Source organism: Chlamydotis macqueenii, chromosome Z (assembly GCF_036417535.1).
Source record: "Chlamydotis macqueenii isolate bChlMac1 chromosome Z, bChlMac1.mat, whole genome shotgun sequence".
NCBI lineage: Eukaryota > Metazoa > Chordata > Aves > Otidiformes > Otididae > Chlamydotis > Chlamydotis macqueenii.
Window position 1 is genome coordinate 41,893,209 of NC_141593.1, and position 288,358 is coordinate 42,181,566.

General features: G+C 40.7%; 1 protein-coding gene across 3 annotated transcripts; it reads left to right on the forward strand.

The window, feature by feature from the left end:
* Positions 1-15,856: 15,856 nt before the first annotated feature.
* On the forward strand, positions 15,857-226,584 carry NTRK2 (neurotrophic receptor tyrosine kinase 2). 3 transcript variants are annotated; one of them, XM_086769955.1, is made up of 18 exons: positions 15,857-16,528; positions 33,959-34,033; positions 34,335-34,406; positions 42,362-42,430; positions 46,141-46,295; positions 59,456-59,592; positions 62,726-62,858; positions 64,337-64,636; positions 69,398-69,430; positions 74,136-74,236; positions 75,444-75,543; positions 100,242-100,313; positions 137,165-137,353; positions 171,838-171,968; positions 178,147-178,319; positions 181,865-182,099; positions 220,145-220,303; positions 221,170-226,584. In XM_086769955.1, exons 1-18 carry the CDS (start codon positions 16,320-16,322, stop codon positions 221,353-221,355), a joined length of 2,529 nt encoding a protein of 842 aa, XP_086626081.1. In that variant the 5' UTR covers positions 15,857-16,319; the 3' UTR covers positions 221,356-226,584. The 3 variants fall into 3 exon arrangements, with proteins under 3 accessions (XP_086626081.1, XP_086626082.1, XP_086626083.1); XM_086769956.1 differs by lacking the exon at positions 100,242-100,313 and having other exon boundaries at positions 15,858-16,528; XM_086769957.1 differs by lacking the exons at positions 137,165-137,353; positions 171,838-171,968; positions 178,147-178,319; ... (1 more) ...; positions 220,145-220,303; positions 221,170-226,584 and adding exons at positions 110,218-110,286; positions 111,177-114,373 and having other exon boundaries at positions 15,869-16,528.
* The last annotated feature ends 61,774 nt before the right edge of the window (positions 226,585-288,358 follow it).

Sequence of the window (288,358 nt, forward strand, 5' to 3'; positions counted from 1 at the left end):
AGTCAAGGCGGCTTGTCACAGACATCAGCCCTACCAGGAAGCCTTGGTCTAAAATAAGAAGTGACAGAGATCAGGGAATGATCAACCAATAGGAGTGCAGACAGCTGCAAAAGTAACTGTGTTTAATCAGTGAATACTTAGCTGAGAAGAGAGTATTATTCACCCATTTGCTGTCACCATTAAACAAAAAGTCTAGAAACACAGAATAAAGGAATCAATAGGAATATGTCAGCTCTGCTCAGCCACATCCTGGGAAATGAATGAATGAACATATAATGTAACAGAAGAGTGGTGACATGAGAAGAGTGAGAGTATGTTAGGGGACATATAGAAAGTCTTCTTATTTCTGGTGAGAGATCTGGCAGCTACTACCTCTTAGCATAATCTGGTGCAATCTGAATCACTTTACACCTTGCCATCAGGTACCCACTAATCTCTGTGCTTCTGATCCTGGAAGACTGAATAATTGGGGGGTTTTTTGTTTGTGTTTACATGACGCCAGGAATCCCAATAGCATTCTTGCACTTTCCCTTAATGATGAGAGCTTGTATCTGTGCCAAGCAATTTGTCATATCATTTGTAGGAGTGGATGCTGCCCAGAATGTGCTACGCTAATGCCTCATCTCAAGAATACCAGTAGCATAGTGACTTCCTTTTAATTAATTATGATATCATCTTTGTGTAGGAGGCCAGCTCACAGGCTGTGAGCCGAATCTCTGGGTTTCTGATCCAGGAAAGAGAATCACACCATGCACAAGCAAGCAATATTTTATATAGTTATAAAAATTTCCATGAGTTTGCTCTCTCAAGATAGAAACCTGATCAGCATTTACAGGAACTTTTCTTTCTTACTGTTACAAGGTCTGGTTGGCACATGATAATAGGAATGCTGTGCACACAAACCATGGGAATGTGTCAGTAGAAAACCCATTCTGCTGAATGAGATTTAAATTGCCCCAAATTATTTCCAAGTATTAAAGGTGAACAGGGTATATGGACAGAGAAAAATTTCAGAAAGTGTTTAGAGTTGGTGCTTATTTCTCATAGTTTAGGTGTATCCTATAAGAAAGATCTAAAAAAAATCAGAAATAGTGCCATTGAAATTTGCAGGACAATCTCACTGGCATCACGCCGGTCCTATGTGACTGAAGTTCAATTCTGATGCCACAAAAGTTGGTGATAATTTTCTCATTGGTCTCAAAGCAGTCAGAATTTCCTTGATAAAGTGTAATTAGGGATGTAGATTACAGAATCATAGAATCGTTAGGGTTAGAAGGCACCTTTAAAGGCCATCCAGTCCAATCCCCCTGCAAGAAGCAGGGACATCTTCAACCAGATCAGGTTGCTCAGAGCCTCATCCAACAGGGGGGAAGAGGGAATGGGGGTTGCGGTCAGTTCATCACACGTTGATATAGTGCCCGAACTGGTGCCAGAATGGAATGGATGCCAGAAAAGAATGCCCCCTCCCATGGGCAACCCCCACTTATATACTGAGCATGATGTTTATGGTATGGAATACTCTCTTTGGCCAGTTTGGATCAATTATTCTGCCTGTCTTTTGCCCAGCTTCCTGCATCTGCACATTAATGAGACTTTAACGAGACTTGGAAAGCCAGACAGTGTCCTTGGTCTCATTAACAACAACTTGTATCATCAGAGTGTTTTTATCAACATTCTTCACACATGAAATCCAAAACACACCGGCTACTGAGAAGAAAATTAACTCCATCCCTGCTGAAACCAGGACAGTCTGCTCCATGATCTTGCTAGACACAGAGGTGAGATTAACCAGTCTGTAGTTCCCTGGGTCTTCCTTTTTAAAAATAAGGGTTATGTTTCCCATTTTTCAGTCAATGGGAATCTGACAGGACTGCCATGACTTCTCAAATATGATGAATTAGTGGCTTGGCAACTTCATCTGCCATCTGTGGCTTCACATGCTGCAAACCACACCTCTTTAGTCTGCTGGGAGGAGCTGTAGGAATGTTTTTCTTTGGAGACAGAGGCTTCATTCATGGGCCAAAATGATGTTTTTAGAAAATACTTCTATTTTCAAAGAGGAGTAGAAATTAAACACCAAACAACCAAATGAATAAAACAACCAACAAACCAGCTAATGCGTCTGAGTACAGTGATCCATCTGGTTCTGGGTTTGTTACCTGGCTCAGAACTCAGCTATATTTTCTTAGGAATTTACTCAGCATTGTATGTGAGTGCCTTGATGACCACTCTGAATTTGGGAACTGGGAACTCTGGGCCTCTGGGTTCAGCTAGGGAATACTTACTATCTTGGCAACTCTTTCTGACAGGAGCTATCCCATGGGCCCCACTGTTTTTGCTCTGGTCACCCACCATTCAGCACTGCGACTAAAGGTTACAAAGGTGAACACTCAGGAGTGCCTGCAACTCAGTGCCTTAAGTAATTGCCTTTCATTACAGGGGATAATCCTGACAGTATTTCTTAGGCCTCACAGAAAATATAATTAAATGACTAACACCTTTGCCTATTGTTTGCAATATCTATGTCTCGCTATGATCCCAGAATTCGTCTCTGGTAGGAGGTAACACATACACAGGGTCTTTCAGGTGATGAAATGAATGATTTACAAAGTCTAGGATTACTCCAAGGCATATATTTTTTATTCACACTCATCCTTGCCTAGAGGTCTTCAAATGGCATATAGCCAACCTCTTCTTTCAGTAATCCAGCAACAATACTTGTTCCTATTTTCAGATACAACTTTTCTTCAGAAATTGCCTCAATTTTGAGACAGCAGTAAAAACTCTTCTGTCAACATCGCTTGCCTTCATACAGAATTTCCCTCAAATTACAGTGCATCTTGTTTTGCCTGCATGCTAAGAAAAATATTTTGAAGATTGTGTATTGGTAGTTTCTGATGACAACTGCTGTAAAAACGTAATTAAGACAAGTAAGATATCATTCCTGTAGTTTGCTATGACATTTATAATATAGCGTAGTTTAGAAAATATACTGTGGAATATTGTCTGCTATTCTATTTCAGCAAAGTAAGATATTTGTACTAAACAAATGTTGGCAAGTGGAAATCTTTGCCTTGAGATGAGCTAGATGAGCACCTCTGTTTCCCCAGTTACATCTTACTGCCTCTGCCTGTTTTTAGAGGAGTTATCATGACACAAAAGTAGGGTAATTCGTTGTTGAGTCAGGCCTTTTGTCTTACTGTATCTTTGGTGATGAGCACAGTTTTTAGTGCCATTATTGCCAGACAAAGAGATACTGACAGAGACAAAGAGATGACTTGGCAGGCTCAGCACAGCCTGACTTACTCTGGTGCCCCAGGCCTCTATTAAGAACACTCCAGTGTTACTCCTGTGTTTAGAGCTGGCATACAACTCTTATTTATTTTGTTTTCCTTTAAGCAGGGGTCAAAACGCTGCTGTATTTCCTTGTTATTTTGCATTTCTCAATGTTGTCACCCTCCACAGTCAAAAAGCACGCAAAACCTCAAAGGAATCCAGCTCCTTGGAATGAGCTTGAGTTTAAAGGTCAAATGGTCAATTACATGCCTGCAACAACCCATTGGGCAATTTTCCAGTTAGGTACATTTACTTTCACAGTGTCTGAAATCCAGCAGGGCCAATGTACATCACATAAGCAAAAAGCAAAGGGATGCTCCGGGAGATAAGAATTTGTCTTCTATAAGGGGAAGATACCCAAGAAACGGCACAGGAAAAGGAGTGGACTTTACTGATATATTAATTGCTTCACTTTTTACCTTACTGCTCCAGCAAGACAGTAATTTTTTTTTAATACAGGAAAAATTCTGAAAAATTCCTATTTAGTAAAATGGCAAACAACTCTGAAGCTAACTGTGTATTTCATGTAAACATGGAAATGACTTGAAAAAGACGTGTTAGGTTACAGGTTCGGAGATTTGAACATTGGATATTATGATTTTGGGTGTCAGTAGGGTAGAAGATTGGAATACCAGCATGCCAGTGAAAGTCTACTCCTTACAATAGAGTTCCTAGTGCTTTATTTATTGCGATTTTAGATGTGCCAAGTATTGGTGCTTCCAGCAATTTTCTCTTGGGAGACTGTTCTGTGGCCTAATAATTATCACTCTGAGGCAAACAGTCTCTTGCTTCTTCCCTGCCCTTGCCAACTGAATGCTGTCTAGTAATGCACTTGAGCCAGCTTTGTGTTCCTGTGTTCAGGTCTCTTTGTAGGTCCCCAAAGATGCTCTTGATTTTGTGAAGTCCCCTTGTGTTTAAGCTCATGTAGGAGGCATTTCCAGTATTTTTTCTTCTTTCCTCAGAATATGCTCTACATTTTCCAAGTCCTCTTGAGTGGCAATTGAACAGCCTGCTCAGTTTAACTGAGTCACCAGCATGGATAATGCTCAGGATGTGCAGCCAATTGTATTAATACACACAGTGATTCCACAAAACCATCATATCTTAGGAAGTGGAAGAAATCCCATCCATTTTAATAAGGGACAGCCTGCTTTTTACACTTTTGTACAAGTTTTTAATCAAGACATTGGTCTTCATATGCCTCTGTGAATTCTCAGGAGTAATCCCAGATATTCAAGAACAGGAACTTAATTCAGAAGCAAGAACAGTCAAAACACATTTTCATGGATGTTGCTTTGCTTACAGGAGTGTGAGATTTCTGTTTTGTCAGCTTTAAAGTGTTTGCATTCTTGTGCTTATGGTCTTCATTTCTAGGTTGGCAGAAATAACACACAGTGTAAGTGAGTTGATCTCAGATTTTACAAAATATTAGCTGGACCAGTGCCTTCTGGGATAGTGCTGCCACACTAATTCTCTTAATGTCATAAATATGTTACATAGGCTTCTTAGACTATAAAGGTTTATATGCTTGGGAAGAATAATCTAATGAGTATACCTTAATGTAAACAAATATGCTTTACATATTTATTATAACAATAAACTACTAATAATTAAATCACAAAATAATTTTATTATACCTTCACTTATATATAATCTGTGCTACCTCTGTTTACATTACTTCTTCTGTATCTTACCTTGAAAATTAAATACAAATTCTAGAAATTCAGGTACAATTGAGGAAGTAAGGCAAACAACTTCTTTTAACATGAGTTCAAAAAAAGTATAGCAAACATCAGGCTGTTCTACAAGATTTTAAACCCTTATTCGATTTGTATACCATCTTAATCACACTATAGGCTTTGTCTATCATCTTACTGATCATACTCTTAGAATTTCCTTTCTTGCTTTTCAGAATGGTGACACTTTTTTCCACATGTGGCTAAGTCTGTGTTGGCCTGCTAAGTCAACTGAGCTCCTGAAGCAATATCTAAAGATCAGAGTTTTAACAATAATGACCTGAAAGGATTTTTTGGCATTGAACTACACCAAATGTGTTGTGTGATCTCAGACCCAGATTTTCATTAGGTCTCTCACCAAGTAGAAAGTTACACTGAAGCTGCAGTGAACTTTCACATGCCCAGATTTATCAAACCACAGTAATTACCACCCGTGTACTTCAGTTCTTTGACCCGCATTCTGTGGTCAATTAATAAATTGACAATCTGTTAGGCTGTTTCATACTGGGATTGAGTAAGGATGACAAGGAGAGGGCCCTACATCAGTGATTTCCTTTCAAAGTACACTTAAATACCATCAAATCCACAATCAATGGCAACACACACACATGTTTAACAAAGCTTTTAACCTTTTAACCATCAGGCCATCTGCCTTTCAAGAAATATTGCTCTTGGTTCAAACAGCAAACCAAGGGATTGTATACATCCTACAGGCTCTTATGACTGAAATCTGTAGGTGCGTGAAGCCCTGGGAATCTCTTCAACTACTCCATCCTCCCTCAGGTAAAAAACCAAAAAAATAACATAGGGACTACTATGCAAGAGCCATCCCATGGAACAAATCCAGTCAAGACACAACCTGATAAATAGTGACAGGAAGGGAGAGTAAACTGAGTCTCAGTGACTCCTCCTGAGCCTCCCCAATAGAGCTAATGTGGGCATATAAGCAACACGAAGTAGGACGTGAGATCCTTTTCCTTAAAGAAGGGATGGAAAAAAGCCCACTGCTCTTTTTGAACATAAGCACCCTGGCTTCCAAGCCTAGTCACATGAGCAGCAGTGGCAAAGCCAGAGACACTTGTCCCAGGCTTGGTGAAAACCCTGCAGCTGCAGCAGGATCTAGACTCATCTAGCAGGAGGGTATATAATATCTTCAGCCATTGATCAGAAGAGGGTGAAGGATTTGAGCAGCTGGGATTCAGCAGGAAAAATCCAATCAGCTACTCCAAAACCATAACAGGCCCTGCAGGCAGATACCAAAGGCAAAAACTAGTCTGAATTCAAGGAGCGGGGGGGTCTATGTCTTGGGAAACAGATGCTTACTGTTGTTGTTGAGCAGCTACACAGTTGGCAAAGTAGTTCCACTACATATAGATGTGCTGAAGAAACAAGCATCTGCTTGGATCAAGATGAAAACTAAGGTCTACTGGCTATTAGTCAATGAAATTAACCTTGTAGATACACAGGCTGTATTGGAATATGATACACTTGAAATTCTGGGAGATTTTTCTTACTGTTTTCCTGTAGAATGCTCTTCCAAGCCTTCTATACTTCATTGACAGAAATAAAAGATGGCCAAGGCTTGTAATCAGGAAATATCTTTTTGCAGGACAGTATGATCAAAGACTCAAGCTGGTTTTGTCTGCAGTGCTTGTAATGTCAAAACATTGATAGGAACATCAGCAGATTTCCCCAATGGATCATTCAAAGGCAGAGATCCCTCCAGGATCAGTATCTACTTAAATATATGTACCTGGGATAAAAACATCCACATTTAGATAGTCACCTTGTAGGCAGTAGAGAAACAGGCACTTTCAGGACATGATCCCTCTGACCTATTCAGACACGAATGTAGGATGAGATACGTCAGACACTGTCCATTTCTCCCTACTAAATATAAAAGGAACATAGAGTGATGCTGCAAATGTCTACATGTAATCAGATGAAGCCTGCCACTTAAGTCTGCCTCTATTGCTAAAGAAAATATATCTCCTTCAGAAGGTGATCATTCTTCAGGAGAGGTCTTCAAAACCAGATTAAAATGGACACAGTTAAGAAAGGCTGTGTTTGCTTGACAGCAATAGGTTTAAAACCTCTGGCTTTCTTTCAGCTTCTTTTCTTGGTGCAGGACCAAATTTCTAACAAATTTAGAGAATTCTTGCTGCAGAAGCAAGGCAAAGAAGAATATCCAGTGGTACTTGTGAGGAATAAGTTAAACCTGTGTAATGCAGACTTCATCTCTTGGGTGTGGGCAAGCAATACATCCACAGCAGGTGTTCCCCTTTCCCTGTCACAGGATGAGTTTGTCTCCTATTATTTCATCTGCTTGTTTCTTCAGGTAGGATAGACTGAAATCCCTGAAAGAGCTGGAGAGAGAAAAGATCTGGTAAACACCTGAGAGATGCTGATGATGGGGCAGTGGTGTTGGCAATTACTCCATCCATATATTCATATTTACCTAAAATTTTTAGGAGAAGGCCTATGATGTGAATGAGGTGTGGCACCTGACAGTAGAAGCCCAGGGAGAAAGAGAAGGCATTAAGCAGTACTTCTGACAGGAGCAGATCCCAAAGAGCATTGTCTATGTAAATGACAAATAAAAGCATCAGCCTCTGAAGAGAGAAGGTGCTCTTCAGGTAGGATGAGTAATGAAACTGCAGATGATGGAGGAAAACCAAATTTAAATGCTTCATACTGGCACCCTCAATAGAAGGTCCTGAATTTCCTCTGCAACTTGCCACCAGTAAAAAGGTTACTAAAATCTGCAGACTCCATTTGGAATGAGTGAAACATCCTAAGAGGCAGGGATCCAGCCAAAGAGCTGGAGCAGCTGAGTCACTAAGTGGAAAGCAGTGTTTGGAATAGCAATTGGGGCTGGCTCGTGGCAGGCTCTCAGAAATCTGCTGAGTTAAATCGGCTAGTGGGCAGAGAAAGACCAAGGCATCACTCTTGGCTTATGCAGAATTATAGTCTAACCTGAAGACCAGTGAACTCGGGGAGACATTGATGATGGACAGATGGACATTCGGCTCATGCCCTTAAAAAAAAAGGAATGCAGTTAACTGGAATGAAGATTTTGATTTTAGGTTTTGAAAGTGTTAGCATAAACTATGGCAAAAGAAAGCAAACCTGAATCTCCAATTTGCGTTGGCAGAGGTGATTAAGGAGGAACCACCCATTTCCTTCCCTCTCTCCTTTGCTCTGTAATTCTTGGACAAAATGTTCAAGTGAAAAATATATTTAGTGAAAGTTCAGGCGTCAACATGAGAACATAATCAAGTATTTTGGGCATGAATAGAGTACATTAACAAGAATTTTCATACATCTAAAAAAGATAATCCCTGCAAAAACAGCAAGCAAATTGCACTGAAAGTGGGTACAAACCTTGGCTGCATTATCAGTTCAGGCTAACAGATGGAACACAAGGCCAAGGCAAAAAGGAACAATTCAAATAGCATTTAAGTGCTGAGGACTAAGCTGTGCAGGACAGATAAGCTTCAGTTAAAGCAATAGGAATCTTTCACTGACTTCAGCCTCAGGATCTAAGCTGTAACGTGAATTCACCTTAAATTAAAGCAAATACTGTGAACAGTCAACAGACATTGCTTCCTGCGTTGAATTGTATGTAATGTGATGTGCTTCCCCCAGCTGCTTGGGGGAGGCAGCTGGACAGTGCCTTAGCTAGAGATTTGGAGAAGGTACCAAAAATACCAAGATTAGTTCATGCTAAGACTTTCAAACCCCAAATGTTCTTGGATTGTGAACTTTCATGATATTCTCTGTGAACAGAAGGGTAACTATCAGCTCTTTCTTTGACCAGGGGTTGCCAAGCCACCAGGCAACGCTGAACTTCAGAAAACTGACACCAAATGGTACCTCTCTCTTAGCTGGACATGACAGTGTGAAGAACCAATGTAATCTGAATCTTGTGAGAAGGACTGAGAACTAATGATGATGCCTCCTGCTCTATGTGGTTGCTCTGGGAAACCAAGTGGAAGTACCATAGAAACCTGCAGAACATTATGTAAGAGAATCTCTCATGCCCTGTGACCAAAACTGGGTGGTGTTGGGAGGAAAAGGCTCTGGAGGAGATGGTGAAAAGATCACAGCATCTTGGTAGTCAGCAAAGGCTGTGGGAGCCACAGAAAATAATCAGCAAGGAAGTGGTTTTATGCATTGCTGAGGGAGAGAGAGAGAAAAAGCAGGGTGGAAAATGTTTAATCATAGCTTACACTTTAGGTGAAATCCTGAAATTAAACTTAACTTGAACAGGAAAACCTTCAGATGATAGCAGACTGCCTCAGCAGCAAACTTGTCAATATGTTTCCTCAAGTCAGGCCAAAAGATGGTGAGGAATTTTGTCAGCATCAAGAGATGATTTCATGAATAGGGGACAGGACAGACATTTTCTGAGAGTGGAGTACTTTACTGCTCTTTAAAGAAGTTAGCAGGTTTTTTATAACAAGAGAATTTGTCTTCCTCTTGCTTAGTCTTAAAAATAGTTAATATCATGTAATGTCTTTATTGTATAGAAGCTGTCGAAGCACCTTTAGAACATCAGTAGACACAGGCAGACAAAAAGGAAAGAGAAACTACTAACAAGTACTACATTTAGATAGCATCATGTCTAGTACCAATATTTTTAACTTAACAAAAGAAAAGAAATGAAGAATGCTCCTATATACATGTTTTTCAGATAGAAGGAGATTAGATTTACCAAGCCATCCACAGTATAATTCACAGTATATTATCCATAAGATAAGTGGAAGAACTGCCTCCACTTACAGAGTACTGGCCACGAGTACTAAACCAATCTGTGGGAAATGATTGATTTCTGACACTCTAGGTCTCTACTAGTTTGACTGCTTATCTCTGCTCATGGCTGTTACCTATGCCATTGTAAGAAGAGGCATGCTCAGATACCATCAGTAGTTTTGGAACAGAATTACTGTGTCCTGCCTGTGCCATCAACAATAAGCACAACTGAACAAGCAATATTTTCCCTTGGAGAAATGGGCCACATCATGAGATTCGACCTCAGTTTGAATGAGCTTGTCAGCATGGCCATGACAAGTGACAAGTGTATCTGCATCATAAACTAAATGATTTCTATCTTGAGCAATAAACTACAGAGCTTGCTTTCTCCAGGTCAGTGTATTGCATATGACCTAGAAGGGCAAGGAGTCAAAAATCATGTTTGTCTCTCACTTGAAATGATCCTAACCCCATAATCACATGCGATGCACATTTGTGGTTTGTAGACCACGCGAATGGGGAACAATAGATGATGAGAGCAGCAGTAACTCAGTAACTTCTGATGTCAACTGAAGCTGGCTTGCAGTGCTCCAATAGCCAAGTTTTCAGATGATTTTGGATCCTTTTAATTAGTGTACTGGAGAGTTGGGTTTGGGTAGTCTTTTATGTTTCCTCCTTTTTCACCGATCACTGTAAAGGAGAATTCAGAATATCATCATCTCATCATAGCTGAAAATTCCTTACTGTTTGGACTGCTTTTAAACTGGGAGAAAACTGTCAACTGGCTCTCAGATTTTTATTACATGTGCATTTTCCACCTGTTGAACCCTTGTAATCAGAAAGACGAGCATGTCTTCCACCACAAAATATATGTGTGCAAGCAGGCATACAGACAGGCAGCTGGATTATCTGAGGGAGAAACAACAACTGTGAACTGAGCAAGTTCATGCATTTGATACAAACCTAACTTGAACAAATACCATTTGACAAAGCCAGCAAAATAGAACATTAAGGCTGATCAGCTGCTTCGGGATTCCTATTGCCAATGTCTTACTGGTAAATGTACCATTTACTTTCACTGTCAGAAGGTGTCCAGAAGTGGTAAACGGTATATTTGCAGAATCAACAAGCTGTCCTTCTTGGCTGGCTGCAGAGAGACTGAGAAAAGCGGTGGATAAAATAGACTGAAGTAGGGGTAGGAGCTCACAATGACCCAGAGAGAGGAGGCAATCAAGCATGGGTTGGAGGAAGTAATCCTTTTCAAGTCTTTGTCCTAGTTTTACCACCTTCAGGATGATGTTTGTTCTCATAGCATTACCAGCTCCTGTCAGCCAGAAATAGAGTGCTGCCCTGGACTCAAGTAGAAAAAGGGAGATCCACACTCTTTACAATCACTACTTTTATTGCTCCCTCAAAAAATACTTTTTTTTTTTTTTTTAAAAACGAGGAGAGCCCTTCCCTCCATCCTATGATGTGATTGTTTATTGATGAAAAGAAATTAGTGGTGCTCTCGTAGCAAACCAACATGACCAAGGGCTGCCAGAAACTCTGTGATTAATATCTCCAGCCATCAATCAGGCAACAAGCTATGGGCCAAGAGGCTGGGGTAAGTGACTTGCTGCCATGAGGTCATGGGAGGCCACAGCTTTGAGACTCAGTGGGGATATGAAAAGTGACAGTCTGTGGTGCCAGCAGTGCCTCTAGAAGAGTGATTGCACTTGTGAGGAGGTCCCAGGTAGACATCTCAGGCAATATCGAATAGGACCCGACCATTGGACCCTCAGGTCCTCATTGTTTATTGAGAAACATGCTAGTTACAGTGAACTTTTCCTTCCTCTTCCTTCTTTCCTCCTTCCCCAAACCAAAGGGGTGTGCTAATTTTCTTGAGCACAAGGTGGCAGGATCCAGCTTCCCTTTAAAGCCACTAAGTGCTGAAGAGTGCTTGAAACAGGCAAGGTAAAAACGCTTCCACTACTCAGGGGCGCAAAATCAGCTACCACCAAGTAGCAGATAAATTCGCAAATAGGTGTCACACTGGAAATAACAAAAGCCAGGCTAGGACACTCAGAGAGTGTCTTGGAGGAAATTTAGAAAAGGGCTGTGTGGAAGCCAATTTTTGTCATCAAGGGAAAAGTTGTGGGAGCTCAGGGAAGAGAGGAAAGTACACATCAGAACAGCTGTTAGCCCAGCAGATGTTGGAGATTTGAGTCCATAGGCTTGCTCCGGGTCACAGTGCAGACGTATCTCTCTGATGACGGTTCTAGCTTGAAGGCAAGAAAATCTTCATGCAAAAAGCTTCACAGAAATTAGGATATTTCTCTGGAAAACAAAAGGTTTCTGATAAAACCAGGAGTTCCTGTGAGCTGTCCAAGCTCTCCCATTTGTAACAGATAAAAATCCCCAAACTGGAAGCAAAATGTAAGCAGTTTATTTCTATGCAGCTTTGGTGTTGGTGTGTGGTCTTTCTGTATGCACTCCTTTGGACACGACAGGGTACCCTAGTATACAGAAAAATCATGTGGCCCGTACCTTTTCTCAGATTCTGTGGTACAATTTCTTATTCCCCCACGTAAATAACAGTACTCTTACAGGGATTCTTTGAGTTTTCAGCTCCTTCTTCTTTTCCAGAAACCCATGTTCGCACATTTTCATATATTTACTATAATTTCTGTCCTGTGATACGAAGACACTTTATGTACTGTGTATGAGTTAGAATTGCAGAATGATCAAAATTAACTTCAGAACAGTAATTTCAAGAAAACACTGAAGTATTTCAGCGTCTTCAGATTTTGATTCTAATATATTCACATGAATGTGCTCTCACAACTTTATGTCAGTAAAAAAAAATGGGGAAAGAAATCTGTATTGCAAGGGAACAGAATCTCTGGAAGGTCATTAATTTGTTTTCACCAGCCTAAGGCAACTCTGACTCTTCTTCACCTTCTCTGAAGGGGTGCTCACCTCACCTGCTCCAAGAAGGCTCTGTTGCTCAAGATGCCAGTGTTCTCCAAGATGATCTATGTGTCGTGCTTAACTGTCCTTTCCATACAAAAGTTTTCATAAAGTTGAACATGAATCTCCCTTGCTGTTAATAAAGTGCATTACTTCTTGTCCTATCCCATAGACAAGGAAAAAATTTATTACCCGTCCCTTTGCACACTTTTTTACATGTTTCACGGGTGTTACTTCTCTTCCCCTCAGTCTTTCATGCACTCAAGAAAGACAGTTCTTTCAATCTTGACTGAGAGTTCCTATTTTCTAGCCCTCTGATCACACTCTATAGCTTTGTTGTCTTTTCAAGTCTTTGTTCTAGTTTCACCACCTTCAGGATGATGATTGCTCTCATGGCATTGCCAGAAAGGTACTTGTCTCTGGTGGTTTAGGTGTTGCTGTTTCCCTCAGCGTGCCAGCAATCGTATTTCCTGATCGAGCTTGCATTTTGGCAACTTCTGTGGCCCTAGCATACTTCACTTTCACCTTGTAACCCTCCCACACCCCCCCCCCCAATCTATTTTAAGAAAGTACTAATTTTAGGGGAGAAATACATTTTTAACAGAATTTGGTATTTTACCAGCATGTTTTCACTCCTGGTCATTTTTGGCATTGTCATGCAGAAATTAATGTGGTTAAGTCCCAACCCTTCTAAGAAATGATTACCGTACAACTCAGCAACACTCTTGTGAGAAATATCTTTGAGTTGTAGAAAATACAAACTGCTGTTTACTGCAACAGGTGGTGATACCCCTTTCCAGTGTGTGCTCTGGTGTTATTTAACACTTACCTGCAGCCTCACGAGTTCAAGGTCGTACCCACAGAACTTTACTCTTCCAACACTATCAAATTGTCATTAGCCAGTTTGATCCAACCGCATGGTTTGATCTGAAACTTCTTCAGCAACTTCTCAGGTTCCCAGAATTACGGAAAATTGAGACACAGTAGGTCTGTGAAGTAATAAAGTTCAGTATGTGCTCATACATAATGAGGCGAATGTGAGCTTGTTGTCATAAAATCACTAGGAGAATTGTGATGGGTATTTATTGCCTTAAAGACGTGCTGTCTTTCTGTTCATCCAGGAGAGAGAGGTGGAATTAAGCATATTTTCCAAAGTTTTTAGCAGACTTGGCTGGAGAACAGTAACGCAGATTTTGCAGCAACTTCCAGGGTTTTGAAATTTTACTTCTGTCCTTCGTTAGAGACCTTTCTGAATGTTTTTTGAAAATGGAATCATATTACAGTTTATGCTATTAGGTTTTCTGTCTCTCTTCTTCTCTTAAACACTTTCTTTCAAATCCTTTAAAAATTCCAAACTATTTTGCTTCTAGAAAATTGTTCCACGAATTTTCATCTTGCTTGCCATCCTTCTATAAACATTTCTGTTTAGAGCAGTATTTTATTTTAAAGCTATTAGTGCCCTTTCCCCCCCCCCCCAATTTTGTATTACTCATAGACAAAATGCCTTGTACTTGAATAACATTTTTTATGGTGCTTCCCTGTTTTTATGCTCCATCACGTGGCTTTGTTATTCCTTGGGACTCTCTTGATCTTCCCTGTGTTTTATTTAGAAACGGCAAAGTGCTGAACTTGGCAAGGAGGAGATATATTCTGAGTAGAAGCAGCGTATCTATATAACAATTTTCCTTAAATTTCAAATAAATTTGGTTTAAATGTGATAGGATGATTGACAATATTTCCAAGTACGTCTCTTAATCTAGCCTTCACTCGTTGCCTTATAGGGGGGTTATAAATCAGTGTTTCAGCTGGGTATGGCTATGACTTTCTTAGCAAGATGTTCTTTGAAAGCAAAACCAACCCTGTTTGTGACTACGTCAGGCCTATGGATGCCCCTACTAAGAAGTGGATTTTTCTGCAGCCTGATCAAATGCAAACAGAATGGAGAGTGCTTTCAATTAATAAGCGCCGTGTCAAATCGATTCCTGTGCACTTTCTAGCAGTGTATTGACTACTTAGTCGGTACCTTTGTAACAAAAATTCGGTAACCTTTCTTTCTTTAGTTTGCCCAGATTTACTCATTTCAAAACGCTCAGGTAAGTGGGTGAGAAAGCACCGGCGCTGTCTTTGCATGCAATGGCACAGGGGAGAGTAAACAGCTTGTCAGCACGAAGCCAGGGCTGCCTGTCACTGACTAGGACAGGTGGAACACCGTCTCGGAAAAGGCGGGGGAAGAAGAACATCACTATGAGGCCCCATCTCCTGCACCGGCCGCTCTTCGCACCTGCCAATGTGTGACACACGCAGACAGAGTGAGTCAGACCTGCCCCAGCCTGCGACCACGGAAATGGTGACGCCTTGCCCTCCGTCCACCCCCAAATAAAGCGGGCACTCTACCGGTCCGTAGGGCGGCCGGAGGTTAATTAACCGCCCTCGCTAATGGCAGCCGCCTCCAACTCCTGCACCCCGGCGCAGGGGTCCCTCCGTGGGCGGGGTGCGGTGCATGGCGGCGGCGGGACGCGCGGTGGCGCCGGCGGCGCGCCCAGCGCCGGGCACTGCGGCGGACTCCGCGCTCCGGCACCGCCGCGGGAAACCCGCGCCCGAGCGTGGCGGGGGGCGAGAAGAACCGCCGCTCGCGGTGCTTTTGCAGGAAGGACGAGGGAGTTTAGGGTGGCTCATCCATCACCTCCCTGGGCTCCCGTAGCATCCGCGTTTGTCACCCGATGGGGAGATCCCGCCCTGGGGGGAAGTGGGGGGCTGCCCGGTGCCCGCGGCTGCACCCAGTGGGGCACACAAGTCCCGTCGCGTGTATGTGTGCGTGCCTGTGTGTGCATGTGTGCGTGTGCCTGTATGTGTGTGCGTGCGTTTGAAGGCTCAGGCGCAGGCTGCGTATTGGTATCTCCTGTTTGACACCCTCCCTTCTCTCCCCCTCCCCCCCCCTCCCTTGTTGCTTTTGTCTTTTTTTTTTTTTTGATTTCAGGCTCATTTTGTGGAGTTTCTGCCCCTCTCTGCGTCAGCCCCACGTCACTTCGCCGGCAGCTCCCTGGCTTGGGAGCGGGAGCCGGGGCTGCTTTATTATCAGCTGGAGGGAGGAGGAGACGGGTCCGTGGAGCGGCAAGCGCGGCGCCCTGAGCCCTGCCGCCGCCGCGGGCTGCGCCTCCCGCTCTCCCCTCCCTCCCTCCGGCGGGCAGTGGCCGCCCTAGCCCCCGCAGGTGGGAGCGCAGCCTCCGCCACCTGCCCCGCTGCCCCGTGCGTTTTGCAGCATCATCGGGAGCCGCCGCGGGGGCAGGCGGCGCCGCTGTCCGCTCGCCCCGCGGGGCTCCGGGGCAGGTGCCGCGCCGCTCCGCGCCGACCCCGCTCGCCCTTCTCGGCCCCGCTTCCCGCCGTCCCATCCGAGCCCCCCGGGGCGGGCAGTGCCGCGGGGCGGGCTGCGGTTGAGGCTGCGGCGCGCCCATGTGAGCCGGCGGCCGCGGAAGGCTGCGCAGCCTGCGCCCCTGCGGAGGAGGCCGTCGGGGGGTCAGCGCTGGAGTGAGCGGGGGCGGCATGGTGACCTGGCGGCGGAGGCCGGGGCCCGGCCTGGCGGGGCTGTGGGGCTTGTGCTGCCTGGTGCTGGGCTGCTGGCGGGGCGCGCTGGGCTGCCCCGCGTCCTGCCGCTGCAGCTCCTGGCGCATCTGGTGCGCGGAGCCGGCGCCGGGCATCGCCTCCTTCCCCGTGCCGCAGCGGAGCGCCGAGGGCGACAATGTCACTGAGATGTGAGTAGCGCCCGGGCGCGGGGCAGGGCGGGCGGCGGTGCGGGGCAGCCGTGGCGGGGAGGCGCGGCGGGGAACGTCTCCCCGCGCCGAAAGGCGCTGGCTCGGCGGGACGATGCGGTGGCTGGAAGCCCCGGAGTCCGCTGGGGTTTAAGGTGGACGCGGCTGCTCAGAGCCCGTCCGGGTGGTGAATTCAGGTCGCCCCGCGATGCGGGGTTCCCGGGCAGCGGGGGAGGCGGGCGCTCTGGGCTGCAGCCTCCGGCCCCGGCCGCTGCCGGGGGCCCGCACCGCCGGGAGCTCACGGCTGCGGATCTGGGGCCGGGGGGGATTTATTCTGTTTATTTGTTTTACTTTCGCTCCCTCCGTTTTTTCCTGCCAACCTAGAGTTTTGGTAAGTGGCTTCCCGTCTCGCCCCAAATCGCTTCTGTTCTCTTTTTCTAATGAAAAAAAAACCCAAAACAACCAAAAAGGGAAGAAAAAACCCCAAAACGACAGGAGGGGATGCAGCAGATTCTGGTGGAAGGGACAGCAAACTTATGTTCCCTGCCCAGGCCATAGGCATGCGAGCCTGCTTTGCCCTTCTCAGTAAGGTGGCTGCAAGGAGAAAACACCCAGCCTGCAAAGGAATATGAGTGTTGCTGTGTCTCTAAGCAAGGGCTGGAAGATTAGGAAATCGTCATTAATAGTGAGGAGGGTGCAGAAAGTTTTTGTTTGTTTTTTTTTCTTTTTTTTTCTCTTACCCATGCGTTGCTTCCACCCTTCCATCCTGCAGACGATATTCCGTGAGGGAGTTCTGTAGCTTTTAGTGTTCAATCCAGCGTCGTTTCACAGCCCTGTACTCTGTGATGTCCATATATGTTGCCTGAGAAAAGCTGCAAAGGCTCTTGCTGAGCAAAAAATTTTGGATACTGGTCTTGCAGATGATAGATCTGGGGAAAAAAAAACCTTCTAGCGCTGTTTTGTCCATTTCCGTATTTCCCAGTCCCGTTGCTTCTGCATTGTTTCCCATGGCATTTTCAATGTAAAAGATACCAGAGTATTTTCCCCAAAATCTATACAGATTTCTCACCGTTTGAGTTCACTGTCCTTCTTCTCTTTCTCAATTTCCTTTAGAAACAGTATAAAAATACTCTGAAATACTGTGTGGTTTTAGATTAAATTCTAGCCTTTGGGCTACCTCTCTGCAGTTTGCTGAAGTCAATTTGCTTCATTTCCCCGTGTGTCTTTGAGGAAAAAGCTGGAGACATTAATTTCTGCTACTCATATACGGCCTACCTTTGGTAGGTTTTTAAAATCTAAGGTAAAGAAACAGTCTTCCTGAGTTGTTATAGCAGTTACTGTTTCAGATGTTTGTTTAATATTCTGTGGGTTGCTTCATTAAAAAAAAAAAAATGCTTCAAGCTATGCATCTCCGCTCATTTTCCTAGAGTTTGCTAGCCTTATTATCTGGTAGTTTCAATTTGGAGGTAACAGAGCAATTTTTCCCTAGAATTTAAACTCTGTTTAAAAGGCCAGAGGAGAAAACACGTCTGTAAATATGAATTCCGGCTGTGATCAACTTAAAATATGTCTAGTTGTTCTGCACTGATGCTTTTGGTTTTCATTTTCCTGCGTTTTGTGAGCATCGCTGTCTTTCCAGTTCTCTTCAGTTTTTACTGTATCATTCTGTGACATTGCACGTTGTTGTGTTTGGAGATCTAAAATAATTTTGAGTCATGGATTTCTCGGGAGATGCTGTTGCACGTATTTCAGATCGTCTTTTCATGTGTACTTTTAATATAAAATGCAGAGGCCCTTTAATTAGTTTATAGGCATAAATTAAAAATTGGACTGCAGTAGCTGTCACGTTGTTTCATTGTGGGAGCTCAGAAAACAGTAGACATGTAGGGAAGCAGTTCTAATGCGGTAGCTACAGATTGTGGAAACATTTTTTAACACCGCTCATGTTGCTGTATTCTAGCTAAGAAACAGGTTTAAGAGGCTGGGGCATTTCGTTTTACCGGGCAAGCTTCAGGCCTGCATTTTCTTCTATGTGCTCTATAGATACAGGAGCACAATTGCAGTGGTCTGTGGTCACTCTTGATATAAGTGAGAAGAGCATAGGACAATGAATTTCTAGTAATTTACTCCCATATATTTCCCGAGTGCTTGTGGCTTTACGGGAGCTGGTCCCGCAGTCCTAGGCCAAACATCCACAGATGCCTGGAGGCACATGGGTCGAGCCAAGGTCTTCAGCGGGGCCATGTGCGTTGGAATTTCGGGATGACTGGCTAGTTAGGGCAGGCGTGTGAAGCCCACGGTGGTGCAGAGGGCTGGCTGCGGGCCAGGCGGACGGCACCCAGCAGGCAGGGTGTGAGTGGGCAGCGAGGGTTTCCCCTCCGCTCTGAGAGGTGGGAGAGAAAGCCAGGGTGGTGCTCGTGGGAGTCACAGAGCTGTGATCCCACGCACTGGGCAGACTCCACCACTTCACACCAGGTGCTTCAGCTCTGTTTTGGCCCGTAGGTCAATGCCGGTTTAGAGCTTAAGAAGCACTCTCCTCCCAACCCAGCTATTTCTTGATTCCTGAGTGGGTCCCCTATCCAAATCTACCAAGACAGCAGCAGGACACCCAGAGCACTTCTGCATCAGCCCTGCGAGGGCCAGCTGCTGAAGCTCGGTGTGGGAGGGCATGAGAACATTTGTGCCTGGTGCTTTTCTTAGTCATCTTCCTCACTCTTTCCCTTTCTGGTTGTTTTTGCATAGTTTTCCATGAAGGTGAATAAAAATCTTTGAAAATTCTCTGTCTCTGACAAGATTTTGGATTTGTCCAGTTGGCTAGGGTGCTGATGTGGGCTGGTCTTTTATCTGGAAAGTGTGTGCCAGTGCTAAAATTGCTTATCATAACAAAGCTTAATCACAGTAATTGGTAATTTTGATATTATTAGAGATAAATTGAACTCCAGAGTAAGGTCCTGCATTAAAATCATGGTATCGGTCATTGAAGCTCACATTAAGAGCCAAGGATAAAGAGTGGTGAGAGCAAAATGAGTATATAAGTATTGTTAAATCCCTGCACTGTAGGCACAGTAGCAAATAAGTAGTCCTCAGTGAGATCACTCAAGCAAAAATATTAGCAGAACAGTAAATTAGTCATTTTTAAAGTGTTCAGGACTTCCTGTAAAAGAACTGGTCTGATATTTTCTCATTAAGTAAAATGTATTGTCAGTGTATCTTAGCGTATAAGACTCTTCAAAGACTTTGATTTCGAAGTGTCTTCTTGCAGTGCAAGTATATTCCTGGCCTAGTTTCGCAGTTCTGGTAATCAAGTCATTAATATGTTGACTGATGATTATTCAGGTGAATGGGGTTCGAAATTAATTGGTGTATTTCAGGAAGAACTGCTTGTGAGCAAAATAGTAGGTGACTTCTAAGATCTTGCCTGTTAGAATAGAGGTGATTGTGTATTGCGTACATTTCAAAACCACAAAATAAATTTCTAATGCAGTTATATAAAGCACTCTAGAATTGTTAATAAATAAGACAGGATAAGTAATTTATAGAGTAAATTATTTAACAAGTCGTGAGCTTGTGCCAAAAAAAAAAGGCGTGTTTAAATTCATATGAAGCTCAGAGCTGTTGGTATTTTGAGTCTCTCTTCATTTTAGATTTCTAGGCTGTTGTAGATTTAATATAACATAAAACTCTCCAGAAGGCTTCTCAAGCCCCAGCCCCTGCCTCCTCAAAACAACTTTTGGCTGCGCAGCATTGCATGGCTTGGCTGAATTGAAAAGTTATTTCTGGTGACTTGGAATTGTACAATAAACCACGAGGCACCAGGCTACAAATTATTAAAGGGATTTTGGGCAGTGATGATATGATAGCTGCTTTTAGGAATTTGTCTTTTGTTTCTTTTTAAATCTTTCTTTAAGGATCTGGGTAGTTGGTTAAGGTGAGTTGAAAGTAAGCGTTATGGAAAGCGGCTTTGTAATTTTGAGGCTCTAAAAATACTCTAAGTATTATAAAGCACTGGGTTTTATATATATACTGGGGTTCTTTTTTTGCTGCCAGGAAACCTTTTGTATGGCTTGTTTTAGTCCTCGTCCTTCCAGCTGGTGAGGACTGACGGGGCTCCTCGGGGTGTCGCTGGGGCTGTCTCGGGGGGCTCATGCTCAAGGAGGGCAGCAGCCCTCAGGATATGCTCAGCCCTGGGCAGGGCTGGTGTGGCAGGGCACTGCCTTTCCCTCTACGCCTTTTGTCACCCACTCAAGGGTTCTAAGAGACATTTGGGATTTATGTGCTGAAATTAAAGCCATTTGTATGAATTCAAGGATTTGGTATTGAATATGTTGTTTTCAAGAAACTTCGACTTCTTCCCATACGGATGAGAAAACAGAGGGCCCAGCAGTCCAGCCTGTGATATCTTTAGGATGGCATTTTCCAGATTTTTCAGGTTCTATTTTTTCTTTATTATTTTTATGCTGACAGTGTAAGGGAGAAAGTAGCTTATCAAGATTCTAGATACCAAATCATTGCAAAGCAAAAACTTTTACATAACTAAACAAGGGTCTTATTTCTCCATTTTGGATTTTGCTTTAAAGTAAGACGAGGCACCTCCCCCTTGATTCTTTTTGGATTGCAGTTCTTTCTCTCCCCTGTTTGTCATCTGTCACTGCAAGACTACTAACAATATATCAGTGAGGATGGCCATCCAAACATCCAAAGCTGAGTGAGTGTTGAGAGTAATGAAGAGTAATAAAAGATGAAGAACGGAGCAGAGAACTCTAAAACCGTTACAATGCTTTACTGATGTTAAATGTATATTTAGCTGGTTACATTTGAAAAACCTCTCTTTGAAAACTGTCCTTTAAGAAGCGAAGCACTGCTTTTATAGATTCATTAATTTACCTGCATTTCAAATGGAGAAATAAATTCACAGAGGTTTGAAAGCCACATAGCTGTGCTGACTGGGTTGTGAATACGCTCTGTTACTGGATGCCGTTTGTGTTTGCTAGCATTTCTTCATCTAAATGTATGTAGGCAGGTAGCTGCTATTAAAAGCAAATACAGCTGGGGTGCCCCTTAATTCCTGTTTGATTGTGAGCCTATACTTTCAGAAACTGCATAAAGCAAACCAAACTAATCCCCCGTCTGAAATAGGCATATGGAGAATCTGTTTCTTACATAGCTGTTAACTGTAACATTGCACAGTCATAATGGACTTATGGGAAGAGAGCCATGCCATGGAAATTCTGTGGTGAATATACTTTTTTTTTTTTTATTTTCTTGGAGGAAAATTACCTGCATTGAGTGGTGATCATTGACAGAATTTATAGCTGAATTTAATACCAATTCAGCTATTCTCATTTCTGGCTTGTGTTGTCATTGCTAGGATGCATTATCGGAGATCAGATTTCAGGTCAATATTCTTTGGTTCCTAGACTAGATCTGAAGAAATGAGGGTATTTTTTTCAGAACTAAGAGAAAGTGGAACAAGGCAGGCCGGAGGCCTTTTAAGAGATCGTAATCTCCGAATGGTGTGAGGTGAACCAGCCTTTTGCTAAGCCTGCTGCTCCTGATCCAGCAAGGTACTGCGGGGCCTTTTTTTTCAGGGGGGAGCTGAGGGTGAGATTTCGGCCTTGTTAAAGTCCGTGGCAAAACTGGGCAGAGTCAGCGTTTCATCAGGGCAGAGTAGTTTAGAGGACATGTGTGAAGGATGAAAGGAACTTTGATTCAAGCATTTTCCTGCCTGTTCTAAGTTTGGAAGAGAAGAGGTCTGTTGCTCCATTATTTGATGTGTTTTTGACTGGCGGCTTTTCTTGGATCTCAAGTGTTTTCCTACTGTGCAAAAACTAAATATGTTGAGGAAAGAGGAGGTTGAGTGTTTTAGAGAAGTCTTTTTTACAGAGTTTTAGGCAATTCTGTATTGAAATGAATCTGCACCTGCATGCGCAAAACAGTAGCAGCCACAGTCACTACAGGAGACTGTAGAGGGGTATGGAGTTTGCCCTGTACGGTTGTCTGATGTATAAATAAAATAAGGGCAATACGTTAATCGAAGTTAGTCCATTGCTGAAGCAGAAAAGCAGTGAAACAGCAACACTTCTGAGCTCTGAATGGAAAAGCCTGTTGATGGAGCTCTAGCTGGGGCTGGGCAAGTTACCCATTTGCCCTCTTGCTTTGGCAGTTAAGCCAAAATAATCTTCCAGTTTTAGATTTAAATGAAATTATTTTTACCTTTTCTATTTCCTAACCATACATGTAAAAATAATTAAGGCTGTACTCAGCAGATATCCTGTGAAGCGCAAATGTCCCGGATTGCACAATCAGATGCTGTATTCCATATGAAGAGTGTATAAGACGTGACTTTTTCCATTCTTTTGCAACAGCTGTCTGATTTTCTGAATGCCAGACAGCGCAGTGAGCGTACGCGGATAAATCATGTGCACATACTGGGCATGTCAGGCTTACTGGGCATGGACCGGGAGACTTTTTGCAGCATATGCTGTGGGTGTCATGCGCCGGACTTGCTGGGGATCATCCCAGGCCTCAACTTTTAAAATCTGGCAGCTCCCTACGAGCTGTGTAGCGAAGGCACTTAATTCAGCTGGCTGCTCTTCTGCCAACAATGGAGAGCCCGCTTCTTTCAGGAAGTGATTCGGGTGGCTAAGTGGGCTTCCTGCTGTGTATTGCCCAAGGGAGGCGTCCCCTCCTCTCTCCACTGAGTATAAGAAAACCTTGGGGACTTTGTTCACCGGGGAGAGTGGAAAAAGCAAGGCCTTCCTTTTAACGAGCAGAGTCGGGCTGTGGAGTAAGATGTTATGCGTGGCCCCAGACGAACCCCTTCTGCGGCCTGTGTGGGGAGCTGCTCTGCTTGAGGCAGAGCATGGGTCTGGGCTGACCGCGGCCTCGCATGTCAGCATCTTAACTACTGTCCTGTATGGCATACAGATGTGGGCTTGCCTCGCTTCTTCCTGTCTGAGTCGCCGTACTTGGCCTGGAGTCCCTAAATGTGCTTTTGGGTCAGAGAGCGGGACAGTCTGCGTAGCTAAGTGGCTGTGACACTTATTTGTGTGTGAGACAGCTGGGTCCGGGTCCTGCTCCTGCTCCACTGAGTGCTCGGTTATGATAAAAATTAGAACAGCACAAACAGGTAAAGTTGAGACTGCCCTCTCTCAGGCTGCTTTATAGTATGGTGTCTTCTGAGAGACTGGGATCACATTCCCTTAGGGAGAGGGAGGGATTTAACTTGGTACTCCTGGATGCTACTAGAGCATTATTTCCAGTATTTCTTCCAAATCTGTGGTCTTCTACCTGAAACAGGCATGTCTTTTTTTTTATTATTATTTATTTTTTTTTTAAACAGGTGAATCTATTTGGTGAATAAGGGTCTAGTTCAGGAAGGTGAAATTCCTCCCCTCCACCCCCCCCACCCCTAAGTGGGTGAATAGCCTAGTGCATATTCATCTCCTACTCCCCTCTCCAGTATTGCCTCTTCCTAGTTTTTAGAAACAGGTTTTCGAACACATTGTGCATACTGTGATCCTTACCTGGTAAACACGTACGCTGTACTCTCCTGCTGGGAGCAGTTCTGTTGACTTCATGGGACTAACTATGTATGTACTTAAGCATATGCTGAAGTATTTTACAGTTTAGAGTGGTAGGAATGTAAGTATCTTTTGAAGACTGTGTATTGCACACACATTTATACATGTACACAAATTTTTAAACTTTTTGGGTTAGGTTCAAATAGATTTACAAACATTTTGAATTGACACAAATCCATATGTGACATCAAGGCACCTGAAGAGAAAAATATTAATGCTGGATACTACTTCTGCGCTAGACATTACTGCAGATCCCCGACTGTGTTTGTGTGCAGCGACTCTCTTGTTGCCTGGAGCCTGTGCCATCTGGGGGATGTGGATCTAGGTGGCACAGCTGCAGAAATAGATACCACTTGTCCTGGAGGTGGGTGTGGGTGGAAGAACAACTCCGTGGTTCTTCCCTGCCCTGAACATTTCTCCCACCCCTCCATGGCACTCCTGTCTGCGTGGAGACAGAGTGGTTAGTTGTTTTTCTGTTTGCATGGTCTGGTTGTATGCATAGTTTTCACCTGCTGTAGAGCAGTTCTGCATATGTGATTACTTCTGCACTGTGATGAGCGGCATTCCTCAGGGGTTGGTATTGGGATCAGCCCTGTTTAACATCTTTGAGGGCAACATGGGATGGAGTGCACCCTTAGCAAGTTCCCTGATGACACCAAGCTGTTCGGTGCAGCTGACACGCTGGAGGGAAGGGATGCCATCCAGAGAGATTGTGACAGGCTGGAGAGGTGTGCCTGTGCAAACCTCACGAAGTTCAACAAGGCCAAGTGCAAGGTCCTGCACGTGAGTTGGGGCAACCCCCAGTATCAATACAGGCTGAGGGATGAAGGGATTGAGAGCAGCCCTGCTGAGAAGGGCTTGGGGGTACTGGTGGATGAAAAGCTGTACGTGAGACAGTAATGTGTGCTCGCAGCCCAGAAAGCAAACTGCATCCTGAGCTGCATCAAAAGGAGTGTGGCCAGCAGGTTGAGGGATGTGATTCTCCCCCTCTACTCCACTCTTGTGAGACCCCACCTGGAGCACTGCACCCAGCTATGGAGCCCCCAACATAAGAAGGACATGGACCTGTTGGAGCAAGTCCAGAGGAGGACTGTAAAGATGATCAGAGGGTTGGAGCAGCTCTCCTATGAAGAAAAGCTGAGAGAGTTGGGGCTGTTCAGCCTGGAGAAGAGAAGACTCCGGGGAGACCTTATAGCAGCCTTTCAGTACCTAAAGGGGGCCTACAGGAAAGACTGGGATAAACTCTTCAGCAGGGCCTGTTGTGACAGTACTAGGGGTAATGGTTTTAAAATAGAGGGAGGTAGATTTAGGCTAGATATAAGGAAGATTTTTTTTCCAAGGAGGGTGATGGAACACTGGAACAGGTTGCCCAGAGAGGTGGTAGGTGCCCCATTCCTGGAGGTTTTCAAGGCCAGGGTGGACAGGGCTGACTAGATGACCTTTAAAGATGCCTTCCAAACTTGACTATTCTGTTCTACTCATAAGCAGTGTCAGGGACAAGAGCTGTAACGGTGAATGAAGAATGCTGTGAAAGTAGTGGTGAGTAAGGAGAAGGCCACCTTGCAGAAATAGTGAAGAAGTTTGAAGACTACTGTAGCGAAAGATGTCATGTTGTGAAAAAGGTACATGCAGGCTGAGAGTTTAGTTTGAAGGGAAAATGATAGAGAAGATGATCTAAGACTTGAAATGATGTTAAAATGGAAAATTAATGTGTACAAAAGAATATATTTTCCTAAAGTATAACAACAAAGACAGCCATGAGTGGGTTTTTAAGTAAAGTTGATCTCCCTCTAGCAGAGGCAGTACATATCTGTCAGGCAACAGAACAAACAAATACAAAGAGAAACCTGAAAGGCAGGCACAGGACACTTGTCTGCATGTACCATTGCAAGAATTTCCCAAAAATCAAACTAGTCCAGTACAGGAGTATGGAAAATTATGGAAACAGTGGCAGCAATGTGGCAGTCAGCACATGTATTAGAAATACTCTGGATACTGCCAAATGTGCAGAAAGTGTAATAAACACATCATTATGTTAATATATGCAGTGCAAGTAAGAAAGTACTTCTATTAAGTGAAGAATAGGATTCCTCAAGTGAAGATAAAGTGCCTTTTTTTTTTTTTTTGCTAATGGAAGAAACTATACATTCAAAAGATTGGCCAATTAAAATGAGGAGAAATGGACTGTACAGGACATAGAACAGAATGAAAATAAATGTGATAAAAGTGAAATATGGAACTGGGAAGAGCACATAAATGTAGAAGAGTGAAGAGTGCATCTGAAAAGCTTTAGTGAAGAAGCAATTTTTAATGCTGTTTAAATGTTCTCTGAAAAATGCATTGGTTAAATATAACTACTAAGTTGGTGTTGACATACAGAAGGTGGCAAGCTGTTCTGGGCCTAGAAGAGTGAGATAAACATCAAGACAGTCAGTATAACAGAAAGTCAAGAAGACAACTCATAACCCTTCTGGAATGCTTCGGTAACATAATGTGAAGATGTATTCATATATGTTTTCCATTAAAAGACAAGATACGGTTTGGAGAAGACACAGATCTGTGGTCAGGGCTACACAGGTCTTGGGAAGAGTCTGGGAAATCAATTGTGAACAATGGCGGCAGATGGTATCATTTCAGGAATGGAAAAACATCTACCAATTGGGTTCTGTATGTAATAACTGCAGAGAAAAAGGGTAGAGATTATGACCATATGTAGACTCTCAAGACTTAAAAACAGAAGAAGAAATTTTTTTGCTGGCTTATGGAAAGGAGAATGTTATTTCAGATGTCAGGAGTCAAATTATTCAGCAAATTTGATGCATTAACAGGATATAGATGGATTTTCCTGGATAAATGGCTTCAAGTTTTGGAGTTTCACTCTGTCATTTGGAAGTACTATTGGCATGAGGTGTATTGTGTGCAGTGAGTGAGACAACACACAGTGTGGCAGATACAGATGTATGTCTCAACGATCCAGTGGATATGAGAGCAGATTGAACCGAGTCTTTAACATTCTAAAAGCCAGTAATTTTAAACTGAATGAAGCCAAGTGTTAATGTCAAACAGGGGCAATAGTATATGTGGGGGGAAGACTGACCTCAGAGGGAATTTCAGAGGGAATTTCTTCAAAGAGTCAGGGAATATTGAACATGTCAAAACCTGGAGGTAGGAAAAAGACTTAGAATGTTGTGAAGCATAGTGATATATGTCAACAAGTGATTATCTAAATCTGAAGGACGTGCAACTTGCTTAAGACATCCCTTCTACAAAGTCACTGCCTGAGCATGGGCGCCGGGAAAGAAGAAACTTCAAAGCTTTTGACAATCAACCGAGATGCTTTAATGTTCTGATTCACTGGGGGATCTAAAAAGATGCATATAAAGTATCGTTAGGAGCGATCTTATTGTGCTGTTAGAATTGATGTTTTGCCATTCTTGTTTGCATCAAGGCCAGTGACAGCAACAGAGGTGGTGTATGCAAGTGCTGAAAAAGAGAGTAATTTTGCTACTAGACTTTGAAGAGTTGCTGCACTAGGTGGTTCTGCAGGAGAAAGAAACGTCACATATGTTTGTATTTATTCATTCCTTTGAGATGCCCTTTCTTCCTTGGCAGCCTAATAATAATAATAGTAATAATAATATCAGTTTTATGTCTGCTTTCTGTCAAGAGCTAATGAAAAGCCACATTCACTACTCTCCTTTTGTATGTTGTTTAATGTATGATTTTTAGTTTATATATTGTAAAAGGACTGTACAGGAGTTGAAACCTCTTCCTAACTATCTGCGGAGATGATTTCTTACACAGTGGATGAAACGTGCTTTGTAGATACGTATAAGGTCAGTGATTAAGGTATATCTTTTTGAATAAATAGGTTACTGTCTGGCCAGCTGATACTTTTTTTCTGACTATATCAGGAATATCAACATTTCTAAAACATCTTTGCTAAGGAAAAGATAGACTGTATCTGTCAGTTGTCCTGTGGAGAAATGTCAAAAATTGATGTCTTGGTGAAATACCAAATGTACAAACTTCATGGAGCCCAAGGGGGAAGACAGGTCTCTGAATGGAGAAAATAGCTAAATAAGCTTTGCATCTGTATTGAGGAAAGTAGTTCTGAAGGTGGAGCTCGTCAAGGGCATGAATCTTAAATCTGCAAAGCTGCATGAAATGTCTTGAAAGTTTGCTGGTTTGGTAGTCTGCTATTTGAGGAAAACAGAACAAACACCTTGAAGCCAAACCAGAAACATAAGTGAGCCCAAGGGTGCATTATGTTTCGTTTTCCCTGCCTCTAAATATAGTAGCTGTTTCCTTAAACTCTGCATTGCAGACATATTCATTTATTTTAACTTGTGCCTTCATGTTTGCATAGTGTAAAGAGGAAACTAGGGTTGGCTGGCAAACTGTGGGCTTTCCATTTTCCAGGGAGCTTTAGTCACAACCAAGAGTATGGATCTGTTCCTGCAGTGCCAAAACGAGATCGGGATCTCCACTGAATTCCCGCTCTCTCTGGCTTGAAGCTGGTGAATTGGCACTAATTGTTCAGGATGACGGCTTTGGAGAAGCAGTTCCCAATGGCAACTGTGTACTACTAATTGGATACCACTAGTTGGATAATCATAGTGTATTGGCATGGGGCAGAACGTCTGAGCCCCACCATCTCCTGGCAGTTGACTCAGCCACACATCAAGAACAGGGAATGCTTGAGGGTAACTGTGGTCTGTGAGCTTGGCCATAAGATACTGAGTTCCAGATCACCCTGAACAGTGCTTTACCTGAATGCAGGATATATGTTGTGAAGGATTTGCTCAAAAAATGGGTGTGCCTGTGTCTGTACAGAAAGATCCCAGAGTTAATGATGTCAGCTCTGGAGCTGCTGCACTGGCACGTGGGGAGCTACCTCCTGTCATCTTCTGTGACTCACAGTTAAATAGTCTAAATGGGAGGAAAAAAAAACCGAAAGGATGACTTAAGGAGCCTGTGATAGTGGCAATCAGTTTTGTGAAATGCAGAATGATTCAGAGTTTAAAAAAAAAACAAACCAAAAATCACCACAGGACTCGCTCAGAATTTGTCAGGAGACATCAGAGAGCCAAGGAGTCGAGCACCTGTTTGTAAACTTGCAGAATGCTGGGTAAGCCCACAGAGGACTAACTGAACGCACTGCCTCTTCCCTGAGTTACCACATGCTCTTCGTGGATTCGGCCTCACGAAAGCTGGCACTGATGGTACCAGATGGAGACAGCAAAACAGTATAAAGTAATTGGAATAAGACTGTGTATCTGTAGAGAACTTTTCACTTGTAGGTGTCTATATCATGCTTGTTGCTCTCTCTTAAGAGTTTCCTTCCTAGGAGGAGCTTGGTCCTACCTAGAAAGATTTCTTGGTTAAGAGCAGATTATGTTGTTGGTCCCTACATCTATGTGAAGCCTGGCATTCCTGATACACAACACTGTGTAGCTCTGTGCTTCGTTTTCAAACTATGTGAGTTCACACCCCTTAAGCCTTATTTTAAGTTTGGTTTCAGAGGGGTTGCAAATGAAACCCATTTGCATCTGCCAAGTTTCGTCAAGTATTGTGTCAAGCTTACAAATTTTGCATAATTTTGATGCATAACTGTAAATCAGCCCAGGTGTGCTGAAAATATCCCTAAGTTTTAGCATATCTTTTGATGAGCTTGGTCTAATATCTGAGTTTGTAAGAAAATACAGCACTAGGGAACTTTGCAGTCTTTAGTTGTCTGCGTTACCATACAGCTCTCACAGTAGTGTAGATGAGGGACATACGTGACCTGTCATTAAATGGTAATTCATCTACTGACAGTTCAATGTCTGGAGTGTGCTGCTGTTTTCCCTAAAGATTTTGTGAAAAAATAACTTAGAGTATAAAGTTTCCCTGAAGTTCAGCAACATTTCACTAGGGAATGTTTATTAATTTTAAAAACTTTTTTTTTCCCGGCTGTATGAAGCAGAGCTAAACATATAATTGATTTATTTTTTGGAGTGTTAAGAAAATATGTTTCCCATAAAGGCAGTTTTCTGGCAACAGGAATACTTCTGGAGCTGAATTACAGTGTTATTTGCTTGCATCTATGCTGTTAAGGCTAGCGTGTGCTAGTTTTCCAGCATGTCCTTGTAACTCCAACTGGAGTAGTTTACTTTAACAGACAGTAATGCAGAGGAAATAGAGTAAATCAGGTAAGTTAGGAAGGCATACTTTTGGTGACCAGTTTTTTTCAGGTTAAGGAAGAGATTTGAAAATTAGAGTGAAATCCTTTTTTGAGCTACTGGGGCACAAAATAATCTAGACCGCTTTAAAGAGCAGAACCTGCTTTCTTTTCATGCCCTTGCTGTTTAGAGGTTGCTTCGCTGATGTTGTACAGACTGTATCCGTAGTCTTTCACGCTTGTAGTGAGCGGAAGTGAAGACCACTCTCTTAAAGGAGATCTTATTTGGAGAGTTAGCTCTTTTTTATGATAGGATTTTGAAAAATCCTTTCCAGAACGTTGCCGAAATTGTGAAGTATGAGTGTGTGACATTATTCAATAGCTGCCCAAGTGTGCCGAGACGAACGTGTTGTTGTAGGTTGCGATGTGCAGTCCAGTAGGTGTGTGATTCTGAGTGCCTTTGTTGGAATTAATGAGTGGTTTACAAAGGGGAGATGAAATTAAAGGTCTGAAAACAAATCTTGTTTACTAATGACTCTCCGAAGGAGACGCAGAATGCTGTAGTATAATCAAGTGAATAGTACTGCAGGCAGCGGAGGGCTTGGTTTAGAGACAGCTATGGGTATTTGTGAGCCGATACGTGTGGTATGACCAGGTACTATCCAGCCAGGTTTTGGCGGTGCTAGGCTTTGCGGTGGTGTGCTTCCAAGCTCTGCATGTGACTTCAACCGGCCGTGAGTCAGGGTGTTTTTCTTCTGTGCTATGATAAAAAAGGTTCAGTTAAAGAACAGGGTGGATATTCTTCAGGGCAGGCAGGCAAATTACATTTCTCCGCGTCGCCCACTGCAAGTCAGAGCTTTTAGAGTATTAATGTTTGATGATATGTAACATCAAGGTAGAGTAGTTGTGAGGAAGGTAAAAATAGACTTCAGTTAGGGAGAGGTTTTATTTCAAACCTGCCCCTAAATTAAGCAGAACAGCTTCCCCTTACAGTGTGCAGCTACAGTCATCGTACTGCTTGCTTTCTCACTGCTATGAAATAGCTGCAAAGGCTTAACTTAAAACAGACTTGTTAAGTGAGTAAGGAAGCGTAAGAGGATGTGACCTGCTTATGGTAGATTACATCTGTCCACTCTTTCTTCAAGGATTTCCAACTGCGTGAAATTTGCTTTACTGTTGTGTTCTGTACTGAGGGTGTTTGTACAAATGCATTGCAGAGCAGTTATTGTTTTGAGTTAGTCGCACTTAGCCAGAATTTCTTCTGGGTCCCTACTCAAGGTATCATTACAGAAAATCAGTGGTTTCTTTAGGTTCTTTCAGTTAGGAACTGGAATCATAAATCATTCACCACAGAGACTAGTACCAGTTCAGAGTAAAGTATGCCCCCCTTCGCTTTTCTTTCAAGCGGTATAGTAAGAGAAGGAAAGAAAAGATAATAAATTCATGCTGCTGCTTCTTCCCAAATAGAATCAGTTTGGTTTGTTGCCTAATGGCCCAGCGCTGATCTTTTTGTATAGATTGTGTGTGCATGCTCGGGTCTTCATTGTGTAAATTGTGGTGGCTTCATTGACTCCAGCAGAGAGGAGCAGTTTTACATTGGCTGAGGCTTACCACATATTTCTGCCCGCCACTGTAAGTTATGTCAAGTTCTGGAGCTTCTTATTGTGGGAGGTTCTGGTTAAATGTTTTTATTATTAAAATTGCAATGTTAGATTTGGATGGGTGTTAAGTGTGTTTAAGTGATGGATCTGTGTTTTGGCAGTGTTTGTCAGGGTTTTTTTTCATGGCTTAATCACCTAGTACAACCGGTTGCTCGGTTTCTTTTCTTTTACTCTTCTGAGTCTCTTCTCCCTCCGTGTTTCTCTGTCCATTTTCCTTGGTTTCTGCTCTTCTGTGTTTTCCCTTTCTCTGTCTAATCTTGACAGGATTCTCATTGGTTGAACACCAAGGGCAGGATGAGGAAGGCATCTTCAATACCTCTTGCATAACTTTATTTTAGCATGATGAGGTCCAAGTGACGCAGAAGATGATAATTAAATCATGAGTTCTTCTTCAGGGCAGGTTCAGAGGAAATGGGATCATTCACTCGCAGGGCTCTCAGGTGGAAGGACAGATAGTCTTTTCTAAACTACTTCATTGCTTTTATGCAGCAAAATATGTAAATTTATCAACCAAGAAGCTAAAAAAAAAGATTAAGAAACCCCAAGAGAGTAAATCAGATTGCTTAAAAGGTACCAAGGAAGGAAACACAAAATATGAAGGACTCTATTGTCTTGTAATGGGTACGCTGTGTTAATCTTGTCCTAAGAAGTCCTGCAGAGCAGTCAGTGTCATATGATGCTGTAGTAATGCGCTTTGTATAGTGTCATGCCTTGTCTTTTTATTGCTCTTCTTTTTCCCAAGGGACAATGAATCCCATTAGGGGGAAATTTTTTGCTTTTCTTGGTACTTGGCAATAGCATAACCCAAGCCAGCTTTGCAGTTTTGGAGGAGAGCCCAACTCAAGCTTCTCTTGGGATGTAGGCACACCGTGAATGTCTCTAACTCAGCAGTTAAGGTAGATGGGTTGTCTTTGGGAAACCTTCTTTCAAATTCACCGGAGTTGCTTTTAAATAGTAATAAAAAATACTTAAAATGAAGAAAAGTTTTATTCTAGAAAAGAAAGACTCCTTCTGAGGAAAACCTGCAGCTTTGGTTAGTTCTGGATGCTCGTGAAAAGACAGCATCTCCATTTAAGTTTTTCTGGGACTGGGGTTATCTTTTGAAATGCATGGGCTCTTTAGCAAGGTGTCTCTTACATCAGGCTGACTTTTCTTCCCAAATTGTCAGCTGAAATAGAGTTTCCACTGATTTCTTCTTCCTAGACTGCGTGACTCTCACTGTGAAACTTTGTTTCTTGCTGCAGAAGAGGTAACGGATTACATATCATCCCATGCATTATCTGTAAAACATTTTAATTTCCAGTCTGTGGGATGTCACTAGTTATTCATAGATCTCACATGATGATAATACAAAGGACCGACTTGCATGCCTGCATCCTTTTGGGGTTCAGGCAGATATTCATGGTATGTGAGTGGACTCAGTCCTTTGGTCTACTGTGATGCTTTATCTTCTCTTAATTTCTGCTTATGTATGTAACATCTTGAAGTATAGCCTTCCTTTCCTCAGTTTTCTTATTGCCACAACTTGTAAATAGAACTGAAATTACTTTGCATCAGGGAGAAAATCAGTTGAACAAGTGATGAAGGTAGCAACATGAGAGAAGAGGCTAGGGCAGTCTGATCCCCCCCAGTCTAAGTTGGGGTAGCTCCACTGCCACCACTGAAATTGGCTCTTTGCTGTTGTGAAATCCATAAGGTAGGGAAGGGTGTCCTGGAAAATGGTGACACTGTAATGTAGCTTTATTTACTTCAGGGTAACTTGCTTCCTTGATGTACAAGTCTTCATTTCCCCTGTGTAAAACTCAACTGTTTCTCCTCCAGCCGTGTCCCAGAAAGTGCCATTTAAATGACAGGGAAGATTTTAAGGGCCGCTTTCACTCTGCAGATGCTCTAACTACATCTTAGTGTTAACTGCAGTAGGTCAGCAATCACTTCTGACTTTCAGGCATTGGTGCCTGATCTCTGAACAGTCAAAGCCATGGAAGGATCCACTTTCATACTTTTTTCTGTCTTGCTTTTTCAACAGTTACATTGCAAACCAGCGAAAATTGGAAAGTATCAATGACAATGAAGTTGGATTTTATGTTGGACTTAAAAATCTGTGAGTATGTGGGACGTATATTTTGTAAAGCTGTATTTTCTCTATTTCTTTTATAGGAAGATATTCCTTTTCTATTTCTTTCTTTGTTTCTATTTCCTATATAGATTTCTCTATCTACATAGAAGTATATAGATACCTCATCAGAGTGTAGGCCTAACTTTGTGTATTATAGAGGACTGTAGATCTTGCAGTTCAGCCTTGTTGAGATTTCAGCCACACTCTTTATTTTAACCATTATTATCATTATGCTTTTCATAATATTTTAAATGAAATATTCTAACAGTGTTATGTATTTTCACAGGACCGTGGTGGATTCAGGCTTAAAATTTGTGTCTCGTCGGGCATTTGTGAAAAACGTGAACCTACAATACATGTGAGTAACGATAGCATCTGCCTTCTAAGTCAAAACTGCCCAACTCATGTTAATTTATTTAATTGTCAATCTATTTCTCTCTTTTACCATTTCCTTCATATAAAATGTTTTAACAAGACAGACTTACACTGGTCTTCTGTCATTAATTGAGCCTACCTGGCAGAGCATAAGACATGTGTGTTAAGGAACGGGCAGATCATAACAATACAATGTAGGATGGTAAAAAGACTGTCCAGTTAATTATCCTTTCTCTATCAATGGCTTCTGGCTGTGTCTTTTGTGGTAATTAGTGCAGCATAAAGAGTGTCTCTCTTGGCTGAGTGAGTTGGTGCTGAGGGTGTGATGTCCACACTTTGCATCACAATTAGTGACATGTATGAAGCACATCTAATGTAATGTGACGAGTGTGCCTGCCCAGAGACTGTGGCACGGCTGTGAACGTAAGTCCTGTAAGTGGGAATGATCAGAAGATTCACTTTGGAAGCTCACTCAAGGTCTGAACTAATGCACCCAAAGCAGAGCATAAGAATGAGGTTACTTTCACACCCAAATGCAATTTGTGGTTCATGAACTTCAGGAAGCAGAGTTGGTGCCTATGCAGCTTTTTGACTCTGTTTTCTAGTTTACTTATACTTTGGATGTAGCAGAGGCTGAACTAATCAAAATTCTTTGTAGAAGTACAGAGAAAAATAATCAGCTAAAGCAAAGACTTTGTCTCTTTTTAGTATAACCACATGTCCCTGAAGGACTGTAATGCCTTTTGGTGGGACAGAGATGGAGTAGCTTGCTTTGGTACTTACATGCAAAACTGTGGACCTAGTCCTACAAAACACTGAGATCATGTGAGAGGCTCTGTTCCTCACAGATGCCGTGTTTTAGCCCACTGTTAAAGTGTGTTTCAGTCCATCCATCTTCACTAGATATGCCTAGCACCTAACCCCTTGCTTTTGGTAAAGGCCTAGTGAGATCGGGAAGACATAAGATCAAGCTTTGGCCTTGTAAGTTGCTTCTGTGTATTAGGGAAGAATTGTTGAATGGAGCACAGGGCTGGCTGCTTTCCTAAAGAATTGGAATAACTTTCTGCACCTATGTTTTCCAAAGAATGGCAATTAATTAATGTAAGGAGGTGGATGTGAATGTCCTTATCTGCCTAAAGAGTAACTGCTGACCTTGATGTGGAACAGTCATTGGAGGAGTGTGAACCAGGTCTTCTCAGCTTACATATTACTTTATATAGTCATTAACATTACTGAGGCTTACATATTACTTCATATAGTCATTAACAAAGTAAATAGCTTTTACTATAATCAGTTGTAGATATAAGGGAAATACCTTTTAGAGTGAATTTGTGTGTTTTCCTATGTAACAATTGCTCAGTGAGTTGTGGTTGTAAAAGATGAAATTCCATAAAGCCAAGTGCACATGCACTGGCTGTGGAAATGTGCAATAAGGGCTTACTGTCTGAGACGCACATTTGCAGAGAAAGATTTAGTGGCTGTGGTGGGACAGAATCTCAGCATAATGCAGCAGAACAAAGCAGATTCAGTCTGGGATCAAAAGGAATTTTGTGTTAGATTTTTACATCCTTTCCTCATTACCTGAGCTGCTGGGAAGGCATCTATCGGAATACGGTATGTAGATTAGGACACTGAATCTACCCATCTTGAAAGATGTTACAGAAAAGAGCGACACAGCTATACAGAGCTTGTAAAGCAAATAATTTAAGGAGACTCAGAGGCTGAGTATATTCAGTCCAATAAAGAAAAGACTGAAGAGGAACATGTATCTTCTTATCTTTAAAAGAAGGGCTATTATGATGAGGAAAGCAATCAGTTCTCTGCATGACCATGAGGAAAGTGAGAAATAATGACTTAATTTGGAGCAAGGTAAATAGATGTTTGGAAGACCTTCCCAGCTGTACGGGCAAGTAGGCATTGCGAAAGGTAACTGAGACAATTGGTGGGATCCTCTTGATAGGCTTTTTTTGCCTGTTTCCATAGGAAAATGGGGTTCATGCAGTCATAAAGTGTCACTGTCCCCAGTGGTTGCTTATGACCAAAACTTACACAGATACACAGATTTTCTGAAAACTGACCACTGGACAGAACAAGGAGATGCTATTAGAGTTCCCACTTAAGGGAAAACAAGTATTGTGCGTGTATTACCTGCTAGAGACTACAGAATCTGTGTGGACAAGATGTCTTTAAAACATTACAGCCACAGGAAGAGCTTCAGCTGGAGCACGCAGTCTACTGTGGAATACGTATCTGTTGGAACGCAGGTTTTACTAGATCTGTGGTTCATGAAGCTGCTTGTTAGAAGCAAATTAAACTGACTGACATCTGTTTGGTTGATGTACATGGAATCCTGATCCAGAATACTTAGGTTATCAACCAAGAGCTTATCCAGTCTCATATTGTGTTTTCTTTTGGTGGGGAATTAGTCAGGTTAGCAGACACAGGATAAACCCAGATAAGATGGAAAATATTAAGTGGCACCACCTGCTCTATGTGCACATGACAAAGCAGTAAGTATGTAGACATTTTTTTTGCCGAGGCTGATCCCTGCAGAAAATGCATTTGTTTGCTTTCTTTGGGAAGACTTGATGTACACTAAAATGTTTCTGACAGCCCCAGTGAATCGCTGCTTGTTGTCATCAGCAATAAAACTCCTGTTGACTACACTCGGATCAAGTGCAATGCCAGTTGTGGTTGGGACAGTGAAAGCTATTAAGAGCTGAAATAATTTCATGTTGCAAGACTAACCTCCGAGTACAGGTCTTTGAGAAGTCTTGCATTTTATTTTGAAGCAATGGTTTCAAAATAAAGAACAGATTGGTACTAGCCCATAAAGAAAACAAAAACTCCAGATACTTTTCTGACTACTGATGTAACTGTATAAGCTTTAATTTTGTTAGTGACACTATTATAGTTTTTTTTTTTCTTCATGAGAAATCTTCTGATGTAGTTAAGGAGCTTTATTATGTGAATGTAGTATTAATTTTATGAATCATGTAAGAGTATCAGATTATAAGGAACTTATTAACACACATTTCCTTAAGCCCTTTTTTGTCATAGCTGTATTTTCCTGGCCAAACTTCTATAGCCCAGATATCTTTCTAGAGTTATGTATGATGAGAAGATTTGAGTAATAACATAAACAACAGGAAAATAAATGCTCTAATAGGTATTACTTAGATGTTATTAATAGTCTTGCTCAACTAATTCTGGTATTCTCATTGACCTTAGACACAAATTAGTCAATAGTCACGTTTAACATATTAAACAGTCCTAGTTTAGTAGTGCTTTAATTTGTAAGCTTATCTGCTGCTAGCAGTAATTTTAATGGACCTGTGTAATACACGTGGATGTTGTACTGTTGATACTTTTAACATAAAATACAATTCACAGCAAGTGCATATTTCTAGAAATGTTAAAAAATAGCTATTGTTGTGCGCCAAGCTGTGTATAATTGCATTGCTGAATCATAGATTGGTGAGTGCAGTATATATACAGCTCTTGGTATTAAGATATGTTTGTTTCTCTACACTGTTTGGGTTCAGATAAGGCAGCCAAATGAAACCCTTTGAGACCTTGCTGCAGATTTTCCCTTGGTTGCACACAGGGCTGGCTCCAGCCATAGGCAGAGCAGGCAGTTGCCTGTGGAGGGAGACTGAGCGTAGCAAAATGCCCATTTCTTCACCTCTTCTCCCCGCAGATCTCCTTAGGTCTGTTCCCTCCACTTCCTGCTTGCCTGCCCTTGCCAGGAGTGCTACAGGCAGTAGAGCTGTACCTGTTTTGCTGGCTGTGTGAGTATTTATGCAGCTTCCCAGGCTGCTTTTGCACTCCTCACATTGCCACAGGTTTGCTTTTAGCTGAATTAGGGCTAGCAAGTTTAAAGTGAGCTTGATGTTTGCATGTAAAATTCGTACATGCCTTTGACTGAATTTGGATCCTCTCATTAGGTGTTGCTTTGGAGTCAGACTCTGCACTCTAGAATCTTTTTTTTTTTTTTTTAAGAAAAAAGGGTTTAGAACCCCAGATGGATCTTCTTGGGGCTGCTCACCATGATCTTTTTGGGTGTAGTTGAATTGGGGAACTAATTTATATTCTCTTTCCATGGAAGTGGAATTGTGGTCCTTGACTACTCTATAATAAGCCTGATAGTGGTTTTATTTACTTAACAGGAATTAAAGAGACCGCAGCAGGCATCCCTATAATCAATATAAAGTGCTCAGTTTATGTAAATATATATATAACATTAAATTTACTGTCAAAGTATCATTTAAGGTGATAAATCTCTACCAGTGGTCTGAAAAATTTCTGTTGAATTACTTGTCAACTTGAAAAACCTTGAAGCACTAAACTATGTGGGAGAACAGACTACCATCTTGGAAGCACAAAACATTTCAACCTGTGATCAAGAATATAGGCACAGGAATTTTTTATTACTTTTCTTACTGTTCTTACTTCCTTTTCCTGGTGCACATCAAGTACAACTGGTAAAAATCTGAAAAGACTATCAAGGTGCTTTTGGTTTTTCAAAACTAGAGTTGTTAAAAACAAAATAATGACTCTTTATTCTTTTGATAGTTTTACTTAAGTTATTGGTCCCATTTTTTTACTGGTTTACATAGAATCATAGAATCATAGAATGGTTAGGGTTGGAAGGGACTTTCAAAGGTCATCTAGTCCAACCCCCCTGCAAGGAGCAGGGACATCCCTGACTAGATCAGGTTGCTCAGAGCCTCATCCAACCTGGCCTTGAACGTTTCCAGGGATGGGGCCTCCACCACCTTTCTGGGCAACCTGTTCCAGTGTTCTATAACTCGCATTGTAAAAAATTTTTTCCTAATTTCTAATCTAAATCTACCTCCCTCTATTTTAAAACCATTACCTCTCGTCCTATCGCAACAGGCCCTACTAAACAGCCTTTCCCCATCTTTCTTGTAGGCCCCCTTGAGGTACTGGAAGACCGCTATCAGGTCTCCCCGGAGCCTCCTCTTCTCCAGGCTGAACAGCCCCAACTCTCTCAGCCTGTCCTCATAAGAGAGGTGCTCCAGCCCTTTTATCATCTTCGTGGCCCTCCTCTGGACCTTCTCCAACTGGTCCATGTCCTTCTTGTGCTGGGGGCTCCAGAACTGGACACAGTACTCCAGGTGGGGTCTCACCAGGGCAGAGTAGAGGGGGAGAATCACCTCCCTCGACCTGCTGGCCACGCTTCTCTTGATGCAGCCCAGGATGCGGTTGGCCTTCTGGGCCGCAAGGGCACATTGCCTGCTCATGTTAAGCTTCTCATCCACCAGCACTCCCAAGTCCTTCTCCTCGGGGCTGCTCTCAATCCATTCCCCGCCCAGCCTGTATTTGTCATTGTGCAGGAGTCATTGACACCTGCACAAAGTGTTCAGAAAGTAAGATACCTGGTGACATTTGGGCACTAAGTCTGGCTCATGAATCTAAGCAAGTAAGAGCAATTGTTCTGCCTAAAGGTTTGCAATAATCCTCCAAAAGCAATGACTGGCTAAATGTCAAGAACATATAGCTATGGCAGCATGTAATTCTTGCAGTCTGCTCTCTGACAGTGTTCATAGCTCTGAAGCAGGCAGCTCAGCCCCTCATGAAGAGGTGGGATGAATTAGATGACCGTGAGTAAGTTGAGCGAGAAAGCATGTAAGCAGCCAGGAGGAAATCTTTCTGAAACATGGGACTTCAGTCCTGCCTGTGAAATCAGTGGGCTGTTATGTCCATGCTGGGTTAGTAATAGTAAACTCTCTCCCAGAGTCAGTCTTCATGTTTTTAAGATACTCTTGAAAATTCTATTTTTAAGATGTTATTTTATTAAAAGAAAAAAGAGATAAGTACTATCTCAGAGGATGGTTAGGGCTCTTTCCTAAGATGTTTGTGGCCTATTTTCAAATTTGTATTGTGATCCTTCAGTATTTAGAAGGTGTTGGTGGTAGAGGGTTTAAAATCCCCTTTGATTTCCTTGGTCTGGAATCAGAGCTTGAACTTGGCTCTCCTATTAGGGAGCCAGGGAAGATCACACAAATGAAAGGGCTTCAGCTGGACAGAGATTTCCCTGAGGAGCCCATCATCTGATGGTAAGGAAGTTCTCCTGATATGGAAGAGCAGGGTCCTCTGCTGTATAGAAGCCAGTAGTCAAAGCTGGTTATCACACACCTGGAGCTGTAACACTGCTGTTGCCTCCCACTAGAGTCATGAGTGGTATGGGCACCTGTCTATAGGTAAAACCCACTATATGTCTGGTTTTCTTTTCGGAAAGGTAGGACTTAGTTGCTGCACAGGTAAGAGAAGCAGGTGCATGCCTTGTTTGGTAATACCACAGGGGCATCCGCATGTGCTGTTTGACAGGGTCAGAACTGGAGAGGTTCTCCTGCATGGTGACTGAAGAGTTGCCTATGGAGGGATGAGGTTTTATGTGCTTCATGCTGTCTCAAGTGGTGGAGACGGAAGCTGAAGTCCAAATAAGGATTCAGCTTCTTTCTTTCAACTTTGTAGCATATGGGTTATACATACAAGGCATGGTTGATGCCCTATCCCTGGAAACATTCAAGGCCAGGTTGGACAGGGCTCTAAGCAACCTGATCTGGTTGGAGATGTCCCTGCTCCTTGCAGGGGGGTTGGATTACATGACCTTTAAAGGTCCCTTCCAACCCAAACTATTCTATTATGTTAGGGAAAAAAATCATAGTAACAATTTTTACGTAAACATGACTTCTGTCCTATGTGCAAATTGTACTTCAATTTTGTTCTGTCTAATCAGGGTCCATGAGACATTTCCACCAGCATAGGTGCCATAGGCCAGTCCAGTTCTCCTGACTAATGAGACAGTGGCTCATCTGTTTTTAGTCTCATTAGGACTAGTCAATTTGTAAACTTCAGGCTGTTGTTTGTCAAAAAGAATCAACGAGGAAATAAAGTAAATAAAATGTCTTAAGGATTCTGTTCTAAATGTTTATAGAAGACCCATCTTGTAATTCCTCTGAAAGTTATCTTGTACTCAGAGATCAAGGACTGAAAGTTTGGGAAGTAAACACTGTGTTCCTTAGGGGAAAAAAAAAAAAAAAAGAGGTTTAATCTCTGGTTTTAAATGCAGTGCAACTTTAACTGTGGAGCCCCTATGGCGCCTTTATAATACCACGTAAAACTCGTGGTATTTTGGCTGATTTGCACTGTACTGCTGGCAGTTACACCATTTACTGCCCTCGCTATCTTTAATTGGTGGACTGATAAGACTGTAGAAAAACAACATTATTTTACTTTGGGGTGGAGAAAGCAATTTTGTAAGCCTGGGAGGGGAGGAGTATTTCTGATTCAGATGAACATTTCTTTGCTCTGCATAATGGGAGAGGACCTTTCACTTAATTACCACTGGAAACCATAAATGCTTAATTGACATAAAAAAGCCCGATACAGGCATTTTACAGTTTTCCTTTTGATCCTCCATGTGGGTACATATTGTACATGCAATTTGAAAAGAATAACTAAAAGGCTTTGATGTGGATGTGTGCTAGCATGTGAGGAGGGCTTATGTGAGTACAGAGTTTGGTGCAGCATCAAAGAGAGGAATACACCCATTTCACTTATAAATAAATTGAGCATGTAATTAACACCTGGACTTTACAAAATACTTTTGAAACACAATTAAATCTGCTGCTTTTCTGCAATGAACAGAAATGCTAAAAGTGAAAATATTGACCCTTGCTGAGTTTGGTTTTGAATGTATTTGACTTTAGATGCAGATGGAGTTCAAACCCTTAAAACCCATCAAACCATAGAACGAGACTGAGCACCATTTCTTTACAACTGAAGTCAAAGAAATAAGGGATTTTTAGAGCTAGTTTGGGTTCTTAATTTTTTTTAAGAGGCACAAACTGTACTCTCAGTGTAAGAAGAAGCAATTCTAATTAATGCAGTCTTTCTCTTTTCCCGTAGCAATTTATCCAGAAACAAGCTCTCAAGTTTGTCCAAGAAGCCTTTTCGCCATCTGGGTTTGTCTGATCTGTAAGTTGTCATTTCTTAAAATAAAGTTTATTTTTGAATGGAATGGAAGAACAAGGCTTCAAAGTTTGTTCTGTTGAAGGTAGAGGTCCATCAATAATCAGGAAGGAAATTCTAATCCAAAGAAAGCAGCAATGCTGGACACTTGTATGTGGACAGATTTTCATTTCAGGGCTTCAGGAAGGTCGAGTGTATGTTTTAAAACAATGTAGATGTCAAAATATCATCTTCCTTTCAGCTTCAAAGTATTTTATTGTGAGATTACAAAACTACTGGTGTTTCTATTAAATATTTGACCTAGTGAAAATACAGCCTTCTACAGATCTTTGAGTGAAGCCTCTTTCATATTCTTACATCGGCCCCACAGCTGCTATGCTGCTATGTTGGCTGTTGAAGAATATTTTTATTTTCACAAATTCTCTGAATTGCATTGCACTTTATATAATAATTTGCTAGTAAACAGGTATTTGTTGTTTGTTTCAATATTACATTTTTATCCTCTGTTCCATTAAGCAAAATTTCTGTATTGGTATACATTCAAAAATTTTGGTCATCTGCATTCTTTGCTAATATGTGGGACTGCAGAGAGCCCACAGGAGCTTCGGGAGGGCTGGGGCTGCAGAGGAGAGGGAGACTGCTCTCACAGAGCTCAGAGCAGAGCCAGAAGTTGTCCAAAATGCCAGTCCAAGAGTTGCAACACCAGTCTTGCAGTCCTTGACCTCTTCTGGTGAACTTTGGATGTCAGAAATTAAATTAGCAAATCCCAGTGGCACAAAAAAAAGGTTATGGCCCTTAGGTATGTTTTGTTGATAACTAAGTTGGTATAATCACTTTCTTTACAGCCCAGAGAACATTGCTCACTGGAATTTTCTTTCATAACTTGGCGGTCACGGAGTGCTCTGATGGAGAGACTAGCTATTTGCAGAGCACTCCCATTGCTCTATCCCCTGCATATGTCTGTTGGCTATGAAGTCCCTGTTTCTTCATATGTTGTATCTAATCCCTGACAAAAAGCCATTGTTAGCGTGTACTTGTCTTTAGGTTCTACATTTTGTGGTTGTCGCAACCTCAAAACAATAGTTACAGGACTCAGACCAATGCACAGTGTGAAGCTTGGGCTTCTCCTAACTTTTCGAAGCAGTTAATGAAAAAATGGAGTCATCTCTGCCCCTCTCGTTAGGTTGCAGGAATGTAAGAGAGGGTATGCTCTAGCTGAGGAAGCATGCAAAAAAGGAAAAGACTGCCATTTTGAAGGCATGCTCTACTTCCAGTTTCTTAGAGTTTGTCTGCTGCCAGTAACAGGTTTATTCCAAAGCACAAATCAAGCCACTCTTGAATCTCTCCATCTCAGGTCAACAGCTTTTAGGCTGTGGGTGGAGTGGCTGCCTACAAAGACTCTGAAGGACAACAACATAATGTTGCTGATCTTTCTACAAAGTTGGTTTGCTCCTGGGAAGAAAGAAGTAAAAAAAAGGGTTTGGGACAGAGAGTGAGGGAATAAAATGTTACAAACGTGATGGGAAATATGGAAATGAAATTTAATGAGGCAGGGAAATAGCATTTAGAGGCCAAACAACTGGCTGATGTGAATTAGGAGTGAATATATTTGTGTTGTTGATACCAGAGTTTGACAATGGCCATTCAGTGTCATGGTAGTGGAACCAAGGGAGTGGTACTAAGAGTGAGCCAGACATGGGGAAAATGGGTGGTGTAAAGGTTAAACTGAGTAATATATGAGGTATGGAGGTGATGTGTGATGAGGGACAAGCTGAGAGAGAGAGAGAGGATACAAAACTAAGGTAGAGTGTTGTGGGCTTGGGAAACAGTGTGGGAATAGAAGAACTGAAGTTATGCAAACAGAGATTGCAGTGAAGTGAGATAAGCGGATCTGGGGAAGGGAGGGAAAGAAAGTGAGGGGGCAAAAACAGAGCCGGAAGGGAAGAAAAACAGTGATAAAATTACTGTCAGTTGAACAATTCTGTTGATAGGTGGAAAATCAGAAAGAGGAGAGAAAGAAGAAGGAGAATCCAAGATGAGAATGATGGCATAAATAGCTTCTGAGGAACTTCCCCTAAATCTGACAAACAGGTATCCTGTTGGTAGCACTCTTGTAAATCAAAACATAAAGAAATGAAAAGTTCAGGATGGGGTGAAGTGGGAGATACTCACCAGGAATTGTAGAGAAGGAGAAGCTGCTTCGAAAGATGATTTTTTTTTTAGAACAAACTGTAGCTACAGCTCTAAAATTACAGCAGACAAAATAAAAACATGTAATGTGCTTTTACTAGGTCACATTCTTTCTTTCACACAAGTATATGTGGAGGGCTGTCATTCCTCTGTTCAGCATCCTGCCTATGATATACCTGACTCTCTTGGTGGGTTTAACACAAAATAAAACAGTGGAAGAAAATAACTGCTTAGCCATTGGTCAAGGGAAAGTTCTCTTTTGCAGAAAAATTATATGATGGAACAGATGGGAAGTAAATCTTGCTGTTTTGAAAATGCATGCTATAAGTTTTGACACAAAGAATCCTAATGTTCATACTCTGTCTTGCACAAGCAATTCTTGTCCATACTGTGGTGATGTTAAAGTCCAGCAGATGACTTCTATGAATACAGATTGCTCCTTCAGAGACTTGTGAAAATGATCCCTGTAGCTATTAATCCTTAAAGAACTGCAGATGGCTTTTGGGGGAACAGGTTACAGCTCTGATAAGCTGAGTTTTTCATGAATTGTGCATTTTATGTCCTCAGGAGACATCTGTGAGCAACTTGAATTTGGTTTCTGTACATCAAAAATACCTGTGAAATTTTGTTAAGAGCAATTGTTCTCCTTGTAATGAGATATCTTAAACAGTCACTTGCACATGCTTTATTGGATCTCATCTATGCTTGTAGGAGAAAAGATAACACTAGGTCACTTCTTACGTAGATACTGTAATGTTTCTTATTTTACTTGGGCATTATTGCATTATATTGTTGTGTAGTTTTATTAAATTTTAAAACTAGAATTTAGTAAGTTTGTTAAGCTGTCATTTCAATTCCATGCAACATACTGTATAGCTAGATGAAAAATTTCAATTTCAGGTCCATTTTTTCACTTAGTGTTTCTTCATGACATTACCTAGGTTTTTACTGAGAGATTTTCTAGAGTGTTGTAGTGGATAAATTTTGAAAGTTAGGTAAAATCCTTTTTTATAGTTAGAGTTTGTTAGAGCTTGCCTATAATCCATGACTGTTTCCCTCTGTAAAGAATTTACCACCTCACAGCAGTAAGCCATTTCTGGCATGATCTTTCTGAGGTAGCTAAGCAGAGAGTATAGTATAGAAGAGAGGAATTCTGATCTCTGCTTGACTTTTATGAAAAAAAAAAAAAAAAAGGAGTTTGATGAAAAGCCCAGTTCTCCATGTGCTCCTGATTTACACCAGTGAATTGCAGATAGTAGCTGAACCCTCTGTGTGATCTCTCTGATCTATGACAATCTGGATGCTTGGTGCAGAGAGCTTCATTCTCTACGTGGAAACCATTATTCACCTGCAGCTTGTATTACACTGAGGTTACATCAGGCTGCATTCCTCATCCTTCTTAACTGAAGGGTTCAACTTCTACTTTCAGCAAGCTGAGTGCTTGGAGTCCCCCTGCTCTTCATTTTATTCTATATGCATGACACGTTCTGCATTCTAAATAGATTGGGGTTTTTTTTTTGCTATAGGATATTGGTGGACAATCCATTCAAGTGTTCGTGTGAAATTATGTGGATCAAGAAATTTCAAGAAACCAAGTTTTACACAGAAACTCAGGATTTATATTGCATAGACGACAACAACAAGAGGACAGCGTTGCTGGATATGAAGGTCCCGAACTGTGGTAATACTCTTTTAACATAAAATTACTGCTGAATTATTATGAGATGGGAAAAACAAACGTGCTTTTCTACAAGATATCTATCAGGATGACAACAGTGCTGCTAAAAGAAAGAGTTTCAGTAGAGATATTATCCACTCAGTGGTCTTTCACTCCACATGGAATAATTCCGGGAGCTTCACGTAAAGGTTTTTTTTAACTTGATCCTCTAAGAATGTACCGTTATTCAAGTGTGGTAAAACAGAACACCAATTATAGATAACACACAAGAATTGTGTAAAATGCATAAGCCTTTGTTAAACTAAATAATAGTGCTTCCAAGCACAACAGACACAGAATTTTACCTCCTTGAATTTTTTTTTCAGGTATTTATGGTTAATGAGGTCTTTATTTTCCTTCAAAAATTCAAACTCTAGTGCTAGGACCATAGGAAGAAAATTCAGAAGAACTGCCTGCCAGTAGAGACAGATTAGCAATACCTCTGTTCTTTACACAGATAAAACTCTATGAGTTCACTTGTAAAGCCTATACAAAAGAGTCGTAACAAGCTTAAGCCTGTATTATTTTACAGCATATTGTTTGCAGATAGCTTATATACATGTGGAGATAGTGGAAAAATGATGCAGCAGTATGGCCTTTTTTGGTATACAGCTTTGCTGCCTGTGTATGGTCCTGGGACAGCTGGTGAAAGGTTTCACCTGCTAGCTGAATAGATTTCTCCTCTGTGTAGGAGAGGCAGAGGCCAAGTGTTTCTGATATGATGTGGGACCTGCTGGAGTCTGGAGTTTCCTTTGCAGATTGGGAAGCCAGGGTGCCCAGCAGCATGCGGGCAAGAAGGAAAGGGAGCACAGGCATCCTCATGGAGGACTGATTTGGACTGGGGAAGCTGTAAGTGAAGGTAAATAGCAGAGGAACAGAAAAATGATACCTTTTCCCCTTCTGTCTTTACCCATTGAGTGTCCTTTTCTCCACTGGAGGATGTGACATCCTATGATAGCAGCTGCCCGCGAGGAACAGCCATAGAGGGGAGCTGCTGCAGACCCAATACATGCGGCATTTAATGGCAGTAATGCATTTTATGGCCATGTATCATACTGTTGGTTTTGTGTCCAGCTTCCTGCTGAGACCAGGCATGGTGGTGCATTCATGACAAAAAGGATGCTGGTGTCTGGTGTGATCAAAAAAACTCCAGCCTGTTCAGGGGGTCTTGAGTGCTTGCAGAACTGGACTTACATGAAGTGGGAGATGATACCAAGCTGAACTAAACGGACCCAACCATCTGCTCTAGCTGGATGGACTAGAAGGTAGATTAATCTGCTGGGTGTAGAAGGGTCTCCTAGTGGGATGAAAAAAAGTTCCTAGCAAAAGCTAGGAACTCCAGCATAGTCTTTTGTAATATTCTTGGCTGACGCATCTAGATGCTACCAGGTAGCTAGGATTTTCCTTCAAAAACTTTTCTTGTTAAATACCTAGAATTAAACCTATGAGACATTACTTCTTTCCTCTGAGCTCTTTACCATCTATAATCACAACAGACTTGTCTCTGACCTCTTGATGCTGTGTAGGTGCATGTGTGTGTACGCATGCATGCATCCTGTGGGCATATCTTTACTAAAATGCTTGCCATGAGAAGGGAAGGTGGTTCTTCCAACTAGAGGAGGAAGAGGAGGAGGAAAGGTGAGTATATACGACATTCAGATTGGAATTTGCAGTATGTGGAATTTGCATATGGAAAACATGCATTCTGCTGAAGATCTGTGTGGATGTCAGCACATCCCTGCAAATTATTTATGCTAGTTTACAGGGACTAAATATTACTGAACTTTACCTATTTGGGTTTTTGCCTTTTTTTCCTTTTATTTTCATGAGTCTTCCCCCTTAATTTACCTTTTTCAAAAAGAACAAATGCAGAACATAGGTTTTTAATAAAGATGACAACACAGCCTTTTCTTAAGCACAGCATAGAGAATCCCAGGTGGAGAGGAATGACCGCCTTGGCAAGCATGGGCTGTGTTCTGGAAGACTCCTGAAAGATCCAATGTGTGGCTCTTGCTTTCAGTATCTCTGCAGATATTTTTCTGTGTTTAAAAGGACAAGACAATTTAAAAAACCCCACTGATGAAGCAGGTTTATTTCATTTCTAGAACCTTCTGAGAGGCTAATAAGTAGAACTAAAATAGAAGAAGAATTCAGCTTTAGACATATGTGAACTTTTTTTTTTCCTGTGAACAATGTGACCTTTTTAGCTCCTGTTGATGTCAAGAGAAATTTTTGCGCATGCAGGAGTCTGAATTTTGTTAATAAAATGTATTCTAATTTTCTCCGCTAATGAAGTGTTTTCATCCCGTGTCTCTGGTTTGTTTGTTTGTTTAGTTTTTTTTTTTATTTAGAAACTAAGCAAACATGCTATCTTCTGTATGTGCAGATGTTATTAATTACTTCATAGTATTATAGTAAGTGGCCTGTACAGTATGTGGTAAATGTCTTGGTAATAGGATGTCTTGCTACTGTGTGCTGTTAATAAATCTCTTGCTGGGAAGTTGGAACAGGCCACTGTGGTTTCTTGATCATAAGACTTTGGTTTGTAGGTAATTGATGTGAAAATTAGCAAAGTTCTGTGGTACTTTAATTATTGTTTATGTAGTGGAAATGTTTGTTAATATGCTGATTAAAGGCTGGCTGCAATAGGTGCCGTCAGCTTTGTGATTTCTTTTCTTGAGATTTAAAGTCAGGTCTACTTATTGTCTAGAAGATCCTTTTCAGCTGCAATATTAAAAGTGTCAGTCAGTTGTTATGATGTTTGCAGAATTATTTTTCAACTGCATTTGAAGTGTATTTATGTATGATGAAAATTGTCAGATTCTTTTAAGTTTTAAATTCACACTTAATGACGATGTCAAAGGTTTTGAAGTTGCATCTGCCACAGTAATATTAGTAGAGCCTTCTGTGTAGAGGAATGGTGGTGTTAGTTTTGCCATTTTCACAGCATTTGCTGGTTGTCTGTACAAGATGGACAGCATCACCACATAAGCCATCCTCTTTTTTGTTGTTGTTGTTGTTGTTGTTTCGACCTGATAAGTAGCATTAGAAAATGAAGAAAGAGAACTAAGTAAGTAAACACTTTGTTCTTAATACTAGTTCTGTAAGATCTGTCAGCAATTGCTGTTGGTGTATTATGTCCTTGGCAGGCATGTCCTATGCCTGGGGTAAGGTCATTCAGAAATCCATCAGTCTGCATATCAGCTGGAACTCAGTGTGTGCCAAGGAGGCAAGACCATGTCTTTGGGACTGATTATTAAGGTGCTGGTTGCTCCTTCTGGTAGACATTCAGTTACTTGGCTGCTGTCATTGAACTCACTGATGCCAAAAGAAGTATTTTTTTCCTGTGGTATTTTTGGGAGAGTCCTGTCTTGTACAGCTGTCTTTGCAGTCCTGTGTGGACTTTTTGTTGCTCTGGACCTCAGTCTGGTAATGGCATTGTGCCTTAGCTGGCCAGTTTAGTTAATCAAATTGTTTTGTATATGCTGGTGTGGTGCTTGATCTGGCTTTCGGTTTTGCTTACTGTCCCAGCTTTGTATGCTTATTTATCATATATTATTTCTGCAGATGTTTTCTTTCTTGTCACTGGTTATGCATGTTAGCTAAAGTCTGCTGAACAAAGCAGCAAATTAGTCTCATGTCCTAATTTGTTGTACATATAACAAACGTATGTTCAAACTGGCTGTTTGTTTACATATGCAGTGAGCCAGCGGAAATGTCTAATCTGAGAACTATGGGATTTTATGAATGCTAAAATTTTTTGGCTGTCTCTTCTCTTGTGCGTGAAATACTGTGGTGTTGCTCTTAGTCCTGCTTCTTGTGTATGACGGACAAAAATTTAGAAGTCTCTGTAATGTGGAATGACAGTCTAAAGAGATGAGTTGCTCATTTCTTGCTCGATTGAGAAAGCGATGAATTTTTACAGGCAGTTGTTCAGATCACTACAAATGGACTGGATCTCTCTTAATTTCAGTTTCTTTCAGGTGATAGATTTTTGTCCTAGAGGTAAATAAGTAAGTGGTAATTTCAGATTGGAGGCAGGTGGTTGTACAGTCTAGGGTGGGGAAAATGGCAAACTGAAGGATTGATGCGTTTATTTCTTTGAATTTACAGAAAAGATTTGTCGTATTAGTGAGTCAATAAAATAAGCATTAGATCTCTGGCAATCACAGTACAATGCAGTCTAAAACCACAAGCGAAGGCATTATCCAGTGGGTGTTGACATTTTTTTCCATTATCAGCCAGACTTCACAGATAAGATTGTCAGAGGGAGAACATTACAGGCAGAATGAAGTGAGTTTAAAAAAAGCCTTAAATGTTCTCCATGTTTACCTTTCAGAATATTCATGGGTGCTCTAGCCTGTGTTGTTTATTTTGGCTCAAGAACTAGATGTTATGCATGATGTATGGTGGCAAACTGTTCTTATTTTCTCTGTAAGAGTTTTAATTCTTATCGGTGATCATAGGCTGCATGAAAAATGTTTTTTTTTATGAGAGTTTTGACAGTAATGGGGTTTCACTGTTGCTCCAAAGTTGAGTTAGAATTTTCTGAACTTAATTAAAACAATTTTAATTACTCCAGCTTTTAAGTGAAAATAAACAATAATTTATGGATGTTTGAAAAGGCAACAGGAATCTCATTTTCAAATACATGTACATAACTTCCTTGTAAGCATGCAGACTTTTATCTGTTCGTGAAGCAACCTGTAACTGTCATGCAGATGTCTAGACATATGTAAATCAGAGCTTGTGAATTATGATAGTTGAGTGTATGTGGTGTATGTGAATGTCTCATATTTTTTTTAAAAAAAGCAGATTTTTGGTTTACAATTCTGATTCAATTTCTGCTTTAACTTGAATGAAGCAGGTTTATAATACAAAGCAGGTTAGAAATAGAAAGAAGTAAGGCACTATCTAAGGAAAGAAACGTGTCTTGATCCTTTAAGTATTGTTTCTGAACTAAGTGCATTGTGCAAGTTTGCAGAGGTATTCTCTGGACGCATCTCGTGAGTGTGGAGTACCGGTCTAGTGAGGGAAAACGGCTGTTGGACTCTTGGCTGGCAGTATTCTTACTTTGCTCTTACAATGTAATCAGGTGACGACTAGATAACTGTATTCTGAAGTCTAAAGAAAGTACTTTTTTCACTTTAAAAGTGGAGACATTTCATGAAGGCATTCCTTCAGCCATATACTTGGTATATGGTATACTTAGTATGAAGAGTGAAACCCATCATTTTACTCGTTACAAAAATGTTCCTGCTTCAGGATCACATTTATCACACTGCAATATTTGACAGGTTGGCATTATTTTCAGTTATTTCCTGGACACACATGAAATTCCCCAAATAAAGACCTAGGAATTACAACTGCATGACATGCACTTAGTGAGTAAGAAGCCATTTTTTAGAGGTTTGCATAAGGTAGTTCGGGCCTCATTAACTTGCATTACAAAGGCTATTTAGCTCTCGGTTTGTCTGTTAAGCTTGTTCCTGCTTTATTCATCCAACTGCACTGAGTGTATTCAGTTTTCTTTTGAAAGTTGTTGTGGATAAAATGAAGTTTAAATACCAGTTAAGAACAATTTTGCCAGATGTAATTTAATTTCCTTAAGCATTCAGGGAATTTGAGAGAAACATGACTGGGTACCTTCAAGAGACTGCTAGCAAGGAAAGTGTTGATAAGGTTGATAGCCTGTATGGAAACATACAATCTGAAAATTCTTGCAGAAAAACTGTTGATATTAATACTGGTGATGAAGTCAATCAAATGATTCAGGTGCTGCAAGATCCTTTCCTATTCAGCAGCTTCCTATTAGAACCCAGGTCAGGCCTAGGGACCTTAGAAGAAAGGTCCTGGGCAGAAGGTAAGGAGCTGCTGTAAACCTTGGAAACAGAAGCCCTTCATCTGGTTTGAAATGTCAGCAGCAACCTTCAAAGCTTCTCTACAAGTTGACTGCAGAAGACAGCTTGCTGTCTAAGTGAGTTTGTTTTGGTGCACGGCTGTTGGTGGTTTTTGCCTTCATGGCATTCGTGATGGCATTTGAAGCCGTGGATGGGATGACAGTTCTGCGGAGGTTGCGTTTGTTGCTGTAATCATGAAGATGAGTTAGCAAGTTTTGTAGTCTTTGCTGCAGCACACACTGGCTCTACTTACAGAAGTTTGCTTCTAGTGATAATTTCAGTTAAGCAGGGGGTGATGAGGTGTTTAAAGGCAAAGTAAGAGTGTATTGGCTCTGGAAAAGCATATTTTAAAGACTCATCGTCTTCCGGTAGGGGCTCTACTTATTTGATTATTTTCAGTAAAGGTTCCCAGCTGAATGTGTCATGATGGGAGGCAAATTTCTTTTAGTATTTTAAATATTTGGGTGGTTCAGTGAGCTGCCACATCATGCATTCTGCTTCCCAACAGAAAGCTGTTCCTCCATAGACTTAATGTGGTGGGTGTTGTGAGTGTCAGGTCTGGTGTGGTAAGAAAACAAGAGTGGACTTCTAAGAAGGTATGCTGAAGCAGCAAGCACATCTAGCAAGAAGAGGTCCAAAATGAGCTTGTTCAGTGTGCATATGCCTTCCAGCTGCTCATAAGGAAATGCTGAAGGCATGGGAAAGTCCTAAACTCTGTTCTGAATGACTCTTCTCAGGGCTTTGGCAAGAAGCCTCTATGGTTGGAGACCATCTCTCCCAACAGTAGGAATTTGTACTTTTCCTTTCAGGAGGGTATCATAAGAACTACTTCTTTTTTTTTTTTTTTTTTTCCCCCTGTTTTTTTTTTTTAGATGAAAAAAACCAATAGTGACTATGTGAGGAGATTTTGTCATCCTTCTCTGGATTCAGGTTCAGTTCAGGAATCCAACCTACAACTTTAGGTTGGACAACTTTTAATGTCCTCACTACCAAACTGTAGAGTGTTTGAGACTATTCTAACTTAATCCTGTCAGACCTGTGCAAAATACCATGGTCATTGTGGAAAACGCCCATTAAGATTTGCTGTGCCACATAGTGAGCATGTCTCTATTCAGTGGTTATTCAGTGCTCTATTCAGTGGCTATATATTCTCCTAAAGAGTTGAAGAGGTTTTGATCTGGGACAGTTTCTTTAATTTACATTAACACTCAGTAGGCAGAGTATGGAAATATGCTGGGGAAAAGGATCATAATCCAGAATTCCTTTTCCTCTTTCCGCTTTACACCTTTCAGATTAGTGCCTTTACTTTTCATTTGAATCCAAGGGAAATTTTGAAGTTTTTTGTGCATGATGGCGAAGTTGCCATAGAGAAATGGAGAGTAGTGCCTGGTGGTTCGAGAAGTGAAATGACAGGTTGCGGGCTCCTCTTCCCTGTAGCAGGAGAGGAATGTGACCTTTGGGATCCAGGAAAAAAAAAAGATATATGAGAGATGATAATTTTTAAAAATGTTTCTCCTTTCTGCTAATTCTGTGTTTTATTTGCCTAACATATTTTATTTTCATTGTATTAGGTTGTGGTTGTCATCTTGGAATAAGTTCTATGAGATTTCTGCAATTATCTCTATGTATTGAGCATTTTGATTTTGTGGTTGTGATAGAACAGGAAATTCATGTTTTGCTTGTAGACTTTTGGGATATCCTGTTTGTAGTTCTCTAAAGCTGAAACCAGGCTGATTTTTAGACCTGTCATTCTGCAGACTTCAGTGGAAACACGCCCACTTAGCCCATGGATGAAATTTGGCTCAGAGCTTGTTGGTTGCACACAGTGGCTAAGTGAAACGCAGGAGGTGTGTCACATATCCAACAGCTCCTAGCTTTATAACTAGAATTACTAGAAAGTTTTTTGCTTTGTTTTTTAAACCCATAAAAGCCCATAGGAAAAGACTGTTGGAATTTGTAAGCATTACTGTATTTTCTAATAAGGTGGAATTTTAATAGACTGGTATAAGAAAACTCAATTTTTCTTACATATTACATTGATACGACCTGTTTGGAGCCAGTAAGACCTCTGAAATTTGCAGATCTATGTGCACAGTTCTTAACAAATTGCATTGTCAACCATCCCATTTCCAGGCTCCACACAGTACAGGTAGTGGGTGTTACCAAGCTGTACTGCAGTGCTGTAATTAGTTGTATGTTTTCTCCCTAGAAAGAAAAGGGAAAACCAGGGAAGCCAAGAACCTTGGACTGTATTGAAACCTTATGTGAGGCAAGCAGACTGGATTTGGGCCACTGTGTCCTACAAATTACTGGGGATATTTTATTCATCACTGGTTCTGGTAGTCTGCCTTTACATGGTTCAGTTTGATAGATGGTTGCTGGCTCAGTAGTAATTTAATCATTTTGGGACCGATATATTTATTAAAAAGCTGATTAAGGATTCCAGGTAAGGATTAAAATGTCCTTATTAAAATTCAGATGCAGCTGACTAGTTTTGAGAAAAAAAATTGCCAAATTTTTCTTGGTAACTGCTTGTTCTTATCACGGAACAGTTTGACCTGCAAAAAGGTGCCAAGCAAAAAAGAGATGTCACGGGCCATGCTGAAAACCATTTAGTGATACTGCATCATGGCTAGACTCCTGGGAGTTTGTCGATAGGCTGATGAAAATCAGGGGCTTAGCGTGCAAAGGGTGGCATAAATGAATGCAATATTAGATTTATGGTATTCTCTCAGGTGCTCATTTCTTCATCATATCATTTCTTAGGCATTAGTGAGGCTAGTTGGCCATATTGACAGCATTTTTTGGTGAAGGTTTTTGAGCAGCTGAACAAATCCCAGAACTGAACAGTTGAAAGTTGAAGCTGAAAGAGTAAATAATAATAATTTTATAAAAATTTTTGTAACTGCGAAGATAGTTAATTAGTGAAACAACATCTTGGATGTAATGGTCGATTATTTTATCCTTGCTTAAGACCTTCTTCTAAAAGTTGCTGTAGTGTACTAGGCTGTAGTGGCTTGGTGCTGAGAGTCGAGTTACAGACTACAGTTTGTTTTAGCACATCGTTATTTCTTACTTAGGTCATCTCCTTCCTTTGACATATAGTGACACTCTGGCTCTACCAAGGCCCATGTAAGTTTTCTGGAGAAAGTAGTAAGTAGTAGCCTGAAGACTTTGAAAGCCCTCTAGAATTTAGGCACATTCTTTTTATTAATTTCCATTGCATAGCCAAATGCTGTAGTAACCTTTGAAAATTTCATCCAAAGCATTTGGTTTTGTGATTGCTGAAGTCTCAGCTGTGCACCGGGAAGATATGAGTCATTCCCTAGTGATGCTTGACAGTTCCACTGTCTGATGCCCTCGGGCCATCAGTTTGCACTAATGATAGTCTGTGAAGGTAAATAGCAGCCCCCCCCCCCCCTCCTCCCCCTTACTTAAAGGAGGGGTTGCTCCTTCTAAAGCATGAGATGATACTCTCTGTTGTGTGCACTTGTGCTGGGGTGAGGGAAGTGACTGCTTACTCTAATCCAGAGCTGCTTATTCCAGGGAATAAAGTGTTATCGATTTGAATATGAGAAGCGATATTCTGCATGTGGTGAAACAACATAGCTTTTATACACCCATACGTAATGAATCATATGGATTTTAGTGTACGCTTTCATTTATTGAACTGCATGACTCTCTCTACATTACAGTTTAAAACTCTCAGTAGCAGGTCCCGTCCTCCGTTTTTGTAGAGATTGAAAAGCTTTGGACAGATTATTGAGAAGGAAGGGGATTTGAGAAAACAAAATAAAACAGGGTGGTCTTAAGGTAATTCAGAAACTCTCTTTTCTCTGTCCTGTCAGAACAGGAGAGCACTCAATGAATTTGAGTGTCACAGACAAATTTCAAAACTGGTAAAAGGGGATGGCACTAGGATATGGCCGGGACAGTATGCCTGTGAAAGTCATTGCTGCAGAATATAAGGCCAAGAATATAACTAATTTAAAAAATAAGTCAGATACTAGCAGGGTTTTTGGTGATATCCAGAATTATAATAATTAATGCAATCAAAGTTTGAAAGAGGTATTGTGTTTCAGTCTTTGGGGCACAGGGTAATCTCTGTCTGACAGAGATCAAGATGAAACTTGTAGAAAGATGATGTCATGTCTACCTTACGTGGGCTCTTATGCTACAGTCTAAATTTACTATGCTGGCAGTATACAAAAGTTTTTGAACCTGTTGTCAGATTGCTTGTATCAATTACTATATACAAAGTCCTTTGAAGTGTACATCCATACCAACAGAAGTGATAGTAATCTAAAACACTGTATTTAACCAAATTAAGTCAGGAGTAAATACAGTGTGGATGGATATCTTTGTAATTGTGTAGGTGTCAAAATGCTACTGACTCGTATAAATGGTCTCACGCTGCACTGAGAATGCACACTGAGCATATGCATCTGTTAGGGTGCATTGTGGTTTTTAAAATACATTTATTTTTCAGTTTTTTATATTTCAGAAAAATACAGTTATTTTTCAGTACAGATTTTACTTCTTAGTTTTATGGCCTTATTTGTAAGTCCAATGTATCACGTTTTCTAGATGCACTATTTTTACGCTACTGTCTGCTTTTTCCAAACAGAGCCACTTCTCATCTAGTGTGTTCTGCTGTGGAGAGGTCTGGGTGCTGCTGGAAATAAAAGCCAAAATCACCTTGCAGTTAAAGTTCACTGACTAAAGATATTGAATCAGAAAAAATTAATCTCAAGGCAATTCTTCTATGTGTTTCCCACCCTCTCTTGTAACTGGGAAGTGGAGTAAAAAAACTACACACAATAATGTGATTATTCTATTCTGTTCTGTTTATACCTTTTTTTTTGCTGTAATGTTTTCTGCCGAGTCTTGCAACTAGTTTTTAGTGTAACTTTAGGACTCTACAGAATAATAAGCACTATTATTTTATAACCTTCTGACAGGATACAATAATGATGTAGCTGTTTCCCTCAGAGACACAACACCAGTGTGACATGTGCAGACTTTTGAAAATTAAACAGCACTAGATCTGAGTGGGAACCAGAACCGGTACCAGAGGAATTAAACTTTGATTGCCTATCCTGTAACTAAACACACTGGAAGAAGCTGTCTCAGAACTTAACAGCTACTAAAGAAGGGCTCTAAGAGACCAGAGTTGTTTTTATTTTTGCTTGCATGAGAGGTTTCATGTGAAATAATGTATTAGTAGGAGCTGTGCAGGCTTGCACCGTGAAACACTAATCTGTCACGTAGACCTTGTCCCAAGTGCTAGGGCCAGGAAGAAGTGGGGAGCTTTAATCTTTTCATGTGTTCAGGTCTGGCAAGAATAGTTGGAACAATTTTCAGAGGTGGTGTGGAAGTGTAACTTTATAAAGCAAATGATCTCATTACTTTTCTCCTTGTTCCCTAACCAGCATAATTAATATCTAAATGTTCCCTAAGATTAGTTTTATTTCCTGCCCAGCTAGTTGACAGACACTGCTGAGATTTGAATTCACAGCAGGCAAGAGCAGATGGCTACCTTTGCTAACAGATTACTGCATCAAAGCATACAAACTGTCCAGCTCTGTCTCAATAAACTTCAACGTATGATTTATAAAGTGAACATAATAGAAGAAATCCATGATGCCTCTAACGGGAATCATATTACAGCACTACTTAAAGCACTGGGAGAATTGCCTAAGCAGTTATTGTATACTTCTGCTGATCTCCAGATCTTATTAGGCAGGAAAGCATTGCTTGGAAAATTATTTCTCTTCTCTTTGGTGTTACTTCCTCTCATGTAATTTTAATTGAACTAATTAAACTTAAATGGAGATTTCCAATACCTATAGCTTCTGTTGAAGTTCTAGCAAACATATTAATGTGTTCACACTGATTTGATGGTTAATTGTTTGTGTAGGACTTTTTACATAAGCAAAAAGTCTCTGCTAACCTTCCATACCTGCAAGTCCATGATGAAGCTACTGTACTCTTAACTAAAAAAAAACCAAAACAAAAAGAACTGATATTTCAGAAAAAGTAATTGCAAGGTCATGCATACATATCCACCATAGCAGACAAGCTTGATTATTTGAGAAGAGAAATTGCAAGTAAAACTTGCCTGGAACAGTTGATGAGAAAAGCCTCATAAAGGAGGCCAAGGCTTTTTACAGAGTGTAGCAGCTCCAAATGATGGCACAGTATCTTTTAAGAAAGAGACGATATTTTTAGCATGTAGTATAATTATTTGCTGTGTAAATACATATGAAATGTGAGGTCCTCTTTGCCTGAGGTCTATTGACATTGCTGCCATTATTTTTGAAGAGACTCAGTCTATAATTCTTTGTATTTTTGTAGGCATTCAGCGTACATTTACTCTTCAGGAAGCTCCCATTGCTTTGGGTGCTAAAGAATGAGATACAAAGTGTTTTATAGCACTGAGAAATGGAAGGGGAGTCTTATTCTTGCAAAATCTGGGGTTGTTTCCTAGTGAGTGGTACCATCTCACTGCTTTTCTGCTTTTCTGCTTTCCTGAAGGCAATAGTGAAGTCTGCTGAGGTGCCTTGGATAGCAGCTCCATGCAACTGCTAATCCTCTCTCCTATCCGTTCTCTCTTTTGGTTTGATCTGTTCAGTGCTCTACTTCCCTCACGTTGTGCTTGAGATTTGGGTTTTGCCTTGCTCTCTGTGAGCTGTGTCTCTGTATGAGAGGGCTGCAATCTCTTGTGTGATACTGAGAGGTAACAGGATTTTCCTGTTAGTGTTGTGGAGAACAATGGGAATATTACAATATCAGTTCATGGGAAATAGAGCTGTCTTTGGAGCTCCTACAAAGAGACAGATTAAACTTCCTATTTTAAAAATAAGGGAAGGGATTTTTTTTCATTTTGAAGTTAAAAACTGATGTTAGGATAACTTCTGTTTGTGCACCTGAAACATTTCTCTGTGTAATTAGCTTAATGTATTTCCTCATGCAATTATTTTTTCTTAGGTTGTGAAGTGGAGGAGGCGCAGAAAAATGTTACATAGCAGCTTAAAGATTGTAGTTTTATATCTCCAAAGATGCTGTTTGTACTCCCTGACCGAATAGTAACTGACCACAGTGAATACCTGATTTAGCGGTGTTTTTGCTTCTGTTTATACAGCATGCTTAGAATTGAGCAGAATTGTTTCTGTCAAATACAAATGCATGTGGGGTTTTTTTTTTTTGTTGTTTCTATCATAGACTTGCCCTCAGCAAACTTAAGCAATTACAACATCACCGTGGTGGAAGGGAAGAGCATCACATTGTACTGTGATACTACTGGCGGGCCACCCCCTAATGTCTCCTGGGTGCTCACTAATCTTGTTTCAAACCATGAGGTAAGTTTCGTATTTAAATATATGACAATTCAGAGACAGGAGATACCTGCTGAAGTATGTAATGGAAGTTCATGTCCATCTTTAGTTAACGTTTTATTAAAAAGAGGAAATAGGAAATTAATTTTGGGATTACACTTGCTTTCCAGTTACTTTCAGTCCAGGGTGACTGCCTCAGTGCTTTTGAAGAATGGCAGACGTTCTCTTCTTGAGACCTTGAATTGCACTCTGGTTTTTGGATATTCACTTGTAAATGACAGTACTGTAATTTTTTTGGAAGTGATGTGGTGAATTGGGATACTGAAACACAACGGCTTTCTTATTATCACTGATAACTGTGTACAGAAAATAAGTCTGATTTACCTTAATAATGAAAAAAGCTTTGTGTCTCTAATTTTACTATATTTTCCTGCCAAAAGTTTGATGTGTTAGAATTTGGATGCAAATATTATTTTGTGGCATGTTTAATTTTCCTTCAACAAAAAAAGCAACAACTGGAAGCCCTGGAAATTCAATGGAAGGTTTTACTAAAAAGAATGGCAGGGGTTTTTTAATGAAGTATGAAGATGTTTCATCAATAAAATCATCTAGGCAGGGGGAATTTTGTTTTCTGAGATACTTGTATTCTTTGTCCCTACCTTAGGCTGTTTGCATGTTGGAGATAGAATGACTAAATTCTTTCTGATTGAAGTGTTGATAAGGAGAAGCATACAAGCAGATCTTCAACATGCAGCTACTGACCTCTTTAATTGCTGTTATTTACAGCAAGACTCTCTGTTATTTACAATCTTATAGCATTCTCTTCCCTATATTCATGACGGTGCAGACTGTCTAAAGCTTCCTGATCTGTACAAAGTGAGGGATGTGTACTTCCAAAACTGTTCCTGCAGTGCATAAGAAACAGGACCTCTGGGGTCTTGTAACCTTTGTACTTTCTTCCTTGAGGCCATTATATCAGGCCTGTAAAGAATTTGACTAGCCTGTCTTTTAGCTCTCGTAAGTAGGAGCTCTGCAGAACTCTAATTTTATTTTTAAAATTTTCTCTAATCTGTAAAAGTAGCTAAAGGCATCAGCCATCATCAAGAACAAGAAATTAAAACAGTTTGGGGAACCTTGCCAAGTTGTGCTCTTTCTTTTTCTTTTTCTTTTTCTTTTTCTTTTTCTTTTTCTTTTTCTTTTTCTTTTTCTTTTTCTTTTTCTTTTTCTTTTTCTTTTTCTTTTTCTTTTTCTTTTTCTTTTTCTTTTTCTTTTCTTTTTCTTTTTCTTTTTTTTTTTTTTGAGTTATGAGCCAAAACAAATGTAGGATGCTGTTCAAAAAGTGAGATCACCTCATTTTCTTAACCCTCCTATCTTTGAAATGCCATGGTGAGTTTGCTTCAAGCTTTCCAGAAATATTCTGTCCTGGCATAACTTCATCTTGAGATTTCAGAGGGGCTCGTAATATAGGCTCGCTACAACTTTAGCCATGGAGCACAGTAGTCTTTTCAGTAGCAGAAGAATGAGTGCCTTTTAAACCTCATTTGCTATTCACAACTATTCTTCCCTTTTCTGTGAGTGTTTTTTTTTTTTTTGTTTCCTTTCTCTAGCTTACTTATCTCAGTTTCTGCTTCCCTTTTCTTCACCTCCTGTGCTGCTTTTTACCTGTTTTCTCTCTCTTTCTTGTTTTACAGAGAGAGAGACATTAACAAAAGTTAACTAAACTCTAGTCCTGCAATGCTAACTGTATGCTCTCAGTTTCTATGCTTATATACAATCTGATCAATGTTGGTTAGATTTTTCTTGCTGTAGATTTCAGCCCGGAGCCTGTGATTGAGCCCCTCTGCTTTCAGTTCAGCTTTGAGCACTGCTCACCTTTGAGAGTTGTACATAGATAAATGTGTAATGGAGTGTTTGCTTTTCCACTCACCTCCCCTAGTGTCACACTGAAATCAAAGGGATATTTAACTTAAGAGGAGTTACGGTATCATTTCAAGGTTCAAGATTCTGGCCCTGCAGGACTGTATGCAGGAATGTTGCCGCATGCCTCTATTGACTGCTATGGAAGATCACTGTGGTTTTACAGATGCAGTTCGTTATTTCTTTGTATTCTGTGCAGCACTGAAGTGTATGTATACACTAAGAAAAGCATTGCAACAATCATTTTTAAAAATGATAATAATTGTTGTTTATTTTCTGAATGTGGTTTGGTTCCTCTTCCTTTTTAAGAAAATAGTCTTGCATTGTATGAAAAATTCAGGTATGGAAATAGTAAGTATTTGGAGATGATACGAAGGGCCTGATTTAAGAAAAACAGTCTCTAACAACTAGCTTTGCTAGTTTGTTTTTTTTTTTGTAATTCAGCCCTATGTACTTTATTCAGTGTTATATATATTCATTCATTCAGTATGACATTTAAGACTGTAAGTGGGCACTGAGCTTTCTAAGAATTGTAAGAATCTAAACTTCTAAGAATCATAATTCTTACCTTAATTAGCCTGTGCGTAAACACTGTGAAACTGTACTTGAGCAGTAGCTGAGGTAGTAGAAGGTGTGTAATTTCTCATAGAAGGTTTAGTGAGAAGAAGCAGCTTTCAAGAGAAATTTGGCTAAGGAGGAGGGAGAAGACACAGTGTTGTCAAGGTACGGTAGAGCTCAGAAGGCAGCAGTGGAAGAGATGTCAAGCCTAAGTGTAAAGGTAAGAGACAAAAGGAAGAGTAAAGTGAGGACTGAACAGAATATAGGAGGGAAGAAAATGTTCAAGAGGAGCAGAGGTAGACCGTAGAAATCAGTCATGAAGTGGAAGAGAGGGATGAGCGAGGGTATGGGTAGAGAAAAAAACATTTGTGTAGAGGGAAGGAAGTGTTTATAAAAAAGGCAGAAACTTAAAGTGACAGGACAGAAAAATGGTTGAGTGCAGTGTTTGTAGCAGGAGTTTTGGAGCTTTGAATCCACTGCCAGTCACAGTTACAATTGGTTCTCTACGTGTTTTGTGTCTGTGGATAAGACACTAAAGTAAGGCTTTGATTAATTGTGGACTGATACAGCTAAAAGGAACAGAAAATGAAAAATACCATTCAGCTGTGGCCAATTATTCCCTCCCTCCCCCTTGTTCTTTATACTGCAGTTGACACATACATGTTTTTCTGATCACTTGTAGAGTGACACAAGTAAGAACCCTGCCTCACTAACCATAAAGAACGTTTCATCCATGGACAGCGGACTGTGGATTTCCTGCGTAGCAGAGAACATTGTGGGAGAGGACCAAGCCTCTGCTGAGCTCACGGTATTCTGTACGTACACAGGCCTTCCTACAGCTCCTGAGGCTAAACTGCATTGGCAGCAACTGGTTTGGGTATAAATATTTTTGGGACACCCAGGTTGTTGAAGCAAAAACCATTAAGGCATGTGAACTGTCTAATGTATTTCTAAATGCTTTATCTTCCAGTTAGAATGATCTGTAAGTAAAGGACTGAAACCCAAAATTCTCAGTGGCACTGTCAGTATGGGAAGGTTTGTAATGGTGTGCGTGTACATACACACTATCTTAGGAATTAAGAAGTGTAAATGCATCAAAAGGCTTGTAGAATTAATTAGTGAAAGACTACACATGTTTAAGTTCTTATTATCTAAATTGACAACTGCTTTATTGAAAAAATAACACACTTGCAATATTTGTACTGCCAGATGTAAATTTATTTGTCATGACTTTGAATAACTTATCTGTCAGGGCCAAGGAAGGGGCAGGGACATGTAATGTAGAGGTACTGGCTTCTTAGATCTAAGCTCCAGCCTGAATTCATTTTATGTGAACTAGACAGCATGTTTTCGCAGGTTGCAACCCTCTGTTTAATTGAAGATGAGAATGGAACGCTTTGTAGATGGCAAACTTTGTTCAGCATGTGCTCATGACAGAGGAAACTAGAAAAATCACTGTAGATGTAGGTTTGTAGGTTGAAATTGGATATGTAATAGCTATGGGAAGGGACATAAACTAGAAATGTTTGAACAGTGTAAATGAGATTCTGAGCTTGGCACTGTTATGAGTGATAAAAGGGAGTACAACTAGATTAAATTGGATGCAGTTAAGAATAAATATCAAGGAAAATTTCCCAATGGTGAAATAATGGGCAAAGTGTTGGAATAATCTCCTGAGGGAAATAGAACAAGTCTGTAAACTTGAGACATTTAGCAGGTTTTGAACAAAGAATGAGAAAATGTATAGTAGAAAATTGTCTCTCCCTGACACAAGAATCCAGGGAATTAAGTCACCTGTTCTGGCTTTGATTCTGTGAAGAAAATAATCTGAAAGTTTGGATTCCTAGTTGAGTATATTGCCAGTACAACTTACTTTTGGCCACCTTTTAAATATTTTCAATAACTGTTGTGTTCATTCAGCACTCCTCTGCCCCACTTTTTCAGCAGAGTAAAGCTGAAATGTCTCTCTCCTCCTTTTCAGCGATCCAGTAACTGAACTTAGCACACCTTACAGAGTTTAAGTGTTTTAACAGGTGTTCAGTCTTTGCCTGAAACTAGTTTGTTTTGTTTCTTTCTAAAGAATTGCTTTGTTTCAGTTGTGAGCGTAGTACCCTAGGCAGAGGAGGTGGGTTCCTGTGTGAGTATCCTCCAAATAGGTGTTGTTCCTACTAATAACATACTTTTGTACTGTTGAATGAAAACTACTTGTCTGAAAACTTTAGGGGGAGGGAGGGAAGGGAGGAAAGATATGTTCAGAATATTCTGATGTTCTTCATTCTTTTTTCCAATGTAGTTGCACCAAATATCACATTTATTGAATCTCCAACCCCGGACCACCACTGGTGTATTCCATTCACTGTGAAAGGGAACCCTAAGCCCACATTGCAGTGGTTCTATGAAGGGGCTATACTGAACGAGTCTGAGTACATCTGTACTAAAATACATGTTATCAATCAAAGTGAATACCATGGCTGCCTTCAGCTGGACAATCCTACCCACCTGAATAATGGTGCTTATACCTTACTGGCAAAGAATGAGTATGGAGAGGATGAAAAACGAGTTGATGCTCATTTCATGTCAGTACCTGGAGATGGTGAGTATATTTTTTCTTTTATGTTAGCAGTTGCAAATTGATGAGGCTACGGAGACAGTGCTCCTGGTCAATTTAACTCTTTTCGAGGAAACTTTTTATATGCTTTTTTTTTGTGTCTGAATTAATGTCTTCAAGATTAATTATAAAATAATGTTTTTCTTGAGCATTTTCTTTTTGTTTATTGCTTGTCAAAAGAGGCCATGCTAGTGCTCTGTAAATCTTCCCTTTGAGTAACCATCCTCAGTGCCAGCTAAAGCTAGTAAAAGGTTGCTCTTTCTGAAATGTTTTCTCTAGCCTCAGTTGTGATCCTGGGAAGCACTGAGTGCCAGTTCAGCCACTCTGTAAGTTTTCTGCACTGCATATGAATACAACTAGGCAGTGTAGCCTAGTGTACCTCCAGTGTAGGAGATGCCTGTCTACCATCTCATACCTTGTTGCAAAATCGATAAGTGCAGTCTGGTGAGTTGATGATACCATGTTGTTTAGAACACCAGAGGGAGCTGGAGAGAAGACAAGTAACCCAGAGGCAGGATGGGGGAAGTCTCAGATCCTCCTTGGCATTTAGATGTCCAATTTCCATTCGTTTTGGTGGAGATTGGACACCTACATGCCTAGAAACATCCATACTCAAAATGTGTGCTGTTAAATATATGCATCTTCAGTTGCTCTAAAGGCTCTGCCTCAGCCCTCCTAGATGCTATGTAAGCAAGTTCAAGGTGGAGTAACTCATTGGACTGCGGGAACTCCTGTAAGTGATTGATGTTCACCATGGTTTGATCTTTTCCTACCTCTTCAAAACTATATGTGAAGTGGCTGTAAGAGTAAGGAGGCATACATGTAAGCATATTGCTGTATGTGAAAAAAACTCTTGAGTGAACCTTGCACAGCTGGACTGGAAATAAAGGCATGTTTTGGCACAAATAATTGCACAGTCATATCTGAAAATATGAGCATGTGTGTACCTTTGGCTTTTTAGCCATGGGATATAAATAGCCACATTCTTTTTTGAAAACAGCAATGTGCAGTGCTAATGTTATCTGGCATTAAGAAAAAAAAAAGTGGATATTTAAATTCCCTCTCCTACATTGCAGGCTACAGACAGGAAAAATATAGTCTGCATTTAACGTTTTTCCCTATCAGCTCAGTCTGCTGTTGGTAGAGACGTGACAGCTCTTTTACTTTCCCACCCTTAGAAGAAGAAGGTGAAGAGCTGATACAACCAGGCTTTGTTTACTCCTGCTGTCCTTAGTGCTCTTCTCTTTTTTTTTCTCTGAAGTTCTGCCTTAAATAGACTCATTGGAGGAACATGCCATGGTTTCAGCTACTGGCATCCTCTAATACTGCATTATAACGGTTCAGTAAAACAGTTCACCTCATAGATATTCTATGTACAATGGAAGTTCTCTTACACCCTGATTATTTAATACAAACCTGACTTTATTTCCTTTATAGAATAACAGTTCCTCTGATACATTTAGGTGAATTTGTATTTTTTTTGTCTTTGATCCAAATCCCTTTTGCTATTCTGTTTTTCCTTTATGCTTCTCCTCTGTATACTGAAAATTTCCCAATTGTGACATTTTAAATCAGTAAATAGAGCTGTAGGTATCCTCCAAATTAGAAAGCTAGCATTATTTATTTGGTCCATGCTCTTTATACTCACAAGGAATGTAAATGTCACAAGATAATCTGTGCTGTGTTCTTTAAGCATTTCCCAAATTCTGTGGTGGATTAAGCTTCACAAAAAGAGTGTAGAGGAAAATGGACTATGTATAGACAGGATGTAACTGCATTAGAAATCAATTCATGCATAGTGGATGGCACCAAACTGGTCTTCAAAATTAACAACAGGGGAAATTGCTGATCTACTTATCCTCCTCAATATTGTTTTTATGTTTTTCCTGTAAGAATAATGGCACTGAGCTTTTGAAAGTGTCACAACATTGTTGTCTCCTCCACTGAAGCTGGCATAAAAACAAATGTTAAAAAAATAGAATCCTCTGTGCATTGTATTACAATTTTCGTTTTAAACTATTACTATTTAAAGCACTGTCAGGCTTTCTCAAACCCTTAAAAGGCTTCTTCAGTGCTGTCGTTACTGTGTAGTTTCTTCTTTTGGCCCAGATATTGTACAATGAAGCATAAAGATTAAGGCCCACGCCCTGGTATTATCTTCATTTCCATGCTTTCATGACTGAATTAAATACCAGCCCTGATGTTTCATGGGGTGGGGTATACTCACTGAGCTTTAAACTGATTCTCTGGTTATTGCATCACTTACGGGCAAATGCTCTGAAGGTAAAAACAAAAGAAAATTAAAAAAAATCCTTCACCTATAATCCATATGTCTATCTAAATTAAATACAACAAAGTCTGAAGCATATTCTGTCATCAGCAGTGTAATACTGCACTTTCAAAGTTGCATCAAACATGATGAAGATATGATTTTTGCTAAGATACAATCAAACAACTTGCAGAGCATTTTTGATGGGTTGAGGATGCAGGTGTAAAGGAGTAAAAAGCATGTACCACAGTGGGATTCGGATTTAGTTAATGTTAACACAGTTGATGTTGTAAATTAAGACTTTGTTTTAAATACGAAGGCCTGGAAGACTAAATTTCATATTCTGTTAGCTAAATTTTTAACTAGCTTTGATGTACAAATGTTCTTGGATTCCTGTGAAGCTGTTCTTAGAGAGGGTGACTTGATTATTTGAAACTACACTGCAGCAAATAGTAAGCAAGAAATGTTCATGTTTTACTCTGGAGGCTATTCTCATAGTTGATCTAAACCAGCTAATGAATGTGGGAGAGATTTTTACCAATAGTAAGTATTTTTAATTAAGCTTGTTCATCTAGCAGCTCTCTACTCTAACATTCAGCTGAAGGAATCCAAGTCATGTAGTATCTTGTTAAAGTAAAAGAATACGTTAAATACGCCTTAGAAGTAGCATCTTGCTTGTGTGGCATAACAGCATGTGGCTGTTTTGCAGAAGTATGTTTTTGGATCGAGTCTTTCGCTGCTGCTTTATTTTGAAAATGTCAACTTTATAAAGAACGAAGCAAGCAAACCATATGTAGTTGATGTAGTTTATAAAGATGAGTGAGTAGGATAAGTCTCTTAATAGTTTATTTACACAACAACCTGCTTTAAAGAGACCAAAACAACAATGCAGTTGTTGCCTTGAAAATAATTGTGTGTAAATGTGCAAAATTGCTGTGGTGAAGTTTAATGTTAAAGCTTCAGCGGATATTTTGGTGATTGAGTTGATAGGTTTTTATGTAGGGAATACTAAATAGAAATATGTGTTTCATCCAGCATCTTGGTTTTTGCAACTTTATTTGAAATGTTTAGTTATATAAAAGGTATTTGAATGGAGTTGATGACCTCCTAGTTTATATCCCTGGCAGGACTAAGGGGGTTAAACGAATCTGATTACTTTATCCCAGTTCCAGTAAACAGTATCAAAAATGTTGCCATGTAAATCAGAATGAAAAGTCTGGGAATTTTTTTTTTTTTCCCTTCAGATTACAGAAGGTAAATTAGAAATACTGTTTTTCAGCAGATGGATGCTTTATACTTGAAAAACTGAATCCATGAACTTTTATGGATAGAAAACTCTGGTCAGAAGTTGCTTGAGGACAGATAGTACATCCTTTCTTCACTGGTTACTTATTTCTGCACATTGACATGATGGTTCTTATGGGATCTATTATCCTATATCTCTGGATACCAGAATATCTTCAAATGCATTTTAAAATAAATCTCATTATCTGCTGCCATTTTGCAAATAGGTTGCAACTCTGTTTAGTATTTTCATCTCATGCTGTTGACATAAGCAGAAGCAATGGTGTTCTGGTCATACTTCACAGTGGCTTTATGCTGGTGTAATGCCACTGCTATGGATTTACTGTATAGTACTAGAAACAGAATTATGCTTTTTGAAGTTTGATTCATCTTTAGAAATTTTAACTATTTGTTAATTTTATTTCCAAACCAACAGAAGTGTAAAAATATGGAGGAGATGATTAGGAGCCTACTACCTAAGCTATGCTATAAATACATGATAGACCAGAATGAACAAGTATGTTGAAATATGACACAAGTAACTTTCAAAGCGTGAATAGTCTAATAGTACGCTAATTTCAGTGGGTTTTCTGTGCAATGTACTCACATATGTGCTCAGCCTTACATATGTAGCGTAATTAGAAAAAGCTGCAAACTGGAACTAGTAAAATTTAGAAAAGTGTAGTCTAGACGGGTATCCATTTGCTTGTGTAAAGGCTGGCTTCCAAGACATCTGACTCTTTTCGTAAGAGTTCTGTCTGTGTATCAGCTGCGCAGCTGGCTTCTCGGAAGCATCCTTTTACAGAGCAAATGTAGTGGTGCTGCTTAGGTCATTGCTACCTCTTGCCCTTAACTTCCTAGCTCACAGCTAAACCAGTTTGCCCTCACAGTGATTTGATAGCAAAAAATTTTGACCAGGTAAAACTCAGTGATTGTTAATGCTCACTGGAGTCTGCTTCCAGTGAAGGTTAATATTAACCTTTGGGATATCTCTGAAATGGTTGTAAATGTGATCTGATAAACAGGTACTGCAATGTATTGATGTTGCTCTGCATTTGTGTAGGTACTGATCATTGCTATCGCAAATAACATATCAACTCTTAAAAAAATTTCTAAAGAAACTCTTATTCTTCTAGCATTTGCAATCTATTTACAAAGGCTTTTTCTTTTTTTTTTCTCTTCTCCATGTACAGGTAGTGGCCCAATTGTGGATCCAGACGTTTATGGTATATATTTGATTTCCTTTTTCTTTTCTTTTAATGATAAAAATGAAGGAACTGAAACCATTAAAAGATTGAATGTCAGGCTCTGTTAAATTGAAATGGTACATACTATAACACAGTTCTAAAAGGTACTTTGTATTTTTGGTTCTTCTTTTGCCTTACATTATTTAAGATACATGAGGGCAATATGACGTTTTACTTCCTCTGCTGCTTTTAAATCATATTAGGAGAAGCATAAATACACTGCTATGAATGGTTGCAGTTGATCCTGCAGGATGACAGCTGTCTGAAGTAGCTCACAGGCATGAGATTTTGTGAACCTTTTGGAGACATTTCTTGGAGGGAATAGAGTTTGTGATTTCTCCTTATATAACTTAATTTATTTTTTCAAGGATGATTCTACACTTATGTTGCTTCCAAAAATGTACCCCTAAATCCCACTTAAAAATGAGGTTGGCATAAGTAAGTTTTCCTGTAGGCAATTTATTTTGCTCTGTCCGCTCATTTGTACCTTCCCTTAATCTCTCTTGCATAAGCAGACCATCAACTCAGTGATATCTGAGTGCGTGCCAGAAGATTTGATGACAGTGTTCACATTAGTTTTTCAGTTAGGCGAAATGTTTTGGTCTGTACCTAGTGAAAGCCAGTGTGCACTAGAATCAAAGCTGCAGAATGAAAAGCCACTGGCTAGTTTTACATAATACTTCTGGTGAGTAGGAAAGTCCATCCAAACTAACATACCCAAACACTCTTTAGCTTCCAGCAGAAACTGGATCCTGCTTGAAGTACTTTTTATTTGGATGGAATGGCCTGTGACTCAATTTTCCTTAAGCTGATTTAAATGTTATTGCTTTGATTTCATTCCACATTCCATGTCATTAAACTTTAGCAAATGTGCAATTGAAGCATCAATTTGGCTTTAAGTGCTTAGAGATACTAAAGGATAGCTTCCCCTCCCTCTCTTTCCAGATTTTTTTTTGGGGGAGTTGGCGGGTGGGAAGGTGATGATGGTTTGCACAATTTTTTACATGTGTTGTATTATATAAGCTGTATGCATGAAGATTTTGATTCTGATCTGTTTGTCAAGGTCCTGATGCCTGTGTTTGGCTTTAACCATGTGAGTGCTGTGCTTCCATTGCCTTGCGTGGGTTTGTGCTGAGATAGGATAATAGAATCATAGAATGGTTAGGGTTGGAAGGGACCTTTAAAGGTCATCTAGTCCAACCCCCCTGCAAGGAGCAGGGACACCTCCAACCAGATCAGGTTGCTCAGAGCCCCGACCAACCTGGCCTTGAATGTTTCCAGGGATGGGCCATAAACCACCTCTCTGGGCAACCTGTTCCAGTGTTCAGCCGCTCTCATTGTGAAAAATGTCTTCCTTATATCCAGCCTAAATCTACCTATTTCTTTTTTAAAACCATTAACCCTAGTCCTATCACAACAGGCCCTGCTAAAAAGCTACTCCCTGTTTTTCTTATAAGCCCCCTGTAGGTACTGGGAGACCCCTATAAGGTGTGTGCTTGAAGCTGCGCTGGTGGAACACAGCCTGCAAGGCCTAGTCCTCATGAAAGCAGCCTTCCATTTTATGCCTGGCTGTTCTTTCTGCTATTTGAAACTTTGTCTTTGATCTTTGTTTCAGTGACTCAGTACTTGCTTTGAGAAACACTTTGTATTCCAGAGTGTTTCTCTAATTATTCCAAATTCACAAGTCCAGTTAGTGAGGTGAATAAAGGAGGCTGGCTGGAAAGTCTAGGAATTGTTACGCTTCTTCGAAGAACCGCTGCCTGCGTGGCTGAGCTTGGGAACCCTGGGATGAGCTCCTCTGAGAGACTGAGTGGTTTTCATGAGTTTTTCTTCAGACCGCTTGATTTCTGTGCTGACCTGTTTGTCCACAATTTAGATTATATTGGAAGGAAGATTTAAAGCATTGCCACCTCCCACCCCCACCCCCGCCCTCCACTTCCACAGGCTTCCCTTTAAAATGCATTTTTCAGAGTCCCATGCTGATCACGTTGTGAATATATGTAGTGTAAAGGGTAAAGGCAACGGCAGAGAGTTTGATCCTTCTAGGCACTGGGTCTAGCTCCGTGTCTGTCAGTCCGTTGGCTACAGGTAGGGTTAATGGGAGCTGCAGGGTACTTCCCCACGAGTGTCAGGGCAGCAGAGGGCCGGGGGCTCTTCATGGTGGTCCATCAGGGCAGGGCCTGGCAGCCAGGCCTGTCCCACCACCCCAGCCAGGAGTGGGGCAGCCAGGGGGCCCCGTGCTGGTGTGACCATGCTCTTGTCTGTATACCAGCTGCGATGCACCTTGTTCGTAAAACGGCTGCAAAGTGCTGCCCAATCTCAGTGGCAATTCACAGCAGTTGGCGTAGTCACAGGTGGCTGCGTGAGGTATGCAGCACTGGAGAACCTGGCCCTGAAGCGATAAGAGTTCCACATAGCGTGAGTCAACAGGCGTGACCCTGTCTCTGTATCAGAGTGCTTGGTGTCTGTGTCAGGATTTCATAGTGAAATGAACAGGAATTTGTTTAACTCAGAATCGCCTGATTTTGGCTGAAGAGCTGTTGCACGTGTTTTCCTTGCCTGGCTCACCCGCTTCAAGAGGCTTTGAAGATCTGGCACTAGTTCAAATGCAAGTGCTTCACAGTTATACAGTAGGGAATGGCAGCACTACACCAGCATACTGACGTGGCCTACTTTAGCTCTTGCCTGTTTTAATATGAAAGTGCTTTCAGAGGATTCACAGGCCAGACCTGAAGTACTCTGTGTAGTTCTTCAGAGTGTGATATCCAGTCGCTCAGTAGAGACGTGAGCATAAACAGAACTGCAAATAGCATTGGCTTTTGCCCACTGCTATTTACAGGTGAAATTAAGAACAAAGAATTTCCCTCTCCCTCTTCAAAGTTTGTATTACAGAGCTAGAGCAGCGAAGGTCCTTAGTGTTTATTTTATATATTGGTCTTATAAAGCTATCATAAATACAGGTTTGGTCAAAACTATCTTTGTGAAGGTTTTCCCAGCTAATTGTAAAGGAAACCCAGTCTTGTGGGCTGAAATACTTGTTATAAAGCGGGCTCTGCCTGCAAATGTATGAAACAGAAGTCTCCTCCTTTGCTGTGGCCAAGCGTCCAGGCTGCGTGCAGAGGTGAGCCATTCAGGCAGGTTTGTGCTGCCCGGAGTAAGGGGTGCCGATTGCTTGCCGCTCTTCTAACCTTGCTGCACAGGAAGCTATAGGCATAGGGATGCAGTGCTGAGTCGGAGAACTGAAACAGCAAAAGACCGGGAAATTAAATGTTGTTTCTCATTAAAGCTCTGTATACTTATTATGTATTTTGGCTTGAAAGACTCCTACCCTTGGCATTCATGGTGTAGACTGTGTGAGCTGATTAGACAACCTGACTGTACCGACTGTAGCAGTGGTGCCCGAGGTAGCTGCATAGCTTCATGTACCAGAAAATCTGCACCCTGCCAAGTGCTTTGCAGAAAGCAAATGTGTTCGTGCATGCATGAAGATCAAAAGCCCAGTGAAGCTTGTTGCTAGCTGAGCTCTCCAGAATGGCCTTGGGAGATAAGATAAATTCCACTGAGGCAGAGGCTGTCCCTGTCCTTGCTCAGCAGCAGCTCTGCTGTCAGAAGAGTTCCTGCCTCTGTAGTTAGTGAGAGCTGTGTCTCTGTGCTCTGGTTTTTCAGATTCACAGTTAACATTTCATCTGTAGTTTTACGACACTGATTTTAACTGAAAGATGTAAAGAAATATGCAGTTAATTGCAAATTTAAATTACAATGCTGGAGGTGCATTTTGTAATAGATGCAGTTATTGCCCTTGTTTGTTTCTTTCATCTGCACACATTACAGTCATAAAATTGAAATGGTATGTATATTTCCAGATGTAGTAATAAAATATATTCATTTTTTTATTTCATTTTAATGCACATTTATCTAATTTTATATATATCATTTAACTCTTTTTATCTTATTTGAATAATTTGACCAGAAATCTTGGACTGCAAATATCCATGTTTCATTTTAAAATAATTCTAAATAATTAAGCCGTGTTCATTCTTTTTGGTGGTTCTGGATTCATCCCTGCAGACTTGTCAGTGAAATTATTTTGATAAATCAAATTTCTTCATAGCATCTCAGGCACTTAATTTTTTAGAGATTTAACTATATGGCCGTTTATTATGCTAGATTGTATTTTTTATTATTTTTAAACAAAGAAAAACAGCTATTTCACATTTGATAGTAATAAACTAGCTAAAAAACCATCTGCCAAGTTGTTCTCAGATAAACAGAAGTCCCCAAGCTAATTTCTAAGACTGTCCTATATTTGGCTGAAAACAAGGCTGCAGAAGTTCAGTGTAGAGGGCAGTCTTTCATTTTTAATGGGAAGTCAGAAGCACATAAAAATAGCTTTACGGATGGAATTCTTATTTAAATCTAGTTTTTCCAATAGAGATACACATTATGGTGTAGATCCCTTCTCTTTTCAGCTTCATCAATCGCAACACATTTGTTCAATTTTCTGCCACAGCAATCCCCCCCAAAATGTTCCAGCTACATTAGCAATTATGTGTTGTTTCCAAAGAGCTCAGAGTCCTGAGAGTTGTTAGTGGCCTTACCATCTTACAGAGCAGAAATAATAAAGATAACCCTTTCCCCTCTAAGGTTACGAAATTATAAAAGCAACCTTTTTTCTTTTCCTTAGAGTACGAAACCACGCCTAATGATCTTGGAGACACCACAAATAACAGTAATCAAATCACTTCTACGGATGTTTCCAACAAAGAGAATGAAGATAGCATCACTGTAAGTATATACATTGTTTCCTGGTCTATAATCTTGGCGGACTTTCTGCCTGTACAACTCAAAAAAACTACAGAGATTGTAATAGGACCTAGAGCTACTAATAAACCAGAGCCATTACTGTGTGTGATCACAGAAGAGGAAATAAAATCAATGCTCCCCACTTTTGCCCTCTCCCCGTTTTTTGGAAGACAGAATCATTTTTAAGTCCAGGTAAGATTACTGGTTATTTCATGCTTTTCTGAGCAATTAACTAATTTTTTAGCCTAATACTATGCCTCTAACTTTAGCTAAGGAGAGCAACTCTTTATTTACAAAACAAAGGTAATTTGTTGTTTGAATTCCGGTCCTGGAGTCAACTCCTCCGTACAGACAGGATGAGCTGCAATGAACCTTCAAATTCTAATTGTGTGTTTTTAAGACATGATTTCATACAGGTTTTTGATCGAATAATTTACAGTACATTTTAGTATAAGTAGCTGAATTGATGTGCCTCCTCCTTTGCTGCCTCACTTCTCATGCTCTTCTGAATGGAATTGTTGGAAACCTGTAGAGGGTGGCCAGCCTGGTTGATATTGCATCAATGACTTGGTAAAGCAGCAGGCAGTGGAGTGTGTTTGTGAATCAGAGAGCAGACTATGATTTGGGACGCTGTGCTAAAAATTTGGGAGGATCCGCAGACAGTCTTGTCTCATCTGATAACAGACTCATTGAATGGTTGAGGCTGGAAGGGACCTTTGGAAATCCTCTGTGCTTAAAGCAAGGCCAGTGTGGTTGCCCCGGGTTGTGTCCAGTCTTCTTTTGTTATGTCCAGGGATGGACACTCCACAGCTACTCTGGGCAACCTATACCAGTGTACAACTGCCCTCACAGTAAATTTTTTTTTCCCTACATGCTTTTATTACATATTTTCTTATAACACGCCACTCTGCTGGAAGGGAAAGGAGCGATGTCACTTCCTGTCACCTGCCTTGAATGTGTAGGATGTTGAAAAAGTTGTTCTCAGAGGTGTCTGAATCTCTGTTTTCTGTAGGATAGAATAAACCTCAACAGGTGGCTGTTTTCTGGACTCTTTGATCTGAGCGCAAATGTTTCCCAGTTGAAATGAGTCTCTTTACCTAACTGGGTTAATCTGAATGTATACTGAATGTCTCTGAAGGTAGTTCATTAGAATAAAACAAGCATATCTGTTTGTGTGTTCTTTTTTCAGGTGTATGTTGTGGTGGGAATTGCAGCACTGGTATGCACTGGCTTAGTAATAATGCTCGTTATTCTGAAGTTTGGAAGACACTCTAAGTTTGGGATGAAAGGTAAGGAGGGTTTTTTTTATACCTTGCAGAATTTTTGAGGGTTGTATGAGCTGATACTATAGGCTTCTGCACTTAGAGCAGTGAAAATAACTAGATTAAGTGCCATCATATCTAGTGTTTCATTTATTCATCAGGTAAGTAAGGGAAGAGGGAGATGTAGACAGAGTGTAGAATTTTGGAGCAAACACTTCTACTTCTCTTTTTTTCTTATGACAAATCCTATTTCTCTCCCTTCTGCTGCAAAGCCCCCTGGGACACTTCCTGGAGTAAAATATTACTTGAGTCAGTGTAGGCAGGAAGAAGATAGGAAATTAAATTTATTCTGATATGCGTTTGATTACAACAGTTTGACGAGAGTCTATGCTGTATGTAAGAGGTACTTCAGACCGTACTACAATGTCACGTTGAGGTCATAGATTCAAGGGGAAGGAATGACAAAAGTGGAAGGTGCAATTGCAGTGGATCCTGTCATTCTGAGGCTGACATGCATTTTCTTGAGCTTTTGTTTGTGTCTTGGGAAGCAGCAGCTGGAGAGAGTGCAAGTGTCCATATCCGTGTGGAAGGGGGAAATCTCAGCCCTTCCATTTATTCATTTATTCATTTTACAGCCAGAAGGAGGCATGTGTAACATGGAGGTGTCTGCAGCAACTCCATTACTGTATTATTTTACTGATATCATCAGTCTGGTGATCTGTCAGATATCATCTATCTGGTGATGTGGGTGAAATTGTGTTAAAAAAAAGAAAAATAAAATAAACACTTGCTGTCTTGCTATAAGGACTAGAAGGTGCTTTGTGCTAAAGGAGATGAGCTTTTGTTCTTAAGATGTGTAGATGAGAGTCTGTGGAGAGAGTGGTAAGTAATCTTTTGGTAGGCTCCTGTTAACTGCATATTCTTCCGCTCAGCTGTGTTTATGACGTAGTACCACATGACATATATATTTGTAACACTTACTTGCTCTTTACAAGTGCTCTTTTCAGAGATATCTACTGTATATTTGGCATTTCTGTATTCTGTTTAGAGGAGAGTTCCTGGAATAAATTAGATTTGAGCAGAGCAGAAATGTAGTGGTGCAGGTTCGCTTGCTAGCGTGGTAACCTTTTCTCTCAGCTCCTTCTGATATGACATAGTCTCTGCTCTTTGGGGTAGCGTTAAAAGAGGACAGTCATTGTTAAATACCCTGAATAGCAACATGGAGACAGCAGGATAGAGCTGCAGAGTTTTGGCCGAAGACTAGAAAAAACTGTCTGTGGCTGAACAGCAGTTCAGCATAAATTTTATTTGTGTCTGAAGCTTTTTGAATTGTGTTTAGAGAGCTGAAGTAGGTGAAAGCTAAGTGAGAGCAACAATGAGAAATGTCTGATGTTAGTGCTTTAGAACTGAGTGCTTGTTAGCTTTTTCAAAACTAAGTTTTGTACTTCAGGTACAACTTTTCTCACAAAAATAATGCTCTTGCCTGATCAGTAAGTTTGACCTTAGTAGTTTTTTGTTGCAGAATTGTCTATGTAGATCCTATTTCAGGAAGGCTACACTTTGGGGGAAATAACTATATGAAATTATGAAGAGGCAGCAACCTCATATACGGTGTTTATTTTGTTGTTTAAATTTGACCAGTGATGGTTAGCATGATCAGTAAAATGAGTTCACAGTTCAGGTACACTTCTTCAAAAACTGACCACAGGTGTAGTAATAGCGAAATGTCACTGTGAGCTACAAATAACTCTTGAACATTTCATTAGAAAGGAGTGACCTTCAGTTGTCCCTGAAGTGAACATCAAACTTCTCCAAAGTCCCAGAAACACTCTTTCCATTTATCATCGTTAGTATTATTGAATTTATATTAAAGCAATATTTAAAAACCTGAGATTAGAATACCAAATCAATATGTAATGCCCAGAGTAATAATAAAATATTACCTGCTCTGAAAAGCCTGCAGCGTAAGTATATATTGAGAATTCATAAATGGAGATAAACAGGCTGGAGTATTTGACCATGAGTAAAATAAGGCAAAAGTGAAGTGAAATTTTTGTGGTCAGTACTGATCAGTACAATACATTTAAAATGAGTACCTTGTAAATTCTGAATGAAAGGAATAAAAGCCAGCTACCTGTGAACTCCTTGAGTCATTTGCCATTGAATTCAGCAGCAGCAAAATTAGTCCCAGGTTAGCATACAGACACTGTGTTATAGTTGGTGGTTTAATAAGCAGTCTTAGTAGGGAATTGGGAGTAAAGTACCCAGATTGCTGTAGAAAATATTTATAAAATAAGATTAAAAAATACTCTTTTCAAATCTTCCCCCAAATATTAACTTATCTCTTGCATTCATGAGAAGGACCTTCCTGAGTTACATCAGGCAGAAATGCATGAAAGGCTGTGCTTTATTTTTCTGTTATGTTGTGGGAACACAACGCAGTTACCTCAGACACAGTGTCACTAAATGTCTCTCCACCCTTCTTCAGCAAGTACTTTGGAAAACACCAAAATAGTCGCTCAGTAACTGGAGCAGCGAAACTGGTACTCAGTGGTATTTTTCATGTAGCCATGTACATGGAAAAAAGTGTTCCACTGAAGATCAAAAAAAGAAGTGTGTAAATAGGCAATCAGCACTGTGCGTCCCATAGGAAGTGTCTCTATGTAAGGGATGGAATTTTTACCCCATTTCGGTTCACAGTAGGTAACTGCAGCTTCAGGAAGACATTGCTTTATGCCTCATATTTTTAAATGCCAGTTTATCCCATCTTTTGCATGGGCATCATCTGTCCACTTCTTAGACTGTGTCCTTGCTGAGTCCTTCTGCACTTAAAGAGCTTGAGTATGGTTGGAGTGTGGAACTGGCAGTGATGGCATCCCTGGAAAGAGATGCGGAGCAGGCAGTTGTACCCGAGCTATGCCGTATCAGAGCTGCCCGTACCTGGAAACACTGTATGTGCTGAAGAGCTGCAGAGGCTGCCACACAGCTCACGTGCCCCCATTGGTTTCTTTCCATTACTGTACTGAGCAGAAAAGAGTTCAGTTTGTATGACAGGGAGCACCAGATCCTCCGGGAGCTTCTAGTACTTTGGCAGTACTGATCAATCTCTTAGCAAGATCTGTTGAAGAGCTGTGTAAAAATGTCTTTTGGCTTCTCTCTTCATTTTGTGTATCTAAGATGAGGGGATGGCTTGGGATATGTTCATTTCACTTTAACCTTCCAAATTGTAGTAATAGGGTGGTTTTGCAGATAAGGAGGACAAGTAAAGCTTGCGTTCACTGTCAGTAACAAAGCAAAAATATTTTGTTTGTGATGTTCTGGATTCTGGTTGAAGTTGGGTTGCACCATACAAGGCAATTGCTTTAATTCTTGCTTTGCTTGTTTTCACTCTGTCTTTTAGAGCTAGAGGAAATAGCAGATGCTGATTATTAACTTCAGGAACAGTATTAGTACAGAATTGGTCTGTGGTCTGTGCTGGAGGAGGCTTGAAATAGGGTTAGTACAAAAAACCAATGCTGTTTTTTTCTGCTGTGTGGATAAACTCTCATGTTGTGCTAGACTTCCAGACTTGCATGACAAAATTCATCAGACTAACTGGTGAAACATAGTTCTCCCTAATTCTGTGTTTGTGTACATTTTAAACACTTTCTTATACAGGGTCTGCTGATAACAGCTTTGTGTGAAAAGCTGCTTTTGGTTGCTTGAATCTGGAGGTGAGATTTTTAGACCTTTGCAAGATGCTGCACCATAAATGGTGAAAGCTTCAGTTAATTTCTTAAATGTATTCATTAAGATTTGTGGGTTGCTCTTACGAAACACCTTGGCTTGCTTGCTTGCTAGAGGATGTGAAAGTGATTATGGTGGGAATTCACTGATGGCTGCCAACACAGCTCTTACCATTTTGTGTGTATTTCTGACTCCATCTAACCAGCTTATGAAACCAAAAAATAACAGGGGGGCTGGAGTAGAGAGGGCAGGGGAAGGTTTGTGGACTTCTTGAGAGGATTTGTGGAAAAATAATTCTAGTCCTGTTTTATTCTACCTACCCTGTTGAAAAATAAATGTAAATTAACAACTAGTTGCAATATAACCAACCTGATAAACAGTTTGCAAGTGTTCATATAGCAGTGTGCCACTAAGCATGAATGGAAGTATGGAGGAAACTGGTGGAAGATAAATCAGTGGATAAAGTTTGAAATAGCATAATTCAGTTAAAAGGATGAAAACATTTTTACTGATTTGAACTGTAGTAAATTTTAGTACAGAGTGTCCCTACTCTGGTAGCAAGGCAATATCCTTAGCGCTCCTTGCTTGCTAGGAAAGCTGGAAGTGATGTTATTGACAAGCATATTACCACAGCTGCTTTACTGTAGAGATGAACGAAATTTCTGTAGGTTTTACCAAAACCAGAAAGGAGGAGAGAACCCTCTCCTCCCTAAAGCAGCCCCTTCTGCCTTTTAAGAAGTTAACAAATAGGATCTGACAGAAGCAGAGGGAAACATATGTGTACTTAATCCCTTTGGAGTGAGAAAGGTTTTTCTGAGTATTTGTGTGAAGTTTCTGTCAGTGCTTTGAACTATGTGCAGTAGCACAAAACCAAAGTTACAAACTGAGTCTGAAATTCCCATCGTACCTAGGCAGTGCAAACTATCTTCTTGAGTCTATGGGCTTGAGCCTATGGTGCTTTGAAAGGTGCTTACCCTTCCTTCAGTGCTCTCTGAACTACCTACCGTGTCTAAACATTAAGTCCTGACTACAAATGCTTTGCCCCTTTCACACTCTTTCAAATCTATGCAGTTCACGGTACAGAAATTTGTCTTTCTCTAATCAGGTAATGAGATCATGTGGGTTGATTTAAGAAAGAAAACAGTGTCCCTTTTAGGACAAACACCCAAAATACTATCTTTCATTCAAGCACTTGCTAGCTGCTTGTCATCATTTTTGCGTGTAAGCACAGGATACTGTGCTCTTTAACCAAGCTGATTAAAAGTTATGAACACACCCATGGATTTTGCCTACCAAAGTCAAAACAGGGTATTTTTTCTTACTTCTTAATAGTTTTTTTCTCTCAAGTGATTTCTGTAACTTCTGTGCTGGGCGATTAGCTTCCTTGAAACCTTTTTAATTAAAAGCCTTGGTTATTCTAACAGGAGCACATTGATAATTGAGGAATATTTTTTCTTCTCTGTGTGTCACTCACTATATTGTTTTTGCTTGTAAACTCTTCTTACATTTTGCTCTTTGGTCCAAAAGATGGCACAGTAGAGGACAGCTTAGAACTCATCTTCACTTGTGGTGTATTTATCAGTTGTTTTTTTTTTTTTAGTTCGAGTAAGAAAAACTGTACAACTGCATGATAAAAGCCTCCTTACAAAGCAATATTGTTGTTCTGACACCATGCATCCATGATAACTTAAAGTTTTTAACCCTCTTTTACCAAAGTAATCATATTTACATGGTTTTAAATAAAATGCTGTCCAGGTGAGAGTGGAGTGTTTTACTGTTCTGTCTGAACATCACCATTTATTGAGGCTTTTGCGTATTCTTTTGGATATACCTTTAGGGTCAGCAGGAAAAATCTTTTCTATCTTGTTTGTCTGTAAGGATATAGGAAATGGTTGTATTCTCTGCTTTAACGTTTTACTTGACGCCATGTTGTTGTAGGAGAGAGGGTGATTGCAAGGGACTTCAGAACAAACCCTGCTTCATTCACATTGGTGATTTAAGAGTTCAGATTTTGGAGAGTTTAGATGACTAAGCGAGTGGTTTGAAGTCCTGATATGGCAAAAGGGAGAGCTGTTCTATTTATTGTTAACTCATGTATTACTACATGTATTGCTTAAGCAATTGAGTTGCTTATAGACTAGGAGAAAAATGAAATTTGGTTAGAATAGAATAGCTTTTACTCCTTTTAATTCTAAAGCAAGTCAAAAAGAAAAGGTTTGCATCTTCAGCAAAGACCTGAAGTTTGACAAATATGATTTAATGTTCAAATTGGTCTGTATTAGGCTTGCAGTGAGATCTTCCTAGACAATTTTGCCTTGTTTACCAGATAATTAAGAGGATCAGTTTGTAGCTTGGAAATATGCTTACGGCTAGACCTTCATCAAGTCACCGAAATCCTGAACTTTTTGAGTTTCCATTTGTACCTGTAGAAGTGATTTTGTCCTGTGTTGTTCCTACCCAAATGCTGATTCTGTGGGTGTTGATCCTTTAAAGTCTTTAGAACATTTCATTATTTAGTCAATGAGCAGAATATAAAAGAGGGATTAATTCATGTGAGTCAGTGTCGTAAGATAAGATGTTGAAAAAAATGAATGTGCTCAAATCTGCAGTATTTTTAGTGGGTAGACATGTAAAGGCAATGATGATATTGCTCATCTGAACCACACACCAGAAGCTATTTTTATTGTTTGGCATTGGCATTCCAGTCCCTGCAATCATGGGCGGATCATACAAATTGTCTGTCTCAGGTGCATCACTCATATAATGAGGGCAGTAATACTTACTTATCACATGAACATTTGGAAGATAGAGTTGTTAATGCTTCTAAGTACCTTATTTTAAAGAAGCAAATTGCAAAAGTACTTCAAAGAATGAGAGTTCTTGTGAACTGATCTGCAAAAGTCATTTTGTGTAAAGGATTTTACAAAGATCTTAAAATATTTAAGCCACCATTCTCTTGTGTTCCAAAAAAGAAGAGGTGTCTCTTAAGTCATTGTTTTGGGACCACACCCTATCAGAACACACTGTTAGGCATTTCTAGCTTTCAATTGTTAATATTTATTATAACAGCTATTATATATATTATTTATATAAAATTTTGTCTCTAGGTCTCAGCTTTCTGTTTCTGTCTGCTACTAGTTTTCCTGCGTCTGATGCTAAACTGCAATATGTGAGAGGAAAGTAGCTCTGGTTCTGTAGTAGGAACAAGCCAGTGGACAACATGCCCCACATATAACAAAGGATTTAGCGAGACATCTCAAATCTGAAGCTTGGGAATTTTAAATTATGAGATGGTGTATTTGACTATGATCTCCTTTGACTGCCAAATTCAAACTCAATTATAATGAGTGAGGCAGAAAAGGAGTTACTTACTACCTTATTGAGAGCTTTTCATGATTCAGACTACTATACTGATGGATATTATTAACACAGGAAAATTATCTGAGGCCTCATGTCTCTTATTAGTAAAAATATATGAAAAGCAAGTGTAGACAAGTACCTGTTGTATTCCACCCCCCCTCCCCCAAAAAAGTATAGAAGCAGGTAATGGGATGAAGGAGTGCACATGTATATGGTATGGGTGAAGTGAGATGAATTGAAGAGCTAGGGAGATGCTGAGTAGAGGACAGCTTAGAGACAAAATGGAAAGAGACTGAAGAGGAATGAGACCCATCATGGATGAAGTGGAAATGAGGAGAGCTGAAAATCATAGTTGCCAGAGTTCTGCCTTGGTATGGGCTGAGGCTCACAGGAATAGCACAGCTTCTAGATCAAGGTAGTGGCAGAAGAGAAGAGTCAGTCTTAAAGGTGTAGACTGCAGAGACCCACCCCTGTGTTCTGTCTACATCCACCTTTCATAGAATCATAGAATGGTTCACAAGTCTTTATTTATGGTTTCACAGGTCTTTATTTTACGGAGCTGAGTTTCTCTTTTAGTTTCTTATGTGCAAAGGCTGAATACTTACCTGCTTTTATACAAACTTTTGCCTACATATAGGTCATGCTATTTTTGTAATGCATTAGTTTGTGAGGGCAAATTGTGGTTTTGCCCATGGAGAATTTTAGAGAGAAATGAGACTGGACGTAGGAGGAAATAAGAGGATGAGAGGTGGGAGAGAAGGTGGGTCATAATTAGGTGTTTGCCTCTAATCGGCGTGTGATCAGGCACAAAGATGAGTTAGAAGAAGTATTCAGATATGAGGAGAGAATGGTAAGAAAGAAAAGGAGCGAAGAGTAGCAAAGCCAGCCGATGTTATTTATTTATTTATTTATTAGTAGCTCCAGTTCTCCAGTGCTTTAAGCACCATTTACTAGAAAGTACGTATGTGCTTGGTTTTGATCACCATTTGAGAAAATGTTGAGGCTAGAGTATTCTAGAAAATGCTAAAAACCAGCAGTTCTTAAGGAATGAGGTGGGAACCTGAAAGCAGATAAATAGAGGTCATTCTTGTGTCCTGGTTTTGTGTAGCGGCGGAGGGACTACAGTGGCAGCTTCTGTAAGATGGGCAGACCCCCTCCTGGCCAGGGCCAAGCTAATTGGCAACAGTGATAAAGCCTCTGTGACAGTGTATTTAAGAAAGGTAAAATAATTTTTTGAAAAGGAAGAAGAAGCAAAAACTCAGGCAGAGGGGCAGGGCCTCGTGGCCCTCACCCTCTGGCCTCTGACCAGGTGACCGTTTGGGCCCAACTTAGCCTGGCCCGCTGCAAGAGGTAAAGAGAGGAGATGTGAAGAGAACCTGAGAGGCGTCTGCCTGCCTGTTGTGAAGAACTTGTCTTGTGAGAGGAACGGCTGCAGACGCCAAAGTCAGTTCAGAAGGAGGGGGAAGAGTAATGCTGCTGCCAGCAGAGATTCCCCTGCAGCCCGTGGTGCAGCCCATGGTGAGACCGGCTGTGCCCCTGCAGCCCATGGAGGTCCACGGAGGAGCAGAGATCCACCTGCAGCCCGTGGAGAACCCCACGCCAGGTCAGGCAGATGTCTGAAGGAGGCTGTGGCCCATGGAGGGCCCGCTGGGGCACACAGTTCCTTGTTTTTATTCTTTCTCATTATCCTGATTTAGTTTTATTAATAATGATAAATAAATAGTTTTCCCCAGATTGAGTCTGGTTTGCCTGTGATGGTAACTTCAATGAACTCTCCCTGTCCTTATCTTGAACCTCAAGCTTTTTGTTGTAATCTTCTCTTCTCTGTTCTCTCAGAGAGTGGGGAGAGTGAGTGAAAAACTGCATAGCTTGGTCCTGAGTGGGCCTGAACTACAACAGCCTGGTAGAGATGAGGTCCATTGCAGGATCTCCAGCTAGAAAAAAGGCAAATATGGAAGGGGCTGCCAGCAGAGGTGCTGTCAAAGGTTGCTTCTGGAGGCTGTTCCAGCTTGTGCTGACGTGCAATTGAGTAGCTGAGGCTGGCAGGCACTCTCAGAATCTAGTCCAAGCCCATGCTCAAAGCAGGGCGAGCTACTGCAGGTTACTGAGGGCTCTGGCCAGCTAGGATTGAATGTCTCTAGGGATGGAGACTCCATAACCTCCTTGGGCAATGTGTGCCAGTGTTCAGTCACCATTACAGTATAATTTTTTTTTCCTTATGTTTGAATTAAATTTCCTCCATTTCAGTTTGTGCCCATTGCTGCCTATCCGGTCACTGGGCGTGTTGACTTACACTAAAGAGGAACAAAAAAGGGGTACATAAAGGTGTCATGTGGACAGAGACATTTTCTGAGCTATTCTGTGTTGCCTTTGAATACTGGCTTAATTGTAAAGACAGGGAAATACTGAAAGGCTACAGTCGACTGCATACTATTTACAGGATGTGACATCTTTTTTCAGGGAAATTATTTGGCTCAGGTGTGTGAGTCTCAGTTGAATAACACCATTGGGGATTACAAGTATGTGTTGCTTAGGACTTTACTCCACTCCTTTTACAATTCCTGTCAGATTTTATGTGAGTTTCCTTCCATTTGCATGCCTCAGCTTTCAAAGACTGATGCAGGGTTCCTCCTCTGATCAAGTTGCATTGATTTCTGTTAACAGCTGTGAAGTTTAAACCTTTTTATTTTTCATTTGTCCTGAGCTTGGGACAAACCATGTGCTTGTCCTGAATAGCAGATAATACAATTACTCGGATTCATAACGTTCTGTTTTTATATGCCTGGCTATGTTAGCTACTTACCAATTCTGTTAGCAGATGCTGTTATTACAGTTGGACTCCATTTTTTGTTTCGTTCCTGTAAAAGCGTTCAGTATTGAATTTTGCACAACAGAAGATTCACCATGGGCTCAGAGCCTGGCTGGCACAGCGCACTGTGCTGTAGCTCTCTTCACAGCTGTTGTCATTCTGCTTCCTGCAGTGGAGGCATATCTTTTGAAGTAGCGTGGACAGAATCACAAAAAAAAAAGAAGATTTGTGTAAGTGTGTTCCAAGCAAATATGTGTGTCTAAAAAAGCCTCACAAACGAAAACGGCTGAGATTGAATATGACTTGTAAAGTTTTCTGATGCTTATTTGAACTTTGCCCAAATCAGGCAAACTGCTTGTTCTTTCTTGCCTGATTTTGCAAAAACACTGAGGAGTAGCCTTTTATCAACAGCTTCCTTTAATGCATCTGAAGATGCCTTTGTTTTGTTTGTATACTCTCATGCCATTAGACTCTTTGAATCTGAATATTTGGGAAAAGCATCGAGAATAGATTTTTTTTTGCCACGTTCATGGCCTTTCTTTTTTCAGAATTAACAAGAAGTGCTATAAAGCCATTGTTGTAGCAATGCTGTTGCTGCTTAGGAAGAAATGAGGAAGTACAAAAGTTCACAGGAATTAAGAAAAATTAAGACAAAAGGTAGCCAAGCTACTTGAGTATCTAATAAAAGGAACACTTGTGGCTTTATTTCAGTTGTGGGCAAAAGTTCAAATAAGATTGTTTTGTTTGAATGAATGGGTCCTTTTTGTATCTCTTTTTCACACACACACACAGATGCATGTTTATCATCTCCCAGGATTTCTATAACCTGGGAGCAGCTTTGTGAAATAGCTGTTGACACAGCCCCACCACTGCAGCCTGTGAATTCCCCAAGGTGTTTTCTTTATGGGTTGCTGAACACACCTTTTCCAAGTGACTCATAGATGTTCTCAGTTGTTCTCTTCCTGGAGATACTGTACCTCCCCACTGCTTCCCCACTGGTGCGATGTAAGTGTGCCTCTCTGCCTCACAGTGGCCACTTAAACGTGTTTACTTAAAACATTAGGGCTATATTCAGTCCTGAGCCTGCATGACAATCCTGTGTAAGGATCGGAATAATATATTATAAATAATGCCTTTTTTTTTCCATGTATAAGTGATAAGATGAAATGGGAATGGTCTTCTCTGGTTCAAAGTCTCTTTTTGTGCTGCCCTCAAAGCTTGTTTTCTCCTAACACCTGTTCTGTAACCTACGTAAAAGTCAGAATTGCCTTTTAAAACAAGAATCTCCTATGCTCTCTTCTTTGTCCTCTGCTCTGTTTTGTTACATTTAATGCTATTCACTTTGCGAATACCAGAAACCAGGAAGAGCTGATAGCACTTCCTGAATGGAATTGAGAAACCAGATCTAGCAAACTGAGATCAGTCTTACTTCTTTGAGAATTTTTTTTTAAAAATTAAGGCCAGGTTCAGCATCTTTCTGGTTTGTTCTCTCTTATTTTTTGTAGCTTCTTAAAAAAGGTAGTGGGATGGGAGCAATGTAACAAAGTCCTTTATAATGAGGTAAAATGAACAAACTATTTAGTAACTATTATTTATTCTAGGCTAGTTTTATTCTTAGTGTTAAAGGTTAATGCCTCTGTTTGTTCAACTACCCAGTGTAGCTGAATGCCCTGGAGCACAAAGTGGAGTAGTGCAAACATGCAAGAATTATTTCTAAAATGTCCTTTGTGTGTCCCTGATAGATGACAAACTGTTTATTGTGAAGATTCTCTTCTTCCTGGCAGTTTGGCCAGCCGGTCTGCCTGTGGTGCTCTCCCCTCTACCAGCCCCTTTCCTTCTTGCCTGTTCTGAGCACTGATGGTATGATAATACAGAGCTGGTATGTCCCAGAACTCAGACGTTTTCCCTCAGATCCATTTTGGATTTCAAGTGCATCATCCTTATGGAGTAACAAGGGGAAGAAGATAGCCTGTGATTGTGAAACAGTCTTTACATTGCCACAACTCCCTGCAGAGAGTACATGGAAGCATGGGGGAGTTAATTTGTAACCCTTGTGAGGAGTGCCTGTGTCCATGGATTTGCCTCCACATTCGACAGGGCCAGCCCCAACAAGGAGAAATGCCCTATATTGATGGTCAGGTGAGGTCCCTGCTGACTGGAAAAAGGGAAACATTGCACTCATTTTCAAAAAGGGTAAAAAAGAGGATCCTGGGAACTACTGAGCTGTTGACCTCACCGCTGTGCTTGGGATCTGATCATGGAACGGGCCCTCCTAGAAGCTGTGCGGAGGCACATGGAGGACAGGGAGGTGGTTTGAGACAGCCAGCATGGCTTCACCAAGGGCAAGTCCTGCCTAACCAACCAACCTTGTGGCGTTCTATGATGGAGTGACTACATCGGTGGACAGGGGAAGAGCTACAGATGTCATCTACCTGAACTTCTGTAAGGCCTTTGACATGGTCCCCCACAACATCCTTCTCTCTGAGTTGGAGAGATACGGATTTGATGGGTGAACTGTTTGGTGGATGAGGAATTGGTTGGATGGTCACATCCAGAGGTTAGTGGTCAAGGACTCGATGTCCAGGTGGAGATCAATGATGAGTAGTGTCTCTCAGGGGTCTGTAGTGGGACCAGTACTGTTTAACCTCTTCATGAATGACATTGACAGTGAGATAAAGTGCACCTTCAGCAAGTCTGCAGATGACACCAAGCTTGAGTGGTGCAGTTGATTCACAAGAGGGACAGGATGCCATCCAGAGGGACCTGGACAAGCCTGAGAAGTGGGCTCATGTGAAACTCATGAGGTTCAACAAGGCCAAGTGCAAGGTCCTGCATATGGGTCAGGGCAACCCCTGTTATCAATACAGGCTGGAAGATGAAGGGATTGATTGCAGTCCGGCTGAGAAAAACTATGGGGTACTGGTGGATGAAAAGCTGTACATGAGCTGTCAGTGTGCGGTCACAGCCCAGAAGGCCGGTAATTTCCTGGGCTGCATCAAAAGAAGTGTGAACAGCAGGTCGAGCGAGGTGATTCTGCCCCTCTACTCCACTCTTGTGAGACCCCACCTGGAGTACTGTGTCCAGCTCTGGAGCCCTCAGCACAGGGAAGACATGGACCTGTTGCAGCGAGTCCAAAGGAGGGCCACGAAGATGATCAGAGGGCTGGAGCACCTCTCCTATGAGGACAGGCTGAGAGAGCTGGGGCTGTTCAGCCTGGAGAAGAGAAAGCTCTGGGGAGACCTTGTTGCAGCCTTTCATTACCTAAAGGGGGCCTGCAGAAAAGGTGAATTTTTTTTTTTTGCAATGAGGTGGTGGAACAGTGGAACAGGTTGCCCAGAGAGGTGGTAGATGGAAACATTCAAGGCCAGGTTGGATGACGTTCTGAGCAAACTGATCAAGTTGAAGATGTCCCTGGCTCCTTCCAAGGGGGTTGCACTAGATGACATTTGAAGGTCCCTTCCAACCCAAACTTATCTATGATTCTACAATTTTATGATATGGGCTTGTAAAGTAGGAGAAATTTTAGCTTTGGTTCTCCTTGAAAGGCATTGTGAGTAATTCAAACTTGGAGAGAGTCCTTAAAAATCAGTGAATTGAGTTAGAAGAACCCTTTGTTTCACCTGGGAGCACTCAGTCACAGGAGCTGATGGCACAGCTGAAACATTTGTTACCAAGGAGCTTCAAAGTTTGTGGCCTGATCTCTGTTTTGTGGTGTAATCTCTCTATGTTTTGTGCCCTTTCAAAAAGTTGCATTTCTGTGATTTGTAGGAGTAGACAGCAGCAGAAATGTACCTCACAGAAATATTCCTTTTTCCACAATAGTGTCTGAACTGGAATTTCTTGACATGTCTTATTTTTGTTTTGGAGAGGGCCATTGCAGTGTTTCCTCCCATGACCTCTAGAGCTGCACTGTTATCTGTCCTTTTCCTGTGGCGTGTAGGGATGGGTAGTAAGAGCAGCCCATATTTTCAGTCTTCAGCTGGCTCTGATGTGATTCCTCATTTGTTGAAGGTCTCTCACACTCTAGCTGCTTGAGAGTAAAATTTAAAACTGGCAGACAAATTCCATGTTTGTGGCTACCACCACCTAAAGATTTCCACCCATTGCCATCCTCTTGGAGGTCTCCTGTGAGCTTTCACAGCCCTCAGTGTCTTTGGAGAGCGGTAGACTGCCTTACCTGCTAAATTTATCTTTTTCTGTGCTTCTGACTGGCTTCTTGCCAGCTAGGCAGGCGTTGTAACTGCTTCTCAGGGTGCCTGAATCTTGTGCGTTGCAGCTGCTCTTGGAATGGCCTCTCCCTGCATGCTCCAGGCAAGCATTAATGCAGGCTATTGTGCCACCATCAGAATGCATGCAACCGGCCAGTGGCACAGTAAACCCCAGGCGCGCTGTGGATGCCGGTTGTGGGCCAGGTGAATGGCGCAGGGCCTGTTCCCTGCCCAGAGGCTGTGAGTTTAAGAGATACAGCTGTTAAAAATGAAGGCATTGTCTCTAGCACATGGAACGTTTGGGCTGCAAAAGCATTCTGGGTAAGTATGACTGTGCACTTGCTCTGTGCTTACATGATCCATCAGGCAGATACTTTTGGCCCCTGTCAGAGCAGGGCAATAGGTTTCCATTTGGTTGGACCAACATGGCTGTTCTCATATTCTACACCTTGTGCACACAGGAAGGCTGTCAAGGGAGAGAAAGTGTCCTCTCTGTCTCCTAAGCACTCCATTGCTTTGGTAAAGAAGGGTATGAAGAACACATGGCTTTATTTTAGCAAAGTAATAGTTTGAAATTTCTTATAGTTGATTTAGGGTGCATTTCACCAACTCTCCAGATGATCTAGCATGAGTACAGAGGAACCAGAGGAAACATTTTTTCTTTTGCTCCTTGACAAAGCAGCCTGTACGTGGGTCTTGAACATGGCATATGCAACAGGCCATGTGGCATGCACAAGAGAAGCATGATAGTAAGCCAGCAGAGAAACTGAGGAGCTTTTATGCTTTCAGGCTGTTGAACCATACTTTCCTGAGGCAACGGAGAGACTTGGATAGTTTGAATTAACTTTTCCCTTTGGTGCGTTCAGACAGTTCCTGAGCTTAGGTCAGAGTCTGGATGTTCCTGCAGGGACTGGCAGCGTCTGTCCAGTTGCATGGTCATGGTGTCAATGGGAGAGGAATTCCTACCATGTGTTTGCAGTCTTTGTGGAATTGGCTGTGACCCATCTGTGTACTTTGAAAAACGTTCATGCCACAATAGACATTCACTATTAATCACAATGACACTAGCATTTAAGTGCTTAAATGCAGCGATGGTAACTTTTGCAAACTTTGACTTGTTCCCAGCAGCCAGGACAACATTTTTGCTAAGTACAAGCTACGCTTCTGCAAACAAGTGCTTTCATTGCAGAAAGTATAAAGTTGAGTACTATTCTCAGTGCCCACTACCTGTACAAAAAGGATGTTCGTGTGCACTGTTGTGTACACCAGCAGGCCTTGGAACAGTGATCTCTTTGCCACTGAGCTCCTGTATTTTGTGCACACTAACTTAACTCCTGTCATTTGTTACTTGCCTTTTAAGTACAAGGCATAGAGCTTCTGAGAATTTACCAGTGTCTCTTCCAGCCGTCCTGACCCTAATATGCTAAAATTTTAATTAGATACTTCAGAGTTACCTGGATAGATGCTCTGCCTTTTCCAACTCATTCCGTTGCAGCTGACTACTGATAACCTTTCTCCTCTGTTAAAATCCTGAAAATGCGTTCAGGACAGTGAGCAATATTATGGAAATGCTTTAATTGGAATGTTTTCTTTCACTTCAACAACTTGGTCACAAGTTTGTTTTGCTTCAGTATAAGGGGTAAAAAAAAGAAGGACCTCAGCTACAGTGGAAACTTCAGAAATGAGTGTTTATTACTGTTACTTAGGCAAATAACGGGCCTAGTGTTTGAAACACAAGCAGTGTCCGTGCTAAGTGGGAGGATTTTGGAAAGGGGAGGAGAAAGTGGGCTGCACAGAATGGATCACTGGTATCTGAATGTGTTGGTATGCTGATGGTATCCTTGATTTAAAAAAAAACCAAACAAACGGTCAGTGAGCCTGACTCTTTTTTACACAATGGCCCCTTTATGCTTCCCTGCCAGTAAGTGAGTCTAGATGGGAATTGGACTCATTTATATTGGTGGGGGTTAGCATTTCTTTGGGGAGAGAAGTGCAGCAGGCAGAGGTCCTGCGGTTGGCTGTGTCAGCTTCTATGTGCATCTAGGAAAGTATCTTTAATAGTAACATGGGAAACTAAATCCTGCCAGAGAATGGATGGAACCTAACCTTGGCCTTTAGCTTCTCAAGTAGCCTTGGCACTGTTACACGCTGGGCTCTGGATGAGGGAGGAATCTTAGCGTGTTTCTTAAATAGCTTTTTAAATGGGGGATGAAATACCAGTGTTTTGCTGGAATACTGCTTCCAGCCAACATGGCAGGACTTAAAAAAAGGTAACAGAAAGAGCCCCAGCTAATAAGATCTTTCCTGAACTTGCTTTGGACAAGATACAGACCAGGTGAATCTTCACTACAAAAAGGTTATGGAAGAGGGAATTTAAGAAACTTAAATTTCAGAGGGTGCCCTTAGCTGCAGTTCACATGTACCTGGCTGCAGTTGGCTGGTGTGTGTGGAAAGCGCAAAAGGTACAATGAAAAGTATTTTGCTGATGCCAGTAAGAAAACTGAATGTATCTCGTGGTAGGTATGAACATAGGTTGTAGCCTGAACCGATGGGTCCTTTTTACATAAACTAAGTGATTCATGTACATTCATGTTTGTGTTCATGTATGCTTACATATTCCTGGTTTGGTGTACAGCCTGTCAGCTATAGGCAGATAAATATCTTCCTAAATGTGACTCAGAATAGTTTTCTGCTTTGTTTAGCAGAACTTTATGGTGTTTGAATATTTGTTTGTCCAGTATAGTCACAGTTTAGTCACTTAAAAACCAAATATGTCGATTTTTGAAGTACTTTATGGCTTCACTGCTTATGATTCACCTTTTGAAATGTGCATCTAGCTCTGACACATTTCTGTTGTTTATTTTCACTTTTAGTGAAAAAAAAATAGCTGCTGTTAATGCAAAATAGGTCTAAAAATTTAAAGATGGAAAAATAAGAAAAGTGAATTTTGCATGATTTTGCGCGATTCCTGCAGTCAAACTGCGGGACTCAGTTTTCCTTTTCTGCAAAGTCATGTTTTGTGATTCTTTGTGTAGATTTTTGCCTGTCTTCAGCAGTAGTACAGGTGGTTGAAGATCACATTGGCTGCTACTTTGTGAAGAAAATGTTTTTCTTTTCTTCTTTTTGAGACTGACCATAATGAATTCAAGGGTTGTTTTGTGAAGTAGTGTAGTCTGTGGCAGTTTGGATTGAACAAATTTTAGCCAGGAGATTGCAGCCAGAGGGCTGGCAGTCCAAGAATAAGACCAGGTGAACCTCTTGCAGTTCATTCAGTGAGCTCAATGGGAAATACAGATAGTAGTTTGAGAGACAGATGGGAGTACTTCTTTTTTAAAAAAAAAAAAATAGGCAAGAGCAAAGCCCTACTTTCTTTGTGGGAGAAGTTGGGCTAAGTGAGAAGTGATAGAAAAGAGTGAGGGAGTGGTAAAAAAAGAGGTATGGGAAACTAGGAGGGAAGATTTTTGGGTCCAAGTGAGAAGAGTAGAAGAGTGAGCAGGTAGAGGATTTCTTAAACTGGGATGGGGAAGAGGGAGAAGGTTGTAATATAGTTAAGGAAAACACTATTGTGTAACTAACAGAAAGCATGCCAAAGAAGGCAAAAATCACACCCTTTTCCTGTTTTGTGCTGGAAGGATTGATTACATTTTCAGTAGAAAGAGAAGAGCAGGAAGGGATTAAGATAGGAGCCCAAAGTTGTGCAGAAATTGCTGGGATTGAAGATGCAATATTTAGAGTCATGGAGTCATAGAACAGTTCGAGTTGGAAGGGACCTTTGAAGGTCATCTGCTCCAACTCCTCTGTAAGGTGTTAATTATGATGAGAAAGGTGGGACTAAACTCTGTTAGTTAGAAGAATAACAGAAACAGAGATAGTGTGATTTCTTATCCTTCTGTGGGAGGTGTCAACCTGGCTTGGAAAGGGTGGCCTCTGATGTCATGGAGTGGAACAAAAAAGAATCAGTGGGGAAGTGAATGAAGAGAGGAATGAATTGGTAACCCTATCCGGTGAAAGTAAGACAAAAGGCAGTGAGGAGGGAGGATTGAGAGCTGTGGAGATTGTCAGCTCTGATGAGCTCTGATGAAGTGAGAGAGAGGCCAGATGATGTTTCCCAAAACAACAGTATAAGAATTTCTTCTAGGTCAGGCCGGTACTGGGAATGCATCCTTTGCAGGTATCTTGCAAAGGCTGCCAGACCTAGTCCAGTGGCTATAACTGGGGCCAGAAGGTGCTCTGAGCTCTGTACCAGCAGAGTGAAAGCTTGGGAAGCCGAGTTTTCTCTCCTGTCTAACTGCTGCCAAACTGAAATCAAGCTCTTGCAGTCAGTGGAACTGTATGGTTGTGAGGGTGGTTTGTTAGTGTGGAATCTGATACCAGAAGGTACGTATGTTTCAAAATAATATCGTGAGACTATAGGAAGAACTATATGCTTCTGTTGTGAGAGATCTCCTGCTCCTTAGCTGATAACAGTGTCCTACAGTCATCTGTCTGTTGTATTGCCCCTCACGGAGTCTGCATAGTCATGGACTCCAGCACACCTTTTTAAGAAAACAAAACAAAAAAGAAAAAATCAGAATAGTTAAACTTTTAACTTGGGAGGAACCAAGGCCAGACTAGTGACACCAAAAATCAAACAGCCAAGGCCAAGACATGTGCTTCTTGTGCTACAGCCACTACAGGATCAAAAAGGTTGGAAGATAAGAAATCTTATTTTGCAAAGCACTCTAAAGTGGCACTCAGCCTGGCTCCTAGCTGGAACACCTCTTTTGGCAAAGGTTTACTTTATCTGACCTGTGCTATTCACATGTGTTCACAAGACTGGATGTGAGCACATCAAAGTATACAGTAACAGATGAAAGCAGCACGCAGACTTGACTGTTTCAATGAATACAGTGGATTTCAGTGTGTGCAGTATGTATAATTAAAGTTATGAATACAGAAAAAAAAAAAGGGGCCTCTTACCCCCCACTTGCTAATAGCTGTGTATACAGAAGCAGCTGATAGCACTGTGGATCAGCTCTGTTAAATGAGAAGGATGGCTGGATGTGTCGTGGTCGTGGGTGCTGCAGGGTTCAGCCAGCAGGGAGAGCAAACCTCTTTGCCCTAGCCTGGCTGCTGCGTCCTGTTGCTTTTTCAGCACTGGAGTCATAGAATCATAGAATGGTTAGGGTTGGAAGGGACCTTCAAAGGTCATCTAGTCCAACCCCCCTGCAAGGACCAGGGACATCCCCAACTAGATCAGGTTGCTCAGAGCCCCATCCAGCCTGGCCTTGAATGTTTCCAGGGATGAAGCATCCACCATGTCTCTGGGCAACCTGTTCCAGTGCTCTACAGCCCTCAGTGTAAAAATTTTTTTCCTGATATCTAATCTAAATCTATCTCCCTTTGTTTTAAAACCATTACCCCTTGTCCTATCACAACAGGCCCTACTGAACAGTCTCTCCCCATCTTTCTTGTAGGCCCCCTTGAGGTACTGGAAGACCGCTACAAGGTCTCCCTGGAGCCTCCTCTTCTCCAGGCTGAACAGCCCCAACTCCCAGTGGTGGAAACACCACTGATGGAAATAGTAGGATCAACGAGTCAGTGCAGAATAAGCACCGTGATAGACTCCACAGATATTACATTTGTAGTGTGCATGGAAGTGGAGAATTTTGCCCTTGGCTTGTAGATTACAGGCTTATGCATAGGATTGTATGCAGCTCATTTTTTAAAAATCATTACAGATACTGTCTGATGTTAGATGGCTCTAGTATTCATAGCCGAGATTGTAAACTTTTTTTTATAGAGGAATGTTTCACTGCATTTTACTCCTCCTTGATTTTGTATAAAGTCTATGGAATAGCCATGGGACTGAACACAACTATGTAGCCAAAAGTGGGAAAGTTTATAACTCTTTGAAATGTGAAGGAAACAAGGTGTTTAATAACAGTCTTTCTATTTGGAATATTAATTTTTTGTATTTTTATCAGAAAGAATTAATTCATAGGTCTTAAAGACTCTTGGATATGACATTCAGATATTGTCCAGTTCGTGGCACTGAAACACCTCATTGTTTGTTACCTGTATCTTATGGAACAGACAATGGTGGAGTGAAAATGTAAACTGAACAATAGCATTACAAATGACTCTTCTCTTCCTGTATAGTACCATGTAATTCCTGATGTAAAGCTGTCCATTGCCAGATTCTTGCTAAACTTACTGTGCAGTCAAACTGCGGTTTTGGACTAACACTGAAGAAGCATTTGTTTCTGACTTTGTTATAGTGTAGGCTTGCACAGTGTCATTCCTGTGTAGTCCGTCACTGTAATCCACAGCTCATCTCCTTCTCTCTTACTTAAATGAGAGCCCTTATTGCCTATCTTGTTTGTTCCTACCGGTGATCTTTTAATTTTTTTTTGGATGTTTTTTCACCAGCATACAAAAACGTACATTTCCATGGTAAGCAGAACTATTGTATTTTGGAGAGATAATATCATTTTGATTGTGATTTTGCAGTACAGAATTTTTAATCACCTATACACTTTGTATAAGATAGTGGTTAGCATTTTATTTTATGACATCAGTTCAGTAGTGACTGAAGTATAGAAGGAGCACTGTTACTCTAGTGGTTTTTTTTATATCCTGTTACTGTAGAAGGTACCTGAATTTAATTCCAGTAGTAGTAATTTGCACCTTTGCTAATGTTGTCATATTGTCCTTGAAAAATATGGTATTTCTAAGGAAGATTAGGAGCAACGGGAACAGAAGTTGTTGCATTTATTCCTTCCTGTAGTGGATGGTAAATGGAAAAATCTTTCCATATTTGCTCCTAGTTGCTATACCTTTCTTTGCAGAGCAGCATCTCTCTGAGAGGAAATGTTTACAGTCAATGATCATTTGGCTCTTCAGTGTATTTTTTTCAAGTTTTCTTGGTTTGATCACATTAAAAAAATGTTGGCTTAATAATTTTCCAGTCTTTTAACATGGCTTAATAATTTTCCAATCTTTATTAACATTTGTTTATTAGAGGCATTTTGAAATCAGAAAAGCAGTTCTAGAACCTAAATTACGATTTCTCTGTAGAAATACATTATTGGTTAGAGAATGGCTTGCAGTGGGACTGCTAGATGAGCCAAGACTGAAGGAGCAGGCTTTCTTTGTGTTGCAGTAAGTAGCACAATAGCTGGAGCTACCTGAAGAATAGCTGCTGGAAACAATTTTTAGGAAAGGAAAATTTAGAAAAAAGACTGAAGAATGTATTCAGGAGGAAAAGCTCACTAAGAAGGAGGAAGTAGTTAAAATCTACTATAAATAAGGAGAAAACTATCATACACCTTCCTATGTAACTTCTAATGGTTTTCTGCTCCTCGTTTACTCTTCTGTATTGCTTTAGTGCTAATCAATACAAAACAGCAGTTATTTGGATTTTTTTCTGTCTCACTAATTGAAACTTCTAACATAATTTTATTTCATTCCGTTCTGTAAGAAGCTTTTATTTTTTTAAAAAAGCAACAAACTTTTCCTTTTTTAGGGCCAAACGGATATTCCTTATAGAAAGGGTGCTCAAAGGCCTTTTAGTCCTAGGAAAGATTCAAAGACTGGAAAATCATATTCTAAGTCCATGGGTATGAATGAGAGCCTAGGTAGTGGCACAGGTAATCAGTAGCATCTTTTAGTTGCTCACAGTAATGACCATAATATGTATAAACACAGACATATATATGTATACTTAAAAATACATGTAACATGTATGTTGTTGTGTTTTACATTGTCTGAAGTGCACAAAAAGTGACACCTTTGAGTCATTGCCTAGAGGTACTTCATGTCGTCTGGAATGAATTTGCAGTTTCTTTTAATGAATAGTTTGTAAATGTGCTGGTTTTGAGGAAGCCTGAGGAAAGGTCCACTTGGATACGTAAAAACCTAGAGTTAGAAGCATGCTGTGGGAGCTCATTAATGATTCAGGATGGTGGGTTTCAGTTTTCACTCCTTCCTTTCACAAGACAAAATCTGATCAATACTTTTCTTTCAAGGTCACAAGTGCTCCTTGGTCTGTGTCCTTCTCACAACCCTTGCCCAAGCATGTGAGTGTTCTGGAGGATTTAATTACTAGTTTAATCAAGGTTTCCATCAATAACTCTCAGCATAGCCAACCTTGGACAGAAAGCCATATTAGTACAGGAGGGGGTTCTGCCCTGATCCAGGTACAGGAGGGCTGTGCTCGTGAAGGTCTTCGTGTCAGTCATGAAAGGGGCTTTTCCCCTCCCTTTCTTTCCTCAGTAATCCTCTGGTTGCATTATGGATGGGAATGGTGTGAAACAGTGGTATAGCATGTCTCTGACATTTGATTTTGCAAAGTTTGTAAAATAGAGTTTAGTTGGAGAAAATTAAGTTTCTATCTTTGCAAGGTAAAGGATGTTTCCACTGCATGGGTAATGATACTTCTTAATGTCTTTTGGCGATTTATTTTTCAGAACTGCAAGTGAAAGGTGTATTTAAAAAAATATTATTAATTTTTTGTGTACTTTTTTTTTGGTGCATTTTTTGGTACGGTTTTTTCCTTTATTTAGACTAAGTAAACTTGTTACATACTCATTAACTAGCCTCACTTCCTGAAGTTATATTGTGAATCATAAGGGGAGTACCAGATTCAGTATTTTAATTGCAGGAAAGGAAACAAGTTACTGTAATGGGGGTGGAAACCTTTGTCCCTGTAAAACAGCTTTCCTGTTTTGGGAAACATCATAAGCAGTCACTCAGAAATACAGAAGATTATCTTCATATCATAATACCTTTTGTTTGGAATTGTGTTATGAGTATTCTCTCAGTCAAGCATTTTCTTTCTGAATAGGCTGCTAAAATACAAGTTTGATGCTTTGTCAAGAGACAAGCAGGGCTGCTTATCATTACTTATATCCTTGAATTCTCACATAAACATCATATTACTGAACAGGTGTTCTATAAATTCTATAGTTTAAAAGTGATATTTAAAATCTGTTAAGTAGAATGAGCTGGATGTATCTGTAGGAACTTAAAAAGTTAGTCTCGTATAAATTTTATGTTAGCTGAAAAACAACAAATAAAATTTAGGACATCATCTCTTCCTTTTCCTGCTTGTTAGGAAAATCTGAACAAGGTAATGGTCTGAAATCATAACAGAATTCAGAATTATCATAATAAACTCAGAAGCAAGCTCCTGGAGGTCTGTTTTATTGTACAATATTATGAACACAGTTAATCATACTTGTTGGAACGCTATGGGTTCAAATTTACTGTGGGTTGTAATCTCTAATCAGTCAAAGAATGTCCGTGGTTCACTTTGCTCATTCTACTGACATTGTACTTAATATGACTCAGATCAGTTTTATATATATTCTGTTAATTTTTTGCTGTTCATAAAATGCTCGTAATAGAAAATCTCTTTCTATTGTTTTTTTCCATGAGACTAATACCTTAATGTTAATATAATTTCAAAGGAAAAAGCTGTTCAGTGACTCATGTTAAATATATTGGAGAGAATTTGTGTATACATGTATGTATAAATGTTCAGCTACACAAGTTTTCAAGCAATATAATTTAAGTAGATGATTTATGTTGAGCCGTACCATGTGCCTGGGGTTTGCTTTTATATATTTCTTATTTTTAGACATTTATCTCTACATTGAATTTATAATGTATGCCCAGGTCTGGTGGCCACAGATCTGTCGCCTTTGCATGTGATGTTAATTTTTTCATGTTGCGAAGAATACTTAGCACTAATATCTAAAAACTCAGGACAGAGATGCTTGAATTTGCAAATCTTTTCTTTATGTTCATTGTGGTGCCTCATGCTGAACTACCTTGGACTAGAACAGAACCAGATGTGGAAAACTTGTTTTGCTACATTGGTACCTCCTGCCTTACAGGAAACAGCAAGGGAATGGCAGGGTCTCTGGCATAACAAACAACAAACATCTTGCAGAAGCTTTAAGCAATGCAATTTGGTTAGAGGTTAATTTCAGTACTGGGAGTAAGGAGTAGGACCGGGTGCTGAACAAGCTATTTTGATGGTAGGTCTTCTGAGGATTTTAATGCAGTGAATTACTGACTTGGCTGTTAATGGATTGGTTTTTTGTCTGTGTGTGATCCCCAGCAAAAGCCCCAGATAAAAACCATAAACCCCAAGCAAAAAAAGGGGTTTATGGCATTATGACTAGTTGTTGACCCTTGACTTCAGTGAGGGCTGTCTGTACATAAAGTTAATCTTTGCAGGCCAAAGATATGCACTGAGAAGAATTTGGCCAGTGACTGAAGAATATCTCCTCACTTCTTATCATAAAGCATGATATTACAATTATTTAATAAATATTTTTAAGCCACATGTGTTTCTATAGCTCTGAAACACATGTACAAGCTGTGTCTGGTAGGGTCTAGTCCAAAAAATATCAGTTAATGGTGACAGCCCTCATCATGGTACAGATTGTTCACTGTGAAAAATGTGAACTAAAAACAATCTAGAAGTATCACAATGGATGTTTCCTCTCCTGCAAAGTAGGATGGAAAATAAAGCAATTTGTGAAGAAATATAAATATAAGAAAAGACTAGAATTGGCAATTGCAAACCAAACCCTTGACAATTGCATTAATGGTAATGCATTCCGTTCCAGTTCATGGTGAAGTAAAAGGAGTTGGTCTGGTAGATCAAATATGGCTTTCATTGCAAGACTGCGACAATGAAGGTGAGATGATAAAGCTATTCAGACTCCTAACCTATAAAGAGCAAAGACTGTAGTTTTTTTTAAATATACTTGGTAAATTTACAGAATTATTTATTCTTAGAATATATGTAATTATAAAATGCTACATTTATTTTTCAGTTATATTTCTGGGATGTAGCTGTCCTATTATGTATATGTATGTGTACATGTATCATACATTTTTGGTAAAAAAAAATATATGCAGTCAAAATTGTGAATAATTAATGATGCATGTTAGGTTCCCTTATGAATCTGGGAATTTTTTTTTGTGTAAATGTCAGGGCTTTGAACAGGGCTTGAAAGGGATTTTATTCTAATGAAATATTTGATAAATTGAGATGGACTAAGTAACAGTGTGAGAATGTAACTTGCTGTTTTGTTTTGCTCATCACAAATACATTGTGAAGTAATTGGTAAGAATCCATTTTGTCTGAGCAAACCCTGCTGTATATCTACGGAAAAGTCCTAAATGTCATGTTTAGACTAGTGTCTTTAGTTAAGTGGGGTCTGGGCTTTTGTTTTTTTAAGTTTGCTAATATGTTTTCAATCGACATCTTATTTTGCAGTCGAGATGAGTAAAATCACAAGAGCTCTCAAGTAACCTGTTAATTCATTTTTCAGACAGAATGTCAAAAATTGTTTTCTGTTCCATGAATATTGATTCGTGGCATTAAGCTTAAGTAGTTAGAACTGGCCGAGTTCCAGGCTTTTGTGTCCTGCATTAACAAAATTGGTACAATTATTTTGAAAATTATTAACCAATTGCAAAATTAGCGTGCATTTCACATAACTGACTCACCTGTGCCATTGTACTTCACGTAATCAGAAATAACTAACTTCTGTATTATCTGTTAAGTGATCTCCCTGGAGAGTAGGCACAGTGTGTGGTTTGCATGTACTATATAATTTCACTTGGTTCTGGGGCAAAGCACAGCAGTGTTTGAGGCTACCAAGGTACTATCAAAGCAAATGGGGCTAGGGTACATTCTCTGGCCCTTAGGGAAAGGCATAGATCATGCCCATACATTTAAAACTTTATTCTCCCTCATTCCTCAAATAAGGTGGCCTCAACAGTGTATTGCAGATAATTCCTTACCCATGCTCTCCTTTGAACCATAGTGGGACATTGTCTCGGAGAACGCTGTTTATCTTCTATAGATTAAATAATTGTGGATAAAAAAAAAGATACACCCATGCTCACGCCGGGGCTCTGGCCATTTTTTTATTGCTGACACAAATGTGACCTGAGCCTCTTTGTCTTTGAAGTCTTTAGCTTAGTAGATGGGCCTGGAAGCAACTAGTCTTGCACATCCCATTTACACTAAAGAGTTTTTGGCTTCTTAACCACTGTTTGGATCTTCTTGTGTGTCTGTTCCACATCTGAATTCACAGAATTACTCTGGTAGGGTGGAGTAATTCGAGCTCTAGTGTACAGCAGCCTTGCACCAAGTAAGTCTGAGTTTATTTTCTGGGAGGAAGTTGTGGAGGTGGGGATGAGATGGGAACCCCATCTTATGAAAGGAAGGCAGGCATAGGCCCTATTGCGGATTCTTTCTGTAGCGGCAGTAGCACAAGTGGAGAGCACCACCTTGGCTGATGCTGACAGTATCATGACCAAAGCATTGCTGGGTTCCATAGACTTCTGACCTGTGATTGTTTCAGGCTGAGACCTGTTTGGTTTCTGGAGCCCAAAGGTAGGCAATCATTCTGTTTGCTTGACCAAAGAAGAGCCAAGTATATTGGTTTGGCTGTTTATTGATTGAAAAGGCAAGGGAATTTGACTGTGAAGACTGAGGAGTCTGGATTTCTTAAATAGTGCCTTTCGGGGGAATTTTTGCCAAGTAAAGCATCAATCTCTCTTCTTTCAGAAGAAATCTCTTATTTCAAATGCATGTCAAATGCATGTCAAGAATTTTCTTAACCTTAATATGGCTACAAGACCATTCTTGCTGTAGAAAGGGAAATTCAGAAGGCACACCTCGTCAATGCTAAAGAAATAACTGAGCAATACCACCGTTCGTTTCCTGGTTCTGTCCCTGCACAGTTATATGACAATAATATGTTTGGGACTGGTTTTCTTTAGTTAGGTAACAGGACAGAAGCTTGTTCCACTTGCACAGAGAGGGAAAGGGTATTTCTGTTGCTGTTCCACAACGTGGAAAGTTATGTTCCTAGTGCATCAGCGGTAGCAGACAAATAGGGTTCAAATAGGATATATAGCATACTGTGTGCCAGACGTGGATGAGAAACCCAGCAGCTCCAGTTGCAGGAACACAGTTCCAAGTAAGAGAGCAGCCTTATTCACTTACTTGCTAATAGCCTCCCCTGGAAGTTACGGCAATAAGCAACTAAACATGGTATCCGTTATAGACTCATGTCTAATTTATTTCATGTTCATTAAGTTTATAATTATATAGTGTCATTTAGTAAAATTGTTTACTTTCTTCCATGAAGTTGCTGGGTCTTTAGATGGGGCTTTTTGGCTGTAATTTAGGTGCAGTTAGCCTTTTAAATATAGTATGTGTTTTGTTCTGTCAAAAAGTTGCTGTAAGAGGTATCATTCATAAATACAAAAAGTGGGGGCTTCCCTTTTTCCCAAGACCATTTTCCTTTTCCATTCCTTGGTATGTCCTGTGAAGAGTGCTCCTTTGAATGGAGATCTATTTTGTGCTCATGTAAAACTGAGAAGAGAGTGAAGCGAACCAGGGCCAGACTGGAGTAAGTGCATACTGTTTTCACTTTGGCTCTAAGCAGCTGTGATTCAGAGACTCAAACTGCTTCATTTAGTATTGAGTTGTGCGGTATTTTTCCTTAAAAATATTCTCCATCTTCTGTATTTGTGAGGAATCACAGGAACAGTCACAGCCAAAGAGTGTCTTTGGTGTGATTCCAACATACTGCAGTATCTGGGGAGAAATAAAAGTCCCTGGAGCCTTGAAGAGGTGCAGGACCGAAATGTATATAGTTCAAGCTGCCTACAAAATGTGTGTCAGACTTTTAGATGGCTTTTCAGGAGTGTAAATCCAGACCACAGGGTTCAGGAGGAAACATCCTGTGCGTCATCCTTCTCTTTCCTCAAAGCCCATGTGTTGCTGTGGAGGGGGACTGATGTAGATAAGGTTCAGTGGAAAGCCACTGTAAAATTGTCTCTTCCCTGTGTTGTGACATTAGGATTTGTGGTGAGAGATAGCTAGCAGGGCTTTTAGGGTATTTTGAGTTTTTACCTATGCTACCTATGTCTTAATTTTCCTATTAGTAGAGAATTATTGGGGTGCAGTACTTGAGCCAGGATTGTATCCAAAGGGAGCAGTGATCTCTGGCCCTGAGACCTTGAAGTCTGCACGGGATCGAGGAAGAACAGATGCACAGAAGCAGTGTAGTAGTGTTTTTCATGGAGCAAAACAGTAACTGGACTAGCTGGGACTTGGGTCTTGGTGGCTTGCTGTCAGTGTGTTATCCTGATCATTTACCATGCACGGATGATTTGTTTTTAAGGAAGATCATTAATTGCCACACAGAAGTGCTTGAACACTAATGACTGTAAAGGAAGGCAGTTGAGATTAATGAAGTAAAAAAAAAAAAGCATTATTTTATTAGAGGCACTTGGTGATTAGGATATGAATTTTGTAAGAAGTATTCAGACTTCACAGACTCAAGGTGAAATGTCATAGAAAGGAAGCTGGAGAATTGCTCAATAACAGCTATGAGGCCTGTAATGATCAAAGGATTTCATATTGTTGTAAGGCAACAGTAAGCAAAATAACCCCATTATAGATGAATATATATGATATAGTTCCATAACGCTTACTGTACTGGAATAAGCAACATTATTTCCCTAATTTGTGTGTAAAAAACTGGCTTGCCAGTTCTTGTCAAAAAGCCATATATTGGAAATGTGGAATATCTGTTGATCCTTGGAATTATGCAAGCTAACGTGATGTTAGAATGGGCTTCAATATTCAGGTAGAGACATAATGGTTTCAAAGTTGACAGTGATTCTCTTTTTCAAAGGGATAAGACATAATTATGCAGTGTCCTTCATGTGCTCTCATCTTCTTTCTTGTGGTTGTAAACTGACACTTGTCAAAAGTGTGTCTGTGTAGTAGCATTTCTGTATTTTACATGCATACCCATGAGTGTATTAAACACAAATGCTAGGGATGTCGTAAGGTAAACAGACTTTTTTCTTAACAGCTTTGACTTTTCAAGTACTTGCAGAAAGCTTCGAGAAAGCATTCCTTGATATATTGATTGATCTCTTGAGCATACAGCGTTTCATGCGAATGAAGTGTAAAATAACCTGCAGACGTCCAGGTTTGAAAATGTGTGTGCAGATAGTAATTGCTATGCCCTTTCTTATGAACTGAGTTTCTGTTAATGTGCATTTTCTGTGGTTCTATGTGGAGCTGCTGTTACTGCAGAATTCTTGAGTCTGAACAGTTGCTTATTCACACTCGCTCTTTTTCACTTTAACCTGTCCCTGAATTAGAAGCTGTGCACTAACTAGCTCTGAGGACTAGTGGTTTGAGCTTCAGCTTTTAATGTCCTTGACTCTCAGGAATCAATAGCAAGCAAAACAACTACGGCATCAGCAGCAGTACTGTAAAAGGAAATGTCTGATTGATATTGTGCTGGAAGACGTTTCCTTGAGAAAGATGCAATATTTTCTCCCTAGGAGTGTCTAGCACAAATGTTTCATTTTCTACTGCCTGCTTGGAAAATGAGCACATCTTCCAGTGGATCATACTGGGAAATAAAATAAAAACTCCAAATCAGACTAAGGAAAAACAGATAAAGATATTAAATGATCGTGGTTAGCAATGTAGAAAACTGTTAGCCCAAAATATTTTTGGCCTCGAAAATGCTGAGTAGACAGGTCAAGTTTTACTGTCTCTTCGTTCTAAGTCATTTCACACTGAGAACAGCTTTATAGGATTCTATACTAAAGTACATATAATTCTGTTTGACCCTCTTTCTCATTTTATGAACTTGTAGATTAATGAAACATACCATTAAATAGATTGCACGCTGCCTGCAACACTAATGTTAATGACTCCAATTTTATTAAACTCATTTGGAAATTGCATACAGATGGCAGCGTCCATAAAATGACAAACTATGTACCCTTATCTGTGGAGTATAAATTTAAACATTAGAGGAAAAGCTAGTGATAGTGGAAAATAAATCTTTCTAAGATACTGCAGAATCTTGAAGAATTGTAAAGGACAGCAAAACCTCTAAGTTTTGAGTTACTGCAAACAGTCTTGAGGATAATATGATATTGTATTATGTACTGCCTTCCTGTTGTTATTAAGCAACTGAAGCACATAAGACTCTTTATCTTGATGTACAACTTCATGGGGTAGATTGTTTAATCTCTTCTGGTCCTAATTTTTCCAATTAATAAGTGAATTTGGTTATTGGGAAATCTGATCTGGAAACAGAGACTAATGTGAAATTCAGATCCAAAATCTTTTAGGAATCCTTGGCATCTAATAAGTGAAGAGTGTGTCCAAGTCTGTGTGGTTTTAGGTCCTCGGTTTTCATTTGTTTGTCTTCTATACATGCTTTTATCTTGAGGTAAAAAAAAAAAGTAATATTTATGGATGTTGTTAGAGCTTTTAATGACATGAATGAAAAATACTGTCTTAGTGACTCAAGAGGTAAAAGCAATGTTTAGAAATAAAGAAAAAGTTGTATTAAATGTTTATGTTACTGTGCTCTGAAACACAAAGTGTTGAGCCTGGTGCATGCAAAATGTACAAAATCCTAAGAAAAATGATTAATTTCTTCAACCAACTTTCTCTTCTGCTGCTGTATAGACATTGCTCTAATGAGGCAATACATTATTCTTCTTCGTGCAATAAGCATTCTCTGGAAACGTATCCAGGAGCCTCTCCTTGCTTTCCAGTAAAAATGAGGTGACATTTTGTCCTCGTTTTGCCACAGCATTAGCTAGCACTGCTCTTTGAATCTGTGGCTCAGATCCAAGAAGCAAATAAAACTAGGAATGAATTGTTGCATTTAATTTTCTTCTTGAAATCAGAAACTGGCAAATCTGATAAGAATACCTTTTTAGCTAATACAACTACATCTTCTCTTTGCGTTCCTCCCTTGCGCTCAGCAATTTGAGCTTTTTCCATATAAATGACCATCCGTTTAAAAAGTCCAGAGATACATGTCATATTGTGCTCAATTTCCTCCAAGTTAGAAAAAGTAAAAATGTAAATTGTTTTTTGTTTCAAAATACTCTGTTTGGATCAAGACCCCAGGTAACATTCTGTTTAGGATAAACCATATGTACTTGATGAAGAGAGAAAGTGTAATGAAACTTTCAGTTACTCAGCACTTCTTTTGCTTGTGCTTTCCCTTGAATGCTTGGGTTTACATACATGATCTCCAAATTTATGCAGCTTATATGTAGAGACGTATTTGGAGAGAGAGATGTGAGCATATGAAACTTAGTTTTGAATTCAATTAAGTCATCATTACAGGAAACTTTTATTTACTCTGGCAAAGTTTAGGTCAGGTTTGTGACCACGACACCAAGAAAGTTTGCCTGCAGACCTCCAATTTAAGCTCAACTCATCAAAATATAGTATTTCAAATCTTGTTGGAATAAAAAGGGTTTCATACAACTAAAATGTATAATCTTGCTTTGTAAAAAAAGTTCAGAAGTCAACCATGTCATAAATTTTCCTTCCTGAATGACTTAGGTGAAGGCTTATAGGAAACATAGCGCTTGAGAAGGGGCATGATCTAGTTTGTGTGGGACAAGTAGAAGTTGAGCCCACAGATGTGTGACTATTCCCATAACAGTGATATTCTTGAGTATAGCAATGCAGTAGGTGTTACGATGCCATTAACTGCTCAGTTCTGTGTTGTGTGCTGGTTAAAGGAGGGAAAAAATTGGCCTCTTGAAAAAAAAAAAGATCATGTTTATGCGAGGCTCTTTTTCAGAATGAGTTCAGTATGTATAAACATACGGCTTTTTGCTATTATGCTTTTATTTTTATGCTTTCTTCTCTAATAAATAGAAGAGCTAAAAACAATTGTTCTTAAAGGCATTTTATCCAGCTCTCAATGGGAGTAAACTCTTAGGAAGTTACGGATCTTCCATTTGAGACACGGATCTAAAAAGCTCATGGGATGATCAGCTGTGGTATCTCCAAAAAGCCAACTGTAGGATTAAAAAAATCCCTCACTGCTGTCTCAACTGAATCCATATTAATAACGTAATTCAGACTACACTTTCTGTAGTGCATTGTCTTTGAGGGAGAGCAGTTAGACTTAAATTTGATGTCCACAAAGTGGTGTATTGCAAAATCATTATATTTGTTTTAAGACTAATAATGAATACAGTGCTCACTTCAAAACTCTCTGAATGAAGAGCTGATATTGGAAATGAAGGCTACATTTTAAACTACTTACTATTTTCTTTATTTTCTTGGACACATTTGCATCTGAGAGAGACAGATACATAATGTTCCTTTAAAGGATGAATGAAGTTCTGTCATTCTTTATTCAGGGAAGGTGGATAGCTTTTTTTCTCTCTTCCATTTTTATTTTGAGTTTTTTATTTTTATTCTTCAGTGTACTTTCTTCTCCAAGTCTGAGTGGCAGCTTACATAACAGCAGTGTTTTTTTAAAAACTAATATTAAACTCAGAATCCAGTGCCCTGGCAGCAACTGAACCCAAAAGGAGGCTTTGCCTCAACCTGCCTAACTGACTGCTTTTGAACTCTGAGAAGCCAGATGAGAGGCTGGCAGTTAGGACATGAGAGATCATCTTCTAAATACCTACTGCCCGTAATATTTTGCCTCTGTTAGCTCAGTGACTCCAAATAGTTAGAAAGCTAGTGTACAAATTAAGTCCAGATTGTCTGCTGCTTAATGGGTCTTCAGCTTTTTTCTGCTTTCCCTGGAGCCATTTTTAAAAGCACTTCTGTTCAGTTTCTGTGTCTTTGTATTTCACCCTTTTAACTTGTTCCATTTTACCTGTGTCCTGTCAGAGCCTTCCTATCCCCCCAACCCCTCACACCCTACCCCTCACAATTGTTCTGTATTTCTGTATCCTTTTCTTTTCTACATACTTTACCTGGTTGCTCTCCATGTTTCAGTGAATAAAGTCAAGAGACTTTTTTTTTCCCCCACCTTTTTATTTTCTTTCTCTTTTTTTTTTTTGGACTCCCTTCTATTAACCATTTTTTAATTATTCGAATTAATTCTTCTGCCTTCAGTGGGACTTACAGGACTCCCTTGTGGAATTCCTGACTCTTGTAGACAGCTCAGATCCTAGGTCTGAGTATTCTTCCGTACAGGTTGTTTTAGACATCACTGTTAACTATTTGAATTACTAATATACATGGCAGATGCAACTAAGAATATAAACAGATCTATTTTGTACCTATGTTTTGGGTAGTATTGTACACTTAATATTAGATCATCAGTTAACAACTTCTCAAATGAAAATTCAGAGGTGACTTTAAACACAGCAATGTGATACACTGCGATTGCAGCCCATGAGGTAAGGAACGAACTAAAAGGCCAGAATGTTTTCACTTGCAATTATTCGCTTTAGTGTTAAAAGTGTGGTGTAGATGTGTGGTTTTGTGTAAATACATATATCAGTCCCTTGATCTAGTGACCAAGGACGTATGGAATCTCACATTTAAGAAAACAAAATTCCATGGAGGAGATCTTAATCGCCTAGGAAGTTTGAAGGAAAAGTAGCAACCATGCAGTAGCTTTCAATTCTAGGCTAATAAAACCCTGATGATACTTCTCTTTTACCATTTAACCTGTAACTTCCAGACATCCTTCAGAAAATTACTTAGGAGATAACTATTAACTACAGTGACTCAGTAAAAATACTGCAGAAAGGCCCATAAAAGCCTGCCACTTTTGTAGCATGTACAGAAACGGATCCTCAGTCTTCCTCAAGCTGTTAGATGGAGTTTGCAACATATGTATACGGTCATGAAAGTCAATGCATTTTATAGCTGTGTATTTTTTTGTGACATTATAGTAGGCTTTTGGATGTTAATACACTTTGTGATGAACTGAATCTTCAAGGATACAGTTTTGTTTTTTAATTCTCTCATTGTAAATTTCACGGTGTGGCAAAACTATATTGATTCATTTTAAGGTATTTTATACATCTGAGAGGAGGCAGTAGAAGTAGCAAGGACCCAAATGATGTAAGCTTCAGAAAGAGTACAGATTCCAACTATAATCTAGTGTTCCTTACAAGTTCTTAAGACACTCGTCACTACATATGGATATGACCGTAAGAATCAAATTTTCTCAGTGTCAGTCTAGCCTAGAGCCTTCCTGTGTCCCTGTGCAGAAGCCTAGCTGTTCTGACATGATGGTCACTTCAACTGATGCTGTGTTTTTGTGTATGAATTAGCCAGGCCTCTTTGTTTCTTTTTTATGCCTTACGCTAAACCTTATCAATTGTTTCAGAGGAAAGGAATTTTGCCACACCCTTTTGGAAATGTGCGATTGCTCAAAGCTAGCTTGTTCAGCTTCTGCCATTACCCACTTTCAGGGTGGAAGTATTAAGAGTGCCTCAAGGTTAGAACAAGCAAGAAAATGCAATGTAAATGAATTAGTCATTGTTGCTTAATTAATAACAGTCAAATTCAACTTCTTTTGAAACCGATAGCTTAAATCCCATTCATTTAAGGCAAATCAAGATTTGGCTCTGAATTGTTATTTAAAATGCTGTGGAATATAGATACGCTTTCACTCTTTATAAACATTGAGAACTTACTACAGCAAGGTAAAACTCCTTAAAACAAGCAAACAAAAACTACTGATGAAGTTTACATTTGCAGGATAATAGTACAACTCTCACATGTTTTTTCTCAAATGTCATCAGAACAAGTAATGGTGACTGTCAACAGTGATGTACATAATAACTCAACTGCATCAGATAACAACAGACTGGGTAAGACAATGCTGTTCGAGGAAGTATTTATGCTATAAAGTCAGATAGTTGGATTTGACACAGGGCCAAACATAGCCTTCTTTAAAGTTTGTAGCCTTAGACGGTCATGTAATGTTTTGGGGATGGGTGCACAGGATTCCTCGTTTCCCTCAGAACAGAACATCACTCAGGGGTTTTTACTCGTGTTTCAATGTGCCATCATATTTAGTTGCTGATTTTTAAGTTCCTGTTGATATCTAGAAACAATAAATTTAAAGATAATTAGCTAATACTTCCCCCAGCTCCACTGTTTTTCTGCCATTAAAAAGTCACTTAATGACATTGAGGGCAGGAGCCTATTTGGAGCAGGCAGAAAGGATGATGTGCACAGAGCTAAGGTGTGAAACAAAGGTTACAGAGGAACCTGGTGTTGTACTTAAGTAACTCTGTGGTATAGCGGGGTTCCCTTCACTTAGTTGATGGACCAGACCCAAAATAGAGAACTTGATTGTGCCCCTAGACTTGTTCACCATAGGCCTTCATGCAAGGCAGGACACCTGGCTGAGGTTTTTCTGACCCATGCATAGTACAGTCCCTGGTTGGAGAATTCTAGATTTATTGCATTACAGCTCTATATGAATATTTTTGAATGTTAAAGACAGATGAGTAACAACGCCTTAAACGTTTTTAATTAACAAATAAAATGATTGACTGCAAGGTAGAGTTGATGTTGTCATTTTCATAAATTCATGTACAGTTTTTATTTAACATTTTATGTATGCTTTAAATGCTTTTTATGTTTATGTGTTTGATTGTCAAGTATTCATTTGTGTTTGGATTTTTGTATTAATTTTTCTTTGACTTTTTTTTTTAAAAGCATGATTTCTCATATTTTATTTTGTTTCTTTTAGGTTTTGTTTTATTTCATAAGATCCCACTGGATGGGTAAATGAAATAAGGAAAAGATGAGAGAGGGGCTGTTGAGCTTGTGGAAGCTGTATGCTGCACACTAGGGAGTGCACAGTGTTCTTTCCCAGTGAAGTGCCATCTCCCTTGGACTCCTCATTTAGACATTGGTTCTGTTTGGAGAACTGTAGAAGTACATTCAAATCAGTAGCTGTTTTTGCAAGAGCAGGGCGAAGCCAAGCCCTGAGGCAGCTATAAAACTCAACAAAGTCCAGAAATAAGCTATCACAGTTTTTCCTATTGCCTTGTCCTCACTGTGTCTTCCAAAATGACATTGAGATGAAATTACGTTATATTGTTTCCTCTGTCAATTTTTTTTCTGTTTGAACTTAACTGGAAAGATGTTGTTTTTATAAATAATATTTATCAAAGGTGAACTGCAAAGTTGCTTTTATTATATTGCATTAGTGGCTCTGCAAAACTTCTACAAATGCTTTATTTGAGTGTGTGTGTAAAAACTCATTGATTTCAATGGGAATGCTCACGTCCTTAAAATTAAGTTCTTCTATGTTTTCAGGATATGACTTTAAATCCTAAAGCAGTAAAAAGCAGAGCTGGCCCTGCAAATCTTTATTTATGTATGTGGTTCCACTGACTTTACCAGGAAGATGTAGAGTATGAGTGGTATACAGAAAGGTGGCAGTACTGTTCATTAGCTCGTTTGGGTATTGAACCAGTGCCATCACTTACACATTCAGTTAGGTCATGCTTACTCAATACAGTCTATAAGTTTGGGTAAGTGTACAAATCTTGAGTAGGCTGGAATGCTGATTCTGAGCCAAGAGCAAGAATAACAACACTATACAGTTGGTCCTTCAGAGTGTATACTTACAGGCCTGTTTAACTGTTCCTACTTAACTGTGAAGTATTTTTCAGAGTGTGTTTCAGTATGCTTCAGAGGAGACCCTACTCCCTTCTGAGAAGAGTTTACTGTAACAGGTAAAGATAAGTGAAGGCATAAGCATTTTGCAGAAGCAGAGGTTGCATTCATATATATTGCTAGACATTAATTTTCATACTATTTACCTATCAAATCCTGAGTTTATAATTTGATCTTTTCAGTTTAGGGAGTTGTTGTAAGAAAGGTGAAGTTTCTGGGTTTTAACAGCGAGTTAGCTACAAAGACTAGCAGCAAAAGACTGAGACAGATGCTTACATTTCTATGCATTTTGATTACATTTCTGAGCTATGGTTTGATTTTAATTCCTTACAATTATATTTAGTAAAAAAAGAAGATATGGTATTGTTTTGTCTCTCTTGTGTTTGCTTTTCATTGTTTTTGCTTTTTAATTTCAGGCATTTTCACTCTTCCATTGGAACACTGTTGTCTTTTCTTTTGCTGAATACACCATTCCGTTCTTTCTACAATACTGTCTTGACTCTTCTGTCTCCGTATATTTACTCACTTTTTTGCCTTTTAAGACTTAGTCCTTCAACATTTTTCTTGTGCTCTCTTCAGTCTCTTGCATTCAAGTTCTTTGTTCCTGCTGTGCTCAAATTCTGGAAATATCCTTATTAGTCAAGAAGTATGTCCACATTTGCATTCTTCTAGGCCTATGTAGTGTTTCCTTTCGCTTGCCACTGTCTGGGGAAGGGGAGTTGCAGTTGTTAAAATGCTTTCTTCACTTTTCCAAAATCTGTCCCAAAGATGTGTTCTTCTCCCCACATTAAAAAAGAGGGCAGAGCTGGAAGTTTACTGGTGGAATCGTGATGTCTTTGTCACCCTGCACATACTGTGGTGATTTGGGGAGTGATGGCAGCAATTAAGGATATCCATCATAGTTCCTGTTTGAAGTTAGGTATCAACAAGTGTTCTGCTGTTCCTCAGAAACAATGTTAGGAATGTCTGCCTTTTTTTCCTCCTAAGTCTATGTGGACATGTTCTTATATTAGAGAGATACTAACTTTCTCTTCTGCTTACTGTTTGCTGTTTCTCTTTTAACTTCCTTTTAATTATTTTCTTCTCAGACTTCTTGCTTACCCGTGAATCTCGCCTCCTGTTGAGATAATATCTTATGCCATTGAGCTGATTCTAAATCAGTGGAGAATCATTTAGGTCAGCAATATTTGAACTAAAGTCAGTGGAGTTACATCACATGTAAGCTGGATGATGAGCAGAGCTTGACCCAGTAGCCTAGATTCCAGTATTAAGTTTTGCTGGGATTAAATCAACATATTTCAGTTATGTAGTCACAATTTATTGCCAAATAAATGAGATGAGAATCTGAACACTTTTCTTTTGGCAGGGAAAAGGCAAGCTTGCAGAGCTGGAATTTGGCAGTTGATTTTTGAAATATTTAATTTTAAAATATAGTTCTTTCTGATTCATAATATTTATATGCATAAATGTGCACAGTTATTGATTGGGGATTTTACATAATTTTTTTTGTAATTTATTTTACAGCACTTTGCAGTTCATCTTTATAGTATAGGAGTAGTTTTGACCTTCAAACATTTCAGCATGTACTCACACAGTATTTTGGATTTTGTGTAATCATGGAGGTAACTTTAATAAACCACAACTGATTTATGCACCAGTGAAATATATATATATTTATATATATATTGTAGAATATCCTTCTTACATATTTTATACTATATCTTTTATATTAGCCACTCAGTGCACTATTACTTGATCCAGATATTCACAGAACCTTATGGATTACAGCACATGATTTGTTACTAATAATGTCTTAACGCAGATGTTTAATGCTTGATGGAAAAAGCCTATGTGTTTCTAAAATAATTTCTTTTCAGAATGCGGACAGAGCCTTTTAAAGCTAAGGGAGCTAAACTTTTAACCTGGAAATTATAGTACCCACTAGCTCCTGTCTTTCAGCTTGATTGTAAGTGACATTGCTTGTAACTGTAGAGATTCTGATCTGCCCAAGTGGTGTTGGTTTACAAAGGCCTCAGTTAATTATGAATTCTTGACTTCCTTAAAATAAAGTGAGACTCAAACTAAGAATCATGCAGGAACCATTAACAGGGTAAAAGTTACTGAACATCCAGGATTTGACATTAAAAAGCTTTTATATTGTTTTTCTGAGCAATAAAAAAGGCTATGAAACATCTAAAGGCAGAGTTGCTATTTTTTTTTCATTGTGCCAGACATGAAGCTAAAATAAAAGCATATTTCTAATGTTCTGCTTGAAGGGGCTTATTTATACTAGAATTTACTTTAAATGAACATTTAACTTACTCAGAGAAGTACTGAGATAACCTGTTGAACAGTTTGCTGGGCAGTTTAGTTGGAGGACTGGAGAGGACGCACTACTGGGGGTGTTTTGGTGTGAGGCAAGGCAAATCATCCGCTCTGTTAAATAAACCTGTCCGTATTGAATTTTGTATAAGTTTGACCAGTGGCCAGGTCTATGTTGCAAATGAGCACACTGATCCCAGGTCAGTGTTGAGCTTGCCACAGCTGCCTGCAGTGCCAGGTGAAGTGGGGGCCTCGTGGAGCCTGTTCTTACAGAAGGGTGTTCAGGGACCATGTCTTTTTCTGATGGGAGTCGTGGGAGCTCACCACCGGGCCGTCGAGAACTGCTGTGATACATCTGCGTGATAGCATGTGTGTGTCTGAGTACCCTACCAATTGCAAGGCCGTCCTCAACCTTTGCACTGCCTTTGACTACCAGCTGGATCTCTCCCATGCTGCAGTGAGGAAAGCCATTCATTTCAGTGGGAGCAAGGTCCTTGGGGGCAGCAGACAGTGCCAAGAAAACCTGCGGACAGCTATCTGGAAACGATTCTGCTTCAAATAGTTCTCGCAGGAATTGCTCTTTCTATTTTCACTGCTGGCAGAAGCACTAGAAATCTATTTCTTTCCTAGGGTGCAGCCAATCCCGAAGCACAGTTTTTCAAAGATTAAAAAACTTATGGAAGTTTGCCATGTAGGAATGACCAGTACACTTCCTACTGGCTCTTCACACACTCTTCTCTGTTCATACAGAGATCCAGTTTCTCAGTCCCTTCACCTGGCCATCTGTGATAAGTTGACAATTAATTTCAGCTTGAAGACCAGCACTTTGTTTGCAGCTGTTTCAATGCTTAAAAACGTGCAAATGGTTTGCAAAGTTGGAAGCAGTTATCAGACAGATAAACAAATGCATCCTTTCTGATATAATTTTAATTTAGCCCTCCTTTTCCAGTTGCATATTTAACATTTGAAATAATTTGAAAGTTATTAGTGGATTGGGCAGCTAAGTATTTTGTTCCTGTTTATTTCAAAAGAAAACACCAGAAGCTTACCTAAAGGCTTTTAGTATTTTCTTCTTCTTCTTCATCTTTGTCTTTATCTTCATTTTCATCTGTGTCTTCTTCTTCTTCCTCATCATTCTCTCTGGCTTCTTCTCTTCCAGTTTTCAATGGTTCTGTGTTTCCTTCTCTTCTGTTCTTGAGAGAGCTCAGCATCCACCTTCCTGCACTGCTGCAGTAAGCTCTCTTCTCCGTAGGATACAGATGTGCAAGGTCTTTGAAAATCCTTTTGAAGAGCTTTACTGTCATTATGTGATGGTGTGAAGTATTCCAGATTATAGTGTAGGCCCACGTTGTGCCAGATTTTGTCATCTGATCTCCACAGCGAGAGCTCGTGGATGTGGAAAGTATTGAGAACTATAAATACAGCATTGTAGGGAGCACAGAGAACATTGATACTGTGAATTTCACATGTTTGACAGCCCATTTCATTGTCCCACTTCCATGGGAATGTGTATCCCCAAACTTTTGAAGCTGGCTTGCATTTGTTCTGTTTTTCTTTTGTACAAATTAAATATGCTGTGGAAAATTGAAAATGATGCATTAATTGGAAATAAATATAGCTGTTCATTTCCACAAGCATGTAGACTGTATGACTGAACTTGTAGAAGATGTTACTGTCTTTTAATCAAACCTCAAGGTTAACTGGTTTAACTTACTTTCATCAAAAAATACAGATTGAAAGAGCCCACATTATAGCATGTATTGTTTTGATATGGACATGCCATATCCTTCTAATTTTAATAACAGCCTTCCATGATTAGCTTTATTTTTGCAGCTGCAAGGAGTGTGGTGGATAAGCACATGTGTCCTGGCCTGGAGCAGAGTTGCAGGCAGTGCAGAACCAAACTACTTTCATTTTGAAGAGGGCAATTCCGCCATAGTCCCTAGAGGCAGCTACTCACAGCAGTGTTACTAAGCAGATTACATCTTAATATAGAAGGAAACTCCCCTTGTCACATACACGTTTTCACTATAACTTTGTTCCTTGGCTGGAATGACAAGAACAACCATATAGAATTTCAGGGAACTATCTGATATTTAAGCAAGTAGAGGATGAAGTCATGGCTGCCTTCTGATGGCTTTGATTTTTCCTTCATGTAAGCAATGTAGGACTCATGCCTCGGGCATGTCCACAAAACAGGAAAAGAAATCCTGATTTTTTCCTGAGATTTTTTTTTTTTTTAACACTGCTATTTCATTGATATTACTGGTTTACTAGTGTGAGAGCAGAACTGGGCTGCCATGCTACTGCACACACCTGAGACTGGAATCTTTGGCAGACACATTTGAAATGTGTTCCAAACACAGCCCTGTGTTCTTCCTTGGTCTTTCTTAGATTTCAGGTTCAACTTAAAAATAGGAAGAGTCATTCTCTTGATATCGAAGTATAGAACTTAAGTATTCTTTGATAAAGTCTATTTTTTCACACATTGAAAAAAGTAATATTCTAAATGATAGCACAAAAATGCCTTCTGCCATAGCATAACATCACATCTTAAAAAATAGTTTGCTGTAATCCATCTAATTCTGTAATTCTTCATGTTGAAACGGTTTTATATTTCTTATAAATAATAGACAATCATTGTTTTTATTCTAAAGTACTGCCATAACAGTTTGGACTATCTACACTTACAAAAAAAATGTACCTGACAAACTTACTTTTACCAGGCTAATAAGGTTTAATAAGGTATTATTATTGTGTTTTTCACTGTCTGTAAATTGATTACATCTAGTATTTCCTTAGTAATTGTGCAGTATGTTGGAAAATACGTGAATCTTGGAGTTTCTCACCTGTTACCTGTTTTTATAAATGTGCTTGTTGTTGCTTTTGTTTTCTGATAAACAGTGAGATTCAACTCTTTAATGATGTTTTTATAGCATCTTGAATGGTTACACTACTTGATAAACACCCGCTGCCCCCCCAAAAAACCTGTTTGCAATAGTTTTGTTTCTGTTTAATTTAGTTTAAATGTATGTGTGTTTAACATATACATGCAATCAGCTGTGTGGGTATCTGGATCAAATGACTATGTGTTCAGCTTTTGACCATAAGACAGCAAGTTCTACATGTCAGGCCATGCCTTATTTATTCAGCACTTAAAGTAGAAAAAGTGGGTTGCTTGAATACCGAAGTAAGCTATGCGGATTTTCCAGACTATTTTGAGGAAACATCAATGCTGTGATTTGAAGGGTGTGTTTTGCTTTGGGACTTCTGTTTATTGGGCTGGACCATCTGGATTTCTTGACAGACCTGATGAAACAGAGTACATAAGAGTGTTGAAATTGTTATGTCACAGTTTAAGCCCAAGTTTTTTCCTTTTTTTTTGCTTCTTATTAGGGCATGTCATATTTTCCTATGAATTTAATTGCTGTATTTGGACGATAGCAGATGCGGATATTGCATAATATGTTCATTTTCTTTCTTCTGAAATGTTTGGTCATGTTTTTCTCTTCTTGGAACTCAGCACATCTCTGAGAGTTGTACTAAATCTGTTTTGTATGCCTGTAGGGAATTTTGAATTTTTCACCTGTTTGCAGAATTGTGATGTCATGTAGTGTATTTTAAACTTATACTTTTTATCATCATGCATGTAAAATATTTTTGGAACTAATTTGATGTATCCTCGCTATCTAGAAGAAACAGGCTCAATGTAAAAGTCGTCTTTTTCTAAGAGAAGCTTAGCTTCTTTTTCTAAGACAAGACTTGCTATTACAAGTAAATTATGGTAGTCATTAAACTGGTGGATACAATTATTCTGAGGAAAGTATTCAAACAGTATAAAATACTAGGTTAATTAAAATGCTTTACTAAGTAAAAGAACATATTGAAATTGTGATATATTGGCTATTTTTTTGAGTGGTAGCGAGCTTGCCATTGAAATACTCTTATATAGGGTTTGCAGCCTCAGCAGAGCAAGAAGTTATTATCTAGGGAGAGCAATTGAAAAGTGGAGCTGAGTTAAGGGAAAAGTGAAAATATTCATTTACACCGCCCAGGAAATTAGGAAGTAAACAGGACAGGAAGTAACATAAAGTCTTAGTGTTCTTAGTAATCCAAATTTGTGTAAAAATGCAAACAAGGATTAATTTTTTAAAGAACATAAATTGTAACTTAACAGTATTCTTGTAAAAGACTTTGTTATTTTAAACAAGAAAAAATACAAACAGCATGTATTTGATATTTGTATCTTGAAAAATAGTTATTTCCATCTTATTTCTCCATGAACATACTGGAAGAATTAAAAGTTAATTTCATAGGTTAGTTTATAATTCTATTACTATTTTAAAAGTAAAATGAATTTAAAGATCACATTTCAGGTTGAGTAATTGATGTTTCTTCCTGCATCACCTTAATAATCAGGCTCTAAAGCAAAAATACAGAGCATATAATAAGCAATTCTTTGTATATTGCAATTCCATGACAATGCTTGCAAAAAGTCACAAAATTTTGGTTTCTGATGTTTAGATAATTTTACTGAAAGACCTTTTTGGTGATGTGTTTTATCTGTAAAAAAACAAATACAGTGTGCAGGTTTCTGAATTAAGTGTTCTCTAGTTAGTTTTTTTAAAGTGATAGTTACTTTAGATTTAAATGATAATGTTTTGTTTGGCTTCTGAGTTACTATCCAGAGCTCTAGGACTTTCATCATCAGAGCAGAGTTAACAATAAAGGAGCCAGATGTCATTAAGGTCTGTAAACAGAGAATGGAGTTTCAACTAAAATAATCCCCCTCAAAATGTAAAACTACAGTTCATAGTGTGTAATAAAAGACAGAAGTGGGTAAAGAGAATAGAAAGGTGCATTTAAAAGAGAGCTATAAATGAATTCAGATTAGAGTTCGTGTTTGGTGCACAGGTTGATACTGCTTTTAACATGAACAGCTTGCTCTGGTAGTTGATAAACAGTTATTTAAAAACTAATTCTTTGTTTTACTTACGCAATTTGCTTTTTTACAGTAGTTTCCAAATTCATAGTTTATTCCGAGTATGCCATTCTTATGATGCCATTATTGTATCTTCATTTTTCATCATAGTTAACTTCAGATATAGTTCCCTAATACATTGCAACTGTAATCAGTAAAATCCCAAATAAAGTCTCAGAATAAGTTAGAATATGAACAGTACAGTATCTTTCATACCTGCATTTACTCTTGCCGCGTGGAAGTGCTGTGCTATTTACACATCCAGAAGCAGCAGAGTATTCAACTGGCTGTTTTAGCCATGATACTTTCCCAAAAGAGCTGATATGCAAAAGGAAAATATGCAGATGTGTGCTGGGAACCACATATCAATGACAGCACAGATCATATTTCCTCAATAACTCTTAATAGCTAATGTTAGGTATGAGAAGTTAGAGAACAGAAACTCTTTGCAGCTAGATGGGCAATTAGTTGTACAGTTTCTTGATGACTAGTGTGATCCCACTGAAGAGTCACCACGTTCCCCCTGGAACAGTTTTAGCACAATTTCAGTGTCTACAGCATTGAAGTTGATGATGCCTCAGGAAACATGATGCAGGAAAACAGCTAGTTCTGTATAAACTTTTGTCCAAGGACTAGGTAGTGTTTCTTTCAGTTTATTGTCAGTCCATGCTGAGTTTTTGTAATGTCTTTACTCTAGCAGACATCCTGGCATGGACGTTGCTGCCTAAACCAGAATTCCCCTTTTTTTTTCTAAGGATGCATGCCATGTAACCAATTTTAATGCTTCCTCCTGAGACCTAGTATGATGCTGAGGTCAAAGCTTATAAGTTAGTTCACACTTTTCTGCCCCAGACGGTCCTATAGTGAAGGTCAATAGGGCCAGATCTGTCAGAGGTTCCTGGTGTGCTTATACCTATTTAATGCATAGGCATTGGTTCACTTCTGTTAAATCATGTCTTAAGACTCTTTGGAAAGATCCAGGGGCTGTATGTACCTGTACAGATCAACTATTAGAATTAGAACAAAATAGGAAGTCCCATTAAGTCTGTGCTTTGTAGAAGAAAACCTTTACATATGATACCAATTTTCATTCCAGTTCAAAACAGTGAATGTTGCCTTAAATATGAGAGACAAAAGTTGAAGTATGAAGGAATATCAGTGTTGGCTTCCTCATGCTAGGCCCTGCTCATTGATTATTCTATTGTCAGGTGATTAGATTAAAGACCTAGGAAGCTAAGTTCTCTCCTAGGTTTATCTTTTACAAGCCAAAAGCAAATTTTGGCAGTCTGAGGTACTGCCTCTGTGTTGTGATATAGCTGTCTGCTTGAAGCTGCAGAAGTCCGTCTTCTGGGTACCAAGTAGCCCAATGATAGATATCTCAGTTCCTAATGGGTCTTGTGAAGACTTCTGCCACAGAAGCAGTAACTCTGTGTTACTACAGATTGCTCAGTTGTCTCATTTTTCAATACATGTAACATTTAAAAAATACAACCTAAATAATAAAGTCTGCATTTGTTTGCTTATCAGAGTAGAAATCAAAATCAGGTAAGTTGACTATTAATTGCTTGAACATTTCCTTTCTCTAGTAACCACTAGGCATCTGAGGTATGGCTTTTGAAGCAGAACATGCAGAGATGAGCTTTCTACTTGTTGTGTGATATAATAGGCTACCTTTTCCCATTTGTCAGCATTGGTTTTCCCTTGGGAATTGGCATAATCTCTTTCCAAGTAAAGAGTCACACTTCATCACTCTTTATCATTGTGGTAAAAAATCCATGAAGGGCCATGTGTCTCTTCAAGAGGAGGGCAAAGATTTATCCCAACTTCTTTTCCTTTCTAAAGAGGATGCCAAGTTTCCATTCCCTGCTGCTACTTCACACTTCATTTGGATCCAAATGTATATGTAACCCTGTTGCTGTTGAACTCGACTGCCCTGGGACCCAGGTGAAGTTATTACCTGTGATACAGGTGATGGTGTTGCCTCTGGGGGCAGCTATTCCTAACTGTGGGGCTCTAACATTTTTTGCACCTGGGTTGTGGTCTGAACTTTGCCCATAGTGAGAGTGGCTGTAACTGCTAGTGATTTGTAGATGGCCCACATGATAGCAGTTTGATCGGTGATTGCCAGGGGACAGATGCCTGTGCCAGGAAAGGGCAACCTTTGGCAGATGAAGCTGAGGATTGATGGCAGAGAGACTGAGTTATCCTGTCATCAGTCTAATTACAAAGGGTTTAATTCTCTCTAGGAGGGGAGTGGAAATTCCAAAAAGCTTCTGATTTTTTTTTCCAAATTTGGAGACAAGCAGGTCTTGCTTCAGGTGCCATAAATCATGCTACTGTGAGATTTATTTGTTTAATACAGAATATAAATGCAATTTTAACTTGCTGCATTCACAAGGAGTTCCATCTGCATGTTGCAGGATGCAAAGAATCTGTGCAGATGCATGTCTGGTTACACCAGAGCCCTGTCTCTGACCTCAGATGGAGCACAGCAGTGTATTCCTCTATAGAATAAATCAGGGGTGTTTATTTGTCTGAGATTTTTGTCATCACTGCAGTTACAGACAGGAGAAATTGTGCATGAGTGTGTGGTCCTTCCTGAAGTCACATCCTTCTCTTACTCAAATAATTTTATCTGCTTCAGGATTCTAGGGAGGGCTGTTAGTGTACCTCATTAAATTGTCCCCGAGTAATGTGTAACTGCTTTCTTTAGCATTCTGAAACTTTGTCATTGCTACCTACCTTTTTGCCATTGCAGCCTGATTCTCCCATGTCTTTCCTTGCATTGCGTTTATGCTTGTGCCACGTGACTGTAAAATGCTAACATCAATCTGTCCAGCAGTGAATGTAACTGCATCGGATGCAAAACCATGAAGAACTCAAAATCAGTAGAGACTGAGAAAGGTATGAGTCAGATCCTTTAATCAATTCACATCAGCTAAGAGACCAACTTAAATATTTGCCATTCGTAAGTACTGCTACTCCCTACTATTTGGGAATGGTAAATTTTAAAGCTTGAAATTCACTATCTGTGAACATTTGTAGGAGTAAACAATTTGTATCTTGCCAGACACTTAACATAAAAAGGAAATGCCAACAAAATGAAGCAATGCCATTTTAATTCCAAAACTGTAAGGTTTTTGTGGTGTTTAATCTGTAATAGCCAGATTCCATAGAAGATCTGTATTTATCTGTAGTTTCATTTTTTTCTACAAAATGATCTTTTATGAAATATTGTAGGTGTAAAATAGTGCTATATACTGCAGTTTTAGTCATGTGTTACTAACAGAATGAATAATCTCATTTTTTACTACTAGTATTGAATGAATTTGTGTGATAGATACTTTGAAACTTGCTTTAGAAGACAGATCAGTGAGTTTAATTCAACTAGGCTAGCTTATTTTAAATTCAAGACCCCAATGTCTTTGTGCTGGTGTTTGAATCATTAGTACTATATTGATCTTTATTTTGCAAGTGATGGTCATCCCTAAACATACTTTTTTTTTTCATTAAGCACTATTAGAAATATCCCTGCATATGAATATTAGTTAATTTTTTAGCAATAAGTGCTTGACAGTTTGAAACGAAATGGGTACCAGATGGCATTGCTAGTGATACAAAACATCAGAAATCTGTTGTAATCATACTATTGAAAATGAAGTTTCTTTTTAAAAATTACATCTGTAGTGAGATCCTACGTTATCTGTACTTTCTCATAACTATTTAAATGAGTGAGTAGCTCAGGACTAATTTTTTGCCTCATTTTGCAGGCTGGTTAGATAGCTTAACTGTTTCAATTTGTTATATCTTCATCCTTGCATTTTGCTACCACATCATGAAAACATGGAGAAATTGGCTGGTAAAGTAAGAAAAGTTGGTACTGTCTTAACAAACCAAATTCTAATGCCTCTGGGAAGTGCACTGGAGAATAAAACCATCCCAACCACTCAGTTGATGAAGCATGTACTTCTTAAAAATTAGTTTCTGTATCCATCTAAGGTAACATGACAAAGTTGAGGGAGCAGACAGCAAAACCCGAGGACCTCGAGGCAGTGTGGCATCCCCTCCCTGCGCAGCCAGGGACCCCCCTAGGGATAACAGGCTCCTCTGGTTACTGGTGCAGTCCAGCTGCCTCCAGCAGAAGCCCAATGAAGCTGTTATGTGTTGGCTGCTTCCTGCTGCCTCTCATTTGAGGTGTCTTATCTCTGTGGCACAACGCCCAGCTTAAAGCCTCCCAGAGGGGTGTGCGCTCAGGCGTGCTCCTGCTGCTGGAATGGCACAGATACTGTGAGTGGCTTCAAGTAGGTTCTTGTGATGATGAGCCTGGCTGCACTGCCTACAAATAGTACTGTTTGCGGAGGACCCAGGGTTGCTTCTTTGCCCTTTTTCTGCTTCTTGTTGGGCCTTAAAGAGGAGGAGGGAAGGGAGATACTGCAGGAGGGATTCACTTCTGCTGGCTCCCAGCCCAGCGTTAAGTGCTCTCCAGCAAGCTGGCTTGTCCACCTTGCATCCATCCCTCCTCTGCAAGTCCATGTGACTGCATGACTGAAAGGTGAAAGACCACAATCTTGCTAATTTTAATAATCCCAGCAACACCATAATGAAAACCTAGCTCTGTAGCTTTTACATTTCTGATAGCATGCATCAAGTCATACCGTCTTTAATCCTCTTCCTGGCAAAACTCCCACTGGCTTCAGTGGGAGTTTTGTCTGAGCATGACCAGAGTTGGAATTTCAGGTTTTGGTCCTATATTAATTTCTCAGCAAGAAAGATAAATGGATTTTATAGATTTTCAGTTAAACATTAGGAAGACATGAAACTGTCGTTCTCTATAATGCAGTGGTACAAATATGGGCAATTACCTTTTTGGCATTGCCTCTTGGGACTAATACAGATCTATTACTTTAACCCATTCCTAACATAATTCATGTGCAGCCATATATTATAGATGCTGCCTTTCAGTGACACAACTAAGTGCCACAGCAGCACAAGACTTCATTTGCCAAAAAGGTTGTCATCATTCTTAATACAAAGACAGCAGTCCTGATTCCACTGTCATTCATAAGGATTTCGCACCATTGTCAATTTAATAAATTGCTCTCAGTTGATATTAGGATGAAGGGAATATTGCTATTTGACTTTTTCTGTTCATAGGATTTCATGCTTCATGTTTGGTTTCACTCTTTCACCCTATCTCCGCATTTGTTTTTCTCTACATTTTTTGTGAACTAGCTAGTTGGAGCTTAGCACATTATTTTTGGGGAAAAAAAAAAAGAAAAACCTCATCTAACAAGGTCAAGTAAAGCGTAGAAAAATCTTTGAGGGAAATGAAGTCTTTCTAAAGACTGTGAAAATGAAAAACTTTTGGTTTACTGAAATTATGGTATAAACATGGGGACTCCAGAGAATGAAATACTAAGTGATTATGTTCCTGCACTGAAGTCTGATTCTTGGTTATTTAGTATTGGTGTGCTTGAAGTGAGAACGTGCATTTTTCATGCACGTGGGAAGTGCACGTGTCTGCCTTTTACAGTCTGGTCCTTTGAGACCTGTTTGTATGTGACCATTGCAGACTCCAATTTTGAATCTAGTCCAGTGCAAGAGAGGATTGTGTCTGTGCATAGTTTGTTTTGTTTTGCAATCTCTGAAGGCAAGATTATTTTTGCAGATCAACTCAGAGATACACTAATTAGGGAAGTTTATATGGTCTTCTACTTCAGTTGGCGCTGATGTTCTACACATGTGCATTATACTCATACAGAATTACAAAACCATTTTATTCTACTTTGTAGTACTGGCTTCTAATGGTAATCAGAAAAAAGGCTAAGTTGTCGGCTTCCTTTAGCAGTTCATTTTTGAGAGTATTTGATTTCCATGCAAATCTATTCTGCTAAGGCTGTTGCTAAGAAACAGCCATGGCTGAATTTTTGGTAAAAGAGGAAGTTACACTGAGAATAAATTAGTCACCCTAAAATACATTAGTTTAGCAAGTACTAATACTACTTCATGCTAACATATAAATTACAACGTCACAGGAGGCCATGTGGGTGATGTGACTGGATATTACAAGGTGATAGGAAGCTGAAGAGTTAAGAAATACAGGGAGATGTTAGAAAAAGAGAGGACAGATGAGCCACGTGGTCAAGAGAGAGTCAGTTAAGAAGAGAGAGGTAAAACTCTTCAGAAAGGAAGAAGTAAATAAGCAGAGAAGGCACATCAGAAAAAAACTAGAGGAGAATACTGGTAAAGTATTCAGAAGTAGTAGAAGAAGCAGAAGTAATTTATGAAAATACTAAATGCAGCATCCTGAAAAAGAAGAACACTGTTTTATTGAGAGTTGTGCAGAACAGAAACAGTGATGCTTCCAATATTTTAGCAAAGCCTCATTGTGGTTTCATGACCAGTTTTGTGACCAGTTTCACAATTAATGCATCCATTTAAAAATCTGCCATAGCAGAACTGTCAGAGATTGGCCACCTCTGGGATGGCTGAACTAGCTGATCTGATGCAAACAGCTTTGAGTGTGTGGCATTTTCCTGCTTGCCATAGAGGCAATTTCAAGAAAAGCTGTCAGAAGAGAGGTGACAGGAGGAATCTCCAGCAGATGAGACATCGTGTGGCAGGGAGGAGGAGGTGTCTGTAAATGGCGGCACAGGATCAACATCTAGAGGCAAGTCAGTCAATTTATGCAGCTAATCCTAGAGCTTATGAGTGATGCTGCTGGGACAGAAATTTGATGTGTTGCCTTTCTGTTCATGAGAATCATTTGCACGACTGCAGTGATTTTTAGATCTGCATTTGAAGAGGGTTTTGAGTATGTAAGGCTTCCCTGCCTTAGGAATCGTGCTTGGGAAAAGAAGGGTGTTGTTTGGAGACAATTCTGCGTCTTTGATCCGAAGCTGTATTGGCAGAGATATTCCTCCCTCCTATCTCCAAAGGTTAATTGTTTTTTAAACAATGTCCAAGAGATCTAGTTGAGCATAATCCAGAAGTCTATAATGGTGAAACTGGAAAGTGATTAATGGAAAGTGATTGCTTTTCCTTTCTTTATGATTTCTTGGAGGTGCACAAAACTACCAGATGCTAGAGTGAGTCTGTTACAAAGGCTGTTCCACACTGGAGAACATGGGAGATACTTCATCTGGGTATTACAAGAATTTCTAGTGACACAGGATTGCTGAGCACCAAAAATCTTTCCAGAAGAAGGTTCTGGCCAGTCTCTTGCTGGCCAGCAGGGATTTCTGATCAGAGGCTGTCATGTCTGTTTGAAGGCCAGGGAGGTGTATAGTTGCTGAGTGCTTTAGGGACAGGGGCTGTAGAGAGCACCACTGAAATGGCTGCTGTGGCAGAAACACAAAAGGAATCAGTTTCACTGTTACTAAGTAATCTAACATAAATTGGAATAAAATGTCAGGCATTGATGCTCAGAAAGCTCTTGCTTTCTGCTCACTGAGGGCCAGTTTTGAACAGCCTGCTTTCTGTGTGGAAGCCTCCTGCCCTTTCAGCAGCCCTTGTCAAAAGGCCAGACACTGCCTCCTAAGCATGTGCAAAATTTGGGCCATCAGGACCTAAAGCCTGTGGACCTGAGGAGAAAGTGACCTACTTGACAAGAAAAAGATAGTGGAGTGTTAGTTCACCATCTTCCCATGCCCTCTTCTGCAGGTGTAGGTGGGCCTTTGAATTTTGTTTTCAAAACCTGTTTTCAAGGATGGAGAATGTTTGGAGGTGAAGAGAAGCCAGTCCAAGTCAGTGCAAGTCCAAGAAACCTTTAGTTGGACTGCAGGATCATCTCAGTGAGAGCTGAGTAAACAGCAATAGCAGATTTCTGCAGATGTTGTTTATAATTTCAGCATGATGTTTGGGTTGATTGCGTGTAATCATTTAGTTTTGCTTCTTTGCAGATTGTCATCTTTAAGGTTAGCTAGTGCGGCTGTAAATGAAATATGAGTTGGATGCTATTATGCTGGAATGCTTGTTGAGAACAATATGAGAGATATATTTCAATGTAGGATGGTGTTGACTTCATAATTTGTGCGGTTTTGGGGGCCTATAAGAGTCTTCTATTCACAAAAAGAGAAACCTGATACAAAACTTCATGATATAGTGTCATGTAGTTAACACTTCCACTAATGAAAACTTCAGGAACAATTAAGGGGGAAAAAACAACCAAAATAAATTGTATGTAAAGAATGCAATTAAATAATTTGTGTTCTAGTAGAATAACCCAATGTAGACTGTGGATTGGTACATTGCTGGTGTTTCTCACCTGACTAAATCTATTTTGATTCTGCAGCCTAGAAAAGTAACCTGTAAATGTATGTGCTTTATTTATATATGGTATGCATTTGTTGAGCTACAGGCCTCATTCAATTCTGAATAGACATAAATTAACATTTGAAAAACCCAAAGTGTTTTCCGTGAGGCCACTCAAGTTCTACCTTTTTGTCATTATGGAAGATTAGGGCTGAAAGGGGACCTGAGAGATTCTTGCCTGTCCTAAGCGTGTATAGATTATACTTGTATCTTTCTCAACTTGTGTATATACTTGTATCTTTTCTTGATATGGCTTCAAGATCTCCAGAAATTGAGATTTTTTAGTCTTGTAGGAGCAATTCCAGTGCCTGAGGATGTTTTCTTAACATTTTACTTCAGTCTTTCTTGATGCACTTTTGTCATGCAAGTTCTTATTCCTATCCAGCATAGCCATGAAATAAAAATTATTCCTTTCCATTGGAAGGATGCCCTCGTGTACCTCCTCAGATCTCTGTTTAGGATAAAAGAAATCCCAATTCTTCATTTTTTCCTGAGGTCTATGAGTATTTCTAGATTTTTCCATATTGTTTTCAGGTGATTTGCTTGGATGGGAGAAGCCTGTAGATAATATCTCTGTACTCCCAAGAAATACTCAGGAGGGGTTTAAAGAAGGGAAATACTTTCATTAGCAATGCTATTTAAAAAAAAAAAAAGGCACATAAAAACCAAATACAAGTTTAATATCAGCGAGCCTTTCTCTGCAATCTAGTGTATCTGCCATATCATCTAACCATGTCTAACTAAACAGAATTCAGAAAATTATTCAAGTTCACTACTCCAAATAGCTTTGCTGTTCTCTCAGATACAGACTGACTGCCAGATCAACGTGAGGAAACTTGTTTTGCTTCTGTAGACACAGTGTTTATCTTCTAGATAATAAAGGACCTCATTCCCAGCCCTAGGAATGGGAATGATAACACTTAGATTATTTATGAGATGTGTGGAGGGAAGCAATTGTTAATTAAATAGTTTTTAAATTAAATGAAAGGCAAAAAGGGTTTAATTTAGGGTAAATTATTCTTTTTTGCTTGATGCCAACAAGGCATTCCAGCTGATCTTTTTTCTTATTGCAATGATTTTTCACTGTAATATTTTTGAAGGATTGTAATTTTACCCATGTTTCCGAGATATCCAAACCTGCAGGTGGCTATAATGAATCATCTTGGTGATCTGTATTAAAAAAGATAAATCATTTTTTCTTTCCTTCTTTCACATTTTCTGCTGCCTTGTATCCTTACTTATCTGGCTCACATATTCATATTGATTAATACACTATGTCCCTGCTAGATTTTTGTCTCAGGTCTGTGTTTGATTTGGCTACCAATAATAAAAGGCATATATTCCTCGTTCTTCATGATAGGGCACATCGTCTGAGCTGCAGATCCTGCAAACATGTCCACAAAGCAGTGGTCAGCTGTATAGCCACCATTTATCCTACAGCTGACGGTGGGCTGTAAGTCCCAAACAGCTCTGTGGTTCAACAGCTGGGGCTGGCAGTCTCTCCCAGGTCTTGGTCATGACTTTGACAAAGATCCCACCTGGAGCACTGGGCAAATCAGTGAGCCACACAGAGGTCCTCCTGTTGCCTCCAAATTGGGAATAAATGTAGCACATAGCTCACCGAGGATGAACTGTGAGGATTTATTGGTTATGGTGCTCAAGAGTTTGAAGATACGTAGCAGATTGCAGTTGTTATACGAATGCCTCCCATTCTGTCTGAAAGGAGAAAGAAGTTGGCAACCTTTGTGGCACAGGCTGAGGCTTTGCTGATGGGCATCCCAGGGAAGAACTGGCCCTGGAGTGAGACCAGGGCAGAGGGGAGGTCTGCATCTTTCTCCCTGCACAGAGAGTACTAGCAAATCAGTATGGGTTAGAGACCTCATGCTTTTTCCTAGCGAGTTTTGCAGTGCTGCAAAGGAGATTTAATGTGTGAACTGCCTTGCCAGTCTGTCCCAGACCTAGACACGTGTGTCTTCATCCCTGCGTCCTGTAGGTTGCATGGCTTTTGGGGAGTGCCATGAGTTATGAAGGGGTCCCTAAGGCTGTCTGAGGAAGTCCTCCCTGTTTGGAAACCTCCCTTGCAGAAACTATGACCTCTGGAATGCCCTAGGCTTGTGTGTTAAGGCATGTGTGAACGCATGCATTCAGGGGAATATAGACGAGGTTGTGAGAAGACAGGCAGCTAAAAGGAACTGATTTGGATTCTTTCACAGTCATGCTCCAGAATAAAACTGAAGCAAACAAATATGCAGCTGTGGCTCTTAGATTCAAAGCCACAACAAAAAGGCCCGATGAAGTACTTGAGTAGCTAAAATCTGTGCACAATCGTTTCAGTGGAAATTATCCAGATTGCTTGTTTGTTGCTCTCAAGAGGAGTTTGACATTTGAAATAAGTTTTCCAGCAAGAGGAACATGCAATTTAGGGGAAACACATTTAAGTCAGTGTGACTGACCTTTTGACACCTAGCAGCACTGAAAATTTGGTACTGTAAAGCTGAGTAACATAACCATTATTTCATTAGACTCAAAGGTATGCGTTACTTAAATTATTCTCCATAGGAAAGAAAGTAATCCAGCACTGTAACTTATTTGCTCTGTATGAAAGTGGTACAGTTATAACAACACAATTGCAACAAATGAGGAAAGACAAATCATTGATTTTTGAAATGAAAACAAAGCAAACCACCTTGGATTCTCAGTCACCCAAATGAAATGTCAAAGTGGTGTGGCTTCATCATGATTTTCAAACAAATATCTCCACTTTGTTTTGCAGTGGTTGCAAGTAAACAGACTCCTAAGGGCTGCTTCTTGAGTTTAAACCTTTTTTTTCAGCCACTTACTCCTGCAAGGGACCTCCAAGGAGCACGCTTCTTTTTGTTACTTAGATATTGTTAGAAGTGCATGCTGACAGGGAACAGAGTCATTTGTAGGGAAGCTCTCTAGCTCTTCATTCTGGTTCCCCTGACTTCCTGGGAGCATGCTCTTGGATGGGAACCGAACTTCTTGGGCAGTGTCAGAAGGTTTTTCTCATCTCATATATCAAGAGGCAACTGAGTACAAGCTTAAACAAGCACTGGTGGGTGCAGATCAGTTAAACAGATTAATGATACCTGTCAGAAGATGTGAAATTATTTATCCTCTAAGCACCCAAGCCTGGCAAGTCTCAGTTTTCTGAGTCACAGACTTAATGTCTACAGTGTGGTTTTGGCTCAGTGTGCTGCACCAGGATAGAAGGACATGCACTGTTTGAGCTGTGAAGAGCAGTGTGCTTCAGCAGGATGGACTTGGGTATAATATTGCTTGGAGTAATCTTATTCTTGTGTCTTCTCCACCACAAACAAAAGAGGATTAACCCCATAATAGTTGTTTTGCAACTGAGTGTGACAGTGACTACTGAGATTACTTCACTGAGGCTAAACTAATGTCTCTTCTCTGGGGGGCTGGCAGGGATGGGGATATGAGACAAGAAGGGTCAGTCAGAAGATGGGGACAGGCAAGAAATGCTATTGCTCCACACAGCTGAACTGCTCAGAAAGCATAGGAGCACTTTGCCTTGAACCTTCCCTCATTAAAAGCATCAGCAACTGCAAAGCAAAGACCATAATTTCAATAAGCCCACTCTAGATTTGCAGAAGAATCTGACTTTCCTTTGAACAGCTCCACCAATCAAAGTGAGACTAAACTGGTCTGGTAAGCTTCGGGAGGCTTACTCAGATGGCTTTGATTTTTTTTCCTTGTGTTCTATTTATGCCTTTTAATTCAATTCCCTGTATTCAGCATGTAGCATTTTAAGAGACCAGTAATATAAAATAATGTTTCTATAATTGCATTACTTTCTATTTTACTGGGCTCTCTTATCCAGTCTAATAGAATTGCATAAACATGCTTCGATATCACAGTTGCATACAGTTGTTCAACTTAGGAATGCAAAGGAATATTCAAAGTAAAGCTTACAGCACCTTAGTCAGAAAAAAAAAAAGTGCGCCAAGCTGTGACTGATGAGTTGCCTTCCAGGGGGAGTAAAAGATAAGATAGGATTTCAAGAGTTAAGCTAAAAAGATATCTGTTCTGGTAAGAAAGTTGGATCCTAGCTTGATAACAGGAAAAAATGAATGTCAGCACTTGCTGTAGTATAAAACTTACCTTTTAATCATGCAGAAAAGAGGAACTTAGAATCTACAGCAAATATGGGTGTCTCATGGGAAAAGAAATCTTGTGTAACTGCTTTTTCAGAACAAAGTATTTAACTAGTGAAAAAATACACCCTTCCCAAAAGAAAAAAGAGAGAAGATTCAGTAGGGCCTCCAAATTCAGCAGAGGTGATGCTGACTGATGTGACATGCACTCACTGTCCTACTTTTCACTAGATGGTTTGCTGTTACCATATCCCAGCACAGACCAGTTCCTGTTCCCAGAGGAAGTAAGAAGTGCCAATGTGCAAGGTCAGCTGAGAGATCTTCCTAGCAGTCAACGTCATTTTTCATGGAAGGAGCCATAGTTATTAAGGCATCATAGCGCAAAGTCATTTCTAGAAGCAAACCTCTTGTAAGACTTGACTAAACAGATGCATCCTTGTAACTACACAGCTCCAACCACAAAGCCAAAATTGGCTGGGTTTTTTTGATAATTATTACTCCTGTTGTTTCCCAGTGTGCCTGAGACATAAGTAGTGACTTCAGGGGTAACTGGAGGGAAGTGTGATGCACAGAAATGTGTTGCGAGGAGGATACAGGATATGGTAACCTCTAAGAGATCTTGTTAGAGCTTGGAGAGCAAACACGCGGAGTAGATTGTTTGTATCTTTGACACAAGAGGGAGAAGTAGATGGACACAGTGGTCGTTTGTGACCATCTAAACTAAAGTCTGAGTATATGTGCTTGCAAGACCATTCCAGGTGCAAAGAAAACCCAAATGTTCTTTTTGATTCTGCGTCTGAGAGCCTCTTCATTTTATTTTTTGCCTGAGCCTGCTTAGCTAAGTCATACTGGTATTCACTTTGGGACTCTTTCCGTACTTTGATACACAGGAAGGTCGTACAGATTATTCCAGTGGCAGCCAGTAGTCAGATGTGTTGCCACAGCCAACTGCGTAAGTATTAGGAGAACTCTGAAATAATGCAAAGCAAAACATAGCCCCAACAAATAGCAGTGTAGATAGGTCTTGGTAGTGTGTATGTTGAAACTGCCTTAACTCTGATGGTGATAAGAGCAGCAGGAAAGGCTGCATTTTGTAATCATGAAACTCCTTCTCCTGGTTAGAAATAACAGCACACCTTGAAAAGAGTATGTTTTATTAAATTTTATTTCTAAACCTAAAGAAACTCACATTTGTTGGCACCACCAAGGTCAAGGACAGTGCAGAGATGCACTGTTCACAAGGTATCACAGAAGTAGGTTATGTTTCAGGGACGAGTCCTGGCACTAGTGAAGGTAAATCATGACCTTACCCCAGCAGTGTTTGATTGTCTCTAGTTTTCTGTGGGATCTGAAGTAAGAGAAGTTTCCCATTTCTTCCTGTCTCCACACCATGTGCCAAAGAGCGTTCACAACCTAGAGATATTGGAGGTATTTTGGCTCTATTATAGCTTGTAGGTTTAAAATACGATTAGTTTTCTTACATGGCACCACTTTTTCAGAGAGCTGCCATTTTTTTGTACACAGAGGGATTTTGGGGGGCCTAGGTGATGCAGAATGGACAGGTTTTTAGGTCAACATCAAAGAGAAATTCAGCCCTGCAGTGTATAGTTCTCACGTTTCTTCTCCAAGGCAGACTACCGTGTCTCATCTGACTCTAGCTTCTATCTTCTTAAGACAAGAAATATGGTCTAAAAATGAAATCAAGTGAAGATGCTGGACAGCACGTTTGAAGGTGGAGAAGTCCTCAGGAGTTTTCTTAAAAGCTCAACCTGAGCTCTTTTTTTGGGTCAGCTATTGGCAATAGCTAATGGCTACTGACAACCCATGATTTTCAATCCCATCAATGACGTTTTGTCTAAAATTTTCAGATTTCTGGTATGAAACCAACAGCAGATTTTATAAAAACCAGAATCAGTAGGTGACTGAGGGTAATTATCCTACTAATTCTGCCTTTGACAAGCAGTTCAGTGATCCCATTTCATCTGGATGAAACCACACTTTAAGGTGCTTTAAGAAATTACCCTTCAATTTGAGCTCAGTGCATATTCAGAAAAGGGCAGCTCTGGCTTCTTGTCAGCACAGGTGATGGCCTCATCTTGCATCCCAGAAAATGGTTTTGCATTACTAGAATATCAGTCATAGCCAGCTGCAATGATGGCCTGTAATTGTAATGTGGCTTAGTGCATTCAAAAACTGAAATGTAACTTTATGGTAAGTGCATAGTCTCGCAAATAAGCAAGTATGGAAACAGTTTATGTACCAATTTGCTCACATCGATGAAAAGGTCCCAGCAAAGGGGAAGTTTGAAAGGATGTGAGCTCAGCTGCCTCTGATACACAAAAATTTCCATCTGTTGAGTTCTTATTGTCTTAGTTAGAGAATAAATATACAGGAAATAAAATTTATTTTTAACCCAAACTACTTCCAAAGACCATTGCACAAGCTGCTTTCTTGCTAACGAGTGAGAGGGATCACTAAGTGACACAGCATAAAGTTCTCAGAGTTTAATTTTTCTTAAACTGTTTCATACTGCCAGGAATTGCTTTGGAAATCACCTCATTTTCCAGGTTTTCCTCACCTGCATCAAAGAGTTGTATGTACTTGGAGCCTGCTTCATAGTGCACGGAAGACTAGTTTTTACTAGTTAGCCCAATTGAGTAAATAGATGTATAGACCTGCAGCACTTTGCGGTTTATACTGACTGAAAAAATAATTCACTGTACAAAATTAGGTCTTGGAGTAGTGCAGAAATTATTTGGTGAACAGAAGGTGTTTCTATTAATTATACCACTTTAATGTCTAGAAATGTGTAATGGTCACTTTTCCTTGCCATCGCTGCATGTACAGTGGAAACAAACAGTGACAAAATAGCCTCCTCCTGTGCAGCAGAGTACAGCAGAACTGAAAAGGCCTTGCAGGCATGCCTCTGTTAAATTACAGAGCCAAAGGAATTTGCCCATTTGCTGTAAGAGAAGGTATTTGACCCTCATCCTAAAGCTATATTAGTATAAAAGGACTTTATTTTCCCAAGAAAATGTGTATTTGTCTGCCTGCTTTTTGGAGCCATTAGTTTGACATTCAGAAAGTTTAGAGACGTAAGGATGATGCCTGGAAAAAAAATGGAATGCAGTGTTAAGTGGGTTTGCACTCTAATGCCATTGCACACAACTCTCGTGCACCTGAAAAATATGTTGTGACTTCACGTAAGTATCTTTTGTGCCATCTGAGGGACCCTTTCCCACAGTTTGTTAGGCTCTGCACTTCATTAGAGAAATCTTTACAAAAAAACTCTTAATCCTGGCAGCTTTCCTAGAAGAATCAATCTTTTGAGGATCTGGGTGATCAGTAATGACAAAACCAGCCTTGGTATTAGTATTTCACTTGATAAATTGCAGAAATCTAGGCTTCACTTACATTTGTCAACAGTGGCTTTCCAGTGAAGTGCAAGGTATTTGAAAAATTACCTCTAATGTTTCAGGCTAGGGGGGGAAGTACTTTTTCAAACATTTCCCTCATGCACCATTAAACCAACTGAGGAGAAAGGAAAGCAGGACAGGGGTGGGAGTACACTTGAGTCTCTAAAGGTAGGGTTGAATAGCCACATGCCAAATTATTTAGGTTTTATTCCTGTGAGCCATGCCATGTAATGAAAAAGTCTTTTTGTTAACAATGTAGTGAGCCACAAAGGAGTAAGAGTTTCTTTTCTTTAAAGCTGCCCTTTTTTGGCTGCTGTGTCTGGGACTGTCCTAGTTCTCATCTTGTGCCTTAATTATGTGTGTACTGTGATGGATCCTGCCCATCTTCTCTTACATTCTCAATTATGTGTCTGCAGGACCTGTTGCCAGTCCCCATTCTCTCTCCCTCTGCATCCCCCCCACCTCTCCTGCAGACACAGATGCCATCTATGTGGTGGGTTACTCAGCTCTTTCTTGCCTCTGCACTGTTCCTTCCGTCCAACATAAATTCAGTGTGGGGCTCCAACATATTGCAATGAGGTGACTGACAACTTGGAGTAAAACCAGCTTTTCGTCATCCTCCAGGTCCTCTCTGTTGCCCCCTTCTATCAGGGAACATTTGCACCTTCACTGCTGCCCACAGGCTAAAGCAGGTGTCATCTGAGGACGCCGTTCCAGGATAAGCACTTGCAGAAGGCAAACTTTTCCATCTGTTTCTAGCATCATCTTTTGTTTGTTATAATTAGAAGATGTGATTTCCACCCTAAAACCCCTGGTTAATATGGATGGAGAATGAAATGAAAGGTGTTGTGTGTGATCTCTGCTGGCTCTCCAGTGAGCAGATTAGGCAAAATGTTGCTGCTAAATGGTGCTAAATGGTTTTCTTTGAAAAGTGGATGTAAACTGGAAGATGTAATGTGGAATTTAAATGGCAGAGTTAGATGGTAAGATTTCAGGTTACTTGCACTGATCTCACTGTTGGCTCAAAGGTCTCTGCAGCTCTCAGAAGGGGGATGCTGTGCTGAGCAGAATTTTTAAAATTCATTTACAAGGTTTTATCTCCGTGGCACTTTCATTAAAAATACAAAGCACAGAGTGAAAACAAACCAAAACCTGTCACAGAATTACTGATAGATCTCTTTTTGGAAGGTGGCTAGACTCAAGTATGGGTGGGGGAGCCGGTGGGATGTTCCTCTGGGCTAGATGAGCCCATCTGCAGTGACCCCAGATTTTGCAGAGGGGTAGGATGTGTCTTTCCCACTACTCTTCTCAGCATCTGGTCTGCACCTTCTGTGACTGTTCAAATTTTTCCCGTGGATTTTGGCTCTCAACCGTGTTGTCTTCCAGAAATTACCAGCTTCCCACATCAGGATGAGCCCATCTCCTCTGTGTCTTTTGTCTTGTTACAATGCCACCTCAAAGGGAGGGCAGCCATTTCCCAGACTTGTGGCAATTAGTGCTGTGTGATCCAAGTAGCGCATAAGCTTAAAAAGTTAATGCATGTATTTCATAGCTTATTTCTGAGAACGACAGAGGGAGTTCAACAAATCTGGAGATCTTTCCCAGTGACAGACTATGCTGGACCTTGACGTATTTACTCTAGGGGATCTACTAGTACAAAAATGTGTTTCACATTTGAACCCCTAGTGGAAAAAATCCACTGTTCACTATCTGCACGCAGACATATACAATTCCTGAGGTAAGGTCAACAAGGCACACAGAGAGACAGGTTGACTATGAGGATGGAGGACACACTGGTAAAAAAAAAAAAAAAAAAGAAAAGGAATTGTCTGAGGGTAGGGAACCACGTGCTGAGTTACAAGAAGATCTTTGTTTCTAATTCTAGGTCCTTCTTCAGTTATCAGCAATGACGATGATTCAGCCAGTCCCCTCCACCACATCTCAAATGGCAGTAATACTCCATCTTCTTCTGAGGGGGGTCCTGATGCAGTCATTATTGGGATGACGAAGATTCCTGTCATTGAAAATCCTCAGTATTTTGGAATTACCAACAGTCAGCTCAAGCCAGACACCTGTAAGTACAAACAACTCTATGTGTGTCAGTCATTCATTTTACCTGTGCAAGTGCTGCAGCTCCTTAACAGAGCTAGCAGAACAAAATGCTCTAAATTCCTGGGAGTTGAAGGGTGGGGTGTATACAGTAAAATGTATACCATTTGTTAAAGGTACATGGGATGAACTGCTTTACATCTGTCAAAGCCAAATTCAGCCCTTGTGACGAGTCAATGGATTCCAATCCATATTCCATCAAAGTCACCAGTAGCCTTTCCATTGATTTCAGTGGTTTTTAGCTGGTCATGAGCACTGAAGGTGTTCTTGAGAGAAAACAAATCCTGAGTCAGAAGCAGAAGTCAGTATTGTTACATACATGCTGCTTTTGAATTGATCGGCAATGAACATAATCTAACTTTGAAATCTGAGTATTTTTAAAGGTATAAGAATGAAAAGCGTTAAAATGTCAATTATTTTAATTTTGTTACATGATTCAACCTCTACAGCCAGAAAAGATGTTGAATATTTAAAAGTAGAGCAGAAGGTTGCATGATGGACAATAAATGTCACATACAAATTCTTTCATGTTCAGTTAGGAACAGGTGAAATGCGCAAAAATATGACGAGTTAAACATAATTAGCCATGAACATTTAAAAAAGAGTGTCCCTAACTTCAGCTGCTACTCTTCAGATCTATTAACAGTTTTAGAACTGAACATGTGAAATGTTGATTTTTGAACCAGTTAGCATTGGAGCAGATAACTGAAAAAATACCTAAAGGATGTTGTGATTAATAGTAACTGCACTGCTTACTGTTTTTCATCAGTACATTAAGGGCTTTAAGTGTTTTAGAGAAGGTTTTTCTTGCCTCTTTTTTCCTCTTTTTTTTTTTTGTGTGTGAATGTACATACATTTCTGAAGTGTCATTGGAATTCTGAGCTGTTTCTCTGCAGTCGCTTCAGAGATTCCCAGTATAGCTGGTGAGCATTGAGCTTGCAACTAAGGGATGCTACATCCTGTCTACATCCTACCCTGAATGCTATTGCTTCATAGAACAAACCGTAGTCTAGGAGCTTACTGCTAAGATCAGAAACCTCTGCTTCCAACTTCGCAAAGCCTAAATGCCATAATAGGAATCTTTCTTGACCTGTGTATGAGGGCATGCATGCATATGCGTGTGCACGACTTCTAAGGTTGCAAAGACTGATGCTTGTGAATACTTATCTGCATCTAGATTGTTGCACAACCCACAGAAGGATGTTCCTGCAATGCAACAAAAGATCTTTTTCCGCCTTTTTATTGTACATCACTCATGTTCACTCTTACCATAGCTTTTTTTTGTGTGGCCCTATTTTGTGATTAGAAATGCTCCATTATCTCTTCTACCAGAGGATATTTGAATAATCTGGCCTAGCATATGCAGTAGGATACATAAGGTAATCACTGAATTGCTGATACTTGATCGGCACAAGGAAAATGTTATACAGATGCATTCTGATTAGAATATAAATTCCTATGAAGAACAGAAGCTGCTAGGGAATCAGAAATGGGCAACATGCCCACTAGAGCTCTCTAATGTTATATAAAATGCTGTGCTTTTAAATATGAAGCTACTGTACCTCCGTTTCCAGCTGCATTAGACAACATTATAATTGTTTAAATAAACATCAGTGACTGCAGAGTATTTAACTTTCAGTATTAATGCTGAAACAACATACATGCTGTTCTGGGGAAAAACGCAAAGTGTACCAAAACAAAGAATTCTCTCATATTTAGTATGCTGCACATTAAGTACAGATGCATTAAATCACGACTGACAAGTGCTAAGTAGGTCCTGATCCTAAAAATACCTAAGTCTGTGTTTGGTTTTGTGTGTTACAATGAAACCCACGTGGTGTCAGGTAAATTAATCAGAGTACATGAAGTTCAGTTTGTGCATAAATGCTTGTGGGATGCAGCTCAAGGCTCTGCTGTTGTGCTCTGGAGAGGTTTGTGGGGCTGATGCTCTGCGTTCTGCCACATTGCCATGGTGGTACCAGTCTGTGTTTTTATTGCTTTAGCAAAGAGAATTAGGTAAACTGTGGCAGTGTATAAACCAAGACAGATTTTTCCTACCACATTGAGCATCTGTCCAATAAGGAGCATAATTAAAATTGTCTCAGACAAAAATGGTCCCATAAATAATTTCACATACACTCGCTTTCTATCTCTCTCACTCACTTATTATTACAGAGCTGCACTTACCCTTTCTTAACCTGCCATCCTCCTCCTGATGTGCATATCTGGTATTTATAAACCTTTAAGCTAAGGAGCTCTCATACCTTTTTCCTGCTTACAATAATGCCAGCTCCAGATGTCATCTGGTTTCTCATCTCCAGCAAGATAATTAACATTTATGTTTATTTCCTATCTGGTCTAAGTTCCATTGTCCACTAGCGCTAAACAGGGCAATCACTGCAGTCATGCTGGAAAAGATTCTTTTGCATTTATTATATGTTGGGCTGTGTAAAGAGGTGAGACTTCAAGCTAAGTGAAACTGTACGCAAATCGTATTGCAGTTTTCATGGGAGTTGAAGGAGTATATCTGCTGTGAGTAGCAAGTGGAGTTTCATTTTTGTTATCTACTTAAGCCATATTTTGGCTGGTCTACAGATAACCATTTCTGAATACAGTGTATCAAGCTCCATTGCAAAGTATTAGAAGTGTATGTGTTTAAAACAAAATTAAAAAGTTGATTGCAATCAATTCAGTTTGAAATTCCATCACTGTATAAGTAAATGGGTACTTTTGCTACTGAAAAACTAAATCCTGAAGAGTGATGGCTTCTAAAGAGTCGATCTCAGGCTAAAAGTTAGAGCACGTTCCTCCTTTTAAGAGACAGGTTCAAGGTGGGAAAAGCAAATTGATGAAGACCAGAGACCCATTGACTTGAGGCGTGGGGTTCCAGTCATCACCCAGAATGACTGAATCCCAGGTTTCATCAAAAATGCTCATCAGTACCTTTGATTGACGTGACAGTAGAAAATTAGTCTTCATCTTCCAAATGTGATTGGCTGATACGTCCCATTGCAGCAGCTTATCATCTTAACTACCCATTTTGCTTGCCAGCAAACCCGCTGATGCTTCAGCACTTATCTGTCTGACCCCACGTCTCAGCAATCCTGGCTTTTCCTTTCCCTGCTGTGTACCCTTGGTTGTTGCTGGCTGGTGAGCTCATCTGCCACTCCAATATCTTGAGTATTTCCACCTTGCAAGTTTACAGTCTGTGTTTCACAGACAGGTTTCAGACACACAGCAGACTTCTTGGTTCATTTTTTTTTTGTGTGGATTCAAAAGGTATTTCCTCTTTGGCAGTACTTGGCTACCAGTGACAACTCTGATTTCAGATGCATGAGAGAGAGTTCGCAGCCTGGACATAGTGAAATGCTCTTTGCACTTAAGTAATTATAAACCAGGTTGTGCTGTGTTAGCATCCGCCTGCAAATTCTTACCTGGGGATTACCAACAGTGTTCTGTTGTTGCTACTATTGTGCCATAACTTTGTACTGAAGTGACATCACCAGATGCAGAAACTTTGCATGGATGGGAAGACTTGCAAAGATTTTTGTCTCCTGAAATCAACTGGATGATATAATATCTTGTGGGCATAGATGCTAACTATTGCTTGATGGTTAGTTTCACTAGTCTAATGAGCTGTCACAGCCCATAAGCTGTTTGATATTTTCATTAATACCATGATATTTCAAAAATTAGTATTCTTCTGCACAGAAATTATAGTTGCTAACGTTGACCACTGAGCCTGCCAGACCTGTTGAAACAGGATGGAAGAAACAAAGCCATTTTCCCCATGAACAGCTATGGATTTTATTCATTCATCATTTAGCTTGCAGCCCAGGGCTTGGACTAAATCAGCCCATTACTATTACATTTTCATGACTAATGGTGGAAATGCAGTCAGTAAATAACATTGCTGTGTTGGTAGTTATGTGAAAAGCAAAACCTGAGGAGAGGGCATGCGTAAAACATCAGTTCAAGTGCCCAGGTTGAGACTTTCGGGGCAGAACTTGGGTATGAAGTTGCTTGCAGGCAGTTTGGGGATTTTGGGAATCAAATTGCTCTCTGAATCTCACCCCAGTAACCCTCACCCCTGCCTCACATAGTGACCCTGGTTGTTTGGGTGCAACTGAAAGGAGCTGGAACTTTTTCCTTTTATGGAGAGGTTTGCAAGGTCCAGGTTTCATGCTCCCTAGGGTGGATAAATAACAGCTACACTGACATCACTTTGCACTTCCGAGCTAATCCCTACTTGCAACTCACTTGGTTTCATCCCTGAAGAGATTGTCAGTGATGGAAAATAGTGTACTGGACAGGCTTGTTGATTAGTCAGTGGGTGGTATAGTGGCAAGATGTTTTCAGTTGCTGGCCATACATAAATCCATTGCTTTTCAGATTATGTCATGTGGATGTGGCTTTTATATGGGAAATTTGGGTACATTCATGAGATAGTCTTAATATTCTGTCTGTATTTCTGCAATTTGGCATTGTGTTCCTTCAAGTACAGGGGTGTGAATGTGCAGTTTAGATAATAATTACTGTGCTTCCAGTTGGTCTCTATTAGGGAAAGTATGCAGCTGATTACAAGTTGGTAGAAATAATTTTTGCAAATTAATTTTTGTTTATTTTGCTGATCTAAAAAAAATAGATTTACAGTCTATAGCTCCAGTTCCACAGTAAAATTCCTAATTGCATGTGCAATGCTAATTTTAAAGGCAGAAGTTTTGAGAGCATCCTTCTTCTATCCCATTTTGTTCACTGAACTTCTCAATTTATGCTTAGGGATTTTAATTTACATTTTACAAGTTGTTACAACATTTAATTAAATGTGATCTCAGCTTTTTTTTCTGAATTTCCTTGTTCTTTAACTATAGATTTCTTTTAAAAATATCCATAGCCAGACTTTGGTTGTCTCCCATTAGGAAGGAACATTGCAGAAATGCTCTGCTTCAGTCCACTACCTTCGTGAATGACTTTTAAGAAAGAAAAGAAGTAGGAGAAACTCTTATAGTTTTTTCATGACTCCCACAGTACTGGATTTGTCTCTGTAAAGCAAAGGTCTTGGAGTCTAGTCGTGATGTTGGATTTCATTTTAGAATGAAAAAAAATTCAAAGAAAAGCTTGAGAATGTGAGCCAGACCCCAGAAGGCTGAGAAAACAGGAAAAAAAAAATGTGGATTTGTTTTTCTTCTGTTTATTACATTGTGATTATTTTTAAACTCTGTTTCGTTATTTGGGAGCATTTGAGCGTGGCAGCAGCGTGGTGTAGAGCTCGCCCCTCTACCAGCCTGGGAGGCGGCTGTGGCATGGCTGCCAAAGAAGGCTGGGGGGAGCAGCCAGATACTGGGACTCATTGAGTTGCAGTTCCTCTCCCAGGCCATTTGTGGAAGGGTGCAGCTACTTATAGTTCAATACCCAGTTGTTTTTGTGGCTCTGACCACTCACACCCTGCAAGGAGGACTGGTTTCTCTTAATTTGGGAGTAGGCTGACAGCCTTCTCCTCACCACTTGGAACTCTAGCAGTGGACCATTTGATATGAAAAAAAAAAGTAGTTTCCTGTATTTCCAGAGTGGGTTCAACAGAGGGAAGGGATGTGGTCACTTGGTGTGAGTTTCTCAGGCATCCTTGCCCCAGGATTCCCACAGCAGAGCTTGGCCCCAGCACATGTAATTCCTTGCTGGGTATGTGGGCTCTCACTGCAGAGCAGGGAGATGAGAGTCTGGTGATATGAAAGCTGCAAGCAAAAAGGAAGATTCACCAGGAGAGCGGCTGTGCTGCGGGGATCTGCCAGGCCTCTGACCCAGAACAGCAGATTTGTTCATTTCCGTGTGCCGCTCATCCTGCACACACAGTGTCCTGTAGGAAACAGCAATGTGCAACAAGCAGACTGCCTGTAGCGAACAATCTTCATTCGACTTTATTTCCCACGTAACAAATTATGGCATGTGTCTATTACCCTACACTCTCCTACAGTTTTGAGGAATAGGGGTAATTTTTGACATACATTGCAGGGTAAAAAATAGACTGAGTTGGTCCCTGTGCACAAAAGAAGGATCTCCCAAGAGAAACACTCTGTCGGCATTTCCATCTCTTTTGAAAAGCTTTTATGTCTGAGTGACCACAAAAGAGAGGCTGCTGTAGTGGTTTCTTAGCCAGCTAAGCTCTAAGCCTGGGGATTTTCCACCAACTCCCAAAGTTCACAGAGCTGAAAATTTATAAGCAGCTCATTTCCCTATAAAGGACACCATGACCTCAACAGCCACAATGTAGAGGAGCAAAACTGATCAATCTTAGTGAAATCCTGACTGGGAGGAAAAACTGAACTTGCCAGTCAGTTCGTTAGCAGTCAGGATTCAGAGGTTGAGAGGCTTAACAGGGCACTCACTTCAGGATCTTCAGCTGTTGAAAACCAAAAAGCTTTAGATGCTGAAAACCAAACATTAATGTGGTTGAGATTACAAGGAGGGATATACATACATTTACTGCTTGTCCTGATCCCATTGTGTGCTTTACCCTGGAGATATTTTATTGGCTAGGTAAATTAATAAGAGAGATATTGGCTGAATAAAGATATATGAAGGTGTATTTTGTCATCTTGACTAAATATTTGTGTAGTTTGATTGCATGTTTTAATCTCTGATTGCAGACACCATTTAAAATGTGTGTCTTTGCAATTGTTCATTAAGTCATACATATGTCAGAAATGTCAGTCATATACATCTGTGGTGTATTTCATTAGTTGCATTTAACTTTTGTTAACAGAGCGAGAGATTTGTCTCCTAGACCATAGCATACTGAGTCTCAGATATTTTTCCCCAAAATATGGTCACATATTTCCTTTGCCCACCAAATAAAATGTAATAGGGAATAAATAAATCTGTGAGAAATTAGATTTTTTAACTTCTGCTTCTCATTCTGAGACTCACCAGACCAGCATTTTTTTTTTGTTTTTGAACCAGATGGAAGAAATTCTCCCAAAGGCAGAAGCCTTCAACTTAAAAAGCTGAGTTTCTACCTCCTTAAAAATTCAGAACTGGAAAGAAAGGAATATTTCCCCATTTAGTGTAGAGGTGTGTCATGTCTCCTGATATAGGATCCTGCTGACTACACCAGTTTGTTGCAAATGGGTAATTTAGATCACTTGAAGAATCACTGTTAAAGGTACTAGCAAAAGTGGTTTTAATATGATGCTGTAAAAGTATGACTTAACAAAGTTCAATGACAAGTTTCACTCTATTAATTACTGCATAGAAGAAACATGTAAAGGAAAATTGAATTAGAATAGAGTTAGAATGATTTACACAGGGACCCCAGATGCAAAAGGGTAAGGAAGACCCTCCCACTGAGTCACAAGGTTCAAAGGGTTCTCTTGCTTTCTGAACTCCTTATGGAGCCTAGGTGTGGCTAGGTACAATCTTAGTCCCAGGCTTGGCCAACAATTTATGTTTAGTGGAAGAAATACAAAGAGTAAAGAAGATTATCCCATTGAGTCATGAGGTTCAGAGTGGACCCCTTTGCTTTCTAAACTCCTTATCATTAAACCATAGAATGGTTTGAGTTGGAAGGTAGGACCTTGAAGATATCTGATTCGAACTCCCCTGCCATGGGCAGGGACACCTTCCACTAGACCAGTTTGCTCAAAGCTCCATCAAACCTAACCTGAAACACTTCCAGGAATGGACCGTCCACAATTTCTCTGGGCAGCTTGTTCCAGTGCCTCACCACTCACAGTAAAGAATTTCTTCCTTATTTCTAGTCAAAACCTACCCTTGTGGAGCCTGGGTGCTGCTAGGTCCAGTCTTGGCCTCAGACTTGAAGAACAGTTTATGTCTAATGGAATTATCTTATATAAAGTAATGTTTCATTAGTATCAATTCAACATGCAATCAAAATTATGATAGTATAAGGTTATGCTCAATATCAGTTGCTTACCAAAGATCTGCTGTTCGTAAAAGGTCCCTGAGCCTTGAGGAGCAACCTTGAGAGGTGTCCCAGCTCAAGGGGAGATCACTGCTATACAGCTATGCTGCCTAGCAAGGAGACCTCAAAGAAGGCTCACTTAGGCTGTCATATTTGTGGGGTAAAGTGATTGGCTTGTAGTCAAATCGCATGCAGTCGTATGCATGAGACTCCTTGTACGCACAACTTTCTTTGTGCCTTGATAAATGAGTCTTGGAAAAGCCACCCTCTATTTATGTGTTAATCACATGATGGGTGATTCAAGCTCATATTCATCGATGCTCACTCTATCACTCCTCTCCCTCGTGGGTTTTCAGAGAACAGATTGAAAGTAGAAGAGTTTTTGACCCAGCTATGGGTCTCACCTTTACCTCCTCCAGAGTCTGCACCAAACCACCGCAGGTCTGGTCAGAGTGCACCTGTCACAATGTGAACCTATAGAATCACTTTTGCCCCCAGAAGTTACTTGTGTTGTAGTCTTGATCTGTCCATTAAGTCCATTTACATCTATTAAAAAAAGGCAAAAAATCATGCTTTCAGCAAAGTATTTGGATTTCGTCACACAGAAATGTTGTTCTGTGACCTGAATTATTCAGTAAACTACTTGCTCTGAGAGTCCAAATGCTGGAAATGCAACTGCAAGAAGAAGAGCTTGGACTCTGATCTTTAATTTATGAATAGCACAAGTGTTTTATGACGTGAAAATACAGCATGTGAAACATACTTCTGGCTACACAGTGGATATTATAAGGAGATCTGAACAATGAAGATCCAAAGTACACATTTCAACTACAGAGACAGAGTATGAGGCAAGACAGTATGAAACACACACTCTCAGGAAAGTGTCCGCGGTCAAAATTCAGATATAGCATGTGCCTTCCTGTGTAAATTTGTCAGGTAAACTTCAGATAAGCACACTGTTCTTCTTCAGCAGAGCACTGAAATGCACTGTCAACATCAAGCCCAACCATAGGCTTCATGTGAAGAGTACACTTAAGGACTTTACAAAAGATGGAGTGAAACCAAACCCATGCACAAGCAGTCTCTGCAATTAGGGTATTAGTCAAGATCAAAAAACCAGCATGGTGCTTTTTTAGTGGGTGTAATCTCAGTGGCGTCACTCCATTCATTTTGTCATTTGAGAATACATCTGTATCAGAAATACATACACTATTTTGGCATCGAAATATGTAGCTAAATCAATAATACATAAATGACAAATAGCACTGTTTATATTGTAATGATCAAATTATGCCTTTCAGGCTCTGTGCTGCATGGTATGTTCAATGAATGTTGATTTTATATACAGAAACCTGCACATGTATGTAGAAGTGTAACGGGAAAATAACATGACAGAGGTTAAAAGGGTAGTTCTTGTATTTGAGCTGACTGGAGAAAAAGAGTACTCCATTGTGAAAATCTCCTTATCATGAGCCTAAGCATGGGAGCAAGATTGGGTCTTGGATTTATTCCTTTGTGTTAGTGAGAATTTTGGCTAAGTAAGAAATACAGATACCAGGGAAGTACGGTAGTATAAATAAGAACAAAATAAGAAATTTTAAGTCTAATAAATACTAAACTACAAGAAAATCAGAAGTAAATCCAATAACTTTGTAGTCAAAATTATTTCATAAACCCTACTCCTCGTTTTCTTGAGTTCATCACCAAGCAAATGCATCATTATTAAGACACATGAGGGTGTAAAATGCAGTCAGCCCTGAGCATAAGGTCACCCAAAGATGAATTTGGGGAGAAAATTGTCAGGATTACTGTTGTCCGCAATAGGCATCGATTAAGACAGGGTAGTGTTTATCCCAGTTGCAGTGTGATCTATGTTGGTTTTCAATTGTGTACAACATCTTCACATCTCTCGCTGTCTGTTGTCTCTGAGGAATTAAGGCTGGCAGTGCGTTGGGACTGTGACTTTTGAGAGTGGTTTCTCAGTTTGTGTCCTGGCAGAAACTGTGCGGTTGGCTTTGCAAGTTTGCAGATCTTCCCAGTGCAGGGAGGCCCCAGGTAGCAATGGGTTACATTATGCCTGGAGCCATTGGCACTGCAGAAGGGTCCGTTGCCCACTCTGAATATAGCATGCCCCTCCTATTTATGTGTTTCTGGGTATGAATAAGAGTGTATTGGCTTGTGTGTCAACCCACATGCCCAGCAGTTCACCTGTACTGTCACTCCTTTCCTACATCATAGTACTCTGGTGAGAGAAGTCCTTTCCCCACTGCATCCCACTGGTGGTGGATCCACATGGCTGGGATGTGGAAAGCTCGTGCTCCCACCCCTGCCCTGTCTCCCTTATGCAAGCAGGGGTGCTTATCACCTGCTCCGGGATAGCTAATATCCCAAACCTTTTTTATTTTGTGGTGTGTGCAGCTTGATTATAATTCTGTCTTGAGAAACTTTTCCCAGCAAAAATGTCATGGAGGTTCATAAGGTCCAAGTACTTCTCGTTTGGTTTTGACAGGGTTTTGCTGGGGAGCTCCTCATTTTCTCAGGCTTAGCTGCATGTGCGTTACGGGCATAGGGTAGACCTGCAACAAGTGGAACCTAACAGCCATTTTAAATCTTGTCAGAGATAAAAGTAACACAGTTGGTAATATTGTGCAGTATTCTTCAAATATCTTTTTCCAGCATTAACTTGTAATTAAACCTCTCAACAGGCTTCTCGTTTTCCACAGCAGTACTTGGGGAAAAGTGATAATGCTGTTCTTTTCTCACTGGAAGGTGTTTAATTAATATACACATTTTAGTTTAGATATATATTCTATATAATAAAATACCTGAGCTCAGCATTTTTGACTCATTTAAAAAATATGATTACACGGGTAGACAATTCCAGGAACATGCTTCCATCATTAATTAACAGAAATTAAAAACCCAACTGCTGAAACATATCTTTATGATCATCTTTTAGAGCTCTCCCTTTCTCACTTTCCTTTAAGCTAGTTTTCTTTTGCTGTGTTGGACAGGAGCAAGGGTACCTTTCGGTATCAGCTGCTCTCTCTGCCCAGGATGCTGAAAGGACCTCTGCTTAGTGGGACTATGACTGAGAGGTGGAGGTGCAAGGAGAGGTAGGCAGCCCTTGAGCTCAGTAGTTCCCAGGCTCTAAGGGTTGGTATGAATTTCTCAGCCTGTGGTTGAGCAGGGTATTCCACAGAGAAAGAGTTATTTCTCGCTCTTCAAAGGCCAGTACATGGATTAAGTTATGAGGCATACAGATCTGGTGTGAGGTGAATGCTCACTTGGTCTTATCTCTAGCCCATCAATGCCCATAATAATTAAATACTATTATTTGCAGATTGTGGGGGAATCACTGTGACTGAAGTATAAAACCCCTGCAGGGAAAAAAAAGTGTCAAATAAACTAAGTCAAGACCCTGCAGCAACGTCTGAAATTATTAAAGTTTTGCTGGTGAAAAGTTGTGCAGTACCTCTGGCTAGCGACTTGCTCATTAGCTTTTGGGGGCAATTAAACATTTAAATTGAAAACATATTGCAAGGCAGTTTTGTTGGCATTTAGAAAAAAAATATGGTATATGCATACCAATTATCACCTGTTTTTCTAAGTTGCAGCATATCCCTGTATAACTAATAATCTCTCTAGGAATATTTTTTAAAAAATTTCTGAATTTGGGGAATCTAAATTCCATTCTCAGATGTCAGCTAAGCACATGAAAAGAGCATCTCAAAGGCATTCAGGTGCTAAATCCACAACTAAGTGGTTTTCTAGAAAGCTCCTGAACAGCTTGGTAGTGTAAAGGCTGGTCAGTAGAAATCAGAGTTTTAGTCAGCTTAGTACTTTGGACAATTCCACTAAATGGTTGCTTTGCCTTTAGCTACCTAAATGCCTTTGAAAACTGTTTGCTAGAAACCCTATTGAAAGTCAGTAATTGTGCAGGTCACAGGGTGCAGGAAAAGGCTTTCAGTCTCCAGGAGGATCCCTTGAGTGGCAGTGAGTTGTCCTGGAGGGCTAGAGTCAAAGTCAAGAGGATGGAAAGGGAAGCTGCTTCACAGTGACACTTCCCTCCTCTTTTCCCTTCTCCTGCCTTGGCTTGTTTCCCATGGCACTGGAAGGAAAGAATGGAAAATGAGGTGATTGTCTCTATAATGTGGTTATTTATTCCCAAGATAGTAAGAAGCCAAATCTAACTTCAAACGATCTCCAATTTATATCACTTTGAGGGAAATACAGATTTGGCGGAATTTTCAACTGCCATTATGAATACTTGTTTGAACTACAGTTTCAGTTAGATGCTTTCTGAACTGAAGCCATTCCCACACAGCTCCTCTCATTTCTGAGTGTTGCTTAGGATTTGTTTACATTTGGTTTCTTAGGCTGTCGTTCAGGGATCTGCTGTCATGTTTTTGGTGCCCACAGTCTGGAAGGCCTGTGGCTGCCTTAACAAAAGGAAAGAAATAGCTGAAAACAATGCCCATCAAGGGGAACGTGTCCCACACAAAGCAGGGAGGGATAGAAAAAGGGAGAAACAAATGGAAAAGAAACAAAAGAACCTCAATCTCAGCCTTTGGCAATGGAAGAACAATACATGACTGATTTGCTCTGATCGCTGCTGCATGATTTGTCTTGTCCCTATTTTATTGTCGTCAGAAGAAAAGCAAGTGTTTTGCAGTATTTGCAGTCTCCACTCAAGAGGCTGTTGAGACTGGAATAGCAATGGGATTGCCTCCAGACAGAAATGCCTTGACCAGCACTGTGTGGGAAAGCTTGAAAAGCTCCTTCTTGGGTGGTAAAGCACCAGGCAAAAGCTTAGGGCTCATTCGTCATCCTCTGTTTTAGAAGTGGAAGTACCTGGTTATACAGGGTTGCTTTTTCCAGGAATGTCCTTGTCATGTGCTTTTGATGCTTCAGTAGTGAAGTTCACTTGTGCAACCGGGAGTGCATAAAGGTGCTGTATCATCAGCTGAGAGCAAACTGATTTGTGTTATCATTGTCCAGCAATGCTGTTCCTGTCTATGTTGATGGTATATTCACGCCTCATTTTACATACTGTGTTTGCTCAGTTCGGGAGTGGACAATTTGCTACAGTGGATCTCAGTAGTAACTTTTCTGGTACCTAAATATGACTGATGCTATACCTATTAGAAACTCTTGGTCAAATAAGTATCTAATAAACCTTAAGGAGTGTATTTCTTCCAGATCTTCCAACGTGTAGAGATTGCCTTATGCTCTGTGACATAAAAATTAATGTCCTTTTAAAAATACTAACCCTGTCTAATAAACCAACAGATACTCCCTGTATGGTATGTCAGAGCCTCATTGACAGTAACAGCAACATATTTATATCCTCCTGTGGCAGAAACCCTCAGGACCAGGAGAGCAGAGGAGAGGGATCAGAAGCAGCTGAAAGGCAGAGGCTCACAGCTCGCTGATACCCTCAGACATTGCAGCAGAGCTCTGTCCTGGCAGGCAATGACATGGTTTCATCATAGCATCATTAGAGGTGCGTTAGTGTCCTGCACCCAAAGTAATGACCAAAGTGCCTTTGGTACTGCCCCGAGGGCTCTGAACCCCGACTCCATTCACAGTGTGCCTGGAGAAGGGGCTGCTGGCCACACCTCTGCAGGAGGGGAAGGGCAGAGGCAAGTTCGCTGTCCTTCAGCTCCTGCCGTCCATGGACAAACTGCCTTTGACTTCAGGTTGCATCAATTCTCTGGCCACCACTGGGGAGGTTGGATTCACGGGCTGGGCCCCTTCGGCTGCCACAGCCAGCCCCAGCAGGCATCAGACATGAAGCCCAAAAGCTGTACACTGAACTCAGCCTTGAGGCAAGGGTCACAGAATCATAGAATGGTTAGGGTTGGAAGGGACCTTCAAAGGTCATCTAGTCCAAGCCCCCTGCAAGGAGCAGGGACATCCCCCACTAGATCAGTTTGCTCAGAGCCCCGTCCAACCTGGCCTTAAACGTTTCCAGGCATGGGGCATCCACCACCTCTCTGGGCAATCTGTTCTACCACCCTCAGTGTAAAAAAAAAAGTGGGTCCTTTCAGTGTTGTGCCTAAGCCCGAGAAGAAACATCAGGTGCATGTTTTCAGTGAGGTCTGGTTTCCGACACAGTAAATCACAGCTCTTGTCCTGAGATGTGGTATAGGAGCACAGACTTAAGCCTCAAACTCACATGGTCCTTCTTGGAGAATATATTTCCTTTCTGTCTCAGTTTTGCTTCTGGAGAGGAAGGCTCAAGCATCTTGCTTTCCTTGCAGATGCAGTGAATCCTACTGAAAGTAAACTGAATTCAGCTGTTTGCAACAATCCTTATTTTACTAGAAGGTGACTATTTCCCAACTCATTGAAATCTGTTGCATTATGCATTCTAATGCAGCATATTTCCTCGCTGGAATTGGTTTCGCACATTGATCATAATGTTGTGTTGCTCTTTAAGGTTGCAATTTTTTGCCTCTTTTAGTGGCAGCATGTTGAAGAACCTTGAAATTGTACCACACTGAGGAACAAACACGGTGCAAAATAACATACATCTTTCAGAAATGAGGAAGAAGAGAGAAGTTTCAACTTTTCTTTGCCGTGATAGCTTTCCTCTGGAGGCCCAGTTCAGAATTGATTTCCCATTTTAATCAACATGAGTCTTTCCAGCTTATTGATCTCTGTGTGTTTAGAGTTTGGCCTCAACTGCTGAAGCAGAAACTGTGGTAACTGACAACATTAAACAAACTGGTAAGAGATTTATCCTGGACTGGTAAATTTTCTTGACTACAAGATAGGATGGTTTCAGGATAGAAGAAAGCACACAGGTGTTCATTGCTTCCAGCTTTGCCTTCTCAACTTTGCAGCTTGTGTTTATTGATAGAATATGTACACAGAAATATGTGCACATATTCCATGTCCCATTTCTAGGGAAAAGCACAGAAAAGCATTGTGTATTTTTTTCTTAATAATGGAGAGAAAGTGTACAGAGAAATATCTGAATTTTATTTGTTTTGGTCTAGTCTTGGAATGAACTCTCTGCCTGAGCATGCGGTATTTATATTTCATCATATATAGAAGGCTGTGCCCACCCACAGTGAGTTCTTGGCCTCATTAGACCAGTTGTCCCATCCGAATGTCCATAGAAGTTTTTAAGAAATACTTTGTTATGCTTTCTCTGACCTTTCTCTATAGGTATACTGTATACAAGCATACATGTTAAAATACACAATATTTTTTTAGCTAAACCATCTCAAGAACTGTCTTCCTGAAACTTTGATTCTTCCTTCCATGACTGCAGCCAAAGGTTGTGCTGGGAGACATTTGAGTGGCTGAGAGACTAGTGTCTGCCCTATGATAAAGAAATAAGGCAGCAGACTGCAGGAAAGTTGTGTCAGAATGGTCCCCTGAATTTCTCTCCTCTTACAGAGGGTTTTTTTAGGTATCCCACTCAGAAAGACAAGATTAATTTAGAGAAGGGCTAAGAACAAAGCTGCTGCGGAAACATATCTTGATAGTGGGAGTTTTCATTTTTAAGAAAGAAGGGCCATTATTTAAATGGAAATGTAGTCTAAGGAAAGATAGCAATCCTGGGTTTAAATCTTTCCTACATCTCCATGCTCTTATAATAAGAAAAGGAAATATTAGTTTACAAGCTTGATTATAAACCCTCTGTCGTCACAAGCTGCCCATCATGCCTTGTGCTGCTTTCTGATAGCAGATCCTTAGAAGCCATATCAGTCCTGAGCTGGACTCCGAGTTTTGCACTGCATGCTAACTCTCTGGGTAATCAGGCTAAGAAGGCCATAGATCAAAGCCTGCTTGAACACACTGAAGGCAAAATCAGCAAGCACTATTTTCTTTGTAGCTCAGGTTGTGTGATGGAACAAGCTTTATCTAACCTCATTTGTAGCAAATCTCATTGTCTTTGACAAGAGTGTATTTGGAATTAGCTTTTGGGCTGTTGCTTTTAAGTAAACTAATGAGCCATTTAATATTGTGCAAGCTAAGCATTTCTGCATCCTGATACACTTGAATTACTGAGGTTCTTGGTGTGTGGTGTTGTTTCAGTTGTGCAAGCTGTAGGATGACTGTAAATAGAATTGTATTTTCAGGCTGCTAGTACTCAGTCTCATCCACAAAACATGATTGTTTGATTCATAGGAGACAAAGCTTCTTCTCCCCTCCTCTTCAATCTGATGAAAGGTGGTGGAGCAAAGCATCAGGGAAAAACAGTGTAAAGACTTACGAAATGCACATTGTACCCATGAATGCAAAAAAAATATTAAGTATATGAATATATTCAGTCTCTTAACGTGGTGCTCTCTTACAGAGAGATTACAGAACAAAGGAAAGGCAATGCAGACTGTTTAGCATTTTGCTTGTTACTTTAACGGGCAGCTGCTCTTTATGGACAGAGTTCACTGTAGGTCCTCAGGCTTTGCTACAGGGAATACCTCCTGTGTTGCAAACATGGAGAAAATACTCTTATCTCCAGGTGTTTAAGCCAGCAAGCATGTTGTTAAGGGTGACACTGTTCCGCACATTGCATCATAAGTATAAACTCAGAGAAACAACTACCTATAAAACAAACTAGACAAGACAAAACTGAGCCAACATCACAAAGATGAAGTACATAAATCATACTCAGACAATAGGCAAACTACAGGGAAAATACAAAAGCCCATGACTTGCATATCTCCAAGCAATAACCAGAGAGGGCTCCAGTAGGAAGTTGCACCCTGTGAGACAGTGATGTGTACAAATCTCCTTCTCCCAGACAAAGAGAAGGAAGGAGAGGGTGGGGGAGGAAAAAGGAAATAAAAGATAAGAAAGGCAAAAAAGGTAGGCCTCTTGGTCATTTACTCCAATTAAGCCAATATTTTGCAGCTGTACTGCTCCAAAGTTCAAGCAATTAAAGTCACTACCCAGGTTTTGCCCTCCCTCTCAGCATGACTTCAGGATTTGGATTCAGGGAGCAAAAGGATTTGGGCAAGTAGGCTTTTCTTTTGATACATGACCTGACTTGTTAAAAGCAGCAGTGTTTGATTAAGGATCTTTTTAATTGCCTTTCTGTAGGCCAATGGGTTCATCGAGCTTTCCCTCTTTTCTGCATTTCATCCTGACAGCCAACTAATTGAATATCCAGGTCAGGTTGGGGAGGGAATTTTATCCACACTCCTTTGGAGCCTCAGTGAAGAGAGCTGGAGGTCAGCATTTTGAGGCCTGGTATCTGCAGCTTTAACTGTTTTGGTTTTATAGATTTTAAACTGATGTTTACTATTTATTATTTCTCCAGATGTTCAGAAGGGAAGTCCTCTTGAATCGCTGATGACATTTATTGAAGTCCTAATTATAAAATGTCTCGTATCTTTTGGGAGTGTGAAAGGATCAATAGAGTAAAAGACACCTGAAGAACAAAAAGCTCTTCTGGGTCACTGTTTATTTCTGTACCCATCCATGCCCCCCACCCCCAGACCCCAGCTGCTACTTATGCTGCTGGAGATATGAGGAGAAGGATTATTATGGTGCTGAGACAAGGGAAATGTAACAGGAGTGCTTGTGATTATCAAAGGGACTGGATATCCAAGAGATATCACAATTTGCATTGGTTGCTGAAAAGCAGAGGAGCCATTCTTTGGATTTTCATTGTACTAGGAGTATTAGTGTAACAGCACCAACCTTACTGAAGATGAGATGGTCCATCATAATCCAAATGGTGGGTTCTAGCACTGCTATGTATTCCGAAGGGTTTGTACATTGTATTTGTGTTAGCATAGGAATTAAACTGCAGAATCTTTCTTTGATGATTATAATTTTGTTCAGTCTGGGAGAGATTTTTAGAGCAATTACTTTTAACTCATAGTATTCAGATCAGGATGTAAAGTTTATCAAAAGTCAGCTGTATTAAAAACTTAAGTTTCGGTTAAAAACTTCTATAGCTTCATTAGATCTTTCTTACAACTTTGCCATGCTTAAAGCTGAGTTTTAACTTCCATTCTTTGCATCCTTTCCACTTGCACATGATTTTTACAGGATAAGGTTCTTGTGAGTAAAATTTGGTAGCCTCTGAATAAGAATGAGGATAATGATCAGTGGAGCAATGTGCTGATGTGCAGGAATCCTGCATAGGCTGCTGTGTGAGATTAGCATCAGTTCTTCATCTGATGGTAGCCCCTGAAAGTGTCGTTCGTCCACCATAACGCAAAGTGAGAGTGGACAGTCCTAGTGCCTTTACCACTTTGTACAACCACAATAATGCAACCTTTACTGAATCATTCCGTCTTCAGTGCAGCTCCTCCCTCCCCCTCCGAAGTTCTAGGGTAATAACTGAGATTTTAAATGCACAGAAGTAAAGCTGTTCAAAAATAGAATTTTCCTCCTGTGGGAGTTTTCAGCATTTCAAAATTGCTTTCTACCTTAAAATCGGAATGTAAGTTAAAGCAGAGGGCATTTGATTCAATTTTGTCTCAAGTTTTGAATTGAAATGTTGAAATGGAAAAATGTGCATCTTCAATAAAATTTAAATAATTTTATATTTTAAAATGAAAAGTATATTTGGTCAAGTATTTCAAAATTATGGGTAAGATTTTTTTTTGTGTTTTATGGGGGAAAAAAAAAAAGCTTTTTTTCTGCTTTGGGATGTTGAATTTAATTCTTTGTTTTAGAAAGCTAAAAAGGTAACTGAAAATCAACATTTTCCTGCTGCTGAATCTTTGAAAATTTATATTACACCATTAACATTTTTCAGTCAAGTTTTTCAGCTGGCTTTATGCTGAAGTCAGTGCTGTGGGAATTAACATTTTGAATGTCTTGACTTGTGTTCTATTAATATTTGGCACATTTTCCTTCATTCCTACACCTGTTTCCATTAATTTTCTTGTTGAACTTAGCTGGGAAGGGCAGGGACTCTAAAAGACAAAGTGGTTGTATGTAAGTACAAATGATACCCAACAAGCCCAGACCTTGGATTAAATCCATCTTGGATTAAAGGGTGAAACTCCACTGAAGTCAATGGAGCTTTAAATATTGGCACCAACAGAAAATTTGTCCCATTGAGAGCAATTGCATTGTCACATCTTGAATGCTTTTCATTCTCATGATAAACATTACTAAAGGAGTCCCTTTTCAAACACTTATGCACTTCTTATTTTCAAAACTCATTTCCTCGGAGAGATCAAAAGCTCTTCACATCACCATAGGGGGAGCCCATGGGGATTTCGGCATTCTGAAGTACAGCAGGTATCCAACTGCATTAAAATATTAACGCCTTTTTTTTTTTTTTTAATCATGCTTTGGTTTTGTCATGAATCAGAAATGGTGGAATCTAATTATTTTTTTGATTGGAAGGAAAAACATTCCAGCAGGAAAAATGTCACATTAAAATCAGATTACTTCCAACTAATCTATAAAAAAAATTCCCCTAGTGAAAAGGCCCCATCCCTGATTGCTTTGTATCAGTAGTGTGATTCTATAATACCATTTTTATATCACGTTTCTGGAAATTTATGGTATTATCTGTGCAGAAAATAGATTGCAGATCTCCTCTAAAAGCCAATTGTTTTCTCCTGCTTGGCTGCACAGTAAAGCTGGAGTTTTCCCTCCTTGTGTATGTTGATATTTTTCCTTAAGAGTAGAGAACAATGCAATTACTTATTATCATTTGCATGCATTACTTCAGATCCCCAAGGTCCAAACAAGACCTCACTGAGTGAAGCATTGTGGGACTCCATAGCTGCGAATAACCCCTGCCTGAAGAGCTTTTGGGCTATGGCCCTGCTCCTGTAGCCTGGAACTAGTTGGTTGGCCTGTGGGCAGGTAACAGACCTGGGGCTTCACACACAGGGTGAAGAATGGGGGAAGGATGCTTTGTTTTCCTGTCTGCATGACCAGGGAGTCCCAGGGATTAAATCCTTTGCCCCAGCTCACACAGGAAATCTGTGGCCGACCCTGAGGCGGAAACCAGATCTCCTGCGTGGCCCCCTCGGCCCCTGACCCATCGATCCTTCCTCCCCAGTGTCATGTTGGCCTCCAGCGCAGAAACTACTACCAGAGGAATTTTCCATTGAGTTCTGCTGCTGATGAGTTTCTTTCTCACCAATAGGTGGAAACTGACAGCCCGGTTTCTCAGGTGAAACAAGGAACGGTTCTGCCATCCCAAATGAGGCAGGAAAAACAACACGCAGAACAAGGAGTTTTCCATAAGAAACTGTACCATAGCAACTGAAAAAGACGTTGAAGCACATTATACTTTCTCAGCTTGTTGCAACCTGTGCTTTGATGCAACAGGACGTCAGAAAAGCGAAGACTTGGGTTTTTTGTTTTTCTTTTCCTCACTAATTTCTTTGGCCAGGAGAGTGATTGCTTTAACTGGTGCTGCTTGGTCATAATTAATTTATTGCAAAATTGTGTAACCTTTCCACATCCATCTCCAAAGTCTGTGCCTGAGCCTGTGTTTTGGCACGTATTGTCATGCTGTAGCTGGGGAGGGTGAGGGAACTACATCTGCAAACTTCCATAAGAGATCCCAAGCTTTTGAAATTATAGGATAACTAACTGAATGGGATGCAGAAATATTTCCAGCAGGCTGGCAGCTGTGCAGTATGTGGCATTGAAATAAAGTTGAGTCACTAAGAAGTAGTGATAAATAAGCTAGCAAAAGTTTCTGCTGTTTTTCTAAGCATACTCCAAATATGATTAGCTAGTGTAACACAAAAAGAAAAAAACATCTCTGTGCAGAAACAAGTGGCTGTGACGTTGGTTTGGATATGGTCAAATTCTGGCTGTACTTGGGACAGCATTTAATTAAAAGATTGTATAAAACCTTTAAGGGAAGTCTTTGTGGGGCAGATGTTTAGCTTGTTCCTGAGCAGCTGTAGCAGGCTGCTCAGAATGTAGAAATCTAAATTAACAGGACATAAAATGCTTAAGTGAGAAAACAGCAGAAAATCTGATTAGCACTACTGATCAGCTGAGGTCTGGAGATTCCCTTTCTTTTGAGCTGGAGCAATTTAGTCATCTTCCTTTTATGTTTTTCAGAGTTCATACTGCATCCTGCCCAAATTTAATCTCTCCCTTCTGTCCCTTTTCAAGCACATCAGCAGTTGAGTCTTGCAGTTCCCACTAGAGACAATAAACTTCATGGTGTGGATGATCCTCTTCTCCTGTGTATATGCAGAAATGAATTACTGGGTGGAAGGCTGCAGCGTATAGAATACTTGCTATGTATGTACTGTCTTTTCATTCAAACCTCAACCTGTCCAATTTCTGAGGCAAGATGTACCTCTTTTCTGTGAGACTGCTGGTTTCAAATGACAAGCCTGACACTCATTTGGGTAAGTTGTATCATACTCCCGCAGAGCTGGGCTTGAACTAAAAATGCTCTACTGGAGCAGGAGTTGTCACAGCTGTCCTTAACTAGGGCTTTCAGCAAGGTCTCTATTTGAAAGCTCAGTACCTCTTGTGCAGTAGCAGGAATTATGCAGGTTCTGGAACCACTTGCTCCTAGCTACTGTAGCTAGCTTTCAACTTGGTTAATTATGTGCAAAAACACCTTTTAAAATAGTCTTGAGGTGAGATTTTTTTTTCCCAATGATGTTGTTGGGATGCTTAGCTAGAATGGCCCTCATTAGGATGCAATTTACCATTTTCGCCAGTTTCCACAACTGGCATTTCTGATGCCTGCTTGAAAGAAAACAATTCCAGTAGCTCTTGTTCAGAAATCTCTATTTGTTTACATTTATGAGGGTGTGGAAAGCAAGTAGTTTTGAAGTGCTGGTTGTGGTATGTTAATCCCTGAGGGCCTGTTTATTTTTATGCAGGATGGTACATAAAAGACTGTAAACTAACAACATACAGACTGGAGTAAGCAAAGAATTAGGGCAGTTAGCTAAGCAGCAGACCTCACATTTTCTTTTGTTCATAGCAAGTCTTTTTTTTTTTTTTTCCCAGTTTAAATTAGAGGATGGTGTATGTTTCTCAATTGCTTTCATCAGCAGCTTCTTTTTGCGACTGTTAATCTAGAAGAACTCCACTGAGTTTCCCAGTTTACATTTTGTGAGTAAGAGCAGGATTAGTTTCACGGCATGCAAGATGACACTGGAGGCAATGCAAGAGAAACAGTGTTGTTGTAAAATCTTTTTTTTCTGAATGTATTTTTTTTCTTTCCAGTTGCTTTTATTTTTGACTATGTTATAATGCACTTAAACTTTAAGGAGGCCAGAATCTGTAAAAATAAAAGAAAGTATTCATTGCAGCTGAATGCACATCTGAAGAGTTTCGACTTGAGATTTTGAAATAAAGAAAGTGATGGCAGCGAGGACTTTGGGCCATTGTTTTCAAAATACACCAAATAAGAACTTTGAGTACATAACTTACACTTTATAGCGTTGTGACATTGTCCAAATAGAAAGTAATTACTATTGTAAAAATGTCTACTATTATGAAATAGCTAGGTAAGCATTTCTGGCCTTATTTTGTAGGTGAGGGAAACAATGATAAAGAGATTCACTCAGCAGAAGCCTCATAACAGTTGTTTTCTGAAGCATTGGTAACAAATACCTTTTAATCTCTATGGGTGTGTGTCTTGGTTTCAGAAGCAGATGATGTTGCCTCTCTATACTTTCTCTAAGAAAAAATGCAAATCAGTAATGGTTATTTTTGCAGTTAGAGCCTGTTATATTCTTGGAACATGTGGCTGAATTAACCATTCTCATATCAAAGAAAATGTTACAACAGAGGAAGAATAAATGCAACAGAAGCAATGGTGAAAGCAACACACTAGCCTGTAACTTGAGAGTTGTACATGCAAAAACATTGGGAAAACTACCCAATAAATCTTGAAATTGGTTTATAAATAATTATGTTAGCTTCTGATCCTTCCTCTTTTTCCTTAAAATTCTGACCAGAAGGGCAGGCCTGAAACACAGAGTCCTGGAAATTGCTTGAAGGCCATTTTGTGGATGTTGGACTACCAAAAGCCAAAATAGCCCTCCAGGATCATAATGGGCTTCAGACCAGTCCCTCCTAAAAGGAGGTCTGTACTTGCCCTCCTGCTGGTCGTGGTCTTGCAGGAGGCAGCAGTTAATCATCACTGCTTGTAAACTGGCTTGTTATTCTGCCCTGGTGACATCTTGTCTGTAGGGCTAACCGTAATGCCTTGTGTACCTCAGTGTTTTAGTTAAGTGTGGATGGCGTGCATATCAACCGACAACACCCATTTCCTTAGCCGCAAGTGCCAGTTTCGAGCGACTTGAGACAAAAATCCATCTGTTTCACTGGTAACAATAAAAATGATAGTAATTTTTTGTATTTCTTTTACCCATAAGCACGTGAGATATTCTGCCATTACAGTTCAACAAATGTTGCAGCCATTTGTGTTGGTTTCTGCTGCTCAAAATGCTTTCTAAGTACGTGAGTACGTAGACAGCTGGTATTTATTGCTCTGGGAGAGAACTTGAACTTCAGAAGGAAGGGGAGAAAAAACCTACATTTTGCCTGTCTTTATTCTGTGCAGACTACAGTTACTGTAAATATCATGGTATGTACAGTAGTTGGAACAAAAAAGTTTTGTTTTTTAAAAGCAACAGTCATGTAGATGCTAGATAAGAAGAGAATTTCTCTGCTCCATGCATTTTTGGTTTCTTGCAGAGACTGCCAGAATTACATTTGCATTCACTTCAGTCTACAAGAAGTACTAAAGAAGATTCAACTGTAAGTACTTTCCACATATAAAAAGCACAGGGGAGAAAGGTGACTGTGATTTACAGTGACATCTATTAAGCTTTTACAGAATATCATACGTGTGTACTAGCTATCACCATAAAATTAACTGGTATTAATTGGTCAGAGCTGCCAACTCAGTCTGCTTATGAGTCTAACGCTGCTCTTTAGGTCATGTTCATTATACTGACATCGTATGTCAGATCCTGAATAAAGTTCATTCAGCTGTTTCTGCCGTTCTTCTTGTTTACTCTGCTATATGTGTGCGCTGCCATGAGCGAGAGTTCATGTCTCGGGAGAGGCTGGGTCTGTGTGCTTTGGGAAATACATGTCTCGGGTACCTGCCCAGTGGCCGCTTCTTCAGCAGCAGCAGGGCTGTGGGAGGGCATCCTTTGATTGAATCATGCCTAGTGTTTTCCTCTTTCTTGGAAACTGACTGGAACAAAATGTTCAAACCTCTTTCTTCCTCCCTTTCCTCTTTTTTCCCCCTCCTTTCTGTCTTTCACTTCCATGCCTCAAAAGGCTGTAACTGGGTTCATTATTGTGATAAATTAGCCAGTAAACTTCTATGCATTTTGCTGTACTTAGGCAGCTCCTGTTCCTTAGTGACAGCTGCTTGGCTCAGCACACTGTAATTATCAGCTCAAAACCAAGATGCTTTTAGGTGCTGAAAGCATATTGGCAGAGGCTGAACTTGTCCTCAACCTTGTCATGGGCCACAGCTTTAAAAGATCCCATTTAGTGTTTGGTTGGTTTTGTTGTCACTATTGGTATTGGGACTCTGACTGCTCATTATCACAGTGGACCTTGTGTGAAGCTGTCGTTCCGCTAAAGGAGTACAGGTCTTTGTTTTTCATTAGCTGATAACATATCGTATTGTTAACTTTTGATTAATGTACCTGTGTTCATTCTCTTTCTCCAAAATAAAGTTTTATTGATATGTGGGAGGGGATTTACATGTGTTAGTGAAAATTTGCGAAGCCCTTATTTAAACAGGTATCTGAAAGGAACTTTATTGAGAAACAGACCTGTTGGTTTATTGGCTGTAGTGCAACCGAGGCACTCTTTGCTCCTACTTTAAGCCTACCTCTGTTTGGTGTGCTGACTGAGTGGCTGGTGCCTCGTTGTCTGCAGCCACGGTGGCATACAGAGCATGGCATTGCCTCTGATCCACTAAAGGACAAGTGGCCCTGGACTGCATGCTGTGCAGACCAGTTGCAAGGGGATGTACATAGCTGAGACTTTTGCTCCCTCACCAGACTTATTTTAGCAAAGAGTGAGGACTCCTTCTTATTTTTCTGAACTGTAGAGAAACATAAGTTCAACTGATGGATAACACAGTCCAGAGCTCAAGTCAGTGGAAGGAGATTTGTCATCTGTTAGCTAGATGTGTTAGTTTTCATGTTACGTGAAAATAACATGCAGATCCAAGAGGGGAGAACAGAAAATACATGACTTATTTTGCAAGATAAATTATCTGGGAAAGTCCTGTTGTTCCCACTGTCAAGCCACAGCTTTTCTTTTCTCACTGTATCCATGGGGCAGGTTGGGTTTCCTATCAGGACAATTACAATGAGCACCTATCCTGCTGCTATTAAGAAAGACTTTGAAGTATTCTCAAATCCTGCGAGGCTACAGTTTAGTGTAATATACAGAGCAGTTCCAAGTAGAAGCACCACTGTTTGCTGAAGCAAAACTCAATGCAAGGGACATGACACAGTCTCATTCACGTCCTTTCATAGAATTTGGGGAAATTATCGGACCCTGGAGAATTATAAGAAGTCACTCAGGCTGTAGAAACCTCATGACCTTTACACACAAAACAATTTCATAGAATCATAGAATGGTTAGGGTTGGAAGGGACTTTTAAAGGTCATCTAGTCCAACCCCTCTGCAAGAAGCGGGGACATCTCCAACTGAATCAGGTTGCTTAGAGCCCTGTCCACCCTGGCCTAGAATTTTTCCAGGGATGGGGCATTCACCACCTCTCTGGGCAACCTATTCCAGTCCTCTACAATCCTCATTGTGAAAAATGTCTTCCTTATATCAAGTCTGAACCTGCTTCCTTCTATTTTAAAACCGTTACCCCTTGTCCTGTCACAGCAGGCCCTGCTAAAAAGTTTGTTCCCATCTTTCCTGTGGGCCCCCTTTAGGTACTGGAAGGCCGCTATAAGGTCTCCCTGGAGCCTTCTCTTCTTCAAGCTGAACAACCCCAACTCTCTCAGCCTGTCCCCACAGGAGAAGTGCTCCAACCCTCTGATCATCTTTGTGGCCCTCGTCTGGACTCCCTCCAGCAGGTCCACATCCTTCTTATGTTGGGGGCTCCAGAGCTGGATGCAGTACTCCAGGTGAGGTCTCACCAGAGTGGAGTAGAGGAGCAGAATCACCTCCCTCGACCTGCTGGCCATGCTTCTTTTGATGCAGCCCAGGATGCAGTTGGCTTTCTGGGCTGCAAGTGCACATTGTTGGCTCATCTTGAGCTTCTCATCCACCAGCTCACCCAAGACCTCCTCAGGGCTGCTCTCAATCCATTCTCTGCCCAGCCTGTATTTGTGCTTGGGATTGCCATTTGTGTTGTTATCATACAATAAACATACGCTTTGCAGTCTTAGTCCTTTGGAGGATGGAGGACAGAAGAATCAGATCAGCAGAGAAGATGATGTCTATGATAAGCAGATCTTTTTAAGCTTCAAAAATGAAGCATGCGCTGTGTTCATATGGAAACGGAGAATTTTTTCCAGTGCCTGTGCAACAAGACAAAAGAAAATTAATCTTTTCTTTGCAGTTGTTCAGAATCTGATCCTGAAAAACCCTCAGTATGTTCATCTTGCAAACCTTTCATGTCTTCATTTGGATGACTTGTAAGTGAGAACTTGTAGGGCTTTTGTTTGAAGCTGGTACAGTGTAATAATCTTTTGACTGCTTTGTGGCTGCAGCAGAGGTATATGGCAGAGTCTAGCAGTAAAGATTAATGTTCTGGGTGTACCTTTCATACATATGCTGCCAGTTAAAACTGCCTTTGTTACTCATAAAGCACTGGGATTCTGAAATTCTAACAGTGGTCAAGGGGGAAATGTCGTATGGGAACATAAACTTCTCTAGGTGCCCTAGCAAAAAGGTGTGCCAGCCTATCAGTGAAACAGAAGCTAAGCAACAAATGCCTCACCACGGAAGGATGCAGGAATGCTGAAGGACACATGCTTGTGAAAGGGAATAGCCTCTTTTTCAGGTCTGTTCACTTTTTATAGTGGTTTTGTTCATTTCTGCTCTCACATGGGTCTTTGGGGCAGTATAACGATTAGTGGTAATCCTTTCTGCAACCCCAGAGGGAAAACTGAGGTTCTCTCCTCTTCAATGTATAGGAGGACTCAAGACCTGTTTTCTGTCCTTCTTGCTGTTTTTGTCTCTGAGTGAATACAAGGATTCTGAATGAATACAAGTGAATACAAGGATCTGATCAAAGGGCAGGGAAGGTTTCTTCTGTTTGTTTGCAATGCCCAGTGTCTTTGTGTGTCTTTTGTGGGTCCCCTCAGAGATAATCAAACCTGTAACTTTTCTCTGTGTTTAAGGGCTACTTGCAGTAAAACCCAGGAAAGGGGGTGGTATGCACAGACTCATAAGAAGAAGTAACCACGTAGCGCCAGAGCCTTAACTGTGTGAATTTAAGGGAGCAGGCAGAGACTGAGCCTTCATCTATGGGAGGAGTTTACCTTAGTTGGCCCAAAGAAAGTGAAACATGGGCATGCATAAGATTCTGCTTTCCTCATGGAAGCCACACAGTATGCCGCAGTCTGACAGAACTGTAAAAGATGCTCTGAAGCAGGACAAAAATTATTAGGAAAAAGTGTAAATGATACGCTTAAAAGTAATTTATAAACGACCAGGTTCTGTCATGCTCCTATGTTTTCTCTGTTGTTCCCTTTTCTTTCCATGCACAATTAGCTGCAGCAGGGCAGACCTACCCACCTAACATGGGAGATCAGACACTATGCTATCTTTTAGTAAAGTAGTTCAGCCAAAGGTAAAGATTAAATATGTTCTTAACTTTTATATAAGTGGATAGAATTTGAGACTGGGAGCTAAGCATGTGGTTTACTCCTTCACAGGCTTGAAAGCTCCATTTACTTTTTATATTTCCTTTTGAAAGGCCACCAGTAAAACCCTTCTGTCCTCCCTTATATCGAGGTACAAAATGATTTCCTTTCACTTTTAAAATGAGAAAAGAAAGTAGAGAAACCTACATCAAAAACAAGGCGATCTCTTTTGAATTTCACCTTTATCCCCACTTAAGCCAAGCTTGAATATGGCTCAGTCTCTGAATGTATGATGTTTCTTTCAGGGCCTGCTTCCCAGACTGGCATCCTGGGATACTTTTCCGACTGTGCCTATTTCTCAAAACAGAGACAAAAAAGATTAATACTTTGAAGACAGTGTGTTTATTAGACCTTCTCCCCTGCAAGCATCTATTATAATGAGATGTGCTACATGGTACTTCCCCATGCTTTGCTGAATGCTTCTGTTTCTGCAGCACAGAAGATCCCTAAAAATTAGTATCATGCTGAGGGAAAGGATTTCCTGGTCTGAGCTAAGAAGAGGGTGGTGGTGGTGAGATCATTGTCTCCAGTTAACTTAAACATGGAAGATGGACCAGATTTGCCACAACAAAATAATACTAGCAGCGGTTTTATACAGCAACTCATGCAGAATAACCTTTAAGTTTTACAATCATTAATCCTTTGGAAGAAGGGCATTGAGATTGGCATTTACAAATTAAGTGTATACACATCTGCAAAGGCAATGTTTGCTCAAAATTCCAGCACTTTTTTCTGCTTAAAGCTGATTTACCATACTGTGTTGAAAAACTGTTAGTATGCTGGGAAAAGCACAGAAAGAGAAACACAGAGCAATTAATATCTGCTGTTTATTCTGAACATAGAGCTCCAAATTTAGCTTTCAGTTATTCTGATATATCCCAATTGTTTTAGCATGTAACAGATCAAATACATATTTAATACATACTTGAAATAAAAAACAATTTCAGGTTGCTAAGGCTTGAGGGCCTTGTGTACCTTATTTTTTGTACACAAGGGCAAATTCATGCCTGGAAAAACCATCACTTTCATTATTCTTGTTTTCCTGAAGGGTGAATTCAAATGCTCGTGCATTTAAAACAATTATAGCATTGTTATTATAGTTTATTAATAAGTAGTTCTTATTTGATTATAAGGATCTAATCAAGTATGGCAGTATGCCTATCTGTAGCCAAACTGAGAGGATCTTGGCCAACTAAAACAAATCAGTTACCGTAACAAAAGAGTAAGATAAAACGCCTCACGAGAAATAAAATATTAACCCCAGAAGACAGCAAACACTTGTATTTCAGCCAGAGAAGAGCCACACCAGCTACAGCAAAATGAGTTTACAATGGGCAAGAGCTGTGGTGTCCCTGTGGCTGCGGGGAGGTCAGGAAGGACTGGGCACCCTCCCAGCAGCTGCAGTGCTGTGTCGTGAAGGGAAGTCTAATTCTCAGACAAGACAACAAAACCTCTGGGTTTTCAAGTATAGATCCTGTGGGGATGTAAGTTGTAAATGAAGCAACTGAAAGGTTAAGCTGCAACAATCACAGATTTATTGGATTTATCATCAGATGTAGCTCCTGACAGCTAGGAAATCCCTGGGAATTACACCATTTCTTGTGAGTGCTCACGGGTTTGCCTTGCATAAATCTCTCCAGTCCTTCCAGGAAGACCACTGCCTATTCAGCTTACTGAATAAATGCTTCCTCAAGGCACGCTTGGGGTCTGGCCTGTGAAAATTCTGGCAAATCACTGATGGCCACTAAGGGATAACTGTTTCAAACTGTTGAATTGAACCATTCTTTTTTCAAAGAAACAAAATTCAAAGTGATTCAGAATCCATGCTTGTACAGGTAATGTGACAAGTCCCAAGTGCCTTTCTGACCTAGTTCTTCTGTGGATCCTCCATACTCGGTTTTCTATAGCCTGTACTAGCACCTTTCATTTAGGGCAGAGTACCTGAGGAGCAGGTTTTCTGTTTGCTTGTTTTCCTTCTGTTAGAGGTGTGACTTGAATCTCAGCTGTGGACTATATATGAAAATATGCTACTTGTTTGTTTGCATCTACAACAGCTGGACAGTGGTCTTCCATGAGCATTTGTTGCTGCTGTATGGTAAAAATTAAATAATAATAGCACTACATGAAAATATAGAGAGAGTTATAAGTAATGACTGTCATATGGAACAAATATATCAAATAATCAGAAATATACTCTCAGAACTGAGCTGGCCTGCATCCAGGCAATGCTGACAGGATAAAAGGTTTAAAAAAATAAAGTGCTTGTTGTTGGCTTTTATTGCCATGTTAAAGAGTAGATTTCTCAATGTGCCAGAATTTCTACTGTGGCAATAGCAGAACTCTAGAGATGCTGCTACTGCAGAATCTGATGGCCATTGGGCTAGACTTGCCATCTGCTGTTCATAGTGATTTTGTATCCTCCTGCTATGAGATTGTCTCTGAAACGTCACCCCTTCTTTTATCTGAATGACAAATGCTGTACAAATTCAGTGTACTACCCGAACAATCACTCAGTCATTTACACCAGTTTTTTCTAGCAAGATCTTAGAAATAGTTGAGTCTTCACAATTGCAAGAGAATGATGGCAGAAGAAATGAAGAAACTTGCCAAATGTCTTTCTATGGCACCTCATGTCACGTCACAAGCTGAGTCGTTGCTGCTGCTACTTTTTTTCTTATGCAAGTGTAAATACTTTTATAATATTAACTTACTTGGTTGCTTAGCATCTTGAAAATCCGCATTCTCTTCTCAGAGTCCTGGCACAGTACTTTTCATCAGGAGTGCTCCACATGTGTACAGCTAGCAAACTTCTGAACAATAGCCTAGAAAGCAGATGCAGCCGATGATTTACGTGGGCATGCAACACAACAGGATCTTCCAGTGTTGGTGGTTCAGTGAGCAGTGATGATAGAGCCTGTCTACTGTGGTGCTTACTGTCCATCAAGCACTGAGTCCATGTTGCAGCCTCTCCATAAGGACAGACCTCTCCTCTGCTCTGCTGTTCTCAGAAGGCATATGGGAACACGTGTGAAACTTACAGCACTTGTGATATTGTAATTGGGTGAGGTGTTCAAGATGATACACACTCATGCGTACCACATAACTATGTAAATTTTTGCTCTTCAGGAAACCCAGCCTTAAAAGGACTAGTGTGATCTTTGGACATGCAGAGATATAGGAAGCTGATTTTATGTTTTTATCACAACCTTGTGGAGAGTGATACAAGAACATGTCTTCTAGTTGGGAAAAACAACTGGAAACAACTTCTTTTAAAATGTTGTTGAAATTTTTTCCAGAGAAGGGCCATGAAAATGATGAGCAAACTGGAGAAAATGTTTTCCTGGGAGGGGCTTCTGTCTCTTTCCCTTACCAAGAAAAGCAAGAAGAGTTTTGACTATGTATATTTAATACCAGACTTTAAAAGGCTGCTCAAGCTAGCAGAGGTCTTCTAAAACCCAAAGGAGGGAGATGCAAGCCAGACAAGCTAAAAATTGAGAGATAAAGAAAAAGGCATGCATTTTTTATTAGCAATGAAAATTATTACACATTAGGGCAAGTGAGTACCTCTGACTTTCAAATCAAGACTGGCACAGCTGCTTTCTGGAGGCAGTCTCATGACAAGCACAAGTCATTTAACTCAATACTATACTCCTTGCTTTGTAGAGGCTCAGCTTGGGTGATGTAATAGTCACATGTTGTGGTAAAATGTTCAGACCTGTTGTTTGTGACCAAAGTGAAAAAAATTTCACTCTGTCACAGTGTATCACTTTTACGTGCAGAAACATTTTAATAACTTATAATTCTGAGCGGCCTGCTGTCCGTGGCTGGAATCAGTCACATCTAACTTAGTGAATTCAATGTGGTGAGGTGATCCCAAGTTACCTATTTTGCTGGGACCTGCTCCAGGACATGGTGTGACCATCTCTGTTCAGCCTCACCATCAAAGGTAGGTTACACAGGGACTGAAATCCCATGCCTGCAGATAGTGTTTGCAGGACAAGGCTTTGATGCATCATTTCCAGTGCAACATGCTCTTCATTAGTGCGTGAAATATCTAGAAATCCAGCTCTGTTGATAGGATATCTTTGAGACCTTGAGATGAGGAGAGGGCCCTTTTCTGCAGTTGTGCTCCCTGCTGCCAGCTGATTCCTTGTAGTCATCTGTGGGAGCTCCCTGCTTCTATGAGCATGACCATGTGGTGGTTATTTAACACCACAGCCTCTTTTCAGCATTTACCCGTGTTTAGTTTGCTTGGTTTCACTTCCGATTTTGTTTCATTTTTCTCTTAAGTGTTTCAACTTGACTTAGCTTTTAGCTTAATGTAACATATTTTTTACAGTAATCAGACAAGATCTTTTAAACTAAGGATGGTGTGCTTTTAAAAGTACAAATGGCAGCTCAAAGACAATCACCATTTAGAGTCAAAAGGAGGAAAATACATAGCCACCCTTGGAATGTTTGGGTGTCTTTGCCTGTGGGACAATGTTATGAGACCACTTCTCTGGTAATTCAGTTATGCCACCTATTTGGCTAAATTGTGCTTTGTTTCTTCAGTGTAAATCCAGGATAATCTCTTGGACTTCAACAGAGATAATTGGCTTTATCCTGATATTAACTGAAAGCAGATTTTGACCTGAGTTTTTCAGTGTATCTCCTGCTCAAATCTCCTCCTACTGAAGATGGTGTCATTATAGCTGGGGCCCTCAGTGTGCTAAACGGATTTTTTTCCTTAGCTCGTATTTCCGTCACATCGTATGTGTTTGATTTACTTACATTGTTCTTTATATTTAATCTCTGTCCATTTAGTCACATTTACTGTCACTTTTTATTTCTTTAGTAACTCCATGCAGCTCAGAAAGGTGAGAGGGATAGACAGAGTGTGACAAGTTGCAAATATATTCTGCGCAGATCTCTTCTGTGGCTTACTGTGTTTCGATTTTAACAGTTTAGTTTTTATGGGATGGGTTGTTTATTCAAATGCTTGCTTTATATAAGAGCATTTAGCAGCACCTGTAAGTGTACTATAGAGAAGCAGTTGATATGTTTCTTATTTATTTTTACTCTATTGTTTGTGAAGTCCTCCAGGAACTTCACAAAAAAAGTCATACTGCCAGGGCCAACGTTGGAGATGTGCTGGGTTCAGAATGGAGAGGACCCACACAAAATTCAGGCAGTCGACTGTGCTCATCACTGGGTAGGGCCCTACTCAGCCCTACTCCCTGTCTGTGGGCTTTGTGGACATTTTAAGATGGTGACACTGGTAATGTGGAGCTGAACTTTTCTCTCTCTAGGAAAGGGAGAGAGGCATTCTCCTGGTGACACTAGTCAAGCAGAGGGAAACAGAAGAATTCCCCCAGAGGCAGGGTTGAACACCAGGTTTGGCACGGGGTAGGGGGGGAGTACTCATTTATTAGTAAGCATTTTTTTTTAAAGCACAGGTCACAAGGTGTGCTCCTCATCTGTCCCACGTGTCTACCTTGTGACCAGTATTAGCAGAGGTGAGGGATGCCACTGAACTTGCATCTGTGGGGAAGAGGTGTGCTTTCGTTCAGGCCTCTCTTGTGCTGACTCCATTTTGTGCTTTACTTGAAAAGCCAGTGCTGAGGAAGGAATGGAAAAAAAAAAAAAAGCAAATTCCTACTGACTGCAGGGGAACTGCTTGGGTAGCTGGCCAAATAAGGCGTGCCCAAAGCATCGTCATGATAAAACATAACCTTATGCTACACCAAAGTTTGACAAGAGAGGAAAACATTGGTACCTTGCAGTCTCATTTCATGTGGCCTCTGCAGGGAGGCTTGGCCTTGGAGGAGGGTGCAGGCAGTGCCCCCCTGCAGCCGCCAGCTGCGGGGACAGGAGCAGGCCCTGGTGTGTCTGGTGTGGCGTGGGGAGAAGCTGGCTTTCCTCACTCTGCTGCCAGGGCATGGTGGGCCTTCTTGCCTGCTGGTCTGGGGGTTTCTGGCAGGTGCCAGCTGGGTCTGGTGGAGATGCACTCTTCAGGTGCACTGCCTGCCTGGCAGACTCATGATGGAGGCCCCGGGGACATCTCTCCCTCTCCTGGCTTGCTCCAGCACTGGGCTCCCCCCATATGCACACACATGGATACAAAGTGCGTTTATATGCAGTGCACTTGGGTTATGTCACCCTAGGCTTAGGGTGTGCGACACGTGTTTTGCTTTTGTAGACAGTGAGCCTTTTCTCCAAATGCTGGTGTCAGCACTGGGGACAGGCTGTGCCATTTCTCCCCACTGCTGTTACCAGCAGCACTCCATATTCCATCTTTTAGTAAGGGAGGCAGGGTGGTTTCTGCACAAGTGATCACTCAGTTTGGAACAGGCGTGTGCCCAAGCATGGAGGCAGGGGTTTGTCTGCATCTGAGTATATCCTAAGGGATCAGCATAGTTTTCAGTCCTGGTGGCTGCAGTTAAGCAGCCAAGGTGAGATTCATGCCTTTGCAGAAGCCAACCTAGTGCCTGTGCACCATGGTTTACTTCGCAGTATTTAGGATTTAAGTTGCAAATAGACTTTGTTCAGCAAATGCGCTGCTCTCCAAATATAAATATATTAACTTGGTCTTTTTGGACACAGAACTAATGACACATGGGCACTTTCATTCATTCCACTACATGTGCCCCACTCTACAGGCAACTGTCTCTGTGTGGCTGTAAGCATGGACCCCATCCCATCCTGGCCTTGCAGCTCACTTCTGACCTCCATTTTGTCTTCTTTCCACAGTTGTGCAGCACATCAAGCGCCACAATATTGTTCTTAAGAGAGAACTGGGAGAAGGAGCCTTTGGGAAAGTCTTTCTTGCAGAATGCTATAACCTCTGTCCTGACCAGGACAAGATCTTGGTGGCAGTGAAGGTAAAAGAGTCTAAGGTTTCTGATATTAATTCATGGTTTCAACTAATGCTATTTTATTTGTAAATGATCATGTTTGCCTATTCCATAGCCCTGTGTAACTGTTGTGATATATGTGGAAGAGTTCACGAGGCTAATGGAGTGTTAAGAGAATACGATATTTGATCTTCCTGTGGATTATAAAATGGGAGCTTAATTTCATAAGGAAAAGGTGGAAACCAACTGTGTCACAAAGGGGCAAAATCTTTTATGATCTATCTAAATTATAATTAGTGAAAAATAATGTCTAGGTTATTAAAAATACATGTGACATATATGCATGTCTAAAAAAAATATTCTATTACTAGCTGAGTGAATAGGTTATGTATATAACTGCTAGTCAAAGAAGGCCTTCCTTTTTCAGGATTGTGCCATTCTTTTAGTCAGCCACTGAAATTATCTGTGGGTGTTTGTCATTAATATACCTGCCAGGAACATTATAACTTGTGGATAATATTGTCATGTGCTGTTAAATGCTGGCTGTATGGAAATCCAGAAGTCACGATATGTCAGACCTGGAGGAGTGATTCTTGGATATATAGCTCCAGTAAACACTCCCAAAATACAGTCCAGAGGAGGAGGAAACTACATGAAAACGGACGTAAACTTGGGGTTTCAAGTGTACAGAATAGTTCTCACATTTCTGAGGGAAAAAAAAAAAGTTATTTCTTTGGTTCTCCTAAAGGGCACAGACTGCATGGTACATTGCGAAACCTACCAAGGAGTAAGAAGATTTCCAGCTTGATCTCAGAATTTGGGCACCAAACCTGCTTTTCATACATCCCCCTCAGCTAGAGACGTATGCTAGAAAACAATATCAGTGAAACTACACTCTAAAAGTTTGCAAAGTCTCCCTGGCAACAATCTCTTATCTCCATCTGTGTTCTCCCAAAAGCTGAACAAAGTGTTCAGCATTTGAAGTATCTCATTAAATGCAGAGGGAATACACATTTAGAATTTGGGCTGTGCCTATGGATCAGAAAATAATTTTATCTGACCAGTCACAAGCAGGCAATCATGTACATTTTGGATCAAACCATACAATAAAAGAAATAGAGTAGATCATCTTTTTGAATTTGGAAACAAGAAATAGAATTCTGGATCTGGCAGTGAGAGAACATGAAAGGAAGATGGACTTGTAGAGTGCTTTCTTGCTCCATCAAAAATAATAGGGTTTTGGTGTTTGCCAAGGTTACAAGCTTTTTGATACTTGGGAGTTGTTCGGTCATGTTGACCAGTGAGAAAAAATTAAGTCCTGAAGGAATGTATCACAGACAGAAGAAAGCAAGAGACAGGAGATGACAAAACTAGATCTGAATGGATTTTCTATTGTATTTTGGTGAAGTTGGAATGGAAATTGCCTTTCCTCTATCACTTCAGGGAACTACTTGATAGCAAAATAAAAGTCTTTCCATTCACTTGTTGCTTTTGAAAGTCCTGACCAAATGGAGCCTAGCACTTCTGCTGTTAAATGCTGTATGGTGCTTGCTCTCTGCTGCTCTTTCTCACTGTAATTCACAAGGAAGAGCATTCAGCCTTTAAAGGGGGAGATGTCTCCATGGGTTTAGATGACAAGTCTATCTCTTTTCTGGGACAGTTGTTGTACTATTTTTTTTTTTTACCAAATCCACTCTTTGGAATGTCCTTAATAAGGATCTTGCAGGCAGCTGTGGGAAGAAGTACCTCTAGGGATGGGTTATGCCCATGTTATGTTTCTCACATTGGCATTTGAAGATGTGACTGCTGCCATGAAAGAGCAAATTTTTTGGCAAACTGTGCCATTGAATTGATTCCCATATAACTGAGAGGTTGATTGCCTGGTGCTTCCCTCTTTCACTGTGGTTCACAGGTGTCCTTCAGTCACAGTGGAGGTCAAGGTATGGGACCTCACTGGTGTGCAGAGAGCTAGCCAGAGGACTGTGTCCAGACACACTGCGGAGCAGAATTTGGCAGTGAAAACGTGTGATTTTTTTTTTTTTTTTTTTTTTTTTTTTTTTTCAGTCTTAGTGGAGTAGACCTGGATGCCAGCAGTGGAGGGCAGCTCCTATGGGCACATAGCAAGGGCTTTAGAGAGCTGTACCCCCCTGAGCAAAACCACAACACATGTGCCTCTGTGAAATACATTTGGTGGTGCCAGGGGGATTTTGGCAGCGAGGAGGCACAGTCTCACCTGCACCAAGCGGACCAGGATGGCTGGTGGTCCCCAGAGGTTGTCGGTGCCTGCTGGTTGCTGGGCAACTGCATGGTTTGCGCCTGGCCCTGAGCATCACTGTCTGACTCAACACGCATCCTTCTCCTTTTTGGCTGGACAGTATCTGAAATGCTGACATTGTTGCAGCAAATTATTTAGGAGCTAAATATGCCCAGAAAAATCTGGGAAGATATAAAATCAGACTAAGCATAAACAACCCAAAGTGCTTGAGCTTTCTTTCCTTGGAAGAGGAGAAAGACAATCTGTTTAAATTTTTTTCAGCCATCAGGCTTTTAGCGGGGAGCACCAAGTGTTCAAAAATGCTTTCTGTGGGTCAAACCCTGTGAGCAGAGAGCTTAACCACAGGTTAAGCTGGTTGCATGGGCATTGTACTACCCTTCCCCTTGGGGTGAGTTGGTAGATCACATCAGTGCACCGTTTACTGCAGGCACTTTTAAAAAAACAGAGGGTAAAGGACTGAAAAGTTTCAGTTTCCTTGCAGGACGTTTTGCCATGCCACAGTGGTTGCCCAGGCCTGCATTGATGCTGTCTCCTCATAGAATTGCATCCCCAGGCATACTCTTGCACTAGTTTAACCTGTCCAGAGCTGGAGATGAGGATGACTGTAAGGGCATAGGTTAGCAGCTACCTCTGGTTCGCCTGGGAGGTTGAGCGAGGTTGAACACCCCATGGTGCTCCAGGGTTGTGCTCAGCTAGGAGACCATTATGTACATGGGATGAAGAACATTTCCACAGCACCTGCAGAGGAAAACCAAGGTTTCTAACTCTTCGAGTCTTCAGTTCAGAGAAGGGCCAAAAACAACCCTTCATTTCTTGAGGAAATAAACCACACAACTGTCCTTTACAGTGTTTCAACCTTCCCTATGAAATCCTTTTTTCTGCTCCCCATCACCATACAAGAAACTGTTGTTAGAGTTTCATTCTTACCAAGTCACACTGATGTTAGTGAGAGCCACATCCCCCTGCTCTTGCTCCGACTTGCCTGTGAATGCAGCTCTGTGGTGTCAGGGTGGACTAAGGAGCTTTTGGTTTGCCCTTGGTACAGAGCACAGGTCTGCAGAGACTAGATGGTATGTGGATATGTGGGCCAGGACTCTGTAGGAGAATAAGCATGGAGCGGCAGTCAAACTGTCACAAGGATAAGCTCAGCAGATGTGGAGCTCCTGTAACAGCCAGGGGATCCTTCTGTTGTCCAAGGGAGTATGTCCCTCCTCCTTAGCTGCTGGCCTGAGTGGTTGGAAAGTACATGTGGTTATCTCTCAGTTACTACTTGGGAAAGTCTCCTATCGACTGCTGAGAGTGCTTTGTATGCAGAGCTTCGGCGTACTTGTCAGTAATGATAGTAATAATGAATATGTCTTTTTCTGTCTTTGTACTCTTACGGTTTTATTTTCATTTTATTTTATCTCTGGCACTGAGAACAAGCTGAATGCATTAGTCAATGTCATTTCTAGTAAATTCTGTGTACTTATTAATTTTTTCACTTTTCAATCTCCTTTTTGCTCTACTGTGTCAGCTATCTCTTGTGCATTGTGTCTATTCTGTGCACTGCATGAAACAATGAAAAGGGGGTTTTGGAATGGTGGATGACAGAAATTCAAGTCACCCCTTGGTAGTAGAAACCCTGCCTGAGTTCTACTTGGGTTTCAGACTTTTCTGCATTTCACTGTTTGACAGAAAATGTGTAATTGCCATGGCAACTGCTCTGTCATATGATAATTTTGCTGTTTCTGTGAGATAAAAAACGTCTTCTGAAATATACAATATGCCATCCTCACAGGGCAGAGCTGTCAGCATTTTTACTGTCTTTCCAGGGAAAGTGCCTGCTGGAAAGAGTATCAGCCTGTGCTTCTCTCTGTCAATTTTTTTCCAGATTGCTATTGCTTAAAAATGTTTTTTATAATAATTGTTTTTCTAATTTTGTTTTTGAGAAGAATTACAGTCCAGTTGCTTTATGCATGAAACCACTAGAGGAAAGTCAAGTAACAACAGAATTGTTCCCACTAATTTCATTAGATAGCATAGATTGGACTGTGGATTGGTGCCTGTATCATGTTAAAGCATCATCCCAGAGCCAGGATGTGTTGGAAGACATTTCAATTTCAGTCCTCGCTCAGTTCAGATGTGATTGTGTGGGGACCATAGTAGAGAGCCAATTTGATATCCACCTTGGGTGATATAGCGTGTATACTAATGTGTCCTACCTGGGAAGCTTTGACGATGCGGTATTCTTGTTGCATCATTGTTGGTAAAACTTGTGGAAGAAGGGTTCTGGGCCTGAAGACACATAAGATTCGCAAGTGAGTCCCTCAGGGAAGGGACGTCTGCAGCATGAGTGATTTGTATTGCCTCTGGGATCCATACAGCCTGAAATCCACAGAGAACAGCCTCTGAACTTGGTAGATGGCTATCCAATCTATCCTGCTCCTTGCCCCCAGATCTGGTAGCTGTTAATTTTTCAAGACTTGTAGTTGCAATTCCACAAATAAAGCAAGTGTTCTCTCTGACAGTCATCTTTTAGTCCCTTCTTCACACATGCATACATATAATACTAGAAAAGTGGACAGAATTGTTTCTGTTAAAGAAAAAGCTTGGAAAACCCACGACTACTGCAGCTAAAGAGTGAGTTTGTTAACAGAATGATTGCACAGTATCAACTTGTTCTGTGTCTGTTCTGCTGAGTGTGGTTGGTCCCATGCTCTGTGTATGAATTCAGAGTAGGAAATAAAGTGACTAGATGGCCATGAAGCATCTTTAGTTAAAATAATGCCACTACTTTTGTGTCTCATCTCTCTTTGTATTAAGTCTAGATGGAGTTAAAACTGACAGGTACAGAGCCCAAACATCTGTTTCTGTGAAAAATAATTTGTGAACATTGGTAACCTGCTATCTTTGTCTACTGTTTTAAAAACAGTTTGAATTAGTATAACACAACCACTGTACCTTTTGAAGGTAGAGCCTAGTAGTGGTTTATTGTCAATTATCATTATTCCTAATTGAATTGGTGTCAGAATTTGCCCTTTTTGGTGAATGAAAGTGTTTCCTTGCTCAGGGAGTGTAGTTCTTAAGAAGAGATCCAAAACTGCCTATGTGTGGTAGCTAAATTAGCATTATTTCATTGTACAAAGTTTAAGCCTCTTATTTGATCCAGTGTTGATATATCTCCTTCAAAATGAAAAGATACAAGAGTTCAGAGCTGTATAAATAAAAGGGGGTGAGAAAAACTGACACCCCAGAATTCTGATCTGCATCTACTTCCTCTCTGTCCTTCAGTTTAGGATTAATCCTCCAGTTACTTATACATCTGCTTAATCTTAGGCATGTGAGTAAATTTACTGAATTTCAAAGGAGTTTCTGGCTGAAATCTCAGGTTGGAAGTTCTGGTCCAGGGATGTACCCTTACATAAATCGACCTAATGTATAGCACACCATAGGGACCAACATCAGCAACAGCAACATTAGTGATACATAAAGAATGCATGTATGTTACCACTAAGTATTTTAAGCAAGCAGAGTTTTATTTTAAAGAACTTACAAGAAAGGTAGATACCAACAGGGTACTAGTGCTTGCCTGAGTTAAATGCTGAAGGATATGAACCAGCTGTGTACTACTATATTTTTTGCATAAGGTCAGCTTATTTGTTTTATGTTTGGAGAACACTTGGCACAGTAAGATCATGAGTATTCCTACATCCTCTTACAAGAAAAATTGTTGCTTGGGATTATTTGTGGCAGGGGAATAAAACTTGTACTGCCATTATATTTAATTGCACTTAAACATCACATCTCCATTTCTAAAAGAATCACTAAGAAAGTACTTCATCCTTTGTGCAGTGGAGTGTCCTTATCTTAACCTTACAGTGCCATGCCACATGTTCACTACCTTCTGCAAACATCTCCCCTTCCTTACATTTTCGTTTTCTCTACCAGACACTGAAGGATGCCAGCGACAATGCCCGCAAGGACTTCCACCGCGAGGCAGAGCTGCTAACTAACCTGCAACACGAGCACATTGTCAAGTTCTATGGCGTGTGTGTTGAGGGTGATCCGCTCATCATGGTCTTTGAGTATATGAAGCATGGAGATCTTAACAAATTCCTCAGGTAAATCCACGAACACATACTGTGCTAGAGAGCCAGAAGTGGGCAGAGAAGGTAGGTATTACTGGTACTTACTGTCAAATGAACTACTAACGCTGGAAACTGCTGACACCTAGGAGTCCAAATCTGTACAAGTCTCGTCTTTTGTACTGGGATGTGGGGCTTGTTGTTTCTTTGCCTATTTGGAAGCCTTATGCTTTGCACTAAAGGATTGAGAACCAAATAAATCTTGTTCTCAATATATTTCAGTGTATTCTGAAATGTTTCGTTATAAGTCTTACAGTGGGAATAATTTTCTTGCAGGCTTTCTGGTAGCACTTGGGATGATCCCACTCAACACCTATAGCTATCTGTAGGCGTCTAAGAGCTTTTGAAATCTAACCCCTTTTCTCTTCCCTTCTCTCAGTGTTTTGGAAAGATTGCCATTAATCTGAAGCAAGAAAACTGTGAGCCATGGAAACCAGTGCAATGGAAAATGCTATATCTTGGGGTCTGGACTAGGGTTTTATTTCATGCAGCTTTTCAGGAATGTGCATTGGAAATTGATATTTGGCAGTAAAGCAGTCATAAGTAAATACATGATACCTAAGGTTCACGATAATAGGTAACTTGTCAACCAGGAAGCTATGAACACTGGCTTTGTGTATGTGCCATTTCCACTAGCCTGCACTCATTGACATAGAAATAAGCAGTCCAGAGATAGCTTTTGCTCCTATGCAAAAAAAAAAATTAAAAAAAAAATTGCATAAGGGACTGTCCTTTTCAGGTCTCCTATGTGATTTTCGTCAACGATATCACAAAGGCATTTCAATGTACTGAGATCGCTCCTGCCAAAGATAACTTAGGGGTACCACGATTTTCGAAAGATACTGTGACAAAGCTGTAAACCAATCAAAACTGATGTCCATTTAAGTGGGTTCAGATTTTCTATCTGACTGAAATGGTTTGTGACTGCTCGTGTTGCCATTTATGCATTTTTGATAGCCTTTGTGAAATGAGTTTGCTATCTTTCTAATTTCCCCTTAACAATAGCCACGCCAGAAAAGCGAATAACATCAACTAGCATCCTCCCTTATTGGCAGGGAATAAGGGGGCCTGAACTGGGGATGCAGAGCAAATCTTACTACTTTTCCCAGACTGACTATCTTTCTGAGAGAGGATTTAAGTATATTGTCAGGGCCATGTCAGGGCATTTACATTTGCCTGGTTGGACCTCTGCCATGGATCAGGAGAGGACTGCAGTTTCCTAAGATGCCATCCCAGTACTTTTTCAGAACATTGAATTTCTATTAGAAGAAGCCAGATTCACAGCTGATAAGAAGTAATTTCTTTTTTAATAAGAAATACTTACTCTTTGATTCTTTTTTATTTGCCTTTTCCTACCTCCTAACTCTGATTTTGAATTATTGTACAGAAAGGTAGTTTAACAGACAGTATATTTCCTACTCTAGGTCTTTTAATTTTTTTAATTATTAATCAGCCCTTGTCTTTAGAACATAAAATGATTATGCTGGGACAAGCTATTAAACCTAAGCTCCGATTTGTCATTCCTCTCAACATTTGCTGCAGCTTGTGCTGTGGATCAGAGGTTAGTTGTAAGCGGGCTGTAAGAGCCTGTATTTCTTACCCTGCAGCGCCACCAAAGGCTATCGGATAAAAATGAATCCGAAATGTAACCCAAATGAGCCTCCCTGTCTGCATGCAGCCAAAGTCTGTTTCAGATCTAGGACTAAAGCCTCAAAGTCATGCCTGCTCTGTGCTTGTTCTGGCTAGCAGAGGCTGATGGGGATCCAAAGAAATCTCTGTCAATGTTCCTGGCTGTTGCAGATACTGAGGAATACCTCATTTACAGCCAGCACCAGGAGGGCAAGCAAGATGGATGGAGTGTTAAGAATAATCCAAAAGTTTCACTGGATACAGACCATGTCCTCAAGGAAGCCAGTGAAAGATGAAGAGTTCTCTAATTTAGTGACTCAGATCTTCATATCTGAAAGCAGTCATTAAAAAAAAAATGCAATGAAAAGGTACAGTGTTTTTCAATAGGAATTTTCCTGTGAGTCTTAGTTGGAGATTTTTTATTCCCCCTCAACCCAGGCCAGTTGAATGGCTGCCTGGGTGTACCCTGTGGCAGAGAGCTTCTTTGCCTAATAGCAGATACAGTCCCAGCAATGCTGCACACCGTCCTTCATTTCTTTCTAACATCTGTCACTTTGCTCATGAAGTTCTTCCCTTGAGGCAATTTTAATATCATATTTCTAATAGATAGTGTCACATTTGATCTTACAGATTTTGATTAATTTGCAACTCTTTTCCAAATTTCTGTGCCCTTCCCCTAGAGATGAATTAAGTCCTCACCTCTATTGATTAGAAAGGTGATTCTCTGTAACTCCTCTTTGTAGGAAGGAAAGACTTTTGAGAGAAAATAAAGATCAATACTAGAGTATTTTTCAAAAAGAAAGTTGAGGAGGGAAGAGAAGAGGTGACCTCTTAGAAAGAACAGTCTGCAGGAATTAAATAGAAAAGACTTCTGAAAACCCAGAATAATGGAATGGATGGAAAGAGATATTCATAATATTGTAAGATAATCAAATGACAAAGGATTGCCAGATGACCTCATTAATTTGATAAGGATTAGCTAGTAATGCTTACTATAAGAGGTTGAGTGTAGGAATGTTTATATATGTATCTTCAAGATACTAGGATGTTACACGTGTATACCAGAGCTAACATAGTTAAGATGGGTGAAGCGCATGTGTTCCAGTACTTTTCTAGGTTTCCAAATGCAAAGTGACTCTCCTGCTGGAGTGTATACAATTTCTCATTAATCAGTTGGTTATTGAGTCTTAGGGACTTGCTTGGTCTTGAAAAGCTCATATTTCTGAAGCTGTTTAGTTGTTCCAAATAGTCTGTGTTTTGTGTCCTCTTCCTATTGTCAAGAATTCTCTTCTCATACAGGACTCACCCTTGGTGATGAAATAAGTAAAAACGGTTTCCTGATGTGCATTTGGATAGGAAATTAGAAGTATACATCTAAAATTGCTGGCTTTGTTTCTCAGATGGCATCTCAGAAGGAAGTTAGCTCTTTCTTCTTCAAGAAAAGATGGAAGGGTCAATGGCTTGTCTCCCTGTAGAAATCAAGGAGTGCTGATCATAGGAAAAGTGATGCATGCCACTTCATTGCCTTTCACTCTATTGTCGTTTTCCTCAGTTACCAAACAGCTATGTTTGCTAGCCTCTCTCCAGAGAAGACTACTAGAATTGAAGAGTAGAAAGGTGGTGGTTTCAGACAGAGGGGTGTTATTATGGACACATGTGCCTTATTTCCATGAATAATATTTTACTTGTTGTGTAATGCTCTTCACACCAATTGTCTTTCACACAGTAAAGGAAAACTGATACAAATTTTCCCTTATTGCAACAATGAATTTGCAGCCTTTTCTGTTATTATATTTGAGTGAATCAGTTCTGTGGTTTTAGGCTCACTAATGACTTTCACATCTCCGCCTTACAAGTGGCCTATCACTTAATCAGCTTGTATTTTGGCGCAGGGCACATGGACCAGATGCAGTACTGATGGCAGAAGGCAACCGCCCTGCTGAGCTGACCCAATCCCAGATGCTTCACATTGCCCAGCAGATTGCAGCTGGTATGGTTTACTTGGCGTCGCAGCACTTTGTGCACAGGGATCTTGCTACTCGGAATTGCCTGGTTGGTGAGAACCTACTGGTGAAGATTGGGGATTTTGGCATGTCTAGAGATGTGTACAGCACGGACTACTATAGGGTAAGTGAACTACTGTAATTGGCAGTAACCTAGGTCTTGTTCAGTCATCTTACCACATTGATGTGACTCTGCTTTTACACTCAACCATCTGTCTGTCAAGTAATTTAGAGGCTGGCATATGGAGAACCTGGTTTTGAGTTACAAAGTTTTGGTAAATTTGGAGAGAGTTAATCAGAGTAGGATTGGCATGTCCTGTCATTTGTATATGTTGGCTTTATATTCTAATAAATCACAGAAAGATCTTTTTCTCTGAGCAGAAATTGTGCATGTTTGCTTGGCTTTAGTGAAGAAGCAGCAGCAGCAGATAAAGAGGAAGAGTGGGTAATCAAATTTGGCTCAACACTTTGAAGTTATTAAAATATGTTCTTATACATTGCTAAGACAAACAGAAATTGTAACTTTTTGTATTGTGTAATGTTTCAGTTTACTAGAGGATGTGTAAGTACTGGACAGCAGCACTGAACTAGTTATTTTACTCAGAAAGAGACTAGGTGAGAAATTGTTATATACTCAGCACCTGAAAGGCTGTCAGTAAGTTTTTCCTGCCTTAAGCCAGATCTTCAGTCTTACTGCTTATGACTGAAGAGTTGTTTGTGGTGGGTAAGAGTAGCCCATTGTGCTTGTTCATTCTGGGCCAGGCTGTTTTCCCTGAGCTTGTTTGCCATAAAATGATCTCTGAAGTTTGCAAAGAGCTTCTGGGATCGCTAGGATAAACTGGACTGTGTACATTAATTGCTGTTGTTAAGGTTGTCTTTGTACTATGTGGCAAGTCATGTAGCTGACAGCATTTGCTGTTTGTAATTTCATGATTGGAACTGAAGCTATCAGGTGTTTGTGGCTTGAGGAAGGCAATCTGTGGCCAACCTGTTAGTTTATAAACATCTGCCTCTCAGATGACTTATTGACATTAAATTCTGTATAGATAAAATGAAGGCTTCTTCTTAGGCACCCAATTTGGGCTGCTGTGTCCATAAAGGACAGTGTGACCTCAGTGTCAGTGTTTGTGGGATCCCCAGAAGGAGATTGTCTCTACATCTGGCTGAGGCTGAGGAGCTACAGACAAGAACTACTGTTGAGTGTTGTTTCACTTAACAGCTGAGAAGTAGCTCTCCTTATCTTTTCTTTCAAAAGGCAAACTTAGTGTTTAGTAAACATATGAGCCACATTCCTCTTGTATTTTGTTATTTTGGAAACGTGGTACTTCAAGCTATTTGGTCAATGTAAAACAAGCATGACTACATTTCAGAACACCTCTGTTGGTGTTCCTGAGGACACCAGTGAGCACCAAAGGCCAGAGTTTCTTGATTTTGCCTCTGAAGTATGAGCCGTACTTTTTGAGACTGGAGGTGAGTCTCTGTTCTGTACTTCAGTGAGACTGGATTTGTTCACCACTTTCATCATTACACTTAAGGATGAATGTCCATGCTTAACAGTACGTGTTTTGGTCAGAGGCAGCATTTTTCAAAAATAAGTAGAGCATTTATTGTTCAAAGAAATTAATAACTCCCTACTGCAGAAAAACTACCTGCAAAAAGAGACAGAAGCTGAGTAATCATATGAGCTTCCTGAGGATGACTGAGGCCTGGCATGGGCATGTGGTAGTGTACCAACTCTGGCATCGTCTTACCTGCTCATGGACATCTGGGTTTAATCCTTAAATCTTACACATGAGCACTAAAGCAAAGTTTCTACCCAATGAAGCACAAATTTAGAACAAGACTCATGACCTGTATAAAGCAGGGGTTCACCACAGGAAATTCTGGGTAACCTGGATAGTCCTTGGATACCTCTCAAAGGACCTCATTCAAGGGGTACACTGCATTTCTCACTGCCTCTTAGAGAGAATTACTCTCTTCCTTCCTTCTTCTATCCTTCTTCATCACTTTTTTTTGAGGCCAAGGGAAGATCTGTGGGATTCCAGGTATAACAAAGGACAAGAAAAAGGCAGTAGGGTGAAGAGAGTGTAATCATGGGTGTAAGAGAGGGAATGAATAAGGCAGAAAAGGTAAGTGTAGAGAGATGTTAGTAAAAGACGTACGTGTGAATGAAGGGATGTATCAAGGTATAAAGTAGCATGGCTTCATCCAAATTGGTAGTGTAAGCTTATGATAGAATCATAGAATCATTAAGGTTGGAAAAGACCTCTAAGGTCATCAAGTCTAGACGCTTGCAGAACAATGGATGGCTATGAAACTTGATGTTAGTTATTCACTTGTTCTGTACAGTAAGAAAAGCAAGAAGGACTGTTTCTTTGGTCTCTCATCTTCCAGCTGGCTTCTAGCTGGTGCAGAGGAGGGACAGAACCACAGCCTACCATGCCACTGTATTTCACAGTGATAAAAGTTGGAAATTACAGTTGAGCCTGTGAGGTTTTGGCCTGCCCTGCTTGGGCCATACATGGACTGATAGAAGCTGGTCATGAAACAGTCAAAGCTATGATGACTTTCCAGACGGTTGCCAAGAGAATTATATCCATGGCAGGCCTAACTAGTGAAACTGTTGGCAATGACACTGGGATGGCACTGACCTACCATACCTAATTGTTTATAGCAGGCTATGTCTTTTTAACTGCTCAGGCTTAATCACATATATAGAAGCAATTTTTCCTCAATCTTGACAGCTTTATTTGATGCTTGTTGGAAGGATTTACACATCTCCAAAAAGCTCTGCAAGAAATGGTTTGGTTCAGCATTTGTGTTTATTAATACACTGGAAGCAGTTTTTTAAGATCCTGTCACCCCGTCAGGATGTTAGATTTGCTGAAGTTGATTATTTATAGCTTGCTTCTGTAAGATAAGGATGATCTCCAGTCTTTGTTCACTGTTAGATTGTTAATGACATTCTACATGGAATCAGCTCAGTTGTTAAGAGATGCTTCAGGGAAGAGGGGGAGAGAAATAACCCTTGGGCTAGCAATACATGTGATGTTTTGCCCTGATTGCACAAGCTTTCCTTTTTCTCCTCCGTTCTTTTTTTTCTTTCTTTTTCATCAGACAGGAGTCTTGTGAGTGGGGGGAGCCCTGGTGTACATGCTAGCATTCAGTGTAACAGCAATAGTTTTCAATAGCCAGACCAATTGAGCCTGGGGACATGAAGAAACTGCAGTGGCTTTTCGTACCCAGCACTGATGTCCACCCCAGGCCAAACTAAAACAACTGTCAAGTAATTAGTGTGGTCTGTGTGCCAAACAGCTCCAGACACTTTGGTACACTGCAGTCCTTGTAGCACAGTGGATCATTTCACAAAGTTATTTACTTGCAGAGCTTAGGCCTCAGGTTCATTAGGGGCTTTTATTTGTTTTGTTGATGTCTGATTTTTGTTGTTTGGACTCCCAGCCCCCACAGGTCAGAGTTTCCTGTCTTTCCTTCTGATACCCAAGTAGTGTGACTCAGCAGCGGCTTTCACTGTCTTAAAGTATTGACACTGAAGCATGGGAGCAACTACTTTGCTAATATTTGTTCCTGCACTCAGAGATAATATATCAGGCCCTTTTTAGGCTTCCAGTTCAGGTTTGCAAGTGGTTGCTCTGTACTTGGTCTTAAACTATTTCTCTGCATTTCTTTATCATGAGCAAAAAGCTTAAAAAAAAAAAAAAAAACAACCAACCAACCCAAAACCTAAGGTGGTCTTATCCCAGTACTTGGAAAAACTTAACAAGGATATGCTTTAAATATCCAGCCTGGTCAGCCAACTACAGGCTTGAGCCAAGATTTTGGATGAAACTCTGATCTCACCAGAGTAAGCAAGAGCTTTGCCATTAACCTCATTAGGATCAGAATGTCACCCTTCCACATTTTTATGTTTGTCCAGTGCAGCATGGAGACTCTGTTTCTGATTTAGATTTATGGAGCTCAGTTGTGTAATCCCTGTTTAGCTATTGTATAACTTACTTGCCTTTATGCAACAACACAAGGAACAGTCGAGAAAATAAGGACTCCTTTCCTCTACTTGTACAACCGTGCAAGGATCTGTCAAAAGACTGGAGCTACTAGTGAGGTTTCCCTCTTCCCTTAGGCCCAAGGGACAGAGAGGTTCATAAGTCACAAACTAGTTTCCTCTGCTTCTGGCACAGATGGGGCAGAAGGGCCCAAGTACTTTATACCTGTCAGTATAAAGTGCAGTGACCCAGTCTCTCTTTAAAGTCTTCTACATATTTTGTACCATGTTTTGCTATTTAAAGAAAGCATAGCATGTAGAATTGGAAGAAGCGACATAGATTATGAGCCCAAGCCTTCCACTCTTGCAGGAAGCCACACAGTAGGTGTTAAGGGTAGGAGAAGCTACAAGAATCTCAGACCTCAAGTCACATGGAAAACCCCAACACTCATTAACACTTTAGCCCCTTCTATATAAGGCACGAGCCCCCACAAAAAATTCCAGTCTGCCAGGGGAAAAAAGGAGGAGATGTCAAGGGTATCAACATTAGCCCAAGCCCCTAAAGAGAAATTACATTTTGCAAAAATTCCTGAGAATTCTTGGGAACCCAGTCACACCTGCCACACAACAGAAGGTGGCAACAATCCCCATCAGTCTGCCTCGGTGAGAATTACCTTCTGAGCTGGCACACTGTATGATGCTGTAAGTGCACAAGCCAGCTGCACCATCCTGTGGCATTACTGGGGTTTGGTGACACCCCTCAGGGCACATCTGGCCCTGTCACCTGTCTTGAGTGGCTCAGACCAGTGTAAGCTGATGTTGACCCAGAGACAGATCATACAGCAAGAGGGGGAAACAAAAATGCAGGCAACCAATGCAAGTCATGAGGAAAGACTTCAATAAATAAATACGGAGAGGCCTGCAAAATGCTGACAGCTTCTTCTCAGATGTCTCTCAGGTATACCACAAAATTGAATAGCAGCAGTCTTGTGTCTCTGAAGCTTGAATTTCTAACTCCTGGATCACTCCTATCCTGTCACACAGCCCCTTCCATTAAAGTGGATGTTGCAAATAAGTAGGCGCTTTCCCCAGAAGGCTGTTCTCTGGGACAACCTCGCTGTCCTAACGGCTGCAAATTTTCTTTTTTATCAGCAACCTGAATTAACTCTTGCTCAACGTACACCCACTTGATCACATTATTCTCCTCCCTTCCTAGCTTTTACGTCTAAAATGTATTTAGAAAAAGTACTCCTGTCCCCTCTCCAAAAGTTTTGGAGGGTTAAAGAAGGCACATTGTCAGGAGAAAAAGTTCTTTATTTTTCTTCTCATCATAGCCATCTCTTATGACTTTCAGTGTGTGAAACAGCCATTTTAGTCTCTTTCTGGTACGGACGTCACTAGGACTGTGAGCAGTATTTTCCAAATGAGATTTTGCCCGTTCTTGGATCAGAGGTGCTTCCCAGCCTCTAATGAAAATGTGCTGCATGATACATTCTGGACTCGCATAGCCTGTGTCATTGGCACCAGTGACTGTATTGTCAAACAGTGCCCTGGGCCACTCTCATCTTCCACTCCTTCCAAATGAAGAACATCCCTTTTTTTGAAGTTTTTGGTTTCAATCCCTCAGTGAATGACTTTGCAGCTCATACTGGCACATTTTGTACCTCTAGTGGTTGAGAAAGACTGTTGTCTCTTTCTTATTTTTAGCTTCTTTGTGGGCTGCTTTTTAAAAAAAAAAAAATTCCGGTTTTGTCTAATTTGGTGGTGAGTAAAGAACTAAAGAAACAGAATTATGGTACCAAAAAGTAAACAGCTGAGGGAGTGGGAAAGATTTGTAAGGAAGCTTCCTGGATTTTTGTGGCTTTGTTTCTTAATGTTTTGTTTCTTGATCACTTCTTTTTAATGTTAACATTAAGTGAGTATTTTGGGAAGGGATGTCTTCTTAAAACAGAGAGTTCCCATGTGCTTTCAGTTAAGACGTGTGAAATTATTACACTTCCTAGCCTCCCAGGAAGACTTCCAGAAATACTAAGGATTACACAATTCGCTATTCCAGGACAATTTTAAAAATACCCAGCTTTCAGGCCTTCTCTCTACATAAAAAGGTCAAAAACCCTTTTGCAAAACCATTTTTACACTTGGGAGTATTACAGTCCTCAGCAAACAGTCCTGATTCTGATCTCCACTGTTGCTTAGCAAAGCCAGAGTGGCAGTTTGAAGACAGTGAAATAACATTAGTACTAAAGTAGCAAAATGGCAAAGAGCATCTTGCCCACTAGGCACAGTTCTTCCTTCATGTGTGAGCCTAATATTGTAGAGTGCTGTATTTCTGGCAACTGCATAATACACTTTTCTGATGACTCTCTATATGAAACATTTGCTAAAATATAGTGCTAGTAAAATAATCACCAGAGAGTGATCTTGCTTAAGCTATTTCCAGTGCCAAATGCCTATTTGCAAAGAGAATTAATGCATGACAGCAAGGGGCTAAAAAAAGAAAAGGCGGGTTTATCATTATTTGGGCTGTAACTAGCCAGGCAAGCACCATGAGAGAAATGTTTACAGTAAGGAACAAGTGTCTGTCTAATCTGAGAGGGCAATAGCAGCAAATACCTGCAGGTCTCAGCTGTCGCTACAGAGATGAATACCTGTGTGGGGGAGTTTGGAGGAGGCTGCACTAAAGAAAACAAGAAAGAGTTACTGAGAAGTCAAGCAGCTTGTCAAGGCATCCTCGTAGGTGTGTGTATTGAATTGTCACAGTTTGAAGGCACAGTTTGAAGGCTTTTTATTAGCTGCTATTTTTGCATTCATTGCTCAAAAGGAAATTATCTGCTTCCCTACATGGACTTCTCGGCTCTCCTCCTCCGTCAGAGGCTCATTGCATCATGTGTAGTGCTGGGGAGGACAGAGGATTCCAGCAGCCCTGGAGGACGTGCATAGATGATTTCATGCAACTGGAAATAATACAGAAAATAATGGGCTAGCTAGAGAGATGTAAATTTGAACTAGCTGCATTGAAGTCACTGCAGTAACTCTGAACTTAAAATAACATAATCACAAGCAGAATTAGGCCTAATGATTTTACAGGGCTATTAGGAGCTTCCTAAAGTTCACCAGAATGTCAGCATTTTGAAACTTGTATGCACCAGGATACAGTGTTATCCTGATGCTAAAGGATTAGCTGCATAGCTTGATGCTTGTTACTACTTGCCCGTGACAGGGTATATTCTGTGGTGTGCAGGAAGCATGCTCTTTCCCCAGCTCTTACTTACACTTCCCTGACTGCTGGTGTTTTGTGTAGAATTGCAAACTTCTGACATGCTCAGCTCTACACAGAAAAGCCAAATTCAACTTTGTCTCAAGCAAGTACAGTTCTATCATTTTTAGCATGGTTATAGTTGTGGTCACCTCCCAAGTCAAGTGTTCTCATCATCTTCACGCTAGGGTGATTAATCTTACTTACAGTTCTGTTTCCATTTGTTTTCACTGACACAGATCCTAAGAGGGAAGTCCAAGACAGTTTTCCATATTAGTGCTAGGAGAAGGAACATCAGATGTCCAGCATGTGTAATGTGTTACATTTAACAGTAAGTCCTTACTAAACTCCATCTTACAGGGTTAATGACAAGATAGTAATACAGAAAATTAGATTTTTAACTAGGAGGTTGTAGCATACTTTGTTTTGCCAGATTTAAGCCCACTCTCACCTGGAAAGTGCAAGTGGAAAGCCACCTTCACGGCTCCTGGAGCACATTCTCCTTCAGTGAGATCAAAGAGCGTAGAAAGGGCAGAAATAGAAAAACATAATGACTAGGTTGAAAAATAGAGCTGATTAAAAGACCAACTAGAGAAGAGTGACCTTGCTTCTGCGACCAGTTACTTGATTACCCATTGAATCTGGGTGTATAATTATTCCCTTTTAAATCCACCCCCACTAGATTTACTCCAGCATGGTTCTCATGCAGGATATCAAGAAATAGGTTCATCTTGAGAAAGTAAGTTCAGCCAGGAAGCAGCAGCTAGAAACATATACCAGGAAATGCAGAATTCAGTAAAAGGTAAAAGCTCTGAATGTATGTCAATCAAAAACTTAATCAAAGTGTTTGGAAATTTTCAGATGGAAATTTTCCCTGTGTTTGCTTCTGTTAAAGGCTTTGTGAATTTACTGTTTGGTCCCATTTTGGTTATAAACTGGATATTACAGTTTTCAAATGGATGGAAATTCTGGAGGTTTCAGCCCATTTTTAAAGCATTTTAATGGTGTAGTTTTCAACGGGGTTACTCCTGCTGTAGGCAGTTGCTAAGAGCCTTAAGATCCATATGCACGCCTATAGAATAGCAGGAAGTTTACACAGTCAGCATCACTGGGTGGCTGACACAGGCTTTTCTGTTGAGGGGCTCTTAGCACAGATGTTCATTAACTTAAAAAATCCTTTTAAAATTATATATACAAAACTGAATCATTCTCAAAAATAACCACACATATGGATATAAATTGCAGGAAAGCAATGATTCACACATTGAAATTAGCTTTATGAACCACAATTTAGAGCTTTGCAGAACTCTGATCGAAATTGGCTCATTCCATTAAGTAGCAGCACAGCCCTACAAAGCCTTTTTTGCAGGTGCTGAAATGATTTGACTGCTGCTCAGATGTTTAACACATAAGAGGACCATGTCCTCAATCCCAGCCCTGTTCGCAATTTGCTGTATTGTTGTTGGAATGTTGGTGGAGGCTTTTTCCGTTGACTTTACCAGAGGCAATGTTTTGTCTGGGGCTATAGAAAGTGAAAAGTTTACAGGCAACATTTTCTAGAGACCAGGCACAGAACAGAAAGAGGAATGATGAAGTGATTTCTGTAGTCTTTCTTCTTGGACCAGGTCTTTATACAGACCATTAATGCCTTTTAGTAATTGTGGGGAGGACCCATGTGTAAGTATCCGGAGAGAGAGCTACTGCACTGTAATGCTGCAGATTGTCACTTTTGGCAGGAAATCTGCAAAGCAAATGACAGAACTCCAAAGGTTAGCAGCTGAAACTGTTGACTTTGTGATGTGTGATGCGCACAGCGTGAGGAAAAGATGATGTAGGAGCGAAATGAGAAAAATATCTCTGGGAGCACTGTGAGCAGAGTCAGAAAGTGGAGTGGCAGCTCCTAGATGCTGCAGAGCACTGGTGCACCTTATGCACCCACACCAACTGCTGCCACTGATGGTGGGGACGGCACAGAAAGGCCACCCAGAGGGAGCAGGACTAAACTGGAGTTCTCTTTTGAGGACTGGTCACAGAATCAGCTCCCAGCAGAGTCTTTGCAGGCTTCCAGCTGGAAGGTTTTCTTATGCAAATGGCTTCTCTCCTTGCAATAAGGAAAGCAGTTGCTAGGCAGTTTTCCTAAATATGCATTTTTTTTTCCTGGGCCCAAAGAACAATGAGTGCTCTTTTGGCTCACAGAACTCAGGAAGCAAGGAAAGAAAGAACTAGACAGTTAGACTATGAAGTCCTACTATGTGTGATGGGATGGACTGAGAGAATGAGAGGACAGCATCAGCTAGTAATAGAGCAGAGCCTACAAATCTGGCTCTGTAGATTGGTGTGTGCATAGCAAAGAGCTTCTGATGCTGAGTGGAAATGGGGAACGAGGGAAGCAGTGTGTGATACTGCAAGTCATTTAGATTTTCACTGCTCTCTGGGTCCTTCAGCTATCTGATGGAGTATCTGGCCAGCCAGGCAGCTTGTGTGTGTCCGCTCCAATATGGAGGGGGAGGGAAGTCATTAGCAAAGACTTGGGTCCATTGGAGCCTGTTGGCATCAGCGACAGAGAACATGGACATGCTTTAGGTTACCTGTGTAGTTGGTAACATGCCTTTGTGAAGCATTTTCATTATCAGACATCATGAACAGTGCTGAAGTTTTTGTTAAGTTGTCAGGAACAGCTCTCCAAGCTTCCCAGAAGGTAAGGACCCCAGAACTAAGGTGATTTTGGATCTTGCAGGCTCAAGAACTTTGTAATTATACTTCAGAGGTAATTTGGCTTTACATTAGTCTAGTCATAAAATGCATAAAATGGAGCCAAAACACTTACAAAATGCTGTCAAGCTTCTAGCTGTGGCCTAACTTTAGGAAGAGGTGAAGGCCTGATTTAAGGTGACTAAGGGAATATGCATCTGATATCAAGGACAGATTAAAAAAAAAATAGAAAAGATCATGGTGACTCAAATGCTTCTGTCTCTATCAGGCAGGTAAACAGCTTGGCAGAAGAAAAGTCTCATGAATGGGAAGTAACTTTGTTCTTCCCAGTGTACTGAAATGCTTTCAAGAAACATACCTAGCTTAATACCCTTGAATTTAGTTTCAGGAGTTACTATTTATTTGTCCCTTATCAGTATCCTTGCAAAGCTGCTGTCCAGCCCTTAAGAATTTGGAGAGCTTGCATCAAATTTGATATACAATCAGTTCCTACCTCTCTTCTCCAGTTCATGTCATCCAGGGCTTGATACTGCAATAGTGATGTCTCGTGCCTTTGGTTGGGGAGCAGAGCCAGAGCCATAGGAATGCTCAGATAGAGGTACCAACCCTGAGAGGTGATGCAAATGAAGTTTCAAAACTATGCACTTGTTTACTCTTGTATCTTTGTGTTATTCGCTGGTGAGACATAAAAGTTATCTTGTCTGTTTTCAAGCTATTTCCCAGCACATATTTATGTTGGTCAAAAGTTTAATACGCTGAGTAGATGAGCCTCAGTCTAAAGCCTATGGAAACATAACTTTACTCAAATTACATCTCTTTGCTGATCAATGTAGTTAGCTTTTCAATTGTATTTTAACTCTTGATTTGACCTGGACTAATCATGCTTTTAATTTGCTGTGGCATTTTTTTTCCTTTGTGACAATTAAGAGGAAAGACTGAGTTTGGTTTTGTTTGTGGAGCTACATTTACGTATGCATTATGTGACCAGGAACTCTGCAAAAGTGGTTTAAACTGATCCAAATGAGTAGGAAAACATATGAAATCAGAATGCTTTTTGAGATTAATTTTACTTCTGAGGAGTTTGCCTAAATAACCTTATTCAAAGTTGCGTCATGGAGAACAGTGATGTATTAGGCCTTGGGTTAGAAAGTCTACTAAAGAACAGTCAGTGAAGATTTTCAGGAATCTCTATCCTTGCTGATGTACATAAGAACAAACTATTTTCAGCAACATTACAGAAAATACATGTACTGCCATTTTTTTTCCACACTAGGAGTGCTACAACATTGCTAGCTCTAATTATTGAAAGAAATAATTAATCACTTCCCTACCCACCAACTCAGAAGAAAAGCTTAAATTCTTACATTTAAACAAGCAAACAAATGCTGGATTCTGTAAAGTGTCTTTTCCTTCCTGGGCCCTTTAGCTAAGGGCAAGAGTTGTGAATAAGAAATATAATGGGGCAAGATGTGTATAATCAGGAGGCTAAAGAGCTATTCAGGCAAAAGGTCATTACTGTCTCAGAAATAAATGTGTATGCACTGGCATGATTGAGAGTGTAAGTGAGAATTTTCTAAGTATAAGAAGTAAGACTCGAAAAGCCCTTTCAGTGGGAGCAATGCAGAGCACAAAGAAGCCCAACTACTTTCAAGGTGGAGAGGGGTACGCTTTGGAAGAAGCCTAAACGATAGCCACTCATGGTACTTGGAGCTCATTGAATCTTACTTCAGTCCTCTGTTCCACATAGCTGTGCTCAGGCTTTTCTCTGCAGCTGTGAATCCTGGAAGTGAACATTTTTAAATGAATGTCATTTCAATTATTCACATAATCACATGCTTAGAAACCAGGACTTTAAGGAAGAGCTATAGTGCGAGACTTTTGATAATAGCATTAAAAAGACTGCAAATGTACATCTACAAAATATAATGAGTTTTTGTAATAAAGGAGTACATAGTGAAAATAAAATGGATTAAAAGTCATTTAGAGAAAAAGGAAACTTCAGACTGTGATACTTTAAAGCACAAAATACTGGTTTTTTTTCTGTTGCTGTTGAAAGTGAATATGATCTAAGGCTTTAGTTTTGTAGCCTATACAATTTTTATAGAAGACAGAAAGACACTGATACCTATTGAAAGAATTAAAATTTGTCTAGCTTTCAGACTAATGAGCAAACTGGCGCTGACTTCACTGGGACAGGAATTTTACCTTTATCCTTATTAATTGCAAATTTTTAATTAGTTTACATCTCTTTTCACTTCCATGTTCACTGCTGTATCTAAAGAGTGAAAAAATCATATCAGCCTGTGATCCAATCCTTGCACACCACACCATGAAGCAAACAAATGTTTTCCTGGAAATGTAAGTTGGGTTTTTTTCCCCACTGATATGTAAAATGTGATGCCATCTGAGCCTCCCTTAGGAGATTATTTTATAATAGAATTTAGTCCATTTCAAGGTGTGTGTGTGTGAAAGGAGTATTTCAAATTATTTTATGACCTGCAAGATTATGTCTTTCTAAATCTGCATTTAATGGTGTACACAGAAAGGGAGAGATGTTATCAGAGCAAAGAAATCACTCTCATTTTTCGTTCTCTTTTTCTTTCCATTTTCTTTGTCTTTTTTTGGCATTAACATTTTAGGAAGATAAAGAACTGTTCATTAAATATATTGCCAGATATTCTTTGATAACACATCACTGTTGCAATTGTTGCGCTGCCAGAATAAAGGGGGAAAAAAAGAGGCAACATGAATGACAGACATGACAATTACAAATCATTTGTCCTAATGTTTTTGTCATCTACCTTCCTCATACTGCCTCAGCGCAATCTCATAAAATAAAAATGTGACGTTATCTGAAGAATATAGATTCTTTCCAGATTGATTTACCAGATGCCTGTCACCACCAAGTCACTATGAAAGGCTAACTGATAGGCCGGGCTTCTTGCAAGTTACTACTCTGCATGCAGTCCTTTTGCAGCTGATTATGCTGCCAATGTTATTTTCTGATGGTGAGATTTAGTGCAGCATAGCTGGCTGGCAGTATCCTTGTAGGAGATTTTTCTTGCTTGTGAGCTAAGTGAAGGGCAGGGTCCTGCATTCTTGGCAGCCTGTCATATGCATGAGCTGTTTGTTTTTTGGATTCAGCAAGCAGGGTTTTAAATCATCTTTAGCAAAACAAGACAGAGAGAAAAAAGAGAGATCAAAATAGAACTGAATATTTCATGTCATAATTTTGGCAGCATGTCTCATCTTGTCTTCTACATTGAAAGCACCAATGAAAAGAGAATTTTGCAGTTTTCAGTCGAGTGAATTTCCATGCTCCTTGAGTATCCTCATATATTCTAGGACTAGTGTCTCATGCTCTGTCAGCCATTTTTTAGATAAACAAATCTAGTGTTGAGTACTTGTGTGGGAAATGCATAACCACATTAAAATAAAGCTCAATGCCAATACACAGTAAGAAAGCTGATAGGTACAACTTGGATCTACAAAATACAGCTGATATATTGTTTAAGAGATATAGGCCCAATATTGCCATCTTCTGCAGAGGGAAATTCTGGTGAAAGTGATCAAAAGATCCATCTTCACAACTCCTACCTGTTTGCATAAACACATAGTTGTGATTTTTTTTTTACATCAGTCATACTTGTAGGAGCATGCAGTTTTGACCAAAAAATGCTTTCATCGCAGTTTGGAGAGGGACTAAAATGGTGGGTTTGGAGCTGAGCCAGCTTGTATATGCCTCCGTATTATGCAGTATTAACCTTGTTTTCTGACCCAGTCAGCTTTAGTTAGTAGAATAATAGAAAAGGAGGAAACTGAAGGTTATCCTAGACTACATACAGTAAGAAACCTTTCAAATACAGCTTTAAGCCCAACTAAAATGGCACAAACTAGGAAATACAAAGGAGTTTCACAGAGAGGTTTATATAGCTCCACGGTACAATGTGAGACTGAAGGTATGTCTAGTCTGCAGGCACTGATAGCTCTAAAGCTGTGACATGAGCTTGATACAGACTGAACAGCTATTCAGAAGGAGGGTGAATGCTCGTTTTCTGGGCATACACTTCTCTGCCTGTGCTGCTCACAAAGTCCAAGGTAGCTGCTTTAAAGGTAGCTTGTGTTTGTATGTTCTCAGTCATGTCATTAGGGTTGTAGAAAACAGCATTATGTTAATTAACACAATCAGAAAAAAAAAATATTGCTTCTTTCCTCGTTGTTCCTTTTAATCTGGCAATATTTTACAACATCTTAGTAGATTTCTTTGAGATAAAAAGACAGCAAAAATAGAAAACAACAAAGGAATAGATCTGGATCTGTTTAGCCTTCAGGTTACATAAAGTAGGCATTTACTGTGCACCTGTAGTGCAATAATTTCCTATTGCAAGTAAACCTCACAAGGGTAGTGATGGCTTTATAAACTGCTTGGGATTCTCAGAACTCCTGGCTTTGGAATAATTGTGATCTCAAAATTTTGGAAGTACTTGTTTTCTTACTGTCCTTCTACTGCTGTTTAGAGAGTCAGTTCTGAGAAATTTAGGGAACTAGTTGTTAGGATCAGCTTAAGTATGGGGAAATGTGGATTTTCTTTAAATAAAGGTGCAGAAAGCAGTTGGAAATTGTGTCCCCAAACCAGAGGAGAAGATGGGGAGCGGTATCTGTGGATATGGGGATGGATGGGGAGAACTATCTGTGATTTCACCTCATAAAGGACACTGGGAGTAAGTAAAAACACACAAGAGGGAAAGGCTAATGGACAAAAGAGGGATACAGTGAAAAGTGCCAAAAAGCATTTGAGATTGACTTTGAAAAGAATATTGAAATAAACAAGAGAAGGTCCCTTGACTGTCTAAATGTAAAGAGATTGAGGAGGAAAGCGTCACCACTGCAGACATGATGCTGTGGGAAGGAGAGTTAGTTTGGCCGGGAAGCAAAATTGATTTTTAACATCAGGTCTTGAAAGGACAGTGATGAATACAAAGATGTAGGCAAAGTGGCTAATGAAACTGAGAATGTGAGGCTAAACCTGGAAGGGGAATAGAGAAGAGATCTTTAAACAATGTGAGACATAGACAGCCTGTTTTATGATGAGAGACAAAGAGTTCAGCAAACTCTTCAAGCAGCATAAGCCAGTCCTGCTGCCCAGAGAGAAGGTTCTGCTCTCCTGCTAGTCTCAACAGTTAATTCCTGCATCATCTGCTTTTCTGCGCCAGCACAGGTATTTCTGCAGCCGTTGAACAAACTGTGTTGATGAAACAATCCAGCTGAAAAAAATGGCATTTTTTTTTCCTGGTTGTGGGGAGAACAGAATACTTCTCCAAACCCAAGTACAGTACCAGGGCATTCCTGCTTAAAGTCTTTGTTGAAGGAGAGTCTAAAAGAACTATGATATATGCATGCATCAGAAGAGTAAATAAACATCAGGGAAGGAAAAATACTATTTAAACTAAAGGACAGTGTTTGCATAAGAACAAATGAGTACAAGCTGGCCAAGAAAGAATTTAAGCAAGAGGCTAGGAAAAGGTTTCTAACCATCAGAGGAATGACAGTCTCAAACAGCCTGTGAATGGTGAAGAAAACTCTCATTTTAAGGTGGTACTGTGCAATTTATGAAGGGAATGATGTGATGTAGGCAAAGTATGTTATAGAGTGCAAGAGGGTCAGAGGACTCAGTGTGCCCTTCACGATTCTTAGCTGCTCTTTGAAGCACATAAAGAACCAAAACTACTGATGTGTCAGAAGTATTTGGTTCGGCAGTGTCAGCGTGAGGAGCAGTTTGAAACATAGATACTTCAATTTGTCTGGATCAGTTCACCCCATCTTTTGTTCACACAGAATATTCAAAGTAGCATTTGGCAAGGAAAAAGTTTTGAAGATAAAATATTTGTTGTTTATGAAAATACTTGCCAGTAGCTCTGCAAACCTTACTTGGAACTTCTTAGCTTCTTTTACGGCTTAAGAAACCACATACACAAGAGAAAATCAGGCCTGGCTTTGTATCCTCTCTGTGACTTCAGGAAAATCCGTTCTTTATTTCTGCATGCAGTCTCCCCTCCCTTGACTTTGGTTACATTTAATTAGACTTTAACTCTCCACATTCCAGGCAGGCTGGGTTGTAGTTTTTCAGATGCTTCTGTTTGACCATAGGCAGAGTAAATATTGGTTTGACCTTGTTGCTTCCCAGTGTCCTCCATTTGTTATTTTACTAGGTAAAGTCAGAAGAAGATTTTTAAAGGGTGAAAATGTGTAAATAGTTCTGCTTTGTCTGTATCTCCCCTCTTATTTCACTTTTTTCACAAAGAGTGACAATTTGAACTTATCTTTTCTGCCCATGCCCATCTCAAAAACATGAGTGGCTTCTATTTGTGACAAGGTTTATTATGACCCTTGCTGGTTCAGTGAGGTGGAAGTTACCCCTTAGGTCAAAAAGCTTTGCATGCAAGCTTTGCATGCAAAGTGGTAAGAGCATAGGGGCTTCCATGCTGGATTATGTCAGGTTGTCATTGGAGTTTTAATGTACAGCAGATTCATCACATTCATTATTGCATATTATATGCCCTGCTCCAAACTTCTTTCACAGAAAGCATGAAGCCATTACAGCCTTAGCTACTGTCTAGAGCTTGCAAGTTCTGGAGGTCTGTTCACGTGCTGGAGATCCCCAATACGATGATGAGTCCAACACTGATATAACAAACAGGACACTCGTATGGCAGCCTTTCTGAGTTTTGCATGCTGGACTTGGGGAAATAGACAAAGGCTAATTTTCCTGTCGAATGTAACAGCAGAAGATGTAGTAAAGCAAACCTATACCTGTTATTCTCAAAAGGTGAATGATATTTTTGTCTCACTCCACCTTTCCCTACAACACCTAGGAAAAAAAAAAAAAAAGAGTACTCTATTAGAAAGGGACCAATTCAAGTTGCCTTAAAGTTCACTTAATGGTTCATCCTTTCTTTTGTTGCTGAGGCTGGGACCAAGTTGAATAGCATCAAGATCAGTTGCTTGATTTCCAGCAGATATCTGGGTGCATTGTTCTGGTCTTGCTCTGTATTGCAAGCACTGGGATCCTTGAGGAGCAGAAAACACATGTCCCAGGGTGGCAGCGGAGCTTTTGCTCCACATTGAAATCCCAGAGAGTATCTCTCTGCAGCTGTAGTTTTAATTATATAGGATGATCCTCTGCCTTTTACCGAGCAACTACTCAGAATTTAAAAGGAGTCTGGAGACTTCTCAGGACAGGCAGGTTAAATTATAGTTATTACCAGGCAGCTATTTTGAGATTACTACCCTCTGAATAGCAAATCCGCCACCCCCATGAAACACAAACAAAATAAGAAGTTTACTGTCCTTCCAGAATTCTTCTGGCATTCAACTCATAACTTGCAATTTCCAGCCCTTCACCTCAACACTTTCTTCTGCTTTGTAGAAAATATCCTAATCATTTCAGTTTCCAGTATGCCAGACTGAAATTAAAAGACCCAGATACTCATTTGATTTGAATAGGTTTCGATGTGCAAATGCTAAAATTGGTTATTTCATGTGTGTGAAAGAGCAGGGGGCTGTGCATACTCAAATCTGTGCATTATTGTTGTTTTCATGGGAGTGGGTTGCTAAATACTTCCCCACATTAAAGGTCCTCATAGCCATCTCCACTGCATTGCTTAAGGGTTGGGCTTGCATGACTGCCCAAGCCATTCTAGCACACTGCTGGGAAGGGCTCAGCTCCTACATCAGTGTCTGGAGAAACATGGGCTACGTTCCCTCCTGCCACAGCTCTCTCATTTTATTCCTGCCAAGGCAGCATATCCTCCTCCTAGGCATCCCACAGGTGGGATGAGCGTCTGTTCTTTTGAAAGTCAGCGAAGAGGCTGTAACCTCTATGCCGACGCTTGGTCCCAATGCTGGACCATGCTACATTCTTTTAGTATAGCAGTTCATAGAGAGCATAGTTAGTTCAGCAGATGAGGAACCAGGTGTCTCTGCTCCAATTTGAACCACCTTCCATGGTTGAATCCCATTGCTGACACATTACAGGGAACTGTTGTGTTTGCATAAAGGTAGATGTGGAAGGAGTTAGGCAGGTGGCCACATACTGAGTGATGAGATTAAGAAGAAATATTTAACAGTTCCCTCATTTGCTGAGCACAGTCTAGCAAAGCTACAGAATTAAACAGAGGTTCTGTGGAAAAGCATAATTAGATCCCGTAATTTAAAATATTTTCTATAATGCACATTTAGATTGCTAGTGGTGCTGGAATGTTTCACTCCAGAGCAAAAAAAAAAAGCCCACCTCTTATATGTCATATATGTGATATAAAAAAAAAAATTATACAGAAATGATACAGATGTAAACATGTGATCAGTTGAACTGATGAAGTACATTCACAAGTGCTTCTGCCTTTATCCACTACCCATAAGCATGTTTGGCTGCTCAGAAACCCAGCTCCCCAGGACTTGTAAAATGCCCAAGATCTTTTAACATTTCATTACATTTTAATTCAACATGCAAGGAAGATTTTTTGTTTCCCTACCAAATGGAAGGTTTAACCCAGTGCTCCTATGTGAAATCCACATGGTACATGACAATAAGCAATAAAGTGAGGTGCAAAATAGGCAGGCCTGCCTTCAGAATTAGACATCTCATAGATACATGGGGCTCTCCATTCTGGCCTAATTCTCTCTGACAAGCTGAATACTGTCCTAACTGTCCTGACCTGCTTAAGCAAGCTCAATATGAATGTGACTGTCCAGCCTTTCTAAGTAATGACTGAGCCTGTTCTTAAGTGTAAATCACATTGGCTTGTAAGCTATCTGCTCTATCTCTGGACATTTTTTTGTGGGCATTTTCTTATGCTGTTTCAGAATCTATAATCTGTGGATGGGGAATGTTAGGGTGCATTCCTGCCAGTTCCCATTACTATCTGTTTATGAACCAGTTGTTTATGAATTTGTCTAATCCTTTCTGATACTATCTACCTTCATAACTGTGGCAGCAAGTTCCAGAAGTTTAATATCTGTTATGTAAAAAACCACTTTATTTTATCTGTTCTGAACTTACCTCCTACTAATTTCATTGAGTGTCCTCTTGTTACAGTATTCAGATTTTGCTAATAACAGTTTTGCTATTGTTGCTGATTGACCTCACTTTATCCATCACTTTAATAATTTTGTAAGCTTCAACTTAAGTGTTTTAGTTTTCCTTTTTTTTTTTTCCTCTCCAATTACATTACAGCCTCTTTGAGCTGTGGAGACCAGAACTGCACACAGCACTTAAAGCATACGGGAGGCCCATGGCTGTGCAATGTACCTGTGCTGGTGATGCTCAGTGTCTTGAGTTTTTCTGGCAGCTGCTGCTCACTGAGCTGTTGGTCAGAGATGGCTCCAAAAATCTCCTTCCCAAGTTATAGCTGCCAGTGCTGGGTGTAAACATAGGTTACTAAATCATTACACCTATTTATCATTCATGTAGTTAACTGCATTGAAGCTCATCTGCTGCCTATTCTCTTCATTTTGTGAGATCCTTCTCTTAAAAGCCTCTTCAAGAACTTAGTATCACCCCCACGCTTGGACTAATTGACAATGCCCTCTTGTCTCCAGGCTGTTAATGAAGATGTTGAATGTGGTCCTGACACTCACTTCTGGGAGCTCCACTACTGCCTCCTCTCTGTCCTGAGAAGTGACCTTGAAGTCCTACCTGCTGCTTCTTGTCCTTTAACTAGCCTTCAATCCACAAGAAGGCTCTTCCTAAACCTTGCAGCAGCTTAGATTTTTTAATAACCTTTGATGTAGAGCCTTATCAAAGATGTTTTGAAAATCCACATATGCTTTGTCTGCTGGATCACCTTTGTTGACATTCATTCTGACTCCCCTGTGGACCACCACTAGGCTGGTAGAGTGGGATCCCTTTCTGCAGAAGCTTTTGTGTCCCACTCTGCTCAGAAGGATATGGACAGACTGCTTTTATCCATGCATCAGCTCTCTAGTGCAGTTGCTCTTTTTAGCAATAGTCATACACCTGCAGTTTCCCACCTGCATACCTTCAGACTCAGGTGAATGACATTTTGTTCGGTTGGAACATTAAGAGGCAACTTCTCTATTTGCTTGAAAAAAAAGTATTTTTCTCTTCCTGTAATCCTTTAATATTTTCTGTTTCAAACATTATTTCTTACTTGATAAAATCACTCTCAGTTGTGTGAGAGGCTTACACAAGTGCTGCAAAGCCTCTAAAACGGATTTATCTCTTAGGTTAGGCATTCTTGTAAGTGACTTGCAAACACTCCTTCCTCACTTCATCTTTTATGCACCAGTTTGTGTTGTAGTGGCAACTCATGTGTGACAGATCTAGTGTATTGACATTTATAGTGGGGCAGGCTTCTTCCTTTTCAAGTCAGTGGGAATTCTGTATCCTTAGTGGTAACATCAGGTGCAAGACAAGGTCCTTAAAAGAAAAATCCAAGCTGAAGTCTCATTTCCTGATCTTAGCTAAAGAGGAAGTATTGCTGTGGGAGGCAGATTGGACTGTCCTTAGTTGCCATGCCTATGACCTGTCTCACTGTGCTCTCCAGCCTGTACTGCGGTAGATCCCCCTGCCTCACAGGAATACCAAGCAGGGCCTTGCTCCAAAACCCTGCATTGCTTCATGGCACAGCGCATTCTGATGTGGATCTAAAGTAAATTCCCAGCATTAAGCTGGTTGTTCAAGTGGTTGGGACAGAGAATGAGAGTTGAAACATTTGTTATGTTCCTTGCATGAGAGGGTCTGTCTGGGACATAATCAGCTCCATCTAGTCTTCAGGAAAGTGCTGACCCAGTCTAAAGTTTTCTGAATGTTCCACTAAAAGGACAGTGGGGGTTTCTTCTTCCTTGTTTTGTTTGTTTGTTTGTGTATTTTTGGGAGCACGCCAGTTTTATTGACCTTCTGTGGGCTCCCTGCATGAATAAATCATATCATGAGGAACTTTGCTTAGAAAAAAGATAGCACAAGAAGATTCTCCATTGCTGGCCTGAAAGCTTACAAGGACACTGGGTGCAAGTGAAGGTGTCCTTCGAAGGCTGCAATTTGGGTACTAACTCAGATTTATCTTATCTGCATTATATGCCCAGAAATCCTCAGGAGGCATGACTGAAGACTGAAGTGCAGTTCCCATTGCCACATGGCCATGTCCATGTTTTTGGACACAGAGTTGGAGCTGAATTAGGTGCCTGCCCAGAAGAGGCATCAGCACACACAGAGGGTGCCACAAAGGCTGCGTTTGCTTGTGACTACAGTCCGGCAGCTAGCTTGGGAAAGGGAGGCAGGACTGAAAGGCTGGGCACAGGATCACAGCCTTATTGCCTAGACAGGGGTTTGTACTCTGCCAGCTTGTACTGTGGAGGGCCTGAGGCCCCCCTGAACCTTTTGCTCACCATAATCAGCACTTTTTCTGGCTACAAACAGTCCTTCAGCTGTGCGAGTCATCTGGGATTGTCAAAACCTCTTTGATGATATGCGTATGCATTAGGGGTATTTGATCCAGACTGCAAGTGGATGAGAGAGAGAAGGTTGAGAAGCATTGGAAACATTTTTAAGAAAAATGTAGCTAATAGAGGGTTAATCTGTTTTTCCCCTGAATGTCTGCTTTCTTATTCCCAGTATACACTCAGCTTGTGCCATGCCTTGGCAGAACATCCCAGAGCCGCTCCCGCCACAGTCAGCATTATCCCTTCCCACTCCTCTGCCTTTACGCCCCCTTGAGCATCCCCTTTTTTGAGGTTCACCACTGGAATCTTTTCCAAAGGTTGGTACAGCAGGTTCAGGGCGTTTGGAAGCTCGGTTTCCATGGCAGCCAAGCTCCTCAGCTCCCAGACTGCAGCTCTGGAGGAGACAGGAGGGAGAGCAAGAGAAAGTCATTAGATGTGCCAATTAGTATGCAGGGCCAGGGCTGCTGTGGCAGACAGTGCTTGCAAAGGCAGGCAGCGATAGGGATACCCTGGCTGCACAGTGGACAAGGGGAAGATGGAGTCACAGGCATTTGACTACAGCAGACAGAAGCTGACGGGCAGGTGCCCCTGGCTGCCGCTGGCCCCTCCTGGGGCAGCAAGGAGGGTACCACACTGGACCCATACCTCCTGTCTTACAGATGAGCTCTCTAGCATCATTCACGCTTTGCAAGCTAAATGCCCCAGAAATAGGGAAGCCCCTAATTTCCTGTTGGGCAGTAACAGGGATAAAAATTATGTATTCTGAGATTTGTGCATTTGATAACCAGTCAGATACCATGGTCACATTCAGCTGGAGAATTGCAGAGACAGGAAAGAGAGGGGCAACTTAACTCAAATGAAGATACAATATTTTCTCTGCTACCACTTAGCTTGCAGCACATGGCAGGACGTGACTTTTAGAACAGATGCAGCTTGGAGACCAGGGTGCATTTTGATGGGAAAAGACAACAGGGCTCTGTTAGATTCCAGTTGTGGTGCCAGGCAACATGCTGCCCCCTCCTGTAGAGCATCCAGTTTCTGTTGGATGTGGTCTTTTTCTTCATTTCTTGGCCTACTCTTTTTTTTTTAATTATTATTTATTTTATTCTCAGATTTCTTTGTCCTGTTAAATGGTTGCAATATTTTCTCCTGGGTTGACAATATTTCAGTCAGAGCTGCGTGTATTTTATGCTCTTGTACAGGAGCTATAAATGTTTTGTGATGTTTCTGAATAAGCAATGCCACGTGACAGTCAGAGATTGTTAGAGAGATTAATTCTGTTGTGATACAGGCATGCTACAATTTAATCTCTAAAAGGAAAGCATTCTAGGTATCTTAATAGGACATTGACTGGTGCTATTTCAGATTTTGATTTCTTTTTAACAACTGCTGATCACTTGCTCCCATCATTTCACCTTCCATAGAAAGAATCTGCTTAGAGAAATTTCAGAAGGATTTGCCTATTAATTAATCATTTTGGTTTTGGCTGTTTTCTTTTGGGCTGCAAGATAATCCATTCCCTTTCCAATATGTTTGTTCCCTATAGTATGTTTTAATGCTTTACTTGGGATCCAGCTGTTTTAAGACATGGCTTATTGATCTGGTGTGAAGCTTTGGTTATTTGTTTTTTTTCCTGTGAATCTCTGTAAAACGTGCCATTCCTCAGTGCAAATCTTGAGCATCTGAGTTGTACATGGAGTAGGAGTTCCTCCTGGAACTGATACTGGAAATAATTTAGAGACTAGTGGTATTGCATTGAGCTGCTCCTCATGCCCCTGCCCAAATGCCAGATTGCCCAGGACCTGAAACACACTGGAATCCCCTGGATGTTGGGCTCCCTCATACTCAAGGAGGTGCCACTGTCTGCAAGAAGCTACCTTCCAAAAGTGTAATGTTCCCTTCCACCTCTTGACCCTCCAGCAGCAGAATCTGCTGAGATTTTTCTTAACAGACCTCTGTATGTCTTTGCTTCACTTCAGAACCAATTTAGAGGATGCACAGTATCAAAAAACATGCTGTAGAATGTGTGACCTAAATTAAGTGCCGGTCACATTTTATTTTTAATTATCTGAGTACATTTGGTTTTACATTTTCATTCAAAATAAAATCTATTGGGAGCATCTGGCTGTTTTGTTTTCCTGGAAAACAACATTTTTAATTTCAAAATTTCTTGCTCAAAACTGTTCCAAATATTTAATTTTGTTGAAATGTTGAGTACTTTTCCCTGAAACAGAATCAAAGGCATTTCAGAACGTCAGTAATTCTCACAAAAAGCAGAACCTTTTTTGACCACTGTGATTTTGTTGAATAGACTAATAAGGTGACTGTAAGTAGCCTAGGAAGAAATTCATGTAAATCAGTTTGGATTTCTTAAGGAAAGAGAAATTTAAGACGAGGCGTTCTCAGTCCAGAAGAAGTAAAAGGTGAACTTTTCTGTGTCCTCGTTGAGTCTTACTCTGTTTATCCCGTCCTCAGGCTTTGCTGCTTCTGATACTTCTGAATCACAATGTATTAACATGATAGTCGAAAGTTACTGTGATTCTTCTTCTATCAGTTAGTCCTGAGACTAGATACAACCATCTCTTCCTTTACAGAGGTAATTCTTCTCTCTTCTTCTTTGTACTGGCAATGCAGAACAAAAAGGTATAGGGCTCAGTTGCACATGGACTGCTTCTGGATACCATTGCACAATATAAAAATATTACCAGTTTCTTTAGACTAATAGAAAAAGGTTGAATTCTAGAACCTGCATCCCAGCTCGTGCTTACAGATGCAGCTCCATCTTTCATTTTGGTTAGTGCATTTTTCTCTTTCTTTGCATATGTAATCCCTATTATTATCATAATTAATATTAACAGTGATAGTACTTTATAGTATTAACATCAAATATTAAATTTAAAGTATCTTTAAATATCAACAATATCAACAGTATTAATGATAAGAAGATTTTTCCATTATTATATCATGTTAAAATTAACTATTCTGGAGATGAACTTGTGACAAATACATTTTAGTGGTTGGCATCCATTCCAGTGCTAATAATCAGCAGGAAGTGTTTAGTGGTTCTTCCCTTGCCCTCCAGCTGAGAGTATCATGAGCAACTTGCGTGGCATGGCCTTGTCATGGCCTCACAGAGATGAATTTCACGCTTAGTGCTAAAGCATGATCAGAGAATGTAAGCCTTGGACAGAAATAATAAAGACATTTACAGGTGCTGAAATTGCCAGTTGTGTATTTCAACTTAGGCTTCTCAGAGAACAAGGACATAGGTAGCAAGGATAAGGGATCATTGGCCCAGTGTTAGACATTGCAGAAGAAATTCCTGGTGCAAATGCAGAATAACAAAAGCTGTACTTCTGCTGCAAGACAGAATGCAAATGCTTTAACTGTTTTGGAGGAAACAACTTCCTGTGGTGGCAGACATAATTGCAAAAGCCTTAGAAATTTGGGGTTAGTTTGCGTGCAGTGGTTCTTTACCCAAACCGCTGCCTGAGTTTCACCTAGGGAGAGCCCAGAGGCTCGGCCTGAAAGGCTCTGCTCCCTGACTCAGGGGAAAGCCCTATTTCTGGTGGTGAAGGCTGAAAAGCCAATTTCATCAGGGCTTTCTGACAGCTGCTCACAACCCGTGAAATCCCCCAGGAGCCAGGGGAGGTTGCCTCATCTCCTGCCAGTAAGGGCCCACGGGATCCTTCAGGGCAGAGGAAAGCTGTCTCTGTGTTCTCTTAGAGAAGGTGCTGGTTCTGCCTTACTCTCTTTTATTCCCTACCCTTCTCTCATGAAGGAAAAACAAATGAGCAAGGACACTGCAGTTTTTGTGTCCTACATGCTGGAGAGGTGAAATTATATTTGTTATTCTTATTCTGAATATTATGTTCTTTTCAGCAGTGTTCATTCTGAATATTGTTTTCCTTTCACTGAAGCAGAAAAGGGTTCAGGCTTCTCGTAACTTTGCAGTGTTTTGACCATAGGTCATCTTATGCAGGAGGCTGTTAATGTTACTGAATGTTTACTGGAATAACTGAAAGGCACATGCAAGATTAGGGTTAAAAGAGTTTTCCCAGGCTTCATCCCATCCATAAGGCGACTGAGAGCAGTAAGAAAGAGGGTTATAGTGCTCACTGCTGACTGCTTGTGTGCTTACTTATTGGAGACACTTTGCAATAAATAAAAGGCTGACTGCTCATCCATTCCTGCATTCCCTGCATGCTTTTTTCGCAGGTCCTATTCACCCTCTGTGCTCTTCCCATCTCCACGCCCTCTTTTCTATTGGTATTCATCTTGATTCTTTTCCCCATTCCCCAGGGCTAAGCTGTTGAGTTGTTGCTTCATTTGAGGGTGCTTCTTCATTAAAGTGCTACTGCTGAGCATAAAGAGGCCCTTATTAGAAGGAGTAACACATATTAGGTTTGTTTAAGAAGGAAAATTCTCCCCTGCTTTCTCTAGAGCCAAGACAATCTTGGAGACAATAACTTCCTTCTGTCATTATTGTGTCAGGCTTGTCACAGGAGGACATAGAGTCTGGGAAGCTGTCTGACCTTACATTAAGAAGTCAGCTTGAATTTTGTTTAGGAATTGTCAGACTTAATTCCTGCCTGTTAGAAGGATGTTTTGGCTCACATGTGATACGTATTGTTAACTCTTCAAAACAGGCAAAGAAAGTACATGTAGCATTATTTGGGGGTTTCAAATGGCAAACTCCCATTTCATAATTTCCCTAGCTCAACAATTCTCCCAGAAAACTGGAGCCGCCCCTTGGTTTCCAGGAAAGGTGTCATACTGATCATAACAGTACACTTACCAAATACACTGCAGAGCATTTACTGTTGTGCTGTAAATATTATCCTATGTAACTAGATGTAAGTAAAGTGTCAAAGTTAAGTGGCATACATTTTATAATGGAGTCTTCATGGTTTTGCAGTAATCCTTCACTACCTAGTTCACGGTTCTCAGCAACAGAGCACCCAATCACTCATATAGGGATAGCTATGAAAAATGTTCAAAGGAACTGAAAAGCAAATTGAAATAGATCAAATACACAGTTAAGCAACTTGGAAGACAAGACATTCATCTAAAATGTCAGTATTCAAATGGAATTGCCATGCTAGCAAGGCACCCTCTTTTGTCACTATTAGGTAGTCAATTATAAGCCGGCTGATAAAATGAACATGAAACTTATGTGTAACACTGATTATGGATGTCGTGGAAAGCTGGAGCATTTATACAAAATGGATCTTGCACAATAGAGTGGGTTTCCAAACTCAAAATCAATGGTAGGAGAAAGATCCTGTTCAGGGGAGAACTTAGTGGTGCATCTGCTTTTTGTTTACAAAAGCCTCTTAGCTACCTTAATGACTGAAGTGTCTTGAAAGGGAACTCCTGCCTGGCAGAGAGGAAAGGAAAATAAAATGGGGCTACAGCCTAAGTGTGGGGTCGAGGCTAATGGGAACCCCAGAACTACCCCCTTCCTGTAGGCCACAGTGAACCATAAAATGAAAATATCCTGATAGATACAAGATACGGGGATGTTTTCAGTGGAAAGAACTACAGAAGCCAGAATGCAGGGTTAGGTGAAGGTGACAGCCTGGTACACAGAAAGAATAATAAGATTTGACCAGCAAGAAAACAAAGAAAGCTATACACTAAGGCCTGAAGCACACAACATTTTAATAAGAACATAACTGAATGCATTTGATAATACTTCGTCTGGATCATCCTAAACTTGTCCAAAGAGTATTACAAAGTAGTATGACTTTAAAAGGAAATGCAGGAACAATATTTCAAAAGTTTTAATCTGAAGTACAAAGATTCACAAGCAGTATTAGAGCTATAGTAATCCATTATCATATAAGCAAGTTAAAGTGCAGCTGCTATGGTGAGCCCGTTTGTAATTTTTTTAAAGTGACTAGAAAAAATGTTGTTATTATGTATGACATCTACTGCAAGGGTGTGTAGGATCCTTGTGTAGATCAAGACTGCATTGATCTACGTATTATACAAGCATAGTTAAAAAAAATAGTGCCAGCCTAATTTAAATATGACTTGGTTTAGTGCCAGATTTTCACAGAGGTTGATTTAGGAGTTCTAGCTTGAAGTATTTCTGAACTGTCCAAAACACTGCATCTGTAGACAATCTCAGAAAACCCCAAACAAATTGAAATATGTTGTCTTAACAGTATGAGACATTCATTTCCCACTTGGCTTATTTTTAATGTCTCCAGCACTTCCTTGAATCGAGGCAGTTCTGGAGTCTGGGAATGCTGCATGTAAGATTTATGTTGAAGATCGTACGCTTGACCTGCAGTTTTAACAACAGAGAACTCAAAAATTAAATTACTGTCCTAACTACTTTGGTGTAAAATTGCAGCCTGTTTTTTTTTTTTTTTTTTAAAATGGAGCACCTAACCTTTGAGCTCTCAGTTTTACTGCAGATCCTACTTTATTTGAGCAGTGAAACTAAAATTATGTTCATGTGTTGATTTTGGATTAATTATAGTATCACAGCAGTGCAGCAAGCAGGGGACTCAATGTTTGATAGGATTCTTACATGTACAGAGAGGAACGTGAGCATGCATGAGTGCTGCATAGTTACAGTAAGGAGTAGCTTAATCTGAGAAGGAGGTAGATTTTGAGAATGCTCCCCTGGGACACTGCAAAATGTGTGAGAGAAAAGCAAGGACAGTAGGTGTAGTTGTAGGTTTCTTTCCCACTCACCTCTTCTCCTTTGTCCACGCACCACTAGCATTTGGTGAAGGATGTGAGGAGTATATTCCACAATCTGTAGTGTGGTGTGGAAATCTGTATGTGTTAAATCTTCAGAGAGCCCTTACTTGAAATACAGCAATGCTGGTGCAGAGTCCTAGGTCCTTTCAGAGATCGCTGTGATCTTCCTCTGTTGCCCAGAATTGCCTAATAATGAGCAAGTTCAACAGGCTTTATGTCAGAAAGCCCAGTCTCCACCCAGATCACATGCCATCAGGGAATGGATACACCCAGGGAAATTTTAGGTGGCATTTCTTACTAGACTGACACCTTCTTTAGATGCTTTAATGTCAGGAGATTATCTGGCCTTGTTTTACAGGCAGAAGTAAAGATGCTTCAGCATTACAGGCATAATTTACAGCTCAGTGTCGGTCTTAAAACAAATGCAGTCATCTGAGTTCCAAGAGCCATTGTATACTCAATGCCATATAATGTTTCCCAAATGGAAAATGACACTGCTGAGGGTAGAGACAGGCACTGAAAATAAACAAGAAAAAAGCTCAAAACCAAATGCAAAACCAAAAATCAAATTTGTAGTTCCAAGCCCTCTGCTGGTGTAAATCCTCCCTTTACACCAGTATAGAAATTCAGCCAAGAGCTATAAAATTATTTCATCGCTGCTTGGGCTATGCTTTGGCTCTTGTGTCCATGAACAATATTTTAAGCATGGCTTGAGGAGTAGTTCAACATATGAATTTGATAAGAACAATTTAGAATTTTGCAAGCTCCATAGGAATGAGTAATTTTTTTTTTTTTTTTTGGTAATAGCAATTACCGGCATTTTTAATAATCATATTATGTGTTGTTTGATGGATGCCTCATTTCAGAACAAATGCCTGTTCCAACTCATAGAATGATGTCATGGTACAAGTAAGAAAGCAAAAACCAGAATTCATGGAAGGAAAGCAAAAGATAATTTTTTATGTCCTCTTTTACGGAAACTTTTCTTTTGTGTTTTCCAGTTTATGTAAACTAATTATGGCCTAGAAAAAGTGAAAAGCAGAAAACATCATCAAGACTGCAGAAGAGAAGGAAAATGAGCACAAGGGCCTTGACATTGCCTTGTTTATTAGTATCTAGCTGAGGACCCGTGTAATTTAGCCTCTCTTAGGTCCCTGCCAATGTGGCTCTCTATCTGCGTAGACTTAGATTGGTCTGTTGACACTATCACTCAAGACATTCCCAGGGTGGGCACTGAAGACAGATCAGGATTGTAGTTGTGACCATACTTCTCCTTTGGTTTTTAGGCAGGTGGAAATAAGAAAGAGCAATTGCTGATTCTCTGAAATAGTAAGATTGTTCATCTTCCTTTGAATTCATGAAACCTTACTCTGTGTTCTTGGTGCTTCTGGCTAGAGATGGTACATCTCTGAATTCTCTTCAGGCAGTCAGTACTTGACAGATTTGATCTGACATGACTTGGCCAGTGTCGTACAGGTAGCCTGTGAACAAGCCAAAACAGCTGATATAAAATGGTTGCCTTACTTACTTCCCTTTTGCACTGATGGCTCAAAACAACCTCTTTTGCTTCTCGGAAAGCTGTGGGGACTCAGTAGGTTTGCCCATATTCTCAGAATTTGTGAAACTAAAGACTCTACTAATTTTGTTGCCTCACATATGTGTGGCAGTTTGTTAATCTTGGTATTTGTAAGCCATGTGATAAATTAACCACCCAGGGAAAAGGAGAGGCAATCTAACAAAATTCAAACTGTATGAAAAAGAACTGCAATGTCTGAGACATTTCAACTAAAAATTGTGGTACTCCCATGCAGTGTACATTATAGAAACACTTTTGTGACTCACAAGGGAGAAGTAAAGCTACAAACCAAGCTTTGTTGCTCCCCTCTTCTCCTGTGATGTAATTTGACATCACCAATAGAGCCAGACATGCTACGTTAACCTACAATAAATTTGAAAAAAAAATATGGTTTTCAGTAAAAATAAATATGGGAAAGGATTTTACTCAAGAAATAGCTTTCAGACTTGACATCAGGTATAGAGATTTCTTAGTGAACACAACTGGCTTATGTGGTACGATACCTGGCTTTCAGAGTCTGACCTGGAGTAACTGCTACTTATTGATACTAACTGTGCAGTTCAGCTAGTGTCTCATCACATTACACCTCAAATCTCCTATTTAAAAAAGCAAACAGAATTTAGGATTTCAACTATGGTACAGATGCCAATTTTCCAATGCGTGTTAAAGGTTATTTTCAAAACCTTCTTGGCCCTGGTAGTCTAGACTATTTGGGGTTAATACAAAAGTGGAATTTGATATTTTGTAAACTGTTTGCTTTGAAAATCAGAAAGACAGTAGCTGTAGTTCATTAATATTGCATTGAAAAATTATTTTGCTGTTGACTTGGACACATTAGATGATCATCCCAGAGCTTGTGAGGATTTTAACATGAGTTGTTCCAGCTGCCTGTCTGCTGGTACCTAATGCCTCTCTTCACCCACTGGTACAACCAGCAGAGACTCAGGTGTAGAAATAGTGGTTCGGTACAAGTGGTATAGTGATGACTTTGTAAAGCAAAACACAAGACTTCACGTGAGCTCAATATTCTGAGTTGCAAGTCATGCCGCTGGAGTGGTTAGGAACTGTATGCTATGGCATAACTTGATATGTCAAATTAGGAGAATATAAGGTGTTTTAGAAAGGAGAGGCCATCTGGTCCAACATTCTAAGTCTTCTCTGGTAATCTCGTCTCCCTGCGTTTTCACCAAGGTCCTGAATTCTCATCTTCAGACACAAATCTAGATGTTCACTGAATTCACTGAAATATACTGTTCAAATTCTCTTTCCTTTCAGTTTACTACAGTATACCTCCCTTTCTTTTCACTTAGATTATCATTTATTAATGCTAGAAAAAAATATTTTAAAGGAATAGACTTCTTTTATTCATTCATACACATTTCATCCCGTGAAACCAAAGAGTTGTAATCTGTTACTTTCCAGTGTTGCAGATTTCCACTCAGTTAACTTTCCTGCTGTCCTTCTGATAGGGGACATTTCTTTTTATCAGAGATGTGAATCATGTCGCCTTTGTAGCACTTATCTGATCTTACCTCCAGGGCACTTCATCTTCCTTTCTTGGAAGAGTAAGTGCTCTGCAATGCAGTAACGACTACAGTTTATTAATTATCGTGTATATTGGGCTGATCCAATGATATTGTGCTGTGTAAAACACAACAATGGATACAGTTCCTATATCCTTTCAACTTCACATATGAAAAGGTCTTTGATAGGTGTAAATTGTAAAATACTTTAGGTAATTCACATATTTTAATTCCATGTGGTGTCTTTCCTGCATTCCATTCTTTAGGCAGAATCATTCATAGCCCTCCAGAATCACTGCTGAGAATTTCGATAGGAACTGAGTATTGCAATGTGTGGTCTATCTACACAGGAATGTAGGAATAGCTTCTCCAAAGGCACCTCTAGTCTAGCATCTGGTCACTGTGAGTAACTAGTGGCTGTGAAATAGGATGAAAACAGGTTAAGCATATATTAATATTTCCCTCATGTACTCTTTTAGCCTCCAACACTCTTCAGCTCAGGTGCTTCCTGGGACAGAGATGGTATCTGTGTGTTTAATAGCCCTTGTCAGATTTATCCTCCATGAGTGTTTTTAATCACTTTTTGATCCCAGGTAAGTCTTGGGGGTTGACAGTATCCTGTGGCAACGAGTTCCACAAGCAACTGTACGTTATGTGACGAGTTGCCTCTTTTTTTTTTTTTTTTTTTATGAACTTGCCATTTACAAATTTAATTTGTTGTCTTCTGGTTCTTGCATTATGTGAAACCCTGAGTAATTGGTCTTGCTTCATCTTCTCCATACCACTCATGGTTTCATAGAGACTCATGAGAAGAATTTTATCTCCTGTTACACAAAGGTAACACACAATATCGAACTGATGTTGCACAACTGAAGAGAGAATGTTCTAGGCATTTTTTCAGTTTTCTGACGAGACCACTGGTAGAATTAAAACTTTTGACATAAGCCCCTTTTGAATAGAGATGAACTACAGCAGGATTAAAAGTGAAAATGAAAGGACACATCTTTATGTATTGGCTAGTAATCTACCTTATTTCATAATTCAGTAACCTCATGTGCTGGAGTGGCATGGCTTGTTATGACTGTGAAAATAATACATTGCTTTTCTGCAAGTGGACATGGCAGAACTGATGATATTTTAAGAGGAGACATTGACTTTGTCTGCAAGGCCAGGGCATGGAAGAAAAGAAAATAACAATTATTGATTTTTTTCTTGTGCTGAGAGAAACATTTGCCAGCATTTTATGAGGGGGAAAGAGCAGATGTTCACCAAGAGAGGAGAGGTTTTCAGTTTTAGCAAGAAGACATGATGATTTTTGCAGAGAATATTTCTTTGTAGTTATATCATCCTGAGATGGGGAAACAAGTCAGAAGACCAAAACATAAATAGCAAAAACCACCCTGAAATGCTGCAATCCTGCAAGTATACAGGGTGCTCTTTTAGGAGAAGGTGAACAAATGAATCAAAAGGTATAGCTTAGTTCTGGTTTGACAAACTAAGATCCAGTTGTGTTAAAGAGACTGAGTATATACTTGTCACATGACAATTCATTTAAGTATATGCCGAACTACGTTGCTGCTTTCAAGAATGCAGCAGAATTGCTCAGAATTGCAAAAGGTCTGAGATTGGCAGGGCTCTAGAGAGATGCAGCAGTCGAGCCAGACCCTGGGCAGGTTGAGGGCTGAAGACCATGCGATAGACATTCAGGTTCATGGGCTCACAAAGTAAAAAGATTACTTTTATCCTGTTGGCAGAAGAAGCATCACTAGTCTTTAGAGAATATACAAAGCACTGTGACACATTACTGCAATATCACTCTGTGAGAATCGTGGGAACCTGGGAACGCTGAACGTAAATGAGGAACTCTGTTTTCTACGGTGATGCAATTGGTTACTGTGCTTTTTACTGAATGAATTCAGAGTAATCAACTACAAGAAGACAGAAACTGAAAACGTGGGGAAAGGGTTATGTAATACAATGCCTGCAAAAGCTAGGCATTGGGTTTGATGTCCTCTCCAGGAGTGGTGGAGCCTCTACAAATATGGCCACCAGCATTTAGCAGGAGGAGAGATTACCCCCTGTTCCAGCTAGTCCCTGTCCTGTCCTTTGGTCAGCGCCTACAGCACCCTACGGCATGGCTCTGGAGCCCCAAACCCCTCTGTCGTACCCTCAGCACTGCAGACCCCAGTGCTGCTATTGTAAAACTGGGTTGCAGCTGGCATTCATTGCAAAAGTGTGGCCAATCCATTCAGCCCTCCCTCTTCATGGTACAAATGAGTAAGTCATAAACCTGGTGTGAATTGATTGAGTAGTTATCTTAGCAACATTTTTTTTTTTTTGCATTTCCCAGCCCCTGGCTTGCATCTTACCTGTGCAGCCCCACGTATGGCCTGTTTCTTCTGCATCTCCGTAGGTTTGCTTCCTCTGGCTCCACCCACAGCCTCCTGTTCCCAGCAGGAGCAGAAGGCTTCATCTGCTTATTCTTTGTGAGAGAGCTTATCCATTTGCTCACAGACATCAGGTGACAGGGCTTTGGGTGCCAATGGCAATTGGGCAGTGGAGGTTGAAACAGTGACCAGGGCAGGGTATCGACAGATGCATTTTTAATTGGTGTAGGGAAATTACAGTGATTGCCTGCCTTTAGCTTTATGACAGTCTGCTGCGGGCTCTTCTCTGTAGCAGTAGTATTAATGTGCAAGAAAGCTGAGTTTATATGACGTGGATGGATGGATGTGTGCAGACCCTTGGGCAACAGAAATCGCCTTCCACAGAATTTCATTCTACAGGCTTGATTTCCTTCTTAAAACAGAAATTGCTGCATCAGACAACCCTCACCATTTCCTAGTGCCTGTGAAACAGGATATGGAACATATGTGGCCGGAAAGTGAACAAACTTTAGCAAACTCTAGAATTAGATGCCCTGCTTCAAGGCTAGGACTTGGTGCTTCTACAGCATGAAGAAGACATGATGCTTCTACAGCAATCCTTGAAGCTTGACGTTTGCAAGTAGATGAAAACAATGTTCAAGGTTGGCTTATCTGGCACCTTTCAAAGTGCTAAATTCATTTACAAGATAAATGCTGAATGTGGTGACAAGTGGAATGACATTGTATTATTGAAAGTGCAACATTTCATATGTGGAGCAGTGTGGCAGTTTCCCCTTGGACATACTTCTTTGGAGAACATCGTAGTTCACTGATCTGGCATAGCAGTCTCCTCCCTGTGGATAGTTTGCACACTGCAGAAGCTAATTCAGCAGGCTTTCTGGTTTAGATTCTAGCCCAACATTGCTAGTAAAAGCAACTAGTGAATGTAATGCAAGGCTACAGAGGGCTTGGGAGTGCTTGCTTTCATAAACTGAAATTTAGATGAAAGTATTCAAGGCCCAGAAAGGATGTGTAGAGGTGCAATTCTAAATAAAAATGAACCATCGTAATGCAGCTGCTTTCAGGGAAGCATCAAGAAAATACACTCTGATCTGTATTCATAAAATGGTCATTTCTGCAGCATTTTTGCAGTTATAGTATGGATTTTAAAGTGATAGTGTATTAAGTTAAAACTGTGATGCTTTTAAACCTGTCATAAACTTAGCTAGACTGAACATAAAGGTGTTATTTATCTGCAACTATAGTCTGCTTAGCACACAGCCATTTTAAAATTATGTGTATCAAGCAGCACGGCAATTACAGTGTGCATAGCATGGACTTTATCCTGCAGAATGCTGTTGATATCTGAGAGCTGTGTAGTACTTGCTTTTCTTATTAAAGCACATGCAGAAGGCATCCCTTCGAAGCACTCAGCACCTTTAAAGTTTGGTCAGTGTAGCCATGTTTCCCTTTATTGGTCCTTCTTGGAAAACACCCCTTAGCCTTGCTGAGAGTTTGACAACAACAGCAAGAAGGCCTCTCTTCACTGCTATTATGGCACAGCTTTGGGTGCTTGGACAGTCCAAAAAAAAGATCAAAAGAAGCTCACAACTGACTGGCAATTTGTTTCATCCACCCTGCAAATAGTGGTGTCAAGTCCCAGGCTTCAGTTCAAGAAAGCTCTGAAGCTTGTGCTTCGTTTTAAGCATATACCTAACACAACCTTTAATGCTTTTCTGAGCTAGCTGAGTGTTGACTCAGTAACCACTGATCAATATAACAGAGAAGGAAATGTACGTTTAGAAAAAGTGCCTTTGGCCAGGCCCTGACCTGTGCTTTTGATGTGGCTGAACTGAAATCTGAGTTGAAACTAAAGAAGCTTTTGGCCCACACGTTCGATGTTCGGCCTGCCACAGGTGATCCTCAGTGTTGCATGGATATCCTCTCTCCATTGCAATGCCATCTGGCAAAACCAGCACCCATTATAAAACTTTTATTGATATTTTGCAAGGCATTAAATATTATCTTCATAGAGATGCTGCAGCATTGGGAGTAAATTTGCCTGAAATGATTGATATTGGTAATGATAGGGATAGACAGACCTCAGGACTTCTCATTCCTGGACAAGTACTCTACTGATGAGTTAGTCTTGCTATGACTGCAAAGAGACACAGCTAGGTCTGTGATGTTACAGATCAGTTAATCACAGAGCCATCATCTGGTGGCAATTTATCATCCTCACTCTAGAGGTGTGTCACTCATTTTACTGAATGACTTTGGAAACTCAGCATAGAGTCCTACCACAAATATACTGTGGTTCTGTAGCAAAGAACCATGGGAAAAGAAGAGTTAGAGAGTGGTAGGAGATTTTTTTAATTGCTTTTTCAAAATCTCTTGTTGTAGGATAGGACAAATAAGAAAAAATAGAGACACATGTTTTATTGTTTATAGCTTTCATTAATTTTTAAGGAATGAGGCCAAGAAATTGCTGAAAAGAACCAGTAGCAGAGCCTATATGATGAGCAGATCTAAGAGACATTTTAATATTTGATGAGACCCAAAGCTTCTCATCACTAACCATCTTTTAATGGCACTTGCCCTTTGTCTGGGTGTATGTGGCTGCATGTTTCTAAGGGACTGACTTTTCTGACTTTCTAATGAAATACCTCTCAAGATGGGGGTAAAATGGTGATTTGGAGCTATCTGGTTGCCATGTCAGTTTGGGTTATGATAAGGTGGGAAACTGAACTCTGTTTGTATCTCAGCATGCTCGTGTGTTACTTCAAACTCTCCACATCATTGAGTAACTTCTCAATCAAAGATGATTAAAAATACTGATGCATAGAACCTTACAGCCAGTCTGCCTGCAATAGGGGTAGACCGTAACACAGAGTGGGCCAAATTGAGCAAAGCAATTAAAAATGTGTGTCCATTCTCTGTCAATGGAGTGCTGATGTGTATGTTTTTAAGTTAGGTGGAATGCTGTAGGAATTGGGTCCCCTGTTGAATGACTCTGAAACCTGTGCACAGCAAGCTGCATTGAGTCAGAAGCAAATCCACGATGTAGCCAGGAACTGAACTCGGGAGACCTGCCTTTCATTCAGCATCCTGACAAAAAAACACTCATCCATTGCTCACGTGACATCTCATGTAGGGGCAGAAGAAGAGCCAAGTAACAGACCAAGTCTATGAAAGTTTTATCAAGACTTTCTGTGTTTATGGAGTCAGTAGCGAGCATTGACTAGTGGCAATCCATGGAACGGAGCTGAGCTCTCCCAGACATAACTGTAGTTTTGGTATGCTGCACTAACACTGAATTACTGACAAATAGCTGGAAATGGATGTTCTGAGTGATTTAGAAATAATGTGAACCCTGACTGAACTTCTGGTGGGTTTTCCTTCCATTTGCTGTTTCAACATGAGAACAAGGAGGGCATTATTTATAACAACAAATGTAAAGTGCAAATGTGGTTTCATAAGTAAATGCCTTTTCAGACAGGAAAATTAGAGTTAAGCAAAAGTTTGATGTCCTTGAAAAAGCTTTCCTTTTTTTTTTCCCCAACTTCCTTGGAAATATTTGCAGCTGTCTTGATGCAAAAGCAATCAGAATATTTCTATATCTATACTACAGTATCTCAGCAGTTACACTATTTTAAAAGTACTTGAGCGGATTTCTTTATTGTTGTGATCCTGTCAGAATGGGACATACCAGAAACAGTAAGTTGTTTAGAAACTGGAAATAAGATATTTTTTTTAAATTGAGATGAAGGTTAGGAAACCTAACTTTTAGCATTCTGGGGAAAATGAAAAATGTTCTAAGAGACTTTCAGAAAGGCATTCATTCAGTGAAAGATCCTATTCAACATGAGTTGATTTGGGATAGGAGTCCGTGCCTTACAAGTTGTTTATTATCAAGGGAATATATCCAAAGGACTGACTTTTTTTTTAAAGCTGTGTAGGACTGGGTAGTTAATGTGGAACAAAATAATTTGATACATTAACTTTGTAAATTATCACAGCAAATAGTGTTTTAGTTCACTCAAAATTAGGGCACTAAACCATACAGATAATGATCCTGGGGTGTCATGCAGTCAGACCAGTGTCTTCATAGACTTCAGCTGGTATTGCTGAGTTTCTAGGAGACTCATCAGTGCAGATTTCATTTCATGAATCTTTTATAGTTTCCTCAGTGTTAAAGTGGAGAGTAGAACTGACCTAATTTAAAGTGAGTTGGTAGGCTAAATTAATTAATCATTTTATAGAGCTTCCTGTTCTTTGGGTAGGGTGTGCCAGGTAAATGTCAAAGATGAGTTTGCACTTCAGAAATCATGTCTTTGGAGATTCTGTTGAGCAACCTTGTTATGGTGGGGACTGTTGCTGGGGGGAGAGGAATTTGGACCAGGGAGCACTAGTTCTTAAAAGCTCCTTGAAGTGAATGGTATCAGATGAGGAAAAAAAAGAACCCATGGATTGATTCTCCTTATTTAATATCTTTTTACTCTTTCTTGTGAGTGTTTGGGGGAATTATTTCTGACTCTTTCATTTGTTTTTCTCAGGTTGGGGGTCATACCATGCTGCCCATTCGTTGGATGCCTCCAGAGAGTATCATGTACAGGAAGTTCACCACAGAAAGTGATGTCTGGAGCCTGGGGGTTGTATTATGGGAAATTTTTACCTATGGCAAACAGCCGTGGTATCAGCTCTCAAACAATGAGGTGTGTGTAATACATTCTCAAATTGCATTGGGAAGGCTGGCACGTTACCTGTTGCTATAGCTCCTCTGGAGAAGGGACAGCAACAAATTTATTTAGTAAAGGCAAAACTCCTGATATCAGGTATTTATGCTTTTATCATGAAATTTGTGGTTGAATTTCTTCCTTTTCACCCTTTTCTCCCCAAAGTGGATGGAAGTTGTCCAAGCAGAACTACACAAGTTGAAATTTAGCTTTTTCCTTTGTATAGAATAGAGTCTGCTATGAGTATTGAGAAAGACCATGAAGTAATGAAAAGGAGCTTAGCTATCTCCTAACCAGGCTTTGGGTGATTTCAATTCTGTATCACATATGTCATTGTTGCAGAGTGATTGTCCAAAATCATTCTTGAATAGATTGAAGGAATCTGGAGATCTCTTGATTTCCAGGCAGTCACAAGTATAACCCTTTTCCAGAGATTAGCCACAGTGATACTCGTAAGTCTAAGGAGGGAGGGAGGGAGATGCACTGATGCTCTGTGTGAGCATGGTGAAAACATAGCCTCCTTCTGAGATGAGATGAGTTTGATAGATGGGTAGAGAAAGGAGATATAGGATTACTTCCTGGCCATCATCCCCTCGTGAATCAAGGGGCAGCATGGGTGAACTTAACATCAGTGAAGTTCTTGCTCCTTACTAACTTGTGTTACAGTGATTTTTCCGGATTGCATCCTGTTGCTCATGTCTACCTAGGAATGCAGCCCTTAGCAGAGTTGGCTGTGTGACTGCCACCAGTGAGGCTGCTGTGGCAATCAGCTGTTAACTCTTCTGTGGATGACCTCCATGTAGTTGGCACAGCTGTGCTGATCCTGTCCTTGTGATTTCTCATAGGTGATTGAGTGCATCACTCAGGGCCGAGTCCTGCAGCGACCTCGCACATGCCCCAAGGAAGTGTATGACTTGATGCTCGGCTGTTGGCAACGGGAGCCTCACATGAGGCTCAACATCAAAGAAATCCATTGCCTCCTCCAGAACTTGGCCAAGGCATCTCCAGTCTACTTGGATATTTTAGGCTAAAGTCTCCTAGCGTTTCTTCTTATGGGCTGCAGGAATGAATGTGTTCAACTGCCGCTGAACTCCATTAAAATGTGTTCTTAACTTTGACAGTATTAATGACAAAGTTGCGGAGAAGCTTTCAAAGGGCAAGCAATGTGCACTTCTCCATCTGTAGACACAGTATTGACTTTTTAGACATTACTGAGATGTATCTCCTCTCTCTCTCTCTTTTTTTCAGTTTCTATCATTTTTTTCTTCTCTCCTGTCTTTCTAATCAATTTGGCTTCTGCATTATTGTAACTCTGCATAGACAAAGGCCTTAAAAACCTGATCTGTTATATCAGCAGACTCTTAAGTTTGCCCACCACGACTAACAATGCCTTGTTGTATTCATGCCTTTGATGTGGATGAAAAAAAGGGAAAAATATATTTGACTTGAACTTTGTGATTTCTGCTGTACAGCTACTGGGAGTTTCTATGGATTCACCTAAGTTTTTTTTGCTTCAGCGTGTGGGTGGAAGAAGACTGGTGTTCTCTACGTGAAGCATATTACTTGCAGAGATAAAGCCAGATGGAAAGAAGACAGTCTTGTGTGATACGCTATCTGGAGGAACTAGGGGATCAGATGGCATCCAGCCCCACAAAAAAAAAAACACTGAAATGACTTGATGGAAGGCAAGAGGGGGTTTCGCACTTTCCCTGAAGAGTCTTTCTGAGGACTAAAGAGATTGTTCAAGGAGGTGCTTTGCCAGCACCTTTCTTTGCCAGGTACAAGTAAAAGGGAGAAAGATGCTGCCTACACTGCACACAATTACATTACAACATGATAAAATAAACACATGCCCTTATTTTGTCTTCTGGTAGGATATTGTCATGCCACTGGTACAAAAATGTTCTCCAGCTAGTCTTTTTTAATAAAGGCTGAAGCTAGGCTTATTAATGTACAGTATTAATTTCAGGATTACATGTTGAAACTAAGGATTTTGATAAGATAGGACAAGCTATAGATGCTGGGGCAGGTGTATCTTATACTGTGCTTGTCCAGCAGTATATTCCTTCCTTCCTCAATCCTTTTTCTTTTTTTTTTCAACCATGCAAGCAAAATTGCGCATGGTCTTTGTCGATTAATGCCCTTTGTGCAGAAACTATCATTCATCTTGTAGTACACCCTAGTAGGCATAGCAAACTCATAACAGTGTAACTTGTATTTCATTAGAAGGGGCTAATGGAGGACATTAGCCATGTTAAAATACCTTTACAATGTTACAGATACAATAGGCTGATATAACATGAATAATCTAAATCACAGAGATCACTGGTTATGTTTGAGCCATGACAGGGGATACAGATCTCTAGAGAAAACAAATTACTCTGAGGTTATGGCTTACTATTCAGAGTGCAACGACCCTGAGCTCAGCACCATGTTTGTGTTGGTACTAGTGCTGTCATTACCAACATCCACTCTTTCTTAAATAATTTATTTTTGGTTGGATTGGCATTGTGTGTGTATAACATTTGCATGGCCACTGTGTTGATGACAGCTGCATGGGCATACCTGTTATTTTTCGAACTGGAATTTGATTATTTCAAATTTAGAGTTAGGATTATTTTTAATATGAATTCTTACAAATGAAAACCTACCTTACCTATTCCTCAAGACTTTTGCCTCCCTCTGTGAGGGGGCGTTACTGCAAAAAAAAAAGTGATCTTTCTTTCCGTTTTCTCTTTTCGTTATTTCTTATTGATAAGAGCCGGATCAAAATAGTCCGTCATCTTTGTGTTGGGGATATTTTATTTAATAAATTAAGCATTTTATTTTTGTAAGTGTTCCCATAGCACATTTAATATATAATTTGCTCGCATATATTATTTATTGAGGCACTTTAGGTTTTTGCTTCAGAAACTTTTAGAGCTAGCTCATAAAGATTCTGAACATTTTCAGAAGAAAACAGTTCACTGGACAGTGATGAAGTTTTACCCTTCTCAATGTCATTGAAAAGGCAGCATTACAAATAAACATGACAGTGTAACTATAAAGCCATACTCAGTATTTCTTTAATAAACTAGATGTTGTTTCTTAACCGCTACTGAACTGGAAACACACAAAAAGCCAGAAGAAGATTCCTACGAAATGGGCCTTAAGATTTTATCTAGACTGTCTTGGAAGTTCACACAGAAAGCTAGATAAAGACTGAGCATCCAGTAAAACCCATTCTCTTGAGAATCTGAATGTTGTGTTTTAAAGGAATTTGAAACTGATTTTCAAAATAACAGTGGTGGAAAAGAAAGGTGTCAGAGTCTGCTCTCACTGTGCAGTGGGAGGAGGCTGCAGGTGGTGGAGGGGGGTGCTAAGTTTTTACCTGCTGTATTCTATCTTAGTTTCTTATGAAGAAAAAGCTGAAGAAAAAGGCATCTGAGATGCTGATTCTATTGGAAAGAAGGCTCCAGCCTAAAAGCAAACAGTGGGTTTTGGAAGCACTGAAAGAATGTATACCAAAAATAACCACAAAACCCTGAAAATGTACTTAGTGGCATCTTCTTTTTGATTTACTAGTGAGACTATTATAGTCCTTTCAGAGGATAAATAGTGTTACAATGCATTGTGCAATAACATAGCAGTATGTTAAACTTCTAAAGGACCAAATGTTCTCCAGAGCCACCGGTGTGGATAACCTTGACCTATATCATTAATGTTCTTGATAGTGCATAAAATGTATAATCACAGTAGACAAGCTATAAACTGTAGCTATACATAGTTTGCATTTGTTATGAAAAGGTGGGTAAGTGTAGCAGAATGAGCAGAGAAGACAAAGAAATTTGTTCAAATCACAATGAAGGGTGAGTATATGTGCATATTCATCATGCTTGCACTGTTAGCTAAATTGTGTACACTCAGTAAATATGACAATCAGGCTAATCTAAAAAGTCTTTCTGGACTGTGCTATGAACTGAACTATATAATATATGTGTGTTTGCATATGGCATATATATATACACACACATAGCATATACCTGTATGCCTATGTCTGTTGTATTTTATTTATATATGTGCAGACATGCATGCACATTATGTATGGGCTGTGTGTATATGTATAAATTTACATACACCTACATTATTACAAATGATGATTAGAGTGCTATTAATAAATTGATAACGTCTGCTGAGTAACCAAAATATTTTTTTTGCTTTTGATATTTCTTTTTCTATGTTTAGATTAAACTTTTTAATTGGTGTGCAGCAGAGGCAGTGCTAGAATGCCAGAGATTGAACAACAAGCAATTTTTTTCCCCAGATGATTGCATAAAAACATTTCTTCCATTCATATCTCACTTGTTGGTTTCTCACAGTGAAATGAACAGACAAGCTTCCAAGCTCGGGAAAATGGAGTTTATTTTACTGTCCTTTCTGGGTTTGCGCTATTGTTGTTTTATTGTCCTAGAATAACAGTGCAACTCCATTAGCATTTTATACTCGTCTGCAGTAACGAAATAATTCCAAGAATGAGCCGGACTATTCAGACTGCAACACGACTTGTTGGACAATGAGAACGCCAAAATTCAGCAGTAATAATAGCAGCATTCACCACATTCTGTCCTTCACTCTCAATAGAGCCACAGAACTTGGAACTGGCTGTGGAGAACAGATATTTGTAAAGCAACAGCACCCCGTGATGCATGATGGAGTGCACCCTTTTTAGAAGGACTTCATTCATTTTGATTTGTAAAACAATATTATTGTCTACAGTTTAATAAGTAACTGTCTATTTTTTATCTTTTTCTTTCTTTTTCATCCTTTCTTGATATTTATCACTTTCCTTCTTTTCCTTTCTTTCCTTTTCTCCTTCTTTCCTTCTTCTTTTCTCTTCCTTTCTCTCTTTCTCTCTTTCCATCTTTTTTTCTCTCTCTCTCTGTACCTATGCCCACCTTTCTGAGAGATTGCTTTTGTTGTGGTTGATGTAGACTTTCACAAAACACTTCAAAAAAAATATTAAATAACCCAATAAAATGATCAGGTCACTGGATTACTACGGTACAATGCACATGTGTTAGAACAAGTCTGTGTCGGGGTTGTTGCAGCCTGTAGCTGAATTTCAAACACTGCTATATAAAGGGAGGGGAGTAGGGAGGGGCTGGGGAGCAGATTGGGGTTTCTAATCAAAGATGAAGGTTTTGATAGCACAGGAAGTTGTATTTTCTTGTTGTGAGGGCTGGGATGAACCACTGCTGCTTTTAATCAAGAGGTCCTTTAGAGCCTTAGTTAAAACACCTTAATTTGAGTGGGCTAGGGGGATGTGCTGCATTCATCACAAATATGAAGCAAAAAAAAAAAAAAAAAAAAAAAGTCTACATGTTGCAGGGAAAACACTGTGAATTTCACAATAGCAACCAAGTGACTATTTTGCCATCTTTTAAACATATGTCTCAGGAGAAGAAATGGGAAATGATGGGTGTGTTATTTTACCGTCTATGCATTCTAGACCAGGTCTGTGGGGGTTTTATGTTCGCTTGTAGAAGGTTCCGAGCGATGACCGGCTGGTATTTTATAAACACTGAATACTTTGGGCAAGGATAATAGAAGCTGCTAGTAGTGAGGCCATTTGATTGGAATATGTGAGAAAACAGACGTCAAAGCAAATCTTTCCAGAGGCCTATATCTTGCAGCTTATATGTATCTTTCTGTGACTTTAAGAAAAGTAGCTAAGAATGTTTTGTATACAAGTAATTTAATTCAACATTGATGTTTAATTGAATCACCCATAAAGAGAGAATCAATTAATTATGAAATATTTGTCCCAGCCCTGCTCTCCACCTATACTTTATGTATATATATATTTCTAGGTATCGCTCTCTTTTTCCCTTAAGATAAAGAGGAAGGTATCTACATATAAACATAAATCTCTATATTGTCACCGAACTGTGACCTGGTGTGTAGAGCTCTCTTTCTTCTTTCTTTTTTTTTTTTTTTTTTTTTAAACGTGATGTCTCCGTGGAACTATTTAGTGGTTCTTGTTTTGCACTTTGTTATAACAAGTCATTGCTTTAGAACTTTCATTGCATCTTGGCTGATTTCAAAGTGATGCCTAGGTATCAGTGTTAAAAGTTTTGTTTGTGAATCATGTGACCAGCTTCTCTCAACATGACATGGAAAGTCTCTTGTATTACAGTGTATTTAATAAAAATAATGTCTTACAATAAACAATGTCATCCAAAAGAAAGATAAAATTATTACTTTAAAAAACCTAAAAATTTCATGAAGCGTTGTGTGCTATTTTCTTTTGTTCGAATGCCTTTGTTTAACTCCATTCTTTTTTGAAAAGGATGTAATTAAAGAACGGTTTTGTACGCTTACAAACATGACATATTTGCATTCTAAAACCCTGAATAAAAAACAGGTCTCTGAACTCGTAGTTGATGAAAGAGGAGACCCATCATAACAGGGAAAAGGAATATCCAATCTGAATGTGATGACAGACACTTTTTTTTTTTTTTGTATTCTTTGTTTTCCAAATGAAGATTCTATTTGAATGCTTGTTCATTTAGGGAGCTGGCTTAGCAAACACCTATTTATCTTCTAGCAGAAATAGGCCTTCAGATATTCTCTGGCTTTTTGCTAAAAATGTCTCTCAAACCACAAGCCCATTAAAAATGTTGTTTGTTCTTTTTAACTCATGTCAGTCTAGAATGAATATATTGTGAACGAATATAGCATTAAATCCAGATACTTGAAGAACGTAATTAAGATTTGTAATGCAGAGCGCTTAGACAACCAAAGGAAGGTTCAGCAGCCTGATTAAAGATCTCTCCACAAGCTATTGATCTCAAGCAAGCAGTTCAAGGTTAGAGTAAAACAATAAGAGAGCCACTTCAGGACTGTGTCTGCTTCCCTCTGCCAGGAGACCTCTCTCAGGCCAGACAAGCTGGCTGCAAGCATTCTAAAGGTCAAAGGAAAATAATCCACTGAGAAGAAGCCTCAGGATAAAAGTTTGTCCAAAGCTGTGAAAATATCCTTGAATGACACTAAAAAGATTTGTTGGCAGTTTACGTCAATCCAGCGACTTAGAGCTGCCTTACCTGCCTTCGTGGTAAAATCTGAATGCCTTCCAGACTCTGTGGGTTGTGTTGCCATCCCAAAATGAAACACCTCACTGCTGACAACTCATTGCAATGAAGTGCCCTTTGCAGCAGCGAGTAATGCAGAAGCTCCCAGTGCCGAGCCTGTTCAAGCATCACTCTGCAGTCCCAGCAGCACGGGCACAACGGCCCACACACCCCCTCCCCAACCATTCCCTGTCCCCAGAGGTTTTTAAGGCCAGGGGCATGTAGCAGCAGCGGGACTGGACGTTCCCACTCCTCATGGCCACTCTGCATCGCAAGACACGAAGCCTGGTGAGCCAGCGGTGCCCACGGACAGCCTCAGCAGCACACTCAGTATTTTTCCAGCATTGCAAGAGGGCAGGTTGATTGTTTCTTTCTTGTGCAGCCCAGCCTCCTCAAGACTAAAATTTGGGCTTCGTCTCCCTAGCAGCCCTCCTCCTGTTGACCCGCAGTGTCCCAGAGCTCCTCTCAGCTCATCCCAGCCTTCCCAGATGGGCCCTTGGCAGGCAGGAGGTGTTGATGCATTGATAAGCTTGCTCATCTCTGGTTGAGGGAGGAAGACCTTCATGTGTTTTCCTGTCTTTCCTATCTGGGCACCCGTGGCCCCGCAGAGTGCACTGTGTCACAGACCAGTAGTGACCGGTGCCGTATTTATTGCCTTCTGTTCACTGCAGCTGTAAGGGCAAAGGTTCAGGCCGCACGAGGGACTTGGAGAAGGCCCTTTAATGAGGCTGCTGATCTTCCTGATGCTCCAAAATGTGTCAGACTTGGTAGCTTGTTTCAGGCCAGTGGTTTCCGCTGCAAGGTGTGCAACCAGCTGAGCACCCTCCCACATCTGCTGCTCAGTGACAGCCTTATGCATCCTTGCAGCAGCCAAAGAGCCCTCAGCTTGTCCTGTGCCTGCCTTCTGCGTAAAACCCACAGAGAGCTGGGAAATACCTAACAGACCAGGAGGGGACGTGGAACACAAGTCCCACGCCTGTGTTGGCTAAGGCTTGACAAACTTCCACCATTGATTTCATGGTGAGGAGGTCTTTATGCTAAATGCTTCCTATAACTGCAAAATCAATCATCTTCATCACTGTATTGTTTTAAAAGTGATTCACGGTGCCTATTGATTACTCTCTTTAGTATTTTTTAATGACTATAATAATTTATTTTTAAATCAGTAAGACAGTTTATGTTGGAAGAATGATGGCCCTAGAAAGGACAGAAAAAAAAACCTCTTGGATGTCATTAGGACAAAGTCAGGCCGACTCTACTAAACCAGCTCACAGGTTAGCTTACCAAAGCAGCTTATTAATGTTTACCATAAACCATAGGTTCTGCCAGGCAAGATTTCATGTAAGAAAGAAAAATATTTGAAGTAATCACCTGGAGAATCACCCAACTCACTTCCTTGCTAAGAGCCCTGTGCTTCGACTTCTTGGGGATGGTTTGATCTGCACAACAAGGTTCCTTCAGCAACAGCTGCCTTTTGAGAGTTGAAGATTTTAGGGCTTGGGTCTATTTTTCTCAGTGATGCAATGAAGAATACTAATAAAAAAAACCTCATAAGCAGCAGAAGAAATGTGTGGAAAAACAATTGCTTTACTTTTTTGAGCTGATAGTCACATAATGCAAAAATATGTTCTAGCACAAAGGATCACAATTTGAGCAACAACTGAGCCTAGAACAGGGATTAATAAGGATGCTCAGAAGAGAAGAGCTTGTGCTATTTCTGTCTGGGCTCTGTATTAAATAATATGCAAGGAAAGAAGAGACGGATGGGAGAGGATCAGAGAGTAAGTGAGCAAACCCTTGTTTAAAATGTAATGTAAATACTAGACGTGTAGTTTCACTGTTCTAGTGTCTGACCTTAAATAAAACAGACACTTGACAAATTATTTACACGTATTTTGAGCACTTCCGATGCAGAGGAAGATGTTTCTAGGCCTAGCAGTGCTTTGTTATGATACAGTGACTGCTGGTCTCATGGAAGGTCCAAGTCTGCCACTCTGTTATCCTGATATTTGCCTTTTTTTGTTTTCCTGAGTTTGTTTAAATACATAAAAACTGATACTGCTCTTCAGTGTGTCACAGCATGGGCAGAGCCCAGTTAAAAACTGTTCTGAATGAGTGGGTCGTTTGTTGGAGATTAGCAGAGAATGGGAATTTTGACATAGGTAACTCCCAGAGCAGGCTTCTGCTCCTGGTAACCCAAGTCCTTCTCTGGAAGGTTGGGGCTGCAACAGGAATGACAGCACCTGTGTGAAACCAGTTTACAACTAGTTTGTGATAGCTTTTTTTTTCAAAGGGGAAAAAAAATCTCCTTTCTGTCTGCCCTTCTAGCCAGTGCTACTAGCCCTGGTCCTGGGTAACATTTAAATTGAAAGTTCTTTCTTTCCCAACATGCATTACCAGGGCAGAACCTTCAAATTTGGCAGAGGTGAGCAACTTTACCCTCAAAGCAGATGGTTCCTTGCCGGTTGGTTTTCGCACCTCTAAGTGCCCTTTAATTTCTGTACCCTGATACTGCAGAGACAGCAGATGCTCTTAATACATTTGAGGGTAGGTGAACAGTATTTATTCTCCATGCAACAGAGAGGAGAAAAACCATTTAGGTGGGAGCCAGGCCAGCCTGCAAAGCTGACAGAAGCTGAACTTGTGGACTTTAGCCCCTAAACAGTGCCAAGAGGTCAGTGGTATCTACTAAGGAGCAACATGGGAAGGTCTCTTCTCAGCATGCTCAGGTCTTACCCCCCCCTCAAAACAAGTGTTTCCCTCTCTCCTCATACCTCACAGTACAGGAGGGATAGACCAGCCACAGTCTGGGTGACCCACAGGGAACAGCACAGCCTTGGCCCTCAGGCTTATGTGGCTTTTGAGGAGAATCCTGGCAACCAAGAAGTCTCTGTCCCCCAGTGCCTGCACTGGCTGGGTTTCTGCATGTCCACATCCTGATAGAGGTGGTGGGTGTAATTCCCCTTTGCTGGTAAATGCTGGGTCCAGTGTTGACAACAAGCCTCCTGTCCATCTGCAGTGTGTCGGCGCAGTCCCAGGGGATGCTTGTGGAGGCAGCATGGTGTGTCTCCAGCATGAGCAGGGTGGGCATGGCTGTGGACAGCCCTGTAATTACACAGTCTGTAATCCTCCTTGACTCTTTCCTGCATCCCAGGACCGACACTGGAGAGGAGGAGGGAGAGAGCACACTTTCACCAAGGCAGATAAAGGGCTGAGCATGCAATAGTCCTGCTCTTAGGAGACTGGGAAAAAGTGTTAATCACTGTGACAGGAATCTGCCATTCTGTTCATCACAAGCACCCCGCCTACAGCTGCCCACAGTCCCATCTTCATGTACTGCTGTGGCATCAGAGCACCCAGCCAGCAAGTCGGGTGGCGGTGAGGGCTCCAGACCTGCCCATCTTGGCATGAGCTGATGCTCGTGACTGTGGCACATCTCCTCAGGAGCACACCCTCTGTTTTGGGTGGACCTGCTGGCTGGGCTATGCCACTCATTGCCACTTAGGCAGCCCCATGTTGTTTGCCATGGAGAGGGGTGGCAACTGGGCTTGGCCCTGTATCTTGGTCTTGGCCATTTTTGGGGTATCTTGCTGCTGCTTGCCTTGCCCTCAGCTAAGTGTCTGATAGCAGAGAACCAGCTGGGTCCCAGCCCCATACCACTCACTTTCTTTCTGCAAGGCATTGTCTAGCTTCTCCATGGCACAGCACCTGATAAATCACCCAACGGCATAGCTGGCACCCAGCGGCATGATTATTATGAAGCATTTAACCATGTCAGAATATAAGGTTACACATTTATATAATCTCGTTTAAATAATGATCTTGAGATTAAAACACTGAAATACTTGTTCTGGTTTTATTGCACCAATTAAATCTGTTCACAAAGGGACAAGCAATTTACCTTGTCCCAGAGACTATCTGAACAGTCCTGAACAGTCACATCTCTTTTCACTCATTTTTTGAATCCAGGTGACACCAGCAGTTAATCTGCACCTTTCTGCCTCACCACTGCCAACTCTACGTGCACCCTCCTTGGCCCCACATGTTCCCACCACTCTAGCTGAGGTCAGTTTTGGGAGCCACACACAGGTGCATGGACAAACCCACCGCCCTGGCCCCCGCAGCACGAGGGTGGGCAGAGGTGCATTCCTGTCCTCCACATGTGTGCCACTGATGCATTTTGCTTTTGCTGCCACCCATCGCTATTTCTAAAACTGGCTTTTTATTCATCAGGCAATTTTTTTTCAGTACTTAAGTTAGTCTGTTAAGAGCACTGCTGACATCCCCAGCTCCTATAATTAACGTTTCAAGAAAAGTCACAGCTGGGAACAGCAAGTCTTTAGGAGACAAAATAGGACGAACATATGGATCTCATATCCCCTGCTCCCCTCTCCCCGCCCCGGCCCTGAACAGGGTGGTTTCGGCTCAGAGTTTGTTTGTCTTCCAGTTCTTCCAAGCTGTTACACAAGAAAGAACGTCTCTGCAAACAATCAGTTGTAAACTCAGGTCATTTCTTTCCCCTTATGTTTTTAGGGGTTCTTTGCACTGCTTTGTGATTTGGGGAATTATGTTGACAAATGTCATTAGTGCCAGTCATTTTTAGCAACAACTAATCTAGAGGCTTGGATGAGGGAAAGCAGATGGAGAGTAAATGTGGTGCCTCCGATAGCACAGAGGCCACTAAATAAACATGCACTCTGCTTGGTTAAAATAACACCTATTGACAGTAAGTGTGGATGGTTTTTTTACCAGTGGGGGACTAATCACTCTGGCAAGAGGAAGGCACTCTGCAAGCTGTTCCAGTGCTCTTTTGGCTCGCCCTGTGTGGTACAACCCCACTGACTTCCATGCTCGGCAACCGGGTAGGGATTGGTGAAGTTCACAACATCAACTGCAGGTCATGCTGTTTTCCCAAGCTGTGCAAAATCCTGTCGCACCATCACGCATGTTGCTTAGCAGTTATTTTCAAATGAGATTTGCTGCTAAACACCTGCTTGTGAGTGAGACTCCAGGCAGGGTTCAATGATGGATTTCCTAAGTTAGAACGGCATGTGAGGGAAATTCGGCTGCTGGCTCTTTCTGGACAAAGTCAACACTTTTTTTAGAAAGTCAGAAATAAAACCAACACAAAAACATCTTGATTTCCAGTTCACAGCACCAAAATGCCCAACCCGGGTCTCACCACAATGAGCAGCATGCAACTACAGAGCTGGCAGCGGCGGGGGCCGTAAAACCCAAACCAGTGGAGAGGGTGGGCTGCAGCCTGAGCAATGGGGATGTCTCCTGGGACTCTGCCCAGGGTCCAAACCTTGCTGTTTTGCCTTTCAGATGTCAAATCCTGGGGTGCTCAGGGGAGCAAGTGTGATGAGAAAGGATTTAGGATGGGGATTAGATAAGTCATGCTAGACTGAGAAATCAAGCTAGGCCCAGCCCAAAAAAAAAAACCCTAAAATTGAGTCTGTAGCTCACACACAGGTGAGGACAACGGTAGTAGTGAAAGGCAGCAAAGTGTGCCTGGTGTTACGTCCATCTTTCCGGCTGTTTGGTTACCTGCCGTATTACTGATGGCACTGAGTAACACTGTCAGATCAAGCAAACCCTTCCATGATGTTATTTCTCTTTTAAAACGTGCTGGTGCTTAAATCTATGTGGGCAGCTGGCGTCTCGGAAGCTAAGGTAGAACGCATCTGTCGCGTTTTACCTTAAACAGACGCTGCTGGCTGCTGCCGTGCCTCTGTTCTCGCCCCGCAGTTGGCAATTCCCCGGTGAGCAAGATCTCTGGGTAGGAGATGAACACACCGGCTTGTTTTCTCGCGAGGCTTTGCTGAGGTTAGTGCTGGCAGCCTTCATCTCACTGGCTACCCAAAGTTCAGTTTCTGCGTCTTTCACTTCTGCTCTGACATAAAGGCTTTGTCAAGAGAGATGAGTTACCATGGCAGTCCCTCTAAAATAGAACAAATCCAGCACACATCAATATCTGTACAATAAATAGAATAAAGTACTACTTATGATGCATTATTCTACATTCACTGGGTAGTAATTTGTGCGGAGGGCTGCAACTAACTCTTTTTCATTTAATTATGGGAAAGCAGTTCTTCAAATCGGAAGTGCTCCATGCTTGGGAAGGAGCGGAGCAGAACCGCCCAGTGATTAAAAAGACAGAGCTCCAATTGCTAAATTAGAGCAGCTAATGACGTTCCTCTTCATGGAAAGGCTGATCTATCTCCCCCTGACCATGCTGGGTGCTGGATCAGGCCCATGTTCTCAGACACGTGCTGGCTTTTAAGGGGTTTAATAAGGCTATGTCCTACTTTGCAGGAGATAGTGGTTGGTATTCCTGGTCGCTGCAGGCTGGGGGCAAAGGTCTCGGCAGGCCAGGACACACGGCCATAAGCCAGGCAGAGGGAGCTCAGCCAAGTTCCTTTCCCTGAGATGGGAGGCATTCAAAGGCAACTGGAACACCAGCCATATCTGCAGAAATGTGGGACCATGGCTGTGATGTGACATGTTTCCTACCAAGACGTGCGTCTTCCTGGTTTGGGCTACACATGCCACAGCTGTGACAGGCCACCAGAAAAAAATCACAGAAAATGTCCATCTTTGGATATCTCCTAGAGAAAGAGAATAACTGTTCTCATGAGTGCCTCAGGCAGGAGTACATGGCCCAGCGCAGGGTCTTACAGCTTTGTTACTCTGTGCTGGCAAGCTGTTGCATCCCACTTGATTGCCTCCAACACCCCGAGGCTTTCACACTAAAACTGTTCTTCCCAAGCCAGTCCAGACCCAGCTGTTATATTGCTTTGCTTGGTTGGGCATTGTAATTTTTTCATTTTTAAATTTTTTTAAAGACTTTTTGTACCATGCTTCAGCACCTTTAGAAATCCTGATAAACTGGTTTTCTGGTTCAGTGATTCGCTGCTTTAGTTGGCTGTAAGCAGTGAAATGCCTGTAATGAATATGCATGGGGAAATCTTTTCCCTCCCTCCAGAAATAAGTGGTAAAACTTATTTTGATGCAACAGGTGAGACTTGCAAGAGGTGAATTTATGTTCAGATGCTCCTACGCCAGCCTGAATGATTTGGTTGAACAAGCGTGGGGGTGTTGTTCGACAAATTTTCTACTCATTTCCTCATTCCTCATTTAACTAGCCAATATACTGATGCTAACACACCCGCAGAAACTTGTCATCCTGAAGACAGGGCAATTTTCCTGGCAGTACTTTTGAACCCAGTTCTTTCTGTTATATTCATAGTGAGTGGCATTTACTGTTGCACACGGTGCCACCGAATGAGGTCTGTGACCTCTGCCTCTCTCATCTTCACTGTTACCTGCCACAGCAGTATGCTCAGGAAAAGATTGTCTTCTCATCCACTTATTCCTCCCATTGCTATAACAGTCCATACAGTTAGGGCTGGAGTTCGGTAGTTAGATTTTTTAACTACTGCAACAGAGTTACCTTATTCAGTTAAAAAAACAATGAATTATAAAGAGGATTTAAAATAAATTAATACGTGAAAGAAGTATCAGTGATGCTGTTAAATTGCATCTCAACATCAATACTGCTTTTTACTTGCTGGTGTTAAAAAATGCATGATTTCAGAGAAAAATTAAGTCACTTCCATGCAGTTGTATAACACAATTAAACAAAACCAGCTATATGAAATATAACAAACAACAAAACATAAGTGAATTATTTCAACTGTATACACACAAAAAAAAAGCGGAGACAGAAGAATCCTTGTTGCCTTTATAACATTATATAACATGATTTGAATTTACTTGGGACACACTCTTTCTTGTTCTTGTTTACAGACTGTCCAGCACTTAAGGGCAATTTAATTTTTTCTAACAAATAAATATGTTTCTGGTAAAAGTCCTCATAGAAGAAACCAATCATAGTCCAGAAGCAAAGCTGGCTAGCTGTTATAGACATTCTTCAGAACTAATATTCCTGAAAACATATGTGTATATACCTACAAGAAATATATTTTATAAATGTAATTTTTACTTTAATTTATCTCTCTTTCTGTATATATAGACATATACACATTCATATATATATGTATTTTTTTTTAAGAATAATATTTTTTAAGCTTCTATTCTCTACTTTTTCAAATCTTCCTGAATTCTGGAAAAGCTCTGATAGTGGAAGTAAGTAGGACATGGGAGAAAGCTCCAAGAAGCGGACATTTCTGGGGACTTTGGATGAGTGAGCACCGTGAGGAGTACAGATAAATCTGTGATGGGTGCCATCCAGTAGTTCCATGGAAAATAAAAACCAAGCAAGGCCAGGGAAGTGTGGGCCAGAGAGGAAGAGAGATGGAAAGATGAAATACACAGGAAAGTATAACTCTGTGAAACCTTTACATTTTCAGATTTTTTCTTTAAAATCAAAATTGATTTGACATATTTTGGTCACAAAAGAAGAAAAACAACGTGGGCATGATTGTGTGTTCCCCTACACTTTGACCATTGACTTGATGAAAACAGTAGAGAATGAGAGAGAATTTCATATTCAGGATGAAAAACTGCCTGCTTAGCCATTTAGTTGTCGAATAGCTGTTTTTATTCTAATAGTGAAAGCTTATCGTGTGTGCTTAGCCTTCAAGAAAAGTAAACCATCCACTGGTGTTTTATTAGGGTTAGGTGGTGGTCAGGCAGTGCCTTAAGGCCTCGCAGAGCTTTCATTTAAGTCAGTGGAAATCTTCCTATCAAATTCATAGGGCTCTTAGTCTGACTACTGTGGATATAATGCTTTCACACACCGCTATGCTTGCAACAAGCTCCCAACAGATATAAGGCTTCTGCTGAAGAAAAACACAGAGATGCTCTGGACATAAAAGTCTATCTCTCTCTAAATCTGTGAAAATGATAATTTTGTTGCTGAGTTCATCAGCCTCACCGGCATCAACATATGTAGATATTAATGTGAAAAAAAAAATTAGAGAAGAAACAGAAAATATTATTGTGTCCCTGCATAAATCCCTAATTCTTAAATGCTGCATGCATCTCAAACAGTACAGAAGAACTGAAGACATGGCCAAAGCTTCTTGTAGGCACCAGGAATGAAAGTAGGTTCAAAGGTTGCTGGACTAATTAATTGGAAGAAAAATCTACCACAAAACTTTTAAAAGTAAGATATAATCTCTGACTGGGTTGATCCCACAGTGATTGGTTTACAGTCCACAGGATGCTGGGAAAAGATTCTGCTTATTTCTGTGTGTTCCTCCTGTCCTTGCATCCTTCTCCAGGCACCTGCCGCAAGTGGCTCCTGGGATGGGCAGACCTTTGATCTGTCAGAGTACAACCACTCTCACCTGATTATTTCTAAGAAAGAGGGGTTGGGATGACTGCAGCCATGGCTTTCAGCAGTACATTTTCTGACAATAGCAGTTTCACATGAATTATGCAGCAGTAGTTGCAATACTAACAATACTCTTCGACATCATTGGTATCTGATGATATTGTTTCTGAAGTGGAAGTACTTTTTTTTTAAATGTGTATTTTTGGTGATGAACCAAAGAGAATTAACAATGACATTTCAGGTTTAATAATTAGAGAACAATGCCTCTGTGTTCAAGCAAACTCAATCTTAAATGGAATGTCCTCAGACACAATAAGTATGCAAGCTCATTAAAATGGAATCCATGTTTTTACTTCTTTCTCTCACTTATGAGCATTCTTTACATTTTTAATGATTTTTATATAACTGTTTTCCTATTTTCTTCTTGTTTATCTCATGTGAAAGGTGCTTAGAAATAACAGGAATCTGTAGTGAAAGTGACTGTAGCAATATGCAAATTACCAGCAAGATTACACAAAGGAAACAAAGCGATGGAAGAGAAAAATTTGTGCTCATACACTTTTCATTTTCCTAGTCATTTTCCCTGAGATTACCCAGACACTCAGCTCTTCTCCCCTAGGTAAATTTAAAAAAATCTTAGCTAGGTGTTTGCTGTACCAGTGACAGCTTGAAGTCCTCAGGTGGAAGTGACAGTAAGTGAATATTGCCCCTATCAAAAGTCAGGTGAAAAAAAAAAGCTGCACATTATACGATCTCCGTTCAGATCCCTGTGCTGCTTGACTGTGGTCCCCCGAACCTTCCAGGCTGTGGGGAGCAGGAAACGGTCTCTGCTCCAGATGGTACTGCCAGTACCACCCCAGACTTACACAGCAATCTGGTCACATCTCAAAGCTTTCAAAACTGTAGATTATATGTGAGGAGCTGGTTGTTAATATGCTGTATAGGCCTTTATAAACACCTGTCTCCATAGTATCCAAAATGGGAAAATTGTGACATTCCTCTGAAGCAATGAGCAGGACAGCTCACCATTATCTTCACTGTTAACATTTTTTTACAAAAACTAAGGCTTCTTTTACCCTCTTATATGTTTATTCATGTGTTTTTTATGTCATTGTCTGTTCATCTCTAAACAAAAATAAACAAAACATTGTCTTTTCCTGAAAGCTAGGAAGTCTGGGATAGAAATAAATATTTAAGAAATTAATTCCAAAGTAAAATTATCTTTCAAATTATTAAATAATTAATGATTTAGAGAAATAAGAAAGGAAAGGAACAAAATCTAAAAAAAAAAACAAACCACAAAACCTGCTGCTGTTTCTCGGCTGAGTATTTCTGCCATGCAGTACAAACCACAGTAAGTAAACAGAACACTCATAATTCTCTTTAAAAATGAAAATAAAATTTAAAAAACCCCAAGTAATAAATTACAGCTACTTCACTGGTGTTTGGATGAGAGCTTCAAGCAAAGATTTACATTAAGGAAGGCTCCTCTCTGGTCGAGGTGGTGTTTATCTCAGTGCTTCAAACAGAAACAAACACAATTTATAAATGAGCAAAGGTTTTAATCTGTACTGGATCCTAGACTGCTTATTGGGAATAATGCAGTGAATTAATAGCAGAAGTGACTGAGGGCAAATGAGCCTTATGCCACCAGAGAACATTTTAAGATCACCTGTTTACAAGAAATCATTTAAAGGATTGGGTTGACGCAAATTAATAATAAATCCCACAGGTTCTGTCTGCAAAACATGTAGATTATTTCTAAGAAAGATGGAGCCTGATGTTCATGTAGCCTGATTTTTTTTTTTTTTCTTTTCAGAAACACTGTTGAGCAAGAGCACTGCTTATGTTTTTGTGGCCTTCTGTTCTTCTCTCCTGCCCTTTTCCTTCTCTGTTCGCTTGTGTTGCGCTCTGAGGCTGGGGAGGTAAACAAACAAAAAAGCATGTGTAAGAGTGTGTGAAGATTTAGAGGAACTGGAGGATGTAGATGCAGAGGGTTGCAGATGGGGTAGTCCATCTTAGCAGGACGTGAAGGGTGAATCAGGCAGACAAGGTGAGAAACCTTATCAGCCTGGGAAAAAACTACCAGTAATGTAAGAAGTCACATTTCTGGGAAGAGGTGCTTGATTGTCCCAAGTGACTGAGAAGTTGCAGGAAGTTTCACACTGTGCAGGTCAGTTGTGTTCAAGGCAGCAAGGGACAGAGTATTTGCGGGTAGCACTAACAGAGGCAATCTGACAGGGGCATACAACAACCAGCTTATATGTTCCCTATTTTAAAAAGCCACCATTCACCCTGTTAAGCTATTTATACAGTGATAGTACTCTGAATAGGGAGATAATTGGGCTAAGATTTTCTTCATGCCATGCACTACATATACATTACATACTGCCTGCATCATGTGGCAGACAACAAAGTCATTCCCATGTGAGCATTGACTCCTCTTCCAATAAGCAGAGCTCCGTGCAGAAATGCTGCAGGATGGAGTATTTATTGGCCATGACAATCACTAAAAAGTAACCAGCACATAATTTTCTAAGATCATCCCTAGAAACTTTGATATAGGCACTGTGCTTTTTTAGTTCAGGGAGGCGCTACTACAGTTCAGGACTGCACAGCCATTGCAAATTGAAGCGTATCCAGATTCCTTCATAAGGAGTAACAGCCCTGTTTACTGGATGGCAAGGGTTCTAGAGAAAAATTACACAATAACTGGAATTAACAGCTATTCTAAATGCCTGTATCCACAGAAAAACAGTGACACGCCTCTGAAGCGATGAGCAGTACAACTCACAATTGCAATCACATTTGACACACTAATTTTAACTAATACTTCCTTTAAACCCTTATATATTTTTTTCCTGTGTTTTGTATGCTGCCATTTCTTCTTCTCTATGTGCTGATTCGTCTTTGCTAACTATCATTGGAAAATGAGGACAGATTGATGTAGAGGCAGAATGACACCAGCAGGAGCATGGAAACAGGGATATAATGCACAGCTGCACACCCTTTCTTAGAAAGCAATACAATGCAAACATCTGGAACCAGTTAGCACGTTGAGTCCCAAATCGTACTGCATCTTGTGGAGCATCTTTTGTTAAAGTAATCACAAAGCTATCTACTAATGCTTCCAGCCAATTTCATATTTTGCCTAGCCCAGAAGTGACCTAGGATTTCAAGCAGTGCTTTGCCCAAGTAAATGGGGAGAAGGGAGATGAAAGGTACATGAAAAAAATAAGTGTAATTTAAAATATTGTAGTGCTAACTAACTTTTCTCAGGCATCATTCAGCTGTCATCAAAATAATAGTTTAGATCATTACTGGAAACACTGTAGAAGAAAATTAAATGAAAACTGAAGAGAAAACATTAGTTGTAGCTGCAGCGAGTGAAAATTTCCTACTGAAAAATTTAGTACACTGGGAAAACCACACATTTTCCAAAGTAGCAACTGTGTTTTAATCTTTATCTGTTGGCTCCCTCTAATTAACATCAAGGCTGTAATGGTCTGTGAAATCACCTTCAAGAGGACAGTGGCCCTGATTGAAATCTCAATGCTTTGTTCACAGAAGCTGGAAAAAATCTCACCAAAAAGACAAAGGTTAATACTAGATTAACAAAAGCAGCAAAGTTTTATTGGTAATCTTGAGAGGTCTTCGCTAGACACCTTACATAAATTCTTACCAAGAGCTTCATTTTATTTCAAGACAGTTTTAGAAATGTTTTTTTCCTCTGTTTTGGCCTCTTCTTTTTGTTTGCCAAACAACCAGCTGAGTTCATCTGCTTTATGTCAGTCAGAAATGTCTCTGTACAGAGCAGAGGGAAAGGAACATTGCTAATGGAAGATACTGATCTAAGAAAAAACCAGAAAAAGTATTCTGAGCATATAATAATACCTTCTCAATATTTGCAAATTATTAAAATCACTGAAAAGAAAGTGTTTAAAAGAGTAATTAAATCCGTAAAACAGACCAGATTGAATTTCCAGTTAGTTTTGTATCATTCACTTAAAAATGACGTAATAATAAATTTTGCAGAGATGTGTAATTTTTCCAGAGGCATAATTCACAACCAAACAAGTTTCTTCCTTGCTTCAATTTTCCAAAAATATTTCAGCTTGATTGAAAGAAGAAGGACTAGTAACGGTAATCCAATGAATTTCACCCACTTTCGCTCAAGAACGAGACCCCACACGTGGATCCAAGCACAAGACTATGATTTTCAAAAGGATTTGAACATTAGTTCAAATCACCCACAGCTTCTGAAATGTGGTGCATTTACCTGATTAGATTTTTAAAAGTTATACTTTGTTGATGGCAAAGAATAAATTTAAGGAAGATTCTCCTTCTTCTAGTGAAAACCTCACTGAGATTTTAGGGTGCAATTCAATTGCTACTGCATACCATTCAATGTGGCTACAAACCTTAGAGACCACTGACACAGTCTTACTTTCCTTCATACATGCTTTTGTATGGTGGAGAGACGAACGCAGAACAAAATTAGATTTAAGTCTGTTGTCTGACTCTCACATGGTGCAGAGTGTGTGCCAAAGCCCAAGACCTTTCCTTCTTGTACTGAAGTGTGTTAATTTGTCCAAAGCCCAGGGAAGTCCATAGGACTATTTGCAATTAGCTGATTGGCTTGAAGTCAAGCCTCAAATCAAATGAGACATTAGTAATCAAAAAGGTATTTAAGGATGGTTTTGTGGTTATATTTTATACATATAAGTGTTTTGGAACTGTAGTATGTCACATAAATTTAGAACTAAGTATTTTCCAGTCATCTATGAAATAAAATAACCATTATTTTACTTTTGCTTCATTTTAATACTTTAAATTTTTAATTGCAGTAAATTTTGCCATTTGTAAAAAAAACCAAAAAGTGTGTTTTATACTAGCACAGAAAACCACACACACACATGCACACATGTATGTAAATCCCTAAGTACTATTTAAATTTTTCTGCTTCTTGTTGCATTCAGCGTGTATTTAACACATAGGCACACGAAGGGTAAAGTACTCAGTTAATTTTTTTTTAATTGAAAGATAATTTATCAACTATATTATATGAGTAAATATGTCTGCATGTATCTATTTCTACATATAGAAATACAACAAGCTAGCAGTGACTTTTGTGGTCAGCAAACTGCATTGGACTCTGATTTTGAATATAACTAAGTCACCTACTTAGTCACATGGTGAGCAAGAAAGGGTAATTCTGTTAAATAATTAATTAACAGGATGAAAGTGTAACAAAGATATCTGAACAATAGGGCAGAATTTCAAGGTCTCATCTGGAAATAAATTGTACTAGTGCTTTTGCTGATTACATTTAGATATAATTTCCAATACATTAGAGAGTTTACTATGCCCTTAAAGAGCCGGGAAAGCATCAATTCAAGGCACTTGGTTTTGAAAGTATTTTAAATATTATCAAGGAGACAATTTTCTTTCTGTCTGATGATGTCCTTTTGGCTCCAGTATCAAAATCATTATATGTTTTTTGTTACCATAAAGCCATATCAGAATGCCTCATCCTTCACAAATGCAAGTTAAACTTCACTTGTGATTAAATTTGAATGAAAGGAGATCGCTAATTTCTAACAAACTTGATGGATGTCTGTCTTTGTTGTGATGCCTACAGAAATCGAATCTCTTAACAAGTCAATCAACTCTACACAGAAATGCTAATATATGGAAGAACTTGGCAGGATGAAGAAGAAAACCATATTCTCCATTGCACAAAGCCCCTGAAGCAAGGAGTAGCCGCCTGGTGAACAAAATGATGAGATTGTTTTTCAAATGAGACAAACGGCCTTCAAGCAGAGCATCCTTGTACCTAAAATACCTGGTTTTAGAGTATTGTTCCATAGGGGTTCAACAGGGACTTTTAGCCCGTTCAGCATGGAGCTGGAGCAGCACCACACTCAGGTGCATGTGTGATCCCCACAGACATGGGTACCAGCTCACAGGCTTTCCTAACAGTGAGTATGGAAAATAATATCCTTTGACAGATGCACTTTTAAGGGGATAAGATAGCCAGGACACTGAAATCTCAAAGAACAACTCCAGAAACAAAGAAAAAGCCTGAAAGCCAAGCTCCACACACCACTGCATTGTGCTGCTCCTGACATGTGTGGAATGGGAGGCAGGAACCTCTTCTTCCCAGCTACCTGCACTACTCCTGGCCCTGAAATTGTCCTGGATGCTGCCATTGCAGTGAAACTGGAGCGGGAAACGCAGAGCCAATTCTAGTCCAAACAGGGAGATAGCTCATTAGGGCAGCTCGTAGGAAAAAATTTATGAAGTTTAAGGCCAGAAGGGACCATTAGATCATCTGGTTTAACCTTCTGTACATCACAGGCCACTACATTTCATCTAGTTATGGCTGTATTGTGCTTCATTAACTTTGTTTTATTTATGTATGGCAGCTAGACTCAAAAGTTGGGACAGGGAGAGGTGGATATTCATCACTTCCCTCGGAAGTGTGTGTCATGGCTGGTCTCTGGAAAGGTGTGTCCTCAGTTTTCATCCAATTATATTGGACATTTTTGCACATGCTGGCTTTGTTGTGCCTTTCTGCACTAAATTAAAGATTCTGGGAGCATTGCCTATTTTCCTTCCATCATCAGATTATTTCTTGTCTATTCACTTCAGTTGTTTTCTGATAAGATAAGCTGAATTTATTACGTTTCTGTCTGGAAAAATGCTCTAGTTGTTTCAGTCCTAGTATCAGTTTTGTCTTTCTTAGTTTTTTTCAGCGTCGTTTTACAATTGTGCAGGATTCTTCTAGTAGCCAGCTTTGTACTGTACAGAGAGGTAAAATTACCTTAATCTCCTCTCCTGTTCACTTCTTCCTTGTTCATACACTCAATGCTCTTATTAACTTTATTATCACATCAGTGGAATTTCTCATGTTGAATTGCTTTTTCAGTTGTGTCCCCTAATGCCCATTCAGGGCCATTGAGGCCAAGGATATGTTTCCACATAATCTCAGGACTGCCTGCCTTCTTTGCTTCTAAGTACACAATCTAGCACTTACCATACATTTTGTTTAATAGCCCCAGGGCCGTGCAGTATGGATTTTTATTTTTTTATCAATTCACTCCTTTCTATGGCGAGCAAAACAGCAAACTCTGTAGGACCCTCCCGTAACAGGCACCTTTCAGCCTCATGCCAACTGGTAATCACATTAGAAATTAAAGTGCTAATGCACCACAAAGTTACTCTAAGTTCCCTGAATTCAAGGTCTATTTGTGCGCTTCGTCTTGGCGACCTCAAGCATTTGCAGCTCAAAAGCTTAAGACTGGACACAAAAATGAAGATTGTGTGTCCTGTCACCATTCTTAGTTTTGAATCCTCCGTGTCTGTGAGATCACATATTCCATGCTCTTCCCATTAAGACTAAAAATACGTGAAGAAGAAAAAGAAGACCATTGCTTATTCAAATTAGAATGTATGATCTTAAAAATGAAACTACTACCCTATTGAATTGGAAATCTTGATGGACTCACAGAAGTCAGTAGAACTGCAAAAAATTACAGAAACGCTTTCTCTTAAAAGCTACTATTTTCTCACATACATTTAGCAAGGCTAACATGGTAAACAAACAGTTAACTGGAGACAGGCACTGTGAGATTTCTTTGTTCATGTCAGTTTGTTCATCCTGAACATAAGGTCAATGCCATGAATCTCCTTTTTTAAGACTACTGTACTCTCCCGTGAAAACAAGAGACGTGGTTTGCATTTATACTGGTCACGAAGTGGAATTCACAAACTCAGTCAACATCATGTCCCACTGCTACAAAGCCCATTTTATTTAAGTGCATTCACATATCCCCCTTTGTTTCATGGAGGTGTACTTCAGCTTTTGAATGCATTGTTGGAAAACAAGAGACAATGTGCACTGAAGCTGGAAAAATCCCATGCTTCATAAATCAAGGGGACAATCTGGCCTTCATTACGGAAAACTCAGGGTGAAATCCTGGCTCCAGTGGAGTCAGTGGAAAAACTCCCATTGAATTCACAGAGGTCATGGTTTTGCTTTGCTTTCTAATGTGAGTGTTGGAGAGATTAGTCTGCGCCTTGCATGTTTTCCCCGGTTGTAGGGCTCACCAGCCTTCAGTCTGCAAAGCAACAAATTAATTGAGACGCAGCCAAATAATTGTCATCTTCTCTCAATTTTCAGTGTCTCTCTTAGGGCTAGTTACAAGCTGCACTCCCATGCTTGGTAATAAATCCTGATGTTTAGCTAACAGACTGCAGGGCAGCATTTCCTGAACTCTTTCGCTTCTCCTTCTCAGAAGAAATCTCTTTTCCCTACTCCCACCAAGTTTCCCTTTCACCTCTCTAGGTGACAGGCCTGGGACGGAGGGTGCAGGTGCAGGGCCAGCCTGCTTTCTGCCCCGGCCCATCAGGCCTTGGTGAAGCAGCAGCAGCAGAACAGCTTTACTCTGTGATGGGTGGATGCTTTCCTCAGTGTATTGCTCCCAGGACACATTACCAGAGAAACTCATGATGCCAGACAAAGGGATGGAGTAAGAGTGATTGAAGCATGTGCTGTCAATCGACTAGATCTATCCACATACTTTCTGTTAAAAAGACATTACTACCAATACTCCTTACTCTGAATACCCAGTGGTTATGCACACCTACTGTAGACAGGCTGTTCTCTCTAAGGATTTTTAATCCAAAAAAGCTGCAAAAATCTTTATGTGCGCAAGAAGGAAACCTCTGCCCCTCACCCACAGCAAGGATATATTTGGTGAGCAACTTAAGAAAAGTGGTGTGACAGGGAACCACATCTGGACAGCGCACATGAGGACTGATAGAGTCTGATGTCCTGCTACAGAGAAATACTGGGAAGGGCGATGGAGCAGGGGGTGAGGGAACAATGCTGCCCTCGGACCTGCTTCTGGTTCCCTGCAGCCTTTCACCATGTTTGTTGATTGGCAGCTCATTTTTACACCTCCTAGTTCCTCCCTATAGGTGCCCGTTTAAATGAAATGCTGCCTGAATAATTAATTATACTTCTAGATCATCCTGCTTGTTCTCTTTGACTTATCAAACCCCTCCCCCAAACAGAAACATAAAAGGGCAGGCAAGTCCTATCAACTGGCACAGAATGACATTTCTCTTGTGTTTTCAGCTGCCACTCACAAAAACGGTAAGGAGAAAGCACTAGTGGTCTCCTCCTGCTGAGCCAGGGATTAAATAGCATGCTTGGATGCAGGAGATCTGACCTGAAGTCCCATCTCCACAACATTCAGAGCTTGGATTAGAGACAAGTGCAAAGCCTATAAAATTCCCACTGCATGCAGGCCCTGCGTGTTCTTGTGGTTTTTAAAGTCCAAACCCAAAACAAAGCAGTTTTGTGCTTCCAGAAACGTTTCTTTATTTTCTTTTTCCTCAGCCAACACCCCTCAAAAAAATAGACCTAACTTCAAAAGTCACTTTGGCTGATCCAAAAGTTAATCTGTGCCGCACTACGTGGAGCAGACTAGTGGCCAAATCTCCAGTTGGTATCAATCACCGACCCTCCGTTTAAGCCAATAGTCAGCAGGAGTAGATATCAGCTTTCTGGTCTGGTTCCTGCTGTTTCTCTGGTCCTATTTGCTTGTGCCAAGTGGGTACCATGAGGCAAAGCAAACATGGTCACAGACTTACTTTTCTGTGGCTAGTAGCTCTGTGCTCGAAAATGTACAGGCAGGCCAGGCTTTCACTTTGGTCATCTAAAAGTGGAGTGTGAGCTCTTTTTCCTGGCTATACTTAAATGTTAAGAGAGGACAGAGACTAATCCTGAATTGATCCAAGCTACACATATCTTGTTGCAGCTGTCAAGGTCTCCTGGGATTCTCCGTCAGTGCAAATCTACACAAGTCTGAGGCCATTGCTGTCTACAGGACAGTTTCACTTACACTTACAAAGGGTTGCTCAAAGTTCATCCCTTTATAAGTATTTGGATAAAGGATACATGTAAAGATGCTGCTTATAATGACTGGGAGTAGCTAACTCGGTGTTGCCGGCTGCTCGTGAGGACCCTCCTCTGACACCATTGGTGTGATCAGGCTTGGCTTTGTACAAAGCTGGAGAGCACTAAAGGCAAGGAGGCAACTAGGCTGGTAGAAGGACCTGGGGTGGCCGTGACTTGTGCACATGTCCGTGCATGTGCACGCAGGCAGAGGGACAGAGGCAGCTCTGGGCATGGGCCTGCCTCCCCAGCTTCCTCTCTCCCATCTCCACCATCTCAAGATTGTGTAAGTGGGTATGAGAAAATCTGTCCCTCAGCCTTTGCAGATCATTGGTTATAATCAGGAGCCCATCAGCAGTAAAACTATTAATCTTCTCGTAGACATTTAGAGAATAAACCACAAACCGCACAGTAACAGCCAGTAGGGAGGGATGAAACATTAAAAGGTGGTCTGTCTGTCAGAGCCAGCTCTGAAACCACGGCTGCCGGGCTCAAGCGAAGAGCCGTGAGCTATGATCATTGCATCCCCCCTGGCTCCTCAGCAAGACGAAGGTGAGAAAGTGAAATGGGACCTGTAGGGAACATCTGATCTTGCAAATGCCCCCAGCCCATTTAATTGCAAGGGAACTCAAGGAGTCAGTCTGGCCAGGTTTGGGCAAGGGACCTTCAGAAAGGTTCAGTGGTGAGTACAAGGCTGAGTCAGCCTTGATTAGGCTGTTGAGGGTCCGCTCATGTTGTATATGATGCAAATCAATTAGCTTTTGCCTTTGATATGGAACTCACAATGGAAGAAGTATTTTTCCAGGGCATGGCTCTTTTTGCGGAGCACATGAAGACCTGTTCAGCAAATGTGACATTGACTAGTGCACTCACCTACCATCTACACCTGATATTTTTTTCTTTGATTTATTTTAAATATTATTCACTGATGCTGTGGGAGCATCATGTGGTCATTTGGTAGCTACGTGAGAAAGCAGGAATTAGCATGTATCATCACTAAGACGCTGTTGTCCTCATCCTATCTGAGTGAAGTCTCTGCCCTTGGGTGGCTTGACGTCCCCTTCCCTTTACAACATCTCCAGCAGAGCAAAAATCACTGCCTCCAGTCCTAGCCCTAAAACAGTCACGGAGGAACCGTGAATAATGTAAATGAGGCAAAATCTCACAAACCAGAAAGTTGAAAATACTGGTGAGTTCCTCTAGTTTCAGCAGAACTGGCAGAAGTCGAGCTTTTTCTTTCTTTGTGTTGCAGGATAACTTCTCTTCTCACAGCTTTGTCTTTGACAGTGGGAGATGTCACACAGATTGACCCCCTGCCAGTATTACTTACAAGGATGGCTATTTTCATAGGGTTAAGAGGAAATCAGAAGTCAGTGATTTTTGCTTACCTCACTGTCTCTGAATGTTTCCCCACTGGTGGCGTTTATTTCAGCTCCATGTAAAGTAGGATAGGCTCCTGCTTGTTGAATCTATTTTTTTTTTCACAAAGCAGAGGTTGGATCTTCAAGGTCATGCTACATGGGACATATACAGTATCATCAAGATGTAGCTACACCTTAAAACACACCAGAAGGGAGTTGCATGGGACAGGTAAGCTAGAGGTGCACTAATTAACAGGAACAGCAAAATCTGTCCTAAAACCAAGGCAAATGCTTAGACTGAGGCCTGTAGTCATCTCCATCTTACTCCTGCCACAAAGATTTCTGGACAATGCAAGCAAGGGAAATTAGGTTTCTGTAGAACCATTGAGGTTTAGATGTAAGAATGTAAGTACTGTTCAAAAGAAATAAAAACTGACTCTAAAAGAAAAACTGAGAGCATCACTGATTTCAAGATAACAACCATCTCCTGTTTGCTTAAATTGTGATGTGTACACAAGCCCACATGTTACACTGCACCTGATTACACTCCTATCTTTCCTGCTGAACATGAAAAAGCTGCACACACACAGAGAGTAATAAACTAATTATCCAGACCACTGGTATCCAAGATACAGTCTATGAAGATTAATGTTTGCATTTTCCCTCAGAGTGAGAGATAGTGGCCTTAAATAAATTGCATTGAATTGCAGTAACGGACAATGGGAATAAATCAGTTTCCTATTTCATTTCCAGCACTATTATATAATCTCCAGCTGTCTGAGGTGATTTCCACAGCTGGCAGAATACAGTAATTACCCCTGGCTATGTATTGAAGTTGGTAATCTCTTCAACATAGCAGTAAAGACTACGGCAACACCGGTGGCTTCTGCTCGCTCAGCCCCTGCCCTCCCTTTCCCCTGCAAACCCAGCACCAGCAGTTGTGGGAGCAGAGGCAGGTGAAGACCTTGAAAAGGTCCATGCGCCTTCCCTGTGGCTGCTTTTGACCCCAGGAGACAATGTGATTGTTCCAACGGTGGGCAACGGGACCTGTGAGAGGACCAGTGGGATGGAGGGAGAGTTCCCTTGGGAACTTGACTCCCGTGCAGGCTGCCCCATCCCGAATAATTCCCGCTTGCTTTCAGGCAAGCAGGTCAGACTCTCAAGAGCTTGACATCAGCGTGAGGTGGCAAAACCGCTATGTGCCCAAGGGCAAATCAGCAAGAAGGAAATTCCTCAGGGTTTGCCCCTCATTAGTGGTGGTCACTGCTTGATAGCAGGCATTTCAGTGTGTATAAAGTTGCTATGCAGGCAAATGCTGAAGAAGGCAGTAAGGCCTATAACTAGCAGAGAAGTCAAAATTAAAAGAAAAAAAAAGAAAGCTGGCCTTGCTGTGACAAATAGTCACAAGAATAAGTAGAAGCTGTAGTTTCAAAATGTCTCTGTAAACAAAGACCCCCACACTCAACCATTTTTATGTTTTGGGTTTTGTTTTTGCTCTTGCGCACACAAATAAAATATGACTGTACCCAAACTGCCCTAATGTTAAGAATTTTCCAACTGCTGAAAAGCTGGTAAATGTAGTTGTTAACATACAGGCTCCTTGGCAGCCAGGGAGGATGGTGGGCCTGGGCTGAGCAGCACGGAGCTTCCCTGCCATCCCTAGACAGAGGACATCTGGGGACAGCATGAATTACAGATGTGGGCAACCTGATCTCAAGGCAGGGAATGCAAAAAACACGAGCCGTGTCACACATAATTTGGCTGGAGGCTAGGTCCAAGATGTCAGGACACACTATTGTAACGCTGAAATCAGGTGCCAAAGTGTGCATAAGGTAATGTCTGCATATAATTGCATATACAGACTGCAGCCTGAAATAAAATGGCTTTGAAACCCAGGGCCTTTTTGGAAAAGTGCTCCAACAGCCTGCTTCCAAATTGGAAATTGCATCTTGCACATTATCTATGGTTATTGGCCATCTTAGTGTTGCCCCAGAGGATGCCTGAATGAGTAGGACTGGGAAAGCTGATGTTAACAATAATTTATAGGTGTATTTTTGCCAGTCTGGCACATTGCAGGTGAAACTGGGGCCATGCTGCAGTTATCTTTTGTTTAAATAGTTTTGGAAGTGGTTTCTGTGAGTTTTTTTCTTGGTGCTGTGTTGCTGGCGTTTTTACTCTTTTTTTTTTTGTTTGGTTTGGTTTAATCTTAGAAATTGAAAGGCGTTTATTTATGGCTCTTTGATGGTTCTTGACTTGAGTGTTTTATGTGCTGTTGCCTTCTTAAGGAAAATTACAGAGAAGTGAAGTGACACTCATCATACTGACCCTTAACAGAGCCTGAAATGTGATATTTCAGGATGTTGTGGAGATGATCAGAGCTTCAGGGCAAGCAGCATATTGCAGCCCTGAGTCAGAACTTATTCCTCCATACATTGAAAAAAAATACAACACTGAAGGAGAACTTCACTACCTTTACATGCTTGCATCTTATTTTATGTGGCCACTATACATTTAATTCTTTGGTTTGGGGCTTTTCAAGGAGTGTGTGGGAATGCAGCTGTTTGTCTATGTATGGATACACACTCCCATATAGAGAGCTGTTGGAGCTATTTTGCCGGCACACATTGTCTGTCTTATCAGCTGTCACAGGCACTTGTTGTTTTTATTAGCAGAGCCAGTCAAATTCAAAAAAAAAAAAAATCCAAACAATCTAATGTCTTCTGTACAGATCCATCATTCCATCATATGACAGAGAAGATTTTTGTGTTGGAATATTTATTGACCTTGGACCTCTGAGACCCCCGCAGGCTGTGTAGAAAGCATGAAAAAGGATGAGTAATAGATGTTTGGTCAGGTAGTTGCATACATTGATTGGCACCTTCTAGCTCTTGTCTTCAAGGCTGATTTAGTGGCACTAGCTTGTGGGATAGTAATGAACATTTTTATTTTGCCAGACAAATTTATGATTGCTTGCAAGCTGTAAAAAGAATCAAAATAACAAAAGTTCATTTAGTCAGTAGTGATTTTAGTTATTTTACGGAAGGAAACTTTGTCAAGATAATTAATAAATCAGCCATTCTGGTGGGTACTAAAAGCCCTTCTGACAACTCTGCTGGGTGCCAGGGTGCTTCTACAGACACTTCGGCACATTTTACAAATCTGTCCATGTGTCTTCTCTTGTGTTTGTACAGTATCTATCCCTAAGGACAGAAAAGGTAAGCTTAACATCAAATTATTAAAACATCAGACTGCACAGCCATTATTGAAGTCCTCATTAATGGCTTCATTCAACAGAAGTATTTTTACTTACATTGAAAACTCTGAAATACTTCTAATATAGGCAGAAGTATATGAAATTTAGCCAGATAGTATTTCTCTAAGAATATGTCAACAAATCTTGTGTACAGCAGTACCCCTCCAGACTTTTGTTTGTGGTTTTTGCCTTCAAATTCCACAACTAGATTTTGATCTGCTTCTTTGTCATTAGTGGAGTCACGAAGATTGTCTTACTTGGTGTGTAAGATGCAGTGATGTGCTTGAACAAAATAAGTGGAAAGCACCAGTACTGGTGCATGGTTCTTTGTGCAGGTTTATATGTCTCCCAGTCTACCCCCAATAGGAGGTACATACATAACTTTATACAATTTATTCATTCTCATTATCTCCTCAGTTTCCAAAAACAGTTGTTCCCTGCTTAGCTGAAATGGTAGTTCCTCTTATTAAAAGCAAGAAGCTTGCTTTGATCTTCCACTGCTTAAGCATAATTGAGTCTAGACAACCTTCCAACTAGCTTGTCCCATTTATAAATGGACAAAGAAGGTACATGCTAAATGTTTTTAAGGATAAATAGACCAATATTTAAAAAACACTAAAAGCCCTTTCACTCAATATGTTCTCAGAACACTGTACTATTTCCAATTATCCTGCTTTTCTTCAAACCTAGAAACAACAAATGAATAACAGATGTCAACTTCTATTGAAGGCTACTTACTGAATGCTAGCTGGTCCTGCTTATTGGAAACCCTTTCAGAATTATTTCCCTTTCTTTCTGTTACCATGACAATATTTGGCCTAATCCCATGGCTTTTTTTCACATGTAAGAACACTGTGTAGGCAAGAGGAATTATCATTAAAATGAATCCTATTCACAACTTATAATGAATGTCTTAACTGTGCCCGTGTTTGTAAGTGTTACGTTCTTAATATGATTCCTTCAGGAAAGATAGTATGGAAAATACCCACCCCTAACTTCCTTTGGTTATAAATAGTTGATTGTTCCCTGGCAGTAGTAGGCTGCACATCACGTTGCTACAAAAATACTCTCTTGTTGCGTGGAAAGTGTTCTGCTGTCCTACAATGGGACAAAGTTACCCTGCCACGCTTACCTTATTCATGAACGTGTAAAGATCAGCCTTCAAATTTATCTAGCTGTCAAAAAATCTATCCAACCTATCTTGTGCTCCAAAAAAAAAAAAAAAAAAAAGATTGAATTCTAGATTTGACTGCTTTTAAAAACACTCCTAACACTTCTAACACTAACATTAATTTGTAGATATGAATGCTAGCTAACATAGATCTCTAGTTAGTCTACCCATAAGCCCCCTCCACTCCCCATCTCCAAATCCCCACAGGCTGAATTTAGTCCATTAGAAAATAAGCTTGTTAAAACCTTATGCAATAGAGCAACTAATGTGGGGAGGAGCTACATGCACTGAGTGGAATGATATCTGTAGGAAATACATTTTTCTCAGTTTTCCTTTTGTATGCTAGCAAAAAAAAAAATCAATTATATTATTCAGGCTCATTTATGGATGTAGAAATCATTGGTGTGGGTATTCAGAGTAGGGGCCTGTAGCACAACCAACATAAGCTTATTTAAAACAAAATACGTGTAAAGCTAGCTTTACATGTATTTTCTACTGGGGTTGCACGTTTCACTGTTAAAGGTAATAGTGTTAATGTAACGTATTTAGACTCCTGTAAAACATTGGTCTGATACCACATGACATTTTGATTAAGAAATTAGAACAATACAAAATCAACATGGCCCACATTAAGTGGATTAAAAACTGGCTATACTATTTATTAACAACTTGGAAGAAAAATGAAAACATTTTCCAACAGAGGCAGCAGATGACACAAATATTGGGGAGAGCTAAATAATGCAGAAGACAAATCACTGAGAAAGGAAGTGACCTCAGTTGTTTGGTAAACTGGTCCATCCGAACAAATGCATTTTAACAGAGCCAAATGCATAATCATAGAGACAAAATTCAGCCCATGCCTACAGATAGGGGCAGATCAGGGGAAGACTGTGGGTCTGGAAAGGTTTCAGCAGGCACAGTAGACAAATGGTCCAGCCTTTGTGTTTGACTCCCATAAAGTCACTCCTGAAATACTACGATCAGCTCTGGAAAGGATCAGAGATGAGCTAATGGCGTGACCAAAGAAGGAGAAACATGCTTTGCAAAAATACCTTGAGGACTGTTGTCTGGTCACTGGATTGCAAAGAAGGTTAAGTATTGACGTGCTATGAAACCTCTGTCTGCCTACGAAAGGAATATACATTTGATGTGTTTGGTCTCTTGGACAAAACTATATGTCTTAATGCTGGGAAGCTAGAACTGACCAAGTCAATGTTAAAAATTAAAAGGAAAATTAGGGCACTGAATGTTATTGACAGCATTGAAAGAATCAGTGAAATGTTGCAGTAGATTCTTGCTTGCTGGTAAGTTCAAGGAGTGTTGAGGTTAATTTCTAGAAGTTATATGGTAGTCCAAGGAAGATGAGATACAGAGTATTCTTCTGATCTACATAACACAGGGAACAATAATAAAAACAATAAGAAATTACAGTTTTTGTCACTGTTGTAGTTTAGCCGTAGTCACCACGTAATTGCTCGCTCACTCTTTCAGTCCCCAGCAGGGTAGGGGAGCAAACTGGGAAAAAAAGGAAAACCTATAGGTTGAGATGAGGACAGTTTAATAGAATAGCAACAGAAAATTACAATAATAACAAATTATAGGGATACTAAAATACACAAACGAACAATGCTCAATTTCTCACCACCCAACTTCTCAATGACTGATACAGCCCATCCCGAGCAGTGATCATGGAAATGAAACCGAGTAACAAGGAAAGGAGCAAGAAAGAGAGTTGCCTACTCCAGCCAACCCCCACTTACATACTGGAATACTCTCTTTGGCTAGGCTGGGTCAACTGTTCTGACTGTGTCCCTCCCAGCTTCCTGCACCTGCACATTAGCAAAACCTGAGAAGCTGGAAAGTATCCTTGGTATCTTTAGCAAGAACTAATAACATCACTGCGTTATCAACATTGTTGGCAGACAAAATCCCATACTAACTCCAAAACAGCAGCTACTGAGAAGAAAACTAGCTCTGTTCCAGCCAAAACCAAGACAGCCACCTATAAGATGTAAAAGCAAATCTATGAAATTTGGTCCTATTACCAGCAATTAAAAAAACAAACAAACAAAAATTTATCTTAAAGGTAATTTGGGTCAGGAACTGGAGTAGTGCCTGTGCATACAGGGCAAAATCCAAATAAAGAACTCAAATGTTGTGGCACCTGGGAGAATGACAGGCTCCAGCTCTCCCCTGTACTCCAAACATTGTGTGTCAGTGTGGAAGGTACAGTCTATCTCTTTCCTTCTGGGGTGGGAACTGGAGGCCAGATGAGATTCTCACAGGCACCTGCATGCTGATACATTCAGGCCTGAGCTTCAGGCCTTTCTCCCAAATGCAGGGTTTTGGGGCAGAGGAGAGAGAGTAGTAGAGTTTGTTGTCAGATATTGCATCTACTGCCTCCTCTTTCTGCATGTGACACCTGATGAGTTGTCCAGAGACTCCTTGCTAAGCGCTTTTCATTTTCTGTGGAAAAGTAGCAAACAGCATGCATTCAGATCAGTCAGGTTTGTTAAATACAAAAATTCTCACTTCTGTTAATAAATTAGATATGTTGTACTGATTTGGTAGTTTTTGCTGGTTTCAAAGAATCTTTCAAATGGCACATTAATACTCAGTTAATTATATTAGCTTAAAGGGAGTGTTTCAGGGAACTGCCAGATTTACATATCTCTTTCTGAGGTATAAAGATGATATTTTGTGTGATGCAGGATGTGATTTCCATTTCAAGTGCTTCCTCATGCTATTTCTTTGCCTGAAACAAATATCATAACTTATCAGCAAAGAAAGGGCCATTTCCAGATCAATTTGGTCAGTGATGTGCTGGCACTTCTGTACCTAGTTTTTGTGCTAATTCACAATCTCTAGCTAGTACATGACCTTTTTCTGTATGTCTAATACCAAAGTTATGAGCCCCAGAGGAATGCTTTGTCTTAACATATGCATGCATGTGTCTGTATGCAACCATATCCAAAAATGTTACAATATGTTCCAGAAATATTGCTGTCTTCAGGGAAATGGGGCGAGGCCGGAGTCTTTGGAAGGTGAAATCCCCATTGATAAGCTCTCCTAAGCCATTACTCTTGTTAGCGAATGAGTAAAATACCTGGTTCCTCCATCACTGGGGTCCAGACAGCCTCCTGTAGTCCCTTCCAGCAACTTTGTTCCATGGGTCTGTGAGCCTAAAAACTCCTTCGGAGAGAGACCACAGAATTACAGAATTACAGAATTATTATCAAGATTGGAAAAGACCTAAAAGATCATCCAGTCCAACCATCACCAATACTTCTCAGCTAAATCATATCCCTCAACACAACATCCAAACGTTTCTTGAACACCCCCATGGTCGGTGACTCCACCACCTCCCTGGGCAGTGCATTCCAGTGTCTGACTACCCTTTCCGAGAAGTAATATTTCCTAATGTCCAGCCTGAATCTCCCCTGGCGCAGCTTGAAACCATTGCCTCTAGTTCTATCACTGTCTACATGAGAGAAAAGGCCGACCCCTAGCTCACTACAACCTCCCTTCAGGAAGTTAGAGAGCTATAAGGTCTCCCCTGAGCCTCCTCTTCTCCAGACTGAACAATCCCAGCTCCCTCAGCCGCTCCTCATAAGGCCTGTGCTCCAGACCCCTCACCAGCTCATCTCATGATGACTTCATTCAGGCCGACATTTCTTGACAGCCATTTAACTGGGGATACATGGCACCTCTTGGTGACTCAGCTGGCTTCTTTTTTTCGAGAGAGAAGCAAGTCACCCTCAGACTGTGATGCTACCTATTTTAAGTCTCAATTCTTTGTGTTTCTGTCGAGTATGGAAATTAAACCTTGCCATCCTGTGTTTAAGTTTATAATGTCCTAGCTTAGAAGAACCTCTGAAAAGCCTGGAAGTCCTCTTTGGAACTCAGGAGTGGACTGGGATGCATAGATACCCAACAAATCCTAAGTGACAACTGTAGTGAAGCACTTACAGTACAGGATCTCCTATACAACATCTGTCAGTAGACATTCTCATAATTTATTTTATGCATACACATCTTATCTATACGCATATATATGTATGTATGTACATATTTAAGTGAACTTTTTCATGTTATATATTTTATATATGCACTTATAGTCACACATGCATGCACACACACATAGGTAATTCACTAAAAAGAGTGCCTGTATATCATCCTAACAAATTTTTGACAATACTTAAACCACTGTAAATCCATTCTTTTTTTTTTTTTTTTCCACATTGATTAGCAATTTAAAAACAGATTTTCTAACAGAAATTTCCCATTCTAGGAAAACAAGTGGGCTCCAAGTTCTAACCTGAATAGAACAGGGAATGTTGATGTTCTAAGGGTACCCTGATATTGCCGTTACGCAGCTGATCGCAGTGTCGAAGAACATAGCAATCTAGCAGCTATCTTTATCACTGCAGTACTTAAGCAATGTTACGTAATAAGATCGCCTCTCTAAAAATGTGAACAAGTACTCAGTAAATAACATTCCTAAATAAAACAAGGACACTGGGGCAAGAAACCTTCCTTCCCACTTCGTTAGTCAAAAAGCACTCCACATAATTGCAGGAAGGAGTGCATTTTGTCTTCAAAAAATGTGTGTTTCAACTGCACTCAAAACTGTACCTGGGATATATTGAGTAAATGGACCAAAATGGAAGGAGAGAATTCAACTTAATTTTAGTCTCAATATTATCTGCTATAGTCAATGCTATTTCTAAGATTACAAGCACATAGTGTTCTGAAGCAGGAAAGAAACCCATCTATGTTTTCTTCTGGAATACAGTTGTCAACTGGAGCTTGAAAATAAATTTTGAAAAAATTATCTGAGCATTACAGGGCTTTCCTGAAACTGACAGGTTTCCTGCCCTGACATGATGCCTAGATTTCAGCAGTGGTTAGCACAGAACTGTCTTAGAGTGGTACATTGCTGTATTCAATTGCCTGAGAAAACTTACACTTGCAGCAACCTAAGGCATTACACTGAGTTATGTGCCCACCTGTGGTTTGTGAGCAGTCCCACAGATTTCAGCGAGGCTACTCATGTTCAAAGCCTGACCAGTGATTAGCTACATTTGCTACACAAAGACCTACCATAGCTTCCAAAAGCAGTTTGCTTACCAACTGGGGTCCGAAGCTAGGGAAATGGGACTTTCGTGTTCTGTGGTAACAGGAGGAGGTAGATGTGCCGGGATCAGAGAAAATACCTCTCACAAAGAACAGTCTGGGTGACTAGCTTTTGACAATCTTGAGCTACAGAAGTAATTAATGTCTGAAAATCCATCCATGTACTAAGAAACAGCAAAACGCTTATAAGCCGTTTCACTTTTTCTTCACTGTGCATATATGAAGTACAGAGAATATCTAAGGCTTTCCTGTATAGAAGAGTTATTGTTATTTGTATACATAATGGGGAAAAAGAGGAAAGGAACAGACAGGAATAGGAGGTAGAGGGAGAGGAAGGGACAGAGAGTGATTAAAAAATGCATTATTCAAAATTACGTGGATTAATGTAGACAGAACTATGAGGCTTCTGTTCTAATCAAAGCTGCAACTTCCATATGAGCATTGGTCCTGAAAAGGATTACCATGATGGCAAATACTGACATACCACTACAGTAAAAGGAACAAGTTGATGAAACAGATCAGCTAGCCCACCTAGCATAAAAACTCATTGCTTATAAACAAAGAAGCAGGCTTCATGAAGGTTAATTAGTATTTTTGCTATTCCCAGTAGTAGGCTAGAAACCTACTGCCTCCAGAGAAAATCTAACTGTGTTTGGCATCCTAATAAGCTGCAGTGGTTTTAGCTGGCTGCTGCAAAGGCGTGTCAAAGTCCTAATTATTTTGAAGGGGACAAAACAATGCACTTCAGAAGATGACCAGTATCATTGCAATGGCCCATAACCTCTTCTCAGAAATTAACTTTCAAGCCTGGGATCACAGAAATAGAGTGAAGTAGGTATGTTCCAACAGTATTGTTCAGTATAATTTCAAACACTTAGGATCAGGTAAGGCAGGCTAAAGCCCTGACAGAATTGAATCTGCCCAGGGATGTCAAGAGCAACAAGAAAAGCTTCTATAAAAGGAAGATGATGAAGAACGTGGGCCCTGTCCAGAAGAAAATGGGAGACCTAGTTACCTGGGACATAGAGAAGGCTGAGGTACTCAACAACTTTTTTGCCTCAGTCTTTGCCAGCAAGGGCTCTAGCCGCATTGCCCAAGTTGCAGAAGGCAAAAGGAGGGACTGGGAGCATGAAGAACCACCCACTGTAGCAGAAGAGCAGGTTCAGGACCATCTAAGGAACCTGAAGATGCACAAGTCCATGGGACCTGATGAGGTGCATCCACAGCTCCTGAGGGAACTGGTGGCTGAAGTTGCCAAGTCACAATTAATTGTATTCGAGAAGTTGTGGTACTCTAGTGAGGTTCCCACCAACTGGAAAAGGGGAAATTAAACCTCCATATTTAAAAAGGGAAACAAGGAAGACTCGGGGAACTACAGGTCAGTCAGTCTCACCTCTTTGCCTGGCAAAGTCATGGAGCAGATTCTCCTGGAAACCATGTTAAGGTATATGGTAAATAAGGAGGTGATTGGTGACAGAGAACATGGCTTCACTAAGGGAAATTGTGCCTGACCAATTTGGTGGCATTCTGTGACAGGATTACAGCATTGGTGGACAAGGGATGACCAACTGACATCATCTGCTTGGACTTGTGCAAGGCATTTGACACTGTCCCACATGACATCCTTGTCTCTAAACTGGAGAGACGTAGATTTGACAGATGGACCACTTGGTGGATAAGGAATTGGCTGGATGGCTGCACTCAGAAAGTTGTAGTTAATGTCTTGATGTCCAAGTGGAGATGGGTGATGAGTGGCATTCCTTAGGGGTCGGTATTGGGACCGTCCCTGTTTAATATCTCTGTTGGTGACAGGGACAGTGGGATAGATTGCACCCTCAGCAAGTTCACTGCTGACACCAAGCTGTGTGATGCAGTCGACATGCTGGAGGGAAGGGAAGCCATCCAGAGGGACATTGACAGGCTGGAGAGCTGGGCCTCTGCAAGCCTCATGAAGCTCAACAGGGCCAAGTGCAAGGTCCTGCACATGGGTCGGGGCAATCCCAGCACAAATACAGACTGAGCAGAGAACCGATTGAGAGCAGCCCTGAGAAGAAGGACTTGGGAGTGATGGTGGAGGAAAAGCTCAACATGAGCCAACAATGCGTGCTTGCAGCCCAGAAAGCCAGCCACATCCTGGGCTGCATCAAAAGAAGCATGGCCAGCAGGCCAAGGGAGGTGGTTCTTCCCCTCTACTCTGCTCCTGTGAGACCCCATCTAGAGTACTGTGTCCAGCTCTGGAGCCCCCAACATAAGAGGGACATGGACCTGTTGGAGTGAGTCCATAGGAGGACCATGAAGATGATCAGAGTGCAGGAGCACCTCTCCTATGAGGACAGGCTGAGAGAATTGGGGCTGTTCAGTCTGGAGAAGAGGAGGCTCCAGGGAGACCTTATAGCAACCTTTCAGTACCTAGAGGGGGCCTACAGGAAAGATGAGGAGAAACTCTTCAGCAAGGCCTGTTGTGATAGGATGAGGGGTAATGGTTTTAAAATAGAGGAAGGTAGTTTCAGACTAGATATAAGGAAGAAATTTTTTACAATGAGAGTGGTGGAACACTGCAACAGGTTGCCCAGAGAGGTGGTAGATGCCCCATTCCTGGAAAGGCCAGGCTGGATGGGGCTCTGAGCAACCTGATCTAGTTGGAGATGTCCCTGCTCCTTGCAGAGGGCGGGGGGGGGGGGGTGGGATCTAGATGACCTTTAAAGGTCCCTTCCAACCCAAACCCTTCTATTATTCTATTAAAGCTATTTCTTGGGAATTTTATTCTTGGATCAGTTTACAAGGTGATTTGGGTTTTTTTTCTATTAATTGGGAAATACCTCCATGCCTTAGTTGTTGCTTACTCATATCTGACATGATTTAAGTGTAAAGTTACACTTATTTATTTAATTAATAATATCAACTAGGAAATGAAAAATGCGCTCACTTATGCTATTCCAAGTATACGCATTTCAGCCAGGCGACACTGATTGCACTTAGTCTTTGTGCTTTACAGAGAGTGAAGAAACTCAGACAATTTCTCTGTAATCTTCCCAGGCTACCTGGCCTTCATTTTTGGTTTTCAGTTGGTCCAGGAGCTCCTTCTTCATCCACACAGGCCTCCTGGTGTTTTTGCCTGACTTCCTCTTTGTTGGGATACATCACTCCTTGATGCTCCTTGAATATCAACCAACTTCCTAGGCCCCTCTTCCCTCCAGGGCTCTATCCCATGGTACTCTGCCAAGCAGATCTCTGAATAGGCCAAAGTCTGCTCTCCTGAAGCCCAGTAGAGCTTTCTGTGTGCCCTCCTTGCTGCCCTAAGGATCTTGAACTCCACCATCTCATGGTCACTGCAGCCAAGGCTGCCCTTGATCTCCACATTCCTCACCAACTCCTCCTTGTTCGTGACAACAAGGTCCAGCATAGAACATCTCCCCATTGGCTCCTCTATCACTTGCAGGGAAGTTATTACCCACACATTCCAGGAATCTCCTGGATTGCTTGTGCCCTGCCATGTTGCCCTTCCAACAGATGCTAGGCTGGCTGAAGTCTCCCATGAGAACCAGGGCTTGTTACCATGTGGCTGCTCCTATCTGTCTATGAGGGCCTCGTCCACTTGGTCCTCCTGGCTAGGTGGCCTGAGGCAGACCCCCACTGTAATGTCACCTGTCCCTGCCCTCCCTTTAATCCTGACCCATAAGCTCTCTGTCAGCTCCTCATCCATCCCCAGGTGGAGCTCCATGCACTCCAGCTGGTCATTGACATAGAGGTCAACACCCCCTTCTCATCTCCCCTGCCTGTCCTTCTAAAGAGCCTGCACCCCTCCATTCCAACACCACAGTCATAGGAGCCATTCCACCTCATCTCCGTGATGCAACAAGGTTATAGCCCTGCAGGTGTGCACACATCTCTAACTCTTCTTGTTCCCCATCCTTCGTGAGTTTGCATAGAGGCACATAAGCTGGGCCCCCAGTGAAGCCAGCTTGCTGGCTGCAGCAGCTGGAATTCCCTTGAGCTGTACTTTAGATGCTCTTGCCTGTGATCCTAGGTAGTTTCTGTGGCATTAGAGGACCTTAAAACTAGAACCAGTGCAATATGGTTGGAACACGTGTGAAGAGTTCCTACTGCCCACGTCAGCGCTGGAGCTGCCAGTTAGCTGCTGCATCCAAAGATACCATCAGGGAATCAGCTCTTTGGGACTGTTTCAAGGGGGGGGAGGTTGTTCCTCTTCACAGAAGAACAAGTGTGTTTGGTGAGGGAAAGCAAAAGACTTAGGCTGAGAACTTTTACTTCCAGCAGTTTTCACTGAGTTGTATTTAAAACAAGAAAGTTCTTTCCCCAAAGTGCTGACAATAGCTATTTAATCTAATTGTAGAAAAAACGAAGACATTTCCAGCCCAAGCATATAACTGACATTCAAATTACATTACCTTACATTCTTTCACTTGTCCAATGAGAAAAGAAAAAGACAAAAAGATAATTTAAATATGTCTGCTGGCATTAGAAAAGCTGGCCCCAAAATTGGAGGGTCACTCAGAGGAGCTCACAGCATGTAAGCTTGAATGTTGCTGTGCTTATACTGCTGTCTCTGGTTATGTGAAATATTAGGGTTGGAACTAGGTCTGCCAAAAACCGAAGGTTTGGAATGTCCAAAATAATTCTTGAATTTATGTCTAGTTTGTCAAGAAGCTCAAGCTGAAAGAAAAGAGATCTTTTCAGGAACAGTGTTTTGACATTTTCAAAGTGAGATGTTTCAATTTTTCACTCTAGAACATTTTGTTTCAAAACTTATCTAGCTATGATACTTGAAAAGCATTCAAATACCTAGAATTGAGCTAAATGTTTTGTTTCAGGTCAAGTAAAATTTCTTGTTCAACTCACAATCCTTTTTCCTTAAAATATCAGTGATTTCCATCGTGTTACTCCTACAGGCAATGGGTAGCTAGCTGGTCACCTGGCAATCAAAGAGGCATGGTGTTGGGAAAGTTTTCATTGCCGTAAGGAAATGCTGGAGGGAAACATGGACTGTTTTTGTGACAGTAACACAGAAGTGTGTGGGGGGAGAGAACTGCAGGAAGTTTTATGCCAAATCCCTGACATTACTGTTTTACATTGGAATGATCCAATGCCTCTCCATGAAAACAGTGCTGAGAAGACCTTTTGCAAACCTGGCCTAAGAAACAGGAATGTCTGCAGACACGACTTTTCATCCTCGTTTCTTCTGTGAGCACCTTTGTTCCCACAAGAAAAGAATAATCTAACTTTTCCATTTTAGCTGCCATTTTTGCTAGTGTTGTGTCACAACAGATTGAACTACTTAATGTAGCATCATATGTGACTGAGCTACAGGAAAACAAAAAAAAAATAGCAAATGAAGCTTGAACTCTTCAGATTACATGTTTGGGGTGAAACAAAACTTTCAGATCAACTGTCTGTTCTTGCCTTGATCTTTATTTAAAATAGGCTGGTTTCTGAAGCCTAAATTCTTATGTTTCACTTGATGGTTACCAAAACACAAAAGCACGTTATAAGACAATAGACCTGCAAAATGCTTCCTGTTTGATATGATCAAGGACTTTAGAAAAACAAATTACGTGACATATCCTGTACCTTACTTTCAAGAGAAATCTAGGACACAATTTTTTAGACCAAAAATTTAATATCCTGTTGTTCAAAGGCCCACTTACTATGTGATTGTAGTATGCCATTTGTAGCAAATTTGCCCTTGTAATAATTTAGAGTCTTTGTAGAAAGAACACGTTTTAAAAAGTGGTTTGTTTCTATGAGCAAATGTCACTGCTTTGATATTTGGCCACATTTGGAGAAAATATACTTACACTGTTGATCTGAATAGTTGTTAAGCGCTATACAGCTTTTTCTTTTCTCTTAGGAGACATTATTTTATGAAAATTTAGGTTCAACTTTGCTGCTTGAATGGGTTAGGGACTGACAAAGCTAGCTAGAATAAGACCAGGTGCTGGGCAATTTTTAATGTCCAATTTCTCTGAATCTTTCAGGTTTTGTCAATCTTCTTTCCCTTGGGCTTTCGTTATTAGAGGCTACAGCTCATTCCAAGAGATGTTTTTCGGATGTGACTGCTCCTTTAATGAGCCTAAGCTAACCTCCCAGACTTGTTTCACTTATAAACTCTGACTGTGTTTATTGCTGTTGCCCTCAAAGGATTTAATCTGCTTACTCCCATGCATATTATCATCTTCTAGGAGGTAGCACTAACTACGCTGGCACTTGAACTACACTGTATGCGGGAAATAGAAATACTGGAATCGTATGTGAAGCAAATTAAACCTCTCTAGTGATGGAAAGTCAGTCAGCTAAATGATCTTTCAAAGCAAGTAGCAGAAAAACTCCAATGGCTTCCTTGAATGCACTTTCTTGCCAACCTTGGACTTATTCCCGCATGAGGTACAGCAAGACCCTGAATCCAGGAGGTGCAGGGCAAATCTGGAGAGCGTTACTCAGTCTGGAAAGGGCATCTGTCTTCACCAGAGATCAGACATAGGAAGGAAAAAATGGTGCAGTAAAATTAGTCACGAATAATAGAGCTTGCCCTCGTCTTCCGTTATAGACTAGCTAATTCAATGCTAAATTCTTATGAGAATTTCCCCAAAACTCCCTTGTATTTACAGCCAGCCTAAAGGATGGGAGGTTGTTGTACCAAGAACTTTGCAAAGTTATGGGAAATAAATGCTGTCACAGGAGGGAGGAAAGGTTGCAATCCACTGTGTACAGAGTGTTTCTGCCTATATGTATGTTAGCAAAATTTTCAGTGTTGCAAAGTGACAACAATATTCTTCCCTCATAGGTGAGCATCTCCATTGATGTAGATGGGGAGTGAGGAAAGCCCTGAAGGAGGTGAGCTCAGGGACTCTCTCAGTGATAAAGGGGTGCTGGATAGGCGGCATTGGAGCAGACACAGCCTAAGGACCTTCAGGTGACAAAGCAGGAATGTCAGCTCTGGGATGGGAAGGGATTTGGACAGGGACAACATCTCACTGGTGGAAAGGGCAGACTCCTGGAGGGCTTTGGAGAGGAGGAGGAGGAAATTTGCTGTGAGGGATGCCCAGCTTGGTTTAATTTCCAAATGCATTATCAGTAAAGTGTATATACTGCTTCAACAACACTTTGAATCTGCCTTAAGCTAAATTGAAGACCTGCTGTTCTGACTGTAAGATTCATATCTGAAGTACTCATTGCTGCCTCAGGCAATTACAAAAGCATCCAAAGACTGAAAAAGAAGGTTTAATTTTTTTTTTCCCTAAGGCAGAAATCTGACATTGGATAATCCATACTTTGTATACAATATGAGGAGATCTGTGAGAGATTGAAGCAGTTCACCAGGAAGGTGGATGTCAGAGCCATATAAGAATGGGGTCAGTGGGTTTGTGCTTTTTTTTCTGATGTGCTAAACTTAGTCTACTAAAAAAATTTGTAAGTCACACACTTCAGATAGATGGTAAAAGGCATATGCACTCTTGTTTCAGTGGTATTGAAATCTTACTGTGCAGTAGAGTGAAAGTGTCCAACTACTTCAGATAACTTCTGTTATAACTTTCTATGTAGTGCTTGCTACATAGAAAAAGATATATAAATAAAGTCCTGAGCCAGATCTGTAAGGAAAAAGCCACATTTCAGGTGAAATTTTCACATAACAAGAGTTTAGTTACATTCCTTATCCCTAGCCTTCCGAGGTAATCATCTGGTTTGATGAAAATGCCTGGCTGTCCCTGAAGTGGCTGCCTGTTACGAGTCTGAGGCAAAGCAGCTCTGCTGAGTGTTTGAAAGCGTTTCACTGATAATCCATAGCATCTTTTTCTCTGAGTAGCTGGCATGTAACAACTGTTAATGGTGCATTATAGCACATAATGCACTTAACCATGACATTTCATTGTTTCAGGCGCTATTCCATTGTCAGAGATATCTTATTAAAGCCTATCATTATATGCTTGACATTATTTTAATAGCTTTAGCAACAACATATATAAATAAATCAGAGACAGCAATGTCTGATCTGCTTTTCCTGTCACTTCCTGGGTTAATTAAAGACTAACTTTCCCCAAATTAGTAAAATGTTTACACTATATATAAGAACCAGCTCCTTTTCCCATTTATTTTCACTGTCTGTGTAGGCAGATGGAGATCTCTCTTTCAAACTGGACTCTGAACTACACAGCTAGTCCAAGACCCTGAATCAGCAGAAACTGAAGACCTTTTATTTTCATAAAGGATGGTGTTATCAAAACAGGAAGAACTCGGCGGAAAGAACACTGTGTCTTTTATATTCCTTAGCCTTCAAATTCCCATTGAACTGATAAAATGTTCCAAGAACTCCATCTCTCCGGGTGGGTATGAAAATACACTGGGAAGATTTCTTTAAAGAATACTACCAGGTGGCTTGAAATCAACAATTTGATTTTGTTTTAGAAAAAGCTGAGTGTGAGAAAAACTGCTATGAATGGGAATTCTCCTTCTCTCCCTCTCTCTCTTCTTTCAAGAGAAGAACAGATAAATTGTTTGCTCTAAAGAACAGAATATCATTGTGTTCATTTATATGAGCCATAGTATTCTTAGAAAATTAGACTTTCTCTGTATCAGGGGAAAAAAATAACCCCATACACAATGTCTACTCATTAATTATGACAAATACTAATAACTTGGAGGGGGATGGTGGAGCTCAGTTTCACTCAAGTGGAACCGTGGTGCAGATTACCTAGCACACAGCATACAGAAGCCTTCTCCAATTTGTTTAAAACAAGCAACAATCAGTTTTTTCAGCAACATTATATGGACTCCACTCCTGTAAAAGAGCTTATCATTCACTGGTAAGAAAACATGTCAATGCCACTCTTGGAAATGGTCTGTGACATCTGCTTAACGTAAATGACAGACTGTAAGTACATTCTTTTCTCACTCATTTGAACTTCTTAAAAAAAAATAATTACCTATTAGTCTAACCTCAAATTTCTGAAAATATTATGGAGAAGATTATTCTGGTTTTGTTTAGTGAGGCGGGGGGCCTAAGGTGGTAGATTCTGTAGGAAACTGCTAGAAGTTTCTCCCCTTTGTTCAGTGGAGTCAGCCAGGCCTAGGGCAGACCCGCTCCTGGCCAAGGCTGAGCCAAGTGGTAGCAGAATGTTCCGTGATAACGCCTCTGCAATAACATATTTAAGAGGGGGAAAACAGAAAAACAAACAAACAAAAAAAAAAGTAAAGAAGACGTGAAGGAGCTGAGCAGGGGCAGAGAGGGGCGGCGCGAGCCTTGCGGGCCTTGCAGGCCTCACACTCTGGCCTCCTGTCGGGCAGCCGTCTGGGCCCGACTCAGCCCAGCCCGGTTGCAAGAAGTAGAGAGGAGATGAGAAGTGAATGAGATGTAAAGAGATCCTGAGAGGCGTCTGCCAGCCTGCTGTGAAGAATTTTTCTTGTGAGAGGAACAGCTGCAGACGCCAAGGTCAGTGAAGGAGGGGGAGGAGTTATGCAGCTCCTGGCCAGGATTCCCCTGCAGCCTGTGGTGACGACCATGGTGGAGCAGATTGTCCCCCTGTAGGCCATGGAGGTCCATGGAGGAGCAGAGATCCACCTGCAGCCCATGGAGGACCCCACACCGGGGCAGGCGGATGCCTGAAGGAGGCATGTGCATGGAGGGCCTGTGCTGGGGCAACTGTTCTGGAGGGACTGCACCCCGTGGAAGAGATGACCCATGCCAGAGCAGTTTCATGAAGGACTGTGGCCCGTGGGTGGGACCCCACAATGGAGCAGAGGAGGAATGTGAGTTCTTCCCCCAACAATGAAGCAGTGGCGTGAAACACCATGTGATGGACTGACCACAAGCCCCATTCCCTCTTCCCCCGTGTGCCGCTCGGGGAGGGGGAAGGTAGTAGAGATAATGTTAAGCCTGGGAAGAGGGAGGGGTGGGGAGAGGTTATCTTGTTCTCTGTTGCATTCTCCTGCTAGTTTTAGAAATAAATGAACAATTTTCCCCAAGTCGAGTCTGTTTTGCCTGTAACAGTAACTTCAAGGATTTCTCCCCGTCCTTATCTCAAACCTCAAGCCGTTTTTCTTATATCATCTCCCCCTATTCTCTCGGAGGGTAGGGGGAGTGAGAGAGAGACTACATAGTCTGGTCCTGATCAAGGCTGAACTACAACAATTACTTAAAGAATAATGCAATCATCAGGCACAGCCAACACAGGTTCACAACTTTGACGTCCTTCTATGATAAGGTCACCTGCACAGTGGATAAAGGGAAGGTAGTGGATGTAATTTTCCTGGATTTTGGTAAGGCTTTTGATACTGTGCCTCACAGCATCCTTCCAGACAAGTTGTCCAGCTGTGGGATGAGCAGGTGCAGGGTACACTGAGTGAAGAACTGGCTGAAAGGCAGAGCTCAAAGGGTTGTCATGAATGGGGCTACATCTGGTTGATGACCATTCACCAGTGGTGTTCCTCAGGGCTCAATTCTAGGGCCAATTCTGTTCCATATATGGATCAATGATCTGGCCACAGGAGGTGAATGCACCATTAGCAAGTTTGCTGATGATAACAATGATGATGCTGCTGATGGGAGGTGCTGTTGACTCTTTTGAGGGACAAGAGGCCTTGTAGAGTGATCTGGAGGGACTGGAGCATTGGGCAATGACTAATGGGATTAAATTAAACAAGTCCAAATGCTGAATTCTGCAGCCAGGATGGAGAAACACCAGGGATAGGTATAAATTGGCACAGGAGTGGCTGCAGCCCTGCAGAAAGGGGTCTGGGGGTGCTGGTTGACAGCAGGATCAATGTGAGCCAGCAGTGTGCCCTGGCAGCCAGGAGGGCAATGCGCATTCTGGGGTGCATCAAACACCACATAACCAGCCAGTCAAAAGAGGTGATTGTGTTGCTGTATCCGGCACTGGTGTGGCCTCACCTTGAAGTACTGTGTGCAGTTCTGGGCCTTGCAAAGTAAGAAGGATGTTCAAGTTCTTGAATGCATCCAGAGGAGGGTAACAAAGCTGGTGGAAGGGCTGGAAGGCATGTCCTGTGAGGAGCAGCTGAAAACTCTGGGTTTGCCTAGCTTGGAGAAAAGAAGGCTGAGAGGCAACCTCATTGCTCTTTACAGCTTCCTGAGAAGGATGAGAGAAGGAGTTAAAAAAATTTTAGTAGATACGGCATTGATTAATTATTGCTGTGCATACTAAGGAATCAAGTTGATAAATAGTGCTTAATGTTTTGCTAACCACTTGCTTAATGATTTGCTAACCACTGTGCAAACTATCTGAAGCAGAAAGTCTTGCAATTCTTCACAAAAGACAGTTCCTGGTAAGGACTAGGGGGTCGCTTCAAGAACCAGCTGAAACCAACCCTGCAGCTTGAATAAAAGCCAAGGGATAACTGAGTTTGCGCAAGAATAAAAGGATACTAGCGGTGACGAAGAGGAGTCACCTACCTTCATCCCCATGACCCCCGATGACCACCACCAGGAGGCACTGAGCAAGCCCAGATGGGAGGAGTTTATGAAAATGACCCCTTGGGACTAATTTTAATATGAAGCGAGGATAGGTCATGCATATGTATAGGCGTATTGTGAAACTTTATGTATATGTAACACTTGGTTATACAAATTTGAAGTGAGTTGCTATGTCAGGTGCGCACGGTTTTGGTGGGACTACCCACCCTGTGCTGCCGAGCGCTGAATAAACATACCTACTTTACAGTCTTACAGATTGTGGAGTGCATTTTCCACACGTCAAGGGGATGTGGAGAGGGAGGTGCTGATCTCTTCTCCCTGGCATCCAGTGATAGGACATATGGGAATGGTTCAAAGCCACACCAGAGGAGGTTTGCACTGGATATTAGGAAGCATTTCTTCACCAAGAGGGTGGTCAAACATTGGAACAGGCGCTCTAGAGAGGTGGTTGCTGCTCCAAGCCTGTCAGTGTTTAAGAGGCATGTGGACAATGCCCTTCCTAACAGACTTTAACTTTTGGTCAGCCCTGAATTGCTCAGGCAGTTGGACTAGATGATTGTTGTAGGTCCCTTCCAACTGAAATGAAATCTATTCTATTCTATTCTATTCTAAAAAGGAGGAGCTGATATTCTAAGAAGCATTTGACTAATACACTCATTCTCATCTTCATTTGATCCTGTACTTTGACAACTCCTGAAGCCCAAGTTCCTTAGGTTGAATTGGAAAATTATTCTATTTTAACTGTACCATATGATTGAATGAAACCAATTTTCCCCGGTCTACTTGTCTTTCATTCAGAGCCAGTCAAAAGATTAAAGCGGCATTTTTCTTTCTGGCATGAAAAAGAAGATTCCAGTTAAAACTGGAGTTTAAAACAACTATTTCTAAATATTCTAAATCACATACTGCTCATTTTGTCCATATTATGATTTTTAAACTATATCCTGATTTCTGTTATAAAAGCAATAATGATTTAATGGAGTTTTTCATTAACTAAACCTACAAACCAAATACTTAATAATCACCAAACCTTGCTCCAAAGTGAGAAGCCAATTAAAAAAAGTGAACCATATTTAGAAAAAACTTCAAGTAGTTCAGTAACTCTTAATTATTCTGATGCAGATCAAAACAAGCTGTACTGAAGTAATCATTAATATATAACATGTACATAAATATAATACACAGAGCGATCTAAAATAATCAAGGGCTTCCACTATATTTTTCTAAAATGAATAATCCCTCAACAATGATTGAGGGAAAGGCTTGGTATTCTCAAGTAGCTTGAGTTGTCTCAAGCTGTTTCATTAACCCACACTGGAAGAAGCAAAGGATTATTTACCTTATTATTTCACTCCTCTGTTCTCAAACATTGATTTAATTGCACTGTGGTCACCACGTAATGGTAATGTGCACGCTAATATTACTAAAATTCTTAGAGTCTGGCTGACTCTTGTTTTAACTTATGTTGTGCAGGTGCAAGTCATTGCTTACCTCCCTACCTTTTCCCAAAGCACTGCATCAAGAGCACCATTTAATTGCTGTCTCATCCAAAATCCATAGTCCAGATCATAAAAGCCTTTTTCACACATGGGAAAATGTGTGGTTCCTGTTGACGTATACGCCTATATTTACCTTGCTGAAAAGAGAGTCTTCATCTTGACAGTAGGCAGCCTTCCCAAGGAACTGAGTTGTCCCTGTAGGTCACTTGCTTTCCTTCTCGCTCTTTCTTCTCTAAACCACAAAAATTTTCCTCCCTCCTCCCAAGGCACATTTGTTTCTTTCCACATCTCCTCCTGAGCCTGGTTCTCTGCCTACAAATCAGGCAACCAGTGAAGAAGATAACCAGAGAAATGTTGGAAGAGCTGGAAGAGTACCAGCTTTGCATGGTATTAAGTAAAAGGTTTACTTAAGATGTTAATGGAACTAATTCCTGTGTGCAAAGCAAACTATAGGGATAACTAAATTACAACATCCTGCCATTAGGATTCTGAATTGAAAAACACATTTAAGTTCCATGCCAAGGTAACTGCGACCTTTATCTTCTGCTATATCTTTAGGGCCTTTTTTTCCTCACACATAAGCACTGTTGCATGTCTGCAAGGTATGGAAGGCTACAGATCTGATGCTGGAGAGGCTGTTACAAAGGATCCTTGTAGTGAAGGATCTCAAGCTGTAAAGCACAGATCTGCTTCTCTTCCAAATGATCTCAGCAGGAGGAGCAGAAAAAAAACTTTTCTGTGACTGTGAAATGCATGAAGTGACAACCAGCTAAGTATGACAACATTTTGCCTCATATCATCTCAGAGTGCATCCAGATAAGCTTGGGTAAATCAAGTCAAGGCAACTTAAGATGCGTGCTCTGCATACTGGCAGTTACCCTCACTGTGGCTAAGCCAGTAAAGACAGTAGTAACCAGGTTCCTTTGTACTGAAGTTCACAGCCTGATGTATTAGTTTTGTCCTGTGTTTTGTTTTCTGTATGTGATGCCAGATGGATGCATTGTGAGAGGGGCCAATCCACATGGTTTCAGGAAAGTTAACAAAATCCAGTGAAAAGTAGGTAGGAAACACATAGCCCATCTCATCCTAGTCCTATTAGGTATTGAGTGGTTTGTATCTCTCAAATACTTAAGATTTTCTGACACCTTTTTTCCCCCCTGTTGCATTACTATAATACAGCTTATTATACAAAGAACATATTATTTTTTCTTTTTGAACTTTAACTTTGAACTACATTCTTTGCCAGCAGGGCAGTCAGTGGTAATGGCTTCCACAATCTAATTATGTTTTTTATGGGATAATATTTCCTTTTATCAGGTCTGAATTTGCCACCTTTTGATTTCTTTGAATGCTTCATTGTCACGCGTGTTATGAGACAGGAAGGATAGAGGTTTCTGCTTTGCTTTCTCTGTAACATTCATTATTTTGTATGCTCTTATCATGTCTCCTCTTACTCACAACCTTTCACAAATAAACAATCCCAATCTTTTAAATCTGTCTTCCTAAACAGTTTTCTCATGTGCTTAATAATTTTCAGTGCCCTGCTCTGACCCCTGTCTAATTCTGCAATATCTTTTGTGGGAGGGGATGCAGTAGTTGAATACCAGATGAGGCCCTGTCATCTATGTGTATTCCCTGCTGTAACACAAAGAACAGAAGTCAGTTTCATCTGTTATGTTATGGAAATTTCATAAAAGGCCTAACTTTTCATAATAGTCGAGGCAGGAATAATATTGGGCTTATGTTCTATTTATGACAGAGATCTCCAATATGACTTTATTTTGTGCAGCATTCCTGATGCCAGCTGTATCTGGAAATGCTTTATGGAATAAATATCAGAACAAAAGGATTCTATAGTAAATAATGGCAGTAAGAAATAGCAGCTAAGGGTAGGTCTGGAAGAGTATTTACACTCCAAACTCCCACATAGTCCAAGAGAAAACTTTGGTTGCTATAGGTTGCTAAATGAGTCTATATTCCTGTAATATTTCAGCTGGAGTGTGTGCTTTGAAGGGAGTTTCCTCTTTGCCCCTATTTACTGCCTTTTTGTTCTTACGGCAGGGCACTCTCATCAGGCAAACAGAGCAAGAAGATGAGCCTCAGCCACTAATGGGTGCCGAGCCCATAGCCCCAGACCACAGCTAATCAGAACCAAAGCCCCTGTAATGTGCGTAGTGTGGACTTCAGGCCCTCTGCACCCTGTGGATTGCTCCGCGGATGCAGCCCTGTTGTGTTGTACACCTTGCCACCACCAGCCAGCCAGGGCATGCAAGTAGCTGAGGCGAAGGTGCAAAACATCCCATCATTACAATTACGCAATTACAATTAACTTTACTCACTTGAATAAGTCTCCCAACACTGTCTTTACTAACAAGTGAGGAAATATGTTGTCATTGAGAGGGTGCACATCAGGACACCTTTCACTGTTTAGCCCCATGTGCTGAATCCGAACAGATACCTGCGATGTGGAAGTAAGGGTTCAATCTGAGCTTCCTTAGGAACAAACTCTGGGTTTCTGCTGACAAGGCATTGGTGCAGAGCTGTGCCAGGAATGGTTTTGTGGAGCACAAGGATGGACAGGGCTGGTTTTGGATACAGGGAGCACTGGACCACCAAACATTTCCTGCAGAGAGCGCAGAGTCATGTCTTGATTGCAGGTGCATCCCAAAGGAGCCGTGCTTGCATACATTTATGTATAGGCTTTTTACAAAAGACAGGAAGGGGAGACGAGGAGGGGGTGTCGCTCTCTACATCAGCAACCGGCTGGAGTGTGTGGAGCTCCGCCTGGGGATGGAGGAGGAGCTGACAGAGAGCTTATGGGTCAAGATTAGAGGATGGGGACAGACAGGGGACGTTACGGTGGGGGTCTGTTACAGGCCGCCTGGCCAGGAGGACAGAGCAGACGAAGTGCTCTATAGGCAGATAGGAGCAGCCTCACGGTCACAGGCTCTGGTCCTCTTGGGGGACTTCAACCACCCTGACATCTGTTGGAGAGACAACACGGCAGGGCACAGGCAGTCCAGGAGGTTCCTGGAATGCGTGGATGACAACTTCCTCCTGCAGGCGATAGAGGAGCCGACAAGGAGGGGTGCCATGCTCAACCTTGTGCTCACCAACAGGGAGGGGCTGGTGGGGGATGTGAAACTAAAGGACAGCCTTGGCTGCAGCGACCATGACATGGTGGAGTTCAAGATCCACGGGGCAGCAAGGAAACTACATGGCAAGCTCTGTGCCCTAGACTTCAGGAAGGCAGACTTTGGCCTCTTCAGGGACCTGATGGGCCAAGTGCCATGGGAGGCGGCCCTGGAGGGAAGAGGGGCCCAGGAAAGTTGGTCTATATTCAAGGAGCACCTCCTCCAAGCTCAGCAGAGGTGCATCCCGATGAAAAACAAGTCGGGCAAAAAGGCCAGGAGGCTGGTGTGGATGAGCAAGGAGCTCCTGGACCAACTCAAAGTGAAAAAGGAAGCCTATAGAGGGTGGAAGTGGGGACAGGTAGCCTGGGAGGACTACAAAGAGGCTGCGCGAGTGGCCAGGGATAAGGTAAGGAAGGCCAAAGCCCTGGCAGAACTGAATCTGGGCAGGGATATAAAATGTAACAAGAAGAGCTTTTTTAGGTACGTAGGGGACAAAAGAAAGTCCAGGGTAAATGTAGGCCCCCTCCAGAAGGGAACTGGTGTCCTGGTTACCCAGGACATGGAGAAGGCTGAGGGTCTCAATGACTTTTTTGCCTCAGTCTTCACCGACAAGAGTTCCTGTCTCACCACCCAAGCTGTAGAAGGTGCAAGCAGGGACTGCGAGAATGAAGAACTGCCCATTGTACTTGAAGAGCAGGTTCGGGATCATGTGAGGAACCTGAAGGTGCACAAGTCCATGGGTCCTGATGAGATCCATCCGCGGGTCCTGAGGGAACTGGCGGATGAAGTTGCCAAGCCACTGGCTATCGTATTTGAGAAGTCGTCGCAGTCTGGTGAGGTCCCCGATGACTGGAAGAGAGGGAACATAACTCCCATTTTTAAAAAGGGGAATAAGGAAGACCTGGGTAACTACAGGCCGGTCAGCCTCACCTCTGTGCCTGGCAAGGTCATGGAGCAGATTCTCCTGGAAACCATGCTAAGGCACATGGAGAGCAAGGAGGTGGTTGGTGACAGCCAACATGGCTTCACCAAGGGCAGATCGTGCCTGACCAATCTGGTGGCCTTCTATGACGGGGTGACGGCATCGGTGGACAAGGGACGAGCAACTGACATCATCTACCTGGACTTGTGCAAAGATTTTGACACTGTCCCGCATGACATCCTTCTCTCTAACCTAGAGAGACATGGGTTTGATGGACGGACCACTCGGTGGATAAGGAGTTGGCTGGATGGCCACACTCAGAGAGTGGTGGTCAACGGCTCAATGTCCATGTGGAGACTGGTCACGAGTGGCATCCCTCAGGGGTCCGTGCTGGGCCCGGCCCTGTTCAACATCTTTGTCAGCGACATGGACAGTGGGATAGAGTGCACCCTCAGCAAGTTCGCCGATGACACCAAGTTGTGTGGTGCCGTCGACACGCTGGAAGGGAGGGATGCCATCCAGAGGGACCTTGACAGGCTGGAGGGGTGGGCCCGTGCCAACCTCATGAAGTTTAACCAGGCCGAGTGCAAGGTCCTGCACCTGGGTCATGGCAATCCCAGGCACAAATAGAGGCTGGGCGGGGAATGGATTGAGAGCAGCCCCGAGGAGAAGGACTTGGGAGTGCTGGTGGATGAGAAGCTTAACATGAGCAGGCAATGTGCCCTTGCGGCCCAGAAGGCCAACCGCATCCTGGGCTGCATCAAGAGAAGCGTGGCCAGCAGGTCGAGGGAGGTGATTCTCCCCCTCTACTCTGCCCTGGTGAGACCCCACCTGGAGTACTGTGTCCAGTTCTGGAGTCCCCAACACAAGAAGGACATGGACCAGTTGGAGAAGGTCCAGAGGAGGGCCACGAAGATGATAAAAGGGCTGGAGCACCTCTCTTATGAGGACAGGCTGAGAGAGTTGGGCTGTTCAGCCTGGAGAAGAGGAGGCTCCAGGGAGACCTGATAGCGGTCTTGCAGTACCTCAAGGGGGCCTACAAGAAAGATGGGGAAAGGCTGTTTAGTAGGGCCTGTTGCGATAGGACGAGAAGTAATGGTTTTAAAATAGAGGGGGGTAGATTTAGATTAGAAATTAGGAAAAAATTTTTTACGATGCGAGTTATAGAACACTGGAACAGGTTGCCCAGAAAGGTGGTGTAGGCCCCATCCCTGGAAACATTCAAGGCCAGGTTGGATGAGGCTCTGAGCAACCTGATCTAGTCAGGGATGTCCCTGCTCCTTGCAGGGGGGTTGGACTAGATGACCTTTGAAGGTCCCTTCCAACCCTAACCATTCTATGATTCTATGACATTTCCAAAAAACTGTGGCAGGCCCACACACCTCCCACCCTCCCCCAACCACAGATCTACCTGTGTGGAGATCAGGCAGGAGTTAATCCCACATGGTACCTACAGCTCATCCTCAAGGTTCTGTGCAGGGCTTTCCTGCAGTAACATGTATTGATAGGAGACAGTGCTGAAAAGGTAGGAGAAAAAACAGTGAAGTGGGGTCATACCTTTTGTCCACCTTTGCAAGTTCTTGTTACCTCGTCAGACTGAGAAGCTGAAAGGAAAAACCAGGGTGAATGAAGATTAGAGGAGGGGAGAGAAGATAAAGAACAAATGCCAAGGGAAAATACCTGGGAATAGCAGTAATGGGGACAAAGTAGGAAAGGGATCAGCCTGGTTGCCTGCAAACTCCATTGATTAGCAACACAGAAAAACTCCTTAGTGCTGTATCTTTTTCTCCAGACGCAGAGGGCAATGGAAATACAATCTTCTGTTTGCAAAGCAAAAGCATCAGAGGATAAAGATAGGGCACATATGGGAACATCTGCTCTTCCTGAAAGATAAGCATGCAATAGGGTGGCAGCTACGACAGAATCACAGGCTTCAGCTTACCAGTCGTGCAGCAGGGAGGAACTAGAATTAAAGGCAGGAAAATGAAGGGAAAGAGACTGAAGTTAGGTGCAGCTTGTTCTAATAATCCAGAAGAAATGTCCCTGCTTCTTCCTTATTTTTGTATCAAATATTACAACCAAATAGTTCTGTTAGCTCCAGTATTCCTTACTACCAGTGGTCAAAACTGGAAGCAATACTAAGTGTCTACGAAGTGAGCAGATCTAACTGGATGAGAAGAAAGAAAAATCTTGTGTGTAAATATAAACATCAAAACACCCATAAATTAGAAATAAATATAAACATATAGAATGAATGCACATTGGATAAACAAATACTTACCGTATATAAGTGTACAGTTACACAGTATTATGGAATGAATTATATAGCTACAGGCATATTGGTAATTCTAGTTCCAACCAGTGATACTCTCATGCCTCCCCTCAGAAAAGGAGGGTGCCCTGATTAGGTAAGTGTGCCAGCCAGTCTCGTAAGGGATAAAATGACCATTTAAAGGATTTGGGTTTTTTTCTGCAAGTCTTCTATAACTGCATGGCTTGGAGTGTGTATGCCAAGCCATGCTCTGTGGAGAACGAGGGTTGAATATATGAGAGAAAAAACTAGAAAACAGAGTAAGATAGAAACAATAGGCAAACTACTAGCATATCAAAGTATAAACCTAGTTAGCATGGGGGCAATGCATAATTAAACCAGAGGAAAATCCCTAAGATTTGTGATAGGAAAGAACACATCTATGTTCAAGTTTTCTGTCCTAGCAAATGGAGGTCTATTCCAAAATGAAGTGAGCAGTTTAAGACAATTATTAAGATTATATAATTTTCTGTATGCATACAGCAAGTTTTGAGGCACTCTTCCTTTCTTTTGAGTTTCCCTGACACTGCATAACTATGTACACAAGGCTCCACGCAAAACAGCCACTGGTTTATTACATTTGAAAAATTATTCTGATCCTCTGAATAAAAAGGCATAGACTTGTGCAAAGCAATATTATTGGTGGCAGAGGCCTTTTGGTTTAAATTTATGCAATTTTTTGTTTTAGGTAAGCACTGGGCAACTGCATTAACTTTTTTAATTTGGTAGCACTGGACAAGCATCTTCCAGTTCAGGTCTGATGAACTTGTGCAAATGTAGGCACAAACGAACACACTCCCACGCACAAACACATACTCTACACTCATGTGCAGCAGTTTGCAGGACTGGAACCAAAAATTGGAGTATATTGTTAAATGTTAATGCAAAGAGCAACTGGAGGATGATGTTTCCTGTGCACAGCTGCTGTATGCATTGGTCTTACAAAACCCCCAAATAATGCCAACTTTCATCAAGTGCCATCTATTGGTACCTTCCTTATTTGCAGGTACATGACGTGCCTGTAATGTTTCACTTGCTGGATTGAGAGATAACGGACATTGATAAAGGGCTTTCAAAATGTTTTTACTAATTCTTGTCATATATTATTAACATTTTGAGAGGATTGTACACCAAATGACAACTGTGGCTTCAAAATGAACTAAGTTTTGTTATGTTAAAATGACATTCACATCCTTATTTAAAGAGCTACAATATTTTCGCTATTTTAAATTTTCCTTTTGATCGGGAAAATAGTCTCAAATTGCTCCCTTGATGATAATGTAAGTATGAGAAATCTATACTGATGACATTAGAGCACAATTATCAGCCTCTTGTTCATACTGTTCCAAAGAGTAATGGGATCTTTCGCAGTGATTTATCCTCAAATATTCTTTCACGGTCAGAAATGCCAGTCTCTGTACAGAATATAATGAGAGGACTTCTTATACACAATTATCATGTAAGGACTTCACACAACCAAGTGGCATGAAATTAAACTTACATAATTGCATCATCTAGGCTGGAGAGGTTTCTCAATCACAGACTCGCTTAAGAGTAATCACTTCCCTGGGTTCTGCTTGCTGACAAGACACAGTTTGACTGCTTGTATTGTTTTCTCCCTCAACAGAGCTGGTCAAACAGAGCTTTTGGGAACTAGGAGTATTTTTCCTAAAAATCATGTGTCTGGAAATAAAAAGATTTTAAAATCAAAATATTTACTCACTCACATGCACCCAGGCAGAACACATTATCTGCTGCCTGAGGCTGATGGACTAACTTGAGAAGTCAGTCCAAAAGATGAGAAGTATCAGCTTTCAAGTTGCTGATTTCTGAGATTCATTTGTATAGTTTAATTTTGATTTAACTTTGAAGGGACAGAAAAGGGTATAAAGAGTTCAGCATTTAAGCTGTCATTGTTGTGTCCTCATGGCTTTCATAACAATTCACAAACAGCATCTGAAATCACTCAGAAACAGACTATGGTTATTCTTGCACAGTTGGTAACTTTTTCCCACTGTTATGACATTGTGCAGATATTAATGTGGTTAAACCAGAGGTATTGCAGTTGAACTTCACAACACATCAGCTATTTCACTTTAAGGATCACAAAAAGCAAAACCTTCTAGTAAGCCACGTGACAGTGTTAAAAGGTAGATGAAGTTCTGCCCAGGACATTAAAAGCTTTAAAAAGCATTGGTGCACTTATCTCAACTCCTTCCAGCTACCAGGAGAGCAGCTAAGAGTATCATTTACATGGTAAACAGCTCATTCACTCTCTCTGTCTCTTGTCCCTTGTTCCACCAATTTCATCGCACCTGTAAGTTCAAGCAGTGCTACAAAAGCCTGAAAAATATGAAATTTAATTCTTGCACCTGGGCAACTGCAGTAATGAGTAGTGTGAGAGTTTATCTGAGAGTAGACTAATTAACAGGATGTCTGCAATCTATGAAAGGATTAAACAGGGCTACACAAGACTTATGATACTGCAGGAGGATGCACAGACTAAGGTGTCAGCGAGATCTGGACACCTGATGCTGATAATAGCTGACATTTTAATGTGAGCTTAGGATAGAGATAAAGTAACAAATCAGTTTAAAAGTTCATGAAATATGCATAATGTGAGACTATAAGAAATAGGAGAATATGCAATATAACGTCTGAGGAACCAGTTAACTACATTTTAAGGGAGAGTGCAGTTTGGACTCTCTGTCTTCAGGATTTTGGACAAGAAGCTTTTTGGGGCATGTCACTGATACATGCCTGAAACTATGTTTGCACCCTGGATAAAGAAACCTGTGTGATGAACCTATGCTGTATTTTTTTGGATGCCTGAGCCCAGCTGCGAGTGTTCAGTCCTTGAGTGGTGGGCTTAGAAACAGCCTCTGGAGCTCTCAGCTGTCACCAAGGTGACTTGTCCCTTGGCATACAGCAGTCCCAGCAGTCACCATGATGCTTTTGGAGTAGGGATGCTGCTGAAGACAGACTGAAGGAGAAGCAGCCAAGAGGAGCATTGTGGTTTTTAAAGTGAAGAAGGAAATCCAGGTCAGGGAAAATTATACTGCAGTTATCCCCATATGGCTTCTACTCCTTACACAGAGACTGTTATGAAAATGTTTAGGATGTGCATATGTAAAACAGCTACATTGTGCTAGGACCCACCAGGACAAAACCTCAGTAACCACAGAAGAACTCACTAACGGCCTTGTTTTGAGAGACAATGATCTGCCAAAGGTAATTCACGTACAGGGAAGATTCAAAGATTTGTTCAGCCTCTGAACAAATGTGTAACTATTGCTGACTGTGATATACCTCCTAGAGAGAGAGAGACCCTGAAACTATAGGCTTCAAATCTAAATCATCTTTCCTACGTATTCTGAGAATATAATCCAGAGGTCTTGGTTTGCTTACAGAGGTTCCTAGGACCCTTCTTCAAAGTTTAGGACCTTTCCAAAGAACATGGATGTGCTTCAGTCTGTGATCTGCATTTGAGGTGTGATTAGCTTTTCTTCAGAAATGACTTTATGAAATATTTACATGTGAAGCACACAATAAACTATATGTATTTGATGGTGTTTTCAGCATTCATGCTTTAGTATAGTGAGGGAGAATGCTTTTGATGGACTGGCTTGAGATGAAAGGGAATGGGGTAAAATCCCCCAAACCCTTAGGAAGAATAAACTTGTAACAGACAATTACAACAAAAGGTAAAATGATTCCTTAGGCTTTTATTTTCTTCTGTACAACCACATCCCTGTTTCATCCTGCTAGGGCATGCAGAAATAAGCAACAAGGCTCATGCTTTACAATCTGGATCCAATTCTGAATTTCAAATTTTCAAGGATAAGGGTAAAAAAATACATCTTTGGTCTTCTATCATACCAGTCCCTACCTGGACTAATAGCAGGCCTTGAATGGAGGTTTGCAAGGTGACCCAAGTTGTGCAGACACCTTATGGGGCTGCCTGGAAGGTACAATGTGAGTTCCACAGTCAGCGGCACGGCACCTCAACCAAGGAGCGTGGTTGGAAGGACAGGCAGTCAGTGACATTATTTTGACAGGCACCACTAGGAGACTGAGCATTTCCTTTCTTTGTTGTAATCTTTAACGTCTGACTAAGGCTCTGACTCTGCTAAAGCTGAATTGCTCTGATTATCCCACCATTATTTCTGTTACTTTTGGCTCAGTAGGAGATGGTGTAATCTACTTTTAGTCACAACACAACAGACAGAGAGAGAAGAGTCTGCATTGACCTGCTAGGCATTTCATCTAAGTTGCCTCTTAATGCTTTAATGAACGTAATCTACAGGCTTACCTAAAAGTCAAAAAGCGATTCCCTCTTCACTGGAATACCCTGTAGTCTAAGCCACATAGTAATTTGGCTTCAAGACTGTCCAGTGGATCAGCTGCAGCCACTGTAGAGCTGTCAGAGGAGCCAGACCTCCCAGGAGGATTTTGGGAGCTCCGACAGTGCAAGGCAGGCGGCTCAGGTGAGCCAGTAACAAAGCGAGAGGGGAAAGTAGGATTCATTGCATGCCCTTATCCCTGTACAGATCCATATCATGCTAGCCTAAAATCCAGTCTTACCCCTGAAGTTTCAAAGAAATAAAGAGGGCACACATATGTGCTGCATGACAGATTAAGCCTGTCCCTCTCAGTGAGTCGGGACATCTGGAATTATGTAAAACTTGGAGAGAAAGCAATGAAGATTTAGCTAATGTTCCACACGGGATGAATTTCACTTCAGTCACATAAATCCTAAGTAATAGGCTTTCATGGGATGGAGTGTAGGTGTCAAAGTATGAGGCTGCGGTGCTCTCCTTTCTAGGGCAGACACCTCCAGCCCCTGTGCTCGACAGACGACAGCAAGTGATGGAGTCTGCATTCACAAACCTCCGAGTCTTTCCCCAGGATGGCTGCTGAGGGCTTCCCCACTGTGCCAGGTGGAATGGGAGGTAAGGGTCCCATCTGGTCTGGAAGATGCACCAAAGACCCTTTGTCTGGCTTTGTTCTAAGAGCTGATGGACTGAATGCAAAAGTCTTTTTCTCTTTATGTAGAAGTATAATTCTCTTTATGTAGAAGTATAATAAAATGCTTTTTCTATTTATGTAGAAGTATATCAAACTTCAGCTGTTTGCATCTGTGTTTAAGGACTGAGGACAGCCTGCAGACACCGGTGCCAGAGAGTAGGTTATCGCATGAAGGCCACTGGCTGGTGATCTGGCCTTTTCTGCCCGGAAAAGTACATCTAACCTATAGCCATTTTCTGACCTGTGAAAAGACTGAAGTAAAACCAGAGCTCCTGAGCTTTTTCAGGTATAGCTGTCTGTGCCACTGCTGCTTTTGGTCCCTGCCATGTTCTAGGCTAAAGCTCTAAGCCAAAATGAACATAAATCTGAGTTCTGGCACAGCTACAAGGAGGGCAGAGCACTGTGCATGTTTCCTCATCAATGCGCTTGGTTCCTGAAAGCAGTAGTGGTGTTTTTTACATTATTTTTGTTTACTAACACAAGATTCACACTTGCTCTCTCATATTGCATCTTTTTCTGTTGTTTCCATGCACCCGTACATACACTTAGGAATGAAAGAACAAGCTCCCATCACGCATTCATTAAAATCCGGTAATTTATCTGCAAAGGCATTTAGTGGGGGCACACAAAAAAAAAATCAATGCTGTGTGATAACTGCTCCAGGACTAAGTAATGAAAGGTCTTTGGGAAGTAGGACAGTTGGAGTCTCCCCAGAGCAGTCTCAAGAGTGCACTTTGGATGGCAGCAATAATTTCTGTAGTTACCAAACACTGACAATTATGAAAGGGAATGGAAATCAAGGCCCCACCTTTGTGAATGTAGTGCCCTTCTGTTACCAATTATTTTGCCTGTGTATACAGGCTGTGGTGGATGGATGACATGAGGGCTCACATACAACCTCTTTCTAAAACACAGACCAGAGTGAAAGAGGTACTCGAAAAGCGTGTCCCCAGAGGGAACTGAGGGATGATTGACGGATCAGGGAAAGGAAATCTGGAACAAGGGGATCTTTTCAAGAGTTCTAGGTGTTTTAGGAAAGTCCTCGGTGCAGAGGATGGTTGGTTCATTTCTCACGTAAGCAAAGGCAGAGCTGCTATGGATTTGGAGGGGAGTTCTTCTGTTTGCCACTGTGCAGAGTACGCTGATGGACCACTTTCTGAATACCACACTCTCCCTTTGTAGTCTTGACATACCCTCTCCCTGTCTTTCATGAGTACTTTTGCAGCACTGACAGGTCTGAGCAATTGATCAATTCCACTGGCTTGGGCTTTGGACAACACGCTGTGGGCTGAGACGATCTACCATAGACCCTGCAGCTGCATTTTGCAATTGCCTTAACTGTCAAGACACCCTAGTGTCCTAATCTTATTTGGTTGGAGCCCTCATAGAAAAAGTAGAAAAACTCTGGAAAACATGTGAACAAGGAGACATGTAGAAGGTGTTGAGGAGGTTTAGCTGGAGATGGGGAATCAGCAGGAGCCAGATGAGGAGGCTGGAGTCTACAGGACTTCCTGATGAAATTGACTAAGAGGTACGGTTTCAGATGACAGAGATTTGCATCTACATGAGAGTGGCTGCATTTAGCCGGAAGAGTTGTATTGCTCAGCAGAGTCTGTGGACCTTGATACTTCCCTTCTGCTCACACATGGGAGATTTCTTCCTGTAGTTTGGGATGTAGTTTGGGCATCCCCTGTGAGATGAAGACCTCACCAAAGCCTGAAGGAACTAGGCAGCAAGCAAAGCTAAACGCTAAATCAATGGAACACTGAGATTCCTTACTGACACCCTAATGGTTTTCGTACCATGGTCCAGTGCAAAGCTCATGATTTTGAATGTGGTAGAAACATACATTCAGAAGCTATTGACAAGAACAACGAGCTATGAAACATAATGAACACTGACATCAACTTGTGCTAGTGGAAGCACATATATATCCTAAATGACTGTACACATTTCCAACTTAGTGTTAGCAAGAGCAATATTAATAGCAACCGTGACATAATGGATGGGCACCCAAAACTCGTCCTGCATTAGGAAACAATGATGGTACATGGAGAGATGCTCTTATATTCACAAGCCAGAAAACATAAATACCATTGATTTGCTTGTGGTTTTCTCTGATAGACTAGACTGTCTGAAGCTCTTCTCACAGAAATAAAGGCAATGGTGTCTATAAAGTCTCACTAAGGATATCACTCACATCTTGCCTTTAACTATGAGTCACATCAATAACCATCTTTTAGTTAGCACTGTCTTGGCCTCGTTGAGCACACTTGAGTAGGTCATCTGAAAAAATAATTCATTTTAATTAAGTTATGCAGTTCTAACAAAAACACAGCAAAGACAAGAGCATTGTTTAAGTAACAAAAGGTCATCTGGGCTGACCCCTCCAGAAAGCAGAGGCTTCAAAAGCAATAAGTAAATGATGAGATGTTACGTAAATGAAAGCCTACCTTGTCATACCTTTGTCCACTACAGTCATTATCCTGGAGGTGTCCTTACATGACACAAGCTCTGGCTTCATCAATAGCTCATTCACTTGCAGTACGTTCATTTCAGAGGGCAAAGGACCCTGGAAATAGACCAGTCTTTTCCAAGGGAAAAGGATGGAGCAGGATGCACGCTGCAGGGAAAATGGAGCTGTACTGTGCAGCTCTGCAATTTCAGCACTGTCCTTTCCCTTTTGGTGGCCTTGCTACCTTAGAGAGGGTAGCAGAGACAAAAGGAGCTGGTTCATCTCTGTGCTATGGCCACTTCATGACACCCTGCTCCAGACAACCCTTTGACCTGAAGACAAACAAACCATAGATATGACAGACTCTGGAAAGAAGCAGCACTGGAGCATTTCTTCACCCTCACTCCTCACTACGTTTAGCAAGGCTTGGCAAGCTCATGTGCCTAAAGGGAATACTAGAGTGACTGTGGGATAGACATGAAAAGAGCTTACTGAAAGGAAGGAAGAAAAATTCTGAGTGAGAGAGAAGAGTAACCGAAGTGGTATGGTACATGTCTATTTACTAGCTCTTTATAAAACAGGGAACCACGTCTCAGTGAATCATGGGACAGAAGGTTACATTCTACGCACACACCTTTGCTATTCTTCTTAGCTTGCCTTGGCAAATCTATATCTGTATTAACACTTTCATTTTGTATCAGTTTACACAGAAATAACATAAAGCACTATATCACAAAACACTCCTCCATTTAGAAAAGTCCTAACAATGAAGTTTTTCCTCTTGTCTGTTAGTCTTTTATTTTCTAGGATCAATTACTTTTAGACTAGCAGTTCTAGAAAGAACACTTAGCAGAAGCTTAATCTGTACTCCTGCTACAATGCCCCAGATTCATACGCTGGCAACTTTAAAACATTCTCTTTCACAGAAGAGTGAAGGTTTTCTACAATCTACATTGTATTTTTTTCTGCTATTCCAATCTGACAAATTCTAGAGAGGGTACAAAAAATAATATTTTTTTTTGCCTAACAGTAATTTGAATCACCAAAACAAAGAGGCTAGGATGTGAAAGGAATCCAAAAGAACTGTACACCCAACTCCAACTACAGAGAAGATAAGTGCGTAGCTCCTCTCCATTTCCATGAGGTCACAGCTACACACTCCAAACTCTCTGTGACTGATAGAAAATAAACCTGAAGAAGCTCTCAAGAGGTCATCTTGTCCACGCACTTGACCCAAAGCAGGATCAGCACTCTTTTCTCATGCTTGAGAGGTATTTATCTGCTCTATTCTTACAAAAACACCACTGGGCAGAGACAATACAGCCTTTTCAAACAGTTGATTCCACTGTGTTACTGTCCTCAGACAGAGAAAAACAATTTGCTTCTGCTTTGCAGGGGCATTTAGTATCTTTTAAGACTTGTCATGGGTCTGCATTCATCCTATCTGTTTTGAAGCTGAAAATCTAAATTTCTTCCAAGTTCTTGCATATCACATTTTTTTGAAAGTTCTGAACACTTTTGTTCTTCTCTTCTTGCCTCACTCTAATTAGTCCACAGCTTTCTGGAAGTGCCATGTGCAAATGAGATACAGTACCCCATCAAAGCTGTGCAGTGTGGAAGGATTATTTCACATATTTTGCCATCAGTCTACTAAAACTCCTTTCTATGATGTCTGCCTTGTTTACAATAGCAGAACACTACTGACTCACATTTGTCTTCCCATCCATCGTAACTGCTATACCATTTCTGCTACACTACTAGCTGCCCCATCTCCCTCCTGTACTTGGGAAGCTGCCTTGCACTCTTCTACACTCCATCTTGGGGTTTTTTTCAGAAGTAATTCCTTGGATTTCTCCAGTTTGTTTTTCTTTTATTTTTATCCTGTCCCACTTAGTTGGTGGCAATGCCTCTCAGCTTGCTGACATGTTGCGTGTTTGCAGACATGCTTTCTGTTCCAGCACGTTGGTCATAAATTGCAAGTCCATCATCTAGGGCAATCCTCTGTGGTACCTCTCTCAATAGAACCTTACAGTCTGATGATAAATCGTTGGTAACAGCTGTCTGTATCTTAGCACACAGCTTGTACTCCTCCTCGAGAAATTTTATTATTTGCTTATGTGGATGGTACTCTGCTCAGTTTTGGATTTAAAAACAAAAGAAATGGGGAAATAATTTGTGACCATCATTTAAACATTAGCTAAGATTTAAATAAATCAAAATATGAGACTGTTTTCTTTGACTTGTCAGTACTCACAATAACTTTTCCATGGCTTCAAGTCCTCTTAGTATTCATCACCTCCAAGTAGATGTTTTCTTAAACTATATGTAACATATCTGCATCTAAATTTTTTTAGAAAATGTCAGTGAAAATTCAAGCTCACCTAGAAATTCTACAGCTTTTTAAGGGGTTGCTTATTCTGTAATGCAGATGCAAATGTTAATGATGCAAATGTTAAAAACCCCTCTGCTCTGCTTTGAGTCTTTGACTAGACTTAGCAACAAGTGCAATATTCAGTGTGTTGCAAGTTTTGGACTTGCAGGATTGTGCAGGGATGCTGCAAGTCAGAATGCTTGGTTTTCTCCGGCAGCAAACCAGCTCTGCACTCACACAGGGAGAGCAGAAGGGGAACACAGAGTCCTGTCTTGCTCTACTCCTACAGCTCTGGGGCCCGCGGTGGCCAGGCGTCATTCTTAGATGGGCTCCTCAGTCATATTCCCTTCAGCTTTGTTCTTGCTGCTACTGATACTCGCATTATTTAGGTATGTTTGTTCAATGAGTCTCTAAGTGGCAGTTTTGTCCTGCTAAAGGTTGCTGTCTAAGCTCAAAAGATGTAATTTAAGATGAGGATCGAAGTAACTGCATATTCTTGCTTTGAATGAGTCAGAATGAAGCATGATGAATCAGAGTTCATTATTTTGACTTTTATTGTATATACGCCTTTTGTGAGAACTTTAATACATAAGTGCATGGGGTAAACACACATAGCTGGCATAATAGCACAGATGCAGGCTTGTGCTGCACTCATCTTTTCTGTCAAACCTTCATAGGGGCTGAGCATACAAATTATAGTCTCAGTAATTTTCCGTTGTGAGGGAGTCAGCGATGTTGCATTCAGAGATACAGGTTCACAGCACAGACCTGTTACAATGGCTCTCTTCAGCAAGCACACTCTCAGACCCTGGCTTTCAGTTAATAGGGTGACATCTTCACATTTGCCAGAAACTCAATTTCCTCCTGTGGAGCATCTCTTCCACGTCCCCCTTCAAGCTGTGTCCCTGGTGAACATCCTCCAGGGAAGGCACCAGCACAGAGCAAGACGAAGGGAACAGCAGGCCACTTCATTTCCTTGCTCATATTTTTCTTCTGTGAAGAAAGAAAGAGTTGTGTCAAAAGCCACTTTGAACTGCCAGCATTTTTCCCAAGCTAAGGTTACTTGTAGTGTTGATTCCTCTGTCTCATTTTCACTACATTTCAGATTGATCACAACCACCCCAGGTTTTTTTTTCTGTTTAGGGAGTCTTGCACTTCCAAGAGATATTCCATGTACTCCAGAAAAGAGGTACCATCATCAGGCCATGGATGGTTGAGAGTTATATTTAGAGAATAGCTACAACCTAAGAAAAGAGAGTAAAGAGAGATTATTTTTTTGCCTTCTCTTCTCCACTCATGGCAGAGTTTCACAAAATATGTTTTGTCATTTGTAAGTCAATACATGGGTCTTTTTCTTATGGACTGAAAAATTAAGTATTTCAAGAAGAAACTGAGCAGGTGTTAGAATAAATATTTGCCTTGAAGAGCATTTGTGCATAGTGTTACACAGAATGTAAAATGATGCTGTGATGCCCTGGAGAAATCCACATGCTTTCTGGGGGACAGCATCATTCTCTTTTAGAGATAACCACTATTTCTGACATACTGACATCAAATTAAAATTGAGGAA

Coding starts and splice junctions, on each gene's coding strand:
- NTRK2 (XM_086769955.1), top strand. CDS start 16,320: ATGGTGACCTGGCGGCGGAGGCCGGGGCCCGGCCTGGCGGGGCTGTGG. Junction 42,431..46,140: donor CATCTGGGTTTGTCTGATCT/GTAAGTTGTCAT, acceptor TTTTTGCTATAG/GATATTGGTGGACAATCCAT. Junction 75,544..100,241: donor CTCTAAGTTTGGGATGAAAG/GTAAGGAGGGTT, acceptor ATTCCGTTCCAG/TTCATGGTGAAGTAAAAGGA.